This window comes from Macrotis lagotis, chromosome 5, assembly GCF_037893015.1.
Source record: "Macrotis lagotis isolate mMagLag1 chromosome 5, bilby.v1.9.chrom.fasta, whole genome shotgun sequence".
Lineage (NCBI taxonomy): Eukaryota > Metazoa > Chordata > Mammalia > Peramelemorphia > Peramelidae > Macrotis > Macrotis lagotis.
The window spans coordinates 239003988-239264866 of NC_133662.1; the positions used below are offsets into that span (position 1 = coordinate 239003988).

At 41.2% G+C, this 260879-nt stretch overlaps 9 protein-coding genes and 1 non-coding gene across 15 annotated transcripts in view; 5 read left to right on the top strand and 5 right to left on the bottom strand.

Moving 5' to 3' along the window:
• Positions 1-35376: 35376 nt before the first annotated feature.
• NLK (nemo like kinase) lies at positions 35377-165897 on the top strand. 2 transcript variants are annotated; one of them, XM_074189027.1, is made up of 11 exons: positions 35377-36768; positions 103972-104101; positions 110293-110348; positions 135155-135261; positions 136744-136829; positions 141601-141810; positions 146379-146480; positions 160326-160412; positions 161864-162062; positions 162946-163039; positions 164459-165897. In XM_074189027.1, the coding sequence occupies exons 1-11, from the start codon at positions 36308-36310 to the stop codon at positions 164511-164513; spliced, it is 1587 nt and encodes a 528-aa protein (XP_074045128.1). In that variant the 5' UTR covers positions 35377-36307; the 3' UTR covers positions 164514-165897. The 2 variants fall into 2 exon arrangements, with proteins under 2 accessions (XP_074045128.1, XP_074045129.1); XM_074189028.1 differs by lacking the exons at positions 160326-160412; positions 161864-162062; positions 162946-163039; positions 164459-165897 and adding an exon at positions 155114-159978.
• On the bottom strand, positions 61718-61824 carry LOC141490365 (U6 spliceosomal RNA). Its single transcript, XR_012469193.1, has one exon. It is a non-coding gene; the product is annotated as a U6 spliceosomal RNA (small nuclear RNA).
• A 20992-nt stretch (positions 165898-186889) lies between the features above and the next one.
• On the top strand, positions 186890-193829 carry TMEM97 (transmembrane protein 97). The gene is made up of 3 exons (XM_074189032.1): positions 186890-187070; positions 190621-190765; positions 191704-193829. Exons 1-3 carry the CDS (start codon positions 186945-186947, stop codon positions 191946-191948), a joined length of 516 nt encoding a protein of 171 aa, XP_074045133.1. The 5' UTR covers positions 186890-186944; the 3' UTR covers positions 191949-193829.
• IFT20 (intraflagellar transport 20) lies at positions 188450-202729 on the bottom strand. 2 transcript variants are annotated; one of them, XM_074189033.1, is made up of 5 exons: positions 202560-202729; positions 196656-196784; positions 195540-195625; positions 195095-195198; positions 188450-194120 (listed from the first exon to the last, which is right to left on the bottom strand). In XM_074189033.1, the coding sequence occupies exons 2-5, from the start codon at positions 196780-196782 to the stop codon at positions 194000-194002; spliced, it is 438 nt and encodes a 145-aa protein (XP_074045134.1). In that variant the 5' UTR covers positions 196783-196784; positions 202560-202729; the 3' UTR covers positions 188450-193999. The 2 variants fall into 2 exon arrangements, with proteins under 2 accessions (XP_074045134.1, XP_074045135.1); XM_074189034.1 differs by having other exon boundaries at positions 194032-194386; positions 202560-202727.
• A 237-nt stretch (positions 202730-202966) lies between these two features.
• TNFAIP1 (TNF alpha induced protein 1) lies at positions 202967-211014 on the top strand. 2 transcript variants are annotated; one of them, XM_074189031.1, is made up of 7 exons: positions 202967-203053; positions 206358-206685; positions 206980-207149; positions 207863-207952; positions 208033-208085; positions 208202-208397; positions 209089-209210. In XM_074189031.1, the coding sequence occupies exons 2-7, from the start codon at positions 206472-206474 to the stop codon at positions 209161-209163; spliced, it is 798 nt and encodes a 265-aa protein (XP_074045132.1). In that variant the 5' UTR covers positions 202967-203053; positions 206358-206471; the 3' UTR covers positions 209164-209210. The 2 variants fall into 2 exon arrangements, with proteins under 2 accessions (XP_074045132.1, XP_074045131.1); XM_074189030.1 differs by lacking the exon at positions 209089-209210 and adding an exon at positions 209221-211014 and having other exon boundaries at positions 202968-203053.
• An 889-nt stretch (positions 211015-211903) lies between these two features.
• On the bottom strand, positions 211904-218602 carry POLDIP2 (DNA polymerase delta interacting protein 2). Its single transcript, XM_074189029.1, has 11 exons — positions 218442-218602; positions 216639-216720; positions 215714-215811; positions 215402-215498; positions 215214-215289; positions 214786-214893; positions 214413-214549; positions 213927-213953; positions 213558-213683; positions 212889-212968; positions 211904-212345 (listed from the first exon to the last, which is right to left on the bottom strand). Exons 1-11 carry the CDS (start codon positions 218585-218587, stop codon positions 212231-212233), a joined length of 1092 nt encoding a protein of 363 aa, XP_074045130.1. The 5' UTR covers positions 218588-218602; the 3' UTR covers positions 211904-212230.
• A 179-nt stretch (positions 218603-218781) lies between these two features.
• On the top strand, positions 218782-223537 carry VMA12 (vacuolar ATPase assembly factor VMA12). Its single transcript, XM_074189035.1, has 6 exons — positions 218782-218986; positions 219619-219692; positions 219920-220009; positions 221452-221494; positions 221755-221867; positions 222161-223537. The coding sequence occupies exons 1-6, from the start codon at positions 218782-218784 to the stop codon at positions 222254-222256; spliced, it is 621 nt and encodes a 206-aa protein (XP_074045136.1). The 3' UTR covers positions 222257-223537.
• Positions 223538-224925: 1388 nt separating this feature from the next.
• Positions 224926-226709, bottom strand: SEBOX (SEBOX homeobox). Its single transcript, XM_074190400.1, has 3 exons — positions 226628-226709; positions 225850-226010; positions 224926-225492 (listed from the first exon to the last, which is right to left on the bottom strand). The coding sequence occupies exons 1-3, from the start codon at positions 226707-226709 to the stop codon at positions 225103-225105; spliced, it is 633 nt and encodes a 210-aa protein (XP_074046501.1). The 3' UTR covers positions 224926-225102.
• Positions 226710-232214: 5505 nt separating this feature from the next.
• On the bottom strand, positions 232215-240010 carry VTN (vitronectin). The gene is made up of 8 exons (XM_074189036.1): positions 239883-240010; positions 239603-239722; positions 238667-239008; positions 238401-238540; positions 237776-237932; positions 235962-236114; positions 234529-234876; positions 232215-234114 (listed from the first exon to the last, which is right to left on the bottom strand). Exons 1-8 carry the CDS (start codon positions 239938-239940, stop codon positions 234005-234007), a joined length of 1428 nt encoding a protein of 475 aa, XP_074045137.1. The 5' UTR covers positions 239941-240010; the 3' UTR covers positions 232215-234004.
• Positions 240011-247220: 7210 nt separating this feature from the next.
• Positions 247221-260879, top strand: part of SARM1 (sterile alpha and TIR motif containing 1) — a 21067-nt gene continuing 7408 nt past the window's right edge. For 2 of the 3 annotated variants that reach the window (XR_012468774.1, XM_074189037.1), the window contains exons 1-7: positions 247221-248275; positions 253461-254079; positions 255996-256208; positions 257517-257686; positions 257826-258061; positions 259755-259857; positions 259958-260147. Coding sequence is in view for 2 of the 3 variants with exons in the window: in XM_074189037.1 (XP_074045138.1) it covers positions 247824-248275; positions 253461-254079; positions 255996-256208; positions 257517-257686; positions 257826-258061; positions 259755-259857; positions 259958-260147 (1983 nt within the window). In the remaining variant the exon portion in view is untranslated. The remainder of the gene's footprint in view (positions 248276-253460; positions 254080-255995; positions 256209-257516; positions 257687-257825; positions 258062-259754; positions 259858-259957; positions 260148-260879) is intronic. The other variant, XM_074189038.1, reaches the window with a different exon arrangement.

Genomic DNA, 260879 nt, shown 5'->3' on the forward strand with positions numbered 1-260879 from the left:
AAGACACTTGAGACAAGGAGATCAATTAAGAAGACACTGTAGTAGTATAGGAGAGGTGTTGAGGACTTGAACTAAGAGCAACTTTGGGAGTGGATAGAAAGTAGAGACAAGGGATATTTAAAAATAGAAAGAAATGACAAGATTTGTCAATTTTATGTGGGTCCTAATTTGTACAAATAATGAATCCTGTTAAGTGGATGTATTATTCAAATTCACACTGAATATTGCCATTGGGCTGGAGCCAATGATCATATTTTACATAATTATAACTTGAAATTGTGCAAATTAAAATGCATTCGACCACCTACTTTGTGGGATCATTTCACATTTGCATTTATCCAAGCCTAGCTATAAGTGGTAATGATATATACAAGCGTGAGTGAAAATTTGAGGATGGCACAGAGGTTGTAATTCTGGGTGACTGGAAAGATAGAAGGACATTAGTACTCTCAACAGAAATAGAGAAGTTCAGAAACAAGCAAAATATGGAGAATTGTTTCACTTTTTTTATCGGATACTCAGTATGAAATATCCAATAAGCTGTTACTGATATGAAAGCAGAGTCCAGAGGCCTAAGGGTCATGATTAAATCTTTTTTCACTTTTTCCTCTGAAAATATTAATCAGTGTCTTGTATCCTGGAGTTTTTAAGCTGGAGTCCTTGAAATTTTAAATATAAATATATGGATAACTGTATTTCAATATTTGTTTCCCATGTGTTTTATTTTATGCACCTAATCCAGAAAGGAGTTCATAGATTTCATCAGATTCCCAAAACACAGAAAAAGGTGAAGATTCATGTTGTACTGCCTGAAATCCCACCATTAGATATTCATTCTTTAAGGACAAGCAGTTCAACTTGTATAAAGGAAATATCCCTTTGATGAATAACATATTTAAGTAACTTGAAATTATTTACACCTTATTTCTGTACTTTTAAATCTACTATGGACTTGAAAGTTAGTATGCTGTCCCATATCATCCTCCTACCTCACCCCTCCAGGGTTTGCTAGAAAGAAAACCCACTTGATTTTCACAGGGGCATCAAAGTTGAAGTAAATGAAGATGGAGATGAGAGTTTCCTAGCAGTTCTAGTAGGGCATAGGTCTCATTGCTATAGAGGCATGGGTCAAAACCACCACAGATCATCCAATGCTCCTTGTCTGTAAAGGAAGTTGCCACACCAGTGAAATCCCAGATCTTTGAAATAGTGAGATTGAATCAATTCTTTTAGGGGATTGGGAAAGGCCTATCAGAAATGCATAGTACTGTCCCCAAGAACACCAGCTAGTTCCTAAAGGGCTAATGGCTCTGCTTTTTGGTTCTGGGAAAATCAGAAGACCAATTAGATGCTTCTCTTCCTGGCTCAACTGCCTTTCCCCCTAATGATCTCTAGACCTGAAGCTTCACAAGAACAAAACAGAATTTAAAGCTGCTCCCTCATCATTCAGTCACGCTGGCTGCTTTTAATAGTCTTTCCAGAAAGAATGATTCAGAAGTCTCCCCTCACACTGAGGTGTGCAGGAAAGCTCAGTCAAGAGCTGTCTCCTCCCCACCTTAACAATTTAACTGGGAGGTTTCTATTCGGAGGAGAAAACAGCTGCCTCCAATTTTTTTCATCACTATCCTCATCAGGAAAAACAATTTTTGATCATGTTCTACCAATAGGAGTATCTTTGCTAACTTATAAATTATATATGCATATATGCTAATCCTAGTTACAAACATGTACATTATAATTAATACTCAAAAAACTTAGAAGAATGAAATAAAGATGAAATAAGGTTCAATTGCAGAGTCAATAGGGAGCCACTGGAGATGATAAAGCAGGGGAGGAATGTAATAAAACTGAGCTTTGGGAAAATCATTTTGGCAACTGAGTGGAGAATAACTGAATGAGCACAGAGAGAGCTAAGATTGGGAGACAATTCAGAAGGCTATTTCAACAAGTCAGATGAAGGGTGATGAGAGTCTAAAAATGGGTGGTGAAAACCAAGTAGAAAGAATTGACAGATATGAGAAATGGGGAACTAAAAGGAGAATATTTAGCAATTGAGTGGCCAGATGGATGTTGAATGAGGGAAAGCTGGGACTTAAAGGGGACAGCAAAATAATGAAAGCTAGGGTGCAGAGTGGTGCTCTCAATAGTAATGGGGAAAGCTTAAAAGATGAAAATAATACCATGATATCCGTCTATTAAAATCTATGTATGACTGCTCAATCTAAGTGACTTACTTTGTCTCACTCAAAACAAAAAATTAACTCTCTTAACCTCTAACTCAATTAATCAGAATTTTAAAGCCCTATGCAATCTGACCAAAACCTTTTTGTCTTTTAATTGGATATTACTCTCCCTCCTGTACTCTGTGATCCAGACAAACTGAATTTTTTTCTATTCTCTGTTCCTCACTCTCCACACTGAATTTCTCATCTCCAAGTCTTTCCAATGATCAATCCCCATATCTGCAATGCACTCCTTTAGCCTCATAGAATCCATTCTTCCCTTTAAGATTCCGCTTAGATATTAACTCCTGAATGTAGCTTTTCCATATCCCTTGTAGTGTGTGTGTGTGTGTGTGTGTGTGTGTGTGTGTGTGTGAACCATGTAAGCTCTGCAGCATCCTTATCTCAAATCCCCATTCTCACAAAAGAGTCTCAGATGCTTGAGCAAGGCCTTATCCAGACTCAATGTCTAGGGATACTCCTGAGGCACTGGACATCTTCTCTAATGTCATGTGTGCCAACAATGTGCTTCCCTTCAAGATTATGAGTTGATAATCAATTTAGTCAGCCCTTCTTAAGTAGCTATAAGAGAAAAGTTGATTATTAAAATAATATAGTTAGAATATATTGGTACAAAACATCCTCCTTAAGGTCTGTAACACTCTAAAAAGTGATTCCAAACCTAGAGACCAACGGGGTAGCTTACAGTACCTGGGGATACCTTTGTGGAGTCCATTATGTCCTTGACTTTTCAGGCAAAGACCCTTCAAAGACTACAAAGTCTTCCTCCAACAAAGAGGAGAAGATGGAGGTGACTTAAGGATGAAGTTGAGGCCCTTTGCCATTCTGGCTAGATTCACAAGAAACCATCTCGCTACTTTCCGAAGTTTCCTCTTCTGCCTAACTGATGCTCAGTCAGTCTGACTAAATCCCTCAACCATTTGGGATAGCTTTCTGGTCTGTTTTCATTTCTCTTCATCATCTTCGAAGTCTTTTATGATACATTGACTTCTTGAGAGGTGTTAACTCCTAGTTCAGGTTATAATGGGCATAGAGGGGTTTAGGCCCCACTTTTACATATTTATTAATTTTATACACTTCTTATAAATATTTCTATACATATTTCTTGGCTCCTCTAATAGAATGTAGGCTCAGTGTGCATAAGGATTGGTTCATTGTTGGCATAGCACAGCCACTGATCCAGAGTTTAGGGTTAATAATTTAGGCAGCTAGATGATGTAGTAGACAGAGTGCTAGGTCTGAGTGGGGAAGACTCATCTTCCTGAGTTCAAAACTGACTTCAGATATTATCTGTATAACCCTGGGCATGTCACACTATGCTGTTTGCCTCAGTTTCCTCATCTGTAAAATGAGCTGGAGAATGGAATGATTGAAAGCATTCCTTTCTTCTTCAAATTTCCATAGAATGCTTCTGTTTGATCTTTCCTTTGCCCTCAAAGTTCTGTGCCTTGCAGGAAAGGTAAGAAATCATGTCTACTATGTACCAAGTGCTTTACAATCATCTCGTCTGATCCTCATGACAAAGGTCATTTTATAGATGAGGAAACTGAGGCAATGGAGCTTGTTTTGGATTGGTTTTTGGTTTTTTTTTTCCTTGATAGGTCACACAGCTAGCGAGTGTGCCAGGCCAAATTTGAACTCGGGTTTTCCTGACTGAGCTAAGTGCTCTCTCCATTGCACCACCTAGCTACCTCTAAGCCTATTGAAGCAATTTCAATATTCAGACAGCTGACTAAGTAATCTTTCCAAATCAGAAGTCTGACCCTGTCACTTCCCCTCTCAGTAAGCTCTAGTGCCTCAAGCAACAAACATTTTCTGAGCATGTGCCACTGTACAGCTGAGCTTTGGGCATATGAAGACAAAAAAAGAACCAGTTCCTGCCCATAAGGAGTTATTATCTCTAAGGTCAAGTACAAGCTGCTTGCTTTGGTATTTAAAGCCCTTTACTATCTAATTCCAGTCGAACTTTCCTGCTCTATTCCATATCATATCCCTGGCCCTTGGTGGGCCAGCCAACTAGGCCTACTTACTGTTCCTCACACACAAAATTCCATTTCCCATCTCCCATCTCTGCACAGGCTGTACTTCCTCATCTCTGCCTCTTAAAAGCCTTCAGTTCAAATACTACTTTCCAACTAAAACTCTGCCTTCTCCCCACAGCTTACTAGTACTTCCCTACCATAGAATTACATTATATTGACTCTGTGGGTCATATATTTGCATACACATACATGCATGTGCTTACACACATATATGTATGTGTGTATGTGTATATTACATTTACTTTTCCTGAGACTTGGTGTTTCCCTCATACACTATAAACTCTTTAAGGGCAGTTAGGTGACACAATGTACAGAGTCAGGAGGATGGGAGTTCAAATTCGTTCTCAGACACCTGACACTTACTAGCTGTGTAACCCTGGGCAGGTCACTTGACCTGATGGCTCAAGTCCAGTGCCATCTCCAGTCATCCTGAACCATATCTGGCCACTGGACCCAGATGCTTCTGGAGAAGAAAATGAGGCTGGTAACTTAGCACAGCAACCCCTCATTCAAATCCAAAACCATGTGCTTGTCATGGCATCACCTTCCTGATGTCACGGTCTTCTTTGAGAATGAACGACAAATGTCATCATCAAAAACTCCTTGAAGACAAGGATTGTGTGGGGTGTTTTTTATATTTTTATCCTTAGCATCCAAAACAATATTCAGCAAAGAAAAAGTTCTTAATGAATATTTTTGATTGATTGATTAATATTTTATTCTTGCCCTTTCCCTTTGACTTCTAGTAGAATGTAAGCTCCTTAATAGGTCAGATACCTCACTCTGGTCTTTGTAACCCCAATTGAAGGCAGCTCATCCTCTCTGAAAGAGCCAGTTGGTAAATTTTCATTGTGAACATGTACACCTGGAAATGGAACATTATCAATCAGAGCTTGAGTTTGTTTTGATGACTGACTAGGCTAGAAAAAGGGATGAGAAAATGCTAATAACACAAAGTAAATTTCAAAGTGTTTCCCAACTTATTGTTAATAGATGAATTCTATTCTAGAACATAATAGTTCCTAATTTACAGTAGTTGCTTTGTAAGTATTTGTTGATGAGATTTTAGTTGAATGGAGTAGAATTGATATACCATCTAACTTTCTTTAAGAGGCTTGAAGACCTGGTGCATATTTATACACATTATAATTATTATTACAGTTGGGTATTTGATGAAATTAGGACAGTTTCATGTTTTGGAATCAATTCAGAATTCTGGCTATTTATATGACCAGGAAATTTTTGTCCTAATAATAACTTATTATAATGTACTTGGTGAAAAAGTCCAGAGCTATTGTAATAAATTAAAACTAGATTCAGCAGGAAAATTATCTTGGGGTTTTAGGGAACTTCATACTCAACATGAGCCCTGTACTGTGTCAGCTATCAAAGAAATGAATGTGAGGCTACATCAAGAGTGTCCAGAGTGAGGGAGATGATTGTCCTTTTGGATCCCAGTTAGGTCACTATCCAGTAATCAATTAATCAACAGCCATCTATTACTTATCTAAGATAAAATACATTAGATTACAAAGGAAACATATCAAAATTTATTTATTAAATACCAATTGCATTTCAGACAAAGAATTAGGCAAGGGAGATAGAAAAATAAAAATGAATCATTTCTGCCTTTGGTTTACATTTTATTGGGAGGCAGACAACCTCTAGGGGGGTTTAAGGAGGGCGCAGTAGCAATTGAGCAATCAGTAAAGGCTTCATTCAGAAGATGATGCTTGAGCTAAGCCTTCAAAAGGGATAATGGAAGACTGTGATGAGAAGAGAAAGCATTCTAAGTTTGAGGGATGGATAAGTAGTACAAAGGCAGAGAGAGGGAGATGGGGTGATGGATCCGCCAGACATAAGGAGGGACAGAGACAGAGACAGAGACAGAGACAGAGACAGAGACAGAGAGACAGAGAGAGATAAAGACAGACAGAGAGACAGAGTGACTGAGACACAGAAACAGAGACAGAGAAAGAGGAAAGAAATGTGGTGTTGTATATGAAAAACAGCAAGAAGACCAAGTTGGCTATTCTGGAAGGTGGAAAAAAAAAGGAGTAATGTATAATGAGATTGGAAAGACAAGTTGAAGAATAGAATTCAGTTCTGGGTGTTACATTTCAGGAAGGGAATTAATGAGATAGAGGATATCCAATAGAGAGTGATCAGAATGGGGAGAGGATTAGAGACCATCTCCTCCAGACCAGCTGAGGATGTCACAGGGGGATTCTTGTTCAAGGATTGGTTAAACTAGTCGGACTCCATGCTGCTCTGATCCTATGATTAATCTGAGCTATAAAAACCATAATGGCTATCATTACTTGAACATTTCCAAAGACCTATGAGGGGTTTAATCTACCACTGCTGCAGGTCACAATCCCCCCACAACTCAGTAGGGACAGTTTGTAGCTGACATAATCTGTCATTGGACAAACTCAAAGGTCAGAAAATGGCAGTTGGCTTCATTTCAAGAGCCCACAATTACAGGCTCTCCACTTATTCTTCTGGTTCCCAGTTTTCTTCTCTCTAAGATGGGGTCAGGGGATTGTTCTGATCTGTTTCTAAGGTGCCTTCAAACTCTAATGATCTGTAAGTGTATGCAGCACTAGAATAAGGCATTTGTGAAGGAACTGTTATAATTGTTTATAATTTAGTAGCTTTGAGAAAGAAGCTGGAATATTGGTGAATGTTCGAACAAAACCTATCAATCATAACCTTTAGATTGGAGGGAAGCCCCCTAACACTAAATTAAGTAAATCAACATTATGCAAAACTGAAGAGTTTATCAGTTTTGGTGAGCTTCTAGATAACTTTATTGTTGCTAAGAGCTTCTATCAGGACGATAGTGATCTGCATCTTTGTAAACCAAGACCAAATTCATCTGAACATTAATTTAATGGCATATTCCAACTCTATGTCATGTTTCTCCAAACTCCTTATATAACTCATATAAAAGACTCACATTCTTTATTCCAATTTCCAGTCACAGTTACAAGTCAAGTCCTTAGAGAGTTAGCTTGCCACATCTCCCCTCCAGTTCCTAAAAGGAGATCCCTGAGGGGCTGAAGAGTTCAATAATGCCCTTAACTCATGTCCTGTCCCTCATTCTGTTGCTGACCAAAGCCAAATAGTTGATAAATAGCAAGATCACTGGAAATCTAATTATCTCTTCATTGCTCTATAACTAAAAAGAAATTTCTATTACTGAAATCATATTTAGACCTCTTCTCACGTCTGACCAGAGATGAAATGCTAAACATTGATAGAAGGCAACAGTAGCAGAGATGTCCCAAGGCAAAACAGAGAAAACACTGTGGTATGATGGAGTGACCCCTCTCTTTGAAGTCAGAGGACCTGAGTTCAAATCCTGATTTTGTTATTTGCTATCTGTGTGGTCTTAAACAAGTCATCTTTTTTCTCCCTGAGTCTCAGTTTCTTCATCTGTAGTGAGAGTAATTATAGCATTTATCTCACCAGGTTTTTCTAAGGCTCTAATGAGATAACATAAAACGTTTTTACTCTACTTCAAGAGTCTATGGTTGCAGCTTCTCATTCACTTCCTTTTGTTTAGATCTCAGTTTTCTTTTCTCTAAAATGGAGTCAGGGTTTTGGACCAAACCAGCACCAGCTTGTAGTTTCTTCAGTTATTACAAAAGTGGGAGGGAGGGAGGAAGGAGGGGAGAGAGGGAGAGAAGGGGAAAGGGAGAGAGGAGGAGAGGGAGAGGAGAGGAGGAGAGAGAGAAGGGGGGAGAAGGAGGGGGGAGAAGGAGAAGGGGAGGGGGAGAGGGAGAAGAGGAAGAAGGAAAAGAAGAAGAAAAAGGAGGAGGAGGAGGAGGAGGAAGAGGAGAGGAGGAAAGCAGAGGGGGAGAGAAGAGGGGAGGGCAAGGGAGGGGAGGGGAAGGGAGGGGTAACTAAATAACTCCTGAGTTTCCTTCTCTCTAAACCTATGGTTCAGTGATTCAGTATTAGGGGTGGTGGTATAGGCACTGAAAGCTCCTGGAGTTTAGAACAGAGATTACTGGGGAGGGAGTGAGAGGTAGATTCATGGAGGGGATGGGTATTTCTCATTTACTTTGGAACCTAACTCTTACCCTTTCTGGGCCTCAGTTTCCTCCTTTGTAAAAATAACAAGTTTGGACTCCATAATCATGAGTGGGGTCTTAGAGGAGGAATGAAAAGGGATTCTTTTGGTGACAAGTTGCCCTGAAGAAGGAAATGGCAAACAACTCCAGTATCCTTGCCAAGAAATCCCCAAATGGGGTCGCAAAGAGTTGGACAGGACTGAAATGACAAAAATGACTAAACAGCAATAGCAACAGATGTATCTTTGGTGTGTTGGGGGCTCGTTCTGTCTCTTTTACATTGTAAGATGCTCAAGGCAGGGACTTCCTTCTAACTACTGCATAGCTCTGATACCAATCAGGGAGCCCAAGACAGAGTGGCACCAGAGTGCCCCACTAACATTCCCTGCCAACTTACCTGGCTGAGTTCTTTTTATTTTATTTTTATTTTTTATTATTATTATTATTTTTAGATTTTGCAAGGCAATGGGGTTCAGTGGCTTGCCCAAGGCCACACGGCTAGGTCATTATTAAGTGTCTGAGGTCGGATTTGAACTTAGGTACTCCTGATTCCAAGGCCGGTGCTCTATCCACTGTGCCACCTAGCCGCTACCTAGCCACCCCCTGCCGCCCCCTGCCTGAGTTCTAAAGAGACACAGACTTTATTTAGTGCACCACCCAGCCCTATCCAAATGTCAGCTCACTTAGTCTGTGATTTGAAATCTGACAAGCCTGAGATTGAATCCTGCCTCAGAGGCTTACTAGCTTTGAGACTTCACCCTGTTTGCCTCAGTTTCCTCATCTGTAAAAATAAGCTGGAAATAGGAATGTCTGCCAAGAAAATCCAAAATGGGGTCATGAAAAGTCAGACACGACTGAAAAATGACTAAACGACAACAACAGCAACACAAACTTCTTTCAGCTCTTAAATTTCCGATTGGAAGCGAGTTGAACCTGGAGATCTATCTGGTTGGTAAACTAGTTAGAAAATCACTGACTACATCTTCACATTGGGCTGCCTCCTACACACACACACACACACACACACACACACACACACACACACACACAGTACTCCAACACCCTATCTTCACTAACTGTCATCTTTTGATAATGGGACTGCATTTGTTTAGAACCTTTTAACCACAACTCTCCAAACTCATTATACACAATTACCTCCCCCTAAGAGACCCTAGCAGTTCCTGTAAATACATAAGAACTGGCTACTGAAATGGACAGCCCCACATAATCAAAGAACCTCAGCTTTTGAAGGGACCTCACAGGTCCCCCAGTTCAACTCACAGCTGGGCAAGAACATCTTTTAAACTATTCACAACAAGGGTTTGTCGAAGTTCTGCTCTCAGCAAAGCCAAGCTCACCACCCCCTGAGGCAGTCCATTTCACTTCTTGGACAGCTCCCATTGTTAGAAGTTGGTGCTGACATTGTGCCGAAACTTGCCTCTCTCCCAACTTCAATCCATCATTCTTAGTCCTTCCCTCTGGGCTGAAACAAACCAATTTAACCCCTCTTTCACATGACAGCCATTCAAATACTTGAAGACAGCTATCTGTCTTCCTCCTGCAGCTTCTCTTTTCCAAGCTAAGCATCACTACCTCCTTCAATTGTAACAAGCTGGAATGGGAGATGTGGAGAGGGGGGGAATCAATCCGATGAATTCTTCAATCTCCTGATTTCAAGACGAATGCAACAGTCTCACAGAGGAATATCTCCTCAGCAATGTGCTCCTTTGGAGGAGGAAGAAAATAGTCAGTGGTGGCTAGGCCTGTGGTTAGAGTCTAAAGACATGCCATGGGAGGGGACAAAGGGAAAGAGGGTTATATTTTTCCAGCTCTCCTCTTTTTGTGAGTTGCTCAGACAATGAAAGTCCAAGATAAAAGGGAAATATTTCTTTGGTAACATCCCAACATGCCTTACAATTTAATGGATCATTTGGGTACTTTACCATCAGGCCACTGGACTCACATGAGACAGTGAGAATGGTGTCTTTGCTCAAAGCCCTCTCACCTTTTAATAATCTTATATACAAGTCAGGACATCACTTTCCTGAGGTCATGGTCTTCCTCCATATCATGGATGCCTATCAATTCTTCACACCTTTTGCATTTTCTTTGGCAGACAAAATGAAAACTGACCCATATCTGATGCCCATTCAGAGTACTTCTGCTTGAGTGGAGACCTTGTTGCCTATATCTGGGGGAACCAAGAGAGAAGTTCAACCTAAATTTTATTTTAGAGATCGTGAGTTAAACCAATTTGGAGTAATAGAATATAAAGATAAGAATGAGCTTTTCTGGTCAAGATTTGGAAATCAGACTTGGTCCACATGAAATCTAGAGTCCTAGATGATCCCTAGGCCTTACATCCTCTCCCTAGGGAAGGGGGTAGGGTGGGGAGAAAAGGCCCTTCTTATCAGAAAAAATATTCATTCACTCTGCTCTTGCCAAGATTAAATGAAATGCCAAGATTAAAATGCATAACCTCTGTGGAAGGGATCACACTTTGAGCCTTATCAATCATTTACACCCACAGCAGGAATAAGTTTATCAGAATCCCAGTACTAAGAACTGGAAAAGACCTTAGCACTTATCTAATACTAACCCTTCCTTGGAGAGTGGAAACTGAACTCCAAGAAAGTTGAGAGACTTGTTTGAAGTTAGACAGTAAATAATTTAAAACCAGATTCTCTATCTCCAGAATCAGTGAGACATTCCTTCTTGTCAGGCTAGTTTTCCTAAAAATATGTTTTAAGGGAAGATGAAGAGAAGTGATGGATGGTTCTGGGTGGCCTGGCAAGTTAGAGAGCTGAAATGAGGAATCACCAATGAGATGGGAAAAGGACCAGATTAGAAACGTCAGAAGAACCAGAGGTAAGTTTCATCTCTTACATAATTTTGCCAGGACCTGCCTGGTACACAGGTACTAAGTCCCTAATATCACTGATATAAGAAACCAATGTATATATTTGTCTTTAATATACCCTTAGGATAGAGTTTCTTAACTTGAGATCTGTGAACTGTAAAGAAAAAAATTACAATAACCATCTTTTAATATAATTGGTTTTCTTTGTAATTCTATATAATTCTTTTATGCTTTTAAAAATATCCTTCTGAGAAGGGCTACATGGGCTTCATCAAACTACCAGTGGGATTCACAACACCAGAATAGGTTAAGAACCCCTGAGGACATGGACAAGTTCATTTTTATCTATGTAGCCTCAGCTCCTGAAGACAATATCATGTCCTGCAGTGCTATCAGACTTAAATAGAAACACAAATCTGTCTACACATAAGGATTCCTTGAGGTCATATATAGATTTAATTATAAAATGTGATGTTATCTATATTTAATTATATTTGTATCTATTTTGTTAAATATTTCTCAAGTACATTTAAATCTGTTTCTGGGTCTCACTTGAGAGCGTTGTAAGTCTTATTGACTGTAACCCATTGACTGGTTTGGACATCTTCTGTGCAATGGATAAAAGACCAACCTTAGTGGAAGATTCCAATTCAGGGTCCTGCCTGTCAGGTACAACCAGTGGGATGGGGTTATTTGCTTAATTTTTTTTTTGCAAGGCAAACAGGGTTAAATGGCTTGCCCAAGGCCACACAGCTAGGTAATTATTAAATGTCTGAGACCGGATATGAACCCAAGTACTCCTGACTCCAGGGCCGGCAGGTGCTTTATCCACTACACTACCTAGCCACCCCAATTCGCTTAATTTCTAAGTCTCCTGGACTGTACTCTAAGGCCCTTACATTTTAGGACTGTTGATCTACCTGCAGTGGTGGAGAGAGTTATATCAATGAAAATATAGATCTGGAAATAAATGTTTAAAAATACATTGGAGCTACCAAGACCAAAAACAAAACAGTCCCTTCTGTGAAGGGTATAGACATTCTGTAGTTGAGTCATTCAGTTGTGTCCAACTTTGCATGACCCCATTTGAGATTTTTCTTGGCAAAGATACTGGTGTGGCATCATTTCCTTCTCCATTTCATTTTATGGATAAAGAAATGGAGACAAGCGGACTTAAATGACTTGCCCAGGGTCACTCAGTTAGTAAATGTCTGAGGTTAGATTTGAGCTCAAAAAGATGAGTCTTTCCTGACTCCAGGCCTAGCTCTCCATCCAAATAAATACAAAGTATATGCAAAATTTCTATAGAATATATTATCAGTGTTAGTCCAGGTCATTTTCCCCCTTGGAAGGTTTTTGATCTGGGGTGTGATCCTGTTTTAATTTTTTTCACTTTCAAATTTAAAATTTTTAAGACATTCATACTGAGGAAGGGACCCATTGGACAAAAGATTTGCATGGTACCTTGGGAAATCGAGAGTGGAATCACAGATGAATTTCTCTTAAGTCAGTTGGGTGCCCAAAGAAGAGAAGTAACAGCTGCCTTCGTGGAGAAACAATGATGAGAGTGGTTTTGTTTTCTGCCAGGAAAGTGACTGAAGAGATCCAAGAGACCGACACCTAGAAGACCCAATGAATGTCTGAGACCGAGGGAACCTCAAAGGCTCTGGGCAAAGCAATAGGGTACCAGGGAACCAACCAGTACAACCTTTACTAAGCTTTTACTTAGCATTGGACTAAGCATTGCCCCTGAAGATTAAAAAAAAAAGCCACCCCCCTGCCCTCTAGTAGCTTATATATTCAAGGGGGGAGTCAACATATAAAAGGAAACTAAATAAAGTCTAGCAAGAAAAGGGAGTCATGGTACTGAAGTCTAGAAAATGAGAATCACAGCCTGGGGGAGAACTAAAGATGGCATTTTCTGTGTCTTTGTAATCCTCTTTATAACATTTATATTTCTCTAAGCCTGGACTTCCTTCAAGTGTCTGTGATTTTTTCCAGTATGGGCTCTCTCTCTCTCTCTCTCCATTGAGGCAAATTGTGGCTTTCTCTATAATTTAGAAAGCTATGGATCCATCATAGCTAGTTTAGTCCTTTCCATATAAATATCCCTCCCCCTAGCACTGTACTTATCCTTCCAGAGATTTCCGAGATTTGTTTAGAGCTTTGCTTATCATCCTATTCCCACAAATCTGTTGGTGGTTTTTTGGAAGAAGTAACATGGAATAATGAAAAACCATAACAACTGACCTCAGATCTGGTATGTATGTTAACTCCCCAAATTCTCAATTTTGAGAGACCATAGTGGTAAAATCACTTCTCTACACCTCAGTTTTTTCATCAATAAAATGGGTCTAATCTTCCTTGTACTTTCAACTTAAAGACTTAGAGTAAACCAGAAGAGAGGCCACATGATAAATAAAGGATCTGCTCTAATGTCAAGAAAACCTGTCTCTGATATATATACAAGTTGTTTAACTCGGAGCAAGTTACTTAACCACCAAATGCTTTATAAGTCTCAAAGTTTTAAAGTTCAAGATAAAGAGGTGATTAGGAATTCCTTGTATAGATGAAATCACAGGTCCAGATTACAAAGAAAATTTCAAATGCCGGATTCATGCAAGATTTTGCTATTCTTGTAATTGTTTGTTTTCTTTCCAAAAAGATCTATTGTGGAGGTGGCTTTAGATTATCCATGCTAATGGAGTGGAAAAGAGGCACAGATGATGCAAAATAACAGATGATACAGAGAGAACTCAATTGGCTTTTGACTATGGTCAGAGATAGAACTAGTTTACATGTAAATACACAGAGAGCCACATATACAACTACCCACCCTTTTCATCTGGTCCCAGATTCCTACCATCATAGCTATTATCAGCCAAGGCCAAAGTGAAGTATGGTATGGGAGGAAATCTTGAGCATTGTAGATAAACCCTGGGTATCATGGATAAACAATAGTTGATTGTCTATATGTCACGGCCAAAGACTGGAACACACCACATAGTTAATGTTCGCAGCAGGGAAGAACAATTCCCAAATGTATTAATTAGGATTTGATTTCCAATTCTATTGAGAAGGGACTGTCATTTTCCCCAGGTGTCCTTCCTTGATAGAAAAGACAGGGGAAATAAGAGAAATGCAAATTAAAGCAACCCCAAGGTTTCACCTCACATCCAAGAAATTTTAAAAAATGAGAAAAGATGGAAATAGTTGATGTCAGAGGGGCATCAAAGAGACAGGCATTCTGATTTCCTGGCCATTTAACTCCCCATCTTATCTTCACTTGTACCATTATATTCACCTCCCCCCTCCCAACCCACCACAACTTTAAATTTACTTCTCCTCTCTTCCCCCCAACAATAAGAGAGCTTCTCCCTCCCTTTTTTTTTTTTTTTACTGAAAATTGGTCCTGGCTTATTCCACACCTTTCTGCTATATGTGAGTCCCTTCCCACCTCTAATGTGTTTTCCAACTCCCTGATGTGTTCAGTGAATTCCTTAATAGCAGAGATTATTTGGCTTTTTTGTATTTCTCTCCCAGTATGTAACAAAATGTTTGGTATATAATAAGTGTTTGAAAATACTTGACTGGCCATCTAATACATTGTTGGTGGAGATGGTGGGCAGGGAGAGGAGTGAAGGGGGCAGTTCAAAACCATTATAGAAAATAATTTGAAACTATTCTGGAAAAGTGACTTAGTAGGGATTTATTGAACCAGAGAGTGACATAAATTGATATTTGCTTTAGGTCATCTCTGTGGAGGATGGATTGGAAAAGTGTGAAAGAGATTAATTAGAAGGCTATTGCACCTGTCCAGGTGATAGGTGAGGAGGTCTTGAACAAGGAGAGAGTCTTAGATGAGAGTCATTGGAATAACCTTGCTTGGTGTCAGTTCTCATCAATAACTACCCCCCTTTTTGACCTGAACTGGATATTCTTCCATACCACCAACCTAGAAAACCTGTTCTGCCAAGAATAGATGGTACCTCTTCTTTGTGCTGTCACTGAAAACTTTGACCCAGAGGAAGTCATCCAACGATGCATGCCAAGTCTGTTATGGTAGAAATCTGAAACTCTGTGGGACTGAAGTTCCTCATGCTCCAGGGACCTGTGTGAGTTTTCTACCTGTATACCATATAGAATCTCAGGGCTATCAATGTGCTTCTCAAATCTGTAGAGGGAACTTTGGAGGTATGGGGAAGGGTGAGATGTTCACCAGTTCACCAGTGATAGAGAAGTCTATGATGCTTGTACCTATAGCCCAAGGCCTACTGCTTCAAACAAGAGTAGAAGCTTCTGAAACCCCAATTCTAGAGGCATGGCCTGTCTAGCTTCTCTCACCCCAATCTAGAATAAATCTCTACCAGATCAGACATTTTTTCACACATTTCAAATGGGTGCTTATGACTAGATGATAAGATGGACATTAGCAACCATCTGAAGAAGGCATCGCACAATAGAAACAGGACTGGATTTGGAGTTAGATATCTTGATTTTTGAATCTCAGCCCTACCACTTACTACCTGTGTAACCCCAGATGGATCACTTACCCTCATTAGGTCTCAATTTCCTCACCTATAAAATGAAAGTATTAGATTATATAATCTGAAATTTCACTTCAGATGGTCAAAAATGAAGCCTAATTCATACATGCATTTGATATTACAAAATATTTGACATTTCATGAATATATCCTATGGAATGGGAAAACATTTATTAAGTCCTTAATGTGTCCCAAGCCCCATGATATACACTGGGAATTCAAATAGAAAGGAAAAATTGTTCTCAAAGAACTCCCCCCCCCTTCAGATAACAGGGATATCATGATGATTGATAAAGGAAGGCTCATCTTTATGGTAGATACAAAGATCAGCAGGTGAATGAAGCAACAGAGAAGATGGTAAGCACCCATGAACTTTGGGGAGCAATTCCAGGCCATGTGGTCATTGACCAAGAACTATTGGGAAAAGGATAAGGACTCAGTGGTCAGGGAAGAGTGGGACTCTGGGTTATCTCCAAGAAAGGTAGGAATGGTAGGGGTGAGGAGCTGTCAGTGTCCAGTCAAGAATGAGTCCCATCAGCTGATGGAAACTAAGAAATAGGGGTTGGAGAATGAGGGAAAAGTTCCCTGAAGGGTCTGCACCTGCTATTGGTGAGCTAAGGCAGTTGCTGGTCCTCTGCCAATAATCGAATATAACGCCATAAAGTCAAGGATTGTGTCTCAGGGACATCAAAAACAGTAGGTGTTTAATAAATGCTGTGGATTGATCTAAATTGTAGACTTCCCTGTGCCTGGCAAAGTGCTCTGCATACAGAAGGCGCCAAATGAATGTGAATTAAATTTGCTGTCCCCTGGAGCCTTGCTGGCTTTTGACATCTCAGCTGTGCTGTGGTGGGAGGTTGTGGGGATGGGATTCCACAGTTGCTCTCTGGTGGACTGAACAGTGTATGTTTGTTTGCTTCTTGCCAGGCCTCCCTGTTTGAACTTCAGAATAGCCCTCTTAGGGAGTCATCTTTTTTTTTAGCTGCTCAAACTTTGAATTATTGATGCCTATTATCTTTTTTTAGGTTTTTTTTTTCATTTTTCTATTGAGGTCTATGATAAAATCTAATCAATTGTTTGTTTTAACCTGAGATATGCTATTTTCTTTTTTTTTTGCAAGGCAAATGGGGTTAAGTGGCTTGCCCAAAGCCACACAGCTAGGTAATTATTAAATGTCTGAGGCTGGATTTGAACCCAGGTACTCCTGACTCCAGGGCTGGTGCTTTATCCACTGCACCACCTAGCCGCCCAATATGCTAGTTTCATTCAAGTCTTAAAGTCTCCATGAGTTGCAGTATGACCCTGGGAAAGTCACTTCATTTATCTGAGTTTTAATGGCTTTCTCTGTACAATAAGAGATGGTTTAGATGTTAAGGACTACAACTCTAAGATCCCTTCCATCACCAAAAGAGCAAGACCTTATGATTGAAGTGTCTATTAAATTGTGGACATTTCACACATTGGGTCCTTTTTAACAAGGACCCAGGCTCAAAGAGATGGTTTTAGTTACTAAAATCTGTAATCAAGGTAGAATACGCTTCTTATACATATACATATTAACCCTTTACAACTGAGTTGGAAATAGAAAGAATGAATCATTATTTTAATTGTGCTTGTTAGCTAATATTTCATGTTTACAAAATAGATATATGTTATAGCAAATATGGATAAATGGAAAATGGTTAAAGTTCATTAACCAACGATGTCCAACATTAACCAAAGTATTTTTACCTTTCTTTTTATCTCTAGGGTTTAGCACAGTGTCTGGAACTTAACAAGCATATAAGAAATGTTTGTTGATAAACATAAATAAAAATCATCCATTTTGGGATGAAGGCACTTTTGATTTCATGCTTACATTACCGGATGACTTGGTAAATTAAACTATCAACATCTGATTAAGTGGAAATGTCTTGTTTTGGTGAACATTAGTTGGCAATTCCAATAAATGTTACACATTAGCTATTTAATGTTGGCCATGTTGCCTGTGTGTGCAGATTGTAATCAGAACATTTTTGAGGAACTTGGGTACAGTGTATGCTACCATGGTAAGGAAATCATTGGAGAGCAAGCCTGAGCTGAGAGCTGTAGCCCTGAAAATCACACTTTTATCTCAGCAATTTTGAAGTTACATATAGGTAACAGATAACCGACCTTCTAGACTGGCTTTTCAAGCAGGACCATTGAATTTCTGCTGGCAGAGCTTGCTATCCATAAGAAAAGAGAATAGAGGGAGTTGAGACAAAACCAGGAAAGACTATACAGATTCAATTTGTTCTTTGGACAGAGATGTTAAGCTGTAGAAGTATGATGTTCCTGTTTGTCTTGCCCCTGATACTTGAGGCATGGAGAACACCAAAGAGTCTGGGTAATACTGATTGTCACATGGAGAGCAAATTAATCAATCAGTCAAAAACCATGGACTGAGCCTACTGTTGTCCCAGGTACATGACAAAAATGCAACACTATCTGTCCTCTAGGATCATGAATTCTCTTGTGAAAATCGCATCTATGGTAGCCTTCCATACACTTCTAGATCCTCTCTGTTATGTGAGGATCAAAAGTTGCATTATCTTACTAGTCCAATGTCATTAGACCTTGATGTTACCAAGGAGGAGCTGATGGAATAGTGGTGGGCAGATAGTTTTAAGATAATTACTCTTTTTTTCTTTATTTTTATTTTTTATCCTAATAGTATTTTTTCCTAGTACATGTAAAAGTAATCTTCAACATTTTTTTTTGGTTTGTTTTTGCAAGGCAATGGGGTTAAGTGACTTGCCCAAGGTCACACAACTTAAGCATTAAGTGTCTGACACCGAATTTGAACTCAGGTCCTCCTGACTCCAGGGCCAGTGTTCTATCCACTGCATCACCTAAGCTGCCCCTCAACATTCATTCCAATTTTTTTTCTCTCTCTCTTCCCTGACTATTTCCCAAGATAGCAAGCAATCTGATATAGGTTATAGCCACAATATGTTAAACACATATCCATATTAGTCATGTTCTGAAGGAATAATCAGAACAAAAAGAATAAAGCACAAGAAAGAAACAATAATAAACAAAATTTAAAAAATGAAATAGTATGTTTGTGAAAAGAATTACATGAACTGATGCTGAGTGAAGGGAGCAGAACCAAGAGAACATTGCACACATTAACAACATTATGAGTTGATCAGCTATAATGGATGCAGCTCCTCTCAGCATCCAGAAACCTTGTTAAGGACAATGCCATCCACATCCAAAGGAAAAAAAAAAATACAAAACACATAAAACAAAAAACAAAAACACAGAATTTGAATGGATATATCTTCACTTTCTTATAACTTCTCTTATGGTTTTTCTTTCCTATCCCATGATTTTCTTTCTTTTCCCTTAGTCCTAATTCCTCATACACAAAATGATTAATATGAAAACATGTTAAACACAAATGTACATGTACAACTGTTACCAGACTTGAAGGGAAGGAAATAGAAAGGGAGGGTAATAGATGTAACTTATAAATATGCAAGTAGATGAATGTTGAAAAGCTTTTATAACATGTAATTGGAAAAATAAAATAAAATATTAATTAAAAATTTTAAAGAAAAAAAGGAAATAGTATGTTTTGATCTATATTCAAATTCCATAGTTTGTTTTCTGTATATGGATGGCATTTTCCATCAAGATTTTTAAAATTGTCTTTGATCTACCCTTTGATCTAACAATACCATTACTGATTCTGTATCCCAAATAGATCATAAACAAGGGGGAAAGATATGTAAAAAAATATTTATAGCAGCTTTTTTATAGTGGCAAAGGTAATTATTAAGTGTTTGAGACCGGATTTGAACCCAGGTACTCCTGACTCCAGTGCTTTATCCACTAGCCACCTAGCCACCTAGCCACCCCAATGGAATACTTTCTATAAGAAATGATGGGCAGGTGGATTTCAGAAAAAAATCTGAAAAGACTTTTATGGACTGATACTGAATGAAGTGAGCAGAACCAGGAGAACATTGTTCCCAGTTACAACAGCATTGTGTGATGATCAACTATGATAGACCTGCTATTCTCAACAAAACAGTGATCAGAGACAATTCTTGTTTTTGTTTTTGTTTTGTTTGTTTTTAGATTTTGCAAGGCAAATGAGGTTAAGTGACTTGCCCAAGGCCATACAGCTAGGTAATTAAGTGTCTGAGGCTGGATTTGAACTCAGGTACTCCTGACTCCAGGGCCTGTGCTCTATCCACTGTGCAACCTAGCCTCCCCTTGTTTCTTTTTTAATATAGAAATTCATTTATTTATTTTTCCAACTATATTCCAACAATACAAAGATAGTTTTCAACTTTCATATTTTTGATAAGATTTTGAATACTACATTTTCCTCCTTTCCTTTCTTCCCTCCCCTCTTCCCCTGACCACAAGTAATCTGACAGCGTCCTGGAAGTTCCAGATAGCTAGTTTTCTTCCCAAAGTATGATCTTTGGGTATTTGAGAGAAGGGTCTCTTCCTTTCCCCCATTAGGAATGTTTTTTGACCCTTGGACTCCCATGGAGGATTTTCCTTCTCTGGGATTATCTGGAATGTGAACTTCTAAGCCCTGAAAGGCAAAAATCAAAGTTTCCCCACCTTTCTGGGTGGATTTTAGGAGTGTTCCCTTAATTTTCCCATCATTCCCCCAGTCGGTGTTCCAGGTCCATTCAGAGATCCACCCGAAGGAACCTGGGAAAAGAAAGGGGATCTGGCTTGAAATCAAGCTGTGAACACTCCTTCCTCTGGTCTCTTCTGGGGCTTCCTCAAGGGGGAGTTCTGTGAATTTCATATGAGCCCCCAATTATACATGTATGTATGTATGTATAACATAAAGCATAAAACAAATTTTAAAAAATAGGAAACAGTATGTCTTGCTCTGCATTCAAACTCCATAGCTCTTTCTCTGGATATGGAAAGTATTTTTCATCACAAGTCCTTTAGAATTGTCTTGGATCATTGAACTGCTGAGGCTTGCTGTCTACCATAGCTGGTCATCACACAAAATTTCTGGTAATATGTACAATGTTCTCCTGGTTCTTCTCACTTAGCTCAGCATCAGTTCATGTAAATCTTTCCAGATTTTGGGGGCAGCTAGGTGGTGCAGTGGATAGAGCACTGGCCCTGGAGTCAGGAGTACCTGAGTTCAAATCCAGCCTCAGACACTTAATAAATTACTCAGCTGTGCGGCCTTAGGCAAGTCACGTAACCCCATTTGCCTTGCAAAATCTAAAAGCAAAAAAAAAAAACAAGAATTGTCTCTGATCACTGTTTTGTTGAGAATAGCAGGTCTATCATAATTGATCATCACACAATGCTGTTGTAACTGGAAACAATGTTCTCCTGGTTCTACTCACTTCATTCAGTATCAGTCCATAAAAGTCTTTTCAGATTTTTTCCTGAAATCCACCTGCCCATCATTTCTTATAGAAAGTATTCCATTGGGGCGCCTAGGTGGCGTAGTGGATAGAGCACCGGCCTTGGAGTCAGGAGTACCTGGGTTCAAATCCGGTCTCAAACACTTAATAATGACCTAGCTGTGTGGCCTTGGGCAAGCCACTTAACCCCGTTGCCTTGCAAAAAACCTAAAAAAAAAAAAAGTATTCCATTACCACAATTCATATACCACCATTTGTTCAGTTGTTTCCCAACTGATAGGCATTTCCTCAATTTCCAATTCTTTGCCAGCACAAAAAGAACTGTGATAATTGCTTTTGTATCTGTGGATCCTTTTTCCTTTTTTATGATGAAGATCATTTCTAACTGTATACCAAGATCTTTTAACACCTTCCTAAAGAAATTCAAAATTAAAGCCAAAAACATATGGTGGTCTTTGTTGTCTTGAGTAAATAATCTTTCCTTTTGTTCTTTAAAATTTCCAAAGAGATGACAAAAAGGAAGATTGATCTGCTTCTTACATAACCTGACTTGGAGCACTTGTCAGTCCTGCCAAGGAAAAATGTTGAACACACACACACACACACACACACACACACACACACACACACACATACTTCTTGGTCACAGTGCTTGGAATTACCTCTTTTTTCCAGGCTGGAGATTGCATCAGTTTTGGACAGGCCTCATCAGTACCCTCTGCCCCCTCTAACCGGAGGGTTGGAGGCCAGAACAAAGAACTCCAAAGCCTTCTTTGAAAAAACGACTCTCAGGCCAGCCAATTCTTCACTTCCTACCAGCTGCTCTTTTGGATTCCATTCACTATTGACAGGCGCCCCAACCATCCTCATTCCCCAAACTCTCTCCCCTCCCCCTTTCAACTTCCTTTTGTGGGCTGTCTTCTCCCCTTAGACTGGAAACTCCTTAAGGGCAGGAGCTGTCTTTCTTTTTCTTATTTGTATTCCCAATGCTTAGCATAATATCTCGCATATTGTAGTTATTTAAAATGTTTATTGAATATATAAATGTGTTTGTGAGTCTGTTTCATATTTGTTATATATATGATAGATATTTCAATATATCTCAAAACTATGTGAGATATATGTTCATAGGCATGGACATATATGTGTGTGTGCATATATACACATATGTATCATGAATAATGGAGGAGATGATCAACATTAACCAAGGGAGCACAGGATGGGTTAGTCGAAGAACAGCTAACCCCGATTTAAGGTTCTCAGTGCATTCACACTCCCAAGACAATACAATTCACAAGTCCCCACTGATTAATTCCTTCTATTGGTCATCAAGAGGACATATTAAGCAACTAGGGCCTCACCAAATGTCTATCTGCCTTACCACAGCCATCTACTGCCCCTTCCTTTCTACTCCTTGTTTTGGAAACAGTAAACAAATAACTACTACCATTACTCTCAGAAAGAACCTCCATCCTAGAACTCCATTCCCTTGCCACTACTTTTCTTTTTATTTAAGGCAATAGGGTTAAGTGGCTTGCCCAAGGTCACACAGCTAGGCTATTATTAAGTGTCTGAGGTCTGATTTGAACTCAGGTCCTCCTAACTCCAGGGCCAGCACTCTATCCACTGTACTACCTAGTTGCCCCTGCCACCACTTCTTTAATTCATTTGTTTCTCCCTAGTAGAAGATAAGCTCCCAGAAGGCAGGCACCATTTCACTTTAGTTTTGTATTCCCAGGACCTAGCATAGTGCTTGGACAAAGTAGGCATTTCATAAATGCTTTTCCATTCATTCATTCAAGTTTGCAAGGAGAGGCCCATGGATGGGTTATATATCTGTCAAAAGACCAGCCGAGCTAGTTCTGGAGACTTCTATCACTTGCCCACCAGGTAATGAGCATTTCTCAGCCTTAGAAACTCATGAAAATGATTACTAAGGAGTGGGGGAAGAGAGGACTAAGATCTTGCTTTGGTGGAATTAGTACCCACACTAATGAAATTAGAGACCTTTTGAAGTCTTGGAAGTATCATGATGATGATGATGATAAAATGCTATATAACTAAAAGCTATTATTACCAAATATTTGTTCAGTGACTCACCACAAAAATCCTTCACTGATGTCCTTCTATGTGAAGATAATCCTCAGACACAATCCCAACCTTCTGTGAGAAAAATAGAAGACAAAGGCATGGAATATAAGTTCAGTTGAAGGAAATAGGGCTGTTTGGTTAGTGAAGAGAAGATTGAGAGCCTGGATGGTTGACTTCAAATATTGAAAGAGCTGTCATGTGGAAGAGGGATTAGACCACAGAGGACAGAACCAGAATCAATGGATAGAATTTGAAAAGAGATCAATTTGGGCTTGAGGATCAGAAAAAGTTTCTTAACAGTTCTAGTCATTCAACCATAGCATAGGCTTATCCTGGATGGAGTAGGTTTCTTTTCCAAAGAGGAAAAGACTCACAGACCCAAAGAGGGTTTTTAAAAGTGGGGCAGGACTACAAAGGCAGGTTATCATTTATAATTTCATCTGGTCTATTGTGCCTTGGTTAGAGATGTCAGTAAGTGGAAGCATCTACTGAGCTTGGGTCCCTGTTGTCAAAGGCACCATGAATGAAATTCAAGAAATTTGAAAGATAATTTTGTCATAGGGTCATTAAAGGTTGTTGGAAGGCATCTTAGAATTAGAGTCCATAGCACCTAGTCCATATCTTTTATTTTATAAAGAAGTAAATTGGGTTCAAACCATAACTCTGAGACTGGATAACCACTCATTGGGTACATAATAACAGGAATTAATTTGGTGGAAGGGATGAACTAGATAGATGACTGTTGAGGTACCTTTTAACTCTCAAATTCTGTGGGTCTCTGACTCATGTATTTGTTTCATAGAATGTACTGCTCAAAGAGATCTTTCAGACAATTTAGTCTAATCTTTTCATTTTCCAAAGGAGGAAATAGAGAGGAACAATTCACCTAATTTTCCAAGCTGTTTATATGTGTGTTGTAGCCCTTACTCAAACAGGTCTTGTGTATCTGGTCCTCATTATTTCAGCCATTGGGGTCAGAGATACACCCAGAGTAATTTGGCAGGGAATCTATTCCTCAAGATCAATTAGTTCATTCTGAGTCACTCCCTCTTTTTTCAGAGGTGCTAGTAGAGATTAATACAATGACAAGATACCATTGAAAAGGAGGATGGTACACATCAGGGAAGAGGAAGAATGGTGTCCTTAGAGGCCCAAGTTCCTTATGGGATGGGTGAGGAAGACTATAACACATTTCTATTTATGCATTAATCTAGGAATATTTCCTTAAACAAAGTGGGATATGGGTAACAAATATGAAGTCTTGAAGGAAACATAATTCAATTCAGAATAGAAAATGACAGAATAACAGATTCTTAGAGTGAGAAGAAATCTCAGAAGCCATCTAGTTCCAATAATGTCTTAACAGGAATCCTCTCTATAACATTTCCCCAGTCTCTTCTAAAAGATCTCCAATAATGCATTTTAGAAACAAGGCCTAAGGGAAATGCACCTGTCTCCTTTCGATGAAAAGGTAAGGGATTATGGGTGTAGAACATTTCATATATGACCAGTCTCTCTGTCAGCTGATTTTGTTTAATAGTTGCTGTTGGTATAAGGGAAAATTTATTGAGAATGAGGAGGGGTGAGGAAGAGTTTGCATCCAGAAATAACTATAGTAGAAAAACAAGAGACATAAATAAAACTTTAAAAAAAAGGAAGCTCTTCAGTCTGCTGCACCACTCAGCTACCCTACAGCACATTTAAGAAGAGGGACAGAGTAAAAGGAGAGAGAAGATAGAGTGCATGGTAGTGGGGAAGTACAAATGGAGGGAGTTGCAATCAGCAATGGCAATGGTGGAAAAATATGGAAGTAGTTTTTGTGATGGACTTATCCTAAAGAATGTGATCCACCTGCCATAGAGCTGGTGATGTTGGAACACAGACTGAAGAACATTTATTATCATTATTATTATTATTATTATTAGGGGGGATTGTGGGGCAAATGGGGTTGTGTGGCTTGCCCAGGATCACACAGCTGGGTGATTGTTGAGTGTCTGAGGCCGGATTTGAACCCAGGTGCTCCTGGTTCCAGGGCCGGTGCTCTGTCCACTGTACCACCTAGCTGCCCCTATTATTATTTTTTTAATTTTAATTTTAATTTCTTCCTCTTTCCTCTACTTATTGCTTATGAGGGTTGATATTTTGGGGGGAGGGGGTATTATGTTTACTCTTAAACAAGAATATTTTAGTAATGTATAAAAAAAACATTTACACAAAAATAAAATAAATATAATTGAAAAAGACTAAAAGGGGGCAGCTAGGTAGTGCAGGGGATAGAGCATCGGCCCTGGAGTCAGGAGTACCTGAGTTCAAATCCGGCCTCAGACACTTAATAATTACCTAGCTGTGTAGCCTTGGGCAGGCCACTTACCCGCATTGCCTAGCAAAAACTAAAAAAAAGACTAAAAAAAGATCTTATTATATTTGTATGACAAAGTAATTTTCTATGTTTAATAACAATTGAGAATGAGCCTATATCCGTTAAAATTATATAAATGAAGAAACAAAACTCAGGTGAACTTTTACTGGTTCTAACAGGACTTAAATATTGTGGAGTCTTTAGAAAGAAATTGGGTTGAGTATCCACCAAAGGAAAACCAAATGGATGAAGAACTTTTACTACTCATTTTATGAGATCCAACAAAAGGGCAACATATAGAGCTTGTCCGTAAGTATATATATCTGAATAAGCAATGAATTTAGCCCAAAATTAAATAGGAGGTGACTGGCAGGTAAGGTTGCCTTCAGGTAATTACAAAGCTCCTTTAATGACCTCAAACTCATCCTGGGAAAAAAAATCATTTTTATTATCAATATTCTTCTAGCATTACCTTTTGACTTTGAGACATAGGACACATTCATTTCCTCTCTCCCTCTCCCTCCCACCCCACCCCCAATAAAAAATGAAAATGGTACAGAAGACAGTGGAAAGGTACAAGGGGGGTATGAGCAGTCATACATAAGTCATATAAAAGGAGGTCATCAAGTGTTTCTTAAACTTCTAGTAAGTGCTGGCCACTGTGCTAAACAGTAGCCAAACAAAGGAAGGAAAAAGAATCTCTACAAATAGCTAAGTATAAATAAACTGGAGATAAGATACATGGAAGAGAATCAACAGAAGAAAGGAACTAGCTTTAAGAGGGATTGGGAAAGACTATCTTAGATAATGAATAAGGAACTTTGGAGAACTGACTTCCTTTATCAAGGTAACAGAATTAAAAGAGTTGGGCTGATCACATGGAAAGGGCAAAGAATGATGCATGGACAGCCCAAGTATTCCAATGATATTCCCAAAGAAAGACAGGAAGTGCCCCTCCAGGGACTCCAGCATATTGGTAAATGCCTCCTGCTCCCCTCTCCACCACCCCACCCCCTGATCATGCACACTTCTGGGAGGATATGAACAAATGTCACCCAAAATGACCAAGCATAGATGGGCTGCTATACACATCATTGAAAAGAAAATCCAAATAGATAAAGACCATTCTGAGTTTTTGAAGATATATAAGTTACTTTTCTCCATATGAGATTTTAAAAAATACTCTTGTTTTTATTGATCAGAAAATTAAATGATTAATAACGGAGGAAGTGAGAAAGAGGAAATGGATTACAGTACACAATAGCAATTTTTCTAGCATCTGAGGACCTGGATTCAGATTCTTCCTCTGACCCTTATAACTGGATGACTTTAGGAATGTCCGTAAACCTCCCTGGACCTCAGTTTTCTCTTCTGTAAAATGAGGAGGTTGAACTAGAAGAACTCTGACATCCCAGATCTAGATCTAGGATTTTTACACAGAAGTAATCTCCTTGTGATTGTTTCCTATTGCGAAAGGAGGAGGGAAGTTCATCCTGGAAGTCTGGGAGGCAGGAATAGCCTTGTTAACTTAAAAGCCTCTACATGTTCCAACTAACTGGAGTTTTAAAAAAATGCTCATTATAATTTATCTGACTCCTTCTTGGGATCTGCCTTATCTTTTGTCTTCTTGACTTAGAGCCCAAGGTTCTAAGAATTTTTGTTTCCACTGATGGCTCTGGTTAGTACCTAGCACCCTGACCCAGTTCACGCCATGAGAATCATTTACCCTTGCTTCTGGCTCTACTGGAGGCTGTTTTGACTAATGATTGCCAGCCTTCACTACAGATAGTCTCCTTTTTCCTCACCATACCATCAGTTGGCTGAACCTGAGACCATGGCACAAAGAATGGAGATGAGTCAGCTGGCACTTTTCTCCTTCCTTTTATTTTTATTTTTTAGGTTTTTGCAAGGCAAATGGGGTTAAGTGGCTTGCCCAAGGCCACACAGCTAGGTAATTTTTAAGTGTCTGAGACCAGATTTGAACCCAGGTACTCCTGACTCCAAGGCCAGTGCTTTATACACTACGCCACCTAGCCGCCTCCTCTCCTTCCTTTTAAAGAAAAATCATTTAATTTTTTCAGCTGACAAAAATACATATCTCCCCTATCCTCAGTCATTCACCCACATTGAAAAAGAAAGAAAAACAAAACTTTTCCAACAAATATTCATGGTGAAGTAAAACAAATACCCCTGCTGGCAAAATATAATTCTCAATCTGCATTCTGAGTTTGTCACCTTTGTCAGGAAATGAACAACATATTTTGTCATAAATCATCTAGAATATCACACACACACACACACACACACACACACACACACACACACACACACACACAAACACAAGCGCATGCACATAGTCTTTTGGGAGCTCTTTCTTTGAACTGAACCAGGCTGGATGGACCACAGAGAGAGCTGGGTTACAAGTATATATAGGATGAATGTTTGCATTGTTTGATCGTTTTGGAGATCATCCAATCCAATCCCCACACTTTACTAATGAAGAAAATGAGACACACAGGGAAGAAATGACCTCTCCAAAGTAACTTGAGTAGCAAGTGACATAATCAGGATTTGAACTGACTTCAAATTCACACCTCTTTCCTGAATTCTTTTCCTTTCTACAACACGCTACCTCAAATTGCATCCTTTTAATAGGACTTCAGCTCATGCTAGCTATTCTCCTTTCTATTCCTTAAAATGGAGGTAGAAACTAGAATCCAAATAGAGAAGTACAATGAAGAGGTTAATTACTCTGATAATTAATAAAGTATTACTTATATCTTGATTAAGTTTCTGCTAGAGACAATTTAAGTCAAATTATTTTCATGCTTAATGGAAACCAAAAAGCTGTTAATTATATATAAATTTAAAAAGTTAAAAACAAACATACAAAAAAAACCCTTGGACTTAGCTTCATTTCCTATGCCTTTCAATATTGGTTATTTTTTTGTGACTCTGAGCTTCCCATCCCATGGATACATCATAGTTTGTTTAGCCAGTCTCAAATCACAAGGTTTTTTGCTTGGTTTTTTTTTTTTTTGAGAAAGGACATTGACAAGTTGGAATAGTGACCAAATGGGTAAGGGCACCCAAAGCAATGTAATATGAGGACCTGTTGAAAGAACTAAGGTTGTAATTCAGTCTAGAGAAGAAAAAAGTAGAGGATGAGATAATAGAGGGACCATGACTACTGAGTCTTTAAATATTTGAAGGACTTCTGGATGAATTTTTTTTTTTGACTTGATCCCAGAGCATGGAAATTGATATATCAGCTCAATATAAGAGAACATTTTTCTAAAAGTGAGTAGAGTCAGACAGCGTAATAATTTCTCTCAGGTGGCAATAGTCAGTTTTCTCTCCCTTTGGGTCTTCAAGCATAGGAATGGATTGTCACTTGCTAGGGATCTTTTAAATAGGATTCAGGCTCTAGTTAGATATTAGATTGGATGACCCTTGAGAGCCTCTCCATTTCTAGGATCCAATGATTCTATCTAAGCTAAGAGGGGGAAAGACCTAAAAATCAGAGCTGTGCAAAAATAGAATGAGCTCTCTGAGGAAGTACTGTGACCTCTCTGCCATTTCAGGAGCTGAAGCAGAATGATGGAAGTAGGTTGCTCAGTTAAATCCTAGCTGAATTGAGCCTTGAAGGAAATGAAGAGAAGTGAGGAGAGAATGCATGCTAAGCATGTACTACCCTATCTATGGGATGGTAGAGAGGTAAGGGATGGAATAGCAAAGGTTTTTTTGTTTAGTCATTTTTCAGTTGTATCTGATTCTTCCTGAGCCCATTTGGGGTTTTCTTGGCAAAGATACTGGAATGGTTTGTTATTTTCTTTTCCAGCTCATTTTACAGATAAGGAAACTGAGACAAAGTTAAATGACTTGACCAGGATCACATAGATAGGAAGTGTTTGAGAACAGATTTGGACTTAGATCTTTCTGATTTCAGATTGGTGCTCTATCCACTATGCAACCTAGCTGCCTCTATGCCAAGAGAAATAAACTTATTAAGGAAATAATTTCCTTTGGTAGAAAAATATGTGGTGAAGGGAACAAGTTGAAATAGATCTAGAAATGAAGGGCAGATTCATACTGTGAAAGGGTCTCCATTAAGAATAAGGAGGTGATGACTGCCTTCATCCGATCACTCCCAGAGTCTCATGTTCAGTTTGTATGCCACAGCTTAAGGAAGATATTGGCCAGTGGAGAATGTCCAGAAGGGGATAACCAGGATTTCTGAAGATCAGATGAAAGAACTGAGAATGTTGAGCCTGGAGGGAAAGGGTCTATGGAGCCAGGATGGAGGAAAGGAACATAACATATGGAACATATGGAACAGACTTTAGCCTCATTCTGACTAGCTCCAAAGGCAAAAGCCCAGGAACACTGGGTGGCAGATATTAAGAGGCCCATTTAGGATTGATGCCAGCGTCACCTTAGCTTGGAAATTCCCTAATAATTAGAGCTATTCAAAAGTAAAATGAAAGAAGGGATTCCTTTACTCTGGAAATGTTCAAGCTGAAGGTGGTTGATCATTTCTTTGGGTATACTGTGATGGAGATTCTTTTTCAGGTGGACCAGATATACCAAAATCTCTCCTGGTTCTAAAATGCTGTGAAATGTTCAAATGAGGAATTTGCATTCTATGCTAAAAAGGAATAAAGAGTCATTAATGATCCTTAACTGGTGTGGCATGGGGGGGGTGACATGGTCAGATCTGCACATGAGGAAGGTTCTTTTGGAAACTGTGCAGAATATGCATTGAAAAGAGGAGAGACTGGAAGTTAGGAAATCATTTAAGAAATGATTATAATAATGCTGGTCAGGATCAGGACCAGAATAACGGTTCCCCTCATTGCTCTATCAGCAAGCAAGTCACAAATTCGTCAGCTGCTCTGCTTTTCAGACAAAGAGTCCCAGCAGATGTCCAGATAGCTGAGGTCCTCCCATCAACAGGCAGATCTTAAATACCAAAAAGGATAGAAATAAACCAGCCTGCAAACATTTCATTAAGCTTCTACTGTATTCAAGGCACAGTAGTGGATATTAATGAAATATACAACGTAGTGCCTACCCCTAGTAGAGTCTGTTGTTGCTGTTCGTCCTTCCTTCTCAAAGAGGATCAATGACTTCAGGAGGGTGGTATCTTGATTTGCAAGTAAATTGGATTTAAGTGAGGCAGAACTGTGCAGTCATGAGCCTCACAATCTGTAGTTTACAATGTACCTGGAGAGGCAACACATATACATACACTCAGAAAATCAATCAACCAACAAAACATCTATTGAACACATATTATTAACCAGGCAATTAGTTAAGCAAAGAAAAAGTCAATAGATCCCTTGCCTTCAAGAAGCTTACAATTTGGCTTTTAAAAATAAAACTGGGGCGGCTAGGTGGCATAGTGGATAAAGCACCGGCCTTGGAGTCAGGAGTACCTGGGTTCAAATCTGGCCTCAGACACTTAATAATTACCTAGCTGTGTGGCCTTGGGCAAGCCACTTAACCCCATTTACCTTGCAAAAATCTAAAAAATAAAATAAAATAAAACTGATGTGGGGCAACCAGGCGGCACAGTAGATAGAGCACCAGCCCTGGAGTCAGGAGTACCTGAGTTCAAATCTGACCTCAGACACTTAATAATTATCTAGATGTGTGGCCTTGGGCAAGTCACTTAACCCCATTGCCTTGCAAAAAATAAATAAATAAATAAAACTGACTAGTAAAAATAGTAATAATACACAGAAGGGACAACTAGGTGGCTCAATAGATAGAGCACCAACCCTGAAGTCAGGAAGAACTGAGCTCAAATTTGGACTAAGATACTTAATAATGACCTAGCTGTGTGACCTTGGGCAAGTCACTTAGCCCCATTGCCTTGCAAAAACAAAATAATAATAATAATACACAGAAACTCATGGTAAAGCAGTCTTTTATAGGTGATAAAGTGAAGTTATCATCTTAGGGAAAGTTTCACAGAGCATCTGGGGCTTGAGTTGAGCCTTACAGAACACAAAAAAATAATTCACATGACTAGAGGGAAAAAAGCATATTCAAATTGAGGAAATTGTGAGCAAGGCTTAGAGGTGAGAACTGGCACTAGATATTCAGAGATTAGTAAGAAAATATGACTATAGGGAAGGGTTCATATGGGAAAGTACTGAACTTGTTTTGGTTGGCTTCCCAGAGAAATTCAAGGAGCAAGAGGTGATTCTATGAAAATTGACAAGATTTAGCAACTGTGATTCTGAGATCCTAAGTTTCAAAGAGGCAGATTTTGGCTGGCTGGTGGGAAAACCTTCCAAACAATTAGGAAATATGGAATACACTGCCTCTGGAAGTGGTGAAAGGAAGCGTTGAAAATCCTCTCACTGGAAGCTTCCAGACAAAATTTGAATGACCACTTGCTAGCAATATTATAGAAAAGGTATTTATGTTCAGATACTGGTCAGACTAGATGATATTTGTTGATATCCCTTTCATCTCAAAGATACTGTGTTTTTGTAATCTAGGTGAATTGGGAGATCCATTGAGAAAGATAGATTGGAAGTAGACCAGAGAAGATTTTGCTTAGCAGGATGAGGAGTTTGAGCAATAGGGAGCCATTGCACATTTCTGAACTGGAGAAGAGCTGTAAGTGGTGTTTAGGGATGATTTATCTGGCAATGACTCACTTGATCAAATAAATCCAGAGAGTCTAACAGCATGAAAACCAGTTAACGAATTATTGAAATAGACTCAGGACAGAGGTAATGAAAGTTTGAACCAGGATGAATGGGGGGGGGGGGGGGAGAAGATGATAAAGATGTTTCAAAAGGATAATTGAAACGAAATATTAATTGTGAATGGGAACAAAGGAGAGGGAGAAATTGAAGACACTGTAAGCCCAAGGTTTTGAAATAGTGAGAATGGCTATGAGACTGACAGGAATAGGAAATTAGGAGAAAAAACTAAATATTGATGAGCACTTTTTACATTTCTTGGCAGATACTGGAGTGGTTTGCCCTTTCCTTCTCATTTTGCAGATAAGGAAACTAAGACAAATGGGGTTAAGTGACTTATCCAGGGTCACTCAGCTGGTAAACTATCTGAAGCCACATTTAAATTCAGGAAGATAAATTCGATTTCAGACCCAGCACTCTATCCACTGAACCACCTAATTGCCCTTTTAACTGTGTAGTGCCCCCAGGTACTAAATTGCAGGGTGGTTACCATTTGTTTTTGTAAAGGGAATGTTCTATACTGAGTGTCTCTTCCCCCACCACCTCCCTTCTCTCTTGATATCACTGATTTAAATCAAAAAGAAATGTGATCTAACCAGATGTAGGGAAAAAAAAAGGAGGACTTGGACTTTTCAAAAGGATTTTCACTATGGGTTGGAATGGTTAGCAAGGGCTCCAAGGATTAGGAAAAGGTCTTTTGCATTCAGGGTTGGCCTTTTAAAGGAAAAGAGAAGGTTAGAGGGCATTGTAAGTAAGAACCCAAGCAAAGATTCAATGGTAAATGGAGCCTAGTGTATTTGGGGACCAATAAGGAGACCTGCCCTAATTGGAATCAAGTGTGTATTTGAAAAGTAGTGAGAGATAATTCTGGAAACAGATAAAGTAATTGTACAAAGCCTTGGTCCTCCTTCCTCATGCCAAGGAAATCTTGGTATTTTCCTTCTCTCTTGCCCATTTTTTCCCTTCAGGCAATGTGGTATAGTGAAAAGAAACACCCCCCCCCCCCCACCTCCAGGAAGAATCCTGTTTCACTTAATACTAGCTATGGGACCATCGCTCCTCCAAGCCTCAATTTCTGCAGCTGTAAAATGGGTGATAATCTCTGGGTTGTCTTAAATGAGATAATGCTACATCTGTAAGTCTATTGTCAAGTCTAAAGCCTAGGCAAATCTCAGATCTAAGTCATCCCAATTCCTTCAATCTTTCCCTACTTATAGCCTTTCCCCAACTCTTTCATCACTCCAATTGTCCCACATTGGACTTTTTCCAGTCCTACCCATCCTGCCTTCCACTGGAACAGGACCCAACCCATGCTTAGCATAAGAACAAGATCACCTCCCACACTTCCTGTACATTATATTCCGTTCAGGCATTCCAGTGTCCTGTTTGCTTTTTTAAAACAGCAACTGCTATCTTGCTGACTCACATCTCACTTCCAGTTTATCATCCCCAGAGCCTAAAAAAATCCGGAGGAGAAAGACCTCTCAGCTGATGCTTTGGGGAAGGCACGGCATGGACCCCCAGTGTATGTACCCCAGCCGGGCGAAAGCCAGGAGGGCAGAAACCTGGTCCCCAGCTTGTTGGCATCACTCAGCCAATCCCATTGTGCTTGGTGTTGTGGTTTGGGGTGCGTGTCTACCGGTCCCTCAGTTCATTTCATTTCAAGTCATTGAGGTTTTACTGAGAATCCCAAGTTCTGCTGGGTGCTGAGGATACAGAGAGTAAGAATGAGGTAAATAAAGGCTTCTGCCCTCAGAGAGCTTCTCTTCTATCGGAGGAGTCTTTCCAAGCTTGGAATTTTAAAAGACAAGATGCATGACTGTTCCTTCGCAGGAGTGAGCGTCCATAAATCACCTCCATCCTCTGCCCCAGGAAGCAGGCTTGGCACGCCGGTGGAGTCTCTGCATCGCCGCGGCTGGGATGCCGCAGCACGTGGGCAGCGGCAGGATGCCAAGGCTGGCTGAGACGCCGGCTGACCTCCGTGTTCCTCCCCTTTCGCCTGCTCTGGAAGCTGCCTCGGGTCGGGGCTGCTTGGCACGGGGAGAAGGCGAAGGCTGGAGGCTCCAGCTCGAGAGGACAGAACCATCCCGGTGGCTGGTCCTGCCTTCGGGCTCCGCCCACCCAAGCCAAGCCCCACCCCTTCGCGCAGGGCCCGCCCCGTCCTGGCGGCCCCGCCCCTTGAAGAGCCCTTCGCACAAATGACAGCGAGGTCTCCATAGCCCGACCCTATATGGAATCTGGGGGAGGGGCCCGCATCCACTCTCGTTTCCATTCGGCAATTTCAGCCGTCCATCTTGCCGACATCCCACCCCCGCTCCGTCCCCCGGTCAGGATTGGTGGGTCGGTTCTTTGTCTCCGGCCTATGATTGGCCCTTTCATTCCACCCCTCTCTTTCAGATCTTGTGGCCGAGGTTAGCACGCAGCTTCCTGCTCCTGCCCCCCTAGAAAAAGAAGAAGAAAAGAAAAACGGGGAAAAAAAGAGAGGCTAAAGAGAATGTCACCGAGAAGCTTTGGTTTCCGATTCGCTTTCGGGCCCGTCCTTCAGAACGCACTCTACCTCTTGATTGGATCGTAGACCTGCCTTTCGAGGCTCGAAGGCGGGATTTCCCAAGGAGCTCCCCACCTCGCCTCCACTGGCCGAGCCACCCGCCCGTCTGGGGCTCGGCAGCCGCGATTGGAGGCGGGCGCGGGGGGGCGGGCTCGGATTGGCGGAGGCGACCGGTCAGCGCGAGGCAGGGGCGGGGCCTCGGCGGCTGGTTGCGCGTGTCCGCCGCTGGCTCCGCTCTATCCGGCTGTGCAGGGAGGTGAGTCCGGCGGCGGCGGCGGCGGCGGCGGCGGCGGCTGCAGGAAGGAGGCGGCGGCGGCGGCGGCGGCGGCGGCGGCGGCTGAAGAGACCCCGAGGCGGCGGCGGCGGCGGCGGCGGCGGTGGCGGCCGGGAGCCGGGTGGGGGCGGGGGAGCCGGAGCAGCCGGGAGCCCGGCGGGGCCGGCGCGCGGGGGACCCACCCGCTCTCCCCCCAGCCCCGCGCGCGGCGGCGGCGGCGGCGGCAGGAGGCGGCAGGAGGCGGCCCGGGCGCAGCCGAGCTCCGGCGCTCCCCGCCCGCTGCAGCCGGGCCCCGGGCTCAGCCCGAGCCCCAGCCCGGGGCGGTTCCCTCTGCCTGGGCGCCGGATCGAGCCCGCAGCCGGCGCTGCCCATCGCGCCTCCCCTCCCCCTCCCCTTCCTCCTCCTCCTCCTCCTCACTTTCCCTGCTCTTTCTCTGCTCCTCGCCCCCTCGCCCCCCTTCCCTGCCACCTTCCCACATTGCCCGGCTCATCCTGCCCAGGGAAAGTTTAGCCGCCCCCGCCCCACCCCCACCCTCCCTCCCAGTCCGCCTGGCTGAAGAGGAAGGGGAGATGTAGGAAGAAGGCCGGGGGGTCCAGGGGGGGGGGGGGCTTCGTTCTCTGATTTCCCCCCCCATCTTCCAAGCCAGCGTTTTGTCGCGGTGGGGGGGGAGAAGGCGGAGCGAGGGGTTTATTTTGGAGGAGTTGGAAAGGTGTTCCGAAAAGGATGTGGGAATGGAAGGGGTAGGTGAAGCCACCGCACTCACAGGCTTCCCGGGCTGGCGTGGTTCTTGGGCCTTTTTGTGTGAGCCGTTCCGGGGGAGCAGGAGATTGGGCTTCTGTCCTCACCTTCAAAGTCAGTGGGCTCCCCCGACGTGCTAATGATGGAGTTTTAGTACTCACTTGTGGCAGGAATCCTGGGGGGAAGGGGTCCCTTTTTCTTTTTCTTTTTCTTTTGTTTTTATTTCTATTTTTTTGCACCACACACCCACAAAGGAAAAGAAAACACCAAGATCCTCTAAATTGTTCGGATTGATTGATGAAGACATAAAGCCAGTTAAGCTCTATGTTTTTTAAGGCGGAGTGGTGTTCTTCATTTTCAAATGGCCAAATGACAGCTTGACCCAATTTGTTTTCAAATCAAAGGGCATTTTTTAATGTCTCTTTGTGGCACGGCAGCCAACGCAAAAATGATGGCGGCTTACAACGGTGGTACATCTGCGGCGGCAGCGGCAGGTCACCACCACCACCATCACCACCACCTTCCACACCTTCCTCCTCCACACCTTCACCACCACCACCACCCTCAACACCATCTTCATCCCGGATCAGCTGCTGCCGTCCACCCCGTGCAGCAGCATACCTCTTCGGCGGCGGCCGCAGCGGCCGCAGCTGCGGCGGCCGCTGCCATGTTAAACCCCGGGCAACAACAGCCATATTTCCCATCACCGGCACCAGGTCAGGCCCCTGGACCAGCTGCCACGGCCCCAGCTCAGGTACAGGCTGCAGCAGCAGCTGCAGTTAAAGCGCACCATCATCAGCACTCACACCATCCACAGCAGCAACTGGACATCGAGCCGGACAGACCTATTGGATATGGAGCCTTTGGTGTTGTCTGGTGAGTATGAAAAGAAACGGCACCAACTCACTTTTCTTTCAGCTGTTGCGGTCGGGGCCTGACCGACCAGAAGGTGCGAACAGCCTTTGGCGTGTACTTTAGCACCCAGTCTGGCCACGCTTAGGGAAAGATCACCTCATGAGTTAGGGACAGGCTTAACATGCAGCCATTGCAGTAAGCCTGGGCTTGTGCCTAGGAACCAGGGCACAGTTAAGGTGGCAGTCTTGCTCAAGGGCATCGTGAGTGACTTGGCTTAGCGTCCGTGGACAAATGGATAGCCAGTGAAAGAATGACTTGAGTTACGGCTCTTCTCAAAGACCTTGCGAGATCACATCCAGAATTTGCAGTCATTTGTCCAGGCTTTTCAAGTACCACAACCATCCCAAGCTAAGCATGTACCTCATGCTAGAATTTTATCCTTACTTAGCCTACTTTTTTTACATAATAACTTACTCCCTTTCATCTTTATCAACCCTCATTTCATGACCCATCAAGGGCTTTTGCTGGTAGAGTTCATGGCTCTCTCAAACTGGATCATTTTAACAGTGCTGCATTCCTCAGAAGAAGAAAAGTTAGGCACACTTAAGCATATGTTCTTGACTGGCTTATTTTAGACCCATGAGGCTATTGTAGTCAACCCCTTTTTGGAAACCTGTTAAGAGCATGAATGGTCTTTCATTAACGAAGCATCATGTACAGTTTCTCGCTTAGGACATTACAGATGACATTGGTAGAATGTAGATATGCAGTAGCTTACATTTATTGTAAGATGTTTAGAGGCATTCAGGGGTCAGTTAAGTTACGCTCAAGCCTTGGTAGTTTGAATAGTGTAGAGATAAGTCTTTTTAAATCAAACGAAATTCCTTTACTTATTGAACTCTTAAGAATGTTTTAGAAGAGCAGAGAGACTTTTGAAAAGCAACACTTTGGTTTATTTTGTCTTCTTTGGAAGGTTAAGACACAGTCTTGCGATAAAAGTATCAATATTTAACAATGTAGAACTGTAGTTCTTACAACAATAATGGAGTTAGATGGGAAAACATTTCAGGGGTTAGGCTGTCCTTTACAAGGAACAGTGTTGTTATATGTGTAGAAAAGATTCCTGTTAATATTGAGTTTTCTCTAGGGGTAGACTGGATTGATTCCACACATCTATCCCATCCAAACCTTTTTCCAAAGGCGTCCTTCATTTTTCTCATGATGATTCTGTGATTAGCAAAAATGTATTTTTCTGCATTGTCTCTGACAATCTTGTCTTATTAGTTCAGATTTTTTCCTTTTATGTTTTCAAGCAGGATCTGATTCATTTCTGTCAAACCGAGACTCCTATACCTTAACCCAAACCCTCCTTTCCATTCTGAAGCTTCACCTGACTAGCTCCAAGATGGGAGCTCTCAGTTTTCTAGGATTGCCAGGAAGGAAGGCAGTAGCTACAAGAATGTCCTGCTCTGCTCTGCTCTGTCACTTCATTTTCAGCTCCTCATCCCCAGTGTTTCTGAAGCTTCAAGAAGGCAAAAAGTAGCCTCTTGACCAAAAGTATGGGAACCATTGGAAGTCTATTAAATAGAAAGAATGAGAACGTATTGAGACTTCCCTAGTTGAGGCTGCTATCTCTCCTGTGTGATAGAAAACAAAAATAAAAAGAGATGGATCTCAGCATTATTCGTGTTATGCTTTACATGTAACCCAAACAGATGTCAAAAGCAATATTATTTCTAGAAAATGCCAACAGTTGTGATTGTAGAGTAGGCATGGAAAAATGGAGGGGGGGAAGGAATATATGAGAAAAAAAGACTGGCCTAAGCAAGGGATTGATTACAGATGGATGAACAGACAGACAGATGGATGGAAATCCTTTTAGTGCTCTTTGGTAACCTTCAGATATAAAGAGAAAGACCCTCACAGCATGGGGCAAGTGCCTTGTGGTGGACTTATGGAAGGACATGGACAGGCTTTGCCTTGCACAGGCTAGGGTGACCTTACAATGATGCAGCTGAATCTAGAGCTTCATTTTTGGAGGGAATGCTTTCATTAGTAAGATCACAGATCCATTTGAGTATTTGCCAGAGGAAAAGGAAAGAGAAAGACTTTTGCAGTTGTGGAGTCAAACTTTTATCGTTGAAATATTCTAGTAAGGAAAGCTATAAAATAACGATAATATGAAATTGAAAAATTCCAAATAATGTAAGAAAAATATGCTTGAATTAGTTTTGAAATCTTTCACTAAATTAATGGGACACTTCTCTACACCAGACAGTTTAGAACAAAAGTATATGAACTATCTTTTATTGTTTGCTCTTACATCTGTGTTAGTTTTGATCCCCTCAGCTAAATTGTAAGATAATAGATAAAGGACCACATCTTAGGTTTTTGTCTCCCTCTCTGAAGTAGCTAGCTCAGTCCTAAACGTCTAGTTAGTGTTCATTCAACACACACATTTGCTCGTCGTTTAATTGATCTCTGCTAGTCAGGTTTGTCTCTTTTCTTCAACCAAACAAGTTCCTGTGTGTGTGCTGTTTTATGTGTTTCTATTAGATGTTGCAGGTGAAACACAAGATCTTGGCATGGAAAGAAGGGGAGAGTTCCAGGTGTTTGTGTTTTTTTAGTATGCAAATCTATTTTCTATTTTTATAGCTGCATATTAAAGATTTGCTGTCTGAATTCTTTTTGATCAGCTTTAATGTTTAACTCTTTTGTGACCTAAATAAGATTATTAAAATGCTCTTTGAACCAAACTGTGAACCAATAAGCCCTAATGAACTGTGCTCGTTTTCTGAAACCTGAGCCAGACTTTGCTTTTCTTTTTTTTTTTCAAACTGAACGGCTAACTGAACTAAAGTATGTTTTATAAGCCCGGCTAATGAACCAGTTCAAACTGGAACTGGACTGTTTTCCAAAACTGGTGAACTGGAATATAAAGATATTCACCAAAGGGATAGTTCATTCTTTTTGAGAATATAGCCGAAATAATACAGATTTTAATATGGCAGGAAGACTTATATGAACTGATGCAGAGTGAAGTGAACAGAACCAGAACAGCATACACAAAGACTTAGAACAATAAAATGAAACACAGTCATCCAATTGTAAGGATGAGACTTAATCCACAAGAGGACTTGAGAAAGTTTTCCTACTACCCCTTGTCAAGGTGACACACTATGAGGATAGCATACTGTGTACTATGTCAGACTTGATAAATTTGTTGAATTTTTTACAAAATTTGTTACAAAAGAAGGCTTAATAGGGTGGGAGGGTGGAATATATTTCACTATGAATGACAAAAGCAGAAGACATCAGTTAATAAAATAAATCATCTCTGAGAAGGAAAAATTTGGGTTTAGTAATTGTTAATGTGGAACTGTAGATTCACTTAGATACAGATCTATCAGTATGTAGTTTATGCATTATCTTAGTCATGTGGTTGCAAGTGTTGCCTTTCTGAAAGAGCATATCAGAAGAAAATCCTAGAGTATTGTACTCAGTGGAACTAATTGATGACCCAGAAAACTGTATGTAATTTTGAGAGATATTTCATTATTTTTACATGTAGACTAGGAGAAGATATTTGTAGAAGTGACGTTTCACTTTACCATTTGAATTTATCACTGAATAATTTAGTGTACCTGATTTAATTTATCTTGCTGCTAAGTTTTAACTAGTGAATAACTTCTCAGTATTGGACAGTTTTATAAGGGAAGTAAGTCTCCTATTAACTTGCTGGGAGAGATGCTGATTTGGCAGTTCAATTAAGGTTTCATTAACAAGTGTCTTCTATAGTTTATTTCCAGCTAAGGGTTTCCAGTTTATTTGGTGATATGACTGTGTAGCATATGTAGTGGGATATATTCAGTGCATAGAAGGATAGTGTAGGTGTGGGGGGGGTTCATTACATGTTTATAATACAAACTCCCTTGACTAGATGCCAGTCCTCCATCCCCTCCCCTTATGCAGATATTTTCACAGTAAAGAAAACTTCAGTCATTGATTAGTGAACTTGATGTGATTGACTCTAGATTATATGTGGTGCAGAAGAAAATATTTGTGTTTTCTTTAAGAATTTGATGATCAGGGCAGCCAGATGGCACAGTGGATAGAGCATCAATCCGGGAGTCAGGAGGACTTGAGTTCAAATCCGGCCTCAAACATTTAATACACCTAGCCTGTGTGACCTTGGGCAAGTCACTTAACCCTATTGCCTTGCCAAAAAAAAAAGACTCAGGAACTAGTGAAATTTGTATGTTAGAAGATTAGTTGAAGCTGAAAATGTTTTTTTATTTTTGAAGAGAAAATGAGAGTTCTGGGTCCTTTTACAGCTAGGGCTAGTTCTGATCTGGCAGTTTAGCAAATAGCCAAAACCTGAAGCAGTTAGATACCTGCTAATGCATAAATGAAAATGAGTCTGGGGTAGGCAGCCTATTCAAATTTTAGATTGATTTGAGTTGTCTGGACCTTGGAATCCATGAGAATTAACCTAAAATAAAGTTGGAACTTGCAGTTTATGGCCCTAACACCTTTGAAAACAAAACTTATAAAAATCTTTTAAGTACTCCACCACCCTTGTTACTAACAGAATCTAATCAAACTCTTGTTTAGTAGTGAGAAGAGAAGTTGCTTTTTGTACGGTTGCCATATTTAGCAAATGAAAGTAGGGACCCAATTGTTTAGAGGAGGCTTCCTTTCGGGTTTCTTGGATGACATGAGGAAGGGATTACATCACTTTATGGAACGTGGACTAAGGACCAGGATGACTGAACTTTAGTGAGATTTTAGAATTTAGAATTTGAAGAAGCCTGGAGTGGAGAGCCTCTTCAGTTCTACCCCTTCATTTTTTGTTTTGTTTTGTTTTTGTTTTGTTTTTTTTTTCAGGTTGGTTTTTTTTTGGCAAGGCAAATGGGGTTAAGTGGCTTGCCCAAGGCCACACAGCTAGGTAATTATTAAGTGTCTGAGATTGGATTTGAACCCAGGTACTCCTGACTCCAGGGCTGGTGCTTTATCCACTATGCCACCTAGCTGCCCCTTACCCCTTTGTTTTCTACAGATAAGACAACTTGAAGTCCGGAGAAGTTAAATAATTTAGCAAAGGTCACCTAGGTAGTAACTGTAAATAGGATTGGAAAGAAGACCCTCTGATTCTTTGATTCTCTACAAGCCATCATGATTTGCTTTGTATTATGGACAAAAGTGTTATAAGTCTTCTTCCGTCGACTTTATTATTTTTAAAATAAGGATCTCTAGGGTGGACTTAGTAAGTGTTATCAATATTAACATTTAGTATTATATGTCATTAACTGGGAGTCATCTAATTCCCCTCCCTCATTGTACAATCTGTCAATATGAGGAAATTGAAACCCTGAAAAGTGGAGGCATGGGAGAAGGGGGGAGGCAGCTGTGCAGCCTTGGGATCAGGGTCTCATGGCTTCAAATCTAGGCCTTCCACTGCCTGATGCTCATTACCATCATTTGGGAACATTGGGTGTCCCTATACCAGTAAGTTAATATTTCTTTTCTGAAGCAAGAGAAATGAAGAAAGATCTTCTCTTTGTGTAAAATTTAACATTGATGAAATTCCATTTTTCATTTTGTTGGATGCGGAAGTGTGAAATGAAGAATTTGGTAAAGTGTGGAAATGGGACTCTTAGCCAGATGAGTAATTTATTTAATGACCTCATATGTAAGGAGGTGATTGTTTAGTCCACACATCTCTCTGGGAAAACCAGATTCAGATATTCCTCTCTTTGTTTTATTTTCTTTCTCCAAAGCAACACTTAATTTGGTAGATTGTAGAATATCTTTGGCATATGCTTGAAAAAAATCACGGGAAGGATTGGTATCAGAGAAGGAGGTACCAAAATCAATTTTATTGCATGTATTTTATCAGATGAAGAATCTGCAGTATGAAATAGTTTCCCCATTCTTGGCAAAGATTAAGAATTATAATCTCATTGTGGGTCATGACTGTGAAATTAGAAGAAACAGAACCTGAGCTATGAAAAAAATGGTAGCTTTTCTAACCACCATATGAGATTGGATTGGGAATGTGTGAAGTCTGTACTGTTCATTTTTGCCAAAGGGAGAGGGAAACTGAATTTGAACTCAGATCTTCCTGGCTCCAAGAATAACTCTAGCCCCTCATCTACCTCTCACCATGAAAGAGCCTTTTTAAAAAAAAAGATTAATATTGAACTAGAGAAAGCAAAGAATGTTCATCATAAAAGAAAGCAAGGTGGATGGAATGATGTGTCTAATGTACATCTTTTCTATGTAAGGTGTGGGGTCTGGAAAGCACTATTTAAGAGTTGGTAATGCTTTGCGGTCCCAGATGATCAGTTCAAAAGAAAAAAATCTTAAATCTGCTCTTCCTTGTAGGGAAAAAGAAAGAAAAGCATTTTGCTTCAAAATTATGAAAAGTTTTTTTTAAGTAAAACTATAATAATTGTTTTTTCCTTAAAAAGTCCACCTCTAGATCTGTTCGTCTCAGTATAAGGGCTAGCACCTTAGTTAGATGTTAGAGTTTTTCTTTGCTACTGGTAACATTGGGATTTTTGTTTGTTTGGAATATGGAATATTTGACTGCTCCTGTTTGATTTGTGACTGAGAAGTCATCATAGAGGCTCTATATGTTTATACAATGTATTTCCTTAATATCTTGCTTTTGTTGTCTTGAGGGAAATATGGTGACTTAATGTCTGGACAGAAACTTCAATTTGTCATCTAACCTTTGAACAGAAAGAGGCATTGGGTGGAGGTCCTTTCCATATTATAGGATTGTAATTGAGATTTACTTATTATAATTCCTTGCACATCTATTATACTCCAGTGAGTTCTTTGTTGTCTAGGACATCTAATTCAGATGAGCAATGATTGCCTAACCAAAATAGCTTGTCAGTTTGATCCTATTATAGCTTTGGGGAAACTCAGAGGGTGCTCCAGGCAAAAGTTGCAATGCTGTCTGTCAGTGGACATGAGACAAATCATGATGGACCTGGCCCAGTGGCTCCATTTGAGGTATTCAATCAAAAGACCTATCAAAGCTGGTATTTGGGAACCAAAAAAGATAGATTCTGAAGAAATCGTTTTCAATCGACATTTAACAGTTAGTGATTGTAATGTCTGGGAAGTACGGTGATATCTTGACATTGATCATTGCTCATTAGCCTCAGTTTCACATGCATATTTGAATTTATTTGATTAACAAGAAAATTTATTCCATCAAATTTGACCTATAAAAGTGTGAGAATATAATTCTCTTTTGACATATTTCATGAATTATCATTCAGCAAAAGGACCTACTGTGGAACTAAGCAATATGATAAGTTCTCAGGGTGGTTCTCAGGTAGGTTGTGTTTTAATCAGGATCAAGATTAATAGGCCAGACCAGTAGGTAGTGATACAGTGTCAGACACCAGGATCACGGGTTCAGGGTGAGTTTCATGGAGAAGATGGAACTAGATGTAGCTGGATGGGGGAGAAGAAACAGCAAAGAAGGGGTGTGATGCCAGAAAGTTTGAGTAGCAGAGAAGTTTTTTTGGTGAAAGTGATTATTAAGTAAGATTGGGGGTTCACTTCTAAAGATCCTGGAAAGCTGGGAAGAGGAGGTGAGAATTGATTGAGTGAGCAGTAATCAGTCATTCTAAATTTGTGAGCAGAGGAGAGTGGCACAATAGTATGGTCTGATAGAAGCATTCCAAATGATGGGGGGGAAGGAGCTGAAGGGTTGAAAATTGGTAGGAGGAAATTGCTATACTTTGGACATGAATCAGTACCTCAGAGTAGAAACACTGGGAAGAAGGTAAGTATAACAAGAAGCATTTTGAAAAATAAATATCACTGGTGATTTACCAGACAGTGAAGGTAAGGAACCAAAGGTTTCAAGTTTGAACTAGAATAATATTGGTTCTATTGACTGAGATAGGGAAGTCAAGAGGAGAGTCTTTTGGGGGGGGAGATGGTCATTGATTCTGATTTTACATAATTATGGGACAGACTGCCAAGAACCAATGTAGGTAGTTGAAAATATGGAGCTGGAGTGCATTTTGAAAAGTAGAGGCTGGTGTTAGTCATCATTCAGTAATAGTAATGAGTTTAAAAACATTAGAATGAATCAATTCCCAAAGAGGAGTCTAGGAGGGAGCCAAAAGTCAGGGTTTAAAAGTCAGAAGGAAAAATAGGAAAAAGGAGGAGAAAAAACAAGGTTGTAATGGATATTATGGGAAGAGAGTACCAGGAGGAAATAGTCCACAGTGAAATTTGTGAAAAAATCACCAGTGTGTTAAAAGTCACTCTGCTGTATTGGGTATGTTCAAAAAATGCCTCAGAAAATCCTGAGGTCTTGTGTTGCTGAAACTTGGTGTGGATGTGGAAAGTATCATTTCCTTGGGAAAATGGGAGGAAACGAAAGAAAGAAATGAATCTCTTTTGTATTGGTGTCAATCCTTTGAGGTCCTGGTACAGGCCTAGTTTAATAAGACAACTCTTTATCTCTTTAGAATTGTAGCCACTATTCACCTTGTAATATGATTCAGAGGAATGATTCAGAATTAGAATTGTCCTAATTCTGAAATTAGGGGTTTTCAAGAAATAGGATATTTTCTTTTCAGATATTTTCTATATATTCCTAAGATTTGGCTTCTAGTTTTAAATGTGTGATTCATTCAAGAGATTTCATTTCTCTTATAAATGGTTTATTAATTAAGATAGAGTAAATATAAGTACTGTATAAACTACAAGCCATTTGTGGAGGAGCACAAAGGAGGAAGATTGGTTTACCTTGTTATAAGTGAAATGACTTGCTTATTTATGTTTTTCAAAATATTTTTAAACTTTTACTTAAAAATTAGTAAATTTTTTTTGTTGTTTTCCTTATGATGAAATCAGAGGAGATTTTGGATAAAGTGTTTACTTTAGTAAAATGATACTGAATTTTTTTTCTTTTAGTTGCCCCACCCAAGTGCAGAAAGGAGATTTTTGTCTGAACTTGGGCAGGGTTCATCTGCCTATTTACATATGGATACTTCTCCAAAATGAAAATTAACATATTTAATGTTTACTTTTAAGTTTGGCAAATTCATTGTGTAGATGCTTAACCACCAAGTTTATTTTCCTAGGTAAGGTCAATTTTGATTTAACACATTATTTCCCTTCTCATATTTTGTAATGAAGAATGACTTTTTCAGTTTAAAAGTTTACATATAGACTTTTTGACTTAGATATTAATTTATATCAGAAATGGGGGAAACTGACCAGATACCTCTGCTATGCAAGTTAAATTGATTTTTTTAAATTAAATCTAGAAAACATATAACTGGACTGATACTGGATATTGCCTTTATTTTTGAGGGCCCTGATCATGTGAAGTAGCAGAGAGCAAAATTGGAAACTCTGCTTCTGGGTGTTTGCCTCCCTTTCCAATTAGATCAGATGTCCCCAATTGATTTTTCCTTCCTTTTGTCATTGTTGTGGTTTTGTTGTCTAAAGTTCCCTGTCTTCTTTTCTACCCAAGAAGTAGAGGACTCCATGGACTCCATCAGCAAACTCCTTACAAGGGAACTATTTGTTTGGGGGTTGGTTTTTTGGTTTTTTGGGGTTTTTTTGCCTGGCTTGACCTAAAAAAAAACCCTTGGGCTCAGCTAAAGAAAGAACTAGTGAGGGGAGCAAACTTGTATCCTACAAGTAAAGTTAAAGTCACTTTTTAGTCATTCAGTCTTTGACCTACATTGCCAAGCTCTTCTTGCTTCTACATATGAATAAAATTATCCCTCCAGTTTAAACAGGTTGTTTTTCTTCCCTTTTAATTTTCCTAATGTGTCATGACCATGCAAAGCTGCAGATTTGCAGGTAAGGGAGTGATTTGAAATAAACTGGGTGATTATTTCACTGTTTCATTTCATATATACATAAGTACCCAAAGGGGGCAATTTGAGGTTATTGTCTCAAGGGCATAGATTTCTTTTTCCATTCTTTTCTCTTATCCACCCCCACCCACTTCTGACTTGATTGGAACCTGCATAGATATTCTTAGGGTTGAGAATTTAGTGGCATAAATAAGAAACTTGGGCTTTGCTCAGTAATACACATGACTGCACCCCTCTCATTCAGAAAGAGCCACAGGCACACAGTGTGAGTATAAGATGAGTGGAGAAGACATTTTTTAAAAGCTAACTCTATGACTCAGGCTCTGGGTTAGTGTCTCAGCTCTGTCTCGGCCATCTTTTTCAATGTCAGTTGGTCAAGGTGATCAATTAATACTGGTAGAGTCTGGAGACCTGGATTCCATCCTGGAACTACCTCTAATTAAATGAATGACCTTGTGCAAGTCTCTTCACCTCTAGGCCTCATTTATTCATTTGTATAATGAAAGAGTTGAACTAGGTGGCCTCTGAGGTTTCTTCTGGGCTCTGAGTCAGTGGTCTTAGTAAATGCTGCTGTTTAAATCTTAAACTCAATCTAGTTTTAATTTAGGTACAACCTAAAACATTGCTGAAATAAATGGGGTTCATGATGCTTTGTTTCTTGAAGGGCTATAAGGTACATATAACTCTCATTGACAGTTTCTTCATGAAGCACACCAGTATTAAACATGAATCCATGTTAACTACTTAACTGCATGCTGAGTGAAGCTAATAATGCCTAGAATTTGAAAATGGTCATTCAGAAATATAGTTCTGGGGTGACTAGGTGGCTCAGTGGATAGAGCACTGGCCCTGGAGTCAGGAGTACCTGAGTTCAAATCCAGCCTCAGACACTTAATAATTACCTAGCTGTGTGGCCTTGGGCAAAAACTAAAAAAAAAAAAAATGTAGTTCTGAGGGCAAGAAATTAAAGTTTTTATTGGTCTTTCCAATTCTTGTATTTTACCCCTCTTATTTTAAGCAATGTAACTATGAAAAGCTTTCGGAGAGGAGAAGAATGTAAGAATAAAGGAATAAAAGAAATAACAAGTAGCAGTTACAAATATAAATTGGAAAGCTAATAATATATGTGTGAAATTTATTACTTTTTGGAAAATCTTGACCATGAAAGTTTTTCCAAAACTTTAGCTGACAGTGTACTGGACTACTGAACATCTTGAAGAGGATGTCACATAGACATTCTGAACTCAACATGTCCAAAACAACTCATTATCTTTCCCTCCTCCCACCCCCCCCAATCCCTTCCTTTTTCTCAATTTTCCTATTACTCTCGAGACACCACCATCCTCCCAGTTACACAAGCTCTAGGGATCATCTTTGACTCCTTCATCTCGATCCCTGATTCAGGCCCTCATCAATTAATACCTAGGCTATTATTAGAGTAGCCTGCTTTGGGAGTAGGGGGGTCCCCTGCCTCAAGTCTCTCCCCATTCTTGGCCATCCTACATTCAGTTGTTAAATTGATCTCCTTAAAGCTCAGGTCTGATTATATCAACCTCCTTATTCAATAAATTCCCTATCTTCTCCAGGATCAAATAAAAAATCCTTTTTGGCTTTCAAAGACTTTCCTAAGCAGATCCCCTCCAACCTTTTTCTGTCTTCTAGCATCTGACTCAATTGATAGCCAAGACATCCTCGCTATTACTAGCACAAGACAGACCCTCCACATCTCCTGACTGTCTCCTCATCTCTGCCTGGCTTCTTCCAGCTTTCAGCTCAAATATCTTCTCCCCACCCCAGTCTGCAGGAAGTCTTTCCCTCTCCCTCTTAATGCCAATGCCTTCTCTCTGTAGATAGCTTGTCCTACGCACCATGAGACTGGGAGCTCTCTGGGAATAGGGGGATTGTCTTTTGACTTTCTTTTTTATCATCAGAACTTAGCACACAGTAGACACTTAATAATTGCTTCTTGACTAAACTGACTGACTGCATGACTTATAAAGGTGATTTCTTTTCCTGTTTAGTCTTAGTTTGAGAATTTTACTTAAAAGATTTTTTATAGAATGATTTGTAGAAAACAAAGGATTTCTCTTGGGACTTGAGGGAATTTTTAAATTTTTTTTGAGTAATGTTATTCAATCTAGGGATCCCCTTTACCTCCTAAAACTCCTCCCTCCTTTCAGCAAATAATTCGAACACTCTGAAACTTTAAATCAAGGGGATCTGGAATCTTAGAGGTAATATAGACCCATTTTCTCTCTTTTTTTGAATGAAAAAACTCACAACCTAGGGAAGAAGATGACTTGTTCCCAAGGTCACCCCATAACAAAGCCAGAATTAGAACCGGAGAGGCCTCCTCCCTCACCTTGAATGCAGTGCACTAACTTCTTCACTAACTAGCCTTACTTCACTAATCAGTAACACTTGTTTAACTTAAGCTCTGTGAGAAATAGAGAAAGCATTTTCAAAGAATGTATTTTTTAAACCCTACTCAGAAAATAAATAGAAAATCAAAAAAGTGAGTTGTATTAGGTTTGTGTCGTTGTGTTTACCAGAATTCTTACGTTGTAAATTACAACTTGTATTGGAGACCTGTGTGAGACCATTTTGGTGGCAGTCCAGGCCTGTCCAGTTTTGTGTTTTGTATCCACTTAGACTAGGCTTTTTTCTCTTGAACTCCATTTGAATTTGCTCCTATCTGGATTCAAATTTGCACATTAAGAATCAAGAGGCTAGTAATGTACCAACTCCCTGCCGTGCAATAAAGTCTGAAAATTCTTTAGCCAGCAAAGGAACTGGAAGTCCTTAAGCATGTGACTCTTGGGTTGCTATTTTTTCTTTTAAAAATACTTTGTAAAAAATTCAGTGTGAATCAAATGTGTCATTGAATGTGTACCAGTCAAAACTAGGCTTCAGGCAGTATGGAAATATTCCATTCTCCCACTTTCCTTTTTGTGATCCTTATCTCAAGTTAGGAATTGGGGACAAATTTCTTTAGAAAAGTGGCCTGTGAAGAGATGGCTGAGTCTTTGCAGTCAAGCTGGTATCTGGTTTCACAATTTTGTCACCCAGGACAAGCTTGAGGATTTTACACAGTTGATGGCAGTTTTTTCAGCAGATATTCTAATACAGTCACATGTTCTCACTATGCTGGGCTTTGCATAACCCAGTTCAGTATTCTGTATTTTTCAATACCAAATAATTCCATTGTTAAACTCAATTTCAGTAAAAATGAGCCATTGTTTCCCAAAGGGTAAAAATCATTTCTATATATAGTACAGGATTCTTTAAAGAGTTGAATTTGAAAGTCAGAAGTTTTAGCCATTTGTTTGGTTGGGGTGTGTCTATATCATGAACTCCTGCTTCTGTGCAGTGGACAACACTAGTGTGCTGTGCTCCTTGAGTTACAGGGACTATGAGTCACTATAATAATAATAATAATAATAATAATAATGTTTCTATAATGCTTATTTTACCAGACACTCTGCTAAGCATTTTACAGTTATCTCATTTGATCCTCACAAAATCCCTAGAAGGTAGGAGTTGTTTTGATCCCCGTTTTACAGATGAAGAAACTAAGGCACAGAAAAGTTCAGTGACTTGCCCAGGGTCACACAAGCTAGTACATGTCTGAGGTCAGATTTGAACTCAGGTCTACTTCTTGGTACTGCTTTCTATCCACTGGACCATCAGCTGCCTCTAACCTGACTGCCTTACAGCAAGTCTTTAAAAAGAGGATTCTGTAGCTGTGACTTCTGAGCCCTTGAACTATGAATGTAACAAAGACAAAAAAACATTATTTTATTGAATCCAACCTGTCCTCATAAGTTTTAGTACTATAGATCCCCAAACTAAGGGAATTACAGTTCAAATACCAATGGCTTTTGACAGACTGTCGATCTCAAGGTGGCCACTCTTGTTTTCCACAACAAAGTCACTATTATTACCTGTAAATAAGAAACAAGATTTAAAACATTCCAGCCAGCAAAGCATGCAAGAGTCTGGACCAGAGGGGTACCATATTGCACTGTAGCTCTTGGACATTCCCATGATCTGAGCCATTGGATGTACAGACGTGTCAGTGGGTACTATTCTTTTTTATTCTTTTCAAAACAAACTGTCTTTGAAGACTTCATTTTAAAAAAATTTGAATAAAAATATGCCACTTATAGCCTTATTTCAAGTGTATGATCATGTTGGCAAAATGTAGAGTGACTTTGTTATACATAGACATCTAAGTCCTTGTTTATTGCTTCTTGCATAGTATTTTCATCTTCCCCTACTCTACTCTGACAGAATAGAATATAGACTTATGTTTTCCCATGTTTGGGTATTATGGTTTTAGACTTGTTCAAAGTGTGACTTAGAATGTGTTATCATATTTTTGCTCCCAATATAGCCATTATAGGAAAATATATTGGTCAAGATGGGAATTTATTCTAGTAACTAGATATTTTAATTTGAATAATTGGCATGATTTTCAAAATGTTGTCAATGGCATATTAATTTTGTCTAGTTAGTTGATTGTTGTTAGCAATTAATTTCTGCTTTAATGTAAGTGATTTGATAATAGTATTTATAATCTATGGTTTCATTGATATGGTTATTCCTTACACCCGAGCAAATTATAGTGAATCTTAAATAAATAATCTTCTAAGTTATCCCAATATTTCATTACTTGCTAGCCAATCATTTGTTGATGTTCCTTTCTGAAGAGAGTTAGCTTTATCAAAATAGACCTAGTTTATAACCAGGCCTGCATTCCTAACTTCTGCTGATATAAGCAGCATTCAAGACTATAAGACCACCCCCAGTCAATGAGAATTGAATTCCTTTAGTAGATTTTTTTCTCTTATCTTAACTAATTTCCTAGGGTGTTACTAAAATATTCAGCCAGTGCTTAGAACTTAATTGTAGTATTTTAGAAATCCATAGAAGTCTTTTTCTGTAGCATAACAACCCCAATTAATATCTTAGCAGACTTCGTCTTCAGAGTGGACTTGTAGATCATGTAGTTTATAGATTGTCCTTGAAAAAATATAGGCCAAGAAAAAAAGAAAAATATACACTGAGTCATGAAGGAAAACACACCTTTCTGAGGCACCAAGAAAGCTAAGTAATCGAGACATCTAAGTCATACAGCAGATAGAGGTCTGGGCCTGAAATCAGGAAGACCTGAGTTCAAATTGCTGAATATGTGTGAGAAAGTCACTATGCTGTTTGCTCAGTTTCCTTATCTGCAAAATGGAGATAAGAGTGGCAGTTACCTCATATGATATAGTTGTAAAATACTTTTGAAATCTGAAAGCACTAAATGCTAGCTATTATTATTAGATAGAAAACTGTCCAGGATGCCTAATCCAACCTTCCATGTATATACACATTAAAATTGTTAGCATATGTAAAAATTTTTAAATGATATATGTAATTTTCCAGATCAGTTCCATAGACATATTACATAATTATCTTTAATAAATATTTACTTTTTTAATTTTTATTTTTCTTGTGATTTCCTTGGTAAGACGGAGCCCCCACTGGAAAAGCACTTTGCTTGTGCCTCTCTCTCTCTAATGGACTTTTTATATTTGGGAGAGATTTGGGAGAATGCTAGGATTTGTTCTTCATCAGGGTAGATAGATAACCCATGACTTAGAATCATCTGCTCTGAGTAAGGGGGGATTAGATGACTTGCTCTACATGGGCTCCTAATGTCTGAGGCAGGAGCAGATTTTGAGCTCTCTGCAACCCCTGTCCTCTGGTATCCATGATAGTCTCCTCTCCCTTAGTAATAGTCAGAATGTAATTTTGCCACTTGAGATTTTCTTCCCTTATTAAATAAAAATAGTTTATATTTCTGCCCCCTGAACCCTAATGAGACTACCTTTTTTTAGCTGAATAATTGGAGTTTTTATCTTCGACTATCTATCACCATGACCCTTCTCCAGTCACCTTGAATATAGGTATAGTACTAAGCCATTGCTCCCAACTCAAGTTTGTGTCCTTAGAAGATTAATTACTAGCAAAATGATGCCAGAAAAAAAAAGTCTGAAAGAAATAACGGTAAGCTCAACTGGTTTTGAATTTAACATCATTTATATTTCCCAAAGAATATCAAGGCTCTTTCCAACCTTAGCAAGGCTCCTTCCCCAGATCTAACACACCTAGTATTCCATGCCTAGAAACCTCACCTTTTAAAGAAGGAGGAATGGAATAGGAGATGCCAAATCATGTCACATTTTTGGGACCATACCTGGTTCAACTCATTTTAAAGAAACTTCTCCATCAGCATGTTGATGTCAAATATTTTTACGTTTTCTCTACCTTTGAGGGACAGAGAAATGATTGCATCTTAAGAAATTTCTCATGATTGTCTAATGGTCCTGAGCAAATCTATGTCTTTTCTTCAATTTTGAAGAACTTTTTCCTGGTCTCTTTTATTGAAATTACTAAATTTAACTATTTAACTAGGATTTTGTATTTTTTTTTCCCCTGATGACAATCAGTGAATTATCTCCATGGATGCTTTGTTGTCTGTTTTTGGCATTATAATATTCACATTTTTTTTTTTGATTTGTAATGTTTTCTTCTGGGAGGTCTAAACCTCATGATGTCTCTGTGCATCTAGACTTTAAGGTTTGTCACTTAGGCTAGTGTAGAATTTGTGTTCTTTTAAAGTGTTGCCTTCTGTATCTTTTCTGCTGAATTATAATCTACTAAAGTATTTTTCTGGATTCGAATCTCCCAGTTTTTACTTCATAGAAGAGGTTTTCCATCTTATGTTCAATTCTAATTATTCCAATTTAGTTTACATTATTTTGCATCTGATCTAAATTCATTCAAAAAAATTTTCTGGATTTTAATTCCTTTTTCAACCACCATGAAATTTCTTGCAGCTGCAATAGAATAGATCACTGTTCAGTGATCTATGGGGAATGGATGATATTCTAAATTTTGTAAGTCCTTCATTGTGTTAATGTTCTTTTATTTCATCTTGAGGTTTCACTCCCTTGGTTTTCAGGATCCTCTGTTGGATTCATCTTTTTGTGTCCTAGATTTGAATTCAGGTTTACTTCTTATATTCCCCCTTTACTCACTATTTTTCTCTTTCCATTGATACACAGGTACTGCAATCCCCTCCAGGGCTGAGCTTGTCCTTTCTGTTGGGGGACATGGAGGTTGTTGAGCTGAGACCCTGTCATGGGCTTGGTGGAGAAGGGATTGGGATAGGGAACCCTGTTGGCTTTTCTAATCCCTTTCAGTCAGACCTGAGTTGGCTCCTTTTAACTTGTGGCTCAGCAGCATCTACTACTCCAGGGTACTCTGACAGGCACAAGTCTGGAAGTTTGTTTGTGTTCTGAGTAGAATTCTTTAAGAATTTTCCAAAGAAAAAGTCATGAGATTTTTACCTGGTTGAGGAAGGAGTTGTTTTCTGTCCTAATCTGGAATCAATTGTAATTATTCCATATCTGATGCTTCACCAGTTTCTGTTGAGGGCAGAGAACTGGAAAGGAAAAATTTTAATAGTTTAATAGGATCCTATAACTTGATATAGTAGGACTTTTCTCTAGAGCATAAACATTTTCCTCTGTTATGTATAGTGTGAATGATTAAATCTGCCAACCTTTGGTTTGGATAGGACAAAACTTAGGTTCTTCTATTAAGTTTTAGCTCCAGAATCTTATTTTAGCATCATGGTCAGTGTCCAAGTGTCCTTTCAATGAAACCTCCTTATGATGAGGACCTTTGAATCTTTTGGGCATTAAAGTCTTGGAATCCAAGGTTGGCCTACACCACATGGTGAGGCATCCACCTCACCACCTCCCTCCCTCCTGCTCTAGTGATTCATTTAATCTTCCTCATTGGTAGTAGAGCAATGAACTCTTGAGTCAGACAGCAGGAAGGGTTTACCATTAGATCATATGTCTGCCTCCTGTTGTCAGGCACAAGATTGACCATCCTAGTGAATCTGAACCAAAGTTTGGATATTCTGGGGGTTAGCTCAGGAGATAAGAAAAGAAACTTTTATTGCTGTCTTTTGTCTGTACATCACTTAGATTTCTTCTTATCTTTCTTCTTATCCTTCCCAGATGACCGTCCCTTATAATAATTTTTTTTAAAGAAAAAGGGAGAAAAAAATTCTGCATGGCCAATTAATACATTTCAAAAGAAAAACTTTTGTCCACAAAGTAGAAATTATCTGAGTTGATCTCCTTAGGATGCTTCACCATGAGACAGAGAGTAGACTTGGGGAACTGAAGAAACTCATAGATATGTTCTTATGTGTTCCTTCTTCTGAGGATGTGGAAGCTGAAATTAGACTCCAGACATTTAAACAAATGCATGCCATTCAGACCCCTGGAATTTCTACCCTGCCTTGTCTCCTATAATGAAAGTCACTGTAGTCCTAACCATTTGGAAGCAGAGAGCTGGTGGGAAGTGATAGCAGCCAGAGTGTCTTTCTCTGGCATCCACCTCACCACCTCCCTCCTCTCCTCGTGTCTGAACCAGAAGGTGTAGCTTTCTTAAAGAGCACTGTTTCCAGATTTTGAATTGGATAGAATCAGCATCACAGATATTGTTTTTTGTTTTGTTTTTGTTTTTTTTTTTAGGTTTTTGCAAGGCAAACGGGGTTAAGTGGCTTGCCCAAGGCCACACAGCTAGGTAATTATTAAGTGTCTGAGACCGGATTTGAACCCAGGTACTCCTGAGTCCAAGGCCGGTGCTTTATCCACTACGCCACCTAGCTGCCCCTGTTCTTTGGTTTGTAGAGATAATTCTTGGTGACATGACTGGAATCCAGTTCAGGATGCTGCCCCCAAGTTCTTACCTTTGCCTATCACTATATTCCTGGGTCCCATAGGTCCTATGGAGAGTTGCCTGTGCTTCTCTGTGGTTATCGTATATGGCTTTTCATACAACCCAGTGCTTTTTTGTTACATTTACAAGCCATGATTTGATGAACCATTCCCTAACTGATAGGCATCTCCTTTGTTTTCAGCTCTTTGCTACCAGAAAAAGTGCTGCTGTGAGTATTTTGTAATCTCTGGTACAAAGGACATGGACATTTTTTGACACTTTATTTACATAATTCCAAATTGCTTCCCAGATTGGTTATACTAATTCACAGCACCAGTAGTGTATTAAGTGTGCTTGTCTTTTCGCAGCCCATCCAGCAGTGACTATTTTTCATCTTTTGAAATCTTTGCCAAATTGTCGGACATGAAATAGAGATTCAAGGTTATTGTGATTTAGTAATTTGGAACCTTTTTATGTGGTTATTAATAGTTTGGAATTCTTTTGAGAATTATTGTTCATAATCTCTGACTTCTTATTTATTAGAGAGTGGCTTTTGGTCTTGTATATTTCTGTTGTCTATATATGTTAAATACTAAACCCTTACCAGAGATTTTTTTTCCTCTGAGATTCTTAAATTGATTTTAACTATTAGTGGTTGAGAATTTAGAACTTAAAATCATATAAATAACCCATAATTTCAATAATATTTGAACTTGATAAAATTAACCATAACAGAACATTCATTGTTTTCTAGTATCATAAAATTAGAGCTGAAAGTAACTTTGAAGTCATTTAGTCCAATTTCCCCATATTGAAAATAGAGGAGCTAAATCTCAGAGAAATAAAGTGACTTGTTCAGAGACACACAATAATTAATAAAGCTAGCATTCAACCCTTTTTCTCCATCCCTAGTCCTGCTATCCCTAAAGCTAGTACCTTTCCCTCAACCTATTGCCCCTGTAGTTTCTGTGTGAAGATACCAAATGGTGCATTACCTAAGCCTTCTTCAGTGTTATTTCCAGTGTTTTGTTACCTTGACAGTCAAGAAGGGCTCCTTTGTGTCCAACCAAAATTGCCAGGTTTAAGCCCATTTCAGTTTTCTATGGCTATGAAGGACAGCTCGTCAGCTTCTCTCTTATTAAAATACTCAAAGACAGTAATCAAGTCATTTTTTTCCTTTTAAAAAAAATGAGTGTCCTTTTTTTGTTGTTACTCTTGTTTTATCAAACTGTCAAATGAGACGATTTCCTGCCAAGATAACTATCATGGATGAGCAGTAAAAATACATAGTAAACTATCTGAGTCATAAAATTGGGGCTTTTAAGTTAGTATCCGAAGGGGAAAATAAGCATAAATAAATTGAAGATGATTTGGAGTCATAGAATTGTGGAATCTTAGTTGGGAAGAACCTATCCCCATCTGATACCTAAATCTCCCCCTCCTAACATCTTTGGCTAGCTTTTGCTTAAATTATCTGATTTTTCTTGATACACTCATTTACTGATTATATTCCTTAGTGTATTATTTGTTTTCTAAAAGCACAAGCATTGTGGTGTAGTTACCTTTCTTACTCTACTTTGTGTTTTAAAAAAATTTCACTAACACTCTAGTCCGGGAGGAAGTGATCGTGGTGCCTACAAGTACTTTCTGTTTTGTCTGCCCCGTGTCTAGGAAAAGAAATGATTGCTGTTTGCTTTTGTAAGACACATTCCAAAATGCATTGGTAGACTCAAATGGTGGCTTTAGTTTTGGACTTTCTGTAGCCATTATATTAGAGAGATATCATAGATCCTGAGCTACACTAAGAAAGACATAGCTTTTGGAAACTAAGAGAAGGTTGAAGGGAACAGGTCTTTATTAAGAGACTAAATGTTGTGAGACAGGCAGGGTAAGTGACTTGCCTAGGTTCACATGGCTGCTAAGTGTTTCAGACTGAATTTGACCTCAAGTCTTCTAAGTCCAAGCCCAACCCTTCATCCACTGTACCACACGCTGCCAAGGAGATGATAGTTCCTCCATACCACTTGTAGCACATCTGGACTACTTCCTTTTGGGTGCTGCAATTTAACAAAGGCATTTTTAAGCTAGAGAGCCTCCAGCAAAGACAACCAGGATGGTGAAGGGCCTTTAGTCCTTGTCATAGATGCTGGTTGAAGGAATTGGGGATGGTCAGCCTGGAGAATAGAAACCTTGAGGGAGGACAATGGGACTTGATAACTGTATTCTAATATTTGAAGAACTTGTGATGTGGGAGGGAGCTGATGTGGAGGGACCTCTGAGATCATCTCGTCCAACACCTTCATGTTATAGGTGAGGAAACAAACCAGAGGAGATTAGATGACTTGCCCAAGGTTACACAGGTAGCAAGCATCAGAAGCAGGCTTTGAACCTTTGATTCCAGATCAAATACTCCAGTGTTTTTCTACTACTGTTCCACACTTTCTCCTGATTCTGCAAAGGCACATTAGAGAACAAGTTGCTAAGAATTAAAGCTGTCCAAAGGTGTGGTGATCTGCCTCTGGAGAAGATGCTGTCCCTCTTTGGAATTCCTGATTCACAGGCTGCGTGATCACTCAACAGGACCAAATGACTTGTCTGGTGTCTGCTGATTGACATATTGTTATTAAAGTGGAGTTGGAGATGTTAATCATGAAGTTTTGTCATCATGTCTGTTCTTGTGGCATGCCTTTGGATGGGACAGGGTGTGGTGAAATGCACCTGCTTCTCATATAATTCTCTCCAAACCAGGTGAGATTCTATTCCTCTTTGGCTACTTAAACTTGATCAAACTTTGAATTATTGATTTCAGATTGTCCGCTTAGGCTGTAAATGTATTTTCTCCTGTTAAAAGTTTGTTTTAACTGACTTAGATGAACTGACAGGCAGAATGGTTTAAGAAAGTATTCAAAAGCAGTTGGTTAGCATCGAACTGGTTTGGACTGCTGACTTAAAAGTGCATTTGAGGGGCAGCTAGGTGGCATAGTGGATAAAGCACCGGCCTTAGAGTCAGGAGTACCTAGGTTCAAATCCAGTCTCAGATGCTTAATAATTACCTAGCCGTGTGGCCTTGGGCAAGCCACTTAACCTCTGTTTGCCTTGCAAAAAAAAAGTGCATTTGACATTATTCTAATTAAAAATGCTCTCTCAGGAAGATTATGTGAATTGAGCAACTGATACTTTTCCAAGAAGCAGAGTACTGGAAAGGCAGTGTTTGCAACTAGGAGACATTCTGAATTTTAATACGAGTAATCTCTACTAAGCAAGAAGAGAGACCAAGAAAGACTTTTACTGCAGCTTCTTTTGATGTGTATGCACAATTTGTGCTTTTAAGTTTTTCTATATATACTTATTTTATTATAAACAGCAAATATTTATTGACTGACTTATTGTTTAGGCTTTTGATCTATTGAGTCTACAGACAGATTTTTATCACTGTTATATAAAAGTTTAATATATGAGTGAAATTGCGCCAATTAAAAAAATTAAAGCTTCTTTTTCCTCCTCTATTTTCGTAGGGAAGTTATACTAAATGAAAATATGTAAAGGGAACACTTTTTAATTTCCTTTCTTTTTTCAGATTTTGCTCCTTTTGATGAAGTGTTCAGAAAGAGTATTTGATTTTTGCTGTTAGCTTGTGGTTAGTGATTTGTGCTACAGTTGTCTTGGCTTTCCTGTGAGTCGTTCTTTAAAGATCCCCTATTTTGAAAAGATAATTTGTGAATGAAAAGATTTCTTGACTGGCTTGACTATATACAAGTTACTATTATGAAAATTGAGACAAAGGGAGGAGAGCTCTATTGTTTTGTAACAAAGGAGAAGTTGTTTTTTCCCCACTTGGCATTTCTTGCCTAAACGTTCCAGAAGTTGGAAAGGTAACCTCATGTTTAGCACATCTGTTTTTTTGAAAATCCAGAGTTAATTATAAGAGTAAAATTGAGAGAACCTATGGTTTCAAACTAGTGGAAGGAATGAAATGTGGGGGGAAATGCCTGTCACTGCTATGTGCAATTTGTTCTAACACCTGCCCTATTAGCCTAGTTCTGTGCCCCAAAGTAGTAATTTAACACAAATCTCACCCAGCACATATGCTGCCATTACTTCCCTCTTCCACCTTCTCTAAATTAGCAGGTGTAGAAGAGATGCAAGGGAACAGAGAAACCAAAGGTATAAATACAATTTCATGTTCCTGAAATCCTGTGTGTCACATCATTCATCTCTTCTTTTTCTATTGTTTATTCAGGTGGGGTTGGGGGGGGGTGGAGAATATTTTGTATATTATCTCCATGACTTTAAAGAACAGCTTCTGGGAGCCTGAGTTAAGTGTCCCTGCTATCCATCTCTATTTTCTTTCTTTCTTTCCTTTTGCTTTGCTCATTCATTTCCTGTGGAAATGACAAGGCATGCACATTCTCCTTTCTTTTCAGTTATTCTTCAGCTTCTTCAACAAAAGTCATTCCTTGGAAGCCTACTGCCTAAGAGCACCTATATAGTGACCATATTTTGCTTTTGATAAGCATCTGACACTAAAAAGGTTAGGCTAGAAATGGGAGAATTAGGCCATTGAATCAGTTTGATGTGGGAAATGCTGTTAGATTAGACTTTCTAGCAGTAAGATAGTAAAATGTAACTAGATTTTTTTTTTATTTAATTGGATTTCTCCTTCCCCAAATATTTAAAGTTCTGCCATTGAAAAAGGCTATCATGAATTATATCAACTATTGATTGCCCATGTATTCTAAGGAATATTGAAAACTAACCATGAGATTGATTATCTCAACCTGTCTTGAGATTTTGAAAAGCTTATTGACTTCTAAATCCCTTAACTCAAAAACATTTTATAATATTAAATATTGCATTTTCTGGGAATGATGTGTTATAGGTTACTCTCCTGGGTTGTTTCCCCTTGGGAATGTAGGTAAGAAGATTAGGATTGAGGGGTGGGGTACATATTTATAAAATTGTTAGGATCTTTCCCAAGTGTCTCATTTCTAGAATTTATGATAAAAAGTTAATTATAAAGATGTCTTATCTTAAAGTATTTCTTTTTAAACAATAAAGGTAATGTGAATAAGCAAAGAAAGTATCATCTAGTGAAGCTTATTAACACCTCTCTACTCATCCCATGAACTGTAATTACAAAACAGTGTGTTGATTTAGCTCAGGAAGCATGTATTATCCTTCCCCCCCCCCCCCCCAAGCAACATGCTTGATTATTTTGGGGCAAGCCAGTTTGATGTGAATGTAGATTATAGCACATCCAATAATGGAACTTAAAATATAGTCATTAGAAGATGGTTTCTAAAATAAGCATGTCTCTTTCAATGTACTGAAGGAAAAATGACTGATCTTAATAGAGTCTTTTTTAAAGTGAGCTAATACTTATGTTAATCTTAGCTAGGCAAATGTAAAATCTCTTTTGGTTGTCATTTAAGTGAAGAACACATTAACCTTTTCAGAGTTTCTCTCATTTTAAAATTGGGCTGTATATTCTAACCATATTCTTTAAAAAAAATAGAAAAATGACAACAGAACCCCTATAGTCTGCCTCCCTTTTCTTGATAGAAGTTAGACCCAGACTCTCCCTCCAGAATGCAGCCCCAAATCCACCTGATCTTAATAAAACGCGTATGATTTCGGTAGCATGGTATGTTTTGGAACACCTTGGTATTTATACAGAATGATTTCACCTCTTATTCCATCCTCACCAAAGAACTAGCCAGACAGTCTTGTCTCCTCCTTTACCATGTCATGGCTTCTTCCTGGGTTCTCCCACTTTTTTTTTTCCTCTTTATCTTCTTCTCTCACCCATTCTGCACTTTGCTGCTAGATTCATCTTCTCAAAGTTAGACTCTGTTCTCTAATGTGGCTCATTAGTACTCATTGACTATCACCCATATCACTGGCAATTCCTGAAGACTTTGTGCTTCATTCAATCAGGGGCTGCTTGTTTCTATCATGAGATGACATTCTGGTCATCTCAACCAACCTTCCCTTTATCCAGAATTTTTTAACTCATTCAGTACCACTTGCAAATTCTAGCCCCTTCCCTTTTTTTTTAACAGTGATAAACAGTTTTTATTCAGGCAATGAAACATGAAAAAAATATATTAGTACTCATTATAATAATTTCATTTGTGTAAGTATAACTCTTACAAATATTTACCTAACATATAAAAATGGAAATTATTATACATATAAAATTTATGTAGATGATCATTACATATACAGTGCAATCCTGGTAGGAGTCAAGTAGCTTTCCCTCCTCCCTATGGGAGGGCAGGTAATCAATCACTCACTATATGGCAAAAAATATGGAACGCTTCACGAATTTGCGTGTCATCCTTGCACAGGGGCCATGCTAATCTTCTCCGTATCATTCCAATTTTAGTATATGTGCTGCCAAAGCGAGCACCCCTTCCCCTTTTAAGAGCTCTTTGTGGCATTCTCACAAAAGTACTTTCTTCTTCCCCACCCCATTGCTGCAGCAGTGCCACACATTAGGTAGTCCTGTGGCACCCCCAGACTTCTCTCTGATACCTGGAGCAACTTTGGGGAAATGTGACATTGGCCTTTTTCTCTCCAAAGAGATTTAAAATGTCTTCAGGGCAAGGTTTGGTTTTTTTTGTTCAACTCAAGAAACATTTTTTAAGTACCTTCTATAAGCAGATGTTCCCTTTTAGGTATATGAAAAAATGAAATAAATAAGTCCTAGTTGTTGCCTGCAAGAAACTTTGAGTTTCAAAGAGAAACTAGAAAATGTACATATAAATAATGTAAATGAGTATGGAAATAAGTACAGAAAACCAGGTTCGAACAGAGGACTTTGAGAGACTTAGAGAAAGATTTGTTTAGCCAGAGAATATGGGGGTCACTCCTGGAAGAGGTTGTGGTACCTCAACTGGGCCTGGAACTAGGGGAAAATTTCAGCAGATGGAGACTGAGGAAGATTTGCATGAAAATAGAAGCTTCATGAGATCTTTATAATGCTGTTTCTAGCACATACTTGTTGAGATTTTACATCCCTGGCTAGAAGAAAAATCTCATCTTCTTTATGCAATAGAAGCTCATTTCACAATTCCAGCCAAAGCTAGAAGTCTGTCTTTTACAATTTTAGATGAGGAGGGCAGAGGGGATGCTTCCTGCATGGCTGAAGGGAGCTTTCACTGGTAGTCTCTTAACCTATGTCCAGCTCATCCTTTCCCTACCCAGTCTTTTTCCAAAGCATGACATTTCTCTGTTTAAGGGAACCCCTAAAAGCAATATCTCAGTTTGTAAATGATGGAGGTTAAGACTTGAATGGGGGATCATTTAAATTTAAGGATAATTTTGGTTAGGGAAGGTTGTGGGATTAAGCCTCTGTCTGAGCCTGATGCTCCTGACTCATTGAAGGGATAGTGCTCTGGCAAGAAATAAGATAGTGAAGTTCCTCTTTTCAGTTAGCTGGCAGTTTTAAGGGGAAGATTAGGGAGCGTCGTCTTTGGTTTATTTTCGGTATGTATGGGAACTGGTTGACCCATATAGTCTTAGTCTGAAGACTTTGAAATATTATGTTTAAAAAACATAGAAAAAACACCTAAATTGTCAGAACCAGTTGCTTGTAAGTTAGTTATTCTTGATCGTGGTTTTGTTTGAGACTGATTCCTTGCAGTAAGTAATCAGTGTTCCTTTTAGCTCTGATTTTTAAAGAATAAGTCATAATGTTGCATATGCTTGAGGGGATGATTAGAAAGAAACATTAAAAGGCTTTTTAGGACATCCGCCTTTGGAAAAAGCTCTGGAGAGGACTGTATTTGGCAGCTGAACAAGATGTGAATAAAACTTACCTTTGAAGTATGACATGAAGAGCACGATCATTAACCCTTCATATAGGAAATGTGCTTACTTCTTACATCTTTGGGGAAAGAGTAGCTGATAGTCAGGCTTTTCGGAATCTTTTATAAGTTACTCATTACTAGCTTATTCATTCAGTGTCAACACCCCCAAACAAATTCAGTCCCCGAAGCTGATTACCTGTCAGAAGCATTGATTGACTTTATATTTGTAATAACTAAAAGTTTATAGGTTCCCACACAATATAGTTCGTATGGGTTTCCCCACCACCACCAACACACACACACACACACACACACACCTTGAATAAAAATGTTGCATCTACAGCATAGTATGACCAGCTTATTCTGAATAGGGAGACTTAAGAAAATTATTTCCTTCCTATCTTTCCATCTTTCACAATTGAATAAATGCCTCGGAATATGAAATTCATTTTAGTCACCTGAATTGCCAGAAAATATGTATCTGGCAAAATGCAGCTTTACAGGTCCCAGATGCCTAATTATAACTGTAAAGCAGTTCTGCTTTGGGCTCCTACTTACCTACCTTGATCAATCCCCTTCTGTCAGCAAGTAGGCTTTTGGTGGGGGGGATGAGAGTAATTGTGGAGTGAACAAATAGTCATCTCAGTCTGTGCTTCTGCAACTCTTCATATTGAAGAGTCAGTCTGGATGGTGAGCTGAAATAGAAGGGCAAAGTTTGGCGTTGACCTCAAAAGTGAAAGGACCACAAAAGGCTTATTTGTCAACTTCACTAAAAGCTGCTGTTTTTGTTTTAGTAGAGTGGTACTTTGGGCTGTAAAAGCTTTGAAATAGAAATAGTCAAGGAGGTAGCATGTTTTTAATGATATGCAGGTGCACTTCTCAAAATTTTCCTTTATTCTTGAAACTCTATCAAAAATTAAGAGAAATCTTCAGCTGCTTGAATGGATTGTATTAGTTATTGTTGTTTGTCCTTCATTTTCAAAGGTAGTTTAATACCAGGTGTCTTTGCTTTAGATTTTTGTTGTGAGTCTTAAGTTATGCTTCTTGCTTGGCTACATGTATGTACTATGTACTAGAATTGATTATATGTTTGGAGTAATGGCCACAATGACTTAATACAATTAGATTAGTTAAAGGAGAAAGAAAATTCTTGTTTCCTGAAATTAAAGTTGACTTTTCCCACACAACTCTTATAATACATTTCTCCCTGTGCTGTATCATGGAAAACAGTGACTTTTCTCAAGTCAAGGGTTCTTAACCTTTTTGGGAGTTGTCCCCCTCTGGCAGTCTGGTGAGGCCTATGCTAGACTTCTTCTCAGAAGAATATTTTTAAAAACATAAAATACATAATACTACAAAGGGAACCAATTATATTGAAATGCTTATCAGGTTTTTTTTTTTTTAAACAGACCCCAGTTTAAGAATCTCTATTTTATTTAAGTCATTTTCTTTGAGGATATTTGAAGTTGTTCCTATTTTGTTTTAGAATTATATGAACCAGTCTTTATAAAAAGTTTAAGGCAAGGCATGAATTTTAAATGTTGCTGCCTTTTTACTAGTATATGTGGTATTTTTTCATCTGTATTGGATTGGTATAAAACATAACCCTGGGGGCGGCTAGGTGGCGCAGTGGATAAAGCACCAGCCCTGGAGTCAGGAGTACCTGGGTTCAAATCCAGTCTCAGACACTTAATGATTACCTAGCTGTGTGACCTTGGGCAAGCCACTTAACCCCATTTGCCTTGCAAAAACCTAAAAAAAAAAACATAACTCTGAATGAGGCTGCAGTAAAAATTGTATGAAAGGAGAGATTTATATAGATCTCAGATACAGATTCTTGCTCGCGAGAATTGTTCTGATTTTATAAGAGATTGTGTTTTTAAAAATACAGCCACAATGAGATATGCCCATTTCTTGATCACCTACTGCCCTTCCAGTCAATGGTTTCTCTTGTCTTTCTATAGTGTGAAAACTATGGGAATAGCAGAAGTATAATGAAGAAGTTTTTGATTGGATTGGATTCTTGTTGCTTTTTGAATTGTCTATAAAATATTGTGGATACTGCGGGTGTTTTTCAGTGATGCAGCTCAGTTTCAATGCATTATAATCAAGATGTATTATTATCAGCTAAAACTTTACCTGATTGTATTTGAGTCATCATCTACAAGTTTGCCAAACATGTTGATTTTCTGACATTTATTATAATAAAATTTACTAAAATGTGCCAAGGAGGGAATTAACTGACCTTTTTTTCCCAAAAAGTAGGTTTCTCAAATATCGGTTAAGTTAGTTTTAAACTTGTTCAAGGGGAACATTATTGATTTTCTTCCCTTTTTTTAAAGTTTGTTATATTTATTCTGAAAAAATGCATGGTAGTTTGGGAAGAAAGGAGAGGTTAATACTCTTCTGTATACTCTTCATGTGCCCTAATTCTGGTTGTATTTATAAAACAAAAATGTTCTAAGATTGGTATGGAGTGTACAGCTCCTTGAAATCGCCGCTGCTTTCTTGTGATTGTGGTGACTGTCAGATTCCTTTTTATGTGGTTCATGGGGGATTCTCAGCTCATTGTCCACAGGCAAACATTGCTCTTGAGTATTCTGTAAATGTGGAAATTCTGCTTCTGGATTTCTGCAGACGTTAAGGTTTTTTAAAAGTCACAGTAGGTTTTGTAACTGAATTCGGGAAAAATCACATTTTCCAGAGCTCACCTAAAATGCCACCACCAGTGATGAAGTTTGTATTTTTGTATTAAAGTTGGAATGATTTTATATGTGGACTATGTCCTATTTGAAGAGTAAAGCAAGATGCAGGCACCATGATTGTTGAATATTTTAAAGTAAATGCTCTAGAGTGAAAAAGAAAGGTTTTTCCTTTAGGTTGCCAGTATGAATAAAAGGGCTTCTCTGAGTGAGAAAGTTATTAATCACTTAACAACCATCTCAACTAGTGTTAGTCATTACTCAAATCTTAATATGAAAGAATTTTGTAACTTCAAAAATCTTTTATCAGATTTAGCTTTTTAACCTAATAGTTAAACTTGCATCCACTAAATTTAGTGCAAATTTAGAAGTCCCAAAGCTTATGTGGGTAATTCAGGCACTCGTGTTCATTAAAAACATTAATGGATAATTTTAGCCTAAATGGGCAAGATATTTCATAAAATAATAGAAAAACTAAGAAACAAGCAGTAGTACTGGTCTCAAGAAAAACACAAGGGACTTAGTAGGAATTACTATTTATGAATGAAGTCTTTCAAAAGAGGCAATATATGCAATGTGCTTGAAAACTTTGAAGCCTCTCTGTGGCAGTTACCCTTCCCAGAAGACCAACTTAGGTGAAATTGTAGGGTGCAGATAAGCCTGGTTGGGCTTAGCTATCAGCTGTGTCCACAGGCTGCCATGCAGGGGTGTTGCCAACTTGTCTCCACCAGTGCTGCTTCAGGGAGAGCTCTTGACCATTTGGTCCAATTCCTGGTTATACAGCCACCTAATGATTTTACTGGTAGGGGAGTATTAGTTAGAAAAAATTAGAGACATGATCGCTCAAGGTAGAATTTTTTGAAGTAAAAAAATGGTTGGAGTAAAAAAAAGTGTGTGTGTGTGTGTGTGTGTGTGTGTGTGTGTGTATCCTTATAAGATTGCTGTGATTTCAGAAAAAATGTCCCAAAGTGGCACTTTATTAGTAGACCACTTAAAAATTAACATGATAAACCAGGTACTTGTTGCCATAGAGATAGATGAAAAGCTTGCAATAATCTGGGGGACAATGACAGAAGAGCAGGTGATTAAAAGTCTTTTTTTTTTATGCTGGTTCAGCTCTTTTCTACCAAAACATTTAATATATCATATTTGGGGAGCATAAATTTCCTTCTAATATGAGCAGGTTCTGGAATCCACAATTTTAACCTTGTTTTTAGTTATTTTGATTTAAATCACCCAATTCTGGCATTTTAGTTCATTTATTAAGTCAATAGTTCCTGCCCATAAAAAGCCTGAAGTTGAGAAAGGGAGATAAGACATCACTGTAACACAAAGTTATTCATGATGAATCCTGTAAGGAAACTACCCACAAAGGAAAAGAATTCACTCCAGCCAAAACAAACATGGAAGTTGTCAGGGACAAGGCATTTGAACTGGACTCTGAGGCTGTCATGAGTGGAAGGGTGTAGAAGATATATGTGTGTGTACATATAAACATGCATACATAGATAGTATACATATATCAGCATGTTCAGCTGATTAGATAATTCAGAGATTTCCAGGAGGAGGTCATGAGCAAAGGTCACAGGACCATGTTCTAGGGGCAACTTTTCATTCAGTTGGGCTGAAATATAGGAAAGATACTGAGAGATCTGATTTATGACCAAGTTTTGTTAATTCTACCCCCACAGTAAATTCCCAAACTACCTTGGTTAGTTGATATTACTGCTCATATTCACATCATCTCTTCCATTTGAATATAAACTCCTTGAAGGCAAGGGATAGTTTTACTTTGGTCTTTGTATCTTCCACCCTTAGGGCAGTGCCAAGTACATAGTCAGTCACCCTTTACCAAAATGCTTGCCTGATTGCATCTCTCCTTTTTTTTCCACTCACAGAGTCATTGCTCTGGTTCAAGAAACATTAGTTTCTGGATTATTAAGGGGCAGCTAAGTGCCTTAGAGGAAAGATATCTTCCTGGGTTCAAAGCTGGCTTCAGACAATTGTTAGCTATGTGACCCAAGACAGTTGGCTTAACTTGGAATACCTCAGTTTCCTCATCTGTAAAATGAGTTGAAGGTTCGGCAAATCATTCTAGGATCTTTGCCAAGAAAACCCAAATGGGATCATGAAGATATGGAGAAAAACCCAACAAAGACGATTGTAGTAGCCTCCTTAATTGATCTGTTCCCTCTTCCCTCCCTTCTCCAATCCATTTAATTTTCTGTGTACCAGTTTTCCCTTTAACGGGATGCAAACTTCTTTAAGGCTGTTTGGTGAAGCTTCCCTTGACATAACTTATCACAGGACCTAGAGATGGGAGGATTCGGAGGTTGTTTGTTTATGCATTGGAGAATAGGGAGGAAAGTCAATGTTAAATCTAGTATGAAGCTGGAAAAAATTAATTTCAGCCCTGTCCCTCAAAGGACTCCTAGAGGCATAAATGAGAATCAAGGCTGTGTCTGAACAATGAGGCGGTCCCTTGCCTATATGGCATGTGATGGCATTGATTTTTGGACAAATGACATCACCTTTTTTACTCTCTTCCATGGCAAGAGATTGCACCTTTAGTGCTAGTCCAGCTGTAATAAAAATGGGACCATTACCAATCTTTCATCAGTGTGGGAAAAAAAAATTTCAAGGTGTACTTCCTACCGACACGTAGGCCTCTGTATTGAACTTGTTTTTTATTTTTAATTGTTTATTTCATTAAATATTTCCCAATTATATGTAAAAAATTACAACAATCATTTTTTAAAATTCAAGTCTAAATTCTATCCCGCCCTCTTTTTCTCCCTCTTTGAGAAGACAAGCAATTTGATACCACTTAAATATGAGTTAAAGGAGCAGCTAGGTGGCGTAGTGAATAAAGCACTGGCCTTGGAGTCAGGAGTACCTGGGTTCAAATCTGGTCTCAGACATTTAATAATTACCTAGCTGTGTGGCCTTGGGCAAGCCACTTAACCCCATTTGCCTTGCAAAAAAAAAAAAAAACCCTAAAAAAATAATACGAGTTAAGTCATACCAAACCTAATTCCTTAGCCATGTTGCAAAAGAAAACAAAAACAAAATAAAACAAAAAAGTAAAGAGAATAAAACAATCTGCTTCAGTCTGCACTCAGGGCACATCAGCTCACTCTCTGAGGATGGGTGACATTTGTTATCACTGGGGCCTTTGGGACTGTCTTGGATCATTGGATAAGAGATGTGAGGACATCCTCACAATATCACCCCATATTCTTCTGAGTCTATTCACTTCACTTTTCATGAGTTTAGACAAATCTTCCCAAGCTTTTCTGAAACCTCCATCTTTGTCATTTCTTGTAGCACAGTGGTACATCACAGTCAATGTAACACAGCTTGTTATTAATGTTATTCCAGTTCCATTTTTTGCCACCAAAGAAAGAATTGCTATAAATATTTTCATACATATGGGTCCTTTTCCTTTGACCTTTTTGGGATACAACCCTAGCAGTGGTATTCCTGGGTCAAAGAATACACACAATTTTATAGTCCTTATTGGCCTAGTTCCATATTGTTCTCCAGAAGGGCTGAATCAGTTCACAGTTCCACCAACAGTGCTTTTAATGTCCCAATTTTTCCACACCCCCTCCAACATTTGTTACAGATATGAGGTGGTATCTCAGAATTGTTTTAATTTGCATTTCTCTAATCAGTAGTGTTTTAGAGCATTTTTAATGTGATTGTTGATAGCTTTGATTTCTTCTGCTGCCTAGTCATAGCCTTGACCATTTGTCACCTGGGGAACATATTTTTATAAATTTGGCTCAGTTTCCTGTGTACTTAAGAAATGAGTCTTTAATAGAGAAATTTGCTGTCAACGTTTTTTTCTCATTTATCATTTATTTCCCATGACCCTTTCTTTCTCTTGTTTGGTAAAACTCTTCCCTTACCCATAGATCTGACAGATACATTTTCCCATGCTCCCCTGATTTACTTATGATGTCACATTTAATGTCTAAATCATTTATCCATTTTGTCCTTTTGGTTTACTGCGTGAGTGAGATGTTGATCTATGCCTCATTTCTGCCGGTTTTCCCAAGCAGTTTTTGCTAAATGCTGAGTACTTACTCCAAAAGCTTGGATCTTTGGGTTTATCAAATACTAGTTTACTTTGGTCTTTTACGACTGTGTAACCTGCCTAATTTATTCCAGTGATCCACCACTCTTTTTTTTTTACAAGTTATTGTCCTGAGGTAAAATTTGAATTTAGATCCTTCTGTCTCCAGTGCTCCAAACACTGTGCCACCTAGCTGCCCCCACCACTCTATTTCTTAGTCAGTTCCAGATTGTTTTGATGATTACCATTTTGTAATATAGTTTAAATCTGGAACTGCTAGACTGCCTTCCTTAACATTTTTTTCTCATTGATTCCCCTGATGTATTTGACCTTTTGTTCTTTCAGATGAATGTTATTGCTGTTTTTTCTGATGCTATAATTCTCTGGTAGTTTGATTGGTATGGAGCTAAATAAGTAAATTAACTTAGGCAGAATTTTGTTTTTATTATATTGATTCAGCCTACCCATGAGCCATTGATATTTTTCCAGTTGTTTAGATCTGTCTTTATTTGTGTGAAGTGTTTTGTAACTGTGTTCATATAACCCCTGAGTTTGTCTTGGCAAATAAACTTTCAAGTATTTTATATAATCTGCAGTTATTTTAAATGTAATTTCTCTTTTAGTTTTGTTTGGGGGTAATGGGGTTAAGTGGCTTGCCCATGGTCACACAGCAAGGTAATTTATTAAGTGTCTGACTCTGGATTTGAACTCAGATCCTCCCTACTCCAGGGCTGTGCTCTATCCACTATGCCACCTTGCTGCCCCTGCCTGGAATTTCTCTTTCTATCTCGTCCTGCTTCTTTTGGTAGTATATAGAAATGCTGATGATTTATGTGGTTTTATTTTGTTCTGCAACTTTGCCAAAGTTGTTAATTGTTTCAATAGTTTTTTAGTTGATTCTCTAGGATTCTCAAAGTTACCATCAATCTTCTGCAAAAAGTGAGTTTTGTTTCATTGTAGTATCATTCTTAAAATGAAGGTTAATATAATGGGTCATTAAATCAAAGCCAGGTGAAAAAAATAAGGAAAATCTTTAGAACTATTTGGCAAATATAAAAGTTTGTTATAAAGGATTCTGTTTAACTAAGTGATTGTCTTGTTAAGGTAAGGGTGATGCTTTCTAATTCATAATTTTACAGAATTGTAAAGTTGGATTGAGTAAAAGATTGACATACATATACATTCACAATGTGCATATGTATATGTATATATACACACATATATATAATTGTTGAGTTAACTGAAGAAAGAATAACAGAATATTCTGGTAACAGAACTTTTGTTGCCTTGTTTTAGGAAGCACATTAAAGGTGTGGGTATGGTTCCTGTTAAAATAAAAATGACTTGGGTGACAAAGATCTGATTTTGATTTCTTTCAAAGGAAATGCTTCATGAGTTAGATTTCTGATTTGCCATTTATGTATTAAAATCTGAAGTGACCAGTAGAAAGTCTTAATTTATTTGGTCTTAAAATGAAATTAAAGTTTTCACTGGCACTCTGAATTGTGAGAAGTTTAATTTTAATGCACATTAAGTATTCCCATATACATTTATCCAACCATCTTTTTTTAGCATTCATCTGAACATATTTTATGTTTGTTACTTTTAATCAAATTGGGTTGTTTAATTTAGAGGAATAATTACAGGTTTGATGTTACTACTTAAACATTATTTTAATTATCTCCAGGTTAACTTTTGAAAGTTTTGGTTTTTTTGTTTATGGAGGATTTTATTTTATATTTTAGAATCTTATATTCTAAATTTCATTTTATATTTTAGAAAAATTTAGTGCCATATTACTTTCTATATTCTGAGCTCAAACTAGATAAATTTCAGCAAGTCTTTTAGCTTGAATGGGGGAAAAAAATGACACCTTTATTTTTATATCTTTTATTAACTACCCTTTTCATTAATAGTCCTATAATGCATTTAATAATAGGAGACATTATATCTCATTAGCTTCTCTCCTTTTATGACCCCTTCATCCTATTTTAAAACAGTATTCTGAGAAGATGGCCACAGGCTTCACCAGCTTGACAAAGGGCTTGGGCTCCATGATAATATACCAAAAGTAAAGAATCCTGGAAATGAATAAGGCTGTTCTAAAAATGTGGTTGAAAGAGTTTTGAGATTAGAGAGTGTTCCCTTGGAGGAATATCAACTTCTAAATTATTGAATACCATCCAGTTTTTAAGAGTTATCTGAAACAAGTTCATATAGCTGACTATTTTATATTTTAGTAGAAATATAAATTGCTTTAATTTCTATTGCTTTACACACCTAAGGATGGCAACTTCTTTTGGTTGTTTTGGCACAGTTATATATAACTGCAGATAACTGAAAAACATACATTAGTTCTTTTGTATTTTTTTCAGTTATCTGCAGTTATATATAATTCAGCTACACAAAAACTTATCCTATTCCTACTTAATAGAAAAATTATAGATGTCTTTGCCATAGTTGAAAGTTGTTCCAAAATATTTTTCTTAAAATTAATCAGCCATCATAATATTTGGTATTGTTGGATTATATAAAAATAAAGGTAGCAGATTCATGGAACCTTTCCTAGGCCTATTAACAAGCTCTTCCCCTTGATGTGCTATGGTCCCAAATGATACACTACAATTTCATGAAGTTTATTCCAAGCACAACTGAGACTTCTGGATAATACCCCTTCTTGACTATCTTTTTCAATAATTTTCTTTGAACATCTACCAAAATCAAGATTTTATGTCAAGATGACTTCTGAAACATTCTTTAGTGACTTCCTTTGTCTCCAGGATTTCATTTTATCATCCATTGAAATATTGCTGGACTGAAATCCCTGGTGGACAAGAAAGCCCTAAAAACATCACAGCTAATAACATAGTATATTTCCTTAAGTTCAACTTCAAAGCACCCACCTTTCCCACAGCAGATTTTCTGCTCTTTCTAGTGTTAAAATGAAGCTTTGTTGTAATATATCTCTATTTTGTCTTTGGATTGACCAAGCCTGATTTAATACCTGTAGCTTTTTCAGAGGAAGAAGTTAATGTGTTTCTAATTGTATTCTAGAGAAGACTTTGGATTTAAGACAGTTTTTTCTCTATATGATCAGCCATTCAGAGAAAACATTTGGAGGAACTGGCATGTTTAAAGAAGGTTCCCCACTTAGAACTGCTCCCTTTTTTTCTTTTTTTTTAATTACTATTATCCTTCTAGGTCTACTAGAAATTGTACTGCAATTGGAACAGAACTTTTTTCCATTAGATTGCTTTTTCTTTTTTTGGAGGAGATTGTAATTAGGTAAGTCTACTTGCCTGCATAATTTTACAGAAGCTAAGTTGGAAGGAACTTTAAAGCCATCTAACTCATCCCATAATTGTACAAGCACAAATGCTCTTTCAATCTAGACTGCATCCTGAGAAGGCCATTCCACTTTTGGTTTTTGACATTAATTATCTATTTCTCCCTTTATAATAAAAATCTTTGGAAAATTGTTAAACAAAATTGGGGCAAGCACAGATCCCTAGGGCACTCTTTTAGGTCTCTTAACAGTGAATCATCCATGATTATTCTTTGGGTTTCTTTTTTCAGTCTCCATTTTTTTTTTTAAATTTTTATTTAAGGTAATGGGGTTAAGTGACTTGCCCAAGGACACACAGCTAGGCAATCATTAAGTGTCTGAGGTCAGATTTGAACTCAGGCCCTCCTGACTCCAGGGTTGGTGCTCTATTCACTGCACCATCTAGCTGCCCCCAGTCTCTATTTTTTATGCCATTTTTTAGCTCTTTTTCTTTTGAATAAGAGATATCCTTCTGTGTGTGTGTGTGTGTGTGTGCACGTGTGCGTACATACATGCACACACACATACATATACATACATTCTATCATTAATCTCATTGGGACTTGGAAAGAGAACTAAGAATTTCAACTTCATTTCCTTGTGTTCTCTAGTTCTCTAGTAGACTCTGGTCCAATATGACTTTTCCTTTTGGCAGTCATCTGAGACCTTTCTTAAAATTTTGTCTGCATCAAATTTCTGGGTCTCTCAACTGCTAGTTTAATGGATATATGTAGGTAGGTTTCTCCCTTCTTTGTCACAGTATCATAGATCTAGAGACCACCTAAGGCCAGCTTACATTACAGATACAGAGTTGCACTAAAAGACCACTAGAAGCCTCTTCTCTGGTGAAGAGACTTGCCCCAGATCTCTGGGGGGGAAGTAAGTGGAAGAGCCAGTATCTAAACCCACTTCAATTGTCCTCAGTTTAAAGCCCTGTTAGGATTAAGTACATTTCAGCCTTGGTGGCCACTCCCACTTCTAGCTCAAGGATAGAACCCTTGATGCCAGAGAATTTCTTTAATACTTAAGTTTTCCCCATCAGCTCAGAAACGTGCTCTCTCAATGGTGTTGTGAATTTCCATTTTTCAAAGTCAAGCTGTTATTTATGCAGCATCTTGCTGTTCCCAGCACTCTCCATAACTGCTGTGCCATTTGATCCTGAACAGCCCTACAATATAAAGAAGTTATACAGGCATCATTCCCATTTTGATAAGGAACTAAGTACAGGAACATTAAGTGACTTGTCCACATTCATACAAGTGGCTTCTGACTCCAGATGCAGCCCTTCTACTACACTCAGAGTTGCTTCCTGATCTCTCCTAATGAATCAAATGGTTTTGATTTCTCTGAAATTTCTTGTGACTAGATGCTAAAAACACACCATATTGATACTCCAAATATAGTACTGCCTTTGAAATGCATGCTGATTTAATGAAACTGAAATTGAGCCCATATTTTAACCCTCCACAGCTGATTGATTTAGAGGTTTTTGTGGGAGGTCCCCCATAAACTACTCTGTCCTCATGGTGAACTGTTCCTTAATTTGTCTCTTGGGACATGGCAAGGAAAGAAGTATATGTGTGAAAAGAAAGTTATTATCAGAAGTTCAGCTAAATGCTCAGGTCCTTATTTAGAATAAGGAAAATCTTATTTATTTCTGTTCTGTTGAAGTGAAAAAAACCTAAGCTGCTCAGTGCTTTGGTGAACATATGTATGTAGGTCTCTGTCTCACTCAGCCATCAGATTGCCTAAAGGATGTTGAGGTCATCTCCCACCATTCTTCTTTCTATCTGTCATCTCCTCTGCCAAATTATGAAGAGGGTGGCTAAACCTAATGTGGTGGCTAAAACATTCTTCCTCACTGGAAAAAAGATAGATTCACAGGCTCTATGAACAGCTGATTCAGTCTAATCAAGTCAAAATGATCTTAGTTCTTCTGTTAACTGAAATCAAGTTTTCTGAGAGTGGTTTGAAAGAAGTCAGTTGTTGAGTATTAGAGATGGCCATACAGACGGATCCCTCCATTAGTCATAAATGTTGCATATTCATCTATTTTATTACTTACTACTATAATTATACATTCTAGTTAAATTTTAAATTTTAAAGAAAGGCAAGAAATTATGAACTGCTCTGTTTTGGTGAGTGTATGTATGCACTCTTTGGGAACACTCCTCTTTCTCTCCACCATCCAGATTCAGGTATGTGATTTTCTCTCCCAGTGATGGTTATAACCTGTACTTTTCATAGGAGAAGGAAATCTGTGAAACAGTTACTGCTTCTACCCTGGCTGCTGCAGAGGATCTGCATAGTATATGAGATATACTGATCTTTATCTTGTAGAAACGGCAACTTTTTTATGGGTACAATGTATTATTGTTTTATTTTGTTTTGTGTGTTTTATATGGTCAGAATTATTAAAAAAAAAAACAACAACAAAGGTTTGGGGTGCGGCCTAGCATTATTTGATGTTTTTCATTCACAAGAGTCCTATACACCTAACCCCAATGAATATCAAAGGATAAGTGTAATTTCTTCTGATTTCTTGGAAAACATTTTGAAAGTAATATCAAGGGCAGGCTTCCCTGTAAGGATCCTGAATGGAAGTCCTTTCTTCTGTAAATCATTTTTTCTTCTCTGAAGCAGCAATTTTGCAGGATGGTGGAACCCTTTCTTGGAGGCTGTGAGAGGCTTTGGTTGAAGAGTTTACTTTGGAGCCAAAGGGACCTGGGTTCAAGTGTTGTCTCTAGCCTATACTGACCTCTCATGTCTTAGGCCACTGTTAGAAAGTTTCAGAACAATTCTCGCTCCACTCTTGTAGAAGGAGTGAAATCACAGGTCCAGATCAGAAATCCTGTTAGGTCCACAAAAAAGATAAAATAAAATGTGTTTAGTAAGCACTTAGTTGAGCAGGCTAGTAAGTTCTGGGCTGCGAATGGAGGACACAAACTCAAAAACTAAACCTTGTAGCCCTAATTTAAGTATGTTCCAGCATAGTTCCTGATATATAGTTACTGTCTAATGCTTTCCGATTGGTTGATTGGCTTAATAAACAACACTAAAGGTATCTACTATCTTCCTTCTTAAAGACTTGTCAGAACAAATGATTGTTCCCCGTATTCATGGCTACAAATGATATTGCCAAAGAAAGCCAGAAAACACTGGCAAAATTTGAATCTTAAGCAAGAAACATGCTAAAAACCCAAAGAGGTTCCATATGGAGTTTTCATCATTTTTGCTTTTTATGGCAAGGGATGCAGAAACGAATCGCTTATTTAGAAGGTAAGCAGCTGGCTAAACATCCAGGGTCCAAAAATGAGATTCAGATTTCTGGAGCATAGTTTAAAAAAAAATTAGGAAAGGTTTCTGACCAGAGATGGAGTATCCCTAACAAAGGCTGACAAGAATACATTTGAAAATATGATCAAAATATAATCCAAAAAGGAGGTTTAGAAGAAACTACTGAAATGTATCTTTGTTGATTGATACCTTTAGAGTAGCTATAATATAGAAAGAAATATAAAATTAGAATTTAAGGCAAACTGTTACAGTAAACCAAAAATATAAATAAATAAATGAATGAATGAATAAGTAAATAAGTAAAAAAGGAGCCTGTGGTAAAACTCAGAATCTCAATTGTCTAAAGACAATAAATGCCCAATCCAAGAACCAGAGAGGGAAGGATGATAGACAAAGAGTATTTGGTTTAAGATGAATGGAGGCAGAAACAGAAACAGTTTTTCATTGTAGTATATTATAAATCTCCTGGGCAGAAAGAAGAACAAGATGGAAGATGGGATACACATCACAAGTCTGACTTGGAGATGTGATAGAGCAGGGATGGATTTAGTTATCTTCAGTACAATTCTCTTGATATTTGTTGTAGCTTGCTTTTTGACAAAAGCAGAGCAGTTCATAATTTCTTGCCTTGCTTTAAATGATAACTTCTTTCAAAAGGTGGAGAAATAAGTGAGAGAAAATTCTATTCTGATTTCAGAGGAAAAATTTGTTGCTGGAATAGAAATTAAAGGAACCTAGCTGGGCAAGTGACCACTATCTCAGAGATGACATAGAGGAGAGAAAGCCAGGTATGTTCTGACATTCACCTGAAAGCCTGATGTCAGAGTTCAGAGAAAAGAAATAAGGTAGTAACTTGTAGACTGAAATTCCATAAAAGTTGTTAGCTCGGGAAAAATGAGAAAATATCAAGAATCAAATAGTGAAGCAGTCGAAGGAAACAATTCTAGTGAGAGGAGAAAATGGGAATTGTCAGAAGAGATGGATGTGAGATGTGCAGAGAACTCACCTGACAGATTTTCTAAAAATGTATAGAAGCTACTAGAAGCAACAAGTAACAGAAGATGACTACAAAAGTGTGGTTCAATGGTTTTTGGTTTAAGTACTAGGAGTACTAAAGCTCAGAATGAGGAAAACATAGGGCAGTATGAAGGGTTTTTATATTTTTAAAGCTATTTGGGATGAGGGCTGGGGGGGGACAGATGGCATTACTTACTGCATGGATATATGAAACTGATGATAGTTGATAATAGAAGGCAGAGCTACTGGTCTTATTTTCCTTTTGTTTCTTTGCCAAGGAGAATGACCCTTGGAATGACAAGAATAAAAAATGGCCAATAGGGAGTTAATATTCAATACAGATAGCAAAAGAACATTCAGTTACTCTTGATGAATTTGGTTGGTCAGATGGTCCAGATGAACTGCCTCCTGAGGTATTGAAAGAATTGGCAGATGTAGTTATTAAGCAAGCCACTCTCGTTTATCTGAAAGATTGTGGGGAATAGATGTGGTACAACAATACTGACTGAGGAAGGACAAATGTTCCAATTTTCAAAAAAGGAAGAAAATTATCTGTTGCTTATAGATTGATGAATATCACATCAATTCCTGGGAAACTTCTAAACCATGTTGTTAGAGAGATAATTAGTGAACATTTAGAAAAGGAAGCAGTAGTTCCAACAAGAACCATGGCTTCATCCAGAATAGGTCATGCCAGATGAAACTGTATTCCCTTTTTCATCAGAGGGACTAGAAGGGTAGATCAAAACATGCTGTAGCTATAGGTGGTGTAGATTTTAACTAAGCATTTAATAAAGGGTCTCATGCTGTCTTTTTGGAAAAAAACTGAAAGATGTGGAGGAGATAATAGCAACATTTCATTTGAAAGTGATCAATGAAGACAATTCTAAAAGACATGGTGGAAAATTCCATCCAGAGAACTATGGAGTCAGAATGCAAATCAAAGCATAGTTTATTCACTGTTTTTTATTTTTTATTTCTTGTGATCTTTCTCTTTTGTCCTGATTCTACTTTCTCAACATGACTAATATGTTAACATGATTGCACATATATAACCCATATCAGATTTCTTACGGTGATGGGGAGGAGGGACTTGAGAAGGTAGAGGAGAAAAATTTGAAACTCAAAATCTTACAAACATGAATGTTGAAAACTATCTTTACATGTATTTGCCAAAAAAAATCCTTAAGATTTTTTTAAAGTGATATACTAACCTGTAGAAAGTAACCCTTAATGGTTTGTGTTCAGCTTGACCCCTTAGTCTCACTCAATCTCTTTTTCTCATTTGGGCAGTGGAAGGATTTGGAGCATTTCATTGGGTTGTATGTAACACGTAAAAAAGCTTTTCAAATATTTGAACTCTTTGTAAACTTTAGCTGTCATTGATGTGCCCCACCCTGGGAATTGTGCTTGACCCTTTGGGGTTTAACATTTTTACCACTGATAAAGGCCAGGTGGGTGTGCTTATCAGATTTACAGATAACACAAAACTAGGGAGGGAGGGAGGAAGGATGGATGGATGGATGGATGGATGGATGGATGGATGGATGGATGGATGGATGGATGGATGAAATTTAATAAGGAATAAATGTGAATCTGGATTCATGAGATCCACTACAAGTTGGGGGTGATATGGTTATATAGGCAGTCTTTTTTGGGGGGGGGGGATTCAAGGGTTTTTATTAGATTGTTAAACTAAATAAATCAAAAAAGTGATATGGCAGCCAAGAAAACACCAATGTTATCTTAGAGCTACAGTGCACTGCCCTGGTGAGACCATGTCTGAAGTTACAGGGTTAGTGGCAGTGCGATAGTTTGGGAATGACATTGATAAACTCAAGAACAACCTAGACTACGGAATATAGTCAGAAGAGTCTTGAGTTTATGGCATATGAAGCCATTGATGAAACTGGAGGTGTTGATTCTGGAAAAGATGAGATTATCATAATGCTTGACCCATGGAAGTTTAATTAAATTACTTGTATGATTGTAACCTGGGGAGGATTGGAGAGGAAAACTGCTTGAAAAAGAGAGAGATTGGATTTGTTTCTTTTGGTCTTAGAACATCATCTAAAAGTTATAAAGTGGTACATAAAGACTTAGCATGAAAATCTTGCTAACAATTAGAACTCCTTAAATGGGCAATGGGCAGCCTTAGGGAAGTAACAGATGTCCCTTTATTGGAATTTTTCACACCAAGCTTGAATGACCACTTACCAATTGTTGTAACAGGGATTGTTTTTCTGACATGGGTTGGAGTAGATGACCCACTCAGGTGTGATTGTGTGTATATATGTGTAATAGTGATATGGGGAGGGGTGGAATTAATTTTTTTCATAAAGATGAAATAAGATGAAAAGGAACAAAGGACAGCAGTTGGGAAGAGAAGGAAATTATGCAACAATTGTCTGCTCTGTGCTACTACGTAAGGAAAGGGAACTATCTGCCATCTTCCTGGAAAGAATTTAGGGATGGGTTAAATGAAGATTAAGAAGATTACATGCTGATAGCAATTTTATTTATTATATTAATGTTAGGTATGCATTTCTTTATTTCCCTCCTTCTCAACAGCAGTACTCTAGTTCTTCCCCTCCCCTATTGAGAGAAGAAATTTGGGGCATTGATTCTGCTTTGCTCTACCCCAGAACCTTTGGGATGACTTTGTTTCTAAATTCTCAATTGTGATAATGCTTTTTAGCAGTATATTATGGTTTCATTCTGACCCCAACTTGTGTGTAAACCACTACCATTTCTACTATGATTATGAAAGCTCTAACCTCAGAACTTTTAGCTTACTAACCATGGACTTGTAAGGGAAGTTAAAATTATTTTTTAAAAGATTTCTCTAATCTTTAGAGGCTATTTTATCAAGGTACCAGAATAGCCATGGCCAAGATACAGTATCTTATTCACTTAGAATTTCTAAAAGGAACTTGAATGAATGTCTCTGTTTCCAGGAGACTCATTGAAATGAAATTCCAGGGGTGGCTAGGTGGTGCAGTGGATAGAGCACCGGCCCTGGAGTCAGGAGTACCTGAGTTCAAATCTAGCCTCAGACACTTAATAATTACCTAGCTGTGTGGCCTTGGGCAAGCCACTTAACCCCATTTATCTTGCAAAAAAAAAAAATGAAATGAAATTCCAAATGATTGTTGCTCCAGTGGTGGTTTGTTTTAAGTGTAGTTGAATTTACATGAAAAATCTTCAACAACTATCAAGGCAATTGTTTCCAAACTTAATATAGTTTTATACTTATATAAAGCAATCCATGTAAATAATTTTTAACTTGTGTTTTAGTCCAATAATATCAAACCATTTTTATATTTTTTTTTACAACTTCAACATATGGAAAAAGTTGCAAGATGACAGTAATTGTGGTGCATTATTGTCATAGGATCATAGATTTTGAGATTCAAAGGATCTTTGATATCATCCTGTCCAGCCTTCTTTTACAGCTGAAAAAATGAGACCTCAGGGGAAAGGGGACAACTTGCCCAAATTCACTCAAAGTGACTGAGTCAGGATTGGAAGCCAGAACCTCAAACTATAAACCAGTGCTTTTTTCCACCATATCATCCTAATCTTGAAGCTCTAAGGTGTGCTATACACTTCCCCCCACCCCCCAGTGAGGGGGAAGGATTGGAGACTAGTAGTTGGAATTTCTGGGGTCATTGATGAAACCATTCGATGCTGTTCCCCCTTCTGCCATTGCCCACCATTTGGAGCAAATTCACTCAATTTTGCTGACTTCAGTTTAAACTTCTTCATTGGAAAAAAGTTGATACATTGTTGTGGAACTTGTATTAGTAAATATCCAGTATTTTGGGCCATTGCTTATCAGGAGTGCAGCCAGATAGTGGTCTGACACATTGTAAATGTCGTGGAATTTTCCAGTAAAAAAAAAATTGTACTTATTTGGAAAAATTGTCTTTACCCAAGTTCAGTCTTGGAAGAGGGAGCACAGTGTAGCAGGTTAGCTGTGTGACCTAGACAAATCACTTAATCTTCAGGACCTTAATTTCCTCTTCTCTAAAAAGAAAGATTTCTGGAATACTTTTTCAGTTCTCGGTCTGATCCTGTGATCTAGTCCACCTCTTTCTTAGTTATGTTGTATAATTGTTAAGAAGCTCATTTCATCATCAAACCAGGAAGGAGAGCTTATCTAGGCCATTCCATCTGCCCTTTCAAATCCCACCTTCCTGAAGACTGACCCAGGAATTAGTGATGTTCACAGTCACTAGAGTGAGGAACCACTGAATGGGGCACACTTTGGAAAGCTAAAAGATATGCTTCTTGCCTAACCAAGTTCATACTAACACTAAAGGGATATCATTTAGGCAGCCTCCTAGACTTCATATCTACTTAGTGAAAGTTATCTGTTTTGGAAGAGGATAACCAGAGGATTCTAAAGTGGTCTGTACTCTGAGTACAAAATTCTCATTTCTAAATTAGTGCTAGAAAGTGAAGCTTGAGGAAAACTATATGTAGTATTATTACTAACAGCAGGTATAGACTCAAGTTCTTTGCAAATGAATAAATGACCTGGTGTGTTTTCCCTTTATTATATAGTTTAGACCAAAGGAGTAAATTGTTGTGGGGTGTGGGTTGATGAGATGTCAGATATTTTCATATGAATCAACGTATCTCATAAGAACTTCAGGGTTGGATTCTTATAATTTGGTTATTAAAAAGCAAACTTGTCATTGATGTAAGCCAGTGAGAACCCCAGGTGGCTTCAGGAACACTACTTCGGGAGTGTTGAAGGGAATAATCTACCTTCATTTAACTCAGTTGAGAAGCACAAAGCCCTAATTAAAATCTACCTAAAGAAACAGTCACCAGTGACAGAGAAACAAATTAGGAAATCCATCTGTATTGGTAGGTAAAGATTCATTCCTTTCAAAGAGCTTGGCAGAAAATGTAAGGTGCACACTTGTCATTAAATCACATGATTTGCGGGGGGGGGGGGGGGGGGGGAAACCTGATTGGACCTGATTAGCAAGGACTCTGCTACAAAAACAATAATGGGAAGTTTTCTTTTTTTAACCTCCTTTTTCTTTTTCTCTGAGCATGTGGTATCTGTTTCAGGCTTTTGTTTTGCTGGTTTGATCTTATCACAAATTTTCCTTATCTTCCATTTCAGGTTATAGTTATAAGGTTATTAAAGGATATTAGTCAGTGTCAAGAAAGCTTAGTTTGAGTTGGGATATGATTTCATTAAACAAGTGGGGGACCAAAATACAGTATATGATAAAATATCTATGTGTGTGGATGTGTGTGTGTGTATATATATATATATACACACATACACACAATTCATTATTGCTGCTTAAGACATAGTTGTAAATTATCTTTTCAGATATCAGAACATTAATATGTAGTTTACTTCAACAAGCATTTTATTAAAAGATTTAGTAAATGCATAGACTTTGCTTCTACTCCTCCATATTTACCTCCCCTTTTCCTGCCTACCCAGGCTCTGTAGTATTGCCTTGAGGAAAGTGGAAACCATACCCATGATATCATGTCTCAGAATGCTCTTTTTCATCTACTATTTTTCTGGTAGTTGAAGTCTAGGTCAAATTTTCTTTGGGCAAAGACATTCCTTTTTTTTGCAAAGAACTCTAGCAGTGCCCCCCAAGTACTTATTGGGACAGGCACCATCATTGTGATATTTGGACCATTTGAATGCTTTGTCACATTAGGAAGTCCATGGATATAGAAACTGCCATTTTCTTGTCTCTGGTGTTCTAACTAAGCTAGTGGCTTTCATCTCAGGATCTGAGTTTCACTGTTAGGTCAGGGACATCTTTCTTAAGATATACACCAAAGCCAAGCAGAAATTACAGTGGCAGTGATGAAAGATGATGAACAACCAAGTGTGCGATGCTGTTGTGTTCAGAACTACTGTATTAATTTGAGTACTGGCCTGTCCTTCCGGAATATGAGATCCCTCCCTGTTACTGCATCGTTCTCAGCAATTATAGTTCCCAAGATCTGACTGCCACTAAAACTAATCAAGCGTGGTAATGATCTGGTGGCCCAGTGTTATAGGAGTTATGGTGTGACTGGTGAAATTGCATTCCCCCAGTTGATGGGCATGCTATTGGCCTTCTGTCCCATCCCAGGTTTTCACTGAAGTCAATATGAGATGATAGAAGAAGGGATGGAAAAAGAAGAAACCTGTTTTCAATTAGAAGCCACAACAACCTAAGACACACTACATTCATTCTTGTGTGCACCTATGTATACTTGCATGGAAACTGCTCCACTTGGCAGATGATAACCTGCTTAGAGTTCTACTCTGTCAAGTACTGTTGTGCAAAATTTCATTTTATTTACAGCTTTACTATGGACTTTTCCTTCCTTTTCTCAAACTATCCTGTTGCTAGAAAGAAATAACAATAATTAATTATGAAGGAGGAAAATTTTTTAAAAAGTCCTACTTTAAGAAAATTCTTTTTCTTGATTTTTTAAAATAACATCTTTTATTGTGTTGCATGCCTAGTATGTATACAAATTATCTTGTGAATTTTCTCATCTGACTTTGAACTTATGTATTGCTACTCCAAATCTTTTTTTACTAAAGATTACATTTACTAAGACATTGTAATTTGACCTTTTGTTTCTATAATTATCTTTCTTGCTTTGATGATAAGAACATTGTTAATAAGAATCTCATTGACTAAAAATGAGTGGGGAGATTTAAAACTTTTTTTAAAATAGAGATTTTGTAGTAATACTTTTGTCTAGCATGATAAAAATGCATTGATATAGTATTTGACACATGTGTTATGTATTAATAAGTGGAGCCATTGTGAATTTTTTTAAATGCCTACAATATGCTATATATATATATATATATATATATATATATATATATATATATATATGCTAGGCTATGGAGATACAAAGACAAAAATGAAACTGTCCCTGCCCTCAAGGAGTATACAATCTGTTGGGTGGATGGTTACAGTTTGTAGACAAACAAATAAATATTAAATATCCTTACAAAATAATTTAGTCAAGTTCACTGACTGGGCAAACTAGAATAGGCTTGGTATTCTCACACTCTATACCAAGGTAAGATCCAAATGGATACAGGATTTAGACATAAAAAAACAATATTATAAGCAAACTAGGAGATCAAGGAATAGTTTACCTGTCAGATCTATGGAAAAGGAAGCAATTTATGACCAAGGAGAGATGGAGAACATCACTAAAAACCAACTGGATAATTTTGATTACATTAAATTAAAAAGGTTTTACACAGACAAAACCACTGTAACCAAGATCAAAAGAAATAGAGTAAATTGGGAAACAACTAGTATTTCTGACCAAGGACTCATTTCTAAAATATACAGAGAACTTAGTCAGATTTTTTAAAAAACCAAGCCATTCCCCAATTTACAAATGGTCAAGGCAAAGGCGATTTACAGACAAGGGAATCAAAGCGATCCATAGTCGACTGAAAAATTGCTCTAAACCACTACTTACTAGAGAAATGGAAATTAAAGTGTCTCTGAAGTACCACTTCACACCTCTCAGACTGGCCGATATGACCAGAAAGAACAATGATCAATGTTGGAAGGGATGTGGGAAATCTAGAACACTGATGCTTTGTTGGTGGAGCTGTGAATTCATCCAACCTTTCTGGAGAGCAATTTGGAATTACACCCAAGAGGCAACAAAACTGTGCATACCCTTTGATCCAGCAATACCACTACTGGGTCTTTACCCTGAAGAGATCATGAAAAGGGGGTAAAAACATTACTTGTACAAAAATATTCATAGCAGCCCTGTTTGTGGTGGCAAGGAATTGGAAAATGAGTGAATGTCCATAATTTGGGGAATGGCTGAACAAATTGTGGTATAATTATGTCATGGAACACTGTATTGTTTTATTAGAAATCAGGAGGGAATAGGAAATTCAGGGAAGCCTGGAGGGATTTGCATGTACTGATAACTGAGTGAGATGAGCAGAACCCTAAAAGCAACATGGGGGGTGATGATCAATCAAGCTTAATAGACTTGCTCATTCCATCAGTGCAATAATCAGGCCCCAATTTGGGGATATCTGTGATGGAAAATATTATCTGTATCCAGAGAAAGAATTGTGGGGTTTGAACAAAGACCTTTAATTTAAAAAAAAAAACACATTATCTTATTATGTAATTTTACCATCTCTTATACTTTATATTTCTTCCTTAAGGATATGATTTCTCTCTCTTCACATTCAACTTAGATCATTGTATAGCATGGAAACAATGTAAAGACTAACAGAGTGCTTTCTATGGGGGTTGGGGGGAGGGAAGTGAGAATAGGAAATTGTAAAATTCAAAATAAATTAATTAAATCCAATAAAAAAATAAAAGTTGGTATTGTTGAGTTTTGAAGGGAGGTAAGGGTCTAAGAACACAGTTGAGGAAGAAGTTTCCAAGCCCTAGAGGACAGACATTCTGTATAAGGTTTGGGGGAAGAAAATGGAATGTCATATTAGATGGATAGCGCATAGGTCAGTTTGGCTGGGATGTAGAGTGCACAAGAGGGCTGATGCTTAGAAAAGTATATTGGAAGACTTTAAATTCTAAAAAGAGAAGCAAATATAGGAATAGCCATTTAATAGTTTTAGAGAACAGAGCTATCAAACTCAGAAACAGGGGCTTTTTAAAATATGCATATGGTTATATTTTTGACATTCTGGTATAAAGGATAGATTGAAGAAAAGGGAATTTAGAAACAAGGAGGCCTCATTAGGAGTCTGTTTTAATAGTCATAGTATCAAAGATTTAGGAGTAAAGGGGACCTTGCAAGTCAACTGGGCCCACCCCTTTTAACTTTGCAGAGGAAACTGAAATCCTTAAGACTTAACCCTGTTAGTTGGTGGTAGATCTGGGAGCTGAACTCAGATCTGGGAAATTCTGACTCCAAATGCACAGTTAATTGATCCTTTCTCAATAATAAGAAAATAAAGCTAAGGAACATTAACAATCAAAATCCAATTGGAAGCTCTCATATAACTTGGAAGGCAATTCAAGCCCCACTTTTGTACCTAATCAATAATATCAGTAGCATATATAGAGCTGACTTGTACAGGCTTTCAGGTTGCTGAGCAGAGACCAAATTTTCCAGTAATTGTATTGTATTAGCAAATTCTCAACCTGAAAAAATTGCCCAAAAAGGTTTCATTTAGACAGTGGCATGATAGGTAGATACAAAAGAAGAAAGAACACCATCCCTTGTAGTGTATTAACTTAGATGTACAATGAGCCCCCTGTGGATGATGTACTCTAGATTCTGATGTATGCTAACTTACATACTGAAATAGGCTCCTTGTTTACTCAGTTCACCTGAATGTTGGCAAAACTGCAACCCTGTGCCATGGTCATGATGCACAAAGAAAATTGGTCAGATGAAAAATCTTCAATGGGTAAGATGATCTTAGTAGATTAAACTGCTTAAATGGGTATGGTGATCTTAGTAGATTATAAAGTATTATATAGAGTCAGGATGCTCAGGTAAGGAGTGATAAAATCCTCAATTTTAATGGCTGAAATGTAAATGAAGAGAGTGAGGATAGAGTGGAGAAATGTTATGGAAATTGAATTGAAGGATTTGGCAGCTCTTTGGTTTGATGGTGAGGGAGACTGGAGTGTCTAAATGGACGTGCGCTATTGTGAAGCTGGGCAATTGAGAGGATGTTGGTGTCCTTGAATGAAATAATTAGAAGATGAGTTTAGGACATGAGTTTGAAATGTTTGTAAGATACGTACATGAGATCTAGAGGAGATAGTTGGGTTTGAGGCTCTAAAGAGAGATACAGACTGGATAGCTAGATTTGAAAATCTTCTATATTGAGATGATAGTTAAACTGATGTGAGCTTACGAAATCACCAAGAGAGCACAGAAAGAGATGGGCCAGGACTGAACCCTGCCATATACTGTCAAATAGGAGTGGGGGGACATGGATGATGATCTTTTGAAGGGAACCTTTAGAAAAGTTGGCCAGATAGATGGGAGAAGAATCATGACAGTGGTGTTAACAATGATTCTAATCATTCTTTATCATTATGCTTGCCCTGACTTTGCTTTGAAGTAGTGGTTTTCTTTTTTTTAATTTATTTTTATTAAAGATATTATTTGAGATTTATAATTTCCCCCCAACCTTACTCCCCCCCCAAACAGAAAGCAATCTGTCAGTCTTTACTTTGTTTCTACCTTGATCCAAATTGGGTGTGATGAGAGAGAAATCATATCCTTAAAAGAAGTCTAAGAGATCAGACAATAAGATATCTGGTTTTTTTTCCTAAACTAAAGGGAATATTCCTTGAACTTTGTTCAAACTCCACAGCTCCTTATCTAGATACAGATGGCACTTTTCCTTTGCAGACAGCCCAAAATTGTTCCCGATTGTTGCACTGATGGAATGAGCGAGTCCTTCAAGGTTGATCATCACTCCCATGTTGCTGTTAAGGAATACAGTGTTTTTCTGGTTCTGCTCATCTCACTCAGCATCAGTTCATGCAAATCCCTCCAGGCTTCCCTGAATTCCCATCCCTCCTGGTTTCTAATAGAACAGTAGTGTTCCATGACATGCATATACCAGTTTTCTAAGCCATTCCCCAATTGAAGGACATTTACTTGATTTCCAATTCTTTGTTGAAGTAGTGGTTTTCTTTACAAAGAACAAACTAATTCTTGATTAGGTTTATTAAATGAGTTTCATTGCTGTTTTAGAAACTTGATGTTAAATGAGAAATCTTAAACCTTGATCCCCCTGGCATCCATAGTTAAATTTGCATATTTTAAATAAGTTATTCCATACTCTTCTATTTGGAACAGGATGTGGTAGATTCTCAACTGAGAATATTTAGGGTAGAATTGACAAGGCATAGGACTAATAGTTGAAACCAAATTATTTGTTGATTTCCGAACTATATCATCAGTAGTATTTTGGTTTCTGTTCTTTGAATTGGGTATATAGGACTTAAATAGTTGTGACATCTCAGGATAGATGAAATTGGATCAAATATTACTTATTCTAAAGCTGATTTGACAGCTAAGTATTCTTTAGTGTTTGAAAATGGTAACTGATTATGTTTTAATGGCATATTCTTCCTTTTTAAAGTTTTATCCAGAAAATGTCTTTGACTTTACCTTTCAGCAACTAGAAAAGGCGAAAGAAAGAAAGAAAGAAAGAAAGAAAGAAAGAAAGAAAGAAAAATTCTGAAGATCGGTGTCCTCATTGCTGTATTGTGACTAAAGGGTGGTTTTCTTGTCAGGTTTTCATTCTTGTTTCAAAAAGGTTCATAGACATAGGATTTAAAAGAAATTTAAGACAATGTTGAATTCAACAATAGATGAAGAAACTGAGATACAAGTGACTTGCTCGGGATCACATCTAGTAAAGGTCTGAGGCAGAATTTGAATTTCAGTTTTCCTGATTCCAAATCCAGTGCTCATATACTGGGCCACCTACTGTTTCTGGGCTATTTTGGGAAGATTTTCAGTGTAGTCATTTAAAAAAATTTATTCCCTACATTAATGAGGTCTGCTTCTTCTATGATAATCTTTGGAGGATGACTAATTTATCTTAAAATCATAGATCTTAGCATCATAAAATGTTATACACCCCAAGGAAGTTAAAAATAGGAAAAAAGTTCCAATGAGTATACCACAATATATAAGACCTTCTTTTGAGGTAGAAAAAGACTAGAAACAAATTGGTGGAGCAATGACCGAAAAACCTCGTATGTTTACATTTACATTCATATTTCGTTGTGCAATAAGAAGTGAAAAATAAGAAGCATTCAGAGAAACATGGAAAGAGTTGTACAGATTGATGCAGTTGTAGTAGAACCAAAAGAACTCTTATCCAACTTTAACCACAAAAATGTAAATGAAAATGTTCTCTAAAAGGAAGTTGAACTCTAATATCTGAAAAACCAATTAAAGTCCTAAAATAAACAAATAGTTAAACTTATCCTTTTCATCTCACTAAAGAGAGACAGGGCTTTCAGGACTGAATATTGTTCACATGATCAGAAGTAGTTACTGTATCTGATTCTTTCATTATTTTCCCTTATCACAGAGGGTTCACTGGGGATATAAAGAGGGAGAAAAAGCATCAGTAAAAATTTTAAAGACTTTTAGAACTAGAAGGGATTATAAGAGATTGTCTGGGCTAGCTCTCTGCCTCCAAGCAGATAAAGTATCATTCTTATTTTGGATTGATCGAAGTTAACAAAATAACATACACTTATTAACCCAACAATATAAAATACACTTGTATTGGGGGGGGATGCAAAGATAAAGCAAGGTGCATTCTCTTCCCTTATCTTCTAGTCCTAGTCTCATAGACCTTAAGCTAGAAGGTATCTCAGAGGCCGACTAGTCAACCCTCTCTTTAAGCTAGAAGGTATCTCAGAGGCCAACTAGTCAACCCTACCTTTTTTAACAGACAAGAAACTGAGATCTAAAGAGGTGGAGTGATTTGCCCAAGGTCATACAACTAGAAAGTGGTTTCTGGAGCTGGGATTCAAATCAAAGTTCTCTTGACTCCCTTCAACAACTTTTACATTGTGCTTGAATGGAAGAGTGTAAAGAAAGAAGTCAAAAGGCTTTCCTAAGATCACTCAATTAGCAAGTGGTAGAGTGGAAACTACAACCTGGAGGGCAGCGATGTGGCATAGTGTATAGAACACTGGTCTTGGAGTCATGTGGGCCTCAGATATTTACCAGCTTTGTGACTTTGGGCAAGTCACTTAAGCCTGATTGCCTCACATCCAGGGCCATCTTCATCCATCCTGATATATATCTGGCCACTTGAACCAGATAGCTCTGGAGGAGAAAGTGAGGCAACAGCTCCCTACCCTACCCTCCCCCCACTCAAATCCAAATCATGTGCTTGTCATGGCATCACCTTGCTGATGTCATGGTCTTCTTTGAAAAAACAAAAGACAAACAAACATCACAACCTGTGTAGACAGTTTCTCAGATTTGGTAAATTAGGCATTAGAGTTTAAATAGTCATCTAAAAACACCAAAAATTCAATGTCTGGGTCAGTTGGTTATCTTAAAAGGAAATAGTGGACAATAATATCTCTGTTTTAGATTTATCATCTCCTTTTGTACAGATTCACACAACTACCCAATACTTTATGATTTAACATAGAAAGAAATAATCAGGAAATATATCTCAAGTGCCATGGAGATGACAGAATTGTTTTCCTTTCAGTAACAAAAGTTTTGTACAGATGCCTCCTTTCCCCTAATTCCCAGTCAGGATGTTCTTTCTCTTCCGGAAACTCTCAAGTACTCTCTGTGCACGTCTGTACTCGACTTTGTGTTTGTGTCCTTATCTCCTGCAACACCCAAAACCTACCTTCATTGTATGCCCCAGTAGTACCAGCCACACAGAGCCCTATGCCATTGTCATAGTAAAAGTGCAATCATCATAGTTTGAATTTATTGAATTAAAGATCTCTGGTGGATGTTAGCATAGCCCAAGCAGGTAGGAAGGGCTGACCTTCCTGTTTGGGCTTGGTATGACATGACATGAAAAGGTAGAAGCCTTCGAGTCCAACCCCCTCATGTTATAGATAAGGAACTGAAGAATCTAGAAGGCAAGTGATTTGTGCCAGGGTCCTGCCTGAAGCAAGATTTGAACCAGGATTTTCCAGTCTTCCATCTGCTACATCACAGGTGTCAGACATGCAGCCCTAACACTGCTGGAGTGAGCCCAGTTCAGTTTAAAATGTAATTGGGAAATTTTTAACAAAATGAAGATACAACAAAACATAGCAACCTCCAGGGATCCTTGGGGTATGATTTCGTGGCCCCTGTTTCTCTTTGAGTTTGACACCTCTGCTCTACACCATGCTGATGTACTTATTGAATTCTATTCACTTGAAACCCAAGTATTATAAAAGGCAATAGGGTAATAATGAATTCTGCCCATTTCGTGATTTTTGTCAGTCTTTGTTAAAAAATTACTTAAGTATTGATGCTAAGTAAGAAATTAAGGGGAGGGAGGGGAACATCAATTTGACAAGTATATGGTGAAATGGAGAATATTCTTTTGAGCTAAAGAACGGTTGGTAAATTTTCAAAAATATCTTGTCTTTGAAAGCAATAGTACTAGAACAATCTTACCACATAATTAACTTGTAGTAATTCCTTCCCTCCCCGTGATTATTTGCTGTGCTGACTAAAGATGACTTCATTAACCACATGTCTACAAAAAGTCCTGAGGGGGATGGGGGGACCATGATAAACTCTCATTTTGCTACAGTTTTAATTTATTTTAGGACTGTTTTTAAAGTGTTAAGCTATTAGAAATAAATGTCCAAATGCATCCAAGAGTTGAAGAAACTTAGAAATTAGAATACAGAATTCAAGAGCATGCAAGTTAGAGAGAAGTGATTGTTTTTTAATTAGTTTTGGGCATGTGTCTTAAATTAAGGCATCACTAAATTCGTTTCTTGGCTTGCCAGACTAATGAGGATTACTCTGAATTGTACCAACCAAGTAAAGGACATTTTTCAGATTGGTGGTAGTGGAGCCTTTATCAAGCTGGGATGGAAAAGCTCATTGTATGATTTAATTTGCTTTTCTTTTGTGACTGGCCTAGTCATCTGCTGACAATAATTACCTTAAACAACTTCTAGACTATTGCTAACTTTGGCAAGAAGGGAAAATTCAGCTTTGTCTTAATTAGACCACAGTTTCTGCTTTGGGGGGGGTAGTAGATCATCAGATGACCTTCGAGCTCTGATATCCTATGACTATTTTTTTTTCCTTTACAGTCAGTAGATGTTAGTTGTATCTTCTACTAAGAAGGAGATGGGGAAAGGAGGTTGAACAGTTATTGGGATCCAGAATATGCAACTGTTCATCTAATGTTATCTTAGTTCCCCTCTCTGAGCTCTGCAGGTCTACAGGAAGTGACCTGTTTGTGTTTTTTCCCACCATCAAGGCATGGGCAGTATCTCCATGATCCCTACAGACCTTTTTGGCAGCCATCCCTGCCCACCCCCCTTCCCTCCTGGCTAACTGTAGGGGGCTTGGGCTGGATGGGGTAAAAGAAAAAAATAAAACTAATTATTACCAAATCTCTTCATCTATATTTTATATGGTTGAAATATTACCAATTGAGTGGCCAGGGTCAGTTTCAAGCAGATTTTTGCAAAATATCTATCTGAAAGTATAGCACAACATCTTTAAGCCAGATAGTTAGTGAAGATTCAATGCCTGTGTTTGGTGTGGCTTTTGAGGGGGCATGATGGTGATCATGTAGATTAAATATTTAAGAGAAATGATTTCAGATGTTCCCTAAATAATTTAAGTGGTATTTTGGTGCTGAGGCAGTTTTCTTTGTAGTTAAGAGAGAGAGAATTGGAAATGGGCTTAAAAGAAAATATTATGGAGATGAGAGTGAAGGAATAGTGGGAACTGGCTGCCTAAGGTATGTCTACAGTCAATTTTGAAAGCAGGCAAACATGGGAGAATGTCCTCAGAGGGCCATCCTTAACTGCCTTTCCATATTACAGGTTGCACTCAGGTTGCTTTAGAACAGGTTAGGGCCAGCAAGCTTAGCATTCAGACATTAGGAGTCAGTTCATTTTTGAGGTAAAGTTCCAAGAAAATAGTTTTTAAAGGCAACAGACTGAGGAAGAATTTATTCTGACTACTCTGACTTTACCTATCAATCTTTGCCTTTTATCTTTCCCACTTGTTGGATAATTTCCTTTGAAACAAACCTTTGTCTCTTTTCTCTCTGCCACCAACTTGAGTAGCTATATTGTGAGTATAACATTTGCAGACTTCCTTTATGGGTTGAAAGAGCACCCCCTATTGACTTTGTGCTTGGTGATGGATGGGTAGGTCCCCACCTGCTGGTCACTTTACTATTAGATTCACCCAGGGTGCAGGATAATCATAGAGCAAAGCAGGAAATTGAAACTGGCATTTTTTGAGGACAGTGGTGCGTTAGTGGCCTTTTTAAATCCATTCTTTCACTGAGAGAATTCCTTTCTTTCCTGGTTTGTTTCTCTCGGGGATTTATGACCTGATAACACATTACTATACAGGAACTGTCTTGTTGCTTTGTAGCAAGAGAGATACAGGAAGTCAGGGCTGAGTTCTAGCCATCCATATGGAATGCACTGAATGGGGTTTTCAGGCAGGAATTTTTTGTTATTGTTTGGTAAGTGAGTTTGACATTTTGACATTCCCATCCTTATGACTTTTTAGTTCTATGCCACTTCCAGAGGTAAAACTGACAGCAAGAAGCATCCATGGCTCACAGGGGAATGATTTGTAGATTCTGACCCATGTGGAAGTTACTTGAAAATTGGGGGGGGGGGCTGGGGGATAGAAACACTAAGTACTGTTTATTCAAGGTTGCCATGAGATTCAGGATTACATGAAGCCTTTGTTCAAAAGAGATCATGCCTGCAAAATGCTTTGCACATCTTGAAATACTATATAAATCCAAGTTATAGCTTTTATTGTTATTAATATAAGGAGAAAAAAGTAAGCAGAATTCAGAACTTCCCCCAATCACTTTATCATGTCTCCTTATTTTTATTATTTTAAAACTCTTTTGAGGTACTAAGATAACTCCAAATGGAGTTATATAATAACTCCAAAAGAATATTTTTTTCCTGCTTGGTCCCATCTAAACTATAAGATTTGTGATCAGAGGACAGTTCCTTTTTTTCCCTTGCCTTAAAGCTGAATCTTTGGGTTCAAATCTTATCCTAAAGCTGAAGAAGGAAAACTATATGTTAAGAACAAGTTAAGAAATATAACCTTATCTTATTTTGTTTTATAAGAGACCACCTCCATTCTTCCTGTATTGATATCCATCATCTCTTTAACAGGAGACTCTTTGCCAGGTCTGCCTTCTATAATTCCCATTTCAGCAGGCTGTATTTTTTGTATTTGTGGTCTTAGTGCTCTGCCATATGGACCACTCTAATGTGGAAAGCACAACTCTCAGTTCTGGAGTTTCCAGGATAGGAGTTCTTTTTCTTCTCTTCCCTCCCCCCCACTCCCCCCCAGACACCTTCATATCTTAAGAGAATGGGAGGCAAGTCACAGGTTTGAAATCCATTGAAAAACCTGTAATACATACCTGAAACTCTAGCTGTAGTATAACAGGTGGCTTTTCTAACATGGTTACTGCAATTATAGATGCTGCTAGAGAGGCTTATAATTTTGAGTGGATTAAGTTTTAGAAGTTTTCCTTCAAAACAGAACATGAACCTACATTTTTTACATCAATTTTAGAAGGATTAAAGTGAGAGAAGATGGCAGGATTCAGTGATTCTCACTATAATAACTTTAGTTCTTTAAGACATGCAAAGCCCTTTACATAAAAACTCTTGTTTGAGCTTCACTACAAACATGTGAGTCAGGTAGATAAGGATATGAATACTATCCCTATTTTATAAGCAAGGAAATTGAGATTCAGTGTAATTAAGTTACATACCTGGTTACATACCTAACATTAAGTTACATACCTCTACATACAGCTGGTATGTAGAGAAGATTTGAACCTCAGTCTTCCTGATTCCAAAACCAACCCTTGCTTCCTTCCATCATGCCCCTATTCTATAGCCTCTTGATGAATACTGATAGAAAAGATATGGTTGTTTTTTTTTAAGCAAGTAAAGCCTGCAGACTTAAAAAATATAAAAGAAACTATAATAAATACACTTGAATTAATATCCACCACATAAAGGAAAGTAACAGGGAAATCAACTGTATTTTATATAAGTATGAAATACAAAATTAGCTATTCTACTTGAAGGAATTTATATCATATCAATTTCATGGTGTATTTATGTGTAAGGAAGACAATTGAGCCAGCTAGGCTATAACTAAAAGAATATATTACTACCTGCATGTACGTTTGTTGAAACAAGCATTTGGGGTCAGATTATGATTAAAATATTATCTTACAGAAGTTTTCAGAAATAAAATAGTCCCCAAGGCAATACAAAACTAACTTTTTTCTTATCTAATTTTTATTGTTCTTCTCCTGACCTTCTGATTTCTAGATCAAGTAAGATGGGACTTAACCACTACAGAAGCTGAACCTGCTGTGTGGTGAATGGATTTGAAGCCTTTATTCTGAACTCTTTATCATATTAGTAAACACACATTGTAGCCGGAAGCCAGCAATGTGTGACACACTTTTAGCTTTGGACCCTCTGTGACCTCTGCTTCCCCAGATTGAGCTGTTAAAATGCTCAGAGGAGAGGCAGGCGTGAATATTTCCTGTGCGGTTTTTCGCACTGAAACCTTTCTTATACTGGAAGCAGTCTCTCTCCCCATGTAATATTCATAGATCTGTATTCAGAAGAGAACAGTGGCTACTGGGCCATGAAAACTTCTGGGTGATGGAGGCAAGGCTGTCTTACTTCCACCCTAAAAGAAGAGAAAATTCCCATTGAAACTCTTCAGGTCAGACTCTCTTTGTTGAAGAGAGTTGACATTGACTGAGAGGGTAGATTTTTTTATCTCCCTGGTGACTTCAGTAAGGGTGGGGTTACTTTATGATATGAAAAGGTGGAAAAGAAAGAAAGAATTTTAATGCCATTCCACAGCCTGCTGCCTCTTCAGCTTCCTGTGTTAAATACCCTTTACAACCATAGTATCACAGCTCTTGATCCCCTAAAAACAAATTCTTGCCCCACTTATAAAGAGAAGTATTTGAGTAAAAGAAATGTCACAGGCTGGAGTTGAATAATCCCTCTCTCCCTCATAACCCCCTTCTCCTCTCAAGAACCTTCGAACATGAGAATTTTGCGGTGCTGTCACATCTGGTGGGATTTTGCTTCGATACATTTTCCATATCAGTGCCTCCCTGCTGTGCTAATGGTCATTGCACAGAGCTGTGTTTGCTTTAGTTTAGGGAATATTTATATTTGCTTGAACACACAAGTGGAGGCTGCCTGAGTTCAACTTTAACTCCCTTTAAATGTATATCCCCATCTCCCCCCACCCAGTGGCCTTTTGGTCAGTAGCATCTGCATCGGGAGGTCAGGGAGAATGAGGGGGCAGATGAGCCTTATCTTTTTCACTTGATATTTTCCCATTGTGAGGGACTTTATGGGAGGAGGCAAAGCTTCTTTTCCATTTCTCTTGGAAGCAACAACCAAACTTGAGTTTGGTAAACTTTTTGATTGCCAAATCTGAAGGATAAGAAACCTTTTTTCTTCACATTGAAACCTGCTTCAGTGGCTTGTTAGAAACTAGATTATATTTTTAATTCATTGTATAAAGACAGTCTAGATATTTAGAGCAGAGTTGTTGAGGCCATTTATATTTTATTGGTAGAATTAATATAATAATTTCAGTATAAGCCATTTAAAAAGAAATAAAAATTGTTTATTACAGTTAGATGAATAGAAGAATTAAAATGTGACTTAATTTGATCTTAGTGATTTAAAAATAGCCTGTTTGTGTTGGCTAACTGAAAGTATATCATGGTAAACACCAGTTTTAAACTTGTGATTAAAAACTAGATAAAGCATTGGAAAAAAGAATGCTGACTTTGACATCCTCCCAGGATCTGGATGGGCTTTTTCAGAATTTTGCTGTTCACTTGATTTTGGGCCTCAGTTTTCTTATCTATAAACATTGAATGAAATGACCACCAAGGTCCCTTCTAGCCCCAAATCTATGATCCTGTAATTATTTTTACACCTTTAAAACAGTTTTTTCTTTGAAATTATAGGGTTTGTGGGGGGGGTAACATGGTCCTTGCTTATAATTCTGTGATTGTTTCAGTAGATGTTTGTCAAGCACCCACTGTATACAGGCACCATCCTAGCGTGTGGTATATACATATACCCTAAATTTATAAAGTAGATCTGCCCTAAGAGAATGTAACATGCACCCAAGTCTCAGATCTAGAGAGCAGCTGAGCTGAGCTTGAAGGGAGCTAGAGATGAGAAAGTGTATTGCAGGTCCACCAAGGCTGAGAGAAGACCTAGGACGTCTCTGATGGGGGGGCCGATCATAGACTTGCTAGACTGGAACAGACTGCAAGGGAGTATTGGGCCTATAAGGTTGTGACAGGTTGGCTTTAAAAACGGTCAGTATTCTTTATGCCAGAGACAACAGACAAAATGCTGAATATTTGGGGGACAGAAGAATAAACAATATTTTCCCTTCTGGTTTGTCAGTAACTTCAACAAGGTTATGGCAACTTTGAGTGCGCAATCAAATGACCAAGCAATATTTGCAAAGCTGCCTGTTTGGGGTGTTTCCGTTTCTTTTGACTGGTGCCATATGTCTAACATTGCTCTTCTCTGAAGAACAGCTTGTGGATTCTTCTTGCTTTAAAAAAATTTGTTGATCAAACTTGGACCATAAATGCAGAATACTGACAGTACTTGGTTCTTTCTGAAGCCTTGGGGAGCTATGAAAAGGGACAATTTATCTAATAATCCTCAAACTCCACCACACACCCCAGTCTTTTAGAGTTTCTAGTGGGTTTAAAAAGCATTCACTGATTTGAATGAAATGACTCTATTCCTCTTTTTTGTATAACAGTATACTTTAAAACAGCTTCCACTTGGGGATCCCTTAAACATCTGATGTGTATTTGTTTGTTTTTTAAACCTTTATATCACTTCTTGTCCATTGCCTGAGTTCTTTTTATTCATTCGTTCATATCACATCCTCCTGAGTATGAGCTAACATAATGGGAACTGAAAAGGACCTCAGAGATAGATATCCAACCTAACCTCTCATTTTATTGATGAGGGAAGGAAGATTCAAGGAGGCTGGATAATGTACAAAAAAATATGGATGAATCCATTTTAAGAATCTATTCCCTTCCCTTCCTAAACTTTCTTTTTATAGAGAATTCTTATTTGTACAGCTTCTTAATTCATTGGAACAACTAATCAGAAAGCACATGTGTTACCATTCCCTGCTACCCATTTTCATCAGTGGCCACTCTAAAGAAAAAAAATTGGGGAAAGTTTACTTTTACACTGAACTCTTCATTATGCTTTAAAAAAATTTTTAGATATTTAAAAAATATTTAAAATGTTTCATTATCAATGATATCTCTAGACAGGAAATAAAATGTAAATATGGAAAATGGTGTTGATACCTGTTGCCATCCACTTCTTGGATGCCTCAAAAAGGTCATTGAGCAAAATTGAGTATTGGATCCCATATTTGGGGTATAGACTATTTAGAGAGGAAGGGATTGTGACAGAGTGGTCCATGAATAATGTGATAGATTTCCTGAAGGAAAGTCGTTTTTTGTAACATAACGGAAACTGTTTTCGGGACTGTTCCTTCTCTTTCCAACTGGAGGTTGGTTAGCTAATACAGTTGGGCTATCCAGGGTGTTGCAGTTGCAGTAGCAGAAGAGCCGGGCGCAGCAAGCCTTTTAGAAACAAAGCAAATAAAAGCATTCCTGTGTAGCAGGCTTCCGCACTTATCTCTGTTCTTTGGTACTGTTTGTGCTGAACCAAAGCAGCTGCTATCCCGAGTTAAGAGAGAACAAACCCAACATGGCGTGAAATTACTGCACTGCCATTCCCATTCATTAGAGTTATATTGTTACCAGCTCCAGGCATGACTGGCTTTTGTATGAATAATAAAATAAAATGCTGCTTTGTGAATTTTACCTTAAACCATTAACAAGTCACAACACTAACCTTGAAAATGTCTGAAGAATTTTCAGAACTGATTTTGGCTTAAGAGCAACTCTCTTGAAGAATAACCATAGCGACTCAAAAATCGAGGCAAAATTCTGAGCCCGGTAGCTTGGAGAGTACTTGAGCGAATCAACTTGACGGTCGACAGTTGTGTGAACTGCACTCAAGCAGAAAGGAAGAAGGCTAAACACTTGGGTTCAAGGATTGGGTGGAAGAGAAACTTAATGTCTGCCTTCACTGCCCTTCCATTCTAGTGGGGGAAGAAATCTGCAGATAAACAGTGCAAAGCAATGCCAGACAAAGGATGGCAAGGATGGTTTGGACTATAGGGGCTGAGAGCTGGAGATGGCCAGGGAACTGTCCATAGAACGCTGAAGAATGACTATGCTCTCAGAGATGAGAGAACAGTTCATAATCATAAGAAAGTAGCTTGGTGTAGCTAGAATTAAAGGTTTCTTTAGAGAAAATAAATATACTTAATAGGACACATGGATTAAAACTAGAGGGCCTGGAAAGCAAGACTGAGACTCCCTTCTTTGGGCAAGAGGAAGTCACTGAGTGTCTTTGATCTGGAGTGTGGGAGCTCCCTCAGAGCAGGGGTAGTTGTCTCAGTTTCTTTCTATGCTAATTTGCCAGCACTGTACCTTGGAATGAGTCGCTAATTAATTAATGTTTGTTAGATTGAGTGTTTGAAGTAGTGTTGATTTGGCAGTGACATGCAGAACGAATTGGAGGAAGAGGAATAGAGGCAGAGAGACTTTGGCGCAAAGTCAGCCAGGCAGTCGACAAGCACTTATTAAACACCTGCCATGTGCCAGACACTGGCAAGAAAGGCAAAAGGCTTACAACTTGAAGCAGTAGACTACATGCAAACAGCTATATACCAACAGGATAGAGATAGAAAAAAACACTGGCACAACTCAACAGTGGCACAACCTAGCATTAGTCCATGTGTAATGACCTGAACTAAGATGATGGCAGTGGACATCATTAAGTGTGCATTATGGCAGCAAACATCATTATTAAGTGCAGCAGGCACTTGTTGATGAATTGGGTGATGTTTGTTTGTGTTAGTGCAATGGGAGGCAAACTGTCAAGGTAGAGTTTAAGATGGCACCAAGGTTGCAAACCTGAGTAACAGAAAATGATGCAACCATTGACAGAGAAAGGAAAGTCAAGAGAAGAGATATTGAGGACAGAGATTAAATTTGATTTTTGACGTGCTAGTTTAAATTGGTAGTAAGAATGTTCAGCAACCAAATAGAGAATTAATGAAAGCAATTTCAAAAAGTAAATTTAAATCACCCTGAATAAATGTCAGAGAAGGGACTTTACTAAAGGGATCCCTATTCTTACTTAGAAGCTCCTGATGTTTTTTGTTAGTTTGTTTTTGCAAGGCAATGGGGTTAAGTGACTTGCCCAAGGTCACACAGCTACGTGTTAAGGGCAGAGGTTGGATTTGAACTCAGGTCCTTCTGACTCCAGGGCCAGTGCTCTGTCCACTGTGCCACCTATCTGTCCCTCTCCTGGTATTTCTAATAATTTCCAGGGAGGAATAGTTTTCAGTAAGGAATCAGATTTTTCAAGTTGTCATTTAATACTTATTCTACAAATATTCACCTACTTTTCTGATTTGACTGGTCTACATTTGAAGGTTTGTTTGGTCATAGAACTTTACCTAGGGATTAGAAAAATGCTTGCCCAAAAATCAGTCCCCCAAATAGGATGTTTTGTAGTTCCCCAGGCTTTTCATTTTTATAGCATCATTTTGTTTCATGATCTCTGCTGACATCCAACTGTCTCTCCAACATTGTTTTTTCCCTGAAAATAGCTCTTCTGCATGTGGTTACTGGAGGAATGAGGGCTTCTGTGTTTTGGGTAGCATGATGAAACTGCAGTATAGTTAGGTCGCATTCATTAGATTTTGATCTAATAGAGCTGCTGATGAATGACCTCTGTAATTGAACTTGAATCTCTCAGTTTTAGGTAGTGAGGCAAAATGGGTTTTTCCCCCCTTGAAATTGAAATTATTCCAGAAAAATCTTTTGAGAAACTTTTCTAAAGGTAACCCTTATCACTATCTTTGTTGAGATATGAGACTCCACAGGGTTGTGGGGCTTTGAAAGTTGTACCTGATCGGGCAGATTTTTTTTCATTATATATGACATTAATGTATTATTTATTAGGATGTTACAGTATACTGTTTTCTATTAAAAACTTAAAGTTATTAAAGGCTGTAGACATTTATTAAATAGTTCTAGCCTAGACTTATCTCAACTTTTCTGACAATCTTTGCCCTTGGGTAATAAAAATTCTTTTAAGAACAATACATCAAGTCTACTAAACAGAGGTGATCTGTTAGAACTTAAGAAAAATAACAGTCGAAGTTACTTCATTGTGCTGCAACAAATTTTTTCATAAGCACTAATGGTTCCTGTTGTTGTTCAATCACGTTTATTCATTGTGACCCCATCATTTGGGGTTTTCTTGGCAAAGCTACTGGAGTGGCAGATAACTGAGTCAGAGTTAAGTGACTTGCCCAAGATCACATAGCTAGTAATTGTCTAGGCTGGATTTGAGTTCATGAAGATCAGTCTTCCTGACTCTAGGCTTAGTACTCTTAGCACCACAGTGATCCTAGAAAGAGCTGATAAGGTCCTGAACTAGGATAATGACCCTCTGAGAAGAGGAATGATGCTTCTAATTATAACATTCAAATTCAAACTCACTGGCTTTTAAAGAGAGGACTTTAGTTTTCCTGCTTAAGGATCTGATTTCTCTCTTATCACATTCAGCTTAGATCATTGTATACCATGGAAACAATGTAAAGAAACTATGTTAAGACTAACAGAATGCCTTATGTGGGGGTGGGGGGAGGGAAGCAAGATTAGGGGGAAATTGTAAAATTCAAAATAAATAAATTCTTTTGTTCAAAAAATAGAGGAGTTAAATTGCCTTTCCATATTAATAGTATTTTAAATTATGTGCTGTATTCTTCTATGGCACACTTTTCCCATTAATACTAATTAATATTAATTTCTTTAAAATATGTGTATATTTTCTCATTGTGAATTACCTACTATGTATGTTCAATAGTCATAATTTTCACTGGGATACTATGTGCTTATAACCTAAACACATGTCCCCTTGCTTCATTCAGATGAATCTGTTTGCTTCCTCCCCACCCCCACCCCGCAGGTCATTCTCATTCTTGCTTACTGGACTTTCCTAAAGATGATCTAAGAATTTCTGGGTCTTTTTTTGTATAATCATTCTCTTTGGGAAAATGTAAAAGTTCTTGGTGAATTTGGTGAATCTGCCTGAGTATTCTAGGCTCCATGCATGGGTGACCTGCTCTTGAAGGATATTATTTTCTCCTGCAGCTGCCATCTCTTCTCTTTCTGATTTACTCTTTTTCATTTTCTTCTTTTCCCTCGTTCTTTTATATAACTGGTAGTGAAGAAATCTATGAAGAAGTCACCAAACCTACATTTTTAAACTGAAAAGGAAAAAAAAATCACCAGGTTATTTTATTGTATTTTATAAAATCAGTCCCTAATCTTATGGTGCATCAGATACAAGTAGTAACAAAGCTCTCTGTAAAAAAGGTATTCTGTACTATAGCAAAAACAGTCATTGATACCAGTTAGGGAATGTTAAGAATTATGGACTGCCAACAATTCTTTAGCCTGACAAGATAAGAAAAGGCCAGATCACCAGAAGAACTTGGAACTTTACTGTCCAAAATCCTACAGGACTTCAGGCACTAAAATTTTCTGTGAGGGTTACCTAGAAAATATATCCTTGTTTTGCATTTCACATTGTTATTTTAATTTTACTGAACAGGTTAATCTCAGAATAAAATCCCCTGACTTTTGTTCTGTATTAGTGGCATTTTTGTGATCAGTTTGCCTGAAGTATCAAATTTGAAAGTATGCAAAGAATTAAAACTATGAGCTGTTGAAAACAAAGGGAGATTTTTTTTTCCCAAGTGGGTGTGGAGTTGCAACGTTGAAAATGTCTTTTTTATTTCTAACTTTTAAAAAGATAACTTTGTAAATCATAAAAAAATCTTTAAATGTGAAATGACTGTGACCTATAATGTTTTTATCTGAGAATGACCTGAAATTTTTTAAATGAAAGCATAAAACCTCAATTTCATTTCCCTCAATTTTAATATGGGAATAATAATACAACCTTCCTATTCCTTCTTAGAATGTGTCATAGTGGAAAAAACTTTGGACTTGGAGGGTTCAGGTCCAAGTTCTGGCCTTAGCAGAATGGCCCCAGGCAGCTCATGTAAGCTGCATTTGGGAAAAGAATGCTGGAGAGCTTATAATTATATTGGTTCCCTAGTCTCTCAATCATGTTGTGATAAGTAAATATTTCAAAAGGTAGGTCCTTATAGAAATTCATGGTAAAGTACTATGTTAAAGGAACAAATGAAAAAGATGACAGGTGAATTGGCAAAGATGCTTTGTGAGCTTCCCTGACCTTCTTGTCTCCCGTACCCCTGTACTGATTGTGATAATAGGAAAGCAATATTATGTTTTTTTAAATGAGCACGTTTTTGGGACTGATCCACCACCCCCACCCTTTTCTTTCTCTCCCCCTTCTTGCTTCTTTAGGTCAGTAACAGATCCAAGAGATGGAAAGAGAGTCGCCCTCAAAAAGATGCCCAACGTCTTCCAGAATCTGGTCTCTTGCAAAAGGGTCTTCCGAGAACTGAAGATGTTGTGTTTTTTTAAGCATGACAACGTAAGTGAAATGGGCACTTGTGCCAGACTGCTTCCTCCAGCCATCCATTCCCAGTGTGATGGCAGAGGCTAGTATGCAAATAAAAGGGGCATTGGGTGCAGCAGACACCTAAGGAGCCTGTAGGTGAGGCTATGAAAATGAGCCAGCTAGAGGGAGCCACCAGCCTGATGAAAAGTGACAAGGGAGACAGTCTGCCTTGGGTTGCTTTGCCTTTCTACCTCCCCATCTCCACCTGCCACTTTCACAGCTGCTCTGTAATGACTGCCTGAGGTCTGTGCCATCAACAAGACAGAATTGTCTCCCAAGTTTAAATTGATCCGAACAACCTTAATGCATTTTCTGCATATTAGGTGCCATAGGTATCACTGTCGCCTAAGCAAGCCTTACACATACTTGAGGCTCACAAAAAGTTGAGGATCCCTTTCTAGAATTTTGCTTGGAGGTCTGAAATTTAAGCTTATCCTTTTGGTGAAATGGGAATTACCTTTTCCTTTATATAAGGCCTACCTTCCATGTTAGGAAGGCTTGATGCCGTTCAGTGTCAGGTTTAGTATGTGCTTGTCAGATTATGTTTGTCTGCTTTTAATTTACAAGAACGTAAGTTGTTCACTATTTTAAAAGCCTATAAAGTGATGCTTATAAATTGTGGGGAAAATAAGAAATAAACTACAGCCAGGCTTTTATTAAGGTGTGTGGAACTTGTGGATAAATTATACCTTTTTTTGTGATAGAAGCTAATAAGCAAGTTTAAATAAATTCTGATGTGTATTGACTGACAGGTCAGTAGTGACTGTGGCAAAACAGATGTTATTAGCTGAGGAACAATGTTAATATTCAACTAAAGGCCATGAGTGATAGCTATTCTGAAGAATAACTAGTGGTCATTGGCCGCTTTTCAGAGCATCATTTTTGTCCTTTAGTATTTTAAAACAGAATTTAAATGTTATGTTATAGACTAATGCTCATAAGGCATTAGAAGTCTTGCTCATTGATGATTGGGTCTCAGGATCAAGATTTAGCTTTTCTTCTTGGAGTCAGTAGAATGCATTATACTTTGAAAGTTGCCTTTCTCAGCAAGCCATCATTGAGGATTTTTCTTTTCTATGTTCTTAAATGATTTTCACCTGAAATGACACATGACAAGAAACATTTCCTCCTTAAAATTAGTGTTTCATTCTGTGAAGCTGCCTTCAGATAGTCTGTTTTAATTGCCAACATGAAAGTTTTTAAAAGGTAAAAAGAATTTCTTGTGAATTTAGTCTATTTGTTGGTGCCTCAAGCATATTGGTCTATTGGCCAAAGTAGATTCATTCATATTCCTTCTCATTATAGTGAAAAGAGCACCCTGGTTAGGGAGGCTGAGAGGATTTAGGTTCCTCCTTAATGTGCATATAACATTGGGCAAAATATTTAACCTCCTAAACCTCAGTTTCCTCATCTCTAAGATTAAGATGTTATATTAGATAACCTGAGACTCTTTCCAACCCAGAATCTCTGTTTGCATAGAGTTCAGGATTCATGTCAACTTATTTTATCAACTAAGGAAGTTTCCTTTACTAAAACTTCTTTTCTAAGTGTTTAATGCTTCTTCCTTATCAAAACCCTCCTGAAAGTTATGTTGTGAAATAATAGATTGTTATTTTGTGGCTCATGGCTTGTATTTTTTGGTGATCCATAGTCCGGCATTCATGATGTTGCACCGTTAGTATCTTCGATGCACTGTCAGAGAGACAAGAAAAGAATATTTCAGGTTTCTGTGGTGAGGGAATGTTATGGAGGAGGTGCCAGGAGTTGACTCATTTGAACATTTTCTGAGGTTTGCTGTGCCTTGTATAAGAAAAGATGCACGGAGTAATAAACTGCCAATTCTCCAGGCTCTTGTCTTAGCTTGGTGACTCACTCCCATAGAGTTACTAATTAGGGTACAAAGACAGTGTCAGAGTGGGAAGCAGGAAAAAGGAAACAAACTGGACTCTTTAAAATCTTACTAATTAAAACACAGCCTCCTAAAGCTTTAAACTACCGGCATCTGTCAAAACAGTATCTTTACCATTAGCTCTGCCCAAAGATGGAGACAGTTTAAATGACAAATGGCATTTTGCTCCAAATTTCTTCTACACTTAAATATCTACCTTCCAGAGATAGCCTAGAACTAGTAGAACAGGCTTGAACCAGCCCAAGGTAGGGAGGTTGGTGGAGTTTTTTCAGACCCAGAGAACTCATTCATTCAACAAATATTTAATAAATGTTGATCACCTCTTGAGAACTTACTTCTGTGGGCAATACCCCAAAACTCTATAAAAATCGGTTCCATCTGATTAGAAGTTTCCTGTCTAGCATGAAAGAAAACATACAATGGAAAAGTTTAGCAATATATTACAGTAGAAGATACATTTAGAATGATTGATATAGACAGTAAATGTTCCGGGATAGATCACTGTGGGCTAGAGGAAAGCTGAGTAAATGGAGGGAGAAGTTAGTCCTTGACATTTGAGTAAAATTTGTGTAGGCAGAAAAGAGAGGAGTGTAGATTAGGGTGATCAGACCATAACTTAGGCAAATCCTGGACCTTTGAGCTAAGAATTGTTTGTACATTTTTTAATAAAATTAGCTCTAGTTTGCTGATCCCTGGTGTAGAGGGTTTGTATTGGGAGGGGGTAGAAGATCAGATTGGAAAAGTTGGGTTTTGGAAGTCTGCTGCAGGACTGAGGAGTTGGAACATTGTCGTACAAAGGGAAAATTAGAACGAAAGTGGTGTGGTAAGAAGAGTAATTCAGCTGCTATATGCAGAGTGAGATTTAATCTTTGGTTACTACCAATGCCCTCTGTATGGGCGGGGTTCTTTTTAAAGTTGTGTCCAAGACTACTTACTGACCCCACTCACTAATACCAGGGGATCTTTACTGATGGCCTTTTATCATCATTGTTAACTGGTAACACAGGAAAAGAAAGAGATAACAATTTATCTACAACCAGAGGAAAATTGGGTAAAACTCTCTTGAGACTACTTGTCCCTTAGGTCTTGTGTGTACCCGATCAACACCAAGATCTGCAAACAGGAAAGGGAGAAAACACTGCTCTCAGCATTCCAACTCTGCCCCCCTCCCCAGGTCACATAGTTACCATGGAGATGTGAGACCTTCCCTTGTCCTGAGCTCAACAATCTGAACCAGTCTGAACTGAGAGTTAAGGAAAAATAGAGGCAGGAAATAAACACCTCCTAGTGTCTTCTGCATAAGGTGGCACCATTCAGGCAGGGTCTTTTCATGGTCATCAGTAAAGTCATAACTTTGCCAGGGACCCCAAAATTGTTCTAGGTATTAATAGAAGAAGAATCTGCATCCTCAAAGTTATAGCTCCATCAGCATATGAAGGTGGAAGTATAACACTGTCATATACCTATAGAAACTAATGGCCCTTTGTGGCCTATCATGAAATCCATTAGTCCTGGGGCATATGTGGTCTAAGCATAATTCATGGGCTTAGATATTGATGAGGTAGGGATGTAAGTCTGGGGTAGTAACCAATTACAAGGTTGGAACTCTTAGATTTCATTGGGGTAGTAGATTTTTCCTATAGATTTCCCAGGAGATTCCAGTACAGAAATCCAGATGGTGACCAGAGAATTCCTTATACTGGATAGGATGGGTTTATTTATGTACCAAAGGGCTTGTTGCTCGAATTAAGAAGTAGCCAAGGCTGTTATGGAAGCACATTCCATGGGGAATTTGGACCTGCCTGTTGTGATTTAGGAAGCTGATGGTGCTTTGGGATGCCCTATATGTAAGAAAAGCATGGCCCCCAAGGAGCTCAGAATTCTAACGGTAGAAAAGAGAAGAAAACTACGTTTTGGGTTGGTTGTCTACTAAAATTAAATGAGCTAAATAGATATAGCCTTCTCTCAAATTCAAGTCCAAGGTTCCCCGATCTTGTTCCAGAATCTGAAAATCATTATCTTTGTTTTAGTCATAGTCATTTTCAGTTCTGCCCAACTCTTTCTGATCTTGTTGGGGGTTTCTTGGCAAAGATACTGGAATGTTCTGCCATTCCCTTCTCCAACTCATTTTATAGATGAGGAAGCTGAGGCAAAGGGGAAGTAACTTTGCTTGAGATCACATAAACTAGTAAATGTTTGAGGCCAGAGTCAATAGAAAGATGAGTCTTCTGACTAAAGACAACCCCCCCCCCCAATTCACTCTGACACATAACTGCTCAAACCTGAAAATATACAAAGGAATAAACTGCTCTTGTCAGGTGATTAAAGGCTTAATCAAGGCTAGATCATTTGCTGATGTTTAAACTTTTTTTGTGAATTTTATAACATGAAAATGAACATTCTCATAACTAAGTTTTTTGGTAAATCTTGGAAGAGTTGCTTTGGCTTTTTTTGGACCTTGAAAACATATAGTTAGGAAAGTAATTTGTCGGTGATGGCAGAAATTTTTGAAGATACAAAGAACCAAGCAGCCCTTTCAAAAACCAAATTGAAATAAAGGCTGAATTGCAAAATGGCTGGTTTAAGAAAGAATAAGTAGGCAGAAAACTTGGAGCTTGGCTTCCTGTAAACCTCCCTTTTACTCCTTTTATCACATTGGCAATTTCTGGTTTATCCTGGTTAGTTTCATATTCATGTAACTTAAATACTAGAATTTCCTTCCAGAAATGCTTAGTAAGCCTTCCTCCTGATAAAGTTTAGCATGCTCATTTTGGGGTGGGAAGAAGAGAAGAAGGGGGAAAAGGCAACCACAATCATGAAAGCTTCCATATTGAGTTCTGAAATGTCATTTCCTTCATGGTTTCAAGTTTACCACTGAGTACTGGGGTTCAAATGTCTAGCCCTGTTTTTTTATATGCAGCTTTTCTACAAATAGCCTCATCAGAGAGAGAGTATGGAGAAAGAAAGAAAGCCCCATTCTTGTGTATCAGGGTTCAAATGTATGGTTGTCACTTTCCTCTGGATAACCTCTAATTATAGCAGATAGATTTGAAGTGTAAAATGGGTTTGTCTAATGGACGCTGTCACTCCAACCATCTCCTTTCACTCCCAAAAGCAGGATGTATGTTGTTCAGAGAGACAGAATGTTAGGGCAGAGAGATGTCAAAGGAAGCACTAATTTCCACTGTCTTCTCTTGGAGCCAAATATTCATGTTCAGAAATTGGTCCATCGTGTTACTTTGGAGCCAATTTACATAAATTGATCACATTGAATAATTATAGTTGGGTTTATTTTTTAAGAAAAATAGAGAATGAACTTTTCATATCCAAAGAATTCCTTGATATTACTGAAAATCTATTGTTTTCATTGTACTGTAATACTCAACATAGAAACATTTTAGGTCAGAAAAATAAGATGGATATCATTAATAAAACTTTTTTAAAAAATATTCTGGAACCACTTTGCTTTCTTGGCCTTTAAATCATGCTTTGATTTTGCCATTTGACAGGAAAAGGTTACTTTGAACTTTGCAAATAGGAAATGCTTTACTGAAATGGAGTAAACCTTAAGGGATCTAGTCACTGCCATGTGGTGGAATGAGGTCAAAATCAGGAACTTGAGACTGCTAGATCCATTGAGATGGTAGTATTCCTTCTACTGCTTTTATGCTTTAGGATTTTCCATTAGTAAAATGGGCTTATTTCTTAGGACAGACCTATTGGGGAAGTAGAGGTATGAGGATACAGGTGACGAGAGATCCATTTGATTGTTGCTGTGATGGATTAACTCAGGTTGTATTGGTTGATACTGCCTCTGATATGCTTCTGATTGAAGTCACTCAGCAAACAGAGACATTAAGTATGGTGCCAAAACTAGAACATTCCTGCCTCCATCCCCAACTTGAGGTGATCTTTTGTAAAAACATTGTAAAAAAATTAAATCTATACACAGTAGTGGGGTAGCCAGCAGTTGGCACTGTTAGATTCTCTTTAGTGCAGGAGGCATATTTAATAAGATCTATCCTCTAGTCACTTGGAAAACAGCAGAACTGATGTCTATTCCCACACTGTCTTTGTGATTGGAATTGTGCATTCTTTTACTGTTAAACTGAACACTCAGTTAAGTCCCATGAATGGCTAAAATTGAACCTGGAAATTATTGAAGGGTTATAGGTGCTTCCTTGAATTTATTATGTGATCAATTTTCTTCCCATCTTAGTTCTCTGATGTTGACTTTTTTTTTTCTTTCCCTCAGGTACTCTCTGCCCTTGACATACTCCAACCTCCACACATTGACTATTTTGAAGAAATGTATCCTAACTGGGAAATGTGAAAGAAGGGGATGTTGTTTGGTTGATTTGGGGTCTCCCAGCATCCGCTCTAGGCTACCTTCTTGATAAGGTACCTCATGTAAATGTCACCCTTTTGGAAGTAATTGAAAAAGTACCTCCCAGAACAGGTAATTTCAAAATCTAAAGTCTGTAATCAAATTCTTACCAAGGTGGTTCCCTAAAACAGACCTTCTAGACCTCTAAAAGAGATAAAGTTGACAAAAGATGAGTATTGAAAGGAAACTAGAAGAATGACATTTTAATCCCGTTTCAACACTGATTTCAGTGTGACATTGAGCAAACCATTTCACTGTTCTGCATCTTTTGCAAAATGCAATTTCCCCCTGCTCCTATGTAGTACACTTGGGGCTGGGGTGAAAATTAGCAAGTTAAAATACTTGGAGTCCTGTGAGTTTCTTGAAGGAAATAATCCAATACTGCAACTACTTTCTGAAAGGGCATGTCAGGTCTTTTCCATAAGAGTATCCTGTATTCTAATGATATCTATTCATAGTCTTCTGGGACTACTGTGTATGTAGAAGAAAAATTGAAATTTTTTTCAGGTTACTTCATCAGATAGTTCTAGATGAGTTTGTTAATTGATGTTTTGCATTTAACTTAAGTTCTAAAATGAAAGTCAAGGAATACACTGAAAAAATGGATCTGGTAATGTCACAAAAGTTAAATCCATTCATGCTGATTCATACTAATATTTTCACAATACCTAAAATGAGCAAAAGGAGATAAGTTTCTTCACAAGTAGCAGATAATGGCCATGTCCTGGGACTTTGATGAGTTCTGGAGAGCTAAGAACATTGAAGAGTTTTCCCATAGAAGAAAGATAGAGGGGACAGGACCTCTGTATGCACGCACATGCACGCACACAAACACAGGAATGTTCTGGCCTTCTGGGGAGCTTACTGTGTTTTACACAGGAGTAACTCCAAGAATTCTGTGGCTTGAGGACTTTAAACATTTTGGTGATAGGAGATTACTCTAAATAGGCTTTTGCTTCTTCATTACTTTATGGTAAAGTTAGAAATATGTGAGTTTTTTAACCCAAGTTTAACCAGCTTAACAAATGAGAGCATCTATCTAGTTGGGGTGCATAAAACCTCTATATCAATACTTGATCCAAATGTAAAGTCAAGCCCCCTATATTTTTTTTATACAGTATATACAATAAGGTATAAAATTTCAGGAAGTGTAGAAGACCATAAAGCAGAGGTGTCCTGGGTGACAAATCTCTTTTTAGTATTAGTCTTCCTATATTTTTCACAGTAAATCAAGTTTCTACTTTCTTCCCAACTCCCTGCGTTGTGTGCTCCCCCCCCCCCTTTTTTTTTCCCTTGAAAGATCATGATTTATTGTTCTGGGACATTTTAATTAACATCTTCCAGGAACAAAGCTGGGAGCAAAAGGGTAGGAAAAAATCTTCACTTCCTCCAGAAAGAGGTAGTGACAGTGACCCTGCCCAGAGGCTAGGCCAAGGCCTGCTCCCTCCATGGAGGTCAGTAGGTCCTGCCAGGCCCCCACCCCCACCCCCACCCGTCACTAGACAGAGACTCAGCTTGAGAAAGAGACAAGAGCGCCCCCTGCTGGACCAGCCCCAAAGACCGCCCAGGGCTGGTCACATCCTGAAATGCGTCCTTCTGCCTTCAAAATATTCTATATTTTCTGGGAAAGAACACTTTTTGGGGGAGTCAGGAAGCATATTTAGAAAATGCCAAGGACAGTCAGTTCTCCTTAAACACTTGCTTTTAAAATGGGAATTAATTCTGCCATTGATAAAGGTGCACTTTTAGCATAAAGCAAATTTTCACATTTACTTACATGTGATTTAATCATCAAGGAAACAGAAAATGAATGCACAGCATAGGCATACACATACACATACACAACACACACACACACCTTAAATGTCTACCAATATCAATTCCTTGCACGTTGTTAGGGAGATTGAATAACACTACTTACACTACTTTATAATAGCTTGTATGTCCCCACAGCCACTTCCAGAAACAAACTTGAAATCTTTTTCAGTTTGAGTTCTGGCCACCTTTTGGTGCCATAGGAGCTATGGACTGAGGACAGCTGGTCTGTCCCTCCCTTACCCATGGCAGCTTCCAGTGCTGCCCATTCACCTGGGCCCTAGGCCCCTGATGCTACTTCTGGGTGAGCAGTCATTTGTCATGTCTAAAACTGTGCTAACATTGTTATTAGGTCCTTACTAATAAAGTTTTTTTGAGGATTGTGCCCCAATGCCTTTTTTCCATGAGCCCTGTGGTTTTGATAATTTTTGCATTTCATGGTAGTTTTGAGGAGCACATATATTACATTATAGCAGAATTTACTATAGGTATTCTTTGATTGTTAGTTCTGGAAGGGACCTTTAAAAGCATCACGACTAGATACTTGATTGATTCATGTTAACATTCCATTCTATCTAATTTGGGTAATGTGTATGACTCCCCGGTACTTTAGCTTATTAGACAGGGTTCTCTGATCTGCTGATTGACTCTGATGTAGATGGTACAACTGAGTACCCTTCTCTTGTAGACAAGGTGGAGGGGGAGTGAGCATGGGCTTCATTCTCGTGGCTTGCTGTAAGGCTTTGGCCAGCTGCCTCTCCCACTGTCCTTGTCAGGAGTAGATCCTGAGGTTCTGGTCATTAGCTGAGCGCTACTCATCAGTTTGATGTTTGATTTTAATACTTCACCTTGTTCTGTGCTTATCTCAAACTACCACTTCTGGTCTAGCTATTTTAAAGCAGATGAAGCCCTGTTTTTATCTTTGACTTGCTGCAGTCTTTGGAGAACTAAGTCTCTCTTGTTAACCTTCCTGTGTAGGTTAGAATGCCAGGACTTTACCCCTTTGCTGTATGAAAAGAAAGCTGTAGGCTTTCTAAGGGTTGTCTAGCTCCACACAAACACTGCTTCTTTTTTACAGTAAAGGAAACTATCAAGAGTTTTGAATAGTAAATAGGACTTTTTTTCATTTTTGGAGGCTCCAGACCTCCCTGGATTAGAAAAGAATAAAATGTAGTGGCAGTTGGACACTTTGAAAATACAAGATGTGCTATAGCATGTTATAGTGGGAAAAGTATTGGGTTTGATATCAAAAGGATCTGGATTCAAGTTCCAGCTCTGCTACTGAGTAGTGTGACCTTAGACAAGTTGCTTAACTTTACTTGCCCATCTGTAAAATGGTTATAACAATACTTCCATGCCTCGGAAAACATATTGTGAATACTAGATGAGACAGTGGATATAAAGCACATTGTAAATCATAACCAATATAGAAATGATAACTTTTATCAGTTATCTCTGCTGACCTCTTAATAGAGACTTTTCTTTCCTATTGTTTCTCCTTTGGCATAGTGTGAATCTTATAAAAATCATTCTACTATTACTGAAGCAAAAAAAAGAAAGAAATCAGATCAATAATATGTCCCTCACTTCTCATTTTTTGAAACTATTTATAGCACAAGAATGGTAAGGATTGGTATAAATTCAAAGGAATGGCCTCTCATATGTTCCCAGTTCACTGACTCCAACCCTTTCCCTCTAATAGCCAGGCAGCATAGCACATGCATATGTTATCTCTAGTTTAAAAAACTAATATCATCTTTTCTTGCTTCAGCCATTTAATTCTGCCTTTCCATTCATCTGGATCTGGGCCAGTAGAAATTGGTTTTGAGAACTTAGAAGCCAGCAACAGTCTCTGAGTTACATGAGGTGTTAGAGCAGAATTTTGAGCCCTGTGGCATGAGCCAAAGAAGTGGTTTAAATTTGGCAAATAAAGGCATCAGTACAAGCCCTCAAGAAATGCTTCTCTGACTGTCATTGTTAGTTGTAAGGGAAAAAAACATTCAAGCTTTTTGCCCTGTCAGTAGAGCACCACAAAGCTTCCTTTCCCCTTACAGGATCCTGCCAGGAAAATCATTGGTTTTGTTGTCGGCAGAAGCTATCTGAAAAGCTGATTCAAAGTCAATTATAGTTTCAGGAAAGCTGAGGAGATAGGAGAATTTTTGTATAATCAAGATAATTAAGTGTCTCTGTCCCGGAGATGCTGCTGAACAGTTGTCTCTTTCTCTTATACCAAGACCTTTTCCTCCCATGTGAGAAACTCCAGCTGCGTCACACACACACACATCACATGCATCACATGTCTGCTTCTCAGAATGTGTAAGTGACAAGACTATATATCTCTGCCCAAAAGAAATTCAGGTTGGTTTTACTCTCTCATTTGGGTAGGAAAACATTTAGCTTTGCTTGAGGCAAACTGAAGAAAAGAATGTCTTTATTGAATTTCACATTAGTCTATCTGCCTACACAGTACAAGAGTTATGGAAAATTCATGTATAGAAGGAGTGGTGAATTCCAGGAAAACGGATCTTCTTGCTTTTATGTTTTTACAGTATTTTGTCTAATTTGTCAACTTCTCAGAACAGTATATGCCATGGATACTGTAGGAAAGCTTCAGTCTTTCTCTGTGACACAAAGAATTAGCTGAGAATACCTCACATTGGAGGGTTGCCATTTCCTTGTTTTATTTCATGTGTGTTAAGCCTGCAAGAAAACAATCTGGGATGTGATTAGTGACTTTAATCTTATTATAAATGGCCTTGAAGCTGATGCGGAATGTTTAAATAGCAAACTTTTTAGTTTAAAATTTCTCAAGGACTGAATCTTGATTTATAATAAAAATAATTATTATAATAAATGATTATAACAAATGCTTGAGTTTAAAATTTTTTTAACAATATAGTATGCATGTAATTAAGCCCAACATTGAGTTCCTCATATGTCCCTGTGAGGTTGTATCTTGGACAAATAGAGAGTTTGGGGGAGAAAACTTGTCATCATATTGAAACATATGAACCCACAGGTTCCAGGGAAAGTATCCTGATTAGTATAAATGAAATACACTTTCTCTGATAAGAATTGTTACCAGGGGCCGCTAGGTGGCGCAGTGGATAAAGCACTGGCCCTGGAGTCAGGAGTACCTGGGTTCAAATCCGGTCTCAGACACTTAATAGTTACCTAGCTGTGTGGCCTTGGGCAAGCCACTTATCTCCATTTGCCTTGCAAAAAACTAAAAAAAAAAAAAAAAAAAAAAGAATAGTTACCAGAAGACTGTGAAATCTGATAGGTCGTGTATATAAATCTCAAGATTACTGAATCTTGCTTTATAATAAAAACAATAATTATTATAATAGATGACTATGACAAATGCTTGAATTTTAAAAATGTATAAATCAGCTCACTTCTCCATACTTTTACCTCCCAAAGATGCCAGAGGAAACATGTAGTACATGAGTCCCATCAGTAACTACAGTTCTGACAAGTACTAAGAGCCTCCATCCTCTTTCTTAGGGCAGGAATAACACAATGGAGGATGACCTTTGAAACATTCCAGTTCTTTGGGTTTCCTTTTTGTTCTATCCAAACCAAATAACCAGAACCATGGATGCTGATGGAAGTCTCTGCTGGGGTTGGAAAAGCATTCCTTTCTTCAGGGAATATTTTTCATAAAGAGCTTTCTCAGTGTTCTTTAAGTATATAGAAGAGAAAGAACATGGGTTTGTTTGTCATTTGTATATTCATTCTTTAGCACAAGGGCCAATTAAATTTTGAGTTCATCCAATAAGACACTTGGGGGAGAGTCATAGATTAACTCTGTTATGATCCCGGCTGTCATGGAGTTTACAGTCTAATGAGGATTAGGAAATAAACAGAAATAATTAAATACAGAACAATAATAAGTACCAAAGAGAGGTTTAAACAAAGTGCTACATGAGATCTGAAACAGAAATGGTCATTAGACCTTGAAAGGGAGATCAGGAAAGACTTCCAAATTGAAGTGTCATTTTGAGCTGAGCTATTAAAGGCTAGGTAGGAGGACTAAAGTAAATAAAGCTGGACAGAGGAGGAAAAGGGACTGTCCTGGGAACAAATAGGCAGAACAAAGAGATGGAGACAGTAGAGCAGAGAGAGGAAACAGTGAATTATAGCTATAGCATAGTAGAGTATGTCCTTCACATACCATGCTTAAAAGATTTGCTATTTAGTCAGAAGGTACTCCCTCCACTAATGCCAGATTGCCATCTAAAGTGTTGCCTACAGCATATGGCATATAGAGCTTCTGGTCTGTCCAGGGTTACATAGTTGGTGTCAGAATTAGAAACTAAACCTAGGTCTTCACAGCCAAGCCCAACTTCATCCCCACTACTATGCTGCCCCTGCTATCCCCTCCATCAGCAATAATTTGTTGCCATATGGAAATTTTGTCAATCTCAGTTAAAATGTTTCCTTTTCTATAGCCTGCTTTCCTTTAAGACTATGCCTGGCATCTTTCAGTGGGTCTTTATCTGTTTCTCCCATAACTTGTTGAATAGCTCATAAAACACTAATATTAAGTGAGATTTCTCAATGCAGAATAGACTCTTCATTCTGGCACAGTATTAGTGCCAGTCAATGTTTTATCTTTTTGTTTGTTTGTTCATTTAACAGATATTAGTTGGGTGCCTAGGATGTGGGAGGTAGACCTAGACATAGTTATCTTTCTGGTGGGAAGAGTAGGAAGATTATTTTGGATTTGGTCCCATTTTGTTTTGCTTATTTTTTTTAAAGGGCTCTGTTGTTTCCATTGCCCCTCTTCTCAATTTTATTTACTTGCATTTTCAGTTTCCTATGCCTCCAAAATTACTTAAATAAAAATCACTATGAATTCCAGACAACATTGGACTGTATGAACATTTGTCTGTGATTCATTAAAAGATATGCCTTCTGCCATCCTGCTGTCATAGCTGTTTGTAGTATTGATATCAGTCTGGTCTTGGCTTTTATTAACATCGTGAGGTACTGAGTTTTAGAATAAACTGCAGAAGCCTAAATTACTATCAAATTCTATCAGTCAGGATGGTTATTTGAGACTAGACTATCTGTGAGGAAGGACCCATGAGCCAAATAAGGATTTACTAGGCTTGGAAGGCAGCGGTGACATGGCAGAAAACCCCAGGATTTGTCCTCCAAAGACCTCTCCTGCCTATGGAAATTTAGACACATGACTTCATCTCTTCCAGGCCTACAATTTCTTCAAATATGCAGGAGGGTCAGTAATGCATGGCCCTAGTGAGAATTCATTAAGATAATGTATACCAAGCATCATATAACTGTGAGCTGCTTTTATTAGTTTAAGTTAGGTTATTTGATGTGATCAGTTGTCCTGTGACGTGCCACAGGACATGATCCTGTGAGTCGAAAAATAAGTGAGGAATGTCTGTGGTGAGGGTGGAGGTAGAGAATGGTCTTCCTCTGCCAATGCAGCTTGGAGAGGCCACAATCCTTAGAGTCATGTTTCAGAATTCAAAGAATAACTATCAGTTAAACTCATCAAGAATTTATTATTATGCATCTCCCTTATGGCGTTGTACTGGATGCTAGGACTACAAATACAATAATGAAACAGCTCCTGGCAGAGGAGTAAATTCTCTAGGAGGGAGCAAAACATATGCATATCAGGAAATGCAAATATATATATATATATATATATATATATATATATATATACACACACACACACACACACACATACGCATATGGGCGCATACACACAAAAATTTCTGGGAAAAGTACACAGGTCTAATATAAAGGGTAGTATGTGAAATAGTTCTAGATGGCAAAGTAGGTTTGAGGAAAAGGGGATGGGACTCCTACAGACAGGGATGTGAAAGCTTCATCCCAGCCAGCTGCCATTCAGAGTAGAGCCCCACCTCTGGCGCTAGCAAAAATAACAGTGATTTGATTGGTTTAGGTTACCATTTTCTAATCTCTCTTCTCTTCACTTTTTTCTCCGCTCATAAATTAGCAGTCATTTCGGCTCTTACAGATAGATATAATGAAAATGGATTTCCTTAGCAAACTCCCTGAGCATTTGCAAGCAGAGTTTGCAGTTTCCAAGACTACTTGGTTGGAAGTTTGAACTCACTTTGCTTCTGCTCTTGCTACACAGGCATGGCCTTGTCCCATCCAGACTCAGCCATTGGGGCTACATGTAACCCACCAAAGCATGTAGCATGACAGTTTGCCACATCATTTTTTTTCTAAATAGCGCAATTTCCTTTTTCCAATTAGCTTTAAATTCCAGTGCTGGTAGTTTTTTGATCAAGTGTAAGATACTAACTACTTTGAAAAGATAAAGAGATTCCTATTTGTTTGGGATTTTATAAAAAAAAAACTTGACCTTTTATTATACTAATTTCTATAGAGAAGCACATGCCAGATTTTAAGACCAGGCAGGAATTATAGCCAAAGTGCCTACAGGCCTCCTTGATGCAGAGACACCTTCTTTGGTTTTTGTTGTGAGAAGAATTTGGGGTTGAGGGCTGGCTCATTGTATTTCAACAAAAAAAGAAGCAACTCTCATTGTGGTCCATCACTTTTTTTTTTCCCATGGACAGGTTTACTGAAACCAATAGTCTATAAACCGGATTTTCATTATCTGTGCTACTTAAATGCCCTCGTTTTTAATTTCAGATCAGATCAGTTATACATTTAAGATCTAGGTTAAGACTTCCTGCCTCTGTGGGACCTGTTCTAGGAAAAGAGACATTTAAGTGAGGAAAGGAATGTTTTAATTTGTATGAGCATTGTTGTGGAATGTTATCCTTTCAGACAGAGGAAGGAAGTGGTAAATTTTCAGAATTAGCACTTAAAGCATTTGTTTTAACATTGTACAAGAGATGCTTAGTGTCTAGAGAAATATAGGACACAAGAGAACTCCAAAATTTGGGCAACTTCGTTCCCAAAAATTCAGTTCTGTCATCTATAAAATTTACGTTAAAAATGTTTGTAAAACCCTTATCCAGTATGATCTATTCAACAAATGTTTTATAATATATTGAATGATATCTTTTTTTAACTTTCTTTAGCTTTGGTTTGTTTCCTACAAATTCAAGAGATTTAATTGTAGCAAGTTTGATGAAACTTCTGTTGCATAAAGTTTCTAGAAAATGGGGTGAGTTGGAAATGTGTTCTCAGAATCTGCTAGTTCTCTTTTCTGGAAAATAATTTCATGTGACAGATTATGGATTTTCTTTCCCTATGTCAGTTACTTTAAAAAAAATGATACTAGGGGGGCGGCTAGGTGGCATAGTGGATAAAGCACCGGCCTTGGAGTCAGGAGTACCTGGGTTCAAATCCGGTCTCAGACACTTAATAATTACCTAGCTGTGTGGCCTTGGGCAAGCCACTTAACCCCATTTGCCTTGCCAAAAAGAAAAAAATAATACTAGGTTTCCTTCTGACTTTAAGGCTTATTAGCACATGCAGAACCACATGGGCTCCCCCTGGCAGGAAATTTAGCCTACTCCAGTTCTGGAATTTTTTAAGTTCCTTTGGGAACTTCATGACACAAATCTCACAGCTTCCCACTCTGCCAGCTCAAGCACTGTGGGAATGTGTGGAGCCTCCCATGATCGTGACTCTGAAGAGGAAGGTCCAAGGGAGCTAACTAGTCAGAGACAGAGAAGGGCTGTTGGCCATCATACCTCTGTAAGTCCTCTTTCACTGACTATGAGTACATAAAGGACATTTTTTGCCTCAGTTTTTACCTTGCCTTAATTACTGAAATAGATGTTGCCTCTGAAAAACTGAAACCTGATAAAGGCCCTAACTTAAAAAGGCCAAGGTCTCCCACTGCACCCAGGGCCATCTCCAGGCATCCCTAGTGCTATCTGGTCCCTGGACCCAGATGGTTCCAGAGGAGAAGTGACTTTGCACAGCCCCCCTCACTCAAATCCAGTTCACTTGCATGTCTTGAAATCATGTTATTGGCCCTCTTCAAGAACAAAGGACAAACAGCAACAATGTTCAGCCTCTTTGTGTCCCCCTCGTGCACATTTTGCTTGTACCTCACAGTCTTCCACCAGGATATAGTTCAAGTTAAAACTTGGCCTCACCATCATGCCAGTAGTTGAAGAAGTTCCCCTGCCTACAGAAAGAAAGCTGGGGATTTCTTTCTCCATTTCTGTCTTGCCTTATGCCTCTCCCTGGTTTCTGATGTCACTAAATTCCGGCAAGTCCTCATTTCATATAACTAAATATCTCATTTGAGCATCTATACTTTTTTTACTATTCCCATTCAAGATGTTATTGTTGGACCTAAAATGTAATCTAGATGGCAGTCGCTTGGTTTGATGGATATAGCAACTCTAATGGCAGCTAGGAGAGTCAAAAAGACTCATCTTCCTGAGTTCAAATCTGGCCTCAGACCCTTACCTACTGTGTCACCCTGGGCAAGTCACTTCACTCTGTCTGCCTCAATTTCTTCAACTGAAAAATGAGCTGGAGAAGGAAATGGCAAACCACTCCAGTATCTTTGCCAAGAAAAGGTTAAATGGGGTCATATGAACAGTCAGGCAGAAGTGAAAAACAGCTGAACAACACCACCAGCAACCCTATGTAGCTATGCCCTTGACTATGCTCTAGAGTTAAAAGAATGAATGGGGCAGCCGATCCCCTCAGGTCTGGTCCTGCTGCTTACAGGTCTTGGCAGTGATAGCTTTAAGGATAAAACTCACCAACCTTCTCATTTTCCTGTGCTAGTCTGAACTTTCTCAAGTAACGCCAGTACTGTCTGACTCTATGCCTTTGGGATTTGGAGAAAGGGGACTTTTGTAAGACTTTCAAAGTCCTCTTTGAAGTACCTGCTCATCTTTGCATTTTCTTTTTTTTTTCCCTACTTTAAGATGAATCCTTAACTGTTAACATTTGTAACAGCTTATTTATGTTAACTTTTAGTTAGGAAACCACACCTAAGTTCCAGGGGAAGGAAACAAACAAATCTAATGTTTTTGAAGCTTGATTCTCTCTACCTCTGCATGTAAAAACAAATAATAATAATCCCAAAAGGAAATCTAGGTAACTGTAAAAACAAAGAAATCCATGAAAATATATTTTTCTTTTAAAAAGAGATTAAAAGGCCCAAACTCTTGATCTATATGGAAAGAGGTGATCTTCAGTTGCGGTACATTCAGAGAGTCATAGTAAAACATCGAAAAAACAGAGTCCAATCAAAGCTTGCATGAGGCTTTGTTCACCCCATTAACAGTTGCCTATGCTGCTCAACTCTCTTTGGTCAACCTTTTGATTATTAGCCTAACAGTGTGCAGGATCCAGCCAAAGGAATTTAAGGAAGCACACATCTTCTGCCTATCTATCACTGCTCTGATTTTAGTTTTATTTTTAAAGGTTTGCTTTCCCTAGGAGGCAGCCATGTAAAACATGAGGAAGTAGTGGCTTCAAAAGCCTCAGAATACTACATCAGATCAGGCATCATTGGAGAAGGCATGGGAGCCACAGAGTGTCTGCCACCTTGGCAAACTAGCCAGGTCTCCCACTACTGGCTTCATTTTATTAAGAGTAGCACCTCGAGAGGCAGCTGGATGGCACTGTTGACAGAGCACTGGCCCTAGAGTCAGGAGTATCTGAGTTCAAATCCGGCCTCAGACACTTAATAATTACCTAGCTGTGTGGCCTTGGGCAAGCCACTGAACCCCATTGCCTTGAAAAAAAAAAAACCTTAAAAAAATAGCACCTGGAGAACTTGGCATTGAAAGGTGACTCAATTGAACTTGCCAAATACAGTTAAACATGTCCTAGCGATCAGAAAGCATTTCTTTGGCTCCCACTAATCTACACATATGTGCCATTAGCAGATACTCTTCAAATAGTGTTAAATATGATAGGTCACCTAGAACAGGTAGTATTTCAGAGGACAGAGAAAGTGGGGCTTATCGAGTGACACTTGATTTTGATTTCTGTTTATTTTATTTCCTACCACATTGACTTGTTCTATATATTTCTGAGAGATTAATTGATGGACTTCTCCTGTAGGACCACCATAAAATACAAATTGTATGCCTTACCTGGGATTGGAAAATGGATCAAAGATATTTTGTCCCAAAAGTAGACTTCTATAAAATAATAATAACTCACATTTATGCTGTGCCTTTCAATTTAAATAGCACTTCCCTATCATCCCTGTGAGGTGTAGGGTTTTTCAGGGAACAAGATAAGCATTTAGAGTATCTCCAACCAGGAGCTGACCCAGTTTAATTAGCCCCAAAAAATCGGCTTTTGGTTCTCTCCCAATCGTTTTGTCAGGCTAATAGGAAACATTTCTAAGTAATAAACCAAAAATTGTAGGAAACATTCCCATCCTAGAGTCATTAAACAGGAGAAACTCTAAAGATGATATTAAGCAAACAAAATCATGGTGATCACCACTCCAGGATTCTTGTGGTTTAGAACAGATTTTGCTACATTAGCATCTCAGAAAGGAAGTAGTTTATCTATTACTACCTAAAATAGCAATTACATTCCTCATTGCAAAGATTAGGCCATCTTTACTCCCCTAATAAAGTCTCCTTTTTTCTCATCCTTACATTCCTTTAACATTATAGCCATTTTCTTTTCCTTAAACATTGTTTTCACCCTTTGTTTTTTCACCCTTTTTCCTTTGTTTTATCTGGTTTTGGTTTGGTCTTTAAGCATCTGTCTCAAACATCCTCTTGACTTATTGTTTGTACTGGTTCATCTTCCCTGCCACTTGTGTCACCCACCCAAATCATGACTGATCAGTACTTATGATGATGATTTAATAGGATGGGTGTTGTGGGCACTGTTCCTATAGACCCTTCAACTAGTAATCATGACTTCCTAAAAAAAAATGAAAAATAACTCCATTAAGAGACACATGATTGGAGGTTAGATTTTTCAGGAACAGTTGTATAGCTGTGTTCTTTAGCATCACTCGTAGACTCTACTGTAGAAGGCAACGTATTCATACTTGATGATTTTGTTGATTCTTCTGCTCCTTTAAAAATTTCCTGACCTAACAGCACCAGCCTAGAGGTGGTTGAGAAATGTCCTCCACTTTTACCCCCTCACCTTCTGAATCTAGTTCATTAGTCTGAGGACTTCAGCCACAGATTCAATCAGCACCCCCTTTTCTGATGACACCCTGCACTCTGACCACTCTTTTGCCTTTTGTGGCCTAAAGCCAGTCCTCCAAATCATTTTCCAAGCTGTGGGGTGTGCTACTTTCCCTCCCATACACATGAATACACTTTTGGGACTGCTGCTTGCTTATGTTTGTACTCCAATAATCAAAACAATTGACTGTCAACAAACGCTTAATCTGCCTCTGAAAAAAAAAAAATCCATCCCCTGGTCTTCAACCTTCTTGGTTTTGGGGGGATTTTTTTTGGTTTTGTTTTTTGCAAGGCAGTGGGGTTAAGTGACTTGCCCAAGGTCACACAGCTAGGTAATTAAGTGTCTGAGGCTGGATTTTGAACTCAGGTCCTTCCAACTCCAGGGCTAGTGCTCTATCTACTGTGCCACCTAGCCACGCCCTCCCCTTTTTTTCTCTCCAACCTTCTTGTAACAAACCTGGGCAAGGCTGATCCTCTGATGACAGGTCCAAACCAAAAGCCTTTGTAGTTGGTTAGATCCTACCAGTCCTTGTCTCCAAGTCTACAGTAGCTTCTGAGAGCCCCCAGATCACCTTCATGCTCTCTTTGTATGAGAAGACATCAGAGTAGAGCTTCACCAATTTGAGGATGACTTTACTATTTTAATTATGGCTAGAGGCTTGTTTATATGTTTTGGTTGGCTACCAAGCTTTAGAATATTCATTTCCTAACCTTGTCACCTGTATTCCTTATTTGCTTTATTTACAATAAGTAAGGCCTGTTTTGACCATTATGTGTATTTTTCCTCATTTCTTAGTCTTGTCATTATTTTACCATAACAGTTTTCACATATACCTACCTCTTTTCCTTTGTCTTCGAAAGTTACAGAACACACACACACACACACACACACACACACACACACACACAAACATTCACTCACCTTTCCTGCCTTTTATTTGCCTCACATCTTTTTTTTTTTTGCTCCCAAGGATCTTTTCGTGAGCCTAAGCAGAATCCTTCTGATCATTGACTTTTGAGGGACCCCAGTAATATTACCAGACCAAAGATACATTGGAAAATCCTCTCAGTTCTTGAGACTGAGATAATTTATTCTTCAGGTTATGTGGTCAGCACAGGCAGACTCCCCTGGTGCCCTGGGGCACCAGTTATAGTGTGGTTGTTATTTTAATCTACAACAATGGAAGAAAATCTAAGTGTCCTAAAAGAAAAGAGGACTCTTCATGTGACAGCTTTTGCAGAATAAGATGGAAGGTCATATTGTGTCTTCCCCCTAGTGAACACAAAGCTGCAGAGTTAGGTTATGGTTGGGACCTGATAAGCTTCGGAGGGTAGGGAGAGTCTTAACTTAGTTGTCTTTTATCCTCTCCTTGATCTCTTCTCAGACTCCTGGCTGGTCTTTTTAGTTGTTTATGGACAGGCGCAGAGCCTTTTTACTTTCAGAGTCCTTCAATGCATTCCCACAAGAACTTTCCCCTTCCTAAATAAGCCAAAAACCTCAGAAGTAAAATGCTTCCTAGTTTAGTTCCTTTTTAGGAGAATGCAGTGGTGCCATTTACCTGTTTTTAAGGTGAAATGATGTAGCCCAAGCTACTATCCAACAATTAAAACAAAGGATTTATAATTATATAATGGCTATTGGGGAGGACACTTAGAAAGAACAAGGAAATGAAAGACCAGTGGGAAAAGAGACAAATGAACAGACACAGGAAGACACACCCAGAAAAAGGAGCACTTGGGATAACACTCCCATCCTGTGGCCTTTGAGGATATTACCGCTAATCATTTATTTTTCTAAATCTTTGTTGAAGTTTTGCAATTGTAGGCATGAAGGGGGCTGTTACCTCCTGGTCTCCTCATTGTGAGCTTGATGTGACTGAGTATGTTTAGTGTGCTAGACTTGTTTTAAATGTCCTTGAAATCTGTCACTTGTCAGCTCCACAGCCATAGCAGATCTCCTCATTTTTACCTTTCTTCTTAGGGTTCCCTTTGCCCAGCATAACCTCCCTCCTCTATGCCCATCTAAGCCATACCTTCTTCTCAAAGACCAGACACTTGAGAATCCTTAAGTGACTCTCTTAAATGGTTTTTCAGCCTTGCCTCACAAGGATCTTTTCCCTTATTTACAATACCTATTGCACTGAATGTGGTCTAATAGACCCCCTACTAGACTGCAAGCTCCTTGAGGGCAGCATTGTTGTTTGTGGTGTTTGAGCAGTGGGAGGAAGTACCTTTTCTTCACCCCTCACCTCTGCTTAATAAAATGTTTGGTGAACAAAATGATTCACTCCATGAATCTTATATCTAACTCTTAAAAATTACCTTGACAGGTGCAGCTAGGTGGCACAGTGTATACAGCACCGGCCCTGAAGTCAGGAATACCTGAATTCAAATCCGGCCTCAGACACTTAATAATTACCTAACTGTGTGGCTTTGGGCAAGCCATTTAACCCCATTGCCTTGCAAAAACTAAAAAACTAAAAAATAAATAATAGTATGAGATTGTTATTTTAAATTGAGGTATCTTGAGTTTTCTGAAATTGACTTGTGAAAAAACATGCTATCGTGGGTGGGGAACCTTTTTTCTGCCAAATTAAGCCTGTCAAACATTTTATTAATTCACTTCTAAAAAAGATCCCAGATTTATTGAATTTCCAGCCCTGCCTGCTATTGCCTTGGCCATGCCAGACCATATGACTTCGCAAGCCTTAGATTATTTCTCACCCCTGATCTGGAGTGACCTCTTTCTTTTACGGCCTGAACAACTTAATTCTCACAGTGTCTTGATATGTATGATTGTAAAGACTGCCATCAGCAATGAGGGCTCTGTAGGAATCACTTCAGTTACATTTTCACTTGACTGGAAGTTTGGTTCATGTAATCAATTTGGGCTTCTATTAATCTCTCCACACCTCAAGCTTTCTAATCTATAAAGTCAGGACAATTATTCAATATTAAAAAAAATCAAGTGAAATAATATATTAAGATGTTCTATTACATTAAAGTATAAGCTGCTATAATTGTAAATTAGATCAATTATAGAATATCTTAGAATACCTATTAACATGACATTGCTAGTTAGAACAGATTTGGAAGAGTTGCCTAGAATTATTCTATGTTAGGATCTACTCAGTGAAAACTATCTCCTGCCATCACAGTTGTTTTTAAACTTTTGTTTTAATACCAGCTCTGAGCTGAAAACTGCCTCAAAGAATCTCTAATGTTCTCTGTATCTGAATAAGAATTCCTCTGTCAGGTCCTAGCAAGTGGTCATCTAATGTTCTAGAAAACCCTTCCTGGGCTCCCCTGGAAGTCCATTCCATTGCTGACCAGCTTCAGGCATTGGGAGCTGATACCTGCCCTTCTGTACCTTTTGTCTGATGCTTCTCATTTCACCCTCTGTACCCCAGTAGAACAGCTTGCAGGCCCCACTAAGTCTTTTCCTCCTATCTCACTTAACATTTCTAGTTGTGGGAGGAGCTAGGTGGTGTAATGGATAGAGTACTGGCCCCGGAGTTTAGGAGTACCTGAGTTCAAATCCAGATTCAGATACTTAATAATTACCTAGCTGTGTGGCCTTGGACAAGCCACTTAACCCCATTGCCTTGCAAAAAAAATCTAAAAAGATATAAAACATGTCTAGTTGTTTTGGAGGTATGCTGGCCAGTCCCTGGCCTTGCCTGATCACCCTTCTTTGTCTGTTTTAGTTTGTCATCGGACTTCCTAGAAGTGACCTCAGAAGGACAGGTGCAGCCTGGCCAGGGCACCCCTCCCCTGACCCCCCAGTCATCATCAGCCCATTAGTGGTGGTTGCCCTGAATCCTATAATATCACGCTGATCATCCTCTCACCCCCCCCATCTCCACTCCCAGCTCATCAAAGTTATCTGGCCAAGGCTGTAACAGAGACAAGAACAAAATCCAGGCAGTGTGATGTGGGTAATTATTTAGTAAACATTTATTAAGCAGGAATTGTGTTAAATGCTGGGGATTCAAAAAGAACAAAAGACAATGCTTGGTCCCCCAGGAACTATATATAGTGGAAAGAACACTGCCCAGGGGGCGGAGGGGGGGGTATCAGAAGATCAGGTTTGAAACCTAGCTCTGCCATTTCCAAACAGGCCCTTAATCTGCCTGAGTCTCAGTTTCTTCCTCTGTAAATAGAAGGGGTTGTACGAGATGATCTCATTTGTCCCTTCCAGTTCTGCCACTCATTCACCTGTTGGCGAACTCGTGGTACTCATAATGTTAGAACATCCCCTTTCACCAAACTTGTATCATCCCTTCCCAAACTCAAGAGAATCCACAAGACCTGGAAAAAGACCTTGGTCCTAAAGCAGGTGGTACAGAAGATTTCTCACCTCTTGGAGAAACAAAAGAGGATGAGGACTGGGGAGTGCATTTCCCTATTTCATATATATATATATATAGAGAGAGAGAGAGACAGACAGACAGACATGTATAGATAGATAGATAGATAATCTTTTAATGTGGCTGTTAAGGGGGGTGCCATTGTGCTCATTTCAATGCTTTTGAGGGTGATAGCCACATGGGACTGTGGTCATAATTCTTGATTAGGTGACACGTAGACTTTGTAATACTTTAGAAGCATCTCCCTCCAAAGAATATGACTCACTGTGGCTAGGTTGTTATATCTCTTTTTTCTCAAAAGGCTCATGCTCCATTTCAGAACATTGCTACAGGAGGCTCTGTAGAAACCTCTGAAGTGGTTGTGAGCTTCTGATAAGGGAGAGACAGACACGAAGGCCATAGTCTTGGGCTTCTCAAAAACTGATGTCATGGGGCAGCTAGATGGTGTAGTGGATAGAGTACCCGCCCTGGAGTCAGGAGGACTTGAGTTCAAATCTGGCCTCAGACACTTAATAATTACCAAGCTGTGTGACCTTGAGCAAGTCACTTAACCCCATTTCCTTGCAAAAAAACAAACTGATGTCATGGACCCTGTATCAAGCCCCCCCCTCTTGGTGTAACAAATAATTGTCAACTTTGGTCCTTTGAATGAACTAGAAGAGGTAGCCCATGATAGAGTTGACAAATGAAAGCAAGGGAAGGTCAGGAAGGTTAGGAAAGTTAACAAGTCACTCAGTCTGAATGAAGAAGTCAAGCTAAATAATAGCATTGGATCCCACCTAGCCCCCAAATCCCATAATTCTAAATGATCATAACTAAGGGAAGTCTACTTTACACTGATTTGCTAGTTTAGAGTCCACTATGATTTGGATGAATTTATATCACACGCAGTATTTTACTTTCTTCCTATATGACTTCTAGTCCTTTTGAACCTCTTTTTTACGTGGTAACTCATAAGCCAAAACTTTGTACTTGTGTTATACTTTCTGATTTTCAAAAAAAAAAATGTTTTGTGTGTCACCTCATTTGTTCTTAGACTTAGAAAAATTATTCATATTTTATTGTTTAAAAAACAGGCCCAGAGAGATGAAGTAACCAAAGGTCAGGTGACCTAGATTCTGGCTTTCTCAGTTATTCTTCGGGTGGCCTTTAGAGCATAAGTAAATAAAAGAAAGGAAACAGTGGATACGATGGGTACAACAGTATGAAAGGGAAAGAACAAGCAGAAAAACTGAACATGGTAGGTTATCGCCAAGAGATTGACTTGGAGAAGAGTTAAAAAAAACTCACTCCCTTTCCTCCCTTTTTAGCAGAGATGGGGGATTCAGCTTCGGCTGATGTGATCGCCAGTTTTACTGACTCTTTTTAGTTACAAGGGATGAAATATTAGGTACAGGAAATGGGAGAAATATATTTTGAAATGAAGGTAATATCAACAAAAATATAAATATATTGTTACAAAAGAAAAGAAATTGGGATTCATTAATTTGGTCTGGTGGTGGCTAAATGATAGATCAGCATTGTTCCTACATGCAGTCTGAGGATCTAAGGAATAAATAGGAAGGAAAAGGGTTGGGGGAGTGAGTTCAAGGAAAGAAATGAGAGGGAAAAAAAAGATTCATAGAAAAGTTCCATCTAAAGCAGGAGTTCTTAACCTGGGAAGGGCTCTGTACAGGAATTTCAGGGCATCCATGAATTTGGATGGGGGGGAGGGAATCTTTTATTTTATTCTGAGCAGGGGACACTAGGCTGCGGGTGGGGAGGTGGTAGCATAGAGATTTGAATACACCAAGGTGGGGAGGCCTCCAGTACCCCCAGAGATCGATTCAGTTACTGTAGGTGGCCTAAGCCCCTCTATCCTGTTATTTATCACTCTCATCCCTCTGCATTTCTCAAGTGTGGATAATCTAGTTTAAAGGAAAATTGGTAGTTATAGTTTGAGAGTAGCTAGATTTTACTTTTAGGAGACTGTGCTTGCTCTTCATGGACCTGGATGACCCCAAAGATGACCCTGATCCTGCTTCCAGCTTGGCCTCCCCCAGCATTCTGCGGGCCTTTGGGCCTCAGAAAGGAGAGAGGACTGCATTAGACAACCCCCTACTCTCGAGATAACTAGTGAGGCTTAATGAAAAAACAGGCTCATTTTTCATAATCATAAAAGAAGTTCCTAAAAAATGAATCTGCTTTTTAGATAACAAAGATACAGGCCTCATTATTACACTGGGGCACCCAAAGAATCAGAGACCCCTGTTTTTGTTATTGTGCATTTGCCTCAATAGGTGTTTGAAGCAAATCGACGCGTTTTGTCATCTATATTTTATGCAACTACTTTAACTCATTACTGCAATCAGCAGCAGTTTATTTTGTGGCAGTGCTTTTCAGATGAATTGGTTAGAATTTGGAGGCTGGCACACAGTGCCCTGGGGGTTTTTAACAATCATATTTTTATTGACTGACTTGAATAGGGAGAAATGTTTAATCTGTTACTGCTCTTCTGAAGGCTCCAACTTTGGTCCCAGATTTTTTCTTTGCCCAGTGCTAAACTCTAAGGGCCTTGGCAGGGGTTTGACCTGGCGGCAGCACCAGCTGTTGGAGAGGCTGCCCCACTTAGGGGGAGTGAGGCCTGTTTTCACTCTTGTTTGGGAGTCCCTCATTAAATTCCCCAGAGACAATGATCAGAGAGCTGCTGTTCAAGTTAATGGCACCTCGGAGGCCCTGTCAAGAAGGCTTTACTTAACATGCAGCAGACCTGGAGAGATGCAGGCCCCTTTTCAGCCCCTCATTGAATTTAAGCTGCTTTAGTCGGCATGGCAACTAGTTGAGACATCTGGGAGACATTATGCTGGGGGGATTGAGTCTTAGGAGGATTTGTAGAAAAGCAAAGCAAAAATCTGACGAAAGCAACATGTGTTACTTCTAGGCATTTTCATCTGCCTCATTCATTCATTCTAGAACTTTGATATTTGTGACCTTGCTTAACAAAATCAAATGGTAGAAGTTTTGCTCAGGATAGTCTTGTTAAATGAAAAATATCAAGAGGTCTCTTTTTTACTTTCTAAAAATTTCACTAGACTAAGTGACTGTTTGGATAACTTCAAAGAAACCTACTCTTTTAAAGAGATTGCAAGTAGAATGAGGAGGAAAATGAAAAATGTGGCACCCTCGCATGTGAGAGACAAAGAGTGAAACTTAAACTGCAAGAGTGGGCTTGCTATAGGGCAAATGAAAATGGACATGGAGATCTGCGTCCTTCTAAAGGTATTTGGAGGAAATTAAAAAATTGTAAGCAAACATTTTGAAAGACATTGAGGCTAGTAGTTAGAGAACTAACTTCACATTTAGAAAGACTTGGGGTCATGTCCTGCCTTTCACACTCCCTGGCTGTGTGAGCTCAGGTAACTCCCCTCTCTTGGAGTTCCCTCCACCAGTGAAATTATAGGTCCAGACCCCCTCAAAATAAAAATGATGTGGCTGCTGCTAAATGATCTTTAAAAAGTCATCCTTGGGGGGGAATAAGACCCAAGTGTGCTTGAAGGAAAAAGTATTTTTAACAAGTTGAAAAGTAGACTGCTTTTAATACCACCAGTCTGAAATTATTACTTGTGGATGAGAAACTTTTGGGAAGGTTGGATCAGATTTTTCCAGGTTCAGGGGCCAGAGAGGTTCAGTGACATCAGGATTATTTATGCTGAACAGAGGCAAGAATGGTCCTGGTTTATATTTCATTTGGAATGGTATGTGTCTTTTCAGCCTCAGATGTGAGATCATTGTTAATGCTGCCACTTTACTTTGGAGAAGCAGATTTGGGACTATCCTATATAAAGGTGTCCAAGTATAGAAATAGAGAGGAATCTTCCCCCACCTGCATACAGAGAGAACTTAAGTCCTCACTGTTCTCTTGGGCCAGGCTCTATACTAAGCATTGAAAGTACAAGCCAACAGGACAGGCCCTGCCTTCAAGGAGTTTGTATTCTAACAGGGGCAGGTTGTGACTGTAGGGTCTAACTCTGGCTGATCAGACCCAGGGAGCTCCAGGTTGCATACAAATAGTCATTTGAACATCTGGGGTGGAGATAGCTTTAAACTTGCACATCTCCTGTTTCTTTTGAGCTGCTGCTGTTCTGGGTTCTGAACAGCACCTTCTGTGACGCAGGGCGAGCCACTCCACTGTGGCTATGGGTTGGTGGTGGGGTGGCGATGTTTTCTACCAAGCAGCATGGCTTGGAAGTGACATGAAACACTGGTTATCAGCAAACTAACACAGCCCATTTGTACATGGGGGTAGCCCAGGGTCAGAGTTCATGGGAGAGAAGAGGGATGTGGGGGTCTGGAACTGTTTCTATTTTGTATTGGGTTGCTGTCTGCCTTCAAGTTTGGGTAAATTTGCCTTCAGAATAATAGAGCATCTCAATCATCCCCACACTAAGTGTTTTTCCTTCTTTCCTTCCTCTGTTTAAAATATGGTTACAGATAGTAGGGGGAAAACGCACACAAACACATGACATTCTCTTTCATATTTATTCTTCAAGTTTGACTCTCATCACTTTGTTCCAATTTTTTTTTTGTAGGTTTTTGCAAGGCAAATGGGGTTAAGTGGCTTGCCCAAGGCCACCACAGCTAGGTAATTATTAAGTGTTTGATACCAGATTTGAACCCAGGTACTCCTGACTCCAGGGCTGGTGCTTTATCCACTGCACCACCTAGCCGCCCCAACTTTGTTCCATTTTTAAGTCAAAACAAGATTTTCCCAAGTGCCAGTACCACCAATTCAACCTGATCCCTTGAAAACCAAGCTGTTTTCTGTCCCCTGCTTGCATCCGCCCAGCTGTCATCACCAGCAGGAAGGGTTCTGGCGCTGCTGCTGCAGCTCGGCTGGCCCTTCTGTTGAGATACATGTGAGGCTGCAGACAATCACCTGCTTTTCCACATCCAGATAAACTCTTGCATCCTGGCAGAAACAGAAGGCCTGTCAGTCGAGTCCCAGAGGAGCCTGCCCTCAGAGCCAAGATGGGCCACACTGGGAGGCCTTTTGTCAAGTTGGGCTTCTTAAGGAAACAGATACTCCTTGCTTTGGGGAGGGTCAGGGGTGGGTTTTTCTCCTTGTTCTGTTTTCTTTGTTTGGTGTGTGGTTATTTCTTTTCTGGGATTGCCGGAACCAACCTAGCTCTGTCTTTTTAAATTAATTCTGCATGGGTGTCCTCAGGATTTCACACTATTGGTTCTCAGGATAAGGTTTAATAGGAGGTATTCTTCAATCGTTTTTTTAAGATAACTGTATTGAACCCTTACCAAGCAAGAGTTTCCAGATCCTTTGGTCATCTCATTGCCTAGGACTTTAAGCAGGTCTTTAAGGTCACCTCTTTTAGATGCTTATGTGGGACTCCAAGGCCAGAGTTCTTTTCTGCTACAGACAGTTCTTATTTTATGTAAATGGACCTTTCCATAGGCCTCTATGTAAGGTAATTTTTATATAACCATGAATGTGGGAAAAGGAGGGAAGGAGACTTCGAGAGTGTTGTGTACCCTTGGAAGGAGAGACTGGAACGGACAGGGTTCAAGGGGGCTAGAGAAATGAGAGCATTCAGGGAACACTGGGGCTGGGGGCTAGACAGATAGGTGAGGATAGGTGACATGCAGGATGGACTGGGCTGTTAAGCGCATGCACATAGGCAGGTGCACGGGTAGAATAGGGCAAAGGTCTCTTCTCTAGGTACTGGCACTCTCTAGCCAGGTCCTGGGTCTGCCCCAGAGGCAGCATTGCTTTCATTTGGACGATATTTTGTGTTTTGGGGGAGTTGTTTTTACTTTCTTGGTAGGAGACAGAATGCTGAAGCTAAGGGGAGGAATGCATATTTCTTTCAGAATTCTTTGCATGATGTGAATTTCCATGAAGCAAGTACTTAGGAAGTTGAAATGGGAGAAGACAGTAAGAAGCAGAGGAAAACCTACCCATTGGGGATAGCTTGACTGACCGTTCCTTCTCTTCCTGTCTCTTGTCCAGACTCCGGGAGTAAGAGCAGACAGAATTGCTGAGGTGACTCTGTGTCTGTGAGAAGGGATGGTGCCCAGGCTGCCCCCCTGTGTTGCCAGTACAGTTGCTTAGGAATAGGGAATCCTGTTTGATACACTCATTGGAAGGCCCAGCTATTCTAACCGAATAATCACGGGATACTTAAGCAGCTTTCAAGGCAGGTCCATAAGCCAATCTTCAGAAAGTCCTCTCCTAAAGTCATCAAAGTCACATCAGAGCACGGAGAGCATTTTACAGATGCTCCCTCCTTTGGTCCTCCCAGCTGTCTGTGAAGTGAATGGTGTGATGGTCCTCATTTTACAGATGAGAAGACTGAGGCTCAGAGATTTAAGGAGCATGCCCCAAATCACAGAGCTGGTGAGTGTCTGAGGTGGGGTTCAGGCTCAGGTCTTCTGTTGTGCTGCCTAGATGCCTTGGTATGGTTGTCCTTTTCTTAGAGATAGAAAAGGGGCACTTTGCCATTCTCTTTTTATCATACACTAAAGAGCCCTGGATTTTAAATTTAGAAGTCCTAGGTTTCTTTGAATCCTGGTTCTGGTACTGATTATCTGAATGACCTTGGGTCAGTCACTTGCCCCACCTTTTTTTCCCCACCTAAATCTCATCTGCAAAATAAGGGGAATGGGATAATCTCTAAAGCTCTACCTCTATGATCCGCCGAACCTTTATTATTGAATTAACAACCCAAAATCTTTCTAATTCAGCCAGAAAATTTAAGACACTATGAGTTCTTTATAGATTCCATAAATGCTAGCTTTCATATGAACTTCCTTCTTAAGGCCAGTGGAATATTTATTGAATGTGTCTATGCAAATGACTATGGGAGATGCCAAGAAGCTATTGTCCCTGCCTTCCAAGTGCATACTTGGGGAGGTTATATAAACACATGAAGAACTGAAGAAAAAGGTTAATTAAATACTGGGGCTGGGAGGGGGGGTGGAGGTATGGGTATCATCCTCTCTATTTTCTAAGTCAAAGAAGAGAAGACCAGAGAGATGTCAATCCCAGAGATTTAGATCAGGCTGCAGATTGTCTCTTCTTCAGTATCTAGTTGGGCCAGAATAAGACTGAATTCAGAGAATACTCCAGTGTCCTGGTTGTTTGTCATTTTTTAGGACAGTCATGTGAACCCTTTTCCATTTTATAGTGCTGGTTACAGAAACAATAGGGAGTGGTTTGCTCTTTCAACCTTTCTCTTAAAGATAGATTCAGGAAGTCCATCACTTGAAGGCTGAATTCTAACCCTTCTTATGCTGTTCATCCAGACATTTTCTGCAGATAAAACTTTCAACTCTGAGAGTAGAAATTTTTCTTTCTTAGCACTAGGAAGTGCTAAGAGCTTATGAATGGCATTCTCTGAACTCTCCTTAACTTGTAATCCAAAGATATGTTGTCACAGAATTGATGCAGAGTGACCTACATAAAATTATCGTCTCTCCTCAACCACTCAGCTCAGATCATGTCAAAGTTTTCCTTTATCAGATTTTACGAGGTAAGATTTTATGACTGAAGGAAAAGAAATGGCAGTTTGAGTGAAAGTTGTGTTTTTCTTTGGCCTTTACCCTGGCCTTCCAAGGCTTTCCTGCTCCAACAGACACTTCATTTTTGACTTAAACATATGTAACCGAGTGTAACATTTCCTTGAAGGTTCCCAGGTTGCCGAGAAGTTCTTGATTGAGCTTCTGTGATAGTGACGGCAAAGATGGAACCCTACCATACCACTTGGAGCAAGTTGATTTGGAAGAAGCAAATCTGGAAGAATACCTTGCCATAGAAAATGACCATATGGAGGAAGACATTGAATTATTGAGTAGGAGTACTTAGCACCAGGTGCCTAAAAACAAGAATATATCTGTGCCCTAGAAAGTCACTACAGAACAGCAAAAGAATCTTGAGACATCCACAAAGCAGATAAAAGCTAACGGAATCCATTGCCTAAATGATTCTCCAGGAAGACTGATTGGCAAGAAGCAACCTTGCTGTCTTGACCAGGATCCCCATGAAGATTCTTCTTGGCACTTCTGACTTTTGAATGTTAATAATTAAATTGCTGCCTGGACATTAGTCCTCTCTTTACTGAGTTTTGTTTAAGACAAGATATGTGATTCAGTTGAAGGGCAACAAAGCCTTTTATCCTTGTTATGAGGTTTTTTTCTTAGAGCAAATAGTTACTAATTTTCTTAGGTTTCCCCCTCAAAAACTGGGAACCCTTAAACCACCATTATCCATAAATTCTATTCAGGCATTGGGAAGCTTTTATTAGATTGTTTTCTATCCTTTCTCAGTGCCACTTAATAACTTTAATTAACTATTGTGAGAAAGGGAAAGCTGTTTTAGTTTTAAAAAAATACCATGGATATCTAGAGTATTCCTGGAGGTCTGAGAGGGAACTTTCTGTAATAATATAGGAGTTCTCAATATTCAATCCAAAGAATGAGAAAATGGTCCTTAGTTCTCAACAGCTGGCAAAGGGAAGAACCTGGGTAGACCCCTGGATTGGACTCTCCCCGAAAAGAAGAAAAGCCCACTTCAACTTCTCATGGTTAAAGTAGACTTCAGAGAACTTCCCATTCTCCAGGGAGCACATAGGAGCCACGTAGGGAATTGAGACTGACCAGGCCAACCTTAGTGTTAGAATCATTGTTACAGAGTTAGCTTCAGATCATCTTGTGAATTATAAGGCATCTCTGAAGAATGGAAGCTCATAATGCCTTTGGTGACCTTGTATTTAATTTATAATCAAAATGTTTGTGGGTCTGTGTGTTTGTGTGTGTGTTTGTGTGCACATAAGGATGTGTGTATCTGTCTCCCGGCCATAGGCCTGGGTCAGATTTCTCGTCTCATTATTTATTTAGAAGGGAACAGCCCAGAATCTCCCCTAATAATTTGTTGGACACCTAAAAAAACTTTTCCTAGAATCTCTCATTGTATTAGAAATAAGAATAAGCCTCTGTCATTTGATTTGTTGTTTCAGGTTTGAAATATCTCCATTCCGCCGGCATTTTACATCGTGACATTAAACCAGGGAATCTCCTTGTGAACAGCAACTGTGTGCTTAAGGTAGGCCCTTCAGTTTATTTTAACATCCATGCGTGTCCAGTCTTTTAAGGGCAGTGGGGTTTTCAAGAAAAAATTGCTACAGTGTTTGTCATTTTTTTAAATAAATTCTTGTGTGTGTGTGTGTGTGTGTGTGTGTCTGTGTGTGTGTGTGTGTGTCCCATCTCACAGAAAAATACTAGCCCTACTAAGTACATTCTGCACCTATTAGGATTAAGCATGTACTGTTTTGACACATGGCATGTTTTTCTGGTTTTTTTCTCCCCTTTGAGTGTGTGTTGATGGTGTTGAAATGGAAATAAGGTTGATAAAGAAAAAAGAAGTGCCTCTAAATAAAGTGACTTCCTTTCTATTTCCTAATGAAGTATGTTATAGGAATTAATCATTTGAAGACAAATAATTCATTCCTTCAGTCCATATTTGGTTATCCAAGGCAGGAGGAGGCATGGAAAGGATTATCAGAAGCTACTGGGCCACCAATAATAATAAAATAATTATGTTATAGATGAGGAAACTAAAGGCCAGGGAAGTTAGACAACTTGTCCAAAAGGTCATAGAGGTGGCAAGTATCTGAGGTGGGATTTACTGAACTGTAGCCCTTTCCACAGGTGACTGAAATGCCAGCCAAGCAGAGAGGCAGCCTCAGTGAGTCACCTGTCATTCATTTCCACATTGTCCATTAGCCAGCTCTTAACTTAACCATCCTAATAAGAGCTGAAGAGTATAATGTTCAGCTATAGATAATGCTGAAATTTCATTGAAATGGTTCACTTCTTCTTTTACCACTGTTTCTCAATTGAACCTCTTACAAATATTGAAGTTGGCATTTAAGTCATTCCTACCTTCTCCCAAAGCACTTCCTAATGGAAGTGTACATTAGCAGCAAAGTTTCCAAAAAACTGCAGCCTAAAGAACCTGCATTATTTGACCCTGTGTAATGAACAAATGATTGCATTTCTCTCTCAGTCTGCAGAAATAGGAAACAGGTGCCTGCTTGGATCCACATCATCATTACACATTAGATAACTTCACAATGAAAACCAAATGACATTTTCACTAACTTCATAAATGGCATTTTATTTAATTCTACACAGCAAACACTTTTACCATTTTGCCTTGTTTTTTAAAATATTGCCTACTTTAAGAGTAATCTTTTCTGTCATTACTCCTTAGTTTGTTGGCAGTGAAATCAAGCCTTCATGTTGAGTGAATGAACTTCATTTTCTGATTTTTCAGTGCTTTCTTCTAGCACTTGGCCAACTCATATGGCCTTGGGGGCTAGGCTATTTGCAGATTAAAATTTCTGTCAATCTGACCCTGCCTCCATCCCTTAGGATGGTAGGTTGAGAAGTAGAAGAGCCTTAAGCCTCCTTCACCCTTCTGCCCTCCCCTCAAAATATTCAAATGTTTTCAGAATCCTTAATGTGATCCATATAGTGCAGTGAAGTGCAGCTAAAGTTTGGGGGGGGGGGGGGTTGGTTTTTGCAAGGCCAGTGGGGTTAACTGACTTGCCCAAGGTCACACAGCTAGGTAATTATTAAGTGTCTGAGGCTGGATTTGAACTCGGGTACTCCTGAATCCAGGGCCAGTGCTCTATCCACTACGCCACCTAGCTGCCCACAGCTAAGGTTTTGAGTCTAGTTTGTTCCAACATTTGTGTGACTTTGGGAAGAATCACTAGTTTGCTCCTTTTCAGTTAAGATTCTATTACCTGATCGCCCAACCATCCAAACCTCCCCTTTCACAAGGGAGAAAACTGAAACCTGGGAGGATAACCCCAACGTCCTAGGTCCCTTGACTCCAAATTCTTTGGATTTTAACATACAGCCCTATCCCCCTATCCTTTTCCTATTCTTAACATGTATTAGCTGGAAAGAATGCTTCTTTTTCAGACTGCCTAGAAAATAAAATTGTTGGCCATCCTGTGATGAAGTATTTTTTCTTTCAGCTAAATTTTCTTATTCTTGAGACTAAAAAGCCAAAAGTGTATCATATTGGTCATTTAGTCTGTGCATTTGCCCCCTCTGCCTAACCTGAGATGAATCAACTCTGGGGGCAGGAGATCCTCCAGCCTGCCTCAGGACCCAACCCTGTGTTCATCAGCTCTTAGCAGGGCAGATTTGGCTCTAGCCAGCCAAAGGGACAGCAGAACCAAACTGTCTCATGCCCTGGCTGTTGGTTGGAAGATTGAGCAAAAAAGGATTTTGTCCAGAACTTGCTCTGCTTCAAATCTTCTCAGGCAGGAAGCTGATTTTCCTAGCTCTTTAGTTCCAGGATACTTTGCTTCTCAGTGTGGAGATGAAAAAAATTATTTCTGGATAAACCCAAGATTAGGACATATCAGAATTTCGCTCTGCTTCCAACTTATCCTAGGGAGTCACATTTATCAGGCTAGAGAACAGTTGAATGTGCAGATGCATCTATAATTATTCCATCCTTGCCTATGTTGAGTCTATTTAATTTCCCATTATACAGAGGACAAGTTATGTGAAAATCTCACTCTCTCATTGGTTATCTGATCACGGAATACAGCTCATCCTCCAAGTGAGAATGAAAATTGGATCCAGACAAGGATGGCAGACCCAAACAAGTGATCTGCTTTTGAGATGAAGACCATTTGTTAAAACTATATATATTCATATAAAGTAGAAAAGAGCTGGGGCTTTTAATGTCTTTTTTTTTTTCAAATCAATGCTAAAAATTTTATATTTAGGCCAGAGTAAGTTTTTTAATCCTAATCAATCAATCAACATGTATGCATTTAACCATTTTCTAAATAAAGAATAAAATAATGTCTCCTCTCATTCTGTAGGGAGAAACCATATAGAGACACATGTACAAAAGAAATACAAGGTAGTGTTTAGGGAAAGAGTTTAGTTGCAGTTGGGAGGATCAGGAAAGGTCTTGTAAAGGGGATGCTTAAGTCTTAAAGGAAAAGATACTTTGTGAGTTAAAAGTGGAAAAAAACAGCCAGCACACAAAAACATGGCGACGGGAGAAGTCTTTCCTTGTGTAAGAAGCAGAGTTCAGAGTTAGACCAGCTGGACCGCAAAGTACAAGAAGGGATGATAATGAGCTGTAAAGAGAAGTTGGGGCCAGACTGGGAAACAGCTTAAAGCCCAAATCAAAAAGTTTACATTTGATCCTTGTGACAGTCTGCAAGAGTTAAAAAGGGAATGATAATGAGATGTGCACCTGAGGAGAAGCATTTTGGTCGTTCTGTGTTAGGTTAGATTGAATCAGGGAGGGAACTGCTCTAGAGAGAACAGGTAGGAGACCATTGCATTGCTTAAGTCCAGGTGAGAAATAATAATGGTCTGAGCCAAGATGGTGGTTGTAAGTGTGGTAAAGAAGGGGATGTGTGTGTTTGTGTGTGTGTTTGTGTGTGTGTGTGTGTTTATAGAAGCAGAAACAGGATTTTACAACCAGTTGAATAAGTTGGGTGAGTCTAGGGTGATACTGAGGCTATGAACCCAGGAGATGAGAAGAATGATGGTAAATAAGTTCATTCAGGGAGGAATGTGTTTGAGGGAGACTTTGGGGCTATCCTTTCGATACATTAAGTTTAAGAGATCTATGGGAACAGCATTCAGGGAAGAAACTGCATGAAGCCATGTCATGTCCAGAGAGATGATCATTAAATCATGGAAGCTGATGAAGTCCCAAGGGGGACTGTAAGGAGAGAAGACAAGAAGACCCAGCTCAGAGCCTTGAATAACCACAGTTGGAGGATGTAACATGGATGAAGTACTAGCAAAGGCCAGTAGGCAAATAGTCAAATGAGGAGAGAGCATTAAGAAACCCAGACTGGAGAATGGGCAGCAGGAACAGGGGCAGTCTCTTGGAGAAGATGGGAGGCTCCGAGATCTATTTTGCAGGCAGAGGGGTTGGCCTTGGTGAGAAGGGCTGGCCCATTATCACAAACTGGAGGAAATAGGAAGAGAATGGGGAATGATGTCAGGGTGTTTTACATTGAAGAGAAGGGAAGAGACAGTGGAACTTAAGGCAAATGAACACACTTTAATTAGTATAATAAGAAGCTTGAATATTTAATCTTTTTTTTTTTTGCATTGGTGTTTTATCCCCCTACATGACTGGTTAGAAATACATCCTCTCCTCTCCTTCCCTCCGCCCCCTACCTCCCCACCCCCACACACATGGTTCCCTTGGTATAACTGGGAATGATGAATTTGTTCAAATAGATTATACAAAACTTAGTGGGAGAAGTATTTAATTGTTTAAGTTGACATTAGAAGGAGGCCTAAGAACTCTTCCAAGATCTCAGAGGCTACAGCTTCTACAAGACAGACACCATTTTGACCTTATTTTGCCTTAGCTATAAAAATTCTTAAAAACCTTTTGGTGGAGGTGACATGACCTACATTCAAATAAGATTGAAAATCAATTATTTCTTCATTAAACAAACATTAAACACCTTTAGGCTTGAGCTAAGGCTTATTTTGTCTCTGTTGTTTTGCTTCAGTTGTCAGTCAAAAGTTTAAACTAGCTAAAGAATTTATTGACACAGTATTCTAAGGGGAAGGAAAGGCAATGTAGATGACTAAACAAATTGTTCTCCTTCCAGATCAGATCTATTTTTATAGTAATAATCCTATGTATTTGGTAGTAAACTCTGACCAAGGACTAAACTCCATAAAAGCACATTTTAACATGTTAAATCTGTAAATAACATCCCAACATTTTGTTTTAAACATGCATTTGAAACCTCTGATCATTTCAAAATCACATTTGAAAAATAAACCATTTTTTCTAGATTTGTGACTTTGGATTGGCCAGAGTGGAGGAATTGGATGAATCCCGTCACATGACTCAGGAAGTTGTCACTCAGTATTATCGGGCCCCCGAGATCCTGATGGGCAGCCGCCACTACAGCAACGCCATTGACATCTGGTCTGTGGGCTGCATCTTCGCAGAACTCCTGGGGCGAAGGATATTATTTCAGGCACAAAGCCCCATTCAGCAGGTATGATGTCACACCCTTGCCCTTTGACACCCTGTTATGTCATTGATTTTAGGCCAGTCTAGCTTCAGGTAGTATTGAGAGAGTGCAGGCTTTTACTGTGGCTCAGGTCAGCTGTATTGTGCTCAGAACATTTTGCTTAAAGTGACATGAAATGGAGGGGGAAGCTAGGTGGCACAGTTGACAGAGCACCGGCCCTGGAGTCAGGAGTACCTGAGTTCAAATCCAGCCTCAGACACTTAATAATTACCCAGCTGTGCGGCCTTGGGCAAGCCAGTTTAGCCTTGCCAAAAATAAAAAAAAAAAAAAGTGACAAGAAATGAAGACATCTACACCTCCCCCCACCCTTCTTTGAGCCATAGGATGAACCTCTTTAAAAAGTATTCAGTGAAGTTTAGACAATTCTGTTTTTCTGAGAGCTTCAATGTTGATTTCTTTCATTTTTGAGCATTTAGAAAAGGCTCCTAACAATTAGCTGGAGAGAAAAGATATTAAACAAACACTTTGGGTTTGATAGGACAGCCAGAATTCATTCAAATACAAAGAAACATTTAGAACATTCTGATTAAAGCTTTGTGGATATATCTAGATGAACTAGGATCCCATACTTCAATGGTAGTAGTTCCAAATCTCTAGTTTTTAAACAGGCCTGCATCTCTATAAGCAGTGTGTTTTCACTTTCTTAACCGAACTGTTGAACTGTTAGTCACAGTGTTAGGTATTTGTTCTCTTCAGAGATTAACATCTTTCTCAACTATATGTTCATGGTATATTAAATTACGTTTATAGATTAAATTCAGTGGCTATTGGAAAACCATCTGGAAATTGTCCAGAGTTGGGTACATATTTTAATATTATTTTATTTTATTTGTCTGGTTACATGAAAAAAATAGTTTTCTACATTCATCTTTTTGTAAGATTTTGACTTCCACATTTTTCTACCTCCTCCCTTCATGACAGCAAATAAACTGATATAGGTTAAATATATGTAACTATATATATTATATATAATAACTATATCTTTCTATATTAATCATGTTGCAAAAGAAGAATCAAGAAAAACAAAAAACATAAAACAAATTTCAAAAACTGAAAGTAATATGCTTTGGTCTATATTCAGACTCCACAGTTTTTTCTCTGGATGTGGATGACATTTTCCATCATAAGTCTTATTTTATTTTATTTTATTTTATTTTATTTTATTTTAATTTAGATTTTTCAAGGCAATGGGGTTAAGTGGCTTGCCCAAGGCCACACGGCTAGGTAATTATTAAGTGTCCAGGTAATTATTAAATGTCCGAGGCTGGATTTGAACTCAGGTACTCCTGACTTCAAGGCCAGTGCTCTATCCACTGCGCCACCTAGCCACCCCCATCATAAGTCTTTTAGAGTTGTCCTTGATCACTGAACTGCTGAGAGGAGCTATATCCATCATAGTTGATCATCACCCAGTGTTGCTATTTACGTGTACAATGTTCTCCTGATTCTGTTCATTTTACTCAGCATCATTTCATACAAGTCTTTCCAGGCTTTTCTGATATCCACCTGCTTCTGGTTTCTTATAGAATATTAGTAATCCATAACACTCATACGCCACAACTTGTTCAGCCATTCCTCAGTTAATGAGCATCCCTTCAATTTCTAATTCTTTGCCACTCACTACAAAAGAGCTGCTCTAACTCATTGTGCATGTGGGTCTTTTCCCCCCTTTTTATTATCTCTTTGGAATACAGACCCAGTAGTGGTATTGCTGGATCAAAGGGCATGCACACAGTTTTATTGTCCTTGGGGCATAGCTCCAAATTGCTCTTCAGAAGGCTGGATCAGTTCACAACTCCTCCAATAGTGTATTAGTGTCCCACTTTTTCCACATTCCTTGAAACACTGATCATTTTCTCTTTTTTGTCATTTTACCCAATCTGATAGGTGTGAGGGAGTACCTCAGTTTCGTTTTAGTTTGCATTTCCCTAATCAATAATGATTCAGAGCATTTTTTAATATAACTATATAAAAAATTAAAAATAAAATAAAAAATATAGGTTGTTTTAATAGTTTCATATGAAAACAAGCTGTTCATATCCTTTGATCATTTATCATTTGGGAAATGGCTTATATTCTTAAAAATTTGACTCAGTTCTCTATATATTTTAGAAATGATCTTTTATCAGAAATATTGTGAAAACTGTTTCCCAGCTTTCAGTCTTCCTTCTAATCTTGATTACACTGGTTTTATTTATGCAAAACCTTTTTAATTTAATGTAATCAAAGTTATCCATTTTACATTTTATAGTATTCCTCTATCTCTTGTTTGGTCATAAACTCCCTTCTCCTTGGATCAGACAGATAAACTATATTCCTTGTTCTTTTAATTAACTGATGAGGTCATCCTTTAGATCTAAGTCCTGTACTCATTTCGACCTTATCTTTGTTTTTTGTTTTTTATGTTTTTTGCAAGGCAAATGGGGTTAAGTGGATTTGAACCCAGGTACTCCTGACTCCAGGGCCAGTGCTTTATCCACTGCGCCACCTAGCCACCCCTTTTTTTTGTTTTGTTTTTGTTTTTTCATTTCGACTTTATCTTGGTATAGATATATGAGATGCTGATCTGTGCCTAGTTTCTGCCATACTATTTTCCAGTTTTCCCACCAGTTTTTGTCAAATAAGTGAATTCTTACCCTAGAAGCTGGAGTCTTTGGATTTATCAAATAGTCGATTTACTACTGTTTCCTTTGTATCTGTTCTATTCTATTATTCCACCACTCTGTTTCTTAGCCAGTACCAGAGAGTTTTGATAATTGATGCTTTATAAAATAGTTTTAGATCTGGTCCAGCTAGGCCATCATCTTTGCATTTTTTTTCATTAATTCCCCTTGATATTCTTGACCTTTTGTTCCTCCAGATGAACTTTGCTACACTTTTTTTCTAGCTCTGTAAAATAGTTTTTTGGTAGTTTGATCGGTACAAAGTTGGATACTTCTATCCTAAAAGTGACTTATATTGCTCCATTTGTATTCAACAGTAGCTATATTATTGTTTTTTAAAACATCTACAGAGTATGAGCTCAGTAGTAAAGATGTAATGTGTGCAATAGGAAGGCTGTTTTACTGCACCAATTAGTAAAGTAACCTTATAATTGAAGCCAGTTTTAGTACCTTGATATTTTAGTATCTTGAATATTTTGCATACATATTACTTTTATAGAGTCTATCATGTTCCAAATTTAGAAAACTGAATTTAACAGTTTTTTTAATATATGTAATCTTCATATTTACATACAAGGAGCTTACATTATGAAACTAGTATTAGTCTTTTAAATATAGGAATACTTTAAAAGAAAAACGGAGGGGGTGAAGTCACTGAAATTGTTCAATGAACCAGGATCTCAGGCTATCAAAAATAACTAAAGCATGCTTCCACTGGTATTTAAAGCTTAATTCTCTAGGGGAAGAAAAATCTTGTTTTTGCTACTCTGAAAAAAATGACCACTTGGGGGATCCCCATATGGGTGTTATAAAATAGTGAAGAAATTTCCAATTATACATAATGATTTCCTGTATCTTTTCCTAAAGCTTTTTTTTAAAAAAAGTAAGAGTAAGATAGATGCAACTAATCTTCATATGAGAACTTCATTTTCTGTTTATTTTCTATGATCCAGCTTATTTGGGGGCAGATCTTTTCAAATGTTTCTATCTATCTTAATAAACCTGCTATCTAATCAACAGTAGCTTGATAATTCATATAGATTATTAAAGGGTCATCTAGTCCCCCTCAAGAAAAAAAAAGACTTTTATGAATGAATATCTTGTTCCTGTAGAGACACGTTTCTATAATGTGTCTCCATAATCATAAAGTGAAGTGTCACAGGTCTGTCCTGGGTGCTAAACCATCCCCAGACTTGTGCTTGATGATTCCAGAAACAGGCATAGTCTAACATAGCTTTAGTCTAAAATAGCTTTTCATAGGTAAGAACTACCCAGGCTAGAGTATAATTGCCAGTGAGGTTATAATAGTATCTGTAGGGTTTAAGACAGATGTTAAAATCTGAATTGTGACCCCAAATTTTTCAAATATATATTCTCCCGTAAGATGGGTACAGTTCTTTGCCAGCACAGGAGAAGACTTTCCTTATTGAAGTGTAAAAACTCTATTTTGACCCTAACACGGAAAGTCCAACTCTGACTTAATGTAAAGACTTTGTGCAAAACATAAGAGCTGGCATCACACATCCAAATCTAACCTTGGTCTCACTTTTTGAAGAATACTTGTAGCTCAATCTGCCACTGGTATCAGTCACATCCAGACACATTGTGGGCGCTGTTATGCCCAGCACAGAAAAAGCTATATAGATAGTATAGGACAGTGTCCTACTCTGGAGTCGTCAAACCTTTACTCATTATTTTTAAATAGGTTAGAAAGGGTGAATACAGACTTTTCTCCATTAACTTGAAACATAAATTTGGAAATTGTACTCCAAGCTGTCTGTGAAGCCCTGGTTCTAGAATATATTGCTGAAGAATTATGGAGTGATTCCCAGACATTGATTGTCATTTTTATTTCATGTCTACCTACAGTTGGATTTGATCACCGACTTACTGGGCACACCGTCACTGGAAGCAATGAGGACAGCTTGCGAAGGTGCAAAGGCACACATACTCAGGGGTCCTCATAAACAGGTAAAGATCAAAGGGGGAGAAGAGCTAGTCTGATCACCCTCTGCCTTAGGATCAGAATCATAAGCCAAGGGCAGAGCAACACTTCAGCTGAAGTTCTGAGACCATGTGCTTCTACCTGATAAGATGATGGTTTTGTTTATGTTGGAAATTGTTTCTTCAAACAAAAGTATCTTCCTTCTACACTCAGTCCTAAAGAGGATTTCCTAATTCTATCTTGATATAATTTTCCAGCCTTTTCATTTATAGATCTTATTCTTGTGTCTGTCAAATGGTCAGAGCCATTTATCAGTACTTAGCCATGTGATGACAGATAAATAACGCTCCCCTCACTGAACCTCAGTTTCTATCTCTTTTTTACATTAAAACCTAAGGTCCCTTCCATTTCTTGATAGTCTGTGATTTATTTTTGTAACTTAAATTTTGTCCCATTTTATTAATGTGTCAAGCAAAGAATAGCTAAGGTGAGTAAGCCACAATGGTGGAAAGCAAAATTAGTACCAAGTACAAAGAACCATTTTTTTTTTCAGTTTTGCCCCTTCCATGCGTCATGAATCCAACTCAAGACATCTCCAAGGATGAATAGCAACCCAATGCAGGCATCAAGTAGCTTGCTCATGTGTCCTGAAGCTCTTTTTCCTTTATTTACAATTCAGGGTGTGAGGTCAGGCTAAAAAGAGCCACACTTGGGGTTTGCCACTGACCAGGTCCAACAAGAGGCACCCAAACTGGTTTTTTTTTCTCTGCCCTGTTAATGAAGCAACACTTTCCCACATGTTTTCTTAATTAAAAGGGAGCACCCCTAGCACTTTTTTCCCTTCCCCTCCAACAGGGGATGCCCTATAGATTAGAATTTCTAGAAGGAAAAGAAGCAAGGCTCTAATTCTATCACAGAGTTCTCACTAAAATGGCAAATCAAAATTGGACAAGACAAAGACTGAGAATGATTAGGCAGGGATGCCCATGCTACTGATTCTCCCCTGTGTTGTTGGTCTTAGTGTGGACAGGCATTCACATCACCACCCTACAGCCCCTTGTGAATGAGTTCTCCCCATCCAGTGAGTTTAGGTTTCTGGTCATGAATCCGGTGTTGTTAACTCTCCAAGACCTAGTTTTTACCTAGATTGGGGAAAATAGGAAGCTATTCAATGTCCTTAGTTAAAAACCCTAAACAGCAGCAGCATCATATGTATCTTTGTACAATTAAGCATATTACACCAAAGCTGACACCAGATAAAAAGGTTAGCTTAACACACCAAGTAGATTGGAACACAGTCTCTTGTTTCTGTCTTTTTTTTTTTTTACAAGAACATAATATGGTAGTCACCCTTTGTGACTTTGTTAAGAGCCTTAGGTTAATTCCTGAGAAAGGTTCTTCAAGTAATAAAAGATAATAAAGTTGTGCTGTCATTTAAAACCTTCAGGAGCCCATAAACACAGGTCTAGATTTTCGTGTTACAAGCTGTGCTCCAAAATTCTTTGCTCTTTGTTTACTTCAAAACTATTGAAACCATGTGAGAATTTAACATTTTTAGATTAAGAAGCAAATCATGCAGGGAGAAGGGATCAAGAAATGCTCCATTTAAGAAAGGAACAGGAAGCTCACTCAGTGAGGCCTCATAGCAAGGGCATTCTCAGATGCAGGGGTGAGCATCAGTCCCCAAGGTGCCATCCCAACATTATTGCTGAGTTTCCAGCTCTTTGATCCTCTCACACATGGCAGACTTCTTCCTGAAAAAGTTTCTGAAGTGAAAGTTTTACTGAAATGTGACTTGAGGACATCAAGGAGAAATGTGTCGATTTGTTTCTTTAGTGGTACATTAACAAGGGACTTTGGTGGAGCCCCTCATTTCCTGGAGCTAGGGTTCCTCTCGGAGGTAGGGTCACTGCTTCAAGTCCATGACTCTTGGAATAGACCTCAGATAGCTTGGATGTCAACACTATCTTGTCCAGAAGGGGCCTGACCCATGTGCTCTTAGCTTCACACCTTGAATTCTGGTGGATCCAGTGGAGAAGCCTTCATAGCCGTGTTTACATGGAGAGTCAGTTGACCCAGATTTTTCCATGTAAACATTCAACTTTTGCTTATATCAAGTTGATCTTCAGTCCCATAGCCATATGACAGCAGAGCTTCCTGGAGCTCCTGCCACACTGGCTGGAGGTCACGTTTATATGCACTCGCATGGTTTGCTTGTCAACCCCAGTTCAGCAAAGGGATTTTTTAAGATCTTTCCATACTGGCACCTTTAAAGTGATCCTCTCAGTGGTCCTTGCCTCTGCCCACTATTTCCTTCAGCATCCTTGATCATTAGCCTGCTCTTGTCATCTGACCAAGATTTAGACTTCGTTGTTGATAGCTTTGTCTCCTGCTATGGTTTAGACTCTCAGATCCTGCAGACTTGACTCATATTAACATTTAACATTCTGGTTCCCCCACTCCAATCTCTAGGGTCATCAGGAGGGTGGTCCCTAGGGGAGCTTGGTCTCTTCTTGTACTGACTGCATCTCCTTCCCCCCAACCTGGACTGCTCCAATGATGCCATTGACTCCCAGACTTCCTTGGACCTATAACTCCCTCCTGAACTATAAGGACTCATGAGAAGCCCCTGGTAGAGCTCTTCATGTAACTCTCAGAAGATTTTTAGAACTAGGTAGATAGAGTCTCTACCTCAAATAGCTGAGATCCATTAAAGTTGAGACAGGTGACCCTTCTTCCCATGACCAGTTTTCTCCCTGCTCTGAGACTCTTTGCATCCTTTTAAAGGCACCCTTCATTGGGTGCCTTTATTGATATAGGTTCTATCTGTTGAAAAATCTTGACTGCGTAAAATATTCAGATATCCACCTACTAGAACATACAAAAGATTCAGTTGTATTGATTCAATTATACAGTGGTTTTTAAAGAAATAAAGAACAACTTAAGTAACTGGAAGAATATTCAATGTTCATGGCTAGGCTGTGCCAATATAATAAAAATGACAATATGACCAAAGTTCATTTGCACTTTTAATTCTATGCCAATTAAATTCCCATGGGAATACTTTATAGAACTTATTAGAATAATAACAAAATTCATTTGGAGAACTCTTGGCTGTGGCTTCTGATCTTACCTACTGATCATGCCTTTTTTAGCTTCTTTGGTTCCAAATTGTAAACTCTCCTCTATCTACTTTATTTTTTAAAAGTCTCTATTCATTTTTTCTTGTCCCCCACACAGATCTCCTTGTCTTTGTCATTATCCTCTATCTCACCTTTCCAAGGCCAGTACTGATTCATCAAGCAGAACCCCTCTGCCCTGACCCTGATACTTTCCCCCCTTCATTTACCAGACAAGACAAAACGTGTATTAACCCCCTGATGTGCCCCATGGTTACCATTCAGGCACCACCAGAAGAGTATGTGACTAGTTTGGGTTGCTGTGCCAGAGAGGAACAGAAACCTGGGGGCTTAACCTCAGTACACCTTTCTGGCTGCCCAAGACTTTTTCCTGTTTCTGTTTTTTTGAGTAGGTGCCTGATCATTTTTCCCAAATAAATATATTTGGCCCAGTGAAGCTATGGCCAAGAAACTTCTCCACAAGCCCAACAGTATAAATCAGGGCTGTTCAAAATGCAACTCTGGGGGCAGCTACGTGGCACAATGGATAGAGCACCAGCCCTGGAGTGGGGAGGACCTTAATTCAAATTCAAATCCAGTCTCAGACATTTAATCATTACCTAGCTGTGTGACCTTGGGCAATTCACTTAAACCCACTGCCTTGCAAAAAAAAATAAATGCAACCCTCGTGGCTTTAGTAAATGAAGCCAAGCTATTGCAGAGCTCTCACTAAAATAGCAAATCCAAATATATTATCTATTGTTTTAATAAAAACTTTTAAAAGTAAGGTTGGACAGCCCTGGTCCAGATCATTTCTGTCAGAGGTTGAAAATCCTCTGAATGAAGGGGAGTTTCCTAATTAGCCTCCAGCTAAGTTCCTCATGTCTGAAGTGGGGTGAGAACAGTAGTATGTACATCTCCCCTTTGACCACTCTGATACATCCAAGGTCCTGCACGTGATGACCAGGGATTTCTAGTGGCTGCAAATTCTTGCAGATGTAGGTTTGTACATGGAGATCATATGATCATATGATCAGTTGTGTGCAAAGGTAAATCCCATACCAGAAAACCAGAAGGCCTCTTCTAGCCCCAAGTAACTCTCATGGGTCAGGTTCATTGTGCACAATATGGCAAAACTATATTCTCCCCTGTGACACAACAGGAGGAAAAAAACTAACAAATATGCCCTTGAACAAAACTCCCAGTCTACACTTTTCTTCACCTCCAACATCAGTGCTCTTTGCTCCTTCCCACCCCCAACTTTGTACAATAGCATCTCTTGGTCCTCCATTCAGAACACACTTTCTCCACTGGGAACCGTAGCTACCATTCCAGTTATTTTCCAGCATGTACACCTTGCATTCAAGCCTGGGATCTACAGACTCCTTGGAGTAGGGATTCCTATTCCACGTAACCCAAAACAATCTATCAACGTCCTTTAAGATCTCGAACTCACAAATCGATAAATCCTACTCTCCAAGAGAATCCCTGTGGTTCAGAGATTAAGTTCATCCCATACTACCAGTCCTCTTTATAGTCTCCCCAAAATAGTCCTTGATCCCCAAGTACATTAAACTAGTCAGCTACATATGATAGCTTGAATTCTTGAGCCTTGAGATTCACCCTGTAGTTCCTCAGTCTTTGTTCTGCTTCATCCAGCTTGATGGAATGACTTTTCCCTCCTTACCTTTATATTCTTACTGCATACTTATATAGGATATGGATGAATCTAAAGTTCAGTCCATCCTGAGTTCTGAGTACTTCATTGGCCAAAGAAATTACAGACTAGAAAACTAGACTTAAGAATTAGCCATCCCACCAGCACCTCCAGTTCCCATCTACCAGAAGAGGAAATAATGCCCCATTACTAGTCCTCTATGCCCGGTCCCAGGAGATGACCTTGACAAAGACCTTAAAAGGGAGCACCCCAGCACTTCTGTCCCTTCCCCTCCAACAGAGGGTGCCCTATGGATTAGAATTTCTAGAAGGAAAAGAAACAGTGGTCTAATTCTAACAGAATCCTCCTCAGGCAGATAAGACAAGCTTCCCCCTGATGGGATAGGGCTAATTGAAAAGCCCTTAGTCAGTGCCCAAAAAGGAAGTGTTAAATAGAGAATCCTGACCACCATAATTCACATTCCCTGAAATCTCACCTGTTGCTTCCATTTACAAAAAAAATTTTTTCACCCATTTAGTTTGAGTAAACCTTCTAATTTTCCTGACCTGAACTTGAATTCCCCTGACATCTATCTTCAGATAAAGCATTGGTCTAAGCTCTCTTTCTCCTTCCCCTGACATAGTCTTCATCCATCTACTATTAGATAACATTTTTTCCTCTATATATATTTAAACTTATAGATTAGTCTACAGCTCCTTAACTGTGCAATGTAATTTCTAACCTCTACATTGTCCTTAAAACTACTCTTTGAGGGGCGGCTAGGTGGCACAGTGGATAGAGCACCGGCCCTGGAGTCAGGAGTCCCTGAGTTCAAATCTGGCCTCAGACACTTAATAATTACCTAGCTTTGTAGCCTTGGGCAAGCCACTTAACCCCATTGCCTTGCAAAAAAAACAAAAAACAAAAAAAAACTACTTTTTGAGTGGTCACCATTATCCAGTGGCTAGTTGTTTCAGGACTTTTTGTAGTGTTTGATCTGATAGCTGCCCCTCCTCCTGTATACACTCCTGGATTGCCCATCCATCTTTTGTTTTCTTCTCCTCTGTCTCCCCCCCCCCCCCCCCCCCGATTGTCACTGTGTCCCTAGACTTTTGTCCTTGAACCTCTCTCAATAGATACCTTCCCTTGGTGATGTCATCCTTTCCCTTGATTTCAGTTATTGCTTTATTGCAGTAACTTAAATCTGTTTGTTTAGCCAGTCTCCCCCCTGAGACCCCTAGTCCCATGTTTATGACTGTCAGACAGCTCTAATCAGTGTAAAATTCTGTCAATTCTCTTATATTCTCTCTTACATCTATCTCTTGCCTCATCTCCACTCACATATCATCACCACCCTAGTTCAAGACCTCTAAAGTGGTCTTCTTGCCTCCATTCCTCTTTCAGCAGGCAATCTTACCACAAATGCTAAAAATCATCTTGCTGATACACTGATCTGACCAAGACATTCCCTGTCTAAAACATTCAGTGACCATTCACTCACAAATAAATCATATAAGACCATTCATGATCTGGTTCCAAACTACCTTTCTATCCTGAAAGTAAGGGCTTAGTGGGAAAAGCACATAACCAACAATAGTTGGTTATTGGTATTTGGTACAGGTACCACTTCAGCTTTCCTAGAAACTAGTGAGTGAAGATGAAGGCATCTCCTGGGGAATCTCATATAAAGTTGTGGGGCCAGTAGAGAATATTTAAACAGTTTTATTTGGTGTGACCAGTTATGGTCATAGACTATCCCAGCAGCACTTTGAATTAACAAAAAAATGGAGAATAGACCTGGATAAAAGGGTTTTTAATCCTCAGCTATTTCATATACTCTGAATTTGGGGATGTTTCTTCTGTCATTCATATGTATGTATCAGATAATGAGGACAACATGTAGTGTGCTTTTAGAAGAAAAAGAAAGGTCAAACGATGAGTTATTCCCCTATTACAAGTAACCTGCCTGCCTGTGCCAGGATTTGAATACACACAAAACCTACTCTAGGTGCTAGGAGGTAGTGATACAAAAATGAAAAAACAAAACAATCCCTGCCATCCAGGACCTTACAATCTAAAGGGAGAGAGACTTGCAAACAAATCTTTCCAAATCAAGTTAAATGCGGGATAACAAGGAAATGATGAACAGTGGAAAGGCACTACAATTAAGTGGGGTTGGGGAAGACTTCTAGTTAAAAGAGGGATTTTAGATGGGACTTCAAGGAAGCCAGGGAGGTCAATAGAGTAGAAGAGCAAGAATATTTTAGGCCTTAGGGACAGTCAGAAAGAGGACCCAGAACTGAGAGAAGGAGGGTCTTGTTTGTGGTACAGATAGAAGACCTGTGCCACTGGGCTAAAGAGGATGTGTTGGGGAAGAGGGTATAAGAATTCTGGAAAGAGGGACAGCTAGGTGGCGCAGTGGATAGAGCACCGACCCTGGAGTCAGGATGACCTGAGTTCAAATCCAGCCTCAGACACTTAATAATTACCTAGCCCTGTGGCCTTGGGCAAGCCACTTAACCCCATTTGCCTTGCAAAAAACTTTAAAAAAAAAAAGAATGCTGGAAAGAGAGGAAGGACCTAGGTTATGAAGACCATTGAATGGCAAACGACATTTTGTGTTTTGTCTTGGAGGCAGTGAGGATCCCCTGGAGTTTACTGAATAGGAGAAAGGTAACATGTTTGACCCTGAGTTTTAGGAAAATCATTTCTGTGGTTGAATGGAAAATGGATCAGAGAGGGAAGAGACCTGAGACAGGCAGACCCACCAGAGATTATTACAAAAATCCAGATATGACGTGACCAAGAGGGAGAAGAGAAGAGGCCTCAGGGTCTGCTCTTCATGACCCCTTTTGGGGTTTTCTTGGGACTGATACTGACTGGTTTGCCATTTCCTTCTCCAGATCATTTGACAAAGGAGATAGCCAAGGCAGACAGGATTAAGTGATTTTTTTCCCCAGGCTTACACAGCCAGTAATTTATCAGGAAGATGAGTGTTCCTGATTCTAGGTTCCTGTTTCAATATCCACTGTACCATCCAGCTGGACTAAAATACATACATATATACATATACACATGCATACATACATATCTATATGAACATAGGAACCTAGGTGGTGCAGTGGATAGAGCCCTTGGAATCAGGAGCTTGGGAATTCAAATCTGGCCTTGGACACTTACTAGCTGTGTGACCTTGGGCAAGTCACTTAACCCTGATTGCCTCACATCCAGGACCATCTCCAGTTGTCCTGATTCATATCATGTGCTTGTCATGGCATCACCTTCCTAATGCTGTGGTCTTCTTCAAGAAGGAAGGACAAAAAAACCCATCATATAAACATAGAATCTGTCATTGAAATGCTAGGAAAGGATGACATCACCAAGAAAGAGAATAAATATTGAGAGACAATATCAAGAAACCCAAGGGAGAGAGTTACAGGAAGAAGTGTTAGCAGAGGCACAGACAGCAGAATGCACCCAGAGGCTTGAGAAGAGGCCTCTGGATGTAACAATGAAGAGATCTTTATCACATCAGCCGAACAAGCCCCGAGCCAGCTCTGCCCCTGGCTGCCAGGACCTTGTCGTTGGCTTATGATGATTGAGGCAGTCGTTTTGAGGCATCTCGCTAACAGTTCATCAAGGTCATTAATGGAACATCCTGTCCTCGTGACTCATCTCCACACCTGCATTCCTGACTAGCCTGTGGATTTGCTTGGGAATCAAACAATCAGGCTGGTAATGATTAATGGGAGGAATGTCAGACTCTTTCTTTCTGCCCAGAGATTGGAAGTGTCTTGCAGAATGTGGATTTTTCTTAATGAGATTCTTCTGGCATGTCCTGTGAGAATTGTCCCCGTCCTTTACTTCATGTTTTGCATTGCAGTGTCCTGGGCCTAAACTAGTCTCAAGAATAACGGCAAGTGTGGGAGAGAGGAAGAAAATGGAATTTGAAATGCTGCAAACTCCAGGGCAGCTCCTCACCTGTGGAGCCCATCAGACACTAAATTATTACCATTTGTCTTTCTGAGGAGGGAATGATGCAAATAAATTGATTCATCTTTTCTGTCTGTCTGTTTTAATACACACTTGGAAACAAGAAAGGAGAAATGATCCCAACTTGTCTGACCTGGGCAGAGCTGGAAGAGCTGTTTCTCAGGAAGTTAAGACTGCCCAGCCAGCTTTGTTTTGAATGCGTTTATTATGGACACCTTTTTTGTGTGCTCAGGGAGATCTGGGATCAACCTTGTAGGGCAGTGAAGGAAAAGGAGGACTAATAAAAAGAACAAAGTGACTGAGAAAACCCAAACTCATCTCTGTGTCCACTGGGGCACCAAAATAATTATGAATAACAGTCTAATATAGGGAACACAGATATCCTCAAGCCCATTTTAGAGTGAAGAAGGTGAAGCTCAGATAAACTCATTTGCTGAAAATGCCAAAACCTTGACTTCTCCCCCAGTTAGACTAGGAAGCACTTTTAGATCTTCTCCTTTCCCTAGTAAAATAAGTTCCGTGAAGGCAAGGACTATGCAGGCCTCTGCTTGAACTGCCTTCCAATGACAGGATATGCCATTCCTTTTTGTGTTCTAATAATTAGGAAGTTGTTCCTTATCAAACTGGAACTTTAGAATTTCATTGCAGTTTTTACATGTAATTGGTTAAAAAAATAAAATATTCAATAAATATATATTTTTAAATGTTGCTGCAAATGAAATCCATGAATTTAATTTTGCAGATTCATTGGTCTCATGTAGGTGATTTCAGGTAGACTGTCTTCATTTCCATTGGAAAGTGGCTTGTAGTTCTCTAGCTTCATTTCTCTACTTTTATAAACTAATAAATATAACAAAGGACTCAATAAAAGCTAAAGGACCTCCAACCCTTGGCTCATCTCATCTTAGTCCTCTTGAAGAATGGTGAAGGAAGGAAAGGCCTGGTGACTATCACTGCAATCATGTGCCCAGAGCCCACATTAGAACCAGACCACCAGACCTTTGTGCTTGTGAAGGATACCTCTTATAATGAAAATTGTCTCCTAAGTTCTTAAAGACTTAAACAAGGGGTGGCTAGGTGGCACAGTGGATAAAGCACCGGCCCTGGGGGAGTCAGGAATACCTGGGTTCAAATCCGGTCTAAGACACTTAATAATGACCTAGCTGTGCCACCTTGGGCAAGCCACTTAACCCCATTTGCCTTACAAAAACCTAAAAAAAAAAAAAAAAAGACTTAAGTTTAACATGAATTTTCTTGAAAACTGGATATAGTTTTGTCATGCCAAGATCCTAAACTACAAGGTTAGGCAACTTTCACAATGAAGCTAAGGAGAGAGCTTGTGGCTGACATGGGAAATCCATTATGATCATAGTTATCTTGTTGGGACTCTAGAATTCAAGAAATGTGAAACTTTGGGGGGGCAGTTATGTTTCTATTATTCCTTTTTCCTCCACTAAATTCCTATTCTGATATCTTACTACGAAACACCCTGGGGTTTTGAGGACATGCAGATGAAGCATGAGCTGAGGCATGTTGATGTTCTACCATGAGGTCATACCAAGACAATCAAGACTGGGGCTACCAGTTTAATCACTGACTGGCCACAGGGCTTTGATTTTTTTTTTTTTGAGAGCAACTCTCCAAGACTGTCTAGAGGGTCTGGGATCTACATTAGTGAAGAGTATCCATACTGATAAAATCGCTGGGTCCTTAAAGTATGGCCTTCCCAGACTGTCATTGAAGTGTACAAAGATATCATTTCTGAGATAGCTTTTGCTTTCATAGGTTCATGACCCAGGAAATAGGTTTCCATGGAAAATACAGTATTAGTTTTATAGTAGAACTATCGTAGTATCCATTAGGACCAATATGAGAATTCTGTTCTTTTTTAAGTTAAAGGAAGGGGGCGGGGGAGAAACTTGGAATTACCAGGCTTCATATACCTATTAAAGTTAAGCTACTTTTTTTTTAACTCGACCTCGAAATGTCTTCTTGATTGGAGCCAGTGAATATTTGGGGAAGTCCTTGATACCTTGGTATACTGCATTGGACTGGGATAATACAGCTCCTTCCTTCCCCATCCCCCTGTTAAGCTAAACCGTGTGTGACTGTGTCTCTTGGGAACTCAGACTTGAAGCATCTCACAAACCAGGCCTACCCATAGCAATATCAAATGAGACAATGCTTAAAGTTATAATAACGAAAGTCCTGAAGAAATCGGGGATGGTTGTGTATTCTTTGTTGTAATAAAAGATCAGGTTATAAAGGATCTGACCTCGGGCCATGGCCAGCTTTCAGTTTCCAGAACCAACCGAGAAGATTCACTGATCTGAACCTTAGCTTCTCTTCAAGTACAGACTTTGTGCTGTCCTTTGAATTGTCACTTCGTAGACAGGATTTGTTTGAGTGGACCATGGGCCAGAGCCAATTTTGCAAGCCAATGGAAATTGCTGAGGGGTTTATTTTCTTTTTTTTTTTTAAATAGCTCATAAATCAAGTGAGATCACATTTGGCAGAAAATTTAGAACTTATCTAGCCTGAAGGAAAGGGAGAGACTACTCCTTCAAGGTTATGCTTTTTTATTAAGCCATTAGGAGAAAAAAAATGCCAAAAAAATTTTATCTTTCCCTCCCTGTCCTCTCCCTCCCCCTTCCCCACCCACAAAAGTGAATTAGTAAGGATTGGAGTAAAGGAACCACAATGGTGATACCTGGAGCATTATGCTAAAAACAGGCTAAAATAAATTGTTTTGTGGTCTTTCTAGTTTCTGCAGTCATTGTGGCATAATGCCGAAGGGCTGCCAATGTAGTTATTTCCAGTCTTGGGCCAGATTTTTGTGGTATGATAGTCGTCTGGGATCTTCAGGAGGGCCTGTTGAGAGTAGAAGCAAAACTTCTGCCCTGAGATACCCAAGACAGTCACACACATACAGGAAGATAGTCATTCCTGGAACCTCATAATGGGATATGATGGCTAAAAAAGCTAATCCAGTCTTAGACTCGATTAAGAGAATTTAGTGTAATGGGACCCTTGCCTTTTCTCCCTCTTGGGGTTGCATCTGGAGGGTTACATTCAGTGATGAGTACTGGGCTCTTTTCTGGAGCATGTCCAGGGCAGTAAGACCAGGATGATTGGAGAACTCAAGGCTCAAGGCCATGTCATTTCAAGAATGAAGAAACAAAGAGTGGTAAGCCTCAAGAAGAGAAGAGCTGGGGCAGCTAGGTGGCACCGTGGATAAAGCACCGGCCCCGGAGTCAGGAGGACCTGAGTTCAAATCAGGCCTCAGACACTTAATAATGACCTAGCTGTGTGGCCTTGGGCAAGCCACTTAACCCCATTGCCTTGCGAAAACTAAGAAGAAAAAAAGGGAAGAGCTTCTAACAGATGAAGCGTTGTCAGGTGGAAGCTAGATTAGACGTGTTTCAAGAAGGCAGAACTAAGAGGAATTGGTAGAAGCTGCCAGGAAGTAGCTCTTTTCAAAAGATGAATTTTCTAACAATTTGAGTTCTCTAGGAGTAGGGAGTAGACTCCCTCATGGGGTGTAGTGAGCTCATCTCCAGAAGTATTTAAGTTGAAACTAGATATTTTAATCATTTGTCAGATGTCACCACAGGGATTTGTACAGAAAACTAAGGGCTGGAGTAGATGAACTGAGAGGTCTCCAGTTGTTAAGACTATAGAGAATAAGGAAAGGGCCGAGGGAAATTTTAGAGCAAATAAAAATAAGAACAGACTCTCAGGAATCTGTTCTTACAGGTCTGTTAGATTTTAGATAGCATTTATAGAAACTCTGGGGTTATATCCTAATCTGTTATACAAATAATTACTTTGTTTATATATTCTCTACTTTTTAAAAATTATTGCCCTTCCCTGGGCATACTTAACTTTCTTTTCTTTGCAACAGCCTTTAAAAGAACATAGAACTCTTAGCAATATTTACAGAATTGGTTTTCATTGTGCCTGAATTTAGAGGAACTTTTGTGTTCTGGCCCACCCTGAGTCATCACTTAAATTTAAAATGTATTCCCTGAAGTAACAATTGTTTGGCTTTGAAATCTTAGTTAATGGGAAAAGCCCAGTTCCTTTTCAAGTTTCCACTCTATGTCTTTTTTTCTTTTTTTTAATTTGTTTTTATTAAAGATATTGAGTTTTACATTTTTCCCCCAATCTTGCTTCCCTCCCCCCTCCCCCCCCCCACAGATAGCACTCTATCAGTCTTTACTTTGTTTCCATGTTGTACCTCGATCCAAATTGGGTGTGATGAGAGAGAAATCATATCCTTAAAGAGAACAGAATTCTCAGAGGTAACCAGATCAGACAATAAGATATCTGGGGTTTTTTTTCCAAATTAAAGGGAATAGTCCTTGTACTTTGTTCAAACTCCACAACTCCTTATCTGGATACAGATGGCACTCTCCTTTGCAAACAGCCCAAAATTGTTCCCGATCGTTGCACTGATGGAATGAGTGAGTCCTTCAAGGTTGAACATCACTCCCATGTTGCTGTTAAGGGTGTACAGTGTTTTTCTGGTTCTGCTCATCTCACTCAGCATCTGTCCATGCAAATCCCTCCAGGTTTCCCTGAAATCCCTTCCCTCCTGGTTTCTATATAGAACAATAGTGTTCCATGACATACATATACCACAGTTTGCTAAGCCATTCCCAAATTGAAGGACATTTACTGGATTTCCAATTCTTTGCCACCACAAACAGGGCTGCTATAAATATTTTTGCACAAGTAATGTTTTTACCCTTTTTCCTCATCTCTTCAGGGTATAGACCCAGTAGTGGTATTGCTGGGTCAAAGGGTATGCACATTTTTGTTGCCCTTTGGGCATAGTTCCAAATAGCTCTCCAGAAGGGTTGGATGAGTTCACAGCTCCACCAACAGTGTAATAGTGTCCCAGATTTCCCACATCCCTTCCAACAATGATCATTATCCTTCCTGGTCATACTGGCCAATCTGAGGTATGAGGTGGTACCTCAGAGAAGCTTCACTCAATGTCTTTTGAAGTAGGTGATTATCCTATCAGAAATTGATTTTATTCAATAGATATTTAAACAGTGACCTGCTTACATACTTGCCATTCTTCTCTTTCTCAGCCATCTCTTCCTGTACTATATACACTGTCTAGCCAAGCAACACATGAAGCTGTTCATCTCCTTTGCAGGATGTTGGTCTTTGATCCAGTAAGTGAGGGTGTTTTGGTGTGTTATGGGTTTTTTTAAATGTATATTTTAAAATTATTTTTTAAAAGATGTATTTTGATTTGGTAGAGATGGCCCTGTGGAGTATCTTTTTCTTGTAAGCATCTGTTTCTAGCCCAGTGGGCATCTTGCCACACAAATCTTTGGTTTTCAACAATGGTATTAAGGACTAAAGGTAAAGAGAAGAGGTGCCATCTTTTCTCTCTTGTCCCTCCCTCTCAGTAAGCATAACAGGATGTCTGACACCATCTCAAGTCTAATTAGGTGTAGAAGTAAGAAAGAGCATAGGAAAAGATCTGCCCCTCCTCTTGCCTAAATCTATTTGATGTTAGGACAGCAGCTTCCGAAGTGCCATTTTGAGATTTAACTTTATTGTAAATATACTACTAGAAGTTGCAGTTTGGAATTTCCTTGCTCTGGACCATAACAATTGGCTCCTTCAACACTCCAAAACTGTTTGAGACGCCTCTTCCCCATGGGGTCCACTGGACTGTTACAAAATGAGACATCCATTCTCTTGGCTTATTATTCTATTTCAGATTGTAGAGTGCTTTACACACATTTGAAATTGGAATTCAGGCTTTTTTGATCTTTTTTGATCAGACTTTTTTTAGTTTCTTCAAATTGCCTACACTGTGATGGTTCTAATGAAATCTAATCTTGTCGAAAAAGATCTTTACAACCTAACTAAAAGCACAGTGGATAGAACACTGGCCTTGACACCAGGAGGATGGGAGTTCAAATCCAGCCTCAGAAACTTGTCACTTACCAGCTGTGTGACCTTAGACAAGTCACTTTACCCTGACAGCTTCGCATCCAGGACCATCTCCAGTTATTCTGATCCAAAGCTGGTCACCGGACCCAGATGACTCTGGAGGAGAAAGTGAGGCTGGGGACTTAGCACAGCCCCCCTCACTCAAGTCCAATTTACATGCATGTCATAGCATCACCTCCCTGATGTCATGGTCTTCTTCAAGAATGAAGGACAAATATGCATTCAAAAGCTTCCTTGTTTTGGGTTCTCAAGAGGTCTCAAAAGTATTCCTTACAGAGTCTTGCCACCATCATCCTGGCCGCATGAATTACAGGTGCTGGGCTAGAGTTGGGGATTGATGGCCTATTATTTAAAATCAAAGCTCCGACACCTTGAGAAAGATTCCATTTTAAACAGTCCAGTGGACCACAATTTTTGGCAATGATATCAATGAGAGATGGGATTTTTCACATGCTGATTTGTGAGTTCAAGGCAAGCACCATGGTGGCCTCAGAGGACTAGATTCTAAGTCAGAGGCTCCCCCTAGTGGCGTGCAACCCATCTGTCCCCTTTAAGCTTTCCTTTTATACTGGAATAAATGATTAAAAGATAAGGATGAACACACTTGTCTAGCAAAGACGTCCTATCAATATGCACTTCTCTCCCAATCTGATTTCAGTCCAAAAGAATATCTGCTAAGGACGCCTTAGCCCACCCCTACCTAGATGAAGGGCGACTGCGATACCACACCTGTATGTGTAAATGTTGTTTTTCCACCTCCACTGGAAGAGTTTATACCAGTGACTTTGAACCCGTCACCAATCCCAAATTTGATGATACTTTTGAGAAGAATCTCAGTTCTGTTCGACAGGTAAAAGGTGAGTGATCCTGATGTGTGGTAGCTAGATTGTAAGAGTCCAACACATGTAAGGGCCAGGCCCCAAGCCTTCTGCAGACACCTTAGCCCACCCTACACACACACACACATATAAAGGTTAACTGGGGATTTCCAGGGTATGGCAAATTGGCTAAAAATGAGGCAGGCACTCAAGGAGGACTCGAGTCATCCTAGTCAAATCTTGGTCTTATTTATTTTTCCAACTACTTAAAATGGCAATTTTTACCAATTCTTTTTTTGGGGGGGGCAAGTTTTGAGCTCTACATTTTTCTCCCTCCCCCAACAGAAAGCAATCTGATATAGACTCTACATTGATAACCATGCTAAGTATAAATCAATATTGATCGTGTTGTGAGAGAAGAATCAGATCCAAAGGGAAGAAAGAAAACATTAGAGAGAACAAAATGACATAATCCATAAGACAACTTTTAAAAATTGAAGATAATAAGCTTTGGTCTAAATTTAGACTCCACAGTTCCTTCTCTGGATACAGATGGTATTCTCCATTGCAAACTAAGCAGATTTTTAAATGTGAAGTTAGACTTGGAACACATAGGCATCCAGCTAAGATGGCAAAGTCTGGGGGCACAGGGCTAAGAAATCTGGCCCACAGCCCCATGCCAGCTGGTTCTTGAAAGTGATCATCAGCACCACAAGAAGAGTCTCCTTTCGGTTTCCTCCCAAGTTTAGCGGCAGCTCCTCTCTCTCCGTGCCAGTGGTGCCAGCAGATGGGTCCCAGGGAAGCAGCGGGCTTCTCCCTCTGAGATGACTGGCAATTGCTCTCCCTGAAGCCATAAGAAGCATCATTTGGGGCAGGCTTCTCTGAACTGGCAGAGATGATGTGATCTGTGTTTGCTCCACAGAAATTATTCATCAGTTCATTTTGGAACAGCAGAAAGGAAATCGAGTGCCTCTCTGCATCAACCCTCAGTCTGCTGCTTTTAAGAGCTTCATTAGGTATGTGGGCCTCATTTCTTTTCTTCCTAGTGATAGATGGGCTTTTGGTTGGAATTAAAGTTACATCTGATACAGTTATTCAGCATACTTCTCATTTAATTTGAATAGATGGCAAGAGCTTTATTTTTGTTGAACAAGGAACCAAAAAGTTTCTGTTAAGACTTGCAAACCAAAGGATGGGAAGAGGTCAGGTGTTAGTTCTTGCCTCCATCTTCAGGCCTGACTTCAGTTTAGTTTGGGTTCTTAGCTACCCACCCCTTTGATTCTCTCAAATCTAGAAGCCCACTGCTGCAGAGAGACCTTACACCTCAGGGTCAGATGTCACCTTCAGCTGCATGATGTTCAGCTCCATCTACCCCATGGCCCAAAAGTCTTACTGCAGCTTGAAGCTTTTTATGACATGGGATTTGCAGTATCCCCCAATGAGCTGCTAAACTAACTCAAATAATATTTTTCCAAAACCTAAATGGATTCACTGAGCAAAGTATGGCAAGAGTGAAGGTTCCCTCTAAGAGTCTTCTCTCTCTGCTTCTCTACCTAGTTTTGGATCTCTGATAAATTTATTTACTTCTTTCCATTTCCTCTGCCTCGCTTTTTTAGTTCACTGCTCCACCTGTCTCTTCCCACCACCCAAAATATATCCCTTATAGTTATTGAGTAGAGATTTTATTTTCATATCTATAATTTTTACATAGAAGAGTTGATCTTTTATTTCTATCTTCTTGTACAAAAGAAATCCAAAACTAAATTATTTCTACTTATGGGTACTTGAACAAGGTACCATGGGAGAAACTAAAGCTAAGAATCTATCCCTGGCTTTTAAGAAGGTCTGTGTTTGAATACACATAAAAAAATGTCAATACAGAGGCAGCTAAGTGGTGCAGTAGATAGAGCACTGGCCCTGGAGTCAGGAGTTCCTGAGTTCAAATCTGGCCTCAGACACAATAATCACCTAGCTGTGTGACCTTGGGCAAGCCACTTAACCCCATATTGCCTTAAAAAAAAATCAATACAAGGCAGGAAACAAGTTGCCCACAGAATTGTCTCTATTGCTTATCTGTCCCTTGGTAGGGAAAAAATTTCCCCACATTTTGCACCTTTGTTTAGACTATCCAAACCAGGAGACATTGCAAGAACTGAGATGTGAATTATGACCTTTTCTGGACCATATAAAGATAGACAGATAGACACCCCCACCAGTTAGTCTTAGATTCTCAAAATACAAATTTAGGGCAAGTGTAACTCTGAGGATAATCAAAAGAACAAGGAAGAATTTGAAAACTAGAAATGTGAATCAAGTTTTATATTTTTAAGGGGGGTGGGGGGGTGGAGCAGTGTAGATGAAGAGAAGAAGGAAATCATTGCAGATGTGTGCAGGGTTGATTCTCAGCTAATTCCATCGACTTTGTTTTGCTTTAGTTCCACTGTTGCCCAGCCATCTGAGATGCCGCCGTCTCCTCTGGTCTGGGAGTGACCAAGGAGGGGACTTACTGTACTACTGAAGATGTAGCTTTCCACTGGAGCCTGGGCTTTGCAATTCTGGAGGTTAATCATGCTTGTACTGTAATTTTACTAATGAAGTTTTAAATTAACAACCACTACTTGTATGATATGAATAATATTTAGAAATGTTACTAGACTTTTAATCTTGTAAAGTGGTTGTGCTTTTAGAAGAAAAATATTTCACCCAGAGTTGCACATGTTTTATGAATTCTAGTGCAGCTGTTATGGCTCACCTCAGAACAAATCAAGAATTGAACCAAATTTGGGACAGTTGTTTTGGTTCTGTGTTGGTTTTGTTTTTATTTTTATTTTTTTAATTGAAGTGAGATTGTACACACATAAAGGACAGTCGTACATTTTTATATTTGAGCCATTCCTGAAGATTTGGGGGTTTTCTAAAACTAAGAAATCCAATGAACTTGACTGCGACCAATCATGAAGCCACATCCACTGGCACCTGTGGCCACACCAGTTTGGGAAGGGAGGGTTAGGGAGGGGGAGGGGCATGCCACCTGATGATCAAAATCCTATAACTAGCTTCTCCTTAGAGCCGTGATGGTGACGTGTGCTGTTCTCAAATCAAATGTTGTGGGTAGAGAAGAATGAGTTTGTGACTAGGCAAGACTAAACTTCTGTTTTCCTTACCCAGTATATATATATATAATATAAATATATATATATAATATAAATATATATATATTTAATCTATTTTTATTAGAAGTTTTTCTGCTCTTTCTTACATAAAAGATCCCCAAGCATGCATCTTTCATGTATGTAAATAATTCCATTTCTGGGTTAATTTCAAGAGCACCCCCAACATTGCTGTATAGCGATAAACTAGCTTGCACATTTTAGGTCTGTGAAATTTTGTGAGACTTTTCCTGCACTGGACAGTTTAAAAAAAAAATCTAAAAAGACAAAAACATTAAAAATTTTTTTTAAAATGCCACAAAAAAACCACAACAGCCCATAGGGAATTATGTTCATTGTGTTTGTGTCCTTAGGCAAAGCTGTGGGAGTCTTGAAATGTCACCGTAGTAAATAACTTATGACTTTTGGGCTACTTCTTTTCTGTTGGAACACTGAATTCTTCTGTGCATATGTATATATGAACACAACTGAAGGCCTCTACCTCCTGGAGCTAGACAGCTTGGCTTGTTTACCTCCACATGATGATGATGATGATTATGATGATGATGATGATGATGATGATGATGATAAATGATGATGATGATGATGATGATAAATGATGATGATGATTATTTTTTTTAAGTTCAGTGTGGAGACTTGAAACTTGAATGTCCCTCCCAACTTTTATATTTAAAAAAAAAATAAAACAAGACAAGAACATTGAAGACTGTTTTTCACCTGTACAAGAAATACTCACGGATCATCTTAAAAATTGGTCTGGGGAGAAAAAAAAAACCTTGGTGTGTGTTATGGACAATTAACTGTTAAAGTTATTGTAAGTTATCTGTATTTAGCAGAGTATTTTCATCCTGAGTGATCTGAGCTGAATCTGGAAACTCTTAGTAAGTTATATTTGGAAGTTTTAACTTCAATGAAGTAATTAATTGCTGTGAAAGAAACAAACATTGAACTACTAAACAAAGATGGTGTGATATCTTTGGTTTTTTTATGAGGCTCCTGAGAATCAACCCAACTGAATATATTTAGTTACAAAAAGAGCCCGAGAAGACACTGGTCTGAAAGGTACAATCTCAGAGGTTGGTCAGTTTACGTGGCACACTTGCTGGTCACTTTGTACAATGTAGACTTGAAGTACGGTGGTGAAACCATTAAATGTGACATGTGAAAAAGCAGGGGCCCAGTTTGATTTACTTCCCTTTTCTTCCAGTTAGGGCGACCAATCTAGTTGAAAGGCAGTTTTGAGACTTCCTTGGATAACAGAACTTTTACATGTAAAACTATCTAACTAGAAAGTGACTTACAAACTTAGACAATGTTAAGCCCAAAAGTTATCTTATGTTGTCTAATCCACCCATTTTATACATGAGGACTTTGAAGCAAGGTGACTTGCAAGGAGTCCCATGACTAATAGACACAGTGGCACTCCCCAGGCTGGAGCTCCGGTTCCCTCCCCAGCCCAACCCAATGCTCCTCTTCCCTCAGTTAGGGAAAATGATCCTGGTTTTTTTGTTTTTTTTTTTTTGGATAACAGATAAACAGATAGATGACCCTAGTATTTCCCTCAGACCTCCCTCCTTGTGCACAAAACAGCTTTGTCACAATGGGCCATCACCATCTAAAAAGGTGCAACAAAGCCAGACTCATATAGAAGTTTTAAAGAATTATTTGTGAAAAATGTGCCACTTGGAACCTAAACTTATACTCACTGATTCCTAATTTACTTGGTATCTTGATATGATCCCTCTTGGACCAACATGCTTTATCATACTCAAGATTTTGGTAGCTTATCACTGTTTAAATCAAGAGCCTGAATGAAAATGCAGGTTAGAGAAAATAAACAACAGAATTGGGGGGGGGGGGCCAAAATCACTTGGAACCAATGAGAAATGAAGCCTTTGCAAGTCTAATGAACCATATTGAACCCACATTGCTTGAATCTAAACCAAGTCCTCAGAGGTGCCACACTCTAGGGGTCTTCATTCAACACCACAATCCCTTCTTGAAAATAAAGAATTAAATGCCAAAGTCTCTTTTGGCTATGAACCGGTCCGAAAACCCTCCATAAAGGCTGCTGTTCCCCCATAGGACACTATCTAGACTCCCCCAGACCTTCAGCTATACTTTCCTTTGATCCTCTTCTTGCTGTGTGCCCAGAAAACCTAGTGCCCTTTAGCTTTGGATGGAACCTCTGCCCTGATGTCCTGTTCTGATTGCCAATACACCCTGCCTCCATATCTAGTTTGCCAGTCCAACCATGCTCATCCCAACCATCTTCCTAATTACTCTGGGAACAGCAGGCATGTCAGCATTACTACAGCAAAACAATTGGTTCCTAAAAGGCTGGTTCGAAGACCAAAATGACATCTCTGTGTTTGAGACAAATTACAGTGTGTCTGACTTGCTGATCAGACCAGTACGAGCCCGCAATCCTCTACTACCAGTTGTGCACAAATAATCCATGTGAACACCTGGGGTGAGTACTCTAAACTTAAGCATATCACATTTCCTTTGAGCTGCTTCAATTCTGCCTTCCTCACAGAGGAGCCTCCTCACTGATGAGGGCACGCCATGCTAGGTGGTCCTGTGCCAGTGTCTCCCATGCTGTATAATCAGTTTCCAGATTCTTCAATGAGACCTTCAGGGTGTCTCAGTATCTCAACCCCCTTGGGAGCACTTGCCCTGGGAAAGTTCTCCATAAAATAGTTTTTTTGGCAAGCGTATATCTGGCATTCTAATGTGTCCAGCCCATCATAGTTGCACACCATATAGTAATGTTGGGATGCCAGGTAATTTAACTAGAGAAAGGACCTCAGTGTCCAGTGTCTTCTGCCAGGTGATCTTCAGAATCTTCCTAAGACAACAAGTTAAAGGGAAGCAATTCCATTTCCTGACATGGTGCTGGTAAACTGTCCAGGTTTCACAGGCAAATAGCAATAAGGTCAGTATATAAATATTGAAATACCTAGCCTCCTACCTTATTTTTTTTTTCAAACTGAAGAATTTTTTCTGAATTTTACAATTTTCCCCCCTGATCTTACTTCCCCCCCACCCCCACAGAAAGCAGTCTGATAGGGTTTACATTATTTCCATGCTATACAGTGATTAAAATTGAATGTGTAGGGCAGTTTGATGGCACAGAGCACCAGCCCTGGAGTCAGGAGGACCTGAGTTCAAATCCAGCCTCAGACAATAATTACCTACCTGTGTGACCTTGGGCAAGTTGCTTAACTCCACTGCCTTATTAAAAAAAAAAAGTTCAAAATTGAATATGTTGAGAGAAAAATCATATCCTTAAGGAAAAAATAAAATATAAGAGATAGCAAAATTATGTGATACGTAAAGATAACTTTGTTTTTTAAATTGAAAGTAATAGTCTTTGGCCTTAATTCAAACTCCAGAAATCTCCCTCTGGATACAGATGGTATTCTCCATCACAGACGGCCCCAAAATTGTCCCTAATTGTTGCACTGATGGAACGAGCAAGTCCATCAAGGTTGATCATCACCCTCTTGTTGCTGTTAGGGTGTACAGTGTTCTTCTGGTTCTGCTCATCTCACTCAGCATCAGTTCATGCAAATCCCTCCAGGCTTCCTTGAATTCCCGTCCCTCCTGGTTTCTAATAGAACAATAGTGTTCCATGACATACATATACCACAATTTGTTCAACCATTCCTCAACTGATGGAAGTTCATTGAATTTCCAATTCTTTTCTACCATAAACAGGGCTGCTGTGAATGTTTATGTACAAGTGATGTTTTTACCCTTTTTCATAATCTCTTCAGGGTATAGACCCAATAGTGGTATTGCTGGATCAAAGGATATGCACATTTTTAATTGCCCTTTGGGCAGATTGCTCTCTAGAACAGCTCTACCAACAATGTATTGGTGTCCCAGATTTCCCACATCCCTTCCAACATTGATCATTGACCTTTCTGGTCATATTGGCCAATTTGAGGTGTGAGGTGGTACCTCAGAGATTGTACAGACTCTGTGGTCTTTGGCCCCAGGCAGCAGATGCCTTAGAGACAGTTGATCCAGTTCCCAAGTGAAATGTTAAGTAAATCTCTTCTTTGTTCCTAGTGAATGAATAGGGAAACAAAGGCCCAATGGGAAACATATAATGAAATGGCAAGTTGATGGGATATTCCACCACCTTCCTAATGACATACAAGTGAACCTGAAAACACCTGGTGGTGACAAGGAGACAGCTTTACTCTTCACTGTGTCTGGAGAGAATCAACTCCTAGATGACAGTACATCTTCATCAGTCTCCTAATGTGCACAAGTATCATCAAGTTGAATATAAACAGCAAAAGATTTCAAAAAGTTTGCTAATTTGATAACTACAGATGTTTCCAATAGACACATTTTTTTGTCATGCTTCCTGCCCAAAAATGAGAGATTTAAAAGTCCTTTTACAAAATTAATCCAGGGCTTTAAGGGAAGGATGTCATTTAACTTATGATTTGGTTTTCTTTATTTTAATGCAAAGTAAAGAGGGTTAAGTAAAGTGCCCAAGCTCACACAGCTACTAAGTATCTGAGGCTAAATTTCAACTCAGGTACTCCTGACTCCAAGACTGCTGCTCTATCCACTGTGCCACTAGATGCTCCCTCATTGGGTTTTTAGAGAGTTTTTTAAATCCATGGAATATTGGATTTGTCTACATTAAATACAGCCTTGTGAAGCTCAAATAAGACCAGAAATGATTGACAAGTCAAGCCCAACACAAATACAAGGTGATGTAGTCATCTCTCTCCTCTAGCTTCCTTTCCTTCCCCTTTCAAATATGTCCAGATCTGTGCTACCTTAGAAAACCCTTTACTGGATCCTTTTGCCCCAATTAGTCATGACTGCCAAGTCTCTCTTCTAACCACTAAATCTCTTCTACATGTGATCCACAATGCCCTGCATTTCCCTTCTCCAGTTTTCCAGCATTAGGCTACCAGTCTGTCAAACATTTATTAAATACCTACTCTACGCTAAGTGCCCAGGATACAACCAAAAAGCAAGAGATAATCCTTGCCCTCAGGGAGTTTACAATCAAATAGGGGAGACAACCTGCAAACCAATAATGGACAAAGTGTAATAAATAAGAGGGAAAGCACTGGAATTAAAAGGGTTTGGGAAAGTCTTCCTGTGAATGATGGGGTTTTAGTTGGAGATTAAAGGAAGACAATAATCAAGGCAGAGGAGGGAAAGAGCTTCCCAAGCATGGACTCCAGAGAAAATACACAGAGATGAGAGACGGAGTGTCTTATTAATGGAACAACACTGTCCCTGGATCAAAGAATTAATAGTAGGGAGTAAGACTGGAAAGGAAGGATGCCTATTTGATCCTGAAGGAGATAAGGAGTCACTGATTGGGGTGAGGGTGGGTGCTGTAATGGGATCTGTCCTTTAGGAAAATCACTTGAGTGGCTGAAAAGAGGATGGATTGGAGCAGGGAGAGATGGAGGCAGATTGATTCCCCTGCAGACTATTGTAGTACAGGAAGAAGTAATGAAGGCCAACACCAGGGTGGGAGCAGGGTCAAAGGAGAGCATTTGCCAGAGATGTTGGCAACAACTATTCCCCTAGATTGCCAATTTGCAGGATTGGGAAGGTGGTGCTGCTCTCTTAAAGAAGGTTTGGGAGAAAGATTATACAAAGTTCAGTTTTGGACATTTGAGTCTACTGGACAGCTTTGATCTCTATATCAAAGGTATTGGAGATGCAAGACAAGTTCATCAGAGAATTTAAAGCAGGAAAGTTAGATCTCAGAATCCTCAGCATAGAAATGGTCATTAAATTTGTGAGAGCTGATGAGACAATTCTGCCTAAACCACATTCCCCCATACCAGATAATTCTCCCCCAAACTATGTTCAACACATTCAGGAATCAACAGTAGCAGCCTACTGTCTTCAAGATAAAATCTGGTTTCCAATGGTGTTTAAGCAGAGTTTGACAATCAATCCAAACTAATTTCCTACCAATTTTCAATAAGAGAGCTGCAGGTATACTCCTATTGCCATCATTTTTGCTATGCTGATACCTACCTTAGAGCAGGGCGATAACCCGTTTGCTTTTGAAATCCTGGAAGACCTAAATCACATTCCCTAGAGTTTTCCCAGGCCCATCTCTCCTTTATTGAATAAATACTAGATGCCAGTGACAATGACCACCATACTGTCTTGCACTTATAGGTGTATATTTTTTCTCTCCTACTATTGTGCATGATGGCTCCTGATGAACACAAAACCATATCTCTGAAACTTTATCTCCAAAAAAAAAACCTCATAAAGTTGGTTGGTTCTTGTCTTTCATTATCAAAAACAAAAATGACCACTACGTTAGAGACGAGGTACAAGTGTGTCCAGCTGTGGCTGATCAGACCAAGACAGGCTCGGAATGCTGTACCCCTCAGGTCAGACACAAACAGTTCATGTGAACACCTGACATGGTTACACTAAACTTATGAAAGGTATAAAAGAAATTTTAATTATAAATATTGAGGGGAGCATAGGAATAAAGACCTAAATTTGGGCAGCTAGGTGGTGCATTTGGGAGAGCACCAGCCCTGGAGTCAGGAGGACCTGAGTTCAAATTTGGCCTCAGACACTTAGTAATTACCTAGCTGTGTGGGCCTTGGGCAAGCCACTTAACCCCATTGCCTTGCAAAAACCTAAAAAAAAAAAAAAAAAAGGCAAATTTGATTCACAAAGATTGAACGCATAAGAGCTAAAATTTTGTTTTACTTGGGCCTAAAGCATAGCAAGAGATTATCTGTTATTGCAGCGAACAGTTCTAATATAGAAATAGGCAAATCATAATTTATTTTAGGACAGATGTCAATCATCTATAACCACAGCACCTAGCCTGATAACTTGTATATAAGATGTTCAATAAATATTGATTGAACAGAATGAACATCAGACAAGAATTCAAGAAACCAAAGTTCTAGTCCCCCAGTGTAATCCTAGGCCAGTCATTCCTCCTCTCTGGCCTTTAGCTTCCTCTTTTGCAAAACTAGATTAAATGACCTCTAAAATCACATCATACACAAAATCACAAACAAAAATGGTGTCACAAAAAAATTTGAGTTCCTAAGCTAGATTTTTTCCTTCTTTCCTTTATCCTAATAAGTTCCTACCATCATAGGACCAAAACACAAATTTTATCAGAGTAGTAAAACAGCAGGAATTAGGATTAATCCAGTTTTAGGGAGGGACTCAATCAGTTCAACTTTTGATGACCTTGATGGATAAGCACAGTTGTGACATCCAAAACAAGTCAGCCTCTGGGGCAAGGCCATTTCTACTTGCTACTGTTTAGCAAGACAACAAAGATAGATCCGGTCAAAGCTTCCAGTCACTTTGCTTCTTGGAGAGGGGAACATTCAAAATGGAAAGACTTTTTGAACTGGCATTGCCTTCTGACAATTGTGACAATAATTCATGTTCTGGACAACTGTGCCAGATACAAAGACTCAAATGCAAAAAAATAAAAATTTTCTGGCTTTGGACAGAAAAGTTTTCATCCCACTAGGAGGTCCATGTTAATGGATCAATATGGGATATGTGCAAAAAACATGTTGGTGGTTTAGCTATGGAAGGAGAGAATCCCTAGCTGAGCCAAGAGTTGGGTAAAATCCTGGAGGTGGGAGACTGCCCGTCCTGTGCAAGGGACCACAAGGAGGTCAGTCTAGCTGGAAACAAGTGGGAGTGATCTTGGAAAGAAGCTCAAGCCAGATAAAATCACAACTGGCAACAGGATCTTGGGGGGGGGGGGGTTGGGTTCAGACCTGTAATGTAATTGGTGTAAGGAGCTCCTGATGAGGAACCCCACTCTGCCAGTGAATATCTGCTCTAGTGGGGATGACTGCCCTCCACAACTATTTTTTTAAATGATTTATTCTGAATTTGACAAATGCTGAATAAAAATGAGCATTTTCACATACCAAGAACAGAAAAAAAAGATCTGGAAACACTAACTATAGTATGTCCTGCTCCACTTTTCAGGATTTGCTCATTTCAATGTACAACTTTTGGAACTGTCCTTCTCTGCCTCTCAGTGTAGCAGCTGTAAGAGAATGGGCTGAAGCTAGGAGATCCTGGATGCAGGATGACCACTGGTGACTGATGATGACTTGATGAAGATGGCTAGGGTATGAGGCAAAAGAAGGGATGGAGCTGAGAAACTAAGGAGGTAGAATTTAAAAAAAAAACAACTCAAGGGCAGCTAGGTGGCACAGTGGATAAAGCACCGGCCCAGGAGTCAGGAGTCCCTGAGTTCAAATCCGAACTCAGACACTTAATAATTACCTAGCTGTATGACCTTGGGCAAGTCACTTAATCCTTGCAAAAAGCACCCTCAAAAACAAAAACTATTCTAGAAAATGTCTACAGGGAAGAGGAACTGACCCAAGACAGAACTTGGATGAGACCCACATTAAAGAGGGCAGAATGCAGTGAGGAGCTTATATTGGGGACTAAGAAAACCACGACAACCAGAGGGAAAAGAAGAGTGAAAGGAGAGTAATAGAATCTTCCCTATAGCTGACCCTTGGTGGTATTGGTACCCATTTCCCAAAGAATACAGCCCAATGACTGGAGCAAAGTATGGGACTTCTAAGTCCCCTATCCTGAATCACCAATTAACTAACTGGAGACAGAGTAAACTAATCCATTTCCTCAAGCCATAACATTTTTTGTCAACATGCACATTTTTCATTAATCCTGAATTTGCTTTGGTGGCAGAATCACACACCTTGGAGGTCAGCTAGCTCACAGTCACCCACAGGTAGTAAATAAATGGCAAAATCAGGTTTTCTGACTCCTGTACCTCAAGGACGCCATGACATGCCCATGAATTGGATTTGAGTGAGAGTGGGGCTGTGTTGGTCAGATATGAATCAGAATGACTGAAAAAAGCCTTGAATGCAAGGTAATCAGACCTCATACATCTGGTAAATCTGAGATAAGATTTGAACTCAAGTCCAGCACTACCCCACTGTGTCATCCACCTACCATTAAATCATCAAAGTAATGCTATTGGTTCTCCCAGATGCTATGAGGAGTAGCAGACATTTGAACACAACCTCTCCTCTCCCTTCCATATATTGTGATGACTATGTGCAAAGCGCTAAACTAAGCTGGTCTGTAATCTCAATGAATAGTACTGGGTGTTTTTGTTTCCATTTTTAAGTGTTTGCAGCCCAAAGGCTGCTGTCTAGGGGCTCAATAGGGATTTTTTTGGGGGGGGAGGGTTTCTCTCGGCTTAGTCCCCTGAATTTGTTAACATTAAAGCTGAGTGATAAAAACTATGAGATTAGGTTGACCAGATGCATAAAGTCAACACTGAGAAAACTGAGTTATCTTTCATCTCTAAAAAACAAATAGATTTGTGAATATTAGGAGCATATATTATTGACTAGACATTTTCCTAAATCGACACAGCTCAACCGGCTGTATTTGAGTGCCTGGCAAAAGCTTGCCTTTTGTTAATAATTGAATAATGTTCAAATTCAAAGGTGTGAAACTACCTGCTGACTCTCTAGCAGCAGTACCTTTCCCAATATTATCAGTCATTTAAAATTTTCCACTAGTAATAAAACATCTTGAAATGTGATATACTATTTCTCCTTTGATTAAATATTTTTAAACCTTGCAAAAGATCTAGATTCAATTGTGGACTCATATCTATCCTTCACTCCTATGCAACCCTAGACAAATCAAGATCCCTCTCTAAGGGTGTTTCACCATCTGCAATCTAGAGGGGACAAAACTATTAATTACCTTTAAGTTTCCTGAGCTCTAATGCCATGTCATTCTGTACTTCCTTCAATATAATTTTGGGCATAAGCACAATGAAAATGAGACTTGAGGATACATCAGGATCCAGGTCTGTGACTCTCTGGCTTTAACATCTTGAGGAATGAATACACTGCTGGGTCTACAATTTCTCTTCTGTTAAAATAAAGAAATGTGATTCTGGATAAGTATACTTTATTCAAGAGAAAATGTGTTGGTAAAAGAGAGGTGGCATGAAGCAATTCTATATTATGAATAAATATGTGATTTTCATGTGTGAGGAAATTAAAAACCAGGGCAGGAGAGCACTTGGATAAAGATGAATGAAGGCCATAAGAGATGCTGTAACTAAGTTTGGGAAACAGCTCATAAACCAGGCCCAAAAGGTATGATCGCATCACCGGAGCCATCAATTGACACTGCTAGAGTTCTCTCTGCCAAAAGGAGGAGTAAGTCCGGACAACAGTAACTGTGGTTACTAATTCAGGGGACTGAATCTCCCTGAGCCTCAGTTCCATGTTCCCAGCTTTGGCAAGTCCTTTCACCTCTCTGAACCCCAATGTCCAACTTCTATCTCCACACTGCTCTTCCTTCTCTAGTTAGGAAATGCTTTCTTTCATGGTCACTTCTAGAACTTTCCAGAATTTTCCAGTTGGTACTCCGGTGTAATTGACCCCTCCTACCAAATTAGTTTTATTTACATCACTGGGTTTTGTTTTTGGGTTTGTTTTTTTTTTGCTTAATTTCAGCCCTCAACACTCTGAGAATATAATTTCCTGAGGGCAGGGGCTATGTATCACCAGTGCCTAAATTCCAGCCAGGCAACTGAACCACCCCTGAAGGAAATAGGGGATCCTAAGGAGATGATATAAGAAATGAGTATATTCCAGGCATGGCAACCCCCTGTCCACTTAAGGCAAGGCACAAAAGCAGAAGACAACCAAAAATTTTACCCTGCAGTGAGTTCCCTGCAACAGACAGATTCTCTCACCCCTAAATCTTCAAACGTGACTGCTGTACTGGAAAGCTGACTGTTCTTTGGATAAGACAGGCTCCTGAGCAGGGGTGGGGCAAAAGAAATGAGCAGATCAGAGGAGAGGTAACATTTTTAGTGGGGTTTTTTTTTTTTGCAAGGCAATGGGGTTAAGTGGCTTGCCCAAGGCCACAAAGCTAGGTAATTATTAAGTGTCTGAGACCAGATTTGAACCCAGGTCCTCCTGACTCCAGGGCCGGTGCTTTATCCACTGCGCCACCTAGCTGCCCCCTGAATACTGTTAAAAAAAAAAATCAACATTTTTACCAGGAGTGTAGTTTGTGAAAAACTCATTATCTTTATTATTACATTTTTGACATTTCCCCCATTTTGAACAAAGATGTCATCGTTAAGTCAGCTATAAATCAACTAAAGAGGTGTAGAAAAAACAAACAGGGGACATATTGGAGAGAGAGATAGCATCTCTAGGAAACTTAGGGTTGCTAGAAGAATGGGCAAGCAACAAACCAGGTCTGTCTATGAGGGAAGGCATAAAGATAGACAACACATTTAGAGTCAAGGGGGCAAGTTACAGAGATCAGAAAGGGGCAGTCGCCTTTGATTAAACAACCTATACAAATAAGAATATGCAAAAGGGAGAAAGTAAACAATAACATAAACTTCTGGTCCATTTCTTCTTTCTTCTGGAAGACATCTGGTGACCTTTATCCCTGGAGTCTGTCAATGACCAGGCTTTCCAAGTACATTCAGATTACTTGTAGGTATCTTCCTTTCTGATAAAAGAAATTCTTAACACAAATTATAAAACAGGTCAAAACCTAAGATCTTGAAAATGTTTTGATTTTCCAATTGACACAAAAGACCTTAGTTATAAATAGAAAATTTGAGAACCCAAACTAGTTTTATACAATCCAGTTTAAAACCTTGGCATAATGAAAGATTTTATTTTACCCCATTTGGAAGATGCTATCCCACTAACAAAATTAATTTCCACTAAAAATATAAGAATATACACACTAAATAATGAATTTTGGAACAGTATGTATTTAATAGGTGGTTTATAATTCAAATCTAATCTTTCATCCATGTTTAAAAGAATCAGAAAGAAAAAAATCTTAACTAGAAACAGATTTCTCTTAGAAAAAAATGAGAAAAAATAGATCAGAGGTCATCTTTCTTTGGATGAATTTAGCTAACATTCCTTAAAACAAAACTTGAGATAGTTATGATAGAAAATAATACCTGTCACAAAAATTTTAACATACTTGAGAAGCTAAAGGATCTTAATTCTACAATGGATCTTAAGGTAACAACAAGGTCAAGCCTATTAGAATTAGATAGTTGTAATATATATAATATATATGTATATGTATGTCTATATAATGATCACCTGACATGATTACAGGAATTTATCATAAGATAAATAAGGAAGAAAAACTTTTCTTTTTTTTTCTTTAGAAGTCAGTTTCCAGGTGAGACTATGTGGATGATCAAATGCCTTGAACCAGATTTTAAATCTGCTAGGTAAGACATTTCCAAATGACATATTTGAAAAACTGGGTTAGGAAAGTATAATCTAAGAACTTGTTGAAAATCACTTCCCCAACCTTTCTCAATGAGCCTATCACCCACATTTATTCATAAAACCCCATAGGATTGCTGACCTCAGGATCATTGGTCCAACCTAAATTTCAAACCCAGACAAACTCAGATAGGTCAATTCTCAGTCTCACGAGGTCTTTCATAGTAATCTCCTATACTCAGATAGAGATTTAGCTCTAAAATTTATAGTCTAAAGGATCAATATATGAAAATAATCTTACAGTGGCAACAATATCACAGAAAAACCTCATAATTCATTTTATTGTTGCACATAAGAATTGTGCTTAAAAATGGAAAATAAATTTGGATTAAAAAAAAAATCCCCAGGGCAGCTAGGTGGTGCAGTGAATAGAGCCCTGGCCCTGGAATCAGGAGAACCAAGTTCAAATCTGGTCTCAGACATTTAATAATCACATAGCTGTGAGACCTTGGACAAGTCACTCAACCCCATTGCATTGCAAAAAAAAAACAAGGTTAAAAAAGTAATCCCAATTACCTCTGAACTAGACTTTATGAAAAAAGGATTTTTATATAGATTATGTTTAGTTATTATCCATGTTTAAAAAGACATAAATACAAATCATTGCTTTTGGAATCCTTTTAAACAATTAGGACATCTTAAGTGATTTTAAAAATTTCAAAAGTTACTAACTTTAAATGTAACAAAACATAATAATCAGATTTTCAAGTCAGGTAACATGAAATATTTTTTCACTAATAATATTTTCATACTCAAATCTTAGACAAGACAGCATATGTTTTCTTACCATTAACCTTATAAACATATTTTGTTTTATAAGTTTATCTATTTCTACCCAAATATTCAACATTCTCAAACAATGAGATTTTTCAGAAACTTGAATTTTATTCTTGTGATATTCAACACATAATTCTTACTTAAGCCATGTGAATGACAACAAATTCAGATCAAAAACAGCAAAATCGTTTTTACTGACAGTAGTTTAGATGCTTTTATCTAATAATAAAATGTTTCACAATTAAATAGAAACTTTTCTGTTAGAGCCATAAGCAGGGACATAGTTTAATGAGGTGGACAAGACCTAAGAAACATTCAAGTTTCACTTCATTATAGTAGCTTGGATCCAAAGGAAATTCCAAGCTCTTTTGAATCATATTTACTGATAGCAGAAGGATTGTTAGTAACAATTAACTTCAGTTGGTTCAAAAATCTGCATTAAAACAGCAGCAAAGAAAATATGCAGGTTTCCCTGTCCCTAACTTTATTAATCAAAGTAAATTGGACTCAGTTATAAATGAATTAACTTACAGATGAAAATTTTTCAAAACTTCCAAGTATTACTTTCCCTTCATCACAGTAAAGAAGCTAAGGTTTTTTTTTTAAAGTGGCTCAACTTTCTTAGCCAGGGAGGAAAATACTTAATAAAAGCATTTCCTATTATCACAAAATTTTTACCAGATCTTTAAAATTTACTGAATATATTCTCATCTTTGGCCACATCACTAGAAATAATCCTACATAGATGGTTCATTTGAATAGTACTGACTAATTTGCTGTAAATATTCCACCTAAGTATATCCTAAGATGGAACAAGTTTGATAATTGAAATTACTTTCTCATTCCATACAAGGATTTTGCCAGAATTTTACAACAGATACTCTTGCGATTGGGTTAGACTTTCTATTACATTCCCCTTATAAAATCCTCAAAGTAACTCCAATAACTCAGTTCAGAGATGAGGTAATTAAGGACATGTAGATGAGGGCAGTAGCTCAAAGACTTTCAAACTAACCTAGGGATCCATTCTTTGGTATTAGGTAGGTCTTACCTTGTGCCAGGGGAAGTGTTTGTCGGAGAAGAGCTGGGTACTTTACTAAAGGTTCATGATCTCATCTCAAGAACTTGAAAGATTGGAATGGAAATAGGGGAATGTTATTGCATTGAGCATCTAGTATACATGATCAGTGCAGAGGGAATCATTTAATTAAGAAACAAATTTCTCTATCCAAATGTTCCTCTCCTATGTGTCCCAATAACTCAAATGGACAATTTCACAAATTTTCACATAGCCAAGCAGCCTTAAGTCAAATTCTTTTCAAATAGAGACTTTAAATAGATAGATGATTAACCCATTCATTAGGGATGAAATTAATTAAAATTACCAAATCAGGTGACTTAATTTTGAAGTAGTTACATTTAATTAAAGGGATAATAAAAATCAGATATCTTGGACTAAATTTCACTTAAAAATAAGACCAAAATAAATTTATACCTAGACTTCCCAGCTATTACAGAAATTCAACTTACCATATTTAGAAATTAGATAATTTGGGTTAAAAACTTGAGACTGACAAGTTACCTAAATTTCAATTTAGCATTATTTTTGCACAAGAGGCATAATGCAAGAATTCCACACTCTACTTATAAAGACTTTGTTTTATTAAATCCCAGGGGATTATCCTAGGTCTCTCATCCCTCCATTGTCAATAATGACCAAAAACCTCTAGGAGACATGCAGTGTCCTATGCTACTATAGAAACACAGGGTAGTGTCTTTGATCACCCTGAGGAAACTAGAATGTTTTTAAATTTCTTTAAGATCAAGCCAATTAAAAAAAAAAACTTGGAAGTCCAGGGGCAGCTAGGTGGCTCAGTAGCTAGAGCAGAGTTCAAATGTGGCCTCAGACACTTAATAATTATCTAGCTGTGTGACCTAGCCCTATTACCTTGCAACAACCAAAAAAAAAAAAAAAGACTTTGAGATCAAGCCAATTAAGAGGAAAACCCAATAAGGATCATAACTTTAGGGCCAGGGATACAGTGGTTGTGATCAACACCACAATTTAAAATTCCTAAATGTTTAGTTTGTGAGTCCTAAATTATTGATGACAGGGAAATTAAAAAATTAGGAGGGGCATTTTTGCAAGGCAATGGGGTTAAGTGGCTTGCCCAAGGTCACATAGCTAAGTAAATATTAAGTGTCTGAGGTTAGATTTGAACTCTAGTCCTCCTCACTGCAGGACCAGTGTTCTGTCCACTATTTAGCTGCCCCTAAAGATCAAGATTCTTGAAGTGAAAAATTCACAACTAGTCCTGGAAAGTCCAGGATTTTTATTTCAAAAGCCTGCAGAGTTCACAGAAACAATATAGACCTAGGAAAGAATTTAGTTATAAACCTGGAAACAACACATGAAAGAACCTAGAGGAAAAAGAGAGAAGGAAATGGCAGGAACCCAGGAGAGAAAAGGAGAAAAGCTTAGATCAACATAAATCCAGCCACATGGAACTGGGCCATATTGCTCCAGCAGTATAGGGCCAGAACATGGTTTTAGCATAGAGAGAAAAGATGGCCATCCTGCAAAGAAGAGTAAAAAAGAGAGACCTCCACTCCAGAAGACCTTGCTTAAATGCATTTCTATAGTGGATTGGAGAAGGGTGATACTTGGGGTATGGTTTAGCACCTGGCTCTGGGCATTCTCTAATATGTATGCCACAGAGGCAGCCACCCGACGGAGTGACTAAGACTCTTATGGGTGTTGTGTGTGATATTCAAGTCCCTGTGCCCTGCTTTATTATAACATTTAGGACACTCAAAATATCATGATTACAATTATGCCTTTTAATCAGACAGGAATTTTAAATGGCTAAAATGGACCCAGTATTCGTTTTTTTAGATATGTCTGATAAGATAGATTTTTCAGACTACAATTCAAATGAAGTTATCTAATTGCAGAAGTGGAACTCGAAAGGACACTAACAAGACAAGTGCAGATCCCGACACCTTATTATGTAAAGGGGAACATTTTAGAGTCAGAAATTGCATCCTCTACTGATCTAATATTGGATAGGAAAGTGATTCTCTACAGATAATTGTAGAACAAGTGTTTTTGCCCAAGAAGAGAAAATTTAAAAAACACTAGCAATTCCTTGCCTCTTAAATGCAAATAAATCCATCTGGTATATGAAAAAAAATAAAAATAAAAAAATAATAATAAAAAATAAAAAAAGGGGCGACTAGGTGGTGAAGTGGATAGAGCACTGGCCCTGGAGTCAGGAGTCCCTGAGTTCAAATCCAGCCCCAGACACTTAATAATTACCTAGCTGTGTGGCCTTGGGCAAGCTACTTAACCCCACTGCCTTGCAAAAAAAAAACACAACCTAAAAAAAATACAATTATGCCTTTTAAAAACTAAAAAAAAGAAAAATTTCTTAAGTTAACAAATTTTTATTGTAATACATAAATGATCAGCCCATATATATGGTTTTTCTAATTAAAAGTGCTTATATAGCTTTAATATAGTTCTTTTCTTAAAGTATAGGGGTTTTTTTCCTTTTAAAATTTTATTTATTTAAGGAAATGAGGTTAAGTGGCTTGCCCAAGGTCACACAGTTAGACAATTATTAAGTGTTTGAGGCTGGATTTGAAAGGTTCTCCTGACTCCAGGGCCAGTGCTCTATCCACTATGCCACCTAACTGCTCCTAAAATAGTGCTTAATGTCAACTAGCACTAGTGGATAGAATTTGCAGCCAAATTCTAAATTTCTACAGTATGCCTTTTCAAATCAGCAGATCACTTTACATAAAAGCATTCTTAATTTATAACCTTTAAAATGTCCAATCAAAACCTAAATACTTGTCTATAACTTTGAGACCTATTTTCTTAAAACAAACTTTGTATTCTAGAAACATGTATTTATGGAGAGGAAGAGGATAGCCTCCAAGTGAATGAGATAAGAGAAAACCTCAGCAGCATGATTGCCAGAGGCAAATTTTTAAAAGAATGGTCATTTTTTTTAACCCAAGCTAGGACTAGGAAAAAAGAGATTTTCCCCTCCTCAAAATCATAATTTCTAGGTTAATTATCCCTGGTGCTTAAATCAAAGACTTTAAGAAATTCTAATTCCCCCCCCCCCATTTTCCTGCTGAAAAAGTCACAGAAGTGAAATCTTAGAAGAACCTTCCCTGGCAGGGGAAATTCTAGTACTATTTCATAGCAGAGATAATAGTATTAAGCAGAGCAACAAATAAACACAGGTACCTGAATACACACACACATAAACAAAAGAGAGGCTTACCTGAACAAAATCTCATATTTTAGGTTGCCAAAGGTTTACCTCTTAAACAAAAGATGCAGCCATCACAAGGGGGGATCCTCACTTGCTCTCACCCTAAAGGTTCCCACAAACACAAACACACAAGGTGATGGTAGTGGTGCTGGGGGCACCTGAACCAAGTCTCACATTTTTAAGTGCCAGCAACCTCAAACAAACATAAAAACCAGAGAGCACCTGAAAATATTGAGGGTGCCAGTCCATAAACCAGAGGAAATTTTCAGAGGCAAGAATTTCAGTAACTAGGAATATTCAGAAACCTTAAACCAGGAAATTCTTTCCAGAGATAAGAATTTCAGTAACCATTGATATAGGAGAGTTTGGTTGTTCTGAAGCAGGGCACAGGAAATGGCCATATTGGATTTGAAGATCATGCAAGAAATGATTGTGTTGTACTTGAATGTCATGCGTTTGGGACAGAAAAGCTCACCACTCTTGGGCAGTAAGAGTACTGTCTTGGCCATTCCTTGGAGGCCTCCCCATAGCATAAGTATCTGAGAATACAAGCACCACCTTTGTCCAACCCACGATGGAAATGTATTTAAGCAAAGTCTTTTGGAGTGGAGCCTCTTTTCTTTCTTCTTTGCAGGATGGCCACTTTCTCTAAACTAGAACCAAGTGCTCTTGGCCCATATGCTAGAGAACTATGACCTCCACCTTCATGTTACCAGTCTCACTGGAGTCTAAGCCCAGTCAGCCCCTATGGCTGCTTTCTTTTCTCTCTTTCCTACAGGCACTGTCACTTAGACATTTGTTATTCAGCTTGTTCTCAATTAGCTTATTGTCTCACCAGAGAAAAAATTAATCTGTGAACTTGTGCAAGCTTGTAAAATAAAATTCCTGAGCTTTCCCAACTTCAGGGCTGGTGGTGAGTTTTTTTTTTACTTTCAAGAACGCTCATCTATATAACAATACCACCGATTTCCCCATCATCAGTTTCTGTGACCTGGAAATACAGGTGCAAAAAGAAAACAGCTTTAAGAAGACATCATTACACTATAAAGAGAGAGAGAGAGACAGAAGATCTTTTAAAGATCACTTAGATTTGGGGTATTGCAGTTTAACCAGGCAGCCTGGCTGCTGAATAACTGCCATGTAAGGGGTCAGCACTTGCCATCAAGGGAAGGTTTTGGGAGTGGGCTAGGTCCTATATGGGAGAGTTTGCTTTCTGGAAGTTGATTGGGTCTTGTCTTGCAGAGATTGTTTGTGGTCAGGGTGGTCGAGGTCTTTGCAGGAGGTGGTTTAAAATGACATCTAGCTTGACCCACTGGAGAAAATTGGCCAAGATCAAAGTCAAAATCAAGAGAAAATGTTTTAACAGTACAGAGGTTATGAGGATCGCTTCCCAATATATATAAAATTACAGGATTTTAACAGTGCAAAAAAGATTACAAAATTTGTTTCCAATTACCAGAAGTAAAATTCAGAGAACATTTCAAGTTCAAACAAAGCAAAGGTTTGAAAAACAGAGCAATTGAGTTGAAAAACGGCGTACTACCTTATCTCAAGCCCAACTTTGGCTCAAAATCTGTCTAGTTTTTTGGTTTGTTTGGGTTTTTTATGTCGAAATTTTCTAATCCCACATCTGTCAACTCAAACATGGTTTGGAATAAAACCAGGATTAGAAAAAGTTACAGACCTCTTTTCTACCAAGGAACATATTTTCGTGGAGATCTGTCCTTTCTCAAAATTCTCATTTCCACACGTCACTGAACCAAAACTGTGAACCCTAAAAAATGTAAACCTTAAAAAAAATAGCTGAAAATGGAATCCATGAACAGAGGGTAGTGAATCTCCCACCAGAGAAGGACCATTTATCAGGGATATTGAAAGCATTGTTGAACTATGACCACCAGGGTTCATGCCAACTCAGTAGGAGGACATCTTAGTGAGAATTTAAGTCAATGTGTTCCAACTCCCACAGAGTATTTGCATTCTACACTTTATCTCTACTTGCAAAGAAAGTCTTTGGACCCAGTTAAAAGAATATTAATCAGCCCTTGGGAAAAGGAGATGAAGATAGTGAGGCATGTGGAGGTGGGAAAAGATTGGAAGTGTGACATTCAAGAAAACAACTGCTGTCATACCTAGAGGAAAAAGGTTGAAATTCCCCTATTTGGATCCAACAATTGCCAATGGAGCATTGGATGGCCAGAGCCTATGGCAAATTACAGTGGTGTAGAACCTCCCAGTATTTTTTAAACAGTTTAAGTAAAATGAAAATCTAGGGCATTCTTGAAATATACAGGTTGGCTGATGTTTGTGTGAAGGGAGAAAAGGCAAACTTATTACTAGACTGCCCCCCCCCTCTAAGTTTTCTCTCTACCCCATAATTCCATTTTAAGATTAGTGGGAGGTGCTGTCTGCTGATGGCGCTTTCTTCACCTGTCTGAGATAATTTAAGTTATATGACTCCAAGGGCACCCTCCTCCTAAATTTTCTACTCAAGATTGTTAAATATCTACTACATGGAAAACACTTCCAGGGCAAAGCCCTGATCTCAGGGTGAATACACTCTACTCTAAAGAGGGAATTCTGTATGCAAAAACGAACCTCAATACTGCTATAAGAGAAAGGTCATGTTAAGAGAAGCTTGTTCCATATCACCCATGGGGGAGGAGGCCTTGGTATAGGCTTCCAGGAAAGAGATTGCTCCAGACTTGATCCTTTTTTTTTTAAAGGTTTTTTCAAGGCAATGGGGTTAAGTGGCTTGCCCAAGGCCACATAGCTAGGTCATTATTAAGGGAGACCGAATTTGAAGTCAGGTACTCCTGACTCCAGGGCCGGTGCTCTATCCAGTATGCCACCTAGCTGCCCTTCAGATTTGATCCTTGAACAAGGAGAGACTTGGCTCAGACAGGTGGGCTGGAAAAGCAAGGCAGGCTAGCCATTTCAAGGACAGGTCTGGTGAGTAGGAAAAAAGCTGATTGAAAGGGAGAGGATGAAGCAATAGAACTAGAAGATCTGTTATACTGGTGCCACGGCACTCCTTGCCAGGAACACTGAGGAAACCCTAAATTGCGCTGTCCCATTTCACTTTTATAAGTTTTTTTTTGAAACAACAGACAATAGGCAACTAGGTGTTGCAGTGGATAAAGCACCAGCCCCGGAATCAGCAGGACCTGAGCTGAAATCCCTCAGACACTTCCTAATGACCTAGCTGTGTGGCCTTGGGCAACTCACTGAACCCCAATGCCTTGCAAAAAGAAACATAAGAAGACAATATATTTTGGTTTGCCACTTTAGTGAGAGCTCTGCAGTAAGTCAACTTTGTCTACTAGCATTTAGTAACCCAAGGGCCAAATAAAATCACACCGCAGGCTGAATTTTGTCTTAGACAACAAATTGTGTCTACAGCACCCAACAAACCCCACCCACAGTAACATTTTAAAAGTGTGTTGGAGGGGCAGCTAGGTGGCACAGTGTACACAGAGCAGTGTATATAGAGTCAGGAGGACCCGAGTTCAAATCCAGCCTCAGACAATTCATTCCCTAGCTGTGCGGCCTTGGGCGCGTCACTTAACCCCATTGCCTGGCAAAAAGCAGCAAAAAAAGGAATTGTGTTGGACGCAGAACAAGGAACTCCTGGTTTTGAGTACTTCCTCAGACATGAGCCGGGTGGCCTTGGCACCTCCGTCTTTTTTCTACCATAGAGCACCATTCTGCAGACTGCAAAGCGCTCTCCACAGGCCGCCCCCTTGGAAGCTCACAAGGACCCCGGGGCAGTGAGGAACGTGAGGCCGAGGGGCGGCGCCGCGCCCGCGGCTAGCAGGCCCGAGCGCTCTGGTGTCTCCGCCTAGAGCCGGGCTCCGTCCTGGGGCGAGCGGGCCGTGCGTGCGAGGCCTGGCCGAGGCTGGCAGCGGCCCGGGGTGCTCGGCGGCACACGGGGGCTTCGGCCGACAGCGCGCCGCTCTGCCTGGGCCCCTGCGGGGGGCGGGGGGCGCGGGGCGCGGGGCGCGGGGCGCGGGGCCGGGCCCGCCCGGGGCCTCGGCGCCGCCGCTCCCCCCAGCCCGCGCGCACTCGCCGCCCAACCGCCTTCCGCCCGAGCCCGGCCAATCCTGTGCGCCGGCCGCTGGCCACACCCCCCGCCGCGGCCCCGCGGGCCAATCGGGGCGGCCGGCGTGGCCTGGCGCGAGGCGCCGGGGCGGGGCCGGCGCGGCCGAGGCGTCCCGGCGGCCTCCTGCCGGCGCTCGCGCACTCGGGCCCGCTCCGTGCCCGGCCCGCCCGCTGCCTGCGCCGCTGCTGCGGAGCGTGCGGCCGAGCCCGGCCACGATGGGCGCGCGGGGCGGCGCGCGGGCGCTGGAGTACCTGCTGGGCCTCTACTTCGTGACGCACATCCCCATCACGCTGCTCTTCGACGTCCAGCCGCTGCTGCCGCCCGACCTGTACCCGAGCGAGGTGAGGCGGGCGCATGCGCGCGGGCGCGGGCTCGCACTGCGCCTGCGCCGCGCGCCGGCCCTCCCCGGCGCCGGGCCCCCCGCGGGGATTGTGAGCAAAGCGCCCCCAAAGTTCGGAGGCCCCGCCGGGCCCGCGGGGGCCGCCTCCGCCCCTCCCCCGCCCCCTCCCGAAACCGGCACCCCAGCCCCGCCCCGCTGCGGGGCCTCCCGGGGGGCGGCTGGTTCCAGCCCGGCCTTGGCCAGGCCCCGGCCCCGGGGGGCAGCGAGCAGCGGACTCTCCTCAGCCCCACCACCGGCCCCTTGGCTAGGGACCGCGGGCGGGGTGGGCCCGGGCCCCTTTGCGGCTCACCGAGGGCCCGCTGATGGGTCCGGGGCCCCCTCCGTGCCCGCGCCGCCCAGGCCCCCCCGCGGCGTGCTGGAGGCCGCCCCGGCCCGCGCTCAGATGGTGGAGGCCACAGGCCTGGAGAAAAGCCCACGGATAACGCGCACCAGACGGGGGCAGGGGGCGATGCCAGGCTGGGTCGGGGAGCGCTCTGTGACTTAGTGTTCAAGAAAACGGGGCTTCTTGAGAGGCCGAGGTGAGGGCGGTGCCCCCGCGCCTGGCAGGTGGCAGTGGGGCCGGAGGAGCTGCGCCCCTGGCACAGACTAAGGGGAGGAGGAGGGGCGCAGGATGGGAAGGCAGCTTCGAGGACCCGGTGCTCCTTGGGCTAGAACGGGCAGTGGTCAGAGCTCAAACTCAGGTCTGGGTGAGAGGCAAGGTGTTCATTAGCAAAAAAAATGCAAAAGAGCAGGAAATAAACCTGTCTTTAAGAAGGAACTCTCCACCATTCCTTAGTGAGGAAGAATCATCCCCTCCCAGTGACTGGGTCTGCCCAGGATCCCTGAGCCCTTGTGGCATTGAAGCTTAATTTTTTTTTTTTTAGGTTTTTGCAAGGCAATGGGGTTAAGTGGCTTGCCCAAGGCCACACAGCTAGGTCATTATTAAGTGTCTGAGACCGGATTTGAACCCAGGTACTCCTGACTCCAAGGCCACTGCTTTATCCACTATGCCACCTAGCTGCCCCTCAAATGCACTTTTAAGTCAGTAGTCCAAACCAGTTCGATGCTAACCAATTGCTTTTGAATACTTTCTTAAACCATTCTGTCAGTTCACCTCAGTCAATTAAAACAAACTTTTAACAGGAGAAAATACATTTACAGCCTAAGCGGACCATCTGAAATCAATAATTCAAAGTTTGATCAAGTTTAAGTAGCCAAAGAGGAATAGAATCTCACCTGGTTTGGAGAGAATTATATGAGAGAAGCGGGTGCATTTCACCACACCCTGTCCCATCCAAAGGCATGCCACAAGAACAGAGACACGATGACAAAACTTCATGATTAACATCCCCAACTCCACTTTAATAACGATATGTCAATCAGCAGACACCGGACAAGTCATTTGGTCCTGCTGAATGATCATGCAGCCTGTGAATCAGGAATTCCAAAGAGGGTTAGTATCTTCTCCAGAGGCAGATCACCACACCTTTGGACAGCTTTAATTTTTAGCAACTTGTTCTCTAATGTGCCTTTGCAGAATCAGGACTATATGGAGCTTCCCTTAAAATAATAACCATTCCTCTATCTAAAACCATCTAGAAGCATTTCCAATGAGTTCAGGGGTGAAACCAGGATGCCTATGACCACCATGACTATTCAATATAATATTGGAAATAAGCTAGATAGAATTCTAGGAAAAAACAAACAAAAAAAACAGTCCAAAGGCAAATTAAAAAGACCATGAAGCTTAAATTAACAGGACTTTTTTCCCTTCAGCCTAGTCTAAGATCAAAACCAGCATGGGGTGAGGAGCCAATTCACACCAGGAGAATTCCACAGCTCCTTATAAGTTTCATTTACAGCTGGGCATCAGCTCAACTACCTTTAAAGTACTTAAGAGTAGTGGTAGGGCACAGGTAGGAGTCAGGTTGTTACCTTGGAGTTGGGGGGAAGGTGAGAAGAAATAACTTGTTCTCAGTACCTTAACATTAAGATACTGAACTGGTAAGCTTTGCTTTATAGTGTTTCTGAAAAGCTTCTCACATTGAATCATTTCGGATACATTTGGTATATTTAAGTTTATCCACTCCATGTGAATCCTTTTATAAGGCATATCACCCCCTCTAATGTTTTGGATAAATCTGAATTTTCAGGTAGAATTGCTTAGATGCAAAGTAACTCCTGTACCCACATGTTTAGCAAAATTTCAAACACCAGAATCTTTTGAAATCCTTTTAAAAACAAGTCAGTGCTGCTAATAAGAGCTCAGTTTCTTCCAAACTGCAAGGCCAGTTCTCCAACAAAGATGCCTCTCCAAAAACTAACAAGAAGAATATCCTTGGATTTCATTAGAGTACTAAATTTCTCATTTGATTCTGTCTTTGTTTCCTGTAAATGATGCTGATATTTTTTCCTGATTGTCATAGCAAACCAAAGGAGGTTAAATGGGGCAGAATGCCCCTAACACCAAATAAAGAGATAGCCAATGCCTGCTTTGAACTTTCAGGTCAAGACCTTTGGGATCCTTTTAAAAAAGACAAGTTTGTTGCTTTCATCCTCCAACCCAAATAAATTATTTGTTTCTCCCTGCCCCTATTCAGTGCCAACATGAAAAGATGAATTCTGATTTTTTACATTGGTAAAATCTAGATTAAAATTGATTCCCATTCCTTCTGTAGCCTAAACTCAGAATGATATTCTAAGGAAAATATGATTTAGGAGAAATGGTGGACCTTGAGATGTGAGTGAGGGCAAGGTGGGGTTGGGGAGGTATGACCAAGAAGTGGCAACTCAGTTATCTTTAGTTTGTAAGGCACACCACTAGTTTTATTTTCTAACTTTTTTATCATAAACCTACCAATCTATCCACAAACATAAACATCCTAATAGCCTTAAAATAAGAGCATTATATATGAAATAATGACAAATACACATTTTGTATTTTAAAGAAACATTAAAATTAATAAGGATATAACAAAATTGCTTGTTGTGACCCCTCTGGCTTTTTTATTTTTTATTTTTAAGTGTTTTATTGATATTCTTTTCTTTCTTGGCAATGATTATTTACAAGCTCAGGAACTGTAGCACCAATCTATACTTCCTTTAAGATTGTTTCTGTAAAGTGAAAAGGGTCATTGTTCTGCTGAACAATGTTCCAGCGTTCTTATCCATACCTGCTATGTGCAGAGCATCAATGAAAATCCTTAGAAAGCTGAGTAAACAATAGAGAAGGTTGCTTGGTGAAGATAATTAATTTCAACCTCAATTTCTTCATCTGTAAAATGGGGATAAGCGTCCTCCATCAGTTGTTATGACAATCAGATAAACCTATGTGCTGGGCTTTCATCAAATAGCTCATCCAGACTGTGCCAGTAAGGGTATAGTCGAAATGGAGTCCTATCTCTAGCTCTGAAGAAGCTGATCCATGATAGCTAATGAAGGTTTGTTGGTCAGGTGACTGAAAGCATCTGTGTGAGCCCAGGGGCCAGGAGCTAACCTCTTATATTTTTCAGTTGACAGACATGCTGAAGTGGTATATCCAAGCATTTAAAGATCCCCTGATGCTGAACCCTCCAAGTTGGTTCAAGTCGTTTCTTTTATGTGAGATTGTGATCCAGCTGCCTATCTTTCCCTTTGCAGCATATGCCTTCTTCAAAGGTTAGTAAGCAATGGGGAAAGATTTTCAGTTACTATGTCTGGAAACCTTTTTTTAACTCAAAAAGCAAGCCTCAGAAAGTGTGCTTACTGGGGATGGGGAGGTACCTAGTTCTGGGGAGGACCAGAAAACACTCCTGAAAACAGGCATAGGAATTGAATAAAAGGTTTTAAAGGACAGGCAAGAAAGGAGACCTGGTAGTCTCATGAAGTGGAAAGGCCTGAGAAGAAGAGAACAAACATAAACTTGAAAAGGGTCCAGAAAGGCAAGTCAGAGATCAAGGCAGACAAGATTTTTGAAACCACTGGCCAAGGGTCCAAAAGGTTAGCTACTGATGTTGACGTTTGTCACTCATTGGGCACTGCAGAGAGTACGTACTTGTTACAACTCATGGCCACTGGTCACTAGCTCTAGCTTTGCTCTCCCCCCCCCCCCCACAATGCTGCACATGGTTCACTTGCTTTTATAACTGACCTTTCTTTTCTTGTGGGGACGGCCTTACAAACAGTATTGTCATCCTGTTAAAGAGCCTGAAGTCAGTATTTTCAAAATTATTAATGTTCCCATTTTTTTAGGATGACACCAAGAGGAAGACATACCCAGCCATTAAGAAGAGTTCATGATACTAAGCAGGGTTAAAAAAAAAGCCTCTTGCTTGGTTCAGTGTGATGTTTTAGCCCACATATTTGCTATTGAGGTTGTCTTCCAGTGGTCCTGAGGTTTCCAGGTTCCCATTCTGCCCACCATTCTCCCCTCATCCTTTTAAGACCAGGAAACCTGGTCATCAGGCAGCACTACCAAGTTTGGTTTTCTTTTGAACCCAAGCTCCTGTTCTTGGAGTAGAACTTAAGGAGAACTGTTCTGGGATTTTCCAGGGAGGCCAAACTGCTGTTCTCTTAGCATTATAAACATTGAAGTTTTTCCCTTATAATTCTTTTAGGAAGTTGCAAGTGGATCCGCATCCCTGCGATTATCTACTCAGTTCATACAATGACAACGTTAATTCCAATTAGTGCCCACATCCTGTTTGAGAATTCCACCCAAGGACCTAAAACATTCCAAGATCGCCTCCGCCTTATATCCATCTATGCCCCTTACTTCTTCATTCCACTTATACTCCTGTTTTTTATGCTTTGGAGTCCTCACTACAGCACTGAAGAGAAAAGGAAGAAGAAAACAAAATAAAGAACTATTGACAAGGGAGGGAGAGCCCCTGGTCCTTGTTTGGGCTCAGTCTCTCTAGGCCCTCCCTTGAAACACATCATCAGCAACCCCCAAGGTCAGATGGCAGGTGAAAGAGTCCATTTCAGGTTTGATCTGCCGAGGGGAAGCTAAGGGTAACAGTAGGGAATACCTAGGGGGTGCCTTAAGTGTCATTTCTGTGTTCCTAGAAGGAACATAGCACCAGAATCCCCAGACAAGAGTGTCTTTGAAACTATTTAATCAGCCAGATTATAGAGGTTAGCTTGACCTATAATCTGAATAACCAACTACTTGGTTCTCTTCTCTCATTGGGACTGGTCAAAGAAACATGTTTCACAGGCCACTTAACAGTTCTCCATGAAGATTGTTTTTCCCAATCTAAATCAGACCAAACTAATGCAAAAACACCCAATCTTATAGACCCTGGGGCCTAATAAACTTGAGTACTTCAATATCCTTATTACTTGAGACTTATACTTTTAGAACTGGTCTTAAAGGGTCATATAGTAACTCCGGTAACATTCCAGAGGTATTTCTCCAGTGGGGATGGGATTCCCTAGGTCCCTAGGTTGGCTTTCTATTTTTTAAGGGTTTTTTTTTTTTTGCAAGGCAATGGGGTTAAGTGGCTTGCCCAAGGCCACACAGCTAGGTAATTAAGTGTCTGAGGCCGGACTTGAACTCAGGTACTCCCGACTCCAAGGCCAGTGCTCTATCCACTGCACCATCTGGCCTCCCCCTCTAGGTTTGCTTTTTAAAAGGAATTAACATTCAATGGAAAAGGTTTTAATATTTTTCTTTGGATACAAAGTCCATTGCCATCAAACTCTTCAATCAGAAATAGTCTTGACTAATGCTTCCCTTGAGTCTACTGATTTCCAAGAATTCTGGGGCTTAAGTCTCTATTGTTTTTAGTTGTTTTTTTATTTTTACAAGATAGTGGGGTTAAGTGGCTTGCCTAAGGCCACACCTAGGTTAATTAAGTGTCTGAGGCTAATTCGAACTCAGGTACTCCTGACTCCAGGGCCGGTGCTCTATCTACTGCACCACCTAGCTGCCCCCTGCTTAAGTCTCTTTAGAAAGTCACCTAACCTAACCCCTGGTTTCCAAGCAATGTTATCTTGTTCATTTTCCAAAACCTTCTGACCTGCTGTCATCCAGTGTCTTTGATTCTCACCATGAAACATTCTTTTCTATCACAATTCAACTCTCTACCTGCCAATGGAGATGAATAGTAGCTGTTCATCATATTTTGTTATCTCTTCATATACTTGTCAGACAGTGACCTACTGGTTACTCTTCAATTTGTTCCCCAAAGCTAGGCTTGCATTCCCCCAATAGTGGCACAAGCTCCAAGCAACACTGCCTCTACTATGTAGCAGCTGGGTGCAGCTGCATGCAGGCTGGCTCCCCCGACCCCAAGACCTTCTAGGGACTCTACTGGACATTCCTCCAGCTCCCTTCCTGGAGGCATCTCATCATGTTGCCACAGGGTGGACTACCCTTCCCCCCCAACCCCCTAATTCTCCTTTAGCCCTTTTCCTTTGGGAGCAGTATTGCCATTCCTGGAAAGACATGTCAATCAGTTTCTCTGTGATTCTACTCACTGTCCCTGTGACTTCAAAGACCAAAATACTCTTCCCTGGATGGTGGAATGTAAACTTCTTGGGCGGGCAGCTTTTGTTTTGTTTCTGTAGCCCCAGTGCTTATGCCAGGGCATGAACAAATACTCAATAAAGGCTTTTTCATTTATTCACGATGTGCTGTGACCGCCTTATAAATCGCTCCTCACAAATTGGTATTTGCTTTAATTGTTGACATCAGACTTGTGTAACTAATTCAAATAAAGATGGCTGCCAATTGTGACTTCTTTTGTCGATTATGAGGGGGAGAAAAAAATATTCCAGTGAGAAGTGCAAATATGAATTTAAAGTACAAGCAGATAGCAAAAAATATAGAAATAATAATTTATTGCCTTATTCCTTTCAAAGTGTTAGGTGCTTCAAAAAAGGACTGGTGTTTGTTTACAGATGTAACTAGAGGTCAGAGATTGACAACACAGAAGAGTCCACAGCGGAAAGACGGTCAGCCCTGCTGTCCTGGCTTCTGGACAGGCAGGTCCTGGTTACTGCCATCTGGCTACAATTGGACAGGAGTCTAAAAAAAGTTTTGTTATTGCCTTTCAAGAAGACATGGTATTTATTACAATCCCAAATTGCATATATGCACATGTGGTCAAGTTTATTGGAATGATAGGGGTTGGTGTGAGAGATGGGAATTGGGGGGGGGGGTTTGTGAGTTTGTGGGGTTTTTTTATAGGGTTTTTACTGTAAAAATCAGTTTATTTCTGAAAAATAAATTGGTCAATAAATTCATTTTGTTCTGCTTCTACTTTACACAAAGCTTCATATTCAACCCGATACCTGAAAGACAGAAAATTGTTACAAGTCCTAAAGAGAGATGAAATGATGGTGAACAACCCACTTGTCTATTGTGTGCACAAGTAATGGAAGCAAGGTGGTCACATGATTCTGAGGAAGCAAGAAGATTGGGAAAGTTTAAAAAAAGGGAGTGAGAGCAAGAAGACAGAAGAAATTAAGTAAAGAATGGAAAAGAAATAATATCATAAAATCAGAATCTCTACCTTAAGCACATTTCTTTGCAGGATGTGCTGGGACAACTTTCAGTCCTACAGTAAAGACATCCATAATCGCCCCCAACTAGTTTTTCCTTTTAAGCTGAGAGTTCACCTCCCTGCTTTCCAAGAAGGGGAGGATTCTGGGTGTGGGACACCAAAATATGCCATCAGAGTCAGTTGATATGTTGGTTTTACTGATAACTGTTTTTCTCTAATTTGTTATAAGGGATAACTCACTGAAAAGGGGAGGGAAGAAAGAATCAGATTCAGTGAGGATAAAAATTGCTCAATATAAGCAAGAAAAGTAATAAAAGTAATGTTTCTCCATGAAAACACAAATCTAACTTGTCAACAGTTCTAAGGCATATAGTTCCCCTGACTCCAATGGAAGGAAGAGGTGAGAGCATTAGGGGGACAGGCGCGAAAAGCCTAATAGCAAAATTTGAAATTCTTGTAGAATGAGCTGAGTTATGAATGAGCTCATAATTTTTACCTTTCTAGCTGCATTTTCTTCTCTGCTATTAGAGCCTGGAGCTGCTGTTGCTGGGCCTCTCTTTGTTTTGCTATGGATTTAAGCAAGTTACGTGCTCCGATTGCCTGTGGGAAACAGATGACAGAAAGCTGAGTGACAATTTCCAGCTATATTCAAACCCCCCCCCAAAAGTAAATTGTGAAAAGGGGATGAACAAAGAAAGTAGGGACTACTCTTACAAATAGGGGATGTGATGGAAAAGCTATTCAGAATATTAAAGAGGGGGAGGGCACAAGTGGTCTACCTTTGGTTTAACCTATCCTCAATGAAAGAAATGTTAGCTTTGAAATCTGCCTCATGATGATTCTTTAAAATAGGTGGCCTGGGATAGAAAGGAAGGAAGAAGGCAGGAAAAGTCAGAGAAGCAAGGTTTCATTACAACATACATCAGACATTCTAATCTTACCTTCATCTTCTCATTTTCAGCTTCTTTTGCGAGTTGGTCAACAAGCTCAATTAAGCCACCTACTATTTTCTGAAACTGGCCGATTTCTTTCAGGGAAAGAAAAATGAAAAGTTTTATTTCCTGTCAATTAGAGGGCATCTTTTGCCTGGGCAAAACTGTGCACCTTATTCTGGTAAATTTGATCTCTTAAATCATCAATGCCCTGGGAAAGAACCTTTCAATGACCCTTCAGGCTTCTGGCATATTTGCTCCACTAAGCCCCAACGTTCTAGGGAGTAACTGTCTATTTTAGTCCATCAAAGGATTCTTGTGGGAGACTGAAATTTGCTCTTCCCACATAACCACACAGAATTATGTTAACCTTTACACCAAAGAACCCAATGCATTTCTTTATGTATTCCTACATTTAGCTTTTGGCAGAAGGAGCGGGGAAAGGCAAATATTACCCTACTAAGGAGAAATCAGGTCCAAGTGAGGTTACATGACTTAGCCAAGATCATAATGAGAGGGCACATGAGGGCAAAGATAAAAATGAGTGCACAAGCCTCCTGATTAATAAATCAACTGTTAAAAAAAAATCTTTTTTTAGCCAGGCCTAGCTGTTACTGATAAAACATAATACCATGGATTACTAATAACCTTTTGTTTGAGTTTGGAGGAAATTTTATTTAAATTAAGCTTGAGGGGAAGAAAGATCTATCCTTGGTCAAAGTTAATTTCTAATCTTTTGATCAGAAAGAGGCCAATGTAAGAGCAAATGGACCCCCAATACCTTCCCATGCATTAAGAAGAATGTTGTTAAGAAAGATCAGTCGTCATGGTGATGCCAACTCCCTAAGTACCTGAAGTAAACTGGGCTATGCCAATGAGATGCCTGCACTAAGTTTGACATTAACATGTAAGAGGAGAAAAAGGAGAGTAAACTGGCCCAGGGCAGAAATAGAGCAGACTCCTACGTCTTCCAAAAATAGGATCACACTCATAAGTAACCCTTGAACCAAAGAGAGGAGGATGGTAGCAAGGGGGAGGTAAGCAGGAGCATGGACCCCCTGACTTCCTCATATAGAGGAAGGCCTGAGCCTTGGTTTCTGGGACTGAGGGTCATGAGCTACTCACTGTCCACAAAGTCCTTGCATTCCTCCTTGAGTTCTATGGTCTGCTGAGTCACCTCAGGGTCCAACACTCGAAGCTTGTTCAGCTCATCAAAGTGCAGGCCTGCATCGCCCAGGATGTCTTTAGCCATGGCTGGAAACACAAAAATCAAATGCTTCACTTTCACTGACCAGAGCAAGATCCTCCTCCACCCCAACACAACACTAAAGTCAACATCAAAATGCTCATAATTCCAAAGCAACTTATCCTCATTGGTCCACTGGCCTGCACAGGTCTACACATTTCCCCCTCTACCTTTCCTCAGAGAACAGAAACTCTAGTCTGAGGGTATGATCTCAGACGGCAGGAATGAAATATGCCACTATGAAGACCAAAGTTCAGGGAGGAATAAAGTCCACTTGTCTGTCAAAGGTACCACCCATGTGGAATGATGATTGGTGAATATGGGTTCAACGAGACCTGGAATCTCAGGATCCCTAAGAAAGAACATTACTAGAATGTAAATCCTGGCCAGTTGTAACCAGTTTTACTGTAAAGCATTAAGATGAGGCCAGTCTTATAGTGGTAAGAGCCAAAGAGGAAGGCCCTGCCAGTGTATTGCCAGGACAGTCCAGAAAGTGTGGGTGCTCCTCTGATGACAGATGACTGGTGATACTAGACCTTTATAGAGACATGTCTAGGACACTTCATTAAAATGCCCTAGCTTGAGGTGAATATACCCCCAAAACATACAACACCCTTTGCTCTCAAGTTGGGCTCACCAAGCCACTTTCAAATGTTGATAAATGATCTCCACAGCAGATCTACAGCAGTGTTCCATGCAGACAAACAGGATGATTCTTCCATTACAAATTAATTAACTTGGCATTCTGGATTACAAATCAACCCTAGGAGTTTGGTTACTGCAATTGAGTTTCCCCAGGACTTGGCCATTCCTTGGTGAATGTCTACTTTTCCAGCTACCTTCTTCTGACATCAGCTACTTTGCAAGGTTTCAGCTCTGGGAACATCCTGCCTCCCTAGGATAAGCCCCTGGAATTAGAGAGGTAGAGCAATAAATTGCTCCCAGGTCCTTTGAAGAGGGCTCACACTCTTCCTGGTAGCTTCCTTATCATCAGCTGCTTTCTTTGGTTTCAACTCCTCAAACTTCAGGTCCCCATGTCAGTATCCTGGAGGGGATTTCTTTCTGTTGCCTTTTGTTTACCATCTCTGCCCCAATAGACTATAAGCAAGCAGGGACTTTTTTTTTTAATTTGGTTGAAGGGTGTGTTCAAGGAATACTGGTACCTGTGATGTGAAAGCTGAAGAGTCCTTTTCAGGGTCGCTTTCCACCTCTGATGTCCACCTCAGTCACCTAATTCTCACCTGCGGCTCCAAGAGGCTGTAGCATGCAAAGAGGCCACCACCCAGTAAGCCATTTTGGCAGACATGTTAAGGTTAAGAGTAACTGGGGGGAGTAGATCTCAAAACTCTTCAGTGAATCAAGAGAGGTGTCTGTTTCAAGCATGTAAAGCTTCTGCTGGTGGAATGGACAGATGAAAATAATTCGTTCTAATGGCCATGAAGGTAGCTACAGCAGGAGCTTGCTTAGATAATACCAAAGTCATCCACTGCAACTAGAGTCATCATCAGTAGTCTTTTGACTCTGTTTTGCCAGTGGACCATGATGACTTCGTGCAACTCTGCCTCATTTAAATTCAATCTACACACAAATTAAAAGACATTATCCATACTACTTTACCTTTCCTATTTCAAAGTCCTATGGCTACAGGCAAGTAATGAAGCAGCAGGTGTGGAAACACTGCCAGCTGTCATCACAACCCTATACACACAGGCAGCCCAGGACATAGGGTCCAGTCTGCACTGGAAGCAGCAGCGAAATTCAGCAATCCCTGGTGTCCAAGGATTGCACTGTTTGCCTCCAGGTGTGAGGAAGGGGCTAGAAAAGGTGCCCTAAAAATTGTCTGCTACTCAACCCTAGTTTGATTACTGATGCAGGTGGGGGATGCCACCCTGCAGTTGAAACATGCAAAAAAAGTGAAAAAAAACCCAACTTCAAAGATGATTCCATACACCATTGGTGCACAGAATGTGCACTCTCCTCGATAACGCAAGATCCAGTAGATTTGAAAGATGAACAGCTCCTGCTGCCAAGAGAACTCAGGTACTGCATCCAAATAGCAGCCCTGAGTGAAACAAAGCTGGCAAATGAAGGTCACTTTACTGAAGTCCGGGCTGGATACACATTTTTCCGGAGTGGCTGAAGTAAAGTAATCCAGTCAACAAGCTTGTATGTCTACCAAAAGGAGTGAAAGACAGTCATCAGACAATGCAATTGCTACTTGCAGGGAAGTCCCAATTGCCACCATCATCAGTACTTAGCCTCCCATCATGATGTACCCTAATGAAGTCAAAGAAAAAGTTGTCCAAAAGAAGATAAGGTTAAAATTCTGGGTAACTTTAATGCTAGAAAGGGTTCAGACTACCAGATATGGCAGGGAGTCCTTTGGAAGATTGGAACTGGAAACTTCACCAGCAATGGTCACTTAATACTCAAGCCTTGTGCATCTCATGACCACAAATACTGTTGTCCATTTACCTAAACACAATAAAACTTCCTGGATGCACTCTCACAGCATCTAATAGACTATGTGATTATAAGGAGAAGAGTGACAAAGGCAATGTGTGCTTGATCAGCCTCTCCAAGGTAAACATTCACTTTGAACCAAAGCAGCAGGCCCCAAGGCAAAATGAAAACAAGGGGAAACACAGCAGCTGCTCAAAGAAAAACAAGAACTCCACAGGGGCTATCCAGCAGGATAGTTCATCCATTTTTAAGAAGGCAGCATTTAATTCCATCAAAAGTAAAGCTTAGAGAGATGCAGGGCTCTTGGCTCAGTAAGAAGGCAGATGCAATTCAGTTTTATGTGGATAATAACAATCCAAAAAGCTTTTATGATGCCCTGACAGCTATTTATGGGTCAAAGACACATGATGCACCTCAACTACTCAGTGCTGATGGATCCACATTGATTAATGATAGGGACATGATCCTAGAGAGATGGGCTGAACATTTCCAATCAATGCAAAAGCCATTGACTGCTTACCTCAAGTTTAAGTCAGTCAGTCCCTAGCTTAAGTTTCAACTGAAGAAGTTTTTGAATGCCATTAGGTTCTTTTCATGTGGCAAAGCACCTGTTACTGATACTATTCCAGTTGAATTCTACAAGGTGGGTGAGGTCCTTTGCTCATCCAAAAGTTGACTGAAATTTTCCAGGTTACATGGCATGAAGAGGTTATCCCCCCCAAGAATCAAGAATGCTTCTACTGTCCATCTCTATAACAGTAAAGGGAATAGATTGTCCTGTGAAATGACAGGGGTAATTCTCTTTTAGTTAATGTTGCTAAGATTCTTGCCAGTGTCCTTCTCAATAGGCTGATCCTTCATCTGGAAGATGGACACCTCCCTGAAAGCAAGTGTGTGGCTTCAGAAAGGGTTGAGGAACCACTGATACAGTGTTTGCTGCCAGGAAAAATGCCAGGAGCAGACAAGAGGTCTGTTTATAGAGCTGACCAAAATCTTTGATACCATCAGTCATGTGTATTTATGGAAAATTATGTCAAAATTTGGTTGCCCAAAGAAGTTCATCTGTATTGTAGAAGTTCAGTAGTATTATACATCAATTTCATGACAGCCTGCATATCCAGGATCTGGATAGTGGACAATGCTATTGAGATTTCCCAGTCACCAATGGAGTCAAACAAGGATGTGTCCTTCTTCCCATACTTTTTAGCATGATGTTCTCAGCCATGTTATAAAATACCTTCACTGAGGATGAACATGACCTCAAGGTCAGCTACTGCACCAATGGCAAACTTTTCAACTAGAAAAGGCTACAAGCCAAGACCAAAGTGGAGGAAGTGTTAGTGTACGATCTTCTATTTGCAGGTGATTGTGCCCTCATGCAGCCTCTGAAGCTGAGATGCAACAAAGTATGGATCGATTCTCTTCTGTGATAACTTTGATGTTACAGAGAAGACCAAGAAAATTCAGGTGCTCCATCAGCCAGCATCTCACCATCCATATGTGGAACCAAGGATTACAGCAAATGGAGAAGTTTTGAAGACCGTGGGACAAGTTTGCTTACCTTGGCAGTGTCCTTTCCAAGGAGGTACACATTAACAATGAGGCTGACACTTGTACTGCCAAAGCTAGCGCAATATTTGGTAGGTTCCAAAAGAAAGTATGGGAGAGAAGAGGTATTAGATTGACTACCAGGCTGAAGTTTCACAGAGCCATTGTGCTAACTTCATTGCCATATGCCTGTGAAACCTGGTCAGTCTGCCAAGCAGCATGTCAGAAAACTGAGTCGCTTCCATTTAAATTGTCTTGGAAAGATTCTGAAACTCACTGGCAGAAGATACCAGACACTGAGGTCCCTTCTCGAGCTTAACTACCAAGAATTTCAACATTATAGAGAGTGCAACTATGGAGAATAAGAACCAACTAACTTAGCCATGCCAGGAACACAGTATTATTGTTGTTCATCCTTCATTTTTAAAGAAGACCAATGGTAACATGAGATAATTTGTGTGTAAACTGAATTTCAGGGAAGCATTTTTCTGGGATCCTCAAAGGCTGTCAGGATAAAAAACTCAGAATGACTGGCAATGTCAGACTAAGCACTAAGTCTCTATAGCACTGGCTTTGGTCCCCTTCTTGGTTATTGGAACAAATTGTCCTATCTACCCAGTGAAGTCTTCACAATCTTGGGGTAGACATTCCCTTCATTTATGGCATGTGAGTTACCCTCATCTTGATTTAGCCCATCTACCAAAACAGTTCTGGGGTGTGACTGCTGAATTTTTTGGGAGTCATAGATCTGAGTTGGGTGACAGTAAACACCAGAGGTAGATGAGCAGCACTGAAAAGGGCTTGGCAAGCCCTCACATCACAAGTTCTGGTTCTCTCTGACCGTTTCACACACCACAGACACAGAGTTGAGGCTGTTCAAGGCATTTTTTGATTGTGATCACTTTTCTCTGACCCTATCTGAGTATTTTATATACTGGAGTATTTTGTCTTTTCCTTCTTCAGATAAGGAACAGAAGCAAACAAGATTAAGTGATTTGTCCAAAATCACACAGCTATTAAGTATCAGAAATCACATTTAAACTCATCTTCCTGATTGCAGACCCAGCATTCCATCTGTTGCACTACTTTCTTGGGCACATAGTAGGCATTTAATACATTTTTATTCACTATCTATAGACTAAAGTGAAAAATTTCTGAAATTGCAAAGCTGAAGACCAGATTGTGGACCTTTTGATGATTCCTAAGACTTTTATCACCCTAAATAGGGCAAATCCTTAACAGTTTTTTTCATGTCAACACAGGGCACAAAAATGAAAGAAAAAAATAGGGCAGGCCCTTCTAGTAGTTACCCCTTTTTTTTTAAGTTTTTGCAAGGCAGTGGGGTTAAGTGACTTGCCTAAGGCCACACAGCTAGGTCATTAGGAAGTGTCTGAGGCCGCATTTGAACTCAGGTCCTCCGGACTCCTGGGCCGGTGCTCTGTCCACTGTGCGTCACCCTTTACTAGAGGCTGGGCATTTTTGACGACCCCTGGAAGGGGAAGGGCCCCAACATAACTTTTTTAATTGGGGGGGGGCTAAAACTCAGGTTTCGGGTGACTTGGCCGGAGGCTCGGGTCAGGCCCGCGGCACCGCGCACTCCTCGAGCTCCCTCCCTCCGCGCCCCCCGCCCCGGGCCGGGGTCACCTTCCCGACCCTCGCGGCCCCGCCCCCCACCCCACCACTAGGGTTCCCCGGGGCAGCGCCCTCCCCGCGCCAGCCGCGGCCCGGACCCGCCGAGGCTCCGAGCACCGGGCCGGGGCCCCGTCACCCACCTGCCGCCGGGGCCGGCCGCGAGGCAAGGCGGGCGCGGGAGACGGCGGCTCCCCTCCGCGGTCGCTGGCTGCCTCCGCCGCCCGGAGCCGCCCGCTCCCGCCGCCGCCACGGCTACAAGCCTGTTGACTGGGCGCGTCACTTCCGGCGCCGAGGCCCCGCCGCCGGAAGGCGCCGAACGCCCTCTGCGAAGCGCCTGCCGGGAACTCGAGTCTGCGGCCAGAGGCAGCGCGCGGCGCCGGAAGTCGGTCTCCGCCTCTCCGGGGATAGGACGCTAGCGGCGGACGCCCCTCCGGACACGTGCCTGCGTGCGCTTTGCATCTTGGGGGTTGTAGTTGTGCGCGCTCGCCGCGCGGCGGGGGAGCCGGGAGGGCGGGTCCTCGTGGGTGGAGCCGGCGGAGGATGTGAGCTCACGAGCGGCGCGTGGGGCGGGGGTCGAGGGCCGGAGCCGCGGCGTGGGGGGCGCAGAGCCCAGGGGGACGCTCCCGGGACCCAGGTAGGACAAGGGCCGCGCCCGGCCCCGGGGGCCCGAGGCCGGGGAGGCGCGGAGATGCAGGAGGAGGAGGAGGATGGAAGCCGGGGGAAGGGGCGCGAGGAAGAAGGGAGGGAGAGGCGGAGGGCTGCTCGGGGCAGCTTCTTCTCGTCCCGGCCATTCCGTCCCGACTTCTGGTGAATGGAAGGCAGCCACGCGTGGCCTCCTCGGGCCCGGGCTGAACTTGGCCCCCGCACCCCGCCCTTGACCCGGGCCTCCCGGCTGCCCGCTAGGCAGCAGTGGGGGGCTCCCTCCCCGGGGCCTCGTGGCACCCGCCCGGCCCCCGACACCTCCCCACGCCGCGGCCCCGCGGGGTCCGGAAGGAAGGACTCGGGGCGGCTGTCATCGTCCCCGGAGCCCGGTCCAGGCCGAACGCCAGAGCCCTCGCCTTGGCCAGGACAAGCTGCTGCATGTGAGAAGGGCCGCTGGGCCCTGGACCTCCCAAGTTGGGAAGCCCCCTTGCTCCGTCCTCTAATTGTGGGTTTTCTCGGCTTCCTTGGGAAGGGCCAGGGGAAGCTTCAAAAAGTTCCTGAAGGTTCGACAGGTTGGAAAGGCAGATCGGAAAACACCCTTCTGGTCCGATGCCACAAATTCAGAAGGCGGAGACCAGGTTTCCTCCCTTTCTTCCCTTTTCTAGATAGGATAACCATTGTCCTCCGTCCAGGAGGAGGCAAAGCAGAGGCCACTCCTGGTCCAACCTGTACGGAAGTAATCCCCGCCCAGCAGGAGCCCCCCGCTTCCTGAGGCCAGCCATTCACTCTCCTAGTTAGCAACTTTCACCCACAAAGAAAACCTGTTTCTCCACAATTTCCACCTATTGTCCCAACTTCGGGCCTCCATGGAAGGAGAAACCTAATCCCTCTCCTATATGACGGCCATTTGGATGCTTGTAGTTGTCATTTTCCCTCTTCCCCCTAAATTTCCTAAATGAGTCTAACTGGAGTAGAAATCATCAGGTGTCTCTTCTCCCTACGTCTCCCCTCACCCGACCAAAGACCACATTCATTTTTTCTGATATTCCACCAGTGCTGTATGTAGCTCACTGCTAATGGCAAAAACATTCAACCTGGGAGACTCCTAGCCAGCAAACCACTCTTTGGTCACATCACCGCCTTAATGCTACTAGCCATATGACCTTGAGTAACTCATTCCTTCCTGGGTCTTGGTCTCTGTTTTCTCATTAGTAAGGAGCTGGCCTAGGTGAATGCTTCTTAGTCCCTTCTAGTTCCACCTCTCTGATACCCTTTTCCTTAGCTTGTATAGTTATCCATCTGGGTCCAAATGAAAGACCTTAACTTTATCACTATTAAATTTCTTCTTAGGAGATATGGCCCAATATTCTATCCTACAAAGATCTTTTAAGATTCTGTCATCAGAAATTTGGTAATACCTTTATCCTGGGACCAAGCACCGATCCTTGGGCACTTCCCCAAACTAGGGTGACTTTCCTTAATGCCTCTTCCTGAGAGTTCATCCTTCTATAAAAGCAGATCTGTGTATTTATTGTCTTAAAAAGCTGCCAGAGGTCCTTGGAAAGTTAAGTGACTGAGTCCTTTAGGATTCAAACTCAGGTCTTCCTGACTTCCAGGACCACCCCTTAATAACTCTGCCCTGCTGCTTTTAAAAGTGGGGGAGGGAGGAGAATCAGTCTCCAATCCATGAGATGTGGTCTCTATCCTTCTATACCTGAAGCATCCAGAATGCCATGTCCAAAAAATCCCAGTGTTTGGGGTCCATCATGTGTCTGTTCTGTCATGAAACCTTTCCAGGGCCTTCTTCCTCCACTTAGGAGATAGGGAAGGGCTGGGAACCCCTGTCTTGTCTCTCAGGAAGACAAGCCTTCTGTCATTTATTAGACATGAGAAAACTAATGATGTTTAGGCCTGGCATGAATTTTGCACCAGAACCCACTAAAAAGAATCCAGGGGGTGGTAGTTCCCTAGAACTCTCTAGCTTTCTCCCTTTTGGACTGCTCCTTCTCAGTCTCCTTTTTCTGGATGCTCTTGCTTCTCCCCTTTTTTTTTTTTTTGTAAGAGATGGGGTTAAGTGTCTTACCCAAGCTTTCACAGCTAAGTAACTATTAAGTATCTGAATCTGGATTTGGACTCAGGTCCTCCTGACTCCAGGGCTGGTGTTCTATCCATTGCACCCCGGAGCTGCCCCAGCTTCTCCCTTTGTCGCACTTCTCAGCTCTCGTAGATTTAATTACTTCCATGTTTATAATTCTCCAGTCCTACCCTCTCAGTTGACCTTCAAGTCTGACAGTTGAAGATGTCAGTGGCTTCATATCAGCTTGTTCCAATCTTTTCTCTCCAGTCATTGTTGCTTTTCATCCCTTGCTGAAATCCCTGGTGGTGACTCTTCAGCATGTTTGTAACAAGTTTGTAACTTGCTTTCTTCAGTATTGAGAGGAGGATGGGAAAGAATTCAAACCAGAAAGTAAAATTTTTTAAATTACTTTAAAAACAAAAGGAAGGAAGCAGGAGAGCAGGAGTAGGAGAGGGAAACCAACTTCCTCTTTATTTGAGTGGACAGTTCAAATGCTTTTTATCTGAGTCCTGGGGAAATCTTATATTGGGGAGATTCCCATTTGGTTTGAATTAAGTGTTGGGATTTTGACAAACCTTTGGTATACGTTATATCTGGGATTGGCAGGACTCTTATTTGAAAATTACAAAATGTCTTAGGGGTGGCTAGGTGGCACATAAAGCACCGGCCCTGGAGTCAGGAGTACCTGGGTTCAAATCCGGTCTCAGACACTTAATAATTATCTAGCTGTGTGGCCTTGGGCAAGCCACTTAACCCCATTTGCCTTGCAAAAAAAAAAACTGAAAAAAGAAAAACCCATAAAATGTCTTATAATATCTCATGATACCATTTTTTGTTGTCCCTGTGAACCCTCTGTCTGTCTTCAAGGGTCTTCAGCTTGCTCTCCTATTGCTAGTTTGGTTCCTCACTCTGTATCTCTGAGGGCTGTCAAGCTATTTTCATGGGGGCCTAGAGGGATAAGAGGAGCAGGTGCTGCCAGACTGTAGATGCCATCTTTTCCTAGGTCTACCTGGTGCAATAAACTCACTCCCATTGAAAAATAAGACACTTGCTTGATCCTTTGCCTCTGATGTGGAGTCTGAAGCATCACCTCAAGGAGATTGACCAAATTCTCAGTCTCACCAGTTGGCTGCTAAGATTTAATTGATTATTGGAAGTTCTTTTCTTAAATTTACCCTTCTCTTGACTTCTGTTGTTCTCTCTTCTCTTCTGCCTTCAGTCCTGAGATTATGAGGCTTTGGCCTCCACCAACTGCTTGCCTGTGACTTCCTCCATCACAGTGGAACGCCCCAGGCCCACCTCCTGCCGTGTGGTCATCTACCTGCAGCGGGAGATGTCCGGAGACACCTGCCTGGCTGGCCTCTGCCCAGCCTCAGGGTCTAAGCCCAAGCCAGGGGGCTTCAAGGGTGGTGGGATGGGCAACAAATACATCCAGCTCAATGTGGGGGGCTCCCTGTACTACACTACGGTGCGGGTGCTCACTCGGCATGACACCATGCTCAAGGCCATGTTCAGTGGGCGCATGGAGGTGCTGACTGATAAGGAGGGTAAGGACCCAAGACTGAGCCTTGGACTGGGGGGTTTCCTTGGGCAAACTCGAGAAATGTGGTGATTTTCCCTTTGTAGAGCCGAGTGGGAGGTTGGAGGTGGCTTAGTCCGCTCCTTGTCTTACAGTGGGTGAGGGCCCAGGAGTGAAGTGACTTCCCTCCCTCAATCCTACAGCCCTTTGTACACATCACCCCACCCCACCCCCCTTCCTACTGTTGCTCTGGAGCAGTAGGAACAAAGGCTTCTGGGGCCTGCAGTAATCCGTCCCCCTGGATTTTGGTCTGAATTCCCAGGCTGGATCCTCATAGACCGATGTGGAAAGCACTTTGGCACCATTTTGAATTACCTCCGCGATGACACCATCACCCTCCCCCAGAATCGGCAAGAGATCCAGGAGCTGATGGCAGAAGCCAAATATTACCTCATCCAGGGCCTGGTGGACATGTGCCAGGCGGCACTGCAGGTGGGCAGAGGAGCAATGTCAGTGCCCAAGCAGCATCCCTCCCCTTCCCTTCTGGGCAGAGACACATCAGCCTCCCAAGAAAGACTGAAAGCAAACCCTTTATCTTGGGCTACCTTAACCTTTGACTGCCTCCATTGCCAAGTCCTGGAGGCCACCAACCCATCACTCAGTCATCACTGCCCAGAGGGATGCTTTCCAAGTCAGGGTACAGCCCTAGTCACACCAGGCCTGCAGGGCAGTGGCATGACCCTGGACCAGGGAAGCAGGACATCTGGCTCCAGGCCTTATCTTGCCCCCAAGTAAAGTGTGACCTTGATCAAGTTACTAGGCAAGATTCACAGTGGAGTGAGTGCTGGGAGTCTTAAATCCAGTCCTAGAGGCTGACTAGCTATGTGGCCCTGGAGCAGTCACTTAACTGCCGCCTGCCTGAGTTTCCTCATTTGTAAAATGAGATAAACTAGATCATTCTGAAGATAAAAATGAGATATTTGTATAGAAATAATGGGTGTTGACCTGATTTTCCCTCTCTGAGTCTTCTTCCCATCCACACTCTGTCCTGTCTGCCCACTCGGGTTTTGGGAAGGGATGGGCAGAGGCGTTAAGCATAAGAGCCGCTCTGCCAGCAACACTCAGCACCCTGGGTGATAGGCACACAGAAGGAAGTTAGCAGCAGCCCCATAACCCAGCCCCTCCTCTCACTCATACCCATGCAGGATAAGAAGGATTCCTATCAACCCGTGTGCAACATCCCCATCATCACGTCACCAAAAGAGGAAGAGCAGCTCATCGAAGCTTCTACTAAGGTAGGGCCACAGTCCCGGAGGGTGGGGAGGGAGGCCAGAGGCAGCCCCGCTGCATCACCTTTTCCCACCTTTCCCTACAGCCTGTGGTAAAGCTACTGTATAATCGAAGCAACAACAAGTACTCCTATACCAGGTAGGGGGGACGCCCAAGGTGGCTGCAGTCTGAGGGAGGGGGACCCAGCCCAGGCGGCAGCTTCTCTGCTCCCAACACGGGGCGCGTGGGCTCACTCCAATGACCTTTTGTTGTAGCAACTCTGATGACCACTTGCTGAAGAACATCGAGCTGTTTGACAAACTCTCTCTACGCTTCAACGGCCGCGTGCTCTTCATTAAAGACGTTATCGGAGATGAAATCTGCTGTTGGTCCTTCTACGGCCAGGGCCGGAAGCTGGCCGAGGTGTGCTGTACCTCCATCGTCTACGCCACTGAGAAGAAACAGACAAAGGTAGGCCAGGCCATGGGCGTCCAGCGTCCATCTCTTAACTGAGTTGGCGTCTTGATAGACATGACCAGTATCCTCGAGAAGGGTTAGGTAAGCTTGAGCATGCCCGCAGAAAGTAGAGGAGTTACAGAATAGGCTGGGCTGCATCAGGGCCTGGCGATGTCCAAGAAGGGGAGAGGAGGGGAGGGATGAGAGCGCCGAGTCTCCCCAATCAACTCAGGAGGGTTGGGTTTGGTGCAGTACAGCCCAGGCATGGCTGTGGGTCTCTGAATGGGTTAATTCTGCTGGGAGACCTGACCATTCTCAGGCCCTTTCCCATCCATGGTATCAATTTAGCATCTCAAAAATCCATGGGATAGGTGGCTGAGGGAGAGTCCACCTCATTTAACCAATGAGGAAATTGAGAAAATGCTGTTAAAAGCTAAAGCTACAAAGGACCTGGGAAATCACTTCCAACACCCTTATTTGACAGAGGCTCAAGAAAGTAAAATTATTTTTCCACAGTCAGTCCAGAAAGACCTGAGCTGTCTGGACACCCCAAAACTAAACTTTCCACACACTGGGAGGCCAGATCAGCCAATCCCCCCAATCACCATGTTCTGTTGACCGTATGTCACACAGCATAACTGTCCTTCCCACAAGAAGCCACAGAGATTTCCTGAAGCACAAAGGAGCATTTCTTTCCATTTCATAGACGAGAAAAACTAAGGCCCTGCACAAAATGAGGCTTTGGTGTTTGGGGGCTCTCTTCCAAGGCAGCAGTATGTGATCACACCACCAGTCTTGGAACCCTCTCTAAAGCCCTTTTGGTCTTCCTGGGCCCCAGGTGGAGTTCCCAGAGGCCCGAATCTATGAGGAGACTCTCAATGTCCTGCTCTATGAGACACCTCGAGTCCCTGACAACTCTTTGTTGGAGGCCACGAGCCGGAGCCGGAGCCAGGCTTGCCCCGGTGAAGAAGAGGAAACCTTTGAACTACGGGACCGAGTCCGTCGCATTCATGTCAAACGCTACAGTACCTATGATGATCGGCAGCTCAGCCACCAGTCCTCTCATCGGGACTGACGGTGCCTCTGGGCAGTGGGACCCAAACAACCCAGCTTCCCCCTCTTGCTGGTGCACCCATCCCAGCATCACTTGTGGGGCCAGCATCTGCCTCCCCCCTCCAGGGTGGGACAGAATCCTCCGGAGAGGCTAAGAAGGGTGGGAGGGGCAAGAACCTTGCCCACCAGTGGCATAGTTAGCCCTTCCCTGCAGTCTCCCGGCTCTCTGCCATGATAGCCCAAAGGCACTGTTCTCCAGGACACACATAGCCTTGTAATCTGGGGCTCGACGTTTCCAAGTTCTCCTTAAGGAGACCCTGAAGATCCAGACCTTGGTTTTTCCTTGTACTCTCTGCCTTGTGCCCTTTGCTAAAGTCTGGGCTGGGAGCGAGGGTTGGGTGCTGCTTCAGGGCCTCTTTCTGGGGTCCAGTAAGGGCTGAGAATTCAGGTCCAGAGATATTGCTGGTATGCCTCCCCTTGGGATCTTTTCTAGTCTGATCTGATTTTGCTAGAGTCTAAAATATTCTCTCTTGAAGGTGGACATGAGGTGGAAGATGCTGGGCTGGGCTGCTGGCACCTCCCTTTTGGCCTCCACTCACTCTGCTTCTCAAAGGGTTCCTCAACCCCCTGCCTGGACAGGAAGGTACCTGCTGAGTTACAGGGTGTCACCCCCTTTCCTTAGCCTTTCTCCTGTAGAATGGAAGATGAGTTGCTGGGCATTGCTGTATGGTGCCCTGACTGCCACCTTCAGAAAACAGGGTCTTTTGAAATGACCGCTGCTGCGTTTACTGGAAACACTATAGTAGCTCTAGGCAAAGTAGTTGGACAGTTTTCTTTAGAAAACACTACCCCCCCCCCAATTCAGAAAGTAGAGGTCTATTTTTCAAGTGTTCACCAAGAAATCCTTAAGTCACTCATCTCTGAGCTCTGAGCTGATCAGCAGCCAGAGCACTGGCCAAACCCAGGTCGGAGACAATCAGTTGCTGCCGAGCTGCAGAACCTGCCACCACGGCCTCCCCCACATGTGGCTCCGGTGTTCGCCTTGTATAGCACTTTTGAAATGACTGTCCTGTCTTGAAGCTGCCCTTTGTATTGGTTTTTTAAAATCAGAACTGGATGACCTTCCTTAGCCTGATAGCCACCAAAGGGTTAAGAGAGCTGGGTATGGTATGGTGGGGGTAGCACCGCTATTTACCACCCCTACCCCAGACTCTGTGCCTGAAACTAAAGACCCTTTTGAGCCAATCAGCAGCCAGAGCTGGTGGTCAGGCTGCTTCTGGCTCTGAGGGAGGTCCTGGGGTTTCTTTTCCCTTCTCTGCCTCAAAGGTCAGGTGGGCCCTTGGCTCAATGAGGGCCTCACTTTTCTCACTAACCTTTTAAATGGCAATAGTTCTGTTCCCTGATTAGCACAGGCAATGGAAGCAAACACTAATTTTTAATAAAATCTTGTTACACTGTATATCAAGTGGGAATTTATTTCCGTGACGGGAAGTGGCCAGTTGTCAGTTTGGTCATTTTCCCATTCCAAATGACTGTTTCCCTCCCAGATCCAACCCTATGTGGTCTATTTATACCAAAGCAGGTCCTCCCAGGCAGGGAAGCAATCTAATTTTGAAGACCTGAAATAGGCCGTGTTGCTCACTGGGTCCTAATAGACCAAGCAGTTCCAACAGGACAAGGAAGGGGTAGATGACCCATAGCTGTGCTGCCAGTACAGGCAGCCCTACTTTTACTTTTCTTAGAAAAATACAATTTTTTTTAGGTTTTTTGAAAGGCAATGGGGTTAAGTGACTTGCCCAAGGCCACACAGCTAGGTAATTATTAAGTGTCTGAGACCGGATTTGAACTCAGGTCCTCCTGACTCCAGGGCCGGTGCTCCATCCACTATGCCACCTAGCCGCCCTGAAAAATACAATTCTTCATCCTCCAGACAAGACAGAAAAAAGGAGAGGTCTCTGGGGGCAATTCTGTCAGTCTTAATCATCAAAGTTAAACCCAAGACTCCCTTTTATAATTCTTTTTCACCATGGCCCAGGAACCCAATGTGTTAACCAACTCTATCTCCAGTAACGATGGGTCACCTTCCCCAATCCCCCTGGATCCCCCACAGCCTTTCTTAGAAAGGTGGACAGTGTCTAAAACCTTGGCCAGAGACCCTTCTGTGCTCTCATCCTGCCCTTGTCAGGAACCAGAGACCAAGAGGGAAAAACTCTTGCTGGCTCTATCCTTACTCCTCATCAGCCCAGGTCAGGAGTGGCCAAGTCAGATGGCATTCTAATCCAGACCCCATGCTGAAGAGTGGAGATGCTCAGGCCTGAGGTGGAGCTTCCTCAGGGGAAGGGTGTTGGGGGGGGAAAGAGCAAGTTCTGGTGGCTCCTTTGCTCTCGGAAAGGACAGAATGGACAGACACCAAGTGTCTGGGGCCAGGAGGCGAGCCGGTGCCATGATGCAGACATGGAGAGGGTGGCCAGGCGTGCACTGATTTATTGACCAAATCTCACACTCCGAAGCAACTTGGAATGGGCAGGGGGATCCCTCCTGCCTCCTGTGGCAGCCAAACAGGTTGGGCTCCTGCTTGGGAAGGTTTACTGGAACATGGTGTGGGCAGGGCAAGGAAGGCTGGTTTTGGAGGAGTCCAATGTGGGTCTTTAAAGAAAATAGTTACACAACCCCAAAAAACAAACCAAATAGAACAAACTATAAGAGGTGCCAAAACCACAGTGGCCCAATGTTCCGCAGCCTTGTGAGGTGGAAGTCCTCAGGTAGGCCGAGCCGGACACAGATCCTGAGTTGATCTACCAGTGGAGACCGGAAGGGGGTGTTTTCTCATCCTTATTGCTCTCCAGGGAGAAGGGGGGAATTCGAACATCAAAGTGAGATCCGTCGGGCCTCTCAAAACGGAACGTGCCCCTACAAGATGAGAAAGAGTCCAACTCAGGGGGTGCTTTGGCCTGAACCTTGCATGCCCATTAGGAACCCCACCTTCTTGACTATGAACAAGTTTGGGGGAAAAAAGTCCAAAGTTCCCCCCTCCCTAACCTGGGGAAAGAGACAAGTAGCTTAACCAATCCTCTCCTCACACCAGTGGGTTCAAAGGTCAAAGGTTCTTCAACGGGTCCATGACCTTTCTTTTTAAACATTGTGACAACTATATTTTGATATCATTCACTTCCTTTGTAGTCCTATGTTTCTTTTGCATTTAGAAAATTATGGGCTTCCCTTGCCCTAGGCTCTGACTGGAGGCAGGATAAGGCCAAGTTGGTAAAGTCTCCCTGACCTTCAAGGGGAGCCCAGGAGAGAGCCCCAAGTAGGCCCAGAGCTCTTCCCCATCCCTTGGAGCCCAAGACTGGCTGACCAGGGGTTCAGAACCCTTCTGATAAGCCTCCCTTCTCCACCCAGGAGGGAGAGCAGTGCCTGTCCTGGTGGCCGAGCCAGGACAAGGGGCTCACTCACCACATGTGCCCACTGGACGCCTGCAGAGAAACGTGACTGCTGTACTGGAAAGCTGGCTGTTCTTTGGATAAGACAGGCTCCTGGGCAGGGGTAGGGGGTGGGGCAAAAAATGAGCAGATCAGAGGAGAGGTAACATTTTTTTAGTGTTTTTTTTTTTTTGCAAGGCAATGGGGTTAAGTGGCTTGCCCAAGGCCACACAGCTAGGTCATTATGAAGTGTCTGAGGCCAGACTTGAATTCAGGTCCTCCTGACGCCAGGGCCAGTGCTCTATCCAGTGTGGCTCCTAGTCGCCCCTGAGGGGTACTATTTAAAGCAAGGAGCAGAGGACACTCAGAGGGAGTTCCCTGCTGCCCCTATCAGAGAGTCCACAAAGAAGAGCATCAGGCGCCCTCGCTCCTAGACCAGAGGAATGAACATGCTGGTCAACCCTCCAGCCCGCAGGTGCCTCCCCCTGGTGCCAACTAAGACCTGACATGGCTCATTGAAGGGGATGAACAAGATCCTTGGTGCCAAACCCCAGAGACGTCAAGATCAGTGTTGGCCAGAAGTTCTGTAGTCCAATGCCTCTCACACCCCCCTGCCCCCAAATCATACTATGAAGAAAAGTGGCCTCAGGGCAAGCCTCCAGGGGATCCAAGTGCAGCCGGGAGGGGAAACTCAAAGCCTTACCCTGCCCACCACGCCTCGGCCTCGCACAGTCTCCAGTGTGCCCGACAAGCTGAATATCCTCCAGTGTCGTTCCCGAAGCTGTACCACATCGCTGTCCAGGTTTTCCAAACGGATGCAGTAGCGCCACTGCCCAAGAAATGAGAAGGTCAGAAAGGAGGAAGAGGGTATGACCCCTGCTCAGCCCTCATCCAGTTCCTCTCTTCTCTCTCTCCACCCTCCCAAGTCACAGGAAAAACTAAGGATAATGTCTGAGAATGTGATGTGACTCTCTCCTTCCCTGGTCCAAAAAGAAAAGCCCATCCATCTCCTCAAGCACCGCACCACACCATCCCCCATCCTGGAGCTTCCACGGAAGGAAAACCTACTTACCCAATAGACATGGGAATTCTGGGCCTCCTGAGGAAAGAAGCACAAAGACGTAAGACCCAGAGAGCAGGGACCACACCTGTCTGGAGTGGGGAAATCCTAGGCCAGTTCCCAGGGCACTATGGAAGCCAGAGCCCCCCTGCAGATGCCAGACTGGGGTGAACATGGCCTGAGGCAGCAAGCCAGATGGCTCTTCTCTAATACAGGGAGCCCAGACCCTCCCTGGCATCATCGTCCAAAGGCCGCCAATTACGAGCATCCGGCAGATACCTGAGGTGTAACCCAGCCCCAGCCCTCCCTCTAATGAGCCTCCTGAAGCAGAGGTCAGAGCCAGAAAAGGCAGCAGAAGCTGGACCCTGGTGCCAAATGATCTGCTCTGGACCAGCCCTGAACAGACGAGGCTGGACACAGCCTTAGAAGAACCGTATGCTTGAACAACACAGTAGAATCTGAGTCCCAGATAAGAGGATGCCCCAAGTAGGAACGTACCCTCATGCCCATGTAGAAGGGGATGACAGTGACACGGATGTTCTCGGTAGTTTCCCGGTGGACGTCAGACAACTCCAGCCAGGGGTGATTCTTCTCCTGCCAAGCACGAAGGGTCTCCCGAGCCACAAAGGGTGGAACTGGGAGAGGAGTGAAGCTGCCAGCTGACCCCAGGGCTCTGCTCTCAGATCCAAGCCCAGGTTTTCCACGCTCCTGTCTGCTAGGACCCTCCCTCTCCACCCCACCTCAGGAAACACTAGGGCAGAGGAGGACCCAGACATTGGATGGAGGCCTGGGGTTGAGGACAAATTCTAAGACCAAGTCTCTAGAAACAGCCATCCTGCTTGGCCCAGCATCCCTCTTTAGAGGCCAGTACCTTTTGATTGCTCATAGAGGAGAAATCTTTCAAACAGCTCGTGTTGGATGGGCACCTGGTCAGTGGATGTGTAGGGGAGGATGTCTTCATGGCTAACATAGTCCAATCCTAGGGAAGGAAGCCAGAGGAGCCCAGTGAGCCCCACAGAACTGCCCAGCCTATGCCCAGGAGGATTGTTCCCCAGAGATACGGGTTCATGCCCATCACTCCCTAGAGCTACTTCCCTTTCATTAGCTCTGTCTGAAGGGAGCAGGTCTAGCGAGGCACAAGGTCTGGCTGGCCCCTTTAGCCGTCTCACCCCAGAGAGAAGATCAGTGCCAAAGTTTGGCTGAATGAAGGCATTTCCCAAAGAACCTCAGGCACAGCCCAGTGTCCTGTCCTTCCTGAAGGGGCCAAGTGGAGGGCAATTCAGACTTTCCATCACCTACCTGGTATGGCATAGAGAGCTCTACTGTCATCATGGTTGGCCAAGAACGTCACAGCTTCGGTCTGAGATCTCTGAGACTGAGGCGAGACAGAAGGTGGGGGCTAGGTCTGGGTCGGATCTCTGCCACTGCCCACCCCGCTGCTGCCTCCACTTGGCCCTTCGGTCGGGCCGATATCCAGGTGCACTTACTATGTGGGGGCAGTCCCGGGCATCAATCAGCACCTGGTAGTACGTGTGGGTCTTGCCTTTCACCTCCTTAGAGCCATGGCCAGCGGGGTTCTCTGTTCTGTGGGTGCAGAGAGGGCTCAGAGCTATAGGGCTAGGGGCAATGAGAGGCCTGGGAGCCACTCTCCCAAGGGTCGGTGAGCCTCCTGCTCCAGGTGCTTCAGCAGACATTCTCCTAGGGCCTCTCCTGGCACAGTGAGGCCTCAGAGCCCCTAGGACTCATTAGGAGTGCTCCCCTGCCACCCTCACAAGTACAAACAGAGTGGAGCAGCTTACTTTTCTGGGGCAGCAGAAGCCACATCACGGTCATACAGCCTGGCCTGCCAGGGAAATAGGACGACCCCTCGGTAGCCAAATATACTATGAAGGAAGAGCTGCAAGAAAGAAGAGCACAGTGAGACAGCGGGCCTGGCCACGACCTCCCCTGGGCAGGAACGTCATCCACTTCAGAGACCTAGAGTGACCCCAGGCCACATCCAGAGACAAGAGAGGAGGTGACTGTGTCCCTCAGAGCCACATGGCAGAGGCCCTCTCTCTGCCTGCACTGCAGTCTCCCCAACTGGACCATCCCTACGTACATACAAGTGGAGGACTCTGGGCAAGTCACAGCCCCTCCATCTGTTTCCCCATCTATAAAACAGGGACAACAGAAGCATCTCTCTCCAAGGAATACTGTGAGGTTAAAATAAGTTTGGCTATGTATAAAGTGCTTTGTAAACCTTAAACACAGATGTTGCCTATTATCATCATTCAGGCAGCTAGGTGGCCCAGAGGACAGAGCACAAGGCCTGGAGTTCTGAAGACCTCAGATGCTTACTAGCCTCAGATCTAGCCTCAGATACTTACTAGCTGGACTCTGGGCAAATCACTTCACCCTGTTTGCCTCAGTTTCCTCCTCTGTAAAAATGAACTGAAGAAGGAAATGACAAATCCCTCCAGTATCTTTGCTAAGGAAACTCTATGTGGGTCACAAAGAGTCAGCTATAACTCAAACAATTCAACAAAAATGATCACTGTTATCACAGACTCTGCTGATCTTACTCCCCATAACACTGGTCCACGTACAACCCAGTGGAAACCAGGACCCCCAACCCCTGCCCCCAGAGTCAAGCACGGCTGACTCCGGGCCCTAAACTAGTCTTTGCCAATTCCAGAAAACACCCCTAAGAAAACCAGTCGATGCTGCCCTCCACCTGCTCACCTGGCCAGTCTCGTATTTTCCATTCTGCTTTGGCACCTCAAATACACCAACTGTTTCCAACACTTTGCCCTCTGGTCGGTTTCTGAAAAGAAGAGCATTAAAGCGAATGGCTGAGGGGCTCCTTCTAAAAGCTGAGCTTGAGGTGGGGAATACCTGAAGGGAGGGTTACCAGAGACCACTGGGCAGCTGCATTCAAGAGCTGGGCCTGAGTGGGGAAGACCTGAGTTCAAATCTAAACTCAGACCCTTACTGGCTAGGGGACCCTGGCAAGTCACTTCAGTGGTCTCCCTCAAGTCCTTCAACTGTAAAATGGAGATAATAACAGTACTGCCTCGGCAGGGAGGTGGGCAGTAGGGTTCTATAATGATGTATTCTCTCTGGGGTGTCCCTGTCACCTCTGGACAGGTTTTAGACCTCAGGGAAGTCAATGCCTGTGCCTGGGAGACCCAGGTTGAGCAGGCCAAAGAATTAAGCGTGGAAACCATGGCCAAAGGAGAAGGCTGTGTGGCCCAGGCACACTGGCTCTGGAGTCAGGGTAGAAGCCCCGAGTGTAAATCCTGCTTCAGGTATTCACTATGTGACCTTGAGCAAATCATAAAGCCACCTGGGACTCAGTTTCCTCATCTGTAAAATGAAGGAGTTGGACTCAGGGGTTTCTGAGGTGGCTCCTCAGTCTAGGTTTCCTCTAAGATCCCTGAGTCCACATGCCCCGGCAGACTAGTACCAAGAGGGCCCCACTTCCTCCCCACCCCACAAGAATTTACCAAGCACTTGTTTTGTACCCATTAAATGAACCCAGTCCTGTCCTGGGAGTCTATATTCCACTTGCCTGCTATGTGCTAAGAACAAAACACCTAAAACAGAGACCAAGCTCTCTGGGCTCAAAGCCCTCCCCGTGGCCTCCTGCCTCTCAGCCATCTCCTGCCTTTGCTCCCCCCCAAGCCCTACCCGCTGCCTCCAGGATGCCCACCACCAGCAGCCACAGCACCATCTTCTCTGGCCCGGTGGCCACGCTGGTCATTTTGACCTCCTAAATGTCTTTCTTTCCAGCTCGGCCTTGAGGCTCTCCCCGCACCACGCAGGCACGACTATGGACCCATTGAGGCTCAGAAGCACCGCTCCCCCCATCCAATTTCCCAGACTTCTTACTCTGACCCCCAACTCTAAGATCCCTGGCTTGACTGTCAAACGTGTCACTGCATCCTTCATCTTGGGGCGATTGTGCCGGCTGCCCCCCATCCTCAGAATGCCTGGCCCCCGGACTCTGCCTCCACTCCCTTCTTCCTTCAAGGCTCAGTGCAAGCCCCCCTTCTACAAGTCTCTCCTCTTCCTTGGAAGCCCAGAACCCGGGAGGGGCCGGTGCCCAGCGAGAGGGCCTTTGGCCGAGACTAACTTCTCAGAAGTGGGCGCTCGCTTATTCTAGGATTCTCGTTTGTGAAAACAAAGAGCTCCGGCCGGGCCCTGTGGCCGGGCCCTGCGGCCGGGCGCTGTGGCCGGGCCCGGGCCGCCGGGGCCAGTTTCCCGCCAGTCCGGAGCGGAAACCCGAGCAATCCCAGGGAGCTTCTGCTCGGCTTCTCCGGGGCTGCCCGGGCCGCCGCTGCGGCGCTCAATGCGGGAGCCCCCGGCCTCGTCCCTCACTGCCCCCGGAGGCCCGTCCCTGGGCACAGGCGGCCCCACGCGGCCCGCGGGCCCCGGCAGCCGCCAGGCCCGGCCCGGGCCGCGTCCGGATACAAAGTAGCCACCGCAGTCCCCGGGGGCGGGCCCTGGAGGCCGGGCCCCGCCCCGCCGCCCCCGCCCCCTCACCGGGACGAGAGGTGCCTCCGCGCCGTGGCCGCCGGGGGGCGGGTCGCGAGGGGCCGCGGCGGCCGCACCGCCGCCAGCGGCCGGGCCCACCAGCAGCAGCGGCGGCCGCCCAGGGCCAGGGCCCCGCGGGCCACGCAGCCCGCCATGTCGGCGCTCGGGCCGCCGCGGACGCGCCGCCGGGGTCACGGTCACCGACGAGGACGCCGACGCCGACGCGGGGCCCGCGAGCCGCCTCCGCCGCGCCGCGCCCCGCCCCCGGCCCACAAGCCCCCGCGCCGCGGCCCGCCCCGGAAGTGCCCGCGCCCCGCCCCGGAAGTGCCCGCGCCCCGCCCCCGCCAGCATGGCGTCCTCCCTCCGCGCCGGCCGGCGGCTGTGCCGGGCCCTGGGCCCGGGCGGGGAGCTGGAGGCGGCCGGCCTGGCCCCGCCGCTGCGGGCGCGGCTGGAGGCGGCCCTGGCCACGGAGGGGGCGGCCGGGGCCGCGGACCCCCGGCCCCTGGTGCCCTTCCGGCTGCTCCGGGAGCTGCACGAGCACCTCCGCGAGCAGGGTGAGCGCCCGAGCCGCGCCGGGCCGCGGCCTCGGGGGAGAGGGGCCCCCCGGCTCCGGCCCGGGCCGCGGCCTCGGGGGAGAGGGGCCCCGGGGCCCCCCGGCTCCGGCCCGGGCCGCGGCCTCGGGGGAGAGGGGCCCCGGGGCCCCCCGGCTCCGGCCCGGGCCGCGGCCTCGGGGGAGAGGGGCCCCGGGGCCCCCCGGCTCCGGCCCGGGCCGCGCGCTGGCCTGACCCCCACAGCGTAAGGCCCCAGGCGGGGCCCCGGGCCTTGCCGGGCTTCCAGGCTCCCCCGCTTGGTCCTTAGGCGCCTGGAACCTCGGGCCTCGGGGCCTCCGAGCCGCCGGGGGGCGGAAAACACCCGCAGGCCCCCGTGGGTAAGGTCAGCCGCTTCCTGCCGCCAGATAGGCCGGGTGGCGCAGTGGGCACCGCACCCGCCCGGGGTCAGGACCCGGGGCCCTGGGTACTCGCCCACCTGTGTGGCCTTGGCCAAGCCACTTAACCCCACTGCCCGGCAAAAAACCAAGAAAAAGAGATTAAGTTAATTCATTTCCACAGCGCCTTGCTTAATTTCATGAGCGGGGAGGGCCGGGCTTGGGAGCCTCGTGAATCTCGGCACCAACCTTCTTTCCTAGGCTCCCCTCTCTTCCTTCATGAGCTCCTGGAAGGCAGTGAGATCTATCTCCCCGAGGTTGTGAAACCCCCCAGGGTAGGTAATGGAGCTGGTTGGGGGCTACCCTTAAATCCTGCTGGGTTTTTATTAGGGTGGGAGAAAGAGGCAGAGAATATTGACCCCTTTTTGCAGACTTAGAGAGCCTGGGTCTACAACATAGACAGCAAAGGAGTGTAGATCTAGGATTGGAGATGGAGAGACTTTAGGCGGGTGGAGGGGAGGTTCAGGTGGAGGTTCGTTCTTCTTCTTTCCTTCTGCCTCAGAATCCAGAACTGGTGGCTCGCCTGGAGCGGATCAAGGTGCAGCTGGCCAATGAGGAGTACAAGCGCATCACCCGAAATGTTTCTGGCCAGGTGAGGCTCCATGGTTCGTCCCTCAAACTGTGGGCAGAGTCTTTGTACCCGGAAGAAGAAGGAAGCAGCCATGGCTTCTGTGCAAATTAAAGTCCCTTCACTCAAAGATTTTCTAATCCAATGGGAAAGAAAAACACAAAAAATACATAGTTTACCCTTGTTTAAAGATGACTTTAGTCATGGCTCTAAAATGAAAACAAAATCATTTCAGCATTAGACCTTACCTTCATTAAATGAGAGATCCTTAGCTTCCCTCAGGACAGATTCATGGATGGACTAAAAAATTCATCCATTAAGTTGTTGGTTCAAACAAAGGCTGGATGAAAGGAGGGTACATTGATGCTCCCAGTGGAGTCATTGTAGGACAGTTGGGGGGGGGCTAATTTCTTTTTGACACCTGGAGAGCTGTTCTAACCCCCAGATCTCTCTATATTTAGAGAATAAATGATGTCTTGGGGGGGGGGTTGGCAAATCTTGGAGTTCATCGACTTGCCCAGCTTAATTGGAGTTAAGGGTTCTTGGAGTTAAGTGACTTAATTACCCATCTAGGTAATTATTAGGTGTCTGCATTCAGATTTGAACTTAGGTCCTCCATACTTCAGGACAGGTGCTCTATCCCTAGCTGCCCCCGTGATTTGGAATCCAGTGTTCTCATTACCCCCAGGAATAAGAGCTGTTTTTAACAAATTTGAAATGAAATTTTTTTTCCAGTTCCAGCTTTCTGTAGATCCATAAAGATAAGGATGACCAAAAGAGAAGACTGGTACAATGGACGTTATTTTTTTTTGGTTCCTTATAATAAACTGTAAAATAAACAATGTGGTAACCCTATTTTATAAATGAGAAGATTGCAAGTCAGACAATTTAAGATGTTTAAGTTAAAGTTCTTACTTGCTGGGCACAGAGTGCTTACATTCTAATAAAAGGTCCACCAAGTACTTTCCTCACAGGTCTTTAACATGGCCACCACAAGTTTTATTAGTACTCCCATGTTACAGATGAGGAAACTAAAGCTCAGAAAGACTGAGACTGGAATCCAGATCTCTTCACTCTTTCTCCTTCACCCAACTGCCTCACGGCACTCTTAGCTAACAAGTGACCACATTGATATAACCCAAGTCAACTGACACTTTGATCAAAGACCAATAGAGAAAATACTCAGCTTATTCAAACAAGGAAGGGAGGGGAATCCAATTCACTAAAGCTTGGAAGTAAAATCTGGGGCAAAGTTTTCCACTGCGTAACCCGGGCTTCCTGGACACTGGTAGAGTTTGTGCCCTTGTCTGCTGATTGATTCTCTCAGTGATTTGATGATAGATAGGAGTATTAGGTTAAAGTTGGCAGTGAGAGAGAGTGAAGGGGTTCCTGTCTTCATCCTAAGGACAGATGAAAGGCCCTGAGACATTCCACACTATGGCATGCCACCTTCCTTTTCTTCCCAGGCTCCAAGGCGGGATGGGACTCTAGCTGACTTTGGACGGCAAGGTGAGACACTTTGGGGAGGCACAGGGTCGGGAAGCCTCCTTCCCTTGTCCCATCAGAGAAGCTGGATCCAATCTTCCCTGTTTGAGCCCCCTGAGCACCCCTCGTCTTGCCCTAAACTGTTTGAGATTCTTTCTAAGGGAGACCTGATTGGAGGTGGGGGTGGTGGGAGAGGGTGTGTGAGAGGCCTGCTTCCTTCGATCAAGATGCCTCCGAAAAGCTATGATGCTGAGCTTTCTATCCCATCTCCCTTTGGCTCACAGTGAGGTCAGTGAAGGCAGTGGTCATCGCCATCTTCAACTTCATCATCACTGTGGCAGCAGCTTTTACCTGCACTTACCTAGGAAGCCAGTTCATCTTCTCAGAAATGGCAGCGGTAAGGGGACCTGGGCAGGAGGAGTGTGCCAGATTGAAGGGATGGGGTCCACCTATGGAATGTGGGAGAAGGGTGACAACCTAGCCTTTAGATGAACAATGCAGAAAGAGACTTGTATAAAACAAGGGTGAGCAGTAATCCTAAGCTTCCTCCCAGTCTAGTGAACACTGCTCAGACATAGGAAGGTGCCACAATTTTCTCTGTAGTGCTGGGGGGGAGGAAGGAGAAAAGAAGAGGTTCTAGGGTCAAAAACTAGTGAATGTTGCCATCATTCCACTTTTTCTTTCTCCCAGAGGGTGCTGGCTGCTGTCATTGTTGCCTCCATGGTGGGTCTGGCTGAGCTCTATATCATGGTCCGAGCTATGGAAGGAGAACTTGGAGAGTTTTAACAAGGGCTCTGCCTCCACATGGATATGAAGCATGTTTTCAGGAGTCCCGAGGTGGAGGTGGAAGGAGGGGAGGGGACTTGTTTTCTTCAACCATCCCAACTTTCAGAACCTTGACCTTCCATGTCCCTCCTCACTCTGCCTCCTTTGCACTTGGCCTGGTATTAAGGTCCAAGGAAGAGGGCTGGGGTTATATCCCATCCCTGACTTCATCCTCACCCCCATCCCCAGATCATCTGAGCCCTCACTCCAAACACAGCTGCTTGCATTAGAACATCCCAGGGCTGCAGTCACTGGCCACACTCCAAGGTGGTCAGCAAGTGGAGTCAGAGGAACAGCAAAGAATACTGAGGCAGCAAAAAACCTTCAGATCCAGCCTCCAACCAGGATCTCACAAAAGAATTGCCTTTTGCTCAGTTTAGCTTCTGCTTCTATGTTGGCCCTAAGAGTTCTTGCTCTTCCTCTCATGCATCTTTGCATAGTTATCTATATCTGATCTGTATCTATATCTGATTCTTCTGAGGCTTCCTGTCTTCAAAGCACTGTGGACTCTGCTTCCAAGATCCAGGAGAAAGCAGAGCTAAAAGCTGAATGTTTATTATTTTTTTTTTGCAAGGCAAATGGGGTTAAGTGGCTTGCCCAAGGTCACATAGCTAGGTGTCTGAGGCTGGATTTGAACTCAGATACTCCTGACTCCAGGGCCAGTGCTCTATCCACTGTGCCACCTAGCTACCCCTGAATGTTTATTTTTAAGCACAGAAATCCCTGCTTTGACTCCTCTTTTGTTCAGGGAAGGTGGCTTCTATCAATCTCCTCTAGTCCAAAAAGAAGAGATGATGCTTGTTTTTGAAAAATGTGAATTTGTTGTAGTGTGATCAATATATTCAAGAAGTTTGAGCATAACACAGATTTTGTGTTTGCTTCTACTCCATTTCATCTGCCAGAAAACTGCACCTCTATCTTATGGTATGAGGAGAGCTGGTCTGTCTCTATATCTTCTCCTCACCTTCCTCTCTGGGTAGGACCCACCCCTGACTCAGGAGTTTCTACCCTCTCCCCAGAAGTGCCCAGACTCTGACAACCCTGGGACCAAGCAGAAAGTACCAGCCTGAAGCTGCAGGCACTACTGCTATTTATTGTAGTATTTATGTATTTCTTAACCATTTAATATGTATAAAACTGCTACCATTTCTATTGTTTCTTATTTTAATATGTCACTGATGAAAGTTTTTGAATGATCTTTTCCTAACCCCTTTTTCCCATAAACTCTGGATTTTGTTACCAGACTTTCCCATTGCACTGTGATTTTTAAACGTCTTGAGGCTTTGTGCATGCTGCTCTGATGTGGCCTCTGTGGTGGCTTCATGTTTGAGCAAAGCTATGTGTGTATCCACACAGGTATGTTTCAGTGTACACAGAATATGCATCAAGTTCTCCGTCCTTTTTCAGACCCTGCTACCCAAAAGGCTCCCTCACTGTTCTGCAACCGAGCCCAAAGAAAAGATTTCTGGCCTTCAATATACTTTTCAGTTTTTATCATGTCTCGATAGGATTCATACAGCTTATATGTGTCTACACTGGGGTGTCCCTGGGGCTCACAGAATAGGGGAGGTGATTATGGGAAAAGGCCTTTTCTTCAGTGCCCATCAACCAGATCCCTGGCCTCTGAACACCCCTCCTAAATCCCTTCCCTAACTAGGGGATCTCTGTTATAACCTGGACCAGTTAAGAGATTAGGCAATGGAGATAAAGTCCCAGGAAGCTCCATCTCCACTCCCCCACCCCACCCCCAGCCACTCATTTGCAGAACAGCTCCAGATTAAGGTAGAGGGGTTTGATTTTATTTGGGAGATTAGTTGGTATTACAGCTGATGGAAGGGCTGAAGCCCACTGCCCTCCCTTTCCCATACCCTCTTATGGACAGGATCCTCTAGCTGTTGTCAGGTGGGCCTTGAAGCCTGGGGTCAAAGTACTTCTAATTCAAACCCAGATAAGCTCAGGGCTCTGGATTTCTCTTTATTACTTTAATAATATTTCCTCAGCAGGAAAAATAATATATCCCCCTCTGGTCACAGAGGTGCCGTGGTCCAGATTAATTTGTCCAGTGTGGGAGAAGGGAGTGGGAATATAGGAAGGGGAGGTTAACCCTCTATGAACTGGATGACAAGATCCATGGACCAGTTGTTGTCACCACCAGCTGGAAAGCAGAGAGATGGGCAAAGCATTCTAATTACCCAGCTCTTTCTGTTTACATTTGGATTTTTAATTAACGGGATGGGGGTGAAAGGGATTTGGACATCTGCCTTCAGAAAGAAAATGTAACTGGATTGGGATGGGAAGGGGGGGGGGTCACCAGGGAGGTTTGACCTGCCTGGAGAGTTAAGTTTAGAAATGGAATTGTCATCCCTAAGAACCATCTACTCCCCCAATCCCTTCCAAAGGGATCTCTCATCCACAGTGTCTAGCTGCCTACATGATGTATTGTATGTCATTCTGGAGATTTCTTTGGTGTAGGGTTGTTCTAGTTAGGTGCATCTGATGGAGCATAGGCTCATTGAGGTCTGTGCTCCCAGGTCCAGGAGGATGCAAGGATATTCCATCGTGGGCCTGTCCATGCAGACCTCTTTAGCTGATTCTCTGCCCTGGGTTTCCCCCATATACTCAGCTCAACTCTCCTTTTTGGGTTTTGTAAGTGATGGGGAAAGGAGGGAAGAAACCTACGTCAGACTTTCCCCCCTCAAATAACTTATTTAAGGAAGAAGACTGAGCAAGGCTGTAGAGGGTTTCCACAGTCAAGGAAGAAAGTTCAGTCTAGGATGAGAGAAGAAAAAAGATCCCTAAATCCCAGATTAGGCATCATCTAGATTGGTGACAATGGCTGCGTTATAGATTAGGTCAGAGAGGCTGCCCAGGGAGGTCTGGGTGGCACCACGCTCCCTTCGATGGAGTGGTCCTAGAGGTTTGGACACCCCCCCTGGTGAACCTACCCCCCCAGGGCCCAGTACCTTCACCCTCATACCACTGTGCCCTGGGGCCAGTCCAGGAGCAGGACAGAGGGGCAGCCGGCCTGAGTTGGGATTACTATCAGGTGGTGAGGAGTGTCCCCAGCTCTCAGGGTCCTGGGGATGCAGAGGGTTGTTGGTTGGAGGGAGAGTTCCCTGGGGATCTTTGGTCCAGGAGCCTAGGCCTTCTGGTTTCCTGCTCTTGATTCTTCGAGCCCGACGGTTCTGAAACCAAACCTGGGAATGAGGAAGGACAGTTACAGCTTCTAACTCCATTGAAAGAAAAGGAAAGAAGGTAGCAAAGGAAGGAAGAATGGAGGGAAAGGAAGGGAGGGGGGGGAGCAGGAAGGAAGGAGAGAGGTGGGAGGGAGGGAGGAAGGAAGGAAGGAGGAAGGAAGGAAGGAAGGAAGGAAGGAAGGAAGGAAGGAAGGAAGGAAGGAAGGAAGGAAGGAAGGGTGCTCACAAAGCACAGTCTGAGGGTAGGGTGGTTCAGATATGACCTGACAGGATGACCTGACTCAGGAGTCCTGCTTCCCAGCTCTTTAAAGAAGGTTGGAGGGGAATAGGGAGAAAGGGCAAGGCGAGCAGCTTCACCTGGATTTTGGCCTCGGGAAGCCGGGTAAGCCGTGCCAACCGCTCTCGGGTACCGATGTCTGGGTAAGGTCGGGCTGCAAATACCCTCTCTAACTCTAACAGCTGCCCCCTGCTGAATGTGGTGCGTTTCCGGCGTCTGGTGCTTGGCACCTGGGCATGACCTGGAAAGGCCAGGACTGCTATAGACATTCTAGAAATTGCTCTAAACTGATCCTTCTAGTATTTCTCCCTCACCTCCATTTCCTTTTTTCTTTCTCTTCCCCCTTTCCTCAACTTTCCTCTTAAACTCAAAGCCCTTCCCTAAATCTTCCCATCTCCCCCTCAACTTTCTCCCCAATCGTTCCTCCAACTTCCCAAATTCCCACCCAATCTTTCAGCACCCAGTCTCCTTTGATCATTCCCCTTCCCCTCCACCCCGACTCCCAGCCTCACATTCCCCCTGCCATCCTCCCATGCAACCTCAAATCCTTCCCCATCTTTCCACTTCAAGCCCGTGTCTCCTCCAGTCAACCTGTCAGTCTCTCCCCATCTTCTCTTCAGCCACCGACTCCCCCTTTCTTTTTTTGAACTCAACATTCACTCCACCCTTTTCCAAATCTCACCATCAAATTCCTCGTCATTCCCAACTCTAGTCTTCTCTGACTCCCTACTTAATTTCGCCACAAAAGCTCTATTTTATCTCTTCCTTCTCCGCCTTATCCATGGAGCTACCCCCATTTTTTCCCACACATACCCCTCCTACAACCTCCCACTTCCTTCTGACTCCCTTCAGCCCCACCTGCCTCTGAGGCATCCTTTGGAGGACCAGAGATTGATTCCCTTCCTGGGGAGTCGATCATTGAGCGGAGGAGTCGGGCCATGATTGGGGTCTGCCTTGATCTCCTTTCGGGGGTCCTGTCTTCTTCGGATCCAAGAGAGCTCCCAGAGGTTCTTCCTGTACTCTCCCCTAGCCCTGGACAGCAGAACCACCTCCTCCCCCCACTTTAGCTTTTATCCTGCTCAGCCCCGCCTCCGGAATGAAAAAGAGATCCCTATGGGGGAGGAGGGCAGAGACCCCAGGGTTCTAAATCCAAAGGCGAGAGGGAGGGGACTTGGGGGGATTGGGTAAGGGACAGACGTGATAAAAGAGTTTAGAGGGAAGGGGGACTCCCTCCTCTCCGTTGCACCACCAACCTTCTCCAATCTGCCTAATTGCCCCCCACACCCCAGCTAGCACTAATAGAATAAGGTTTGCAAGCACTTGCAGATATCCCACTGAATCCTCACAATGACCCTTTGGGCAAGTGCTGTTGTTATCCTCATTCTGCAGATGGGATCTCCAGGATCACGTAGCTAAGGAAGTAACCAGCAGATTCTAGACTCGTCTCTCTCATTCCCAGTCCAACAATATATCCACCCACTGTGCTACCTAGCTGCCTAATAACCTACACTTAGAATAGCACTTTGAAGTTTGCAAAATTGTTTGTGTGTGTGTTTGTGTGTGTGTGTGTGTGTGTGTATTGTCTCTTTTAATCTTCACAAGTGAGGTAAGCTTCCTATTGTACAGATGAAAGTGTATTGACCGACTCCATGCTAAACTCAACATTCCCATCAGCTACAGCCAGGCTTCAATTCCCTCCAGTCTCCTAAAGCTCCTCCTCAGGTCACCAGGGACTACAGGATCATGGTCTCACTCTCTCTGGTCTTGCCGCCTTCTACACTTTTGCCCACTCTTAGTTTCAGTGACTAAGAAACTCTTCTCTAGTTCTCTTCCTACTTCTCCAATTGTTTCTCCTTTCTCTTCTTCCAGGTTTTCTTTTGCTACTAACCCCTTAATCTAGTGGCTCCCCTGGGTTGGTTCTGTTCTTTCTTCTCTGCTTTCACCACCCTTTCAAGCTCATGAAGTCCCATAACTTTGATGATTATCCCTTATGTTTTATTTTTTATTTTCAGTTAGTGATTCTCCTTGCTCTTCCCAGTTCTCCCAGTTCTACATAGCTCCAACTAATATTTATTGAGCCCCTTTATCCCTAAACTCTCTGAGAGTCCCTCCTGTACTTGACCTGGTTGTGCCCTCTTCATCCCAAATTCAACATGTCCAAAATAGAACTCATGGCCTTTATCCACCCCCACCCCACAAAAAAAAAAAACCTGCTCAAAGCTAAGCTTCTCTATTTCTTTCCATGACAATACCATCATCCCTGCTGCCCAGTTCAAATTCTTGCAGTCCTTCCTCTCTGTCTCCTTTCTCTTCTTTACATCCCATATCCATTTGAAGAATAGGCAAGTGACTTGCTCATGGCTGCACAAATAATACTGGCCAAAAGTGACTTGGAATCACAAGCCATTTAAAAAGTGATAAGTGAGAAACATTAACTCCAGATAGGTCTCCCTCCCCAGCTCTCCACACATGATGGACATCCACTCTGGCATCCCTCAAGGATGTCACCTCACACCTCCCAGAGTTGTTTTGAGGAATAAATGAGATACAGAAAGTGGTTCATCAACTTCAAAATCACTCAGGAAATATCACTCAAGGGTGGGTTTTTTTTTCACCAGAATAGATGAAGTGAAGAGGGTATTTCAGGCAAAGGCAAAAGCAAAGGTCGTTGTGGGGCAGATGATGGTGGGGAAGAATAATAAGTCCAGTTTGGAGATATAACTGAGGAGCTGAGCCCCTTCTGTTCCTCCTTTATGAAATGATGGATCTGGATGAGGAAATCTTTAAGAGTGGCTTTCTTGTGAAACGCAAAGGAAGAACTCTACTGAGAAATAGTGGTGTTATAAAAACAAAGGGTATCAATAAAATAGTAACAGCAACATTAATTTTAATAATAACAGTATAGTAATAATAATAATAGTAATTTATTAAAATAGTATGCTAATAATAATAATGGTAATTTATCAAGTTATAATTTTTTTAACTTTCACTTGGTAGCTACTAAATAGGTGTTTGTTGACCATAAAGAAGAGATTTGAATACATCACTTTCTTAGAACAGGACCAGGACCTACCTGTGATTTCTTGATATAGAGTAGTGAGGTCAAATTGAAACAGAAAGAAATCATTGCAGGGCACCGATTGACTTAGAAAACCACAAGTTAATGTTTTCAATGTTGTATTGTACCTTATTTTTAAAACATTGTCCAATTACATTTTAATCTGATCTAGTCTATGCTCTGGAGTTTTGCAATGGTGAGTTTGACACACTAGAATCCCTATTGGTGTGGGGGAGCACCCATCTGTTGTTTGGGGGCACTGAGAGGTTGATGGATTTGTTCAGGGTAATATAGAACCCAAGTTCACCTGGCTTCAAAGTGTACTCTTTGTCCATTATGCCAAACTCCATGTCTTTTTTGGGGGGGGATGATTTCTGTTTTTGTGAGGCAATGGGGTTAAGTGACTTGCCCAAGGTCACACAACTAGGTTATTATTGTCTGAGGCTGGATTTGAATTCAGGTCTTCCTGACTCCATGGCATGTCTTTTTTTATGGCATTATTTTTGTTTAAGGGGACACCTAGAAAGGCTCAGCATCATTTTTAGTGGCAGGAAGTGGGTGAATTTGGGATTCCTTTCCCTCCCCATCTCTCAGGCTCCTGACCTCTCCCATCCCAACTCTAAGAGAAATGCTTCAATCTAGAAATGGAGCCTTGAATAGAATCTGCTCAAGGCCAAGGAAATAGATTGGATCAGCTCATACAGGTTACCTTCTTAGAGAACGGAAATACCAAGAGATTAAAATTATTAAGGGGCTGAGGAGAAGGGGACCAGGGATCACAGGATGATCTCAGATAGCTGATCCCCACATTCTTTAAGCTCTGACAGGCACAGGTTTCTAGACACCCCCCCCCCATCAAAGAATCATACTAAGAAGGATTCCAGATCTATGAGGAACATCACCAGGGCCATTGTGTCTTCTCCCTCTCATAGCTACCCTGTACCCTGATCATTGATCCTGCTAACCCTCCTGGATATCACCAGATGCCTTTACCAAGATAGATGCCCCCATCCTCATAGAATTCAAAGAATTTCAGTTGTGAAAAGAACTTCAAAATCCGTCTTGTCCAACACACACACACACACACACACACACACACACACACACACACACACACACACATATAGTTGAAAAATAATTCCCTCCTATAATTCTCACTAAGTGGACATCCAACCTCTCTCTACATGAAGACCTCAGATGAGGTCAGTAGATCCCATTGCTTCCCGACTCAGCCCATTATACTTTGGGATGGCTTTCAGGGATAATCTACTTAAACCCTTTCATTCTGAGCCCTGAAACAGATCGGGATTCCTTTTGTACATCACACTGTCATTCTCATAATAGCAAACATTCTTATAGCACCTACTATGTGCTAAGAGGTTTATAATCCTCATAGTATTATTATTGTCCCTATTTTATAGGTAAAGAAACTGAGGCAGACAGAAATAAAGTGACTGGTCAAGGGGAACACAACTAGGAAATATCTGAAACTAGATTTGAATTCAAATCTTTCTGACTCTTACTCCACTGCTCTCTCTACTGCATTTACCTAACTATCCCCTCACAACATTTTGAACGCTTTAAAACAGATACCATGTCTCCCTAAATCTCCTCCAGAGACAAACATCCCCAGTTCCATCATGGTCTCAAGGCCCCTCGGTATCCATGATATAGTCACTCCCTTGAATGTTCTCTAGCAAATTCTAAAATGTCACACCAAGACTTGAAGACAATGTGCTCTCTTTCCCATCCTTCCTACCCTTTCTCCTCCACCACCAGGGATAGAGGATTCCTCAGAATACAGATGCTAACACTATGAAGAAAAGAAAAGATGGACCTCCCTGCTTCCCTTCCTCCCTTTGTTGAGGTGACGGATTAAACATTGCACAGAGACTCAATCAGATTCAACTGATGTTTTGGTCAATTTGCTGTTCCCCCTTACACCCCTTCTCTTTCTTTTGTATTCTTTGTGACAAGGGAAAACTCTTTGGGGAGCAGGATAGATGTAGGTAAGTGAGGGAGATTGTAAACATAAGACAGGAAGGGCATAATGACATATCTGTGATCCCTGTGGCGAATACAGGTTGAAGCTGATAGATTGAATTTCTGAGCTGAGCTACATTGGACTAAGCCCATCTAGGATCCCATTTTGTTCAGTATGGGTAATAGTAAAGTCACCAGGAGGGGGATTTTGTCTAAGAAGGAAGGAACTGACCCAGAACAGAAACAGAATAGAGCAAAGCTCCTATGCTGATCAGATTGGAACTGACCCATCAGTAGTTACTCCTGCATTTCCTGCCTGAATATATCTATTAGTTTAACATTAAAAAACAAAAACAAGATCATGGCAATTGTTCCTGTCACTGCTTGGCAAATAGAGGGAGAAGAAACACAAGCAGTGTCAGATCTTATATCCTTGGGTTCACAGATCTCATGAAATTAAAAGATGTTTGCTCCTTGGAAGGAAATCCATGGCAAATCTGGACAGTATATTAAAAAGCAGAGGCTTCACCTTGCTGACAAAGGTTTGATTAGTCAAAGCTATGGTATTTCCAGTAACAATATGTGGTGGTGGATTGGACTGTGAGGAAAGCTGAGTGTACAGAATGAACTCTCAAATGGTGGTATTGGAGAAGGCTTTTTTTTTTAGTTTTTCAAGGCAATGGGGTTAAGTGGCTTGCCCAAGGCCACATAGCTAGGTGATTAAGTGTCTGAGGCTGGATTTGAACTCAGGTACTCCTGACTCCAGGGCCAATGCTCTATCTACTGTGCCACCTAGCCGCCCCTTGGAGAAGGCTTTTGAGGGTGCCTTGGATAGCAAGGAGATCAAACTAACCAATACTTAAAAGAAATTAATTCAGACTATTCACTAGAAGGATACATTCTAGAGCTGAAGCTTCATACTTTGGCTACATAATGAGAAAAGGTCCTGATATAGAAAACAAAAGGAGAAGATGACAGCAGAGGAATAGATGGATAGATACTCTCATGGAAGCAAAAAGTATTAGCTTGGACAGCCTTTGGGAGACAGTGGAGAATAGAAAGGTCTAGTGTGTTGTGGTCCATGAGATTATAAAGAGTCAGACAAGACTAAACAACTGGACATTAACACACACACACACACACACACACACACAACCCTATACATCCACTACCATATACATGTATGTGCATATATATATGCACATACATATATACACTTTGCATGTGTGTCCCAAAATCCATTGGTAAGGGACTCTCTTCTTATTTGTGGAGATCAATATTCTATCCTACTTAAGGGGTAAGACCAAGTTGCTGAGAGAGTTTCAGTTCTCAGACAGTCCTCTTTGAGTTCCTTTTAGGGCTTTTCAGGGTAAGTCCTCTTTTTTGGGACTCATCAAACTTCAATCTTTCTTTCTTTTCCTTTCGCTCTTTCTTTTCCTTTTGCTTTTTCTTTTTCTTTCTTTCTTTGCCTTTCTTTGCCTTTCTTTCTTTTTCTTTTTTCTTTTCCTTTCTTCCTTTTTCTTTCTTTCTCTTTCTTTTCCTTCCTTCCTTTCTTTCTTTTTTCTTCCTTTTTCTTTCTTTCTTTCTCTCTCTTTCTTTCTTTCTTTCTTTCTTTCTTTCTTTCTTTCTTTCTTTCTTTCTTTCTTTCTTTCTTTCTTTCTTCCTCTTTTCTTTTTTGGATTTTTGCAAGGCAATGAGATTAAGTGATTGCCCAAGGTCACACAGTTAAGTAAGTACTAAGTAACTGAGGTTAGATTTGAACACAGATCCTCCTGACTCCAGGGCTGGTGCTCTATCCAGTGTACCATCTAACTGCCCCCTCGATTTTTCTTCAGGACTCTCCAATTACTTTGGGGATTTCTGGCTTTCAGCTTCAAGAGAAAAGGCAGAAAACCCAACTCCACTTTTGGTTGCTGAAGGAAAAGACTGGGAAATGTGAGGGGAATTGGCCATCTCCTTCGTGTCCCTATTCTCAACATGCAATTGGAAATCAGAACTCTTTCTTGGTTGAGCAGAGTTATCTTATTTCCAGTGGGCAAGTTTCTTCACTCTATATTGTTTTCTAGGTATACTTACTCTGATTTCTGTTTGTTTTTTTTATGATTTGAATAAAAAAGTTTATTTGCTATGTTTATTCATTGAGGAGCTTGTATTTGGTGGGAAAGGGTCTTGGATATAAAATTTGGGATCTTTCTTCCCCCAGTAATAACAAAGTGATCAAAAGTTAACTCAAACCCTATCATGTCCCTGGTCTAATAATATTTAAGGGCACAGATAGGTATTCTTCTAGCTCAGGATCTCCCCTCTCAGAGGAGAGCAGAAAGCAGTCTCTGGCCCCACCTACTTTCCTCTCCTAGCAGGAATGAAAGCATCCCCTGGAAAAGGTTTAGGGGGAGAAGAGGTCAAAGATGTCTATGTTACCTTGCCATGTGGGTCCCTTTCTTCACATGGAGTTCACCCTCTCTTTCTCACCACATACACATAGATATAGACATATCGAGAGAGAGAGAGAGCCCCAATACATACAGTTAGCATTTATAGAAATGTGGTACATATGCTATCACTTTTGATGATCTCAAAGACCTAGTAAAGTAGATGCTATTATTATCTCTCCATCTCTCCAGCTCTTTCAGCTCTGAATTATTATCACTATTTTACAGATAAGAAAACTGAAATTAAAAGTTTATTATATGACTTGCTCAAGGTGGCACACACAAGTTGATCTGAGGCAGGATTTGAACATATATCTTCTTGACTCCAAGTCCAATATCCTACCTTTTAGCTACCATGTGGTTTAGGGGTATTGAGCACTGGCCTCAGAGTCAAGAAGTTCTGAGTTCAAATCTTGCTTCAGCCTGACACTTAATAGTTGTGTGACACTAGGCAGATCACTTAACCTCTTGATGCCTCTTGTACCTCATCTGCAAAATGGGCAGCAATTGGATTCATTAATTTCCAAGATTCCCTTTCAGCTCTGAATCAATGAGCAATAATACTTTCTCAAAAATACTACAGGGACCAAAAGCACTTTATTATTAAAAGTGCACACACAATAATAGGGACAATGTTTCCTTTGGTCTTTGTATGTCTGACATGGTTCCCGAGCATAGTATACCCTTCATAAATCCTGATTGGGTTGGATTGGATTGGGTCAGAGTAGACCCCGGGAGACACTTGGGCTGTAGTGGTTCAGTTCATTCCTGAAGAGATGGACAACCCAGCCAGTACTTGGCAGTGGAGCGTGGGTACGGAGGATTCATGGCGTCCACCCTCTTGGTTCGAAGATTAACCCGGTAATACTTGTCTGAAAGAGAACAAGGAATTTAGATAGTAAAGCTTCGACTCATCTCTCCAGCTCAAACCTCTCCCAGGTCCCAATTGGTCTCCAGAGTCCTATCTCAACCCATCTGCAAAAGGTGGTGGATGTCTGGATGGCGTTTGGAGGGAGAGGGGCAGGAGAGACTAAAGCTTCTTCAACCTCATGGCCAGGCCTCCTTTAAACTGAGATGGCAACTGGAAATAGTTTGCAGACTTTGCCCTGGCTTTGGGGGAGGGAGAAGAAGAGAAGAGCAGAAGGAGGAGGAGGAAGAAAAGGAGGAGAGGCAAGAGAAGGAGAAAGGGGAGAGAGGAAAAGAGAGGAACGGAAAAGGAAGAGGAGGAGGAGGAGGAGGAAAGAAAGAGAGGAAAAGAGGGAAGGAGAAGAGAGAGGGGAACACACCTCCCACAAAGAAATAGATGCTCTGGACCGGCTCACAATGGGATGGTTGGAACCATTCAAAGTTGAGGTCTATGTCATAGTCTCCCCCATATTCTTCTGATGAAAACCAGCTCCAGATGTCCCGGGAGCGACGAGAGTGGCGATTTCGGGAACGGTAGCGTCTGCGGTTGCGGCGCCGCTTGGCCTTGGCCTTTGCCCTGGACTTGGACTTGGACTTGTGTTTGGGAACCCAATCAGAATGGGTAGAAGATGGGGAGGAGAAATATATGCGACCAGCCACAGCAGCATCTACACTATCGGGCACCCCATGCCAGTCCTCACTGATCAGCCAAGGGCCTTTTGTCCCTTCTGGAGGGTCAAACAAAGAATGGGTCATTGCAAAAGGTAGCTCATAGAACTCTCTATTTGTCGGTACTCTTGTACTTATCTCAGAAAACAGACATTCTTGTACTCATCTCCCTTCATCAAATATCAGATGCCCAAGGTGTAAATGAGCTCAGAACCATCTAGTCCAACCCACTCGTTTTAAACAGAGAGCCAATGAGCTCTAGAAAAGGGCAATGACTTCCCCAAGATCACGCAACTGATAACTGATGGAATAGAATCACAGATCTAGAGCTGGAAAGGACCTTACAATCCAGTCCCTTTGATTTGCTGCTGAGGAAACTGAAATCATGAGGAGTCAAATGTCTTTCCCAAAGTCACACAGATAGTAAGTGGCAGAGCTGAGATTTGAACCCACTTTTTCTGTCCCAAAACATTCTTTTCCACCATAGTATGAATTAGATATAAAATCTCTTGTCCCTTCCATCATACCAAATCCTCTACTATTTGCCCCATTCTCCAGAAGACCACCTTCAAGGAAGCACTCCCCTTGTTCCCCAACCTTGGAGTTTGGAGGAAGGGAATCTTCCCATTCCAATACTCTAAGTTCCCCTTCCACTTTCCCTGCCCAGCACCAGAACCCTCCTTCTTTAGACTGTGCCCCTCTGAGCCACACCAGACAAAGTCCAAAGTGTGGGGTCTGAGTTTAGTCAGATAGGATCATAGAAGCAAAGTCTAGGACTAAGCAAATAGACATTGTAAGGTCATAAACTGTGGGTTTCCTCTGGGGCCTCCTGCTCTTCCCCACCCTCCTATACCTCATTAGGATCCCAGCTACCACCCACACCAAATAGTGATGGGAAGAAGAAACAAGGGGTTGACTATGGCTAGGGCTGAGGGCCCAGGTGAAAGAGAAAAAGGGAGCCTCAGAGATCCTGCTGTTTCCCCATTGCATTGGAAGCTCCTTAAGATTCAGTCATTATCTTTTTGCCGTTCTCTTTTATTTCCCCGGTGTTTTGGATGGTGCCTGGCACATATAAGTGCTCAATAAAAACTTTTGGACTATCTGTCCACAAATTGTCTGTCTATGTAGAGGGCACATAAGATACCTGATTCATCATCCCCAAAGAGGATTTCAAAGAAACTCATCCAACCAGCTTTCTGTAGCACAGCAAAGTGTTCAAACACTGTGGACATCGTACTCCCCTCACACTCCTCCTGGCTGGGCTGATGTTGGAACTCATATTCCCAGTACTGATTTCCTAAGAGATAGGGCAGAACAATCATAGAATGGAAGTGACTATCTGGTCCTATGTCCTTGACCAAGTTATTCTCCTTCCCTAGGCACTGGGTCCCTCATCTAGATAGTGAGAGCACTGGCCTAAATAATCTGCAGTCTCTCCTATTTCTAAATCTATAGTCCTATAAAGAGCAGAATTAAGGGATAGAAACAAACAATTATTGATATTCTTATTCATTTAACTGGATGGTACAGTGAACACAGTGCTGGACCTGAAGTCCAGAAGACTTGAGTTCAAATCCAGCCTCAGTCACTTTCTAGTGACCCTAAGCAAGTCACTTCACCTCTGTCTGCCTTAATTTCCTCACCTAAAATGGGGACCATAATAATACCTGCCTCCCAGCTAGGGAGATTAGCATTATTGTGAGGATCAAATGAGATACTATTTGTAAAGTGCCTAGCAAAGGGTCTGGCATCTTTGTTCAATAATTCACTCATGCCTAACTCTTCATGACCTTATCGACTATTGGCAAGTCAATACTGTCCATGGGGTTTTCTTGACAAGGATACTGAAGTGGTTTGCCATTTCCTTCTCCAGTAGATGAAAGCAAACAAAGATTAAATGACTTGTTCATGATCACATAGCTAGAATCTGACACTGGATTGGGTCTCAGGCCCAACACTTCATTTAGCAAACTACCTAACTGCCAGGTATCAAATAGGGGCTTAATTAATTCCTGTTCCCTTCCCTATTCTAGACCCATTTTCTTTCTTTTTCTTTTAGACCCATTTTTCTTTTTTGTTTGTTTTTCTTTTTTTTATTTTGCAAGACAATAGGATTAAGTGACTTGTCCAAGGCCACACAACTAGGCAATCATTAAATGTCTGAGGTCAAATTTGAACTCAGGTCCTCCTGACTCCAGGGCTGGAGCTCTATCCACTGTGCCCCCTACCTGCCCCTAGACCTATTTTTCTAAGTCATTTCAGCTAACCCAACCTCCTCCACAAAAAATGAAGGGTTTGAACTAGATAATTTTTAGGATCCCTGATAATTTTTTTGTTTTGTTTTTTGCAAGGCAGTGGGGTTAAGTGGCTTGCCCAAGGCCACACAGCTAGGTAATTATTAAGTGTCTGAGTCCAGATTTGAACTCAGGTGCTCCTGACTCCAGGGCCGGTGCTCTATCCACTGCACCACCTAGCCTCCCCAGATCCCTGATAATTCTTGTTGAGATTTTCCTAGGGTTTACAAAACAGTTTACATTTAGTCACCATTTGATCCAGTTGAGACTTAACAAGGCTAAATTGTTATGACATGGATTCATATAGCTAATAAGTCTCATTAGTGGTATTCAAACCCAGGCCTTTTTGGGGGGGTATAACTCCCTTACCAAATTGCCTCTCTGTTGTTCCTATTGCTTTGGATGAAAGCCATTGGAGTAGGAGATGAAAAAAGAAAAATTGATGCTAATTTTCAACACTGTCCTACCATGGTGATGCAGAAAAAGACTTTAGCAGAAACAATTACATAGGATCCTTGACATGAGTGGCTACACATAAAGGGCATTAGTCTTAGAAAATGGAACAAATGTACTCCTAAGTTCATGTGGATAACAGCTCAGCTGATTACATGGCCTAGATCCCCCTTCTCCTTTTCCCTCCTCCCTTACTACTCCTCCCTCAAACCTTTGAAGAAGTAAGCACGCTCTTGACCACTATAACTGTGGGCAGGGAGGGCCACAGCAGCATCTAGATTGTCTGGAATGTTCCTGAAGCCATCTGAGATGTTCTTTGGGAAACCTGGGTCCAGGATGCCATCCTCAAAGCGCCAGTACAAGTGGTCCTGTAGGAAGGGAGACTGAGATCCTAGATCCTAGCTGAAAGGGATCTCTGAGGTAGTTCCTTCATTTTTACAGTTAAGGAAACAGGCTCAGCAATGAGAAGTGACTTACCCATAATCACACAGGTAGAGAATAGCAGTGAGGATCCAAATCCAATTGCTCACACTTCAAATCAGAGGCTCTTTTCTCTATATATTACACTGCCCTCTAAAGAAGATTCCTCTCCCCAATCTCAAAAGGCTGCCTATCTCCTGCCCTTGGAGAGCCAAGAGTGTCCTCAGCCTCAGAGTTAGTATCAAAGAACCCAGTGTTTGAAATTAACCCATCTTCCTTTGCAAATCATTCTGTATCTTTTTTGCTTCTTATCTCTCAAAAGGAATATGTAACCCCTCTCACCTCCTGAGGTATCCACCACCAATTCCTTCCCCTTGGGCCTTCTCTCACCAGACCCACATTATTTTCACTCTCACCTTGAAGAGATAAGTTTTCCCCTGGCAGTTGATCCTTGTAAAGGCAGCATCAATGGGCCCTTCAATGCCCCAGACATCCTGTATTAGTTTAGGGTACCCAGGAAGTACACTTTTTTCATCCAGCTCATAGAAATACTTCCCTGAAATTTCCAAGGTGGAGACAGGGAGAGAGGATATTGAGTAGACGTTTTTTTTTCCCAAACCTAGTACCTCCCTCTCCTCCCTTTAGCCCCTCCAGCTCCTCTGGCTCAGTATCCCCTGGGCACCTCGGAATGCAAAAAGGGAGCCATTTTTGAGGTCAGTGAAGGCATCAAAAGGTTTCCCATTGCATGCTTCTTCCTTTTGCTCCTCATCTCCTCCTTCAGGTATTTTCAGTGGAGTTTCAGTGAGGGTTTCCGAATTGAGGAGCACAGTGTCATCAGTCTCCTGGGTAGTTTCTGGTCTCAAGCTGGGGAAGGAATCTGTTGGGGTGAACTGCATACTACTGGCAGTGGTTCTGATAGAGGTAGTGATAGTGTCGGTGACTGGATCTATGGTACTGACATCAATGTCAAAATCAACATATGGGTACTCATCTTCAGGCAGGGTAAACACATCTCCTCGGGTCACTAGGGAAAGAAAGAGATCTGAGCCTCTCACACTGGCATGGCAGAAAAGTAAATTGTTAACAAGGAAAATGGGCGTCTGAAGGTGGGGAGAGAGATTGAATCCCCTGCCATTGATCCCACCTAGAAAGAAAAATTACTCTTCTCCCCCCATTAGAATGTAAACTCCTTAAAGATAGGGACTGTTTCTGCCTTTCTTCAAGTCTCTAATGATTTACATAGTGCCTAGAATATGTAGATGCTTAATCAATGTTTACTGAACGATTTATTAACTACATTTTGGCGCTGCTCCAACAATAATAGTAATCACAACAATTGTTCTTTTATACTGCTGTAAGATTTACAAAGCTTTTAAGCATATGATCACAAATCTCCCAGTTCTGTAAAATATTATGGCTACGATTAGCCTCATTTTACAGATGACGACCCTGAGACCTAGACTTACCAATGATCAAAGTAAATTGCTAAGATAATTTGAAATGACTTCCCATTCCCACCCTAAACAAGTCGCCCAGATTCCTTCCTAAATCTCTCTCCCAGCAACTCTATAATATATATTGTGTCCAAGTATAATGGGTAGGGAGGCAGGTACCATACCTTTGGGTTTGCAGACTTCAACATAATCTGTACAACAGCTTTGATAGTAGGAACATAATTCATCACACTGGCACTTCTTTTTGGGATTGAACCCTTCTACGCAACGGCCTTGGCATGACTCTGGATTGGGTGGGGAGGGAGACCAGGAAAGAAGAGGACATCAAACTTGTCTCTGCTAGGCAGCTATCCCCAAGCTCCCAAAACCCTTCCTGCCTATGACTGCCCTTGGGCAGAAAAGTGAAACAGCATATGAGTTGGTGCCCATTCCCACCTCACTCACCTTGATCAGCTGAAGCAGCACAGACAAGGAGGGCTACTAGGAGGGAAGTGGGGGACATGTCCCTCTGTGTTGGGACTCAGACTGTTGCTAAACTCTGAGAATTGGTGAGCTCTGAGTGAGGGATAAACTGAATAAGCAAGGGGGAGGGAAGGAAGGAGGAGTTGCCCTCACTCTGTTTGCCCAACCTCTTCTCTCGGCCTTTCCAGTGACCGAAAGGTCAAGGCCATCTACCAGAGGTGTCCTAGTTAAAGAAGGAATACTATTGGGAGGAAAATGGAATTCTGTATAAAGCTGAAATTTCTTTGTTAATCAAGGAATGGAAAATAAATCACATTCATTAGATTATATAGCAAAATAATCATTTTAGGATTACTTGGGAATTGTAGCCTCAGGATTGGTTGGGAATTTTATTTCAGCAGTGTTTCATAGTGGCTAGAGCCCTGAACTAGGAGTCAGGAAGACTCAAGTTCAAATTCTGCCTCAAATAGTCAAACTATTTAACTTTTCTAAGTCAGTTTACTCAACTATCAAATGGGGTTAAAAATAAATACCTACGGCACATCTTCTTTTGGGAGGCCAGTCAGGAGCATGATCCTCTAAATAACTTTTCTTGCCTCTAGATCCTTCTTTACTGCCTATCACCTGATGGTTCATCTCCCCTTTAGGAGCTCAACCTGCTCTTGGGGAGCATGATCTCTCAACTAAATAATCTTTTTTTTTAAGTTTTTTTTTGCAAGGCAAACGGGGTTAAGTGGCTTGCCCAAGGCCACACAGCTAGGTAATTATTAAGTGTCTGAGACTGGATTTGAACCCAGGTACTCCTGACTCCAAGGCCGGTGCTTTATCCACTACGCCACCTAGCCGCCCCCTCAACTAAATAATCTTGCCTCTCTCTCTCTCTCTCTCTCTCTCTCTCTCTCTCTCTCTCTCTCTCTATATATATATATATATATATATATATATATATATATATATATATATATACTTACTGCTTATTCCCTCAGGGTGGCTGCTGCTATTAATTTCTCTCTCCCTTAACTTATACCAACCTAACTTATACCAACCTTTTTGTCCCTAAAAAAAAAATTAAGGATTATTGTGAGGCTGAAATGTCTTTGTGTATATAAAATGCTTTGTAAAATTAAAAAAAATTTTAGAAATAAGAACTAGAATAATTATCATCTTGTCCCTTCCCATCCAGATTCTCCTTGTGGACTTCCAAGGGGGAGTTCACCACCTTCCTTTGCCAGACAGCTCTAACTCCTTCCTAATATTAAAAAAAAATAACTAATTCTTTGGAGCAATGAATGCTACAAAGTTTTACTCTCTAGAAAGATACAAAATTAGTCTAATCTTTCTTCCACCTCTTCTGATATTTGAAGACAACTCTCATGCCCTTCCCAAGCCTTCTCTTCTCCATTAGCACCCCCTATTTCTTCAACCATTCCTTTTTTTCTCAAAGGACACTGTTTTGAGTTCCACTCATCTGTTCTGGTTAGATTAAGTGGTAAAGAAGAAAAAGTCCCTAGTGGAGTAGGGAACCTGCAAAAATCTGGAGTACATCTGAATTTCAACCCTGACCTTTCACCCCTTTCCTGATGGTTACTGGTTAACAGAGCTCTGGAACCTGAGAGGGTGAGGGGGTAGGAAAGAACAATATATTCAGTCTCTTTATGAAATGACCTAGAGAGAGGTGGAGATAAGAGAGTGGGAGAGGACTTTTGATTTATAAAATTCTGTCTTGCTCTTTCCTGTCTTCAGGAGCATTATTTCTACCCCCCCTCTTTATGGGGTCCTGGAAGGGATATCATTCCCTGAGGGCTATCCAGTCCCTGGGAACCATAAAATCAGAGGATTTTGAAGTAAAAGGGATCTCAACTCAATGATCATTTTGCAGGAAAATAAAACAAAATAAAGCTCTTAACACAAAGTGAAGGGACATAATTCACCAAAGGCAACACTTTTAGTAAGTAGCAGAACCAGAATTAGTACCCCAGAAATCTATGATCCCAAATCCAATCTTTCCAATAAGCCACCTAAGGGAGAGAGGCAATAAAACTTGAAGCAGACTAAAGCTTTTCTCTCTTGAGGCCCCAAGAGAACAGGTTTGAACTTCACCAAGGAATACACTGAGGCAAGAGCAGGGAACAATAGGAGTCCCATCCCCAGTACTCCAGTGAGGACAAAAGGTTAGAGAAAGATTAAGAAAATGCAGCTCAAGGCCTGGGAGTCAAATGTGATTGATTTTTTTATAAGGTTTTGCTTCCATTATTTTTGTTTTTTAATTATGAGGATGGAATCTTTCAGGTCATCTAATCCAAAGACCTCATTTTACAATTGGGAAAACTGAGTCCCAGTCACAGAAAATAACTTACATGTAGAACAAAGCTGAGATTTTAAATTAGATCCTCTGATTCCCCCAAATCTGAGAATTCTCTTCTATACTTCTGTGCGTTTTAAATATATATATATATAATATATATATTATATATATATATAAGTTCTTGATGTCTTTTTATTTTCATAACAGAGTATTCTCACACTGGCTAGAGAACTCTCTCTTGGGACAAACAGAATAAGCATAATTTACACAGAACCTATCTCTTTTAGTATACACAAGCTTTGTATCCACAAACCCCCAACTCCACCAAGTGGAAAGAAGTTTCACCATTTTTTTTTTTTTGGCTGACACTAATCACAATCTGACCTCCTGTTAGTATCATTTTCTTTCATTATTGTAGCCACTGTATGTATTATTGCCCCAGTTTTGCTTTTTTTTTTTTTTGATCTGCAATCTTGAATTCCTTCTATTTCTCATTTCCTAAATGGCAAGAATTCTGTTACACTTGCCATAAAATGTACTACTACTCCCTGAGCCAATTCAAGAACATTCCCTTTGTTTCCATTTTATTAACAGCCTTCTAACCACTGCACCACCTGGTGATCAGCTAATGAATTGTACATAAAATTACATATATTCTACATTCTGATCCCTATCTGGCTACTGGACCCTAATGGCTCTGGGAGGAGAAAGTGAGGCTGATGACTTTGAATAACCTCCCTGGCTCCCTTAAATCCAATTCACTTGCAAATCATGACATCACCTTCCCGATGAAGGGCAAACAGCAACAGTAATAAATTCAACAAATAACTTTCAAAACTGTCCTGGACGTCTTCTGTTCTCTCTGCAGTTGATCTTGACCTTTTTTGACTCTGATTCTAGTACTGGATGTATTCACTCCCCTACTCTACCCACTCCCGCCACCCCTACAAAGAGACAGAAAGAAGGTTCTCAAATAGAACAAAATGTCCATGGCACTTTAATGGTATGGGGAAAATGGAAACACAGTAAATGTTCATGGATGGTGTTGGAGAATAGTTTAATAAAATGTAGAATGCAAATGTAACAGTATTATTGCTGCCCCTTGTTTAGTTATAAATTCTTCTTTTAACCTTAGTTATGAGAGGGTCTTTCATTCTCCTCTAATATTTAATATCATGTGCTCTTTTATATTGAGGATGTTTATCCATTTGGATCTTTTTTTGTGGCATGTGATGTAAGCTGTTGGTTTAAACTCATTTTTTACCCAACTTTCCAGTTTTCTCATTAGTTTCTGATGATTGGCAAGTTCTTTCCCCAGTAGTTTTATTCTTGAGTTTGGGGTAGCTGGGCGGCCCAGTGGATAGAGCACTGGCCTTGGTGACAGGAGGACAGGAGTTTCAATTCAGCCTCAGACATTTGACTCTTACTAATTGTGTAACCTTGGGTAGGTCACTTAAGCCTGATTGCCTCTCATCCAAGGGTCATCTCCAATCGTCTTGATTCATGTCTGGCCACTGGACCCATGTGACTCTGGAGGAGAAAGTGAAGTTGGTAACTTAGCACAGACTCACCTCACCCAAATTCAATTCATGTGCTTGTCATGGCATCACCTCCCTGATGTTGTGATTTTCAAAAATGAAGGACAAACATTTTGAGATTTATTAAACTCTATTTTCTGTGCATATATATATGTATATATATATTTTTTTTTCTAAACCCTGCTTGCCAAGTCTGTTCTATTGATTTACTTGTATTAACCAGTATCACTCAGATGGATATTCCTTCAATTATTTAAATACACTTTACTAATTCTGGGCACCTCAGAACTTACTAACCCTGAGATACAGGGCAAATTACTTAAAGCATATAAGATAAAGGTCAACTAATATGGAATTGCTCCTATTTGGGGCTTGTTGAGTCCTGAATAAGAATAGGTTAAAATAGGTACATTGAATCTTTGCTATTTTGTGCAATTTGTAATTATTCTGATTAGAAGTATTTTTTTATAATTTTCACTATTTTGTTGATTTCTGTAACTTTCTATAGTTATTAATCATCTTGTCATATCATAAACTATAGATAATATTTCTAGCATTTGGTCAAATAATGGAAGGGAGAAGGAAATGTCATTGCTTTACCCCCTTATTTACTAAGTGTTTACAATATTTCTCCATTGTAACAATGCTAGTTCTTGGAAATGTGTTTATATATAATTATAATATATGTGTCTGTCTGTACACATTCATACACACATACACACATGTGTATATATATGTGTGTGTGTCTGAGTGTATGTATGTGTGCATATGGTTTTGTTTAGGGGATAAGTGGGTAAGTTTTTTTTATTAATATTTTATTTCTTTTCCAATTATAAACAATAGTAGTTTTTTGAAAGTTTTTTTGATAAGGTTTTGCATTTTACAATTTTTCCCCACCCTCCCTTCTCTCCCCATCCCCCACAGAAGACAGTTTGTTAGTCTTTACATTGTTTCCATTCTATACATTAACTGAAATTGAATGTGTTGAGAGAGAAATCATATCCTTGAGGAGAAAATAAAATATTAAAGATAGTAAAATTATATAGCACATGAGACACTTTAAAAAAAATTCTTTCTCTGGATACAGATGGTATTCTCCATCACAGGTGCTCTAAAATTGTCCCTGATCATTGCATGGATGGAATGAACAAGTTCATTAAGGTTGATCATCACCACCATGTTGCTGTTAGGGTGTGCAATGTTCTTCTTCTGGTTCTGCTCATCTCACTCAGCATCAGTTCATGTAAGTCTTTCCAGGCTTCTCTGAAATCCCATCCCTCTTGGTTTCTAATAGAACTATAGTGTTCCATAACATACATATACCACAGCCATTCCCCAACTGATGGACATTCCCTCAATTTCCAATTCTTTGTTATCACAAATGGGGCTGCTATGAATATGAACTCTTTAGGGTAGAGATCCAGTAGTGGTATTGCTGGATCAAAAGGTATGCACATTTTTATTGCCCTTGGATGTAATTCCAAATTGCTCTCCATAAAGATTGGGTGAGTTCACAGCTCCAGCAACAGTGCATCAGTGCCCCAGATTTCTCACTTTCCTTCCAACATTGAACATTCTCCTTTCTGGTCATATTGGCCAATCTGATAGGTGTGAGATGGTACTTCAGAGCTGCTTTAATTTGCATTTCTCTAATGGTAATGATTTAGAGCAATTTTTTCATATGATTATAGATAGCTTTGATTTCCTCATCTGTAAATTGCCTTTGCATATCCTTTGATCATTTGTCAATTGGGGAATGGCTTGTTTATTTTTTTATAAATTTGACTGAGTTCTCTCTCTCTCTCTTTATATATATATATATATATATATATATGTACATATATATGTGTACATATATATGTGTACATATATGTGTGTATATATATATATATATATATATATATATATATATATATATATGGCTTTTTGCAAGGCAATGGGGTTAAGTGGCTTGCCCAAGGCCACACAGCTAGGTAATTATTAAGTGTCTGAGGTTGGATTTGAACTCAGGTCCTCCTGACTCCAGGTCCAATGCTTGATCCACTAGGCCACCTAGCTGCCCCTGGAAGCATACTTTTTTAAAAAATGTTCTTTTTTTTTCCCTTTTTTTCCTTTTTTTTGGTCTGTGTTCTCCTTTCAAACAGAGCTACTATGGTACTGTTTCGAATGACTTCACATTTATCCATATCAAAGTGTTTAACTTCTAAGGAGGGGGAGGGGAGGGAATGAGGAAACTTGAAACTCAAAAGATATACAAAATGAGTGCTAAAATTCTTTTTACATGTAATTGAGGAAAAATCACTCCTTTTTAAAAAGAGGATGATTTCCTATCTCATGCTTTTCTTTTTTCCCTTTAATCCTAATTCCTCAAACACAAATTGACCAATATATAAATATGTTAAAAAATAAAGGTCTATATACAATTTTAAATGATATTTTTATTTATTTGTTTTTCTAACAGTATGCAATGATAGTATTCACCAATCATTTTTTGCAAGATTTTGAGTTTTACATTTTCCTCCCTTTCCTCTCTTCTCTTCCCTCCTCCCCAACAGAAAGCAATCTAATAAAGGCTCAGCATGTGCAATTATGTTAAACATAGATGCACATTTATCATTTTGTGAAAGAAGAATCAAATCCAAATGGAAGGAAGAAACATGCATAAAACAACTTTTAAAAATTGAAGATAGGGGGCAGCTAGGTGGTGCAGTGGACAGAGCACTGGCCCTGGAGTCAGGAGGACCTGAGTTCAAATTCGACCTCAGACACAATAATTTACCTAGCTGTGTGGTCTTGGGCAAGACACTTAACCCCATTTGCCTTGCAAAAACCTAAAAAAATTAAAAAATTAAAAATTGAAGCTAGTAAGCTTTGGTCTGCATCTAAACTCCACAACGCCCTCTATTCCATCCTAAACCCTCCAGAATTGTCCTGCGTTATTATACTGCCGAAATGAACAAGTCCATCACAGCTGTTCTTCCTCCAAAGCTGTTGTTAGTGGTACGTGGACAACCTTCACCAGACTCTTCGCCACGGGGGGGAGGGGTAAGAAGGGAGGGTGGTGGGAAAATGTGAAATTTATAAATATGCAAGTAGAGGAATGTTGAAAAACTTCCCTAACGGGTAATTGGAAAGCTTAAACTATCAATTTAAAAAAACTAAAATAAAATTTAAAAAGAGGATCATAAGGTACCTTTTCCTCCAGTATGTAGCAAAATTTTTGCAGCATACGATTTAATTCATCTGTAAGTCTCTTGTAGAATTCATTTCTAAATTCATCTGGATAAATCTGTTGTGGCTTGTTAGGAGACTCTTGAGGTTCCTAAACAAGGCAACCATTCCTGCGGTGCCCTAAGGAGGGATTGCCTCCTCCCCCTCTAAGGGGAAGGCTGTAGGGGGCTGGCCATCAGGAAGCAGCTCCTCCTCCAGGCCTTACGTTTGGGGAGCTGGCCGAGGGGAGGAGGGGCGGAGCCGGAGTCAGAGCCACTGGAGGCCGGGGCTGGGCGGGCTGCCCCTTCGTGGCAGAGCCCCCCGAGCCTCCCAGTGAAGTCGCTTTGTTCGTTCTCCTCCGAGCGGGGCCTGGGCCCAGCGAGCACCACGGACAGAGCCAGCCGCCTGCCAGCGCGCAGCGCCTCCTCCTTCGGCCCCTCCCTCCGCCGCCCGCTCTCCATCTCCGCATCCTGCATCCTTGGGACTTTCATCACCTCCCTTTCTTCTCTCCAATAGCTTCTGCCATCCTCTCCCCACCCCTTCCCTGCTCCATTCCCAGCCTAGTTTACCCCGTCACCACCACCACCACCACCACCCCCAACAGCTGGCCCATCTCTCTCCCTCCATCTCCTCTCCTGGTCCAGGACCAACCCCTCTCCTCCTCCTCTCTAGAGCTCATTCCTCATCCTTCTTCCCTCTTCTCTCTCCCTCCAACTTCTTCCATCTCCTCCGTTTCATTTCCGACTCCATTCTCCCTCCTTTCTTCGCCCAACTGCCCTCTCCCAGCCATCGAAGAGCCCCTCCCCAGGTCCTGCCCATTCGAACCCATGCGCTGTCCCCCAGGGATGGCCCCCTGACCACCCGGCCTCTATGGTCCTGACGCTGCTCTTCTCCGCCTACAAACTCTGTCGCTTCTTCACCATGTCGGGCCCGGAGCGGCTAGCGGTGCCCGTTCCCAGGAGCACAGAAGGCAGCTGGTGGGCAGTGGGTGGAGGGGTCTCCCGGGAGGTGTCTCCGGGGACCAACGTGGAGGTGCTGGGCGCCCTGGAGCGGGTGCTGCCCGAGCTGCAACTGGCACTGTCGGGGCTCAAGCAGGCGGGCAGCCCAGAGGCGGTGGCCATCGGCCTGTCCGAAGTGTTCCAGCTGGTGGAGGAGGCATGGGTCATCCCCTCTGTGGGTCGCGAGGTGGCCAAGGGGTTATGTGAAGCCATCCGCCTGGAGGGTGGCCTCGACCTCCTGCTACAGATGCTTCAGGCCTCGGAGCTGGATACCCGGGTGCTGGCAGCTCAGCTGCTGGAGCAAATCCTGGTGGCCGAAAATAGGTAAGGGGGCCCAGAGATGGGGGAAAAGGTCTTGGATTTTCTAAGGAGAATAGTACATCAGAACTGAGATCAACAGCTATTGTACACCATCCAAAGAGTTATTGGAAAGTCTCAGACTTGGTTTCCCCAATTGTAAAGTGAGATATTTGGGCTTTCATCTCAAGGGAGAGCAATAGTTGTTTTGCTTTAAAGTGTTCGTTTTTTCCCCCATCCCTCACCCCTGGGAGCCTATATATGAGACAAGGATTTTACTATGAAGGTGGATCCAGCCTCAGTTTATCAATAAGGCTACCTATGAAGTACATGTTCTCCAGCAAATATTATCACTTCATTTCCCTCCGAGAAAAAAGGGGGACATTTACAATTGTCAAAATCCTGAATGGCAAACACATCCTCATACATTATTGACAGTGTTACAGAACTAGAAAAATATAGCAAATATTGCAGAGAAAAAGTTTTTCTTTAATGACTATTGTTGTAATGTTTTCATGACTACACATTTTTAGCCTGTATCAAATAACTTGCTTTGTCAGTGAGGGCGATTGGGGTGGAAAGAAGGGAGAGAATTCAGAACTCAAGGCTTTAAAAGTGAATGTTGAAACTTGGTTTTGCTTGTAACCATAGAAAAATAAAAATAGAACTAAAAATAAATGAAGTTTTGTTGGTCCTCTGTAGCAGTGCAGGAATTCAGGTTGGCATAGTTCCTGGGAAGTTCCTAGGCTTCAGTTTCCCTATCTGTAAAATGGGGGAGTTACATTAAACTTAGCAGAATTTTTGTAGCGTAAGATTAAATTCATCTCCAATGTCTAGTTCTGAATTCTCTGGTCCTGAGTCAGTGAAGGGTACTGGGGAAGCGGGGACAAAGTTTCTCTTATCCTCTCTTCATTGTATAAATGTGCCGGAATCATCCCTTACTCTCACAAAAGCCTTATAGTCACCTGGGTACAGTTCCAGCCCCTATAGCCATTCCCACCAGCCAGAGTGAGGATTCAAGAGTCAGATCTGACCTCAGAGTGAAAGCCTAGGGCTCCTTAATGATTGGAAAGAGTAGCAGAGGAGAAGTGGAGTCAGAGGCAAGTTGCTTAGGAAAAGACTTCTCCTTTCATGAACGGGTACCTATAGATGACTCAGAGATGACATTAACCCCCACCTCTTTCTCCCTTATGTCAATCTTCCCTTCTCAGCTTCTTCCAGATGGCCCTATCAGCTTTCCCTCTCATCCATTAGTGTCCTGGTACTGAGACCCTGGGCCTGAGGGGGTTAGGGAGTTGGGAAGGGGGCCTGACATCACCATGGGAACCTGATTCTCTCTGGATCCTGTAACAAGGAGGGCAGGAGCAGTTCCTGGAGGAGAATTCAAGTCTCCATTCTAGCACCAGCTTTGCTCTGGGGAGGCTTTTCTTCTCTACGGTCCTCAAACTTCCCTTACTCTTCTGGCTCCTTCTCAGAGTTCTGATCCTTAAATAGACATGATCTCATCCTGTTTCTTGGTGCTGGAGTTGGAGGATCCTGGACAGGATGTGGGAAGGAGCAAGGAGAGTCAAATAAGGAGAGGCAGTCAGAGGGGTGTCCTCCCAGATTGGGACTTGTCAGTTCTGTCTCCAGGTTTCCCTTCAGAGTCTGGGGTCAAGAGGTCACAGATGGGCTGACCTGGAGATCTGGGGTCCAAAGTCATATAATCTTCCATTCTTTATACTACAGACATCTCTCATGAACAGCTATCCTCTACTCCTTCCCTCCCCAAACTGTAGGCTCAGCTCCAGGGGTCTCAGCCCAGTATATCTGGTCCTCCAGGAAATCTCAAACCCCATTTAGAAATCCAAATTGAAAAGGATTTAGAGTTAGAACACTCACTATCTGGATAACTCTGGGCAAATAATTTAACCTCCCTGGGTTTCAGTTTCCTCATCTATAAAATAAGGGAATTGGGTTAAAGAGTCTCTGAGGGAATTTCTAGTTCTTTATCTACAATTCAATGACTTTGAAATGTATTATTTCATATAAATTAAAGCAATTGTTAAAATTTGTATTAAGCACCAACTCTGGGTTGGATGTGATACAGAGTTTGGCTAAGAAATGACCTCTAAGGAGCTTCCAGTCTAGTAGGAGGACATGACAAATATTCAGATGACAGCATTCCAAAATAATACACAACAGATCTGTTACTGAGATCAATGAATATGAGATAGTGCCACTCTATATTGGTACTTTATATGAATTTTGTACATACTTATGTGTAGGACCATAAGATCATGGACTTAGTGATAGAAGAGACCTCTGAAATTTTCTACTCCAATTCCCTCATTTTACAATTGAGAAAACTAAATCCCAGAGGGGTTGTCACTTGCCCTAGATCATGGGCAACAAGCCAAAAACCCAGAATTGGAACTCTGCCCTAACTTAAAATTGAGAGTTCTTTCCATTATATTAGGCTACCCACTTATTCAAATGCATGCTGTCTCTTCTGGAAGAATGTAAGGTCTTTGAGATCAGGGACTATTCCATTTTTTTGTCTTATCCCCAGCATCTAACCCATAGAGTAGGTGCTTAAGAAATACTTCTACAGGATTGGGTAGAGTAGCAAGTTTGTTTTGTTTTGTTTTAGGTTTTTGCAAGGCAACGGGGTTAAGTGGCTTGCCCAAGGCCACACAGCTAGGTAATTATTAAGTGTCTGAGGTCGGATTTGAACCCAGGTACTCCTGACTCCAGGGCCAGTGCTTTATCCACTGCGCCACCTAGCCGTCCCTATAGTAGCAAGTTTGGAAAGAAAAATTATTGTTATCCTCAGTTATGTCTGACTATCTGTAACCTCATTTGGGATTTTCTTGGTCAGGATACTGAACTGATTCTCCAGTTCATTTGAGAGATGAGGAAACTGAGGCAAGTAGGGTTGTAACCTGTCCAAGGCTACACAATTACTAAATGTATGAGAACAAATATGAACTCAGATTTTCCTGATTCCAGGCCTCTTCCACTTCAACACCTATCTTCCCCATAGAGGGAAAGCTAGTTTTGAGAAATGAAGCATAAGAATCTGACACTCAACAGAGTATTTTGTCCTATTAATCTCCAACTTTTACCATAAGAAGGGTGGCTAGAGATATGTTTTCATCCCTTTTCTCTGGAATCTTCATTGATTTTCCCACTGCTCACAATTTAACTTAGTGATCTTTTTGCTTAACAGTCCATATGAATCTTTCTAAATTCCTCTTATCCATCATTTTTTCCTTGCACAATAGTATTCATGTACCACAGGGAATTTTTTTTAACCATTAACCATTTTAACCATTCTCCAGTTTATGGGTACCCACTTCATTCTGTGTTCATTGGTACCACAAAAAGTGCTGATAGAAATATTTTACAAAGTATATTCATCATTTTTGTCTTTGATTTTCTTAGGCTATATGTCAGCTATAACAGTGGTCAAAGGGTGTTTAGGCAGACTATTTACTCACTTTTCTTGCATAATTATGTCAATGGTAAGGCCACATTACAACTTCACTAATAGAGCATCAACTATGTCTGACTTCCCACAGTCCTTCCAGCATAGACAGCTACCATCTCTTTTTTTAAGTTTTGACAATCTGAATGATCAGAATAGATTAAACTCTGCCTCTTCAATATGTGATCTTAAACAACACCTATCACCTCTTTTTTTCCCTTTTTTTTTTCAGGTTTTTTTGCAAGGCAATGGGGTTAAGTGGCTTGCCCAAGGCCACACAGCTAAGTAATTATTTAGTATCTGAGGCTGGATTTGAACTCAGGTACTCCTGACTCCAGGGCTGGTGCTCTATCCACTGCGCCACCTACCTGCCCCACACCTATCACCTCTTAAGGTCTCAATTTCTTCAGGAGTAAAATGAGAGAGTTGAGTTCTATGAAATACGTTCCAACTTAAGATCTCTGAACCAGTCAGCCAGTTATCAAACTTCTGAATTTTACAGATGGAGAATATGTTTAAGGTAGCACAGCTATTAAGTTTGGACTGAAATTTGAACTCCCTCAGATCTTCTGATCTCTGTTAAAAAAGGGGGGAGAAGACCCACATATACAAAAATATTTATAGCAGTCCTTTTTGTACTGACAAAGAATCAGAAATGAAGGGAATGCTCATCAACTGGGGAATGGATGATTTAGTTATGGTATTGCATGTGATGAAGTACAATTGTTCTGTAAGAAATCATGAGAGGGCAGTTAGGTGGCACAGTAGATAGCGCACCAGCTCTGGAGTCAGGAGGAGCAGAGTTCAAATTTGACCTCGGACACTTAATAATTACCTAGCTGTATGACCTTGGGCAAGTCACTTAATCCTTGCAAAAAGCACCCCCATAAAACTATTCTAGAAAATGTCTACAAGGAAGAGGAACTGGCCCATGACAGAACTTGAATGAGACCCACATTAAAGAGGGCAGAATACAGTGAGGAGCTTATATTGGGGACTGAGAAAACCATGACAAGCAAAGGGAAAAGAAGAGTGAAAGGAGAGTAATAGAATCTTCCCTATAGCTGACCCTTGGTGGTATTGGTGCCCATTTCCCAAAGAATACAGCCCAATGACTGGAGCAAAGTATGGGACTTCTAAGTCCCCTATCCTGAATTAACTAACTGGAGATAGAGTAAACTAATCCATTTTCTCAAGCCACAACATTTTTTGTCAACATGCACATTTTTCATTAATCCTGAATTTGCTTTGGTGGCAGAATCACACACCTTGGAGGTCAGCTAGCTCACAGTCACCCACAGGTAGTAAATAAATGGCAAAACCAGGTTTTCTGACTCCTGTACCTCAAGGTGATGCCATGACATGCCCATGAATTGGAGTTGAGTGGGGGGGGGGGGCTGTGTTGGTCAGATACGAATCAGGATGATGGAGAAAGCCTTGAATGCAAAGTAATCAGACCTCACACATCTAGTAAGTCTGAGATCAGATTTGAACTCAGGTTGCCTTAGAGCCGGGGGAAAGAAAGGAGGGTGGTAGAAAAATTGTGGAAGTCATCAACTTGCAAATGGATGAAAGTTATAAACTTACCTTTGCATGTAATTGGGGGGGAAATAAAAAAAATCTTTGATCTTAGCTCTGGCCTTGTTCCTCCTAGACTTGTCAAAGCCAGCGGTTGAGGCCCTGGGGTCACCCTCTGGTGCTTTCCTCTAACTCCCCCCGCCCCACTCTCCGCCCTCTCTTCAGGGACCGGGTGGCCCGTATTGGGCTGGGCGTCATCCTGAACCTGGCCAAGGAGCGGGAGCCCCTGGAGCTGGCGCGCAGCACGGCGGGCATCTTGGAGCACATGTTCAAGCATTCGGAGGAGACGTGCCAGCGGCTGATAGCGGCGGGCGGCCTGGACGCCGTCCTCTTCTGGTGCCGCCGCACAGACTCGGCGCTCCTGCGGCACTGCGCCCTGGCGCTGGCCAACTGCGCCCTGCACGGCGGCCAGGCGGCCCAGAGGCGCATGGTGGAGAAGCGCGCCGCCGAGTGGCTCTTCCCCCTGGCCTTCTCCAAGGAGGACGAGCTGCTCCGGCTGCACGCTTGCCTGGCCGTGGCCGTGCTGTCCACCAACAAGGAGATCGAGCGCGAGGTGGAGCGCTCAGGCACCCTGGCCCTCGTGGAGCCCCTGGTGGCTTCCCTGGACCCCGGACGCTTCGCCCGCTGCCTGGTGGACGCCAGCGACACGAGCCAGGGCCGGGCGGCCGATGACCTGCAGCGCCTGGTGCCCCTGCTGGACTCTTCCCGCCTGGAGGCTCAGTGCATAGGGGCCTTCTACCTCTGTGCTGAGGCGGCCATAAAGAGTCTCCAAGGCAAGAGTAAGGTAAGGAGGGTGCCGGTGTGGGCTGAAGGGGTTAGGGTGGAAGTGACAAGAGACCAGGAGGGGAAAGAAATAGAAAGGAAGAAGGCCCAGAAGGAGGATGGAGTGGATGAGGAAAGGACGTTGGGAACTCACAGAGAAAGAAAGGATGGCTGGATGGCTGGATGGCTGGATGGCTGGATGGCTGGATGGATGGATGGCTGGCTGGCTGGCTGGCTGGCTGGCTGGCTGGATGGATGGATGGATGGATGGATGGATGGATGGATGGATGGATAGTTGGATAGATTAATGGATGGATGGATGAATGGTTAGATGCATAATGGATGGTGGATGTATGGATGGATGGTTGGTGAGTGGACGGATGAATGAATGGGGGATGGATGGATGATGGATGAGTGAGCGGATGCATGGATGGATGGATGATAGATGCGTGGATGGATAAAAGGATGGATGGATGGATGGATGAAAAGTTGAATGAATGGATGGATGGATGGCACCCTGTGCCATATATAGTGAATGGATAAGAAGAAAGGAAATGATGAGACAGAAGGGAAGAGGGGAATGATGGGGGATGGAGAACAGGAATGATAATTCAGCAGAGTTTGAGGAGGGGAAGATGGGAGAAAAGGAACACTGGCTGAAAAGTCATGGATATTAGTGAAGGGTGGAGGAGGAGGGAAACGATGGAGGGAGGATGGAAATTATGAAGGATGAATAGGAGATGAGAATATTCGGGGATAGAGACCAAGAATAATAATGGAATGCAAGATAAAGAGAAAAATGGGGAGGGAGAGAGACAAAAGAGATAATGCAGGATAGTGAGGGAAGAGAGGAATGTTGGGGTTGTAGAAAGGGATAGTAGATGGGAATAAATAGGGGATGACAAAGTCTAGAGGGGAAGTGAGATAATGGGGGAAGTGAAGAGAGAAAGAATAGTGAGTTAAAGGCAGAAGTGGGCAGCTAGGCAGCACAGGTAGATTCAGGCCTGGAGTTCTGAAGACCTGAATTCAAATGCAGCTTCAGATTCTAACTAGCTGTATGAAACAAGTCATTTCATCTTGCTTGCCTCAGTTTGCTTATTTGTAAAAATGAGCTGGAGAAGGAAATGGCAAATACTCCCTTTGCCAAAAAAAGCTCCCCAAAAATCTGAAATGGGGTAACAAAGAGTCAGACATGACTGAACAATTGAATCAAGACTAGAGGCAAGAAATGGCAAGAGGGAATGTAGGGAATCTAGGGAAAGCAGCTAGATAGAAAATCCAGGACATTTGGCTACCTTAAATGACCCTAGAAGGAGGACCATGGGTTTCCTGGCTTTGACCCTTGCCAATTCTCTTTTGTGCCTTCTCTGCTCTTGATTAGTCTAAGACAGGGTTGGTGACATTTTTTTCTACCAAGGGTCATTTGAGTATTTATAACATCATTAGCCAACCATATAGAATTATCAACCTAAAAATTAGCCTATTGTATTTGGTCAAGCATTTAATTAATTCACCCCCTGGAAACCCTAGATCTCTTGAATTTTGAATTCCACCTGCAGTAAGAGAAGACTTTATGGACCTTTTGAAAGAAAGTTAAGGGGCAGCTAGGTGGCGCAGTGGATAAAGCACTGGCCCTGGAGTCAGGAGTACCTAGGTACAAATCCGATCTCAGACACTTAATAATTACCTAGCTGTGTGACCTTGGGCAAGCCACTTAACCCCATTTGCCTTGCAAAAAAAAACCTAAAAAAAAAAAAGAAAGAAAGAAAGTTAAGCTTAAAAAAAATCACAGGATCATAGGTCTATAGCTTTGGGGCTTTGGGGATGATCAAGGATTTGGAACATACTGGACTGCAATGCCAAGGACCTAGACTGGGTTATTTGCAGCCTTTGTAGGACTATGCCTCCCTCTGCCAACTTCTGGCATCCTACCTCTAGGTATTTAATGAGATTGGAGCCACACAGAGCCTGAAGCGTCTGGTTTCCTATTCCACCAATGGTACCATATCAGCTTTGGCCAAGAGGGCACTGCGCCTGGTAGGTGAAGAGGTTCCCCGGCGTATCCTGCCTTGTGTGCCTAGTTGGAAGGAGGCAGAGGTACAGACTTGGCTACAGCAGATTGGCTTCTCCAAATACTGTGAGCGCTTCTGGGTAAGGACATCCCTACCTTCACTCACATCCTCTAGGTACTTCCTGTCCTCACATGGCTGCTCTGCCTGCCCACTTGGGCCCCCATATTGAGGCAGCACCTTCTGGGAATCAGCAGTATGGGCTCTGAATTTTTCCTAACCCTGATTTTTTTCTAACCCATACATATATACATATATATGTATATATACATATATATATATATATATGTTTGTATATGTTGTGGCTTGCTTCCTTGGGGCCCACAGCAGCGACCTCCCTCCAGGAGGGGAGCTGAGAATAAGGAGTCAAGCCACTACTGCCTTATGCCTCCAGCTCAATTTTATTATTGCTTAGCTATTACATATATACTGTTAGGTCTTCCGGGATAGAACAAAGAATAATGAGGTAATTGGGGGGGATGCAAGCTATGTGTACATGCAGCATCTAGCATTACAGGATGGGGGGGTACGTTAGGGAGGTCATGATAAGGCACAGCTGTGTCTAGTGCCCTTGGTCAGTGGGGCGGAATGTCCAGCTCCCAAGGACTCTGGGTCCCAAGGACTCCGGCTCACCTTATCTCTCAGGGCAGCAAGCCAGCTCCTGAGAATGTCCAGGTGGCGGTTTACTTGGAGATGATTTGTGTCATGGCTGTTAGAAGAGCCTGTGTACCCATATACATACATAAAATATATATATATATATATACATATATATATGTATATATGTATATATATATGTATATATATATGTATATATATATATATATATATATATACATATATATATATACTCTGTTTTCTCATCCTTTCTGGAGGATGGGGGATAGTAGGAGGATCTGATTTTTTAATATGCTTCCTTTTAGGCAACATCTCTGCATGTAAAGAGGGACCACCTGGAAACACAATGCCTTAACCTAATGTAGCAACTCTAATGGTGGGAATCCAGGCATCTGGAGGGTGGGCAGAAGGTAGCTTTGGGGTCAAAGTTAAATGTCATTTTACTCATCAGAAGGGTCAGTTCCATACCAGTTCACTTACTTCCTAAAGGACTTCCCCAAATACTTTGACACACATCCTGGGAAGCTTGCATTCTCCCTCATAGCTTTGATGACCAAGATTGACTAGGGTGGGCTGAGAGATGAGAGCATTTTGGGAAGAGGGGAGCCAGCCTCAAGATCCTGTGAGTTTCTCTCTCTCTCTCTCTCTCTCTCTCTCTCTCTCTCTCTCTCTCTCTCTCTCTCTCTCTCTCTCATACACACACACACACACACACACACACACACACACACACACCTTCCAACTCTGACCCCTCCCTCTTGCCCACCTCTAGGAGCAACAGATAGATGGAGACCTATTGCTACGTCTAACAGAGGAAGAGCTTCGAGATGACCTAGGAATGAAGTCTGCCATCACGCGCAAGAGGTTTGGAGACCATAGGATGAGCCCTACCCCTCCCATGTCTGTCTGCCAGCTCCCTTGTGATGCCCTCTCTGCCCCGTGGTAGGCATGTTTCCATAAGGCTAATTGGCCAACCCACCCCCGAGTCCTTCTCCAGTCGTGGCTCATTCCTCCACCGCTCCCCAGAGGCCACTTGCCCCTGCCCAGCTTTGACTAGCTGCCCCCCACTTGGCGGCCACAGGTTCTCTCGGGAGCTCACCGAACTGAAGACTTTTGCAAACTACGCCACGTGTGATCGCAGCAACCTCGCGGACTGGTTGGGGAGTCTGGACCCTCGGTTCCGCCAGTACACCTACGGCCTGGTGAGCTGCGGTGTGGACCGCACACTGCTGCATCGGGTCTCTGAGCAGCAGCTCCAGGAGGACTGCGGCATCCGCACCGGTTTCCACCGGGCTCGAATTCTCACTGCTGCCCGTGGTGAGATGCCCCTAGCCCACCCTGTGCCTCAGGTCAAAGAATCTCCCAGTGGAGAGGGATCTCAGATGACAGCTAGTCTACCCTGTACCCCTTCGGCAAATGATCATCTGGACTTTACTTGAATCCCCCAGTGATGGGCGCTCACTACCTGTGGAAGCAAGCCAGACAGAGGACGGGGCTAGGATTGAGGGGGTAGAGGTTCTTGTCCCATTTCAGTCACTGACTTTTCATGTCACTCTCCCTCTCTGAGTCTCAATTTTGCCATCTAAAGTAATCTCTACGATATTTTAGTCTTAACACTCTTCATTCTAAGGTTTTTCTTTGTCCTCTGCCTCCTAAATCTGGGTGAACCCTCCTCTTCTTACCTTTCCCCTCCCCCCCTTCCAGTCAGGGTTTATTTTTATAGTCGATCCTCCTACCACATTGATTTGTCCAGTAAATATTTATTTGTAACACCTCCCTTCTTCCCAAAGGCAGGAGGAATGACTGTTAGGTGTTGCAATGTGATGATAATGTTTGTCTTTCTTTCTCCAAGAAGACCATGACATCAGGGAGGTGATGCCATGACAAACAAGTGAATTGGATTTGAGTGAGGGATGTGGTGCCAAATCAGCAGCCTCACTTTTTTCTCCAGAGCCATCTGGGTCCAGTGGCCAGATAGGAATCAGTACATCTGGAAATGGCCCTGGATGTGGCAATGTATAATAGATGAGTGAGAACAAATCTTACCTCCTACTCTTTTTTAGCTGTGTGATCCTGGGCAAGTCACCATCCCTTTCTCAGCCTCAGTTTTCTCATCTGTGAAATGGGGATGATAGCATTGACCTCACAGAGCCTTTGTACAGCTATATAAATTACCCATGTGCTACCCAAATGTGAGCTATTAATCAGAATAATCCTAACAAATAGTAATAGCTGACAATTGCCAATTTGCAAACCATTGGATGAATTTAACCTCATTTGATCGTCCCAATAATCCTATGAATTCAATATTTTACATATGATTCTCCCTGCCTTTTCACATAAGGAAATAAGTCCAGAGGCCTCTCAGGGGTGTGGTCACACAGCTCCCAAATCACAGAGGTGGGATTTCAGCCCAGGTTTCTTCAGATTCCTTTAAGGCCAATGAGATTTTTCACTTAGTACACTTAGTACTTTTCACTTCAAAGGAGCCTAAGACAGTGAACCAAGAAATCTGAATTCTAGTTTTGGTTTCTGTCCCTAACTTGCTAAGTGATCTAGGGCCAATCACCAGCAGCTAACCACCCCTCAGCCTAACCAGGCTTCTCCAGCTTAAATGAAGCGATTAGATAAGGTGATCTCAGGTCCCCAGCAGCTCTGCAGCTCTATAATTCTGACTTTCTGGGTTGCTCTTGGTTTTCCCCAAACTGTGTGACTGAGTGTGTGTGTGTGTGTGTGTGTGTGTGTGTGTGTGTGTGTGTGTGTGTGTGTGTGTGAATATACAGAGATCATCCTTTTTCCAATGAAGCTCAGCACCCATGCCATCTCTTTGCAACATTCTCCCATCAGTATCCAGGTTTCCTTGTGTCTTGGAAATTCCTTGGAAGGGAAATGGCAAGAAAACCAAAAGATTGCAGAAGCAGTTTGCCAGTTGTGGGTTGGAAGGGAAGAAGAAAGGAATGGCTCTGCCTCAATGTACATCTTCCCCTTCCTTCCCCCCATGTTCCATCAGAGATGCTGCACTCCCCCCTGCCTTGCAGCGGCTGCAAGTCCAGTTGTGAGAATCCCGATGTCTTTATCAGCTACCGCCGGAGCTCCGGTTCCCAGCTTGCCAGGTGAGGGTTTGTTGTTAGGGGGCCAGGTGGCAGGAGCCCCAACCTGAAGGCTGGCTAAGCCCCAGCCAGCATGTGTAGATAAGGGCCCCCCTCTCCCCAGTCTTTTGAAGGTGCATCTGCAGCTTCATGGCTTCAGCGTCTTCATCGATGTGGAAAAGCTAGAGGCCGGCAAGTTTGAGGACAAGCTGATCCAGAGTGTCATGGGAGCCCGGAACTTTGTACTGGTTCTGTCATCTGGAGCACTGGACAAATGTATGCAGGATCATGACTGCAAAGACTGGGTCCATAAGGTAAGCACCCTCCCCTTCCCAGCCCCCAACAAGTCTGGAGACAAAATTACTCATCATGAGCAGAGTCAGTCCTGCTTCCAAGGGCCCAGAATGAGTCCTCTTATCTCAAGTCCTAGTGGTCTAGTCAAATCAGCAAGCGAAGTTAGTTGGTCCAGTCAAGGAGTCACGAGTTCAAATCCAGCCTCAGACACTTCTGTGTGACCCTGGGCAAGTCACCTCACTGCTGTCTGCCTGTTTCCTTATATCTGGAGTATTCTAAGCCCCTGCTTCTGCCATATCCTGTGTGACTCTGGACACCTCATTCAAGCTCTGAGGATGATGGTGGGCAACTAACAAACGTAGTTGAGTTGCTGATCGGGGTTGGTGGAAGAAAGTTCCCCATGCTGATGATTCCATCTCATTTAAGAGGTCTGGACACAAGACATTTAACATTTTCTGAGCATCTCTTCTAGACAGTGCTATGGGAGAATCAAATAAGTGCTTGGTATAGTGCCATGAACATAGTAGGAGCTTAATGTTTGTTCCTACTGTTGCATATAGTTGGAAAAATAAATAAATAAAATTTAAAAATATTTTATTTCATTTAAAAATTTCCCCCCCCAGTTACATGCAAAAACAAGCTTCAACATTTATGTCCAAAACCTTGAATTTTAAATTCTTTCCCTTCCTCCCACCCCACTCCACCCAATGAGAAAGCAAGTTATTTAGTGTATGTTAAAAATGTGTAGCCAT

What these genes read in the sequence shown, in the direction of transcription:
- NLK (XM_074189027.1), top strand. Translation starts at nt 36,308, where the DNA reads ATGTCTCTTTGTGGCACGGCAGCCAACGCAAAAATGATGGCGGCTTAC. An exon ending in ATTGACTATTTTGAAGAAAT is followed by an intron (nt 110,349 to 135,154) that starts GTATCCTAACTG and finishes TGTAATCCAAAG; the next exon opens with ATATGTTGTCACAGAATTGA. An exon ending in GGATGTTGGTCTTTGATCCA is followed by an intron (nt 160,413 to 161,863) that starts GTAAGTGAGGGT and finishes ATCTGATTTCAG; the next exon opens with TCCAAAAGAATATCTGCTAA.
- TMEM97 (XM_074189032.1), top strand. Translation starts at nt 186,945, where the DNA reads ATGGGCGCGCGGGGCGGCGCGCGGGCGCTGGAGTACCTGCTGGGCCTC. An exon ending in CCGACCTGTACCCGAGCGAG is followed by an intron (nt 187,071 to 190,620) that starts GTGAGGCGGGCG and finishes TATATTTTTCAG; the next exon opens with TTGACAGACATGCTGAAGTG. An exon ending in AGCATATGCCTTCTTCAAAG is followed by an intron (nt 190,766 to 191,703) that starts GTTAGTAAGCAA and finishes TAATTCTTTTAG; the next exon opens with GAAGTTGCAAGTGGATCCGC.
- IFT20 (XM_074189033.1), bottom strand. Translation starts at nt 196,782, where the DNA reads ATGGCTAAAGACATCCTGGGCGATGCAGGCCTGCACTTTGATGAGCTG. An exon ending in ATGCAAGGACTTTGTGGACA is followed by an intron (nt 195,626 to 196,655) that starts GTGAGTAGCTCA and finishes TTTCCCTGAAAG; the next exon opens with AAATCGGCCAGTTTCAGAAA. An exon ending in CTGAAAATGAGAAGATGAAG is followed by an intron (nt 195,199 to 195,539) that starts GTAAGATTAGAA and finishes TGTTTCCCACAG; the next exon opens with GCAATCGGAGCACGTAACTT.
- TNFAIP1 (XM_074189030.1), top strand. Translation starts at nt 206,472, where the DNA reads ATGTCCGGAGACACCTGCCTGGCTGGCCTCTGCCCAGCCTCAGGGTCT. An exon ending in AACAAGTACTCCTATACCAG is followed by an intron (nt 208,086 to 208,201) that starts GTAGGGGGGACG and finishes CTTTTGTTGTAG; the next exon opens with CAACTCTGATGACCACTTGC. An exon ending in CTGAGAAGAAACAGACAAAG is followed by an intron (nt 208,398 to 209,220) that starts GTAGGCCAGGCC and finishes CCTGGGCCCCAG; the next exon opens with GTGGAGTTCCCAGAGGCCCG.
- POLDIP2 (XM_074189029.1), bottom strand. Translation starts at nt 218,587, where the DNA reads ATGGCGGGCTGCGTGGCCCGCGGGGCCCTGGCCCTGGGCGGCCGCCGC. An exon ending in GCTTCTGCTGCCCCAGAAAA is followed by an intron (nt 215,499 to 215,713) that starts GTAAGCTGCTCC and finishes CTGCACCCACAG; the next exon opens with AACAGAGAACCCCGCTGGCC. An exon ending in CCTTCTACATGGGCATGAGG is followed by an intron (nt 213,954 to 214,412) that starts GTACGTTCCTAC and finishes TTCTTTCCTCAG; the next exon opens with GAGGCCCAGAATTCCCATGT.
- VMA12 (XM_074189035.1), top strand. Translation starts at nt 218,782, where the DNA reads ATGGCGTCCTCCCTCCGCGCCGGCCGGCGGCTGTGCCGGGCCCTGGGC. An exon ending in AGCTGACTTTGGACGGCAAG is followed by an intron (nt 221,495 to 221,754) that starts GTGAGACACTTT and finishes TTTGGCTCACAG; the next exon opens with TGAGGTCAGTGAAGGCAGTG. An exon ending in TCTTCTCAGAAATGGCAGCG is followed by an intron (nt 221,868 to 222,160) that starts GTAAGGGGACCT and finishes TCTTTCTCCCAG; the next exon opens with AGGGTGCTGGCTGCTGTCAT.
- SEBOX (XM_074190400.1), bottom strand. Translation starts at nt 226,709, where the DNA reads ATGGCCCGACTCCTCCGCTCAATGATCGACTCCCCAGGAAGGGAATCA. An exon ending in AAAGGATGCCTCAGAGGCAG is followed by an intron (nt 226,011 to 226,627) that starts GTGGGGCTGAAG and finishes TGGCCTTTCCAG; the next exon opens with GTCATGCCCAGGTGCCAAGC. An exon ending in TTCCCGAGGCCAAAATCCAG is followed by an intron (nt 225,493 to 225,849) that starts GTGAAGCTGCTC and finishes CCTCATTCCCAG; the next exon opens with GTTTGGTTTCAGAACCGTCG.
- VTN (XM_074189036.1), bottom strand. Translation starts at nt 239,940, where the DNA reads ATGTCCCCCACTTCCCTCCTAGTAGCCCTCCTTGTCTGTGCTGCTTCA. An exon ending in TGAAGTCTGCAAACCCAAAG is followed by an intron (nt 239,009 to 239,602) that starts GTATGGTACCTG and finishes TTCTTTCCCTAG; the next exon opens with TGACCCGAGGAGATGTGTTT. An exon ending in CTCCCTTTTTGCATTCCGAG is followed by an intron (nt 238,541 to 238,666) that starts GTGCCCAGGGGA and finishes TGGAAATTTCAG; the next exon opens with GGAAGTATTTCTATGAGCTG.